The sequence below is a fragment of the Canis lupus genome, chromosome 29 (assembly GCF_048164855.1).
Source record: "Canis lupus baileyi chromosome 29, mCanLup2.hap1, whole genome shotgun sequence".
Lineage (NCBI taxonomy): Eukaryota > Metazoa > Chordata > Mammalia > Carnivora > Canidae > Canis > Canis lupus.
In genome coordinates, this window is record NC_132866.1 from 7840486 (window position 1) to 8128843 (window position 288358).

The 288358-nt window shown below is 47.1% G+C and overlaps 2 protein-coding genes and 1 long non-coding RNA gene across 9 annotated transcripts; 2 read left to right on the forward strand and 1 right to left on the reverse strand.

The window, feature by feature from the left end:
* The first annotated feature begins 3656 nt into the window (after positions 1-3656).
* On the forward strand, positions 3657-31014 carry LOC140620737 (uncharacterized). Of its 6 annotated transcripts, none has more exons than XR_012020460.1 (4): positions 3657-3841; positions 4445-4615; positions 5694-5797; positions 30991-31014. It is a non-coding gene; the product is annotated as an uncharacterized lncRNA (long non-coding RNA). The 6 variants fall into 6 exon arrangements; XR_012020461.1 differs by lacking the exon at positions 30991-31014 and adding an exon at positions 25153-25196; XR_012020458.1 differs by lacking the exon at positions 30991-31014 and adding an exon at positions 7824-8222.
* Positions 31015-36511: 5497 nt separating this feature from the next.
* Positions 36512-164972, forward strand: CPXM2 (carboxypeptidase X, M14 family member 2). The gene is made up of 14 exons (XM_072804990.1): positions 36512-36826; positions 46398-46496; positions 69566-69675; positions 89152-89291; positions 124228-124312; positions 125280-125430; positions 137300-137388; positions 143728-143851; positions 145260-145456; positions 146635-146814; positions 152087-152384; positions 157050-157189; positions 157787-157886; positions 163596-164972. The coding sequence occupies exons 1-14, from the start codon at positions 36514-36516 to the stop codon at positions 163847-163849; spliced, it is 2280 nt and encodes a 759-aa protein (XP_072661091.1). The 5' UTR covers positions 36512-36513; the 3' UTR covers positions 163850-164972.
* A 25889-nt stretch (positions 164973-190861) lies between these two features.
* GPR26 (G protein-coupled receptor 26) lies at positions 190862-232603 on the reverse strand. Of its 2 annotated transcripts, none has more exons than XM_072804993.1 (3): positions 231887-232603; positions 222485-222598; positions 190862-191947 (listed from the first exon to the last, which is right to left on the reverse strand). In XM_072804993.1, exons 1-3 carry the CDS (start codon positions 232552-232554, stop codon positions 191749-191751), a joined length of 981 nt encoding a protein of 326 aa, XP_072661094.1. In that variant the 5' UTR covers positions 232555-232603; the 3' UTR covers positions 190862-191748. The 2 variants fall into 2 exon arrangements, with proteins under 2 accessions (XP_072661094.1, XP_072661093.1); XM_072804992.1 differs by lacking the exon at positions 190862-191947 and adding an exon at positions 209776-210753.
* Between the last annotated feature and the right edge of the window lie 55755 nt (positions 232604-288358).

The window sequence follows — 288358 nt, forward strand, 5'->3', positions numbered from 1 at the left end:
TCATTGACACCAGTTCTTTTAGGTTCATGTCAATGAACCAGAACCAATTCCAAGATGGGGGGGGGGGTCCCTCCTACCACACCAAGCCATTCTCAGACACCAGCAGGGCATCCACAAATTCAACTCAGTTTTGACACTGTCCACCTGGAGGTAGCATCAGACTACCACCTGGAGGTAGCATAAGACTAAGGGCTCAGTCCTATAAGGCTGCCTCTGCCCCCCTTCAGATACCAGGTGCAAGCACCAGGCTGTTACCTGTACTCCTAACCCACCAGTACAGATCGGAGGTTCCCATGACCTCCTCCTTACATTAGGTTAATTTGCTAGAACAGCATGTGAAACTCAGAGAAACAGTTAGGCTTAACAGTCTATTATAGGCTAAAATAAGGGGGTGGCTCGGTTGGTTGAACATCTGCCTTTGGCTCGGGTCATGATGTCAGGGTCCTGGGATCGAGCCCCACATCAGGCCCCCTACTCAAGGGGGAAGTCTGTTTCTCCCTCTCCCTCTGCCCCATCCCCTGCTTGTGCTCTCTCTTTCTCAAATAAGTAACTAAATAGTCTTTTAAAAATAAAGGATATAATAAGGGATATGAATCCATGGCTAGGTAAAGAAATCCATAGGGTGAGGTCCTGAACACAGGAAATTCTCGCCTCATGGGGTTCTGGGCCTGGCTTGCTGGCATGTGGAAGCGTTCCAGTTCCCCAAGCAGGGAAGCTCTCTAAAGAAAAAGGGCCAAAACCTGCCCTCTTGGGTTTTGATGGAGGCTTTATGTAGTCATGATTGGCTAAGCCATGGGCTATTGGCTGATTCAACCTCCAGCCACTCTCCCCCCTCCCGTCCCCTGGGGTGGGGGGCACTGATCATTCCGACCCTCGAATCACATGGTTGGCCCTCCTTCAACCAGCCCCACCCTTGGGTAGGGTCCAACAATTGCCTTCATTGATAATAAGTCACTGATTTCCCCTTTCTGCCTCGGAAGCATTTTCGGGAACTGTGCGTGAGGACCAAATGTAGCTGAGAAACATGTATTAGGTCATTTGAATCACTCTGTCTTGGCGTCTTAGTTTAGCCCCACATTTCCTGCACCTGGAGCTCTGGGTACAGGCATCAGAGTTCTGAACCCTTCTGCCCCAGAGGCTTTTGTGTTCCTTGCAGATTGGTCCTCTGTATACCCAGAGCCTTGCATTCAAAGAGGAGAAGCAAATCGAAGCAGACACTGTCTTAGCACTGTTGGGAATGAGATCGTGAGGAGCAGAGTTGGGTTGGGCAGTACCCAGGAGGATGGAGTCTGTGCAAAACCACATATTGAGTTGGCCACTGTGAAAGGCAGCTGGTTGCCCCATCTGCAGACTTTCTGAGCATCCTGTGGAATGCGTCTTAGAACTGTCCCACCCAGCAAAGTGGGAAATATTGGCTAGCTCTTGACCCCATTGGTCAAGGGTGTCCCATGGGGTATTAATGAGCAAGTTGAGGGTGAGGGCTTTCAGGTTAGCTTAAAGCCTGCTCAGAACTGGCTGTTGCCGCAAAGGTGGAGTGAACAGTAGGCGGAGAGCCCTCTCGCTGGGGGGCCCAAGGGCAGTGGGATCCTGCCTCCCACTACAAGACAACGTGTGGCCTCTTGACCTTGCACTTGCATAAGCAAGAAGCGGATCTGGACAGAGCCCTGGACAAAGCCGCTTGGCTTCACTGTGTCCACCATCTGTGCCTGAAGAGGTCGCTGACACGGTCCTCCTGCAGCTCCACCTGCACCTTCCTAAGACTTAGATCTATTAATTTAATCGAATACCTTGTCGCCTCATTTTTTTTTTAATAAAACAAAACACCTCAGACTTCTCTTCTGTATACAGTCCTGAATCCTGATTTTTCAACTTAATATTGCCACAGAAGTATTTCTTACATTATGTCAAACTCTTGTGATTTCCTCATCAGTGGCCGCCTGATGTTTCCTGTGTGGCACATAGTTTGGGAACGGCGGTGCTACTCCAAACACCCGTGGGGTAGGCGTCCTTCTGCTGACGTTCTCTTCTCTCCCATATAATTGGTGGACTATGACCGTCCTACTACTTTTTTTTTTTTTTTAAGATTTTACTTATTTATTTGAAAGAGAGCGAGTATGTGAGTGTGTACAAGGTGGGGGACAAGCAGAGGGAGAGAGAGAATCTCCAGCAGATCCTCACTGAGCATGGTGCCTGACTGGGGTTTGATCTCAAGACCCTGAGATCATGGTCTGAGCCAAAACCAAGAGAGTCGGTCACTCAACCAACTGAGCCACCCAGGCACCCCCTATCCTATTTCTGTTTGCTTTATGTGAACGTAGCTGGAGGAGTCGATTAGCAAGATCATCCCTTTTGGTGAAGCTCAACTTACCAGTTTTGCAAATGTTGCTTTTTTGTGAGTTTTGGGGCTGCCTTCCCCTGCTGGAAGGGCAGGAAAAGTCAAGAGTCCCTCATGATCCCAGAGACCCTAGGGTTTGACTGTTCCCCAGAAGGACCCCAGAAGGACCACATCGACAGCTATTACAGTCACGGTCGTGGTTTATTACAGGAAAAGAACACAGATTAAAAACAGCCAAGAAAGGAGGTACGTGGAGCAGAGTCCAGGAGAGCTCCAGGCACGAAGTGCCCAGATGTCCTCTCCCAGTGGCGTCATGGACTTTTCCTGGCAGCAACGTGAATAATAGACAAAATTTTGCTGAAGCTCACCTGAGCCTTGGTGCTGAGTGCTTTCTTTTTTTTAAGATTTTATTTATTCATGAGAGACACACAGAGAGAGGCAGAGACACAGGCAGAGGGAGAAGCAGGCTCCCTGCAGGGAAGGTCCCCCAGGACCCAGGGATCACGACCTGAGCCGAAGGCAGACGCTTAACCACTGAACTACCCAGGTGCCCCTGTGCCGAGTGCTTTTATAGGATCTGGGAGGTGTAGACCTGGTTGGTGGCTCATGGCTGACCTCAATCTGCAGTCTCTCTAGAGCTAAGCTGATGACATGTGGCCCAAAGAAAGTACCCACCATCAATCATGTCAGATCATCTGCTGTGGCCCAGGGCTTCCACATAAACACACTCTAATCAGGCAGGACATTCCAAGGGTGTGGAGGTCACTTCCCAGGAGCCCAGGACAAAGGCCAGATCTCTCTTTGGGCAAGGCTAATTCCTAGATGCACAATAACCGAGTACTCACATGTTCATGAACATACACGTCTATGCAGAGACATCCAGGAATGGAGTTCCATTAGTTTGGGATCATTCAAGGAATCATTTCCAAAAAATCTCCCCTCACCTCCTTTTCTTCTTTGTTAAGTAACAAGCAGACATCCGAGGTTCTCTTTTGTCACCCCTCCCTTCCACTGGTGGCCAGTCCCTTCCCTATGTTTTTGGGGCCCTCCCTGCCTGGTGCCTTAGTCTGTGTGAGCTCCTAGAACAAAGTACCACCCACCGGGTGGCCTACAAGCAACTGGAATTTATTTCACACGGAGTTGGAGGTTGAGAGTCTGCAATGCGTCGGGTTCTGGCAAAGGACCCTCTCCTCCCATCCGTGTAAGAGAGGCGGGGAGCAGAGAGGGGGACCAAGCACGCTGGGGACTCTTACAAGGGCACTAATCCCATTCATGGAGGCTCCACTATGACCTCAACAAACCCACTGGGCCTTCCGAGGCCCCACCTCCTCACACCATCCCACTCAGGGGTTGAGTTTCAACCAACATCTGGCCCATGACAACTGGGGAGCCTCAGTGGTCCATGCTCTCTCTGTTGAGGCTACTGAGGTCAGGATGTCCTCACGGATACGGCTGGACACTCAAGCATGGGCCACACAGCAGGACATCGTGGCAAACCCAGCGTGGGTGAGTCCCCCCCCCCCCCCACCTGCAGTCAGATCTGCTGCGTTGGGGATGAAAGATTGATTAGCTCATTACCCAGTGCTGGCGACTTCCTGGGTTGCTCATGCTTTACAGCTGTGAAAGGGTTGCGATAATCAAACATTAAACCATCCAATTAAAATTGACGCCAGGAAATGCCATTGTGAGTTTTTTGGGGAGCTTTCCTTTAGTGACTTGTTGGATGCACTCTTTGGATGTCTTTTTTCTCCTGCTTTTACCGTAACAGGGAAATTAAAAGCACATGGCAGCTCTTGGGCGTGTTTTGAATTTTCAAATCCCGGGCTCCCCCACCCCGCCGCTGGAGGTCCGAGGGGCCGGTCATCTCTGGGCTGTGTGTACGCTGAGGCTCTGATGGCACAGAAGGCCAGGCTGTCTGCAGGCCCGAGTGGGTACCCGGAGTCCTGTGTGGGACCAGCAAGCAGGGCCCTCACGCGGGCCGCTCCTCCTGGCCGGGCCCTGGCCAAGGGAGGGCTACGTGCCTTTGGAATGTCTCAGGCCCCAGATCAACTAAAGCTGGAGCCACAGCGCTGCTGGAAGCCGCACAATGCAGTTGTTTTTATTCTGCAGACAGTACCTCTGCCTCCAGTTCAGATGGCGCAGCAGGGAGCAAACTGAAGGCCTCTACTCAGCAAATGGAGAGCAGGTCTGGGAGGCGGAGAAGAGTCTCGGGTTCCCGTACAGGTCCCCCGTGTGACACCGGGCACAGATTTCCCCAAGAAAGTTGATAAAGCCATCAAGGTGTGTAGTTTTGAGCAGGCCTTTTTGTGGGCATCATTGATCTGGGTGAGAAGGGGCCCGGGCAGTAGCTGTGGGGCAGGGAGCGCTTGTGCCCATGCAGCACCCTTGTGTCAAGGCCACTTTAGGGGGTGCTTGAGGCAAACCAAGGAGGCCCTGCTCTAGGGGGAGCAGGACCAGGCAGTAGAGGCTCTGCTCCTCCCTGCAGATTATGGGCTGGCTGGGGGCAGCCTTGTGTACACCTGCTGGCCACGGAGGGCTGCTTTCCTGCTGGGCTATCATCAAAGCAGGAGCTCTTGGCTGGCAGGACACTTGCATGTAGCCATTTCAGGATAAGGCTTGTAGAAGGCAGAGGAACATTTCCCTGCAGGAGCAGAGGTGGGGAGGAAACGAGCAGTGACCAGGGCTTTGGCTGGGACACCTACTTCAATGCAGGACCTGAAGGGAAGCAAGACATCTTGGTGCAGGAGCAAATGAGGCTTCCTCCAGGGTGGCCTCCCTGCTTTCTTCCTCCTAGACCTATTGTCGACTTGGTCCTCAGTTTACCTGGTCTCTGCTCACGTGCACTTGCTATTCTGTAATTTCTATTTTGGCAGGAACCCCACAGACTCTAACCCATAAAGCCACCGAGGGGGCCGACTGGGAAGCTGCCCCCCCGCCCCCCGCCCTGTCCCACTCCATAAGGCTGAATTAGCCTCGTTCCTTCCAGGGGATGATGTGCCGGTGCCCAGCGCATTGGCTTCTCAGAGCTGTCACTGTACCCATCCCAACCTCAATTCAGCTTGCATTCTGAGCCGTCACCTGTCCTGGCACTGCCTGCCCCTGCCCCATCGCCTGTGACAGTCCCTTTCTCAGATCTGGCTTCGAGCCTGCTGGCTTCTTGAGGATTCTCTGGCCCAGCCTCCTGTCCTGCAGAGGGAGCAGCGGCACGCTGCCTGTGGGAGTGTCCCCTGCTCCACTCAGGACCACTGGTGGCCTCCCAGGCACCCACTGGGGCAGCCCCATATCCTAGTCACTGCTGTTAAGTAACCGACCACCCCAAACTTGGTGGCACAGAGTATCTACTTTTTTATGCTTCCAGATTCTGCGGGCCAGGAATCTGCAAACAAGTCAGTGCAGTGGGGATGACTCATCTCTACTTTCTGATGTCTGAGAAGATCCAAGGGCTGTGATTCCACAGGCAAGGTGCTTCACCTCTCTGCACCTCAATCTCCCCATCTATAAAGTGAAGGTGACAATTAGTGCTCATAGGGTCACAGGGAAAAGTAGTAGAATTACTCATGTAAGGGTTTAGAATTGGGCCCAGCATGTGGTAGGTGCTGTGGAAGCTTCTGTGGTTCTGATGGTTTGTGAGAACTGGCTGATTTGAGTCTCACAACTCTTCGAGGCAGATATGGACAGTTAACATACCCATTTTGTGGATGAGGACCCTGAGGCACAGGGGTGCATTTTGCCAGTCTAGTATCTTTCGAGGGTGGAGCACAGGAGGCTGCCAGAGCAGGAGCCTCAAGAAGTCGTCAAGGGAGGTAAGAGGAGAAACAGTGCTTCTTGTTAAGTCCCTTCTTCTGCACAGCCCTGGGGTGAGCCAGAGCAAGGGGCACAGAAGGCACCGCATGTGGAGTGTGGCCCAACCTGGAAATCAAGAGAGAGAAGTGATGACAATGGGCTGAGAATATTGGCGGAAGTTAGTGGGGGCCCGCCCTCCACACTTGAGCAGCTGCTGCGTTCTTGTTAGGTGCTGGGCCCTGTATTTCATCTGAGAGGCTGTGTTGGTGAAGGTGCCTTTGGCTGGGACTCAGGAAACCCCATGGGCAGTGACTTAAGTCATTAAAGGACAGAAGGCTCTGTTCTCTTCCTGTCTTTTTGCTGTACCTTGTGGTTTTACTCCATGAGGCTGCAGTCTCATGGTTGCAATTTGGTTGCTGCATCTGACATCGCAGCATGTTTCAGGCCCTCTCACGCGTGCATGCACTGCCCCCCACCCACCACCACCAAGACCAAAGAGTAAAGGGCAAAACCACAAGGGAACCAAAATCTATCTCCTTCAAGAAAGCTTTGCATAAGCCAGGCCGTGTTGTGGGGACAGCCTAATTGCAAGAGAATCTAGGAGGGTGAATAGTTTTATCAGGTGAATAGTTTTGCCATTTTGTCTACTGCCCTGTACAAAAGTGATGCCCTCTACATTCTGAAGGAGGGGAGAAGGGGCTTTGGGAAGTTCAGGTTGAGGGAGAAAGATGAACACGTGAACATATGATTCCAATAAACCACAGTCGGTGGACAACAGACGTAAGTAGAGGTCAGTGGGGGCCCATCAAGAGGTGTCCAGCCCGAGGAGGACTTCTCAGAGACAGTGGGATCTGGGTTGAATCTTAGGGACAGTAGGAGTGGGCACAGGCTGCAAGTCTTCTTGGGAGACCCGTTAGCGTTCCCAGGTCCTCATGGCCCCTCAGTGACTTGCTTTGGCCAGTGGAACATTGAGAACATGGCACAGGCACTGCTGGCCTTGCCCCCTTGACCCACCATGAGAAGGGCGCATCCTGGGGATCTTCTACGAAAAGCTGTGGTCTTGGGGTATCTGACCTCTGGGGCCCTTCTGGACCTGCAATCCTGCTGTGTTTTCAAAGCATTATATGTGCCTCTACATTACTGGGATTTCACTGGGAGAACATGGAGATAGGGCATTTTTGCCTAATGTGTAGACCTTGGAGGCTAATTCTGATGGTATTAAGTTATTGCAACTTGTTCTAGTTACATCTCTAAACTCCATGAATTTTGTTCACCACCACATCTCTGGTTTCCAGAACTGGGCCTTGACACTTAGTAGGTTGTCAATAAGTATTTGATGAATGAATGAATGAATGAATGAATGAATGAATGAATCTCATGGTCTAGAGGAGGAGCTTGCAGGGACACAGAAGATGAAAACCTTGTGGCAAGAGTGGCGGGTGGGGAGGCACAGCATGGTCGGAGCTGGAAGCTCTACCTTGTGACACGCAAGAGAGAGATTTGGAAGATGCCGATTTTGTTGGATGTGTACGACTCACGAGTGTTTTGGTGTAGGCACAGATTTCCAAGAGGATGTTTACGAATTAGAATGTTTTTTAAATTTATGCATTTCAATTAAATTCACTCTATTATGTGAAATTGTTGTTGAAGCCACTATTTCTCTCCATACCCTAATTAGCAATCAAAATGCCGATGTGTTTTGCAGATTTAACAAAGCCTGGCAACGATGATCTTTGATTCACTGGAAAAAAATTAATAAGCGTGTGAGATTCTTTCTAATAATCTCCACTACTTAATGAGCTCTGGAAACTTGCCGAAGAACTAGGCAAGCATTCAAGCCCGACTTCTTGGATGGTCTTAAAGTGATATGGTTTTTACATGGTAGCGATGACACTGAATTGAGAAAAATAGCCGATGGACAGTTCCCCCAAATCTCTTGCTGCTAAAGCCTTATGGGTGGGGCACCTGGATGGCTCAGTGGTTGAGCGTCTGCCTTTGGCTTAAGTCGTGAACCCAGGGTCCAGGGATCGAGTCCCACATTAGGCTTCCTATGAGGAGCCTGCGTCTCTCTCTGCCTATGTGTCTGCCTCTCTCTTTGTGTCTCATGAATAAATGAATAAAATCTTAAAAAACAAAAACAAAAACAAAAAAAATCCTTATGGGTGAAGCAGTGGAAAAAGCATCAGATTTGGTTCCATGGGCCTGGTCTTCCTCCCATCCCTCTGTGGATGGTAGGCTTCTTAAGGTCAGCTGGGGGCTTGGGATTGCTACGGAACAGGTGCTCACCATCATATCTGAATGGATATGTTAATAAATTGCTATTTGAATAGGAACCCCTAATCTTTAATAAAATTGTCAAAACTGCAGAATGTATGCTTCCCTCGGATTCATTTGAACACTGCCATATCTTATTTCTTTCTCCGTATGACCGTGCCTACATCTGTTTCCTCACTGTAGATACATACTGTATACTGCCCCCCCATCCCGCAACGTATCATTTGGAAGTTCTATTATGACATTTCACACCTAAATTCTAATTCTTCAGTACATACCTCTTGAAAACAAAGCCACTTTCTTCTATCCATCAATATTTTTGTTACACTAAAAACGATTATCTTTACAATATTCGGTCTAAGTTCCTATTTCCTCAACTGTCCTAAAAATGTGTTTCACGGTTATTTTTTAAAACACCAGGCTCCAATTCAGCCACACACATTGTGTTTGGTTGTTGTGCCCCTCAGTCTTTTTAATCCAGGATGGTTTCTCCACTTTTTCTTTTTTCTGGGACGTTTGTTTTTTTTGGAGAATGCAGACCAGTTGTCTTCTAGAATGCTCCACATTTTCGATCTGTCTTATTGTGTCCTTGTGGCTTTTGCATGTTCTTCTATCCCTCATGTGTCCTCTGCATTGGGAGAGAGGGCTAGAGGCTTCGTTAGGTTTCTTGGGTGAAATACTGTGTCCTGGGGTGAGGAGGGTACTTTGCAGGCACGGACAGGCCTGCAGCACCTCTGCTGGGGAGCCCAACACTTGGTTAAGGCAGCGACAGCGAGGGATCGCCATGTTAAGGCAACTTTTCTCTTTGTAGTTACTCTTCTGCAGGACGACATGCTGTCACTGTGTGAATGTCTTGCTTCTCCACTGCTTTTCACCCGTAAATCCAGCCTGAGTTCATTATTGCATTGGATTGCAAAAGGGAGCAACCTTTTTCCCCTCTCTCTGGAGCTGAGGACATCCTATAGCCCCAATCCCACCCACTGGGGAAAGATGTCTCCCTTCTCTGAGCCTCCTTTTCTCTGGGGGAGATTGATCTCAGCTCTCAGAAATAGTGTGAGGCTCCGCGAGGCAAAGAACAGTTTATAAACTGCAAAGTTCTATATTTTTTTTCAAGACTTCATTTATTTATTCATGAGAGATAGAGAGAGGCAGAGGGAGAAGCAGGCTCCCTGTGGGGAGCCCGATGTGGGACTCGATCCCAGGACCCCGCGATCATGCTGTGAGCCGAAGGCAGACGCTCAACCACTGCTTGGGTGCACCCAAGCACCCCGCTGCATTTGTTTCTGCAAACTGGGGACATGGTTGTAGAGGCAAGCTGACCAGGCCGGCCACTGCCCAGCGAGGAGTACACAGCATGTAATGAGTGTGGTTTGAGGGACACGCTAAACACAGGAGGAATATTCCAGCAGAATAGCAATAAATTCACATGGGGAAAATTGTATTATCTCCAGACAACATTTTACCCTTTTTTGAATTAGAAAAACAGATCTTGAACCTGACATTTTTTTTGCCCTTACTCCCCCCAGAGCTCTGTTGGCCCCGGGGACCATTCCAGTTAAGACAACTGGGCCCACCTCCTGTTCTTCAAAAATCACTGCCCATGAAGTTTCTAAAATGTGCTCAAGTGCAGTTGATTTTGCTCCCCGGGAGATATTTGGCAACGTATGGAGACATTTTTGGTTGTCACCCCTGTGGGGCTGGGTGCTGCTGGCCTCCAAGGGCACAGGACACCCCCATGACAGAGGGATGGATGTTCCCAAAGTCAACAGTGTTCAGGTTGAGAAATGTTGGACTAGACAAGAGACATTCTCATTAAAAGGGAAAGGATCCAAAGGGCGGTGAAGGAGAGATGGGGTGGGGTGGAAACCCCATATTTTCCTGGCAGAAAAGTGTGGTACAAAAGGGAAGGCTTCTGCCAGCCAGCACACGCTGCAATCGTCATGCCTCAGTTTCTTCTCTGGGCTCCTGAAAGAGGTGGAAAATAGAACTCGCGTGGTTTTTCTCCCAAAGCTGGAAGTCTGCTGGGAAACTGCAAACCCTGGACCTGCCCTGCCCATCTCCAGGATGTTTCCTAGCTTCCTAAATGCCTGCCTTTCTCTTCTTGACTCAGGCCCATCACGGAGGAGGAGGCCGCCTCCATTTCCACCCTGCAATCCCCTGGGTCACTGTTCGCCTCTGAGCCTCACCTCCCGCACTCAGCAGGTTGTCTCTGGAGACTGGTGGGCTGCCGCTGGCCCTTGGCTCCTGTGTCAGCATCTCTAAAGCTCTTAAATCTGCTTTGGTCATTTGTGACTGGCTGGTTTTTGTTTTTTTGGGGGGGTTTTGTTGTTGTTTTGTTTTGGGCTTTTTGTTTGTTTGTTCTTTTCAATAGATGGTGCTATCAGTTGATTACCATTAGCATCTTGGAGGGTCTTTTCCATGAGGATCTTGTTTTTGTTTTGTTTTGTTTTGTTTTAAGATTTTATTTATTTGAGAGAGAGAGAGCACAAGAGGGAGAGGGAGAAGCAGACTCTCTATTGAGCAGGGAGCCTGATGTGGGTCTGGATCCCACGACCCCAGGATCATGACCTGAGCTGAAGGCAGATGCTTAACCAACTGAGCCACCTCCATAAAGGCCTTGTTTTCCATGTAAACAGAATTAAGACCTTCAGGCAGGCTGTTATTATAGTGTTCAATGATTTCGAACTCTAGGTTTTTACTGATTCTTCTGTTTGTTTTGATCCCAGTTATCTTGAATAACTGGGACCTCATGAGAATGAGCAAATGCTGAGTTTGCCGTGCTCTTCATCTGGTGGGCACTCTCCCACACCCCTTCTCTCTAAAAAAGAAACCAACATGATAAACATGTTATTTTTCTTGTACCAAAACTGAGACATGGACTTCACCTTTCCCCCCAGACTAACCAGGGCTTTAGAAAGTAGAAAGAATCATTTTAACATTATACAAGTAGTTAATCACCTACTGAAATTTTGGAGAAAAAAATAAAGGAAGAGTAAAATTACCAACAGTTCTTTTACCAAAAGAAGTCACTAATAACATTTTATTTTCCTCACATCCAGCCCTTTCTCTATGGAGAAGCATATTGCAATCATGCTGTTGGACACAACTGCAATCACAAGTTTTTTTAATTCTGTATCATCATGGTTTAAAACATTAGGTCACAGGAACGTTTCAAGGTTATCGCAAACCCTTTGCAAAATAATTTTGTAGTGTTCTTTTACAGTTTGTTTTGTGATGTATACACTGCCAGTGATAAATTCTCTTGATGTTGTCTTTACTTCACTTTTATTCCTGAACAGTATTTTTGCTACATTTAGGATTCTGGTTTCACAGTTCTTGCCTTCAAGGACTTTAAAAATAAGTTTCAACTGTCCCCTGGTCTCCATGGTTTCTGATAAGAAATCTGCCGTCTTCCAAATTGCTGGTCCCCTATGTGCGATGCATCATTTCTCAGACTACTTTCAGGAATTTTGCTTTATCTTTGGTTTTCAGCAGTTTAATTATGATGTATCTTAACATGGTTTTAGTTAAGCCTATTTTGCCCAAGTTCTGCTGAGTTTCTTGGATCCATAAATTTATGTATTTTACTGAATTTGAGAATTTAAAAACATTTTTCTTGTTCTTTTTTTAATGTCATGCTCTTTCTTGGTTTCCAGTGACATGAATACCAGACCTTGTGGTATTGTCCCAAAGGACTCTGAGACTGTTTTTTCCCCCCAAACCTTTTTCTCCCCATCATTGGATCATTTCTATTGATTTATCTTCAAATTAGCTGACTTATTCCTTTGTTATCTCCCTTCTATTGTGCTCTTTTAGTGACTAAAAAACACTTCTTTTTGGCTATTGTATTTTTCAGTTATAAATGTCTCCACTTGGTTCTTTCTTTCTGGTTCTATTTCTTTGCTGAGAACGTTTGACTTTTTATTCATTTCAACAGTGATCTTTCCTACTTCACGGAGCATGGTTGCTTATTGTAAGTCTTTTGTTTGATCATGCCACTATCTGGGTCATCTTGTGGTGGGCTTGTCTTGATTGACTTTTCTCTGGAGAGTTGTTGGGATTTTCCTGGTTCTTTGTTTTGTTTTTGCTTTTTTTGTTTTTAAAAAGATTTTATTATTTATTCATGAGAGACAGAGAGAAAGAAGGAGAGAGAGAGAGGCAGAGACACAGGCAGAGGGAGAAGCAGGCTCCATGCAGGGAGCCCGACATTGGACTCGATCCCAGGTCTTGAGGATCACACCCTGGGCTGCAGGCGGTGCTAAACTGCTGAGCCACCAGGCTGCCCCTCCCTGGTTCTTTGTATGCTGAGGGATTTCAGATTGTATCTTGGGTAGTTTGACTACTACCTGATGAGATTCTGGTGCTGTACAAAGCTTCTGGTAAATGTTGATTGTTTTGTTTTGTTTGGTTTTAGTGGGTAACCAACCTGCTTAGGGTTGACCACGAGTACCTGCCCACCTTCTGTTGGGCTGCAATTTCAATGTCAGCTTATTTTTGAAAACCTTTGCAGTGCTATTCAGGTATGTCCTCCGAGTGCACCCTGCAGGGTCCAGCCTGGCATCTGGACTGTGCTCATACTGCAGCTAAGCTCTTGAAGACTTGTCTCTGCTGCTTTGTGTTAGTTCCACACACACACACACACACACACACACACGCACACGCACACGCACAGTTCAGAGATGAGGCTGGGGGCATCATACACGGAGATGAGCCTGGGATGTCAGGTCCAAGGGATCTCTTTTTTCAGCTTTCTCCACACATTCCAGCTCCTAGGGTCCCCTCTCCTGGTGCCCTGGCTGGAAAGCTGAGGCTTTTATCTTCCTTGTATTCTCTCTCAACACTCCCCACCACCAACATGACTGGGTCCACACTGGAGACAAAGCAGCTAGAAAAAAAGGAGAAAGAAAAAGCCACAGGCAGTCTTCCTGCCTCACTTTGAGCCCGAGAGGCCCCCTTTCCAGGTAGCTCTAGTCAAAGAAAATAGTTTTCTCAGAACTTGAAGTGCTTGCATGGCCGCCATGCCCACTGGTGCATGCAGGGGTTGTGGCCTCCTGACTCGGGCCACTCAGGGCCCTCAGAGAGGAAAAGGAGGAAACTCTAAAACCAATTGGGGATTCTTCCCACATTCCATCCTGCAGGACCTGCCCTGCTGGTTCTCCAGCCAGAAAGAGAGGAATTCTCTCAGAATTTATTTTGTCCACATCTGCTGCACGGTTTCAGGATTTGACTGCCTTCACATCCAAGCTGGAAAATATGGGAGGGGACCCCAACACGCTCACTACCATATTGTATTTTTTCAGGCTCTGATTTCTCTCTTCACTCTGCTTCTTTTTATTTATTTTTCAGAGTACTCTGGTAGTTATTTCATATATTCTATCAAGGTTTCTAGTTGCAATCAGTGGGAAGGGTGGAACAAGCTGTGCCTCTCAGCCAGAATCAAGGCCTGTAGGATTTTTTTCATGGCTGTATAACATCTTATCAAACACATGTGTCACGTTCCTTGAAATTTTCTCCTAATGTATTTTGGGTCATTTTTATTTTGTTTCTATTATTGTGAATAAGGCACAGAGAATACCTTTTTTCTGTGTTAAGAATTATTATCTGGGCAGCCCGGGTGGCTCAGCGGTTTAGCGCTGCCTTCAGCCCAGGGCCTGATCCTGGAACCCCGGGATCAAGTCCCATGTCGGGATCCCGGCATGGAGCCTGCTTCTCCCTCTGCCTGTGTCTCTGCCTCTCTCTCTCTCTCTCTCTCTCTCTCTCTCTCAATCTTTCTCTGTTTCTCATGAACAAATAAATAAAATCTTGAAAAAAAAAGAATATCTTACAACAGATATTCAGGAGTAGAATTACTGAGCCCAATAAGGTCAACATTCTTAGATCTTGTGTTTCCTTCCATCTGGAATGCTCTGCCCTATGCCTTCCTACAAATGGATCCTTCTTGTCATTCAGCTCTCAATTTAAATGTCACCTCCTCAGGAGGCCCCTGACTCTTCCATCACCCGCCATATGCTCTTGATCACGACATACTGTTTTAATTTCTTCCTGCCTTGTTTCTCTGTATAAAGTTGTCACACTCATCATTTTCCCTGGTGAGTGTCCCTACTAGAATGTCATCCTCCAGTATGGGGACCTGTCTCTCTCACTCCCTGCTATTCCCTGGTACTTGGCATAGTGTCTGGCATGTAGTAGGTGCTCAATAAATGTTTGTTGAGCACATGATGTAGCATAGTGTTTAAGCATATGTGTTCTCAGACTGCCTGGGTTTGAATCCTCGCTCAGAGCTCCTAAATTGTTGGGGGATAGATGATAAGGTACGAGAAGCTCAGGGCCTGGGGTATATGGCAAGCATTAGGGAACACCTGTGCTTACTGTGTGCTACCCTGAAATTTTTACTTCCACAAAGTGGGGCTACTAATCCTTCTCCCCTCTTCAGTGTACAAAAAGGGAATGTTAGTGGGAACACGTTTTGTTGTTAGGTAAGAGGGGGCCGTTAAAATCTGAGGCATTATGGCTATTATGTGTACAACACAGTAAGAAAATTTCAAACGGATTGTGAAGCCCATTACATCTGTCTGCTAAGAGTGGCAGTTGAAATGAAGGTTCTGTCCGCGGGCTCTCTCCAACTCCCCAGTGCTTTTGCAATGTTTCATTTTGAAGGGAAGTGTTGAAAAAAAAGGCCATGCTGGGTGTAAGAAATGACTGTGTAATTTAATTATTTTAATGACATTAAGAATGTTAGTCACTGTAACTTTCCTTCCTGTGGCTGGGTACCTCAAAGTGGATCCTTAATTAGAAACGGAATGAAGGATCTTTTCTATGGGCTTCTCTGGAGAGATGTTCCGGGGAGACTCATGACATTCTGAATACTTTGGCATCTGGTGATTGTATAGATCTATTTTCATCTCCCTGCGCTCTCTCTGCCTCAAGCTCTTTCTGAATATCCGTGCCTCAACCCAACCTCACTCGATTTCAGGAAAGCCAGGCTCAGCCTCCCCTCCCCACCCTCCCTCTCCTTGCTCCCTCCTGGCTTCTATTTTTCCATCTGTCCTGCCCACTCTCTTCCTCCCTCTCTTCCCTGCCCCAGGGCAGGTGGGAAGCGGCTTGAGCCAGAGCTAGAAGCGGCCCTTGAGATAATAATGCAGGCAGATCAAACCCACGAACATTAATTTGATGCGTGTTGTATGCTGGGTTCTGAGCTCAGGGTAGTTGAGATCCAAGGTCCCTGCCCTTGAGGAGCTTTAGAGTTAATGAGATCAGATGTGCACGCACACACACGTGCACGCACACACACGCACACACACATACACACATGGGAAAGTTTAACAGAGAGAGCTTAAGGCAGTCTGAGAAAGATGGCCAGCTGCAGTGAATAGAAACTCCGGTGGGACTATGGGAAGGAGCAGTCACTGTCATACCTAGTTGGTGTATGGGGGTGGGGGGGAGTGTCAAATTGGGTAGCTTAGTGGCTTGGCTGCCTCAGGCTCACAGACTGGGATTTAGGAACCCAGAATAATTGAGAGCCTCATGTTTATGGCTTGTCAGTACAGAGTGGCTTCTGTATCCCAGGCCCCTGGCCATCACCCCATGGGTCCCTTCCCTTCTTGCTTCACCCAGACACCCCTGTCACACATAGCATCTTGCCCCTATCTCCGGGATGCAGTTTCAACTCAATAGTGCCCAACACTGTGCTCCCAGGGCTGGAAATAAGTGGAGGCTGAGATGGTCTCCCTGCTGCAGGAATTTGGATTTGCACCCCACTCCAAGCCTGAGAACGGAGCAAGCCTTATGCCAAGTGCCCTTAAATCCACAAACTCCCAGAACTGGAGGCTGGCACAGAGAGGGACTCTGGTTTGGGAACTACAGAGGACTCTGGTTGCAGCAGCGGAAACCTGCTCAACCCCAGGAGGGGGCTTTGTTGGAAGACTCCAGATGTCTTCAATGGAACTCCAGGGCTGGGGTTGTGCACCAGCTTTCAGAGCAAGCAGAACCAGAACTGGGACATCTAGAGGTCACTTACCCAGTCTCCTGTAGTCTGCTCAGCTTTCAAAGTGATACTGAGCGAATGTCTACTCTGGACAGATTCTGAGTTATGGTGTCAGGGGGTCAGACACAGACCCTGTCCTCAGGGAGCTACAGACCAGCAAGGAAAATTGACATTACACGAGGCAACAAGTTAGTAAAACATGACCAGCATGTTAGGTGCCAGGAAGGAACCAAGCAGCTGGCCTCAATGGAGACCAGTAGGCAGAGCTTACTTGGGACAGAGAGAGGGAGGAGGTCTCTCTGGGGTTCAAAGTGCAAATGGATGAGGAAGAAGCAGGTGTATGAAGAGCGGGGTGAAGAACATTCAGGCAGAGAATCAGTGAGTGCAAAGGCTTGGAGGCAGGAAAGACCCTCACTTTTGAGAAAATACAAGAAGCTGGTTGGAGGGAGGGATGGGCAAGGAGCCAGGGAAGCTGTTGGCAGGGACAGGTCCAATCTCAAATGCCGGAGGAAGGAGTTAGTGCTTGATTCTTAATGTAAGGTGGGTCATGGAAAGGGTTTAAAGTGGTGTGTGTGTGTGTGTGTGTGTGTGTGTGTGTGACTTGATCCAATTCTTGTTGTAAACTGATCCCTCCATCTGTGGCAGGCAGAGCAAACTAGGAGCAACAATCATGGGCATCGGGGCCGGTGAGGAGGCCATCAAGCACTCAGGCTGGAGACAGTGCTGGCCAGGACGGGAGTTGGGATTTTAGACAATCAGAGGAGAAAAGGGACTCATTTTGGAAGTTGAAGGGACAGGCATGGCGTGCCGATGGCTGTTGTGCTGGGAGTGTGGAAATAACGCCGAGTGCCAGGTTTAAGTCACCATCCGGGAACAAGATGGTGTCATTTACTGAGAAGACAAAACAAGTTTGGGGGAGCCAACTGAGAATTCACTTTGGATTTCCCTCTGGGATGTTGACACAGTGTCTAAGTGGAGAGGTCCGGAGGCTGCGGACATACCGACCTGGACTTTGGAGAGCCCCTGGGGCGTGGGGTCTCCCTGGGCCCCATCTGCATCCGCAGGAAAGGAGGAGAGCCCCCAGAGAGAGGAGCGGGAGAACTAGAAGAACAAGGGGCCCACTGTCTGAGGTCTCGGCAGAGGATGAGGAGGCATAGCCGGCCTGGTCAGGGCGCGGAGAGGAAAGCCAAGGACGTCAGGCATTCAGCAACCACATGGGGGAGTGTGTGGGAGCAAGCCACGGTCCACAGTGTCCAACAGTGCTGAGACATGGAGGAAGGAAAGGACAGTCATATTTGGCCACAAGGAGTCCATGGCCGACCTTGGCAAGAGCTGTGTTGACCTTTGACTTGACCCTACTCAGTTTCCCGGCTTCTCAGTCCACAGAGCAGCTTAGAATCCCTCTGAGCTTACTCGCTCCATCCACAGGATGAGCCACCAGCCAACACAACAGTCGTCCCTCAGGTGGAACTCAGATCCCCAAGGGAGGGAGTGTGCGGTGGTCACCCCAGGGCTAGCAGGTGCAGCCGGGCTTGGGGAGTCACAGAGCGCAGGCCCAGGGCAGCTCCCAGCCTTCTGGGGTGCTGGAGGCTGCTGCTTTCTGGGCTAGACCAACAACTGGAAGGAGGCTGACTGCATGTGGTTAGACCGCCGGTCCACAGCATCTTCCTGAGCATCAGCGCTTCCTCTCCATGGCCCTGGAGCTGCTGGTCACCATGGAAACAGAAGCTTTGTTCACCGCTTCCCCTTCTCTCTCTCTCACTCCTCCTCCTCCTGTTCCCCCTCTTTCCTGTCCTTACAGCCACACGCCTCTCCTCTCTCCTTTTCCTTCCTCGATTTTTATTCCTCATTTTCTGTGTCGCTTGCCCTGACTTCCTCATTTGTTATTTTATTTTTCTATTACGTGCAGCTTTGTTAGCCACCTTTAATTCCCTCCGAGGGCTTAAGGTAGCTGTACTCATTTAGATGTATGCACATCCCCGTCTACACACATAAAGCACATCCGTGATGCAAGATCCCGGCGCCCTTTGACCACGCCGGCGCTGGCCCAACGATTATTAGAAAGAGAATAAAAGAGTGGGGACATGCATGCTATAGCCTTGCCATTCACCAGACGCTACTCGGAGTACAGGATTTTCTTTTAGATTATCCTGAGACCCGCATTTAGATAAGACAGCTTCTTTGGCATATCTGTGAAAAAGTTAAAAACAGCCAGGGTTTGATTGCTCCTATCTTAGCAAGCTTAGCTATCAGTCATGCTCGGCTAAAAACACCCACGGCGCATCTTCGATTTTATGTACACACACAACTAATCCAGGTTCTTCCAAGAATGCATCTGCCAGAGTCTCTCCACATTAATCAAATCAAGGCAGAGAGCCCAACAGCCAACTCCATGGAGAAGAGTGCGGATACAGAGCTCCCCCCGGCCTCCAGAGCAGAGCCTGGGCGCCTTCTCCATCAGCAGGTGGCTCCCGGTGCACCAGAAGATCTGGACCTCCAGGGAGCTCCCCAAGTGGGCTAGCTGGGTCCTCTGTGGGTGCTCAACCCAGGATGGCGAGCGGACCAGGGCTGGCACTTCCTTCATGACCTGCAGAGCCAGGTGGCAAAGAAACAACAACAGAACAGTTGAAACATAACTAGATGGCCGACTGGATTGGGAATTTATTTTTCTTTTTAAATGGTAAATCGTGAGGGTCAAAATGACAAACGTGGATTGCTTATAAGGTTCCAGCGCAAACTGAGTTCATTGGCCTTCACCACTGGGCTGGGCGGTGGGCGTATTTGAGGCCATGTTCCTGAGCCCAGGCAGGTGTCCCTGGGTGAGTCCCAGGGCAAGTGCCCCAGAGAGGGCTAAAAATGAAAACAAACTATGAGTGGCCACCAGCGTGCCTTCTGTCTCCCCCTTTGAGGACTGTCTCTGGAAGGCCGGGCTGTGGATGTGGGCTGTGGCCAGGGCTTCGGAGCAGAGTCCCGAGTCCAGCCTTTGCAACACCTCATATGATCTGTTTCCCCAGCCTTGCAGTGGACAGGAGCCCCCTGTCTGGCAGGGATGCTCTGGGGTACAGGCTCTGATGTGGGCCCAGCGGCCGGGCACCACTGTGGCCCAGCGACGCTCTGGGGTGCCTTTGCCTTCACAGTGACTGGGGGGTGCCTCATGTGACCTCTGGGCTCACTCTGCACACCTCTGGCCACCTCTCCGTTTCAGCGGTCCTGCCTCTTCCACTTCCTAGAGGATCCACGCTTCTCTTTCCTGGGCTCTTGGAACTCCCTCTGGCCTGGCCTCACTGCCCGGGTAGCTAGCATTCTGCTGCTATTCTTAGCTCCGTCACTGTTCCCCTCCCTCCGAGAAGTACCTGGATGCTCTAAGATCAGGAGAGGAGCCCCACCAGGGAGAGAGGCTGCTGGGCCCCCGAGTGTCCCTGCTCATATTATGTCGCACTTGTCTGCTCACTTGTCCCCTGGCCCATGAGGCTTTGAGGCCAGGGGTCCCTACGCTTAGCACGGGGCCTGGAACATAACAGGCGCTCAATAAATGTTTGCTGAATGACTTCGTGAATGAAAGTCTTATCAAGGGAAACCTAATTCAGATTCATTCTGGGCTGAATTGTGTCCCCACAAAAACAGATACGTTGAAACTCTAACCTCCAGTGTCTACAAATGTGACCTTATTTGAAAATGGGGTCTTTGCAGGTGTAATCTGGTTAAGCTGAGGTCATTAGGAGGAGTCTTAACCCAGTGCAGTTGCTGTCCTTATAAGAAGCGGGAGATTCGGGATCCCTGGGTGGCGCAGCGGTTTGGCGCCTGCCTTTGGCCCAGGGCGCGATCCTGGAGACCCGGGATCGAATCCCACGTCGGGCTCCCGGTGCATGGAGCCTGCTTCTCCCTCTGCCTGTGTCTCTGCCTCTCTCTCTCTCTCTGTGACTATCATAAATAAATAAAAAAAAAATTAAAAAAAAAATAAAACTGCTTTAAAAAAAAAAAAAAAAAAGAAGCGGGAGATTCAGACATGGACACACCAGGACAGTGCCATGTGACAGCAGAGAGGAACAGACAGAGGTAGGATGGCTCTGTAAAGCTGGCAATGGAGATCGGCACGATGCGGCCTCAAGCCGAAGACTGCATGGGGCGCCAAAGCTGGAAGAGGCAGGATGTGTCGTCCCTTTGAGCCTTTGTAGGGAGCAGCTCTGCTGACACCTCGTGTTAGGGCTTCTGGCCCCCAGAACCCCGACAGGACAATTCTGTGTTCTCTGAAACCACCCAGTTTGTGCCACTTTGTCACAGCCGCGCCGGGAGACCGATGCAAGGTCAGTGGTGAATCAGAGAAGAGGTGCGATTGGTTCAGCCTCTGTGGCTACTTCTGTCTTCTATCTATTACAGTCCGGAGCATTTCCAGGACTATTTAGCGATTGACAATTCAGAGCCCACCTGGTGCTTGTCCCTGGCGGACACTACTGGGAGGACTTCTGGGATGGAGAAAGCTGGGCTCCTGTGGGAACCTCCCTCTGCAGCCCACCTGCAGGCCTGGCTCTGAGGTGAGGCGGGGGCCGGTGGGGTAGTCTCCAGAACCTGTGGGTGGGGGCAGCGATGTTGGGGGTGCCGTCAGGTGTGATGGGTGCTGAGTTGGCATTGGAAGGCGTCTACTGGGGGAGGGCAGGTGGCCTTGAAGAAGAGCCCACATCCAAGACTGTGGATGCACAGAGGGGGAAGGAGTGAAGGAGCCCAGCCAGGTGGCCCAGGGCAGGCGCTGGCCCAGGACTCTGACATCAGAGCACGACACCAGTGTGGTGCAGCTGGGAGAGGAGAGGGATGCATGGGGAACAGGGCAGGTGCATAGGGCCCGAGGGTGCAAGTTGGCCCCTGTAGTGGGGTTGAGCTCAGGGGGGCGAGCGTGGCCATCAGAGGCTCCCCAGTGTGCTCCAGTCCTGTCTGCAAAGTGGGGCTGTGATGGTCCTGCCTACCGGGCTCTGCATGGCTCTCCTGGGTGGGACCGTCCCTGGACATCGGGGAAGCTCCAAGAACATGACAGGAGGGAAGCATGTATATAGTTATCCACTCATCCCTCGCCTTCTTGGCTTATTTTAAATGAAATCAGAACGACTTGTTGAAAGCTGTTCCTCAGGGAGCTTTTACTGGCTTTCCATTTGAGTCATGCTTTAGACTTTTCGAGTGCTGACTACCAACCTCTGCAAGTGGGGGTGTGTCAACGGCGATGCAGCGGTGTGCAGTGGAAGGAGAGTTATTCTGGGGTCGTCGACTAGCCCAGCGAGTAAACATCATAGGATACAAGCAGCCCTGGACCAAGGCCTTTAGAACTAAATGACCGGCCGGGGAAGGTAACAAATGACAGGGAGGCAGGCTTTGATTTGTTACATGTGACCGTGCGGAACATAAATTATATAGCTGCTTTCTGGGCAGGGCACCAGCTAATTACTTTATTCAACACAGATTTGTACTTTGGCAAAAGATGTTCTTAAAAAAAAAGAGTTAAGCCTGGTGCAGACTGCAGTCTGAATTTATAGAAGCAGAATTTGGGAGGTAGCGGGACCTTGCCAGGGGGCCAGGCATAGACCTGTCACAGGTGGGACGTGGGTCAGCGGAATGTGCCCTGGAAGCCTTTCCTGGACGTAGGACCCTAAAGTCTATGGAAAGCAAGTGTCTTTGGGATGCAAGCAACACATAGATCCTGCTCTCTGGTGAGGGCTTCTGGGTTTTCAGAAGAAAATTTTATTTATTTATTTATTGGAGGGGGGTGTGGGGCAGGGGCAAAGGGAGAGGGAGAAGCAGACTCCCTGCTGAACAGGGTGCCCGCCTCAGGACTCGATCTCTGAACCCGGGATCACGACCTGAGCGGAAATCAAGGGTCGGATGTTTAGCCAACTGAGCCAACCAAGGCGCCCTGTGGTCACGGTTTCAGATTCTTTTTTTTTTTTTTTAAACAAAATTAAAGCTGTGTGCTCTGTATACTATAATGAGGGAGGCAAGTCATTTGTACGTTTGTCCAAACCCCTTAGAATGTGTGGGACCAGGGGGTGAACCCGGATGTGAAGTACAGACGGCAGGTGATGAGGCCATGTCAGTGTGGGTTCGTCCTTGGGGGGCTGTTGATGGCGGGGCAGGTGTGTGTGCAGGGGGTTTGTGGGAATCTCTGTACCTTCCTCTAAATGTCACCGTGAGCCTGAAACTGTTCTTCAAAAAGAAAGCAAAGTCCTTAATTGAAAGACAGTTAAGGCCTAAGGTGAGGACAGTGGGTTTCCACACCATGCGGTACGTGTACGGTTTGCGGAGTTTCAACAAATGCACGACCAGCACCCAAGGCGGCCCGGAGCCCTGGTGCCACAGCAGCTGTTTGAACTATCAGCTCCGGGGATGTGGACAGGTTCCGCCCACTCCAGGTGTTCTGGAAGGCTCCACCTGGTTGCAGACAGGCAGACAGGCCAGGTGGCCCTGCGACTTGCTCAAAGAGGCAAGTGTTACCTGCCCAGTGTTACCTCGGAGGGACCCCTTGTCCCTCTGCCTCCCCTCCGTGCCCATGCCTCCCTCCTTCCCTACCTTCTTCCCTCCCTTCTTCCCCCCCCCCTTCTTCCCTCCCTCCCTCCTTCCCCTGCCTCTCTGCCCCTTCCCTCTACCTCCCTGTCTCCTTCCCCCCACCCCTGCCTCCCTCCCCTGTACCTCCCTTACTCCCTCACCTTGTCTCCCTGCCCCCTCCCCCATGCTCCCCTCCCCTTTGCTTCCCTGCCCTGCCCCTCCCCCTGCCTCCCTCACCACCACCCCCATCCCATCCCCTTCCCCTTTGCCCTCCCTGCCTCCCTCTCCAGTCCTGCCCAGCCTCCCTCCTTTCCTTGCCCCTCCCTGCCTTCCTCTCTCAATTCCTTTCTTTCTTCCTTTTTCTTTCTTAACTGTTTATCCAAAGCTGTAAGTTTTGTCGCTGCCCGGGCTTATTTCCTTAACACTTCGCTCTCTCTAGAATATAAGCTCCACGGAGGCAGTGGTGATGCCTCTCATGCACATCCACGCATCCTAGACCTTGGGGCTGAGCCCCTCTCTTGGCACCGAGCGGACACTCACTGGCTGTTTCTACACACCTGCATGAGCCTATGGGGGGGGGGCGGGGAGTGGAATCTGTGAGTCTAGGATGGGAACAGCAGAAGAAACACTTATAAATTATTCTCTGGATGGGCCGATGCTCTCAGGGACTCCCAGCCGGGCCCTAAGAGGAAAGCATGCTGGGACTGTGTCACCTGCCATGATCCCCTGCGGGGTCAGGGTGGGCTGTGGCGTGGCGGCAGGGAGCCTGGGTGGTGACACTGTCCTCCCTCTGCACACCACGGGCACCCTGCTCATGCCCACCCCGGCGACGCTGCTTGCTCTGCACGCTGTACCTTCCAAGTAGACGCATTTTCATGATCACATCGTATAAAGCACAGAAATCTGAGAAAGAAAGGAAGATCTGATTTGAAGAATAGTCTCTTCTGCTGACAGAAAGCTGTGTGTTTGAAAGGGAGAGAGTTTCCCATTGGGAGGCCTCCAAAAATAGTCCTTGTGATTCGAGAACCACTTTCCTCCGTTTCAGGCCGATATTAGCAAATCGTTTTGGCGGCTGCAACAGGTACCCCCACCGTCCACGGAGCCTCTCATCAACACTCCATGCTGATGGGACCCTCTGGAAACATAGCTCTTCAGAACACATGGACACACCCATGTGCACACACACGCACACACACCCCTTTCTGATGCTTCTTACAGGTGTCTCCCAGCATGACGTTCAGTGCCCTGAGCTCAAAGGGGCAGAAACTCATAAATCCTGGAGGTGAACTCCAGATGCACAGTGGACATGCACTGAGTTGCTGCTGGGCAGTGGGAATTTCAGTGTAGAAGAAGACAGGGGCTGGTTATGGCAAGGGAGGCAGCATATGCAACGCGGTGTAGACATCCTCCTCAGCTCTCCCCCTGGCACCACGTTTCCGTCTTTCTGGCCCCTAGTAGTTTGGGACCCTGCTCCTCTCTCTCCTTCCAGAAAATGCATGGGAATGACTTGAATCCTGAGGAAATGTGAGAGGTTTCCTGCACAGATTTCTTATCTTTGGAAGGTCCCCAGCTCTTATGGAGCCAAGTTCGGGAAAATTCAGCACCCATGGGGGAAAAATGTAGTATTTATTTATTTATTATTATTTTTTTGGTGTGGCATTCCATGGCAGGGAATTTGCAGTGTGAGTTTTATGAAGCGTTACAGCTTCTGGATTTAATTTAAACTCTATCCCGATATTGTGCACACATGGCCAGGGGCTCAGAGACAGCTGAGTAGGGCTGACATGATTTATGGCAGGGATATTTGGGAAGCGGCAATCTGCCAGCCCCCACAAGAGCCTGCGGCCATCCGAAGATGTACCACACCTACCGGAGTGGGGAGGCTACCACGGGTAGGAGGAGAGGCCAGCCTCGGCTTGCCATCAGCCTGACCTTTGTGAGGCATGTCCCATTTGTGAAGCATCTTTGATTCTTTTCTCTCTTTTCTGAGCTTGGTGAGCATGAGCATCATTTCATAGATGGCGAGGCTGAGGCTCGATGAGGTGAAATGACGAGGTTAGTGCATGGTCTGCCCGTGTCTCCCTTTCTTTCTCACATGGTTTCTTTCTTTCTTTCTTTCTTTCTTTCTTTCTTTCTTTCTTTCTTTCTTTCTTTCTTTCTTTCTCTCTCTCTCTCTCTCTCTCTCTCTCTCTCTCTCTTTCTTTCTTTCTTTCTTTCTTTCTTTCTTTCTTTTTCCTCACGTGTATCTTAGGAGACTTCTGGAATGAAGTTCAGAGACGTGGGAATCCAGCAGGTGAGCACATGGAGGAGCCAGCAGGGAAGGCTTGCTCCAGCAGGGTGTGGGCGAACAGGTGTGTGCGGGAGCCGTGTGGATGCTAAGACCTCGTTTCCTACCTGGACATCACCCAGGAGTGGGGACGGCACTGGGAGAGGAGGCTAGGCCAGAGCACGGAGACCAGGGCTTTGGGCGTCATCCTCCGGATAGCAGGGAAGCAGCAAAGGGTCTGACTTGTGCACTGATGGAGCTGGAGAAGGGGGTGGCTGGAGAAGAAGGAGGAGCCCTGAACGTGATAGGCAAGCATGAAGCGGGTTGGGTCCCAGGGCCACAAGGAGGTCTGGAGCCCCATGTGGTGAGTTGAGCCATTTCTGGGTCATTGGCATCCTCTGTCCTGGACTGAAGGCTTTGGGGGTGCAGTCATGGTGCATTAGAAGCTCAGGGGCTGAAGGAGGAGGAGCCTCCAAGGTCACCTAGTTTGCAGATGGGATGTCCAAGGCTCTGAAAGACCCAGAGCACAGAGAATGGTGTCCCTAGAACCAAAGCGACTCAGGGCCAGCACCCTCTCTTCAGTCTGCTCTCTCTGGGACCATGGCTTCATCATCAAGTCACACCGTCTGTAAATCTGGAAACACCAGGCTATGATGCCCAGCTGCCAGGCTGTTGTGTTCCTCATCATTTTGTCCTGCTCCCTCTTTGCCTTTGTTAGAAGGCCACATCACAGCACATGCCCATTAGGATTAGCCTCGCTGGGGGCAGCATAGGGCACTTGAATGCAAGCACCTAATAAGACAGCTGCAAAGCCCTGCTCTGTCCTGGCCTTAGGGTGGCTTCCCTGCATGGCTGGGCTGCCACCTGCCTGGCCCAGAGCGTGGTCACTGGACGCACTCTCAGAGACTCTGGCTTCCCAGGCCAGCATGGCTGTGTCTCCACTAGGAAGGAGGAGCAGGGCTGTGCTTGGTGCTCCAGTGGTGGGTGAGCTGGGGAAATGGGGGAGGGGTGACAGGATGGGAAGCAAGGACAGGACATGAAGCAAGGACAGGACAGGTGGTGGCAGAGTAGATGGCCCTGATGGGGGCTGGAGAGGGGGGGAGCCCCTTGTGAGAATGCAGAAGAGGCACTCAGTTTGGACACAGAAGGGCTTCATGATTCTAAAGATGTAGGGGTGAATTTGGAAGCACAGGTTAAGGCCAGAGTCGGGGAGAGCCGGCCTGTGTCAGCCTTTATTGAGCCCCGACCCCATGAGGTTAACAGTGGGGATGGTGAGAATACAATGTAAGCCTTCCCAGACTCTGTTCTCAGTGCTTTGAACACAGTAACCACCAATCCCCATAAATCTGTGAGGTCGGGATGATTTTCGTCCTCATTTTCCAGAAGGGGACACTGAGGCACAGACAGCTGAGGCACCTGGTCCAGGACTCAGCTGAGGGTGACCGTGCCAGCCTCTGAGCTCGGGCATTGCTCCAGGGCCCACTCTCTTAGCCACTGACCCAGCTGTGTCTCACCTACTCAAGCATCAGGGCAATCGGGAGAGATCGGGTGGGTGCCATGAAGAAAACGAACAGGATGCAGAGCTGGGAAACGAGGGGAGAAGGGTGAGTCCTAGTGGAAATAGGATTTTCCAGAAAGGGCTCTCTGAGGAAGGGACATTGAAACTGACCCCTGAATGGGGCACCTGGAGGGCTCAGTCGGCAGATCCTGTGACTCCTGATCTTGGGGTCGTGAGTTCCAGCCCCACGTTGGGTGTAGAGCTTACTTTTAAAAAAACGACTGAGTTCTGAAGGATGAGAGGGATAGTACTTATTTAAGAATTATTATTATTATTATTATTATTTGAGTAATACCCAAGGGAAGGCTTCAGTTGAAAAAGAAAATATTGCATATTGATTTTAATTGTTGTTTTGCTATTTTTGCTTTGCCTCATCAGCATTATTATTATTATTATTATTATTATTATTATTATTATTTTTCTCCAAAGAGGGAGCTAAGCACTCTACTGGCCAGAGCGGAGGGCACACACAGAGCTCCATGGGGCAGGCGCAGGTCCCAACCAGGCTGACCCATGCCAGAGGCTGAGAGCTTCCCAGAAAGTCTCCTATTTTTGTCAGGCTGTAGCTATGCCAGGCAAACCTTGTTTAATTTGGATCTCTGGGGTGTTTAAAAAATTAATTGGTTTGGCTCCAACTTTTCCTCCTTTGAGAATAAGATCCATTGTAAAATTAAAGTGGCAGTGCCAGGGGGGAAATGGTCTCTGCACCTAGTGAAGAACCTCCTCTCCCCAGCCTGGGGAGGAGAAGGGAAGACTGTGTGCTGGGTGGGCTCAGGGGACGAGTGGGGTTCTCCTCCTCATGTTGTGTGCACCCCTCCCTGGGAGGGCTTCAACCATGTGGAGTGGGGGGAGGGGACCCTAGGACCAGGCAGTGATGCGGGCAGTGGGATGGGATGGATAGGACGGTGTCCCAGATCTTCAGGCTGCAGCAGAAGGCCGGGAGGGGCCCCTTGGAGGAAGTCGATGTGGCCTTTGAAGGTCAGTTTCAGTGCATGACCATTTATTGAGCACCTACTTTAGCCAGCCGCTGGGGTAGAGCCTGGAGGAGGCACACAGAGAAGTCAGGCTCTGGACTCTGCTCTCAAGTGCTTTTCGTGCAGCCATCCAGCCAGCATTTACTGAGCACCTTTTGTGTGCAGGAGGGAGGCCAACTGCTTTCCAAGTTTTTCTCCCTGGAGGAGTTCACTGGGCAGTGAGGAACTCAGCACTGTGCCAACACACAAAGGTCCTGAGGGCCGTGGGAGCCGTGTGCAGGGTGCTGTGAGAGCCCGGCAGGGTGGGCTGGAGTGGGAGGTGGACAGGGAGAGAGGAGCTCCCCCCACTGCAGGGAGGACGGCTTCCCCAGGAGTGGGACCTGGGAGTGTGAGCAGGAGTTTGTCAGGAAAGGAAGGGCCAGGGAGCAGCCAGGTAGTTGGAACAGGGTGCAAACGTGGCGGGTAGCATGTGGGGGGTGATGAAGAGAGAATGAAAGGCATGATGTGAAAGGTTGGGTCGGGATGAGAGGTCCTGCCCCCCATATTGGTCTGACTCAGGTGGGTGACCTGCCTGTGCTCCAGGCTGCACACCCCGGGGTGGACAGCTTCGGTTTGGCTGTTTATGTATTAAAATATACAATTTAAACACTTCAGCATCTAACACGCCTCACTCCCACCTCCCGGATGGAAAATGGAAACAAGAACAAACATACTTTCTGTTCTATCCATTGGATTCTGGAAGCTTAGGCTTAAAAAAGATTTAGGAATTGGATCCAGGTTGTTACAGCGGCTGCCAACTATGGTTGGATACACAGAGCATGGGATTTTCGGCCTTGAAAGTTAACCTTCTTCGAAATAGAAAGGGATTCTTAGGATAGACTTTATAACTGGATGTGACAACTTAGCTTCCTCACTTAGCACGTGGAGGGAGACAATGGGGTGAAAGGAACGGGAGCGTTGGCTGCTTGCTCCCAAGAGCTCCCCGTCTTTTATGCCCGAGCCCCTCCACGTTTCAGCGTGTGATTCACAACTTGGAGGCAGTCGGCAGCGAGGCCCAGGTGTGAAGGAAAGATGCCAACACTTCTAAAAAAAACGTGTTTCCTGATTGTGCCCCTCAGGGTAGATGTAATTAAGCTGAATTTTAAAAACCACTATGCCTCTGCTTTTGGTTTATGCTCAGTGTTATGATCTTAATCAGGTAATTGTAGCTTGAGAACAGGGATCTATTTTTCTCACTGTATGGGAGCATTTACATAATTTAGTCCCTGGATGGCAAAAGGGCATATTACAAATAATTTTCATACACTGCATTTGCTTACCTGTGCAGACTTCCGTTATTGCCTAGAAGTAATCAGGGAGTTAAGGAAGAATAAAAAGGTCACTCCAACATTATCAAATGATTAATTAATTTGGGCTGACTCTAGAAGATAGTGCCATAAAATTGATTGGTTTATTTAATTCCGTGGGGGGGAAAAAACAGTTAAGTCTTCTGTTTTCCAATGGCAACATAGAAATTGTTTTCGTGGTGCGCATCATGAGTCAATGGGCTATTCTCTATCGGTGCGAGCATTTTAGCAGGAAAAAAAACCACTTCTCAGCTAAATTTTTCTTTTTCTTCGGGCTGGTAATTTTCTCTAAAACAAATAATGGGCATTTGAGGATAGTGGACATGTGTTCATTTGGAATGCATCAGGGCACGTGACTCTGCCTGCCAGATTGGTGTCACCTGTCTCCCCACCCACCAGCAGGGTTTGGGGGCTCCTATGACCCCACATCATCACTGACACTTGACATGATCCAGCTTTGTCATTTCTGCCCAGCTGATGGTTGCCAGTGGATACCTCCTCATTTAAATTTAAATTTCCCTGATTACTAATGGCAATGCATCTCCTTACATGTCATTAGCCTTTTACGTTTTCTCTTCTATAAGTAGCCTGTTAAGATTCTTTACTGTTTTTTCTGTTGGGACTTCTCTTTTTTCCTTCCTTGTGCATCATGGATAGAAGTTTTGCTCAGACTAAGACGTTGCTGGCATCACCTCCCAACGTCTTAGACAGGGGTGGGGGGGTGTTGGGGGGTAGGGAGGTGGGGGTGGGGGTGGGGTGGGGAGTGAGGCTTGAGTTTCAGGTCTTCCAACCCCTTTCTTCTGATTCTGGGCTAGAGTGGCAGCCCCATGAGCATCGTGGGAGGGGAGGTTGTTGGGGGACAGGGCAGCGTCTTCCTAGGCTTAGCTTCTTGGCCTTTTGCACTGAATTTCTCCTCATGCAAAAAAAGAGATTATTGCTCCTTGTCTTTGAGGCTTCATGCATTAAGTGACCACAGGAGCAGCTCCAGAATTTCTAAGTTTGAGGAACCTAGATCTTAAGCAACCCCATTGGAAGGAATGGCTAGAGATTTGCTGGACCGCGTGTGGGCCAGAATTCCCTTTACCCTGAGATTGTGAAGGGTTTGCTGAAGGTAGAAGTTTTGAAGCTGAACAGTTGGAGCTCAAGTTCCTGATTGAATCACTTATTAAGTGGGTGACTTTCAGCAAATGATGGAACTGTTTCTGGTTTCCTGGGCTGTCAGGTGGGGGAGAGTCATTCTCCCTTCACGAGGCCTGGGGAGTATCGTGTAGTCAGGCACCCGGCAGGAACAGAGGCACACACAGCTGAGGCAAGTTGAATGAAGCCCAGATGCATGGTCAGGATTGAGGGGACTGACAGGGGAGGCTGAGGCACCAGTCTAGCGACATCAAGCATAAGCCTGCAGGAAGTCATTACTGCCATGAATATTAACAAAGGGAGCCCTCCCTAGAATGGAGCCGGAGGCCAGCAGGGGGAGCGCTCACTCCCCACCACTTGTCTCCGATTGCAAATCCAACAGGAAGAGACAGACCTTGAGAGGTGGACATTACTTTATTACCTGGCAGGAGAAAGAAAGCTTTTTCTTCTCCCCTGGCAACAGCCCATCCAATGAGAGATGGCCACAGACCAGCCAGTGAGAAGCTACCATGCTTCAAAACTACAATGGACATTTTGTTTAAATTTTTTTTTTAATTTTTATTTATTTATGATAGTCACAGAGAGAGAGAGAGAGAGAGAGAGGCAGAGACACAGGCAGAGGGAGAAGCAGGCTCCATGCACCGGGAGCCCGATGTGGGATTCGATTCCGGGTCTCCAGGATCGCGCCCTGAGCCAAAGGCAGGCGCCAAACCGCTGCGCCACCCAGGGATCCCGGACATTTTGTTTATAAGAACTCTCCCAACATCCCCCTTTCCTCTACTTTTTTTTTTTTTAATTTATTTTATAGAGAGAGGGAGCACACAAGCAGGAGGAGAAGCAGACTCTCTGCGGAGCAGGGAGCCCGATGTAGGGCTTGATCCCAGGACTCTGGGATCTTGACCTGAGCCCAAGGCAGATGCTTCACTGACTGAGCCACCCAGGCATCCCTCCCTTTCCTCTATTAAAGAGTGTTCCTCTCCTTTGTCTTCTGGACTTGCCTGTGCTTTTGCCAAAACTTATTTCAGATTACAATTCTCTGCTATTCTTGAATAAACCCATCTTTTGCTGGTGACATAACTGGCAGTTTTATTTTTTTTAAGGTTAACACCACCCACTAGCCTGCAAAAACTGGAGCCAAGGAGGGGGGCTTCAGGGCAGCAATAAGGATGCATCCACCACCAGTACTCCTGGGGCCAAAGCAGGGAGGGATGAGGAAGGGTTGTGGGAAAAGGGAAGAAGTACTCAGATCTCTCTCTCTCTCTCTCTCTCTCTCTCTCTCTCTCTCTCTCTCTCGCTGGTTCCTCCCATTGACCATGGCCAATCAGAAACCAGAGGGCAGGGATATTCAACCCATAAGGGTCAGGCTCCAGGATACAGAGGGCTGAGAGGGATGGAGAGTGGATGGGGTGCAAATAGACAAAAACCAGCACAAAGTTTAGATGGGGTCATATCTCGTAGTTGTCTAGGACATAGTAGGTGACCAGGAAATGCTGGCTCTCCGGGGCTGGTGAGCAGCCTCTGGCTATCCTGAGTCCAGTGTCTCCCCAAGTGTCCTTGGGCATGGTTTCATAACAGTTTCATAAACAGTGTCTTATGTTTACAAATGGAATATCTGAAGCCAAAGCCAATTTCCCCAGGTCAAAATGAAAATGAAATCACAGAGTAGAGGCAATAGTGATGAAGGGATCTGGGTCGCAGGGGGACCCATGAACTAAGAATAAGGCTTATCAGAAGATGCTGAGTCTACAGAGCATAGGAGTAAGAACAAACATGTTGAAAATTAAATATGAAATGGATAATTATGTAGTAATGAGACTGAGGACATTACAAAGGACGCTGTCATTTAAACCACCACATCTCAACACAGTAATGAACGGGAAAAACCCTCCAGCTTCGTAATTATAATCATAGTTGCCATAACAACTTAGTATCTCTCTCTGTGAGCATCTATCTCAAGACTATATTTTTAGCAATGACTGTGTCTGAGCATGTATTTTTCTTTATATAGCAGCTAATTTTTCAAATTACTGATCTTAAAAAAAAAAACAAACCCACAATTCCATCTTCATTCTCTCTAAGTGTAAAGTCTCCGGGATAATTAGGGAAATGAGCAGGTGTGAAAGTCCGTTATGAAAAATGCTATAAAAGTATTGATGTCTTGACAACATTTGTTTCAACAGAATGTTCTCTGGACCTGTACACTCTATATTGTTCCTTGTCAAGCAGCTTTAACATAAATCTTTGCTGTGTGGCTCATAAATATTTGAAAAATTATTAGCTCTGTAAGGTGTTTGAAGATTATTTGACAAGTGCAGATTTATGTTGTATAACAGAAATTGGCTTAATGGAATCCTGAGTCTCAGGAATGAATGAATGAATGAGTAAATAAACATTGGCTTACCTTGCTTAACAGAAATGCACGTACCAGGTTCCTAACTGAAGCCAACAATGGGTTGACTTTAAAGGTCACCATTTTAAAAACTCAGACAAACCCAGGAGGGATTCTGAGCTGCCATTTTGGTTTCCAAGTGTCTCCCTCCCAGCTGCTACACCCTGCTGGAGGGTTTGGTTTTATAGCGTGGCAAACGTCCAAGAAAAGTTAACACTTTTTACCAAGCTCCACTTAAGACTCTTGAGAGATGTGAACAGCCCTTTGTTAGGATCCCAGACTTAAGCTAAATAAACAAATTATTAGTTTGAGAACAAAAAGATCCCAGAAAGAGCCCTCTTTGACGATGCTACAAAAAACCCTTTGCCAAGATTAGGCAAGCAACAAGAATTTATTGAGAAGTTTCTGTTCTTGTACTCCTGTGTTTCTGTGGAGGATGTAAAATTAGCAGATTAGAGTAATTGCTGGTTTATAAAGAGCTTATAGACACTGTGTAAGGGGAAACGAAGAGCATGCCGTATTGCTTGCGGCCATGGGTGAACCAGGAGAGCTCAGTGTGGGTGAGCAGGTGAACCTGAATCCTAGGTGGAGGGATTAGGTGGGATTGGTATAGGACAGCAATATTATAATTTGGTGTCTTAGGGAGAAAACTCAGTAGCTTCTCCGGTGGGGTGGACAGCAAGTCATAGAGGCCAGAGGCAAGGAGGCCTGCTGGGCAGGTGTTCCAACAATCTGGCGCGGGGTTCTGACCAATGGGAACAGTGTTCCCATTGCCAGAGGGAACAGAGGAAGAGGTGAGTTCAAGAATATGTGCCACCAGAAGCACTAGGACTTCCTGGAATGTCAGATGCAGTAGAAGGTAAACCATAAATGGGACTAAGTCTTGATCTGGGGACCTGAAGATGAGCAGAGGCTCCGGGGCCGATGGCTGGGTTGATAAGCAGGATGATACTTGGGGATGAAGAGAATGAGTGAGCTTGGCCATCCTGCCTTCTTAAACTTCATTGAATGCTGGCTGTGCCCAGCTCATTTTCAGGCGAGCAGCCCCAGAGGGAGGGAATTGGAGGGAGACAAAGGCAGCTCCAGAAACTGTGCAGGAGGCTGTGATGTGTTGGGAGAATTGGCGTCGATGCAATCAATTCTCGTTCTCTTTGTTCTGCTTGCTTTAATTATGTGTCTCTTGGTGGAAAACAAACAAGCAAGCCATTCAAGGGAGAAGAGAGATTAGTGGGATTTGTTTCCAGATTTTAGGGATGTGTTGAGCCTCACGTTTGAGTGGGGGCATTCTCTAAACGTTTACCAGACACTGCAGAGAACGTGTGTTATTTTATTTGCCTACGAGATGCCAGAAAAGTGAAATGTTTTCAGGACTTATGTGTTTGGGGTTACCAGGATTCATACTGCCCGACTTTAATGATTGGACAAAGGTTAGTCTTGACCGTCTTAGTTTGCTATGTGTCCTCGGGTGAGTCTGGGCTTCAGTTTCCTCCTCTGTAAAATGGGAGAGAGAAGGTCAGTGTCAAGTTTTCCCTGTATCAGAATGATTTGAGGAGCTTCTTAGACATGCCCATGATCAATCCCACCTCTCAAAAAGTTCTGTGAGTCTGGGGTGGAGCCTGGGCATCTGCATGTTTAGCAAGCCCTGGGGGCTCCGACGGAGTTGGTGCAGGGTGCCACCCTGTCTGGGTGGGCTCCAGGTCCCTTCTGGTGAGGATTCTAGGCAATCCTCATGCTTGGGCTTCATATAGCTAGCTGCAACTTCTGAGTGCATCACTTGTTGCTGTTTTGCCACTGAAGCCCTGATTTGTTGTCTGGAGGGTCTGGCTTCAGATTAAAGAGCTCCATATGAGTGAGCCCTGGGGATATATCAGGGGTGAGCATGGGCCAGGATACACAGGGGCTCATGAACCGGGCCCAACCAGGCCTATGTGGAGAGTGGTGGGAGGGAAGGGGGCCCTCCTCCTCTGTCACTCTGGAGACCTCTGCTGGCTCTGGATTCCGGAATTTTCAGCAGATGTGGGGCCTGTTGATAGTCAGGTGCAAGGCTTCCTGGCCCTTAGAGACAGGGCAGGGTCCTGCCTCAGCCTGTAGCCTCCTATTCTCACTCTGGCCATTCTCTTTGGTCTGTGGCCTGGGACCCCAGAAGACCTGTGTTAAAGGATGGTCTAGTTAGTCGGCCTGTGTGGGGACAATGAGAGAAAATGAGGTGGCAGATGGAGAGGCCAGTGGCGGAGGATGGCAGCTGCCTGGCCCAAGCACTGCCCACTGTGTAGGCTCATAAGTGAGACACCAGGGAAGTGCGGAGGCCTTGCCCGGATGCCCAGATTCAGCTCAGTGGTATCCTAGGATGTCTGGTCCCAAGGGGCTGGGAAGGTGCTAGCTCAGTCCATCCCTGGGGTAGACAGAAGGCCCCTAAAGACCTCCCTAGCTGAATCCTCGGGACCTGTGAGTAGGATACATGGCAAAAATGAATTGTACAGATGTGACTGAAGTCGATATTTTAAGAGGGGATTATCCTGGATGACCTGGGTGGGCCCATCTAATCACAGGGGCTCTGCCGCCAACTGGAAGGAGGGAAGATGTAGATGGGGGAGGTCAGAGAGATTTGAAGCCATGGATGTGGAGGGGGTACTCAGTGTGCCAGTGCTGGCTCTGAGGTGTCAGGCCCACATAAAAGGACCAGAGAGAAGCTGCTAGAGCTCCTCATGGAAAGTGTGAGAAGGAATGCAGGCAGGCAGGGGCAGTCAAGACTGGCGGTGCTGACGGCCAGCAAGTACTGACCGCTTCCGCCTGGTGGAACTGAACTGCACCCCATGTGAACCTGAAAGCAGGTTCTTCCCCAGACGCTCCACGGGGGAGTGCAGCCTGCTGATTTTAGTCTAGCGACCCAGCTCACACTTCTAACCTGCAGAGCTGTTAACATAACAAATACGGGTTGTTCTAAGCCTCTGAATTTGCAGTGGTTTGTAACAGCAGCGGTAGGAAAGCCCCGCAGGCTTCCATTCTCCAGTCCCAGCCCGAAGGACCAAAACAAAGTGGTCCAAGGACAGAAGCACTTTCTCAGAAGAAGTTAGCAAGCTCCCTGCCAACTAGAAGACCCCCCCCCCGCCCCCGCCCCCGCCCCTGCCCCTGCCCCTGCCCCTGGGCAAACCCTACTCCTTGGACCAACCAAATGTCCTTTGTGACTTTCAGGATGGCAGCCCTGGAGTAACTCCGCTTTCTGCTTTCTCCGTCTTGTCCCACAGAGGCCCTGTCTCAGGAGCTGGGGCCCTCCAGGGTCACGGAAACTTGACTACCCCGGACTCTGGGGACTCGCGGGGCCTCAGGAATTCCTTATTCACAGTTCCTGAAATAGGATCATGGTCAAGCTGAGCGAAAAACGGTTGTACGGCCTAGTGGAGAGCCGGTGCCCGGTGTGGGGCCAGGGACGAGAAGGGGTCGGGAGAGCTGGAAGCGAGGCTTGGGCCACCAACTCGCTCGGGGACGCGGGGCCATCCTTTGAGCTGGCGGGGCCGCGCGCGTCCCACCTGCGAGCCCGCCCGAGCTTCCTCCTGGGCGGAAACCCCTTGGAGACTGTGGGGACGCAGGCGGCCAGCGGGCAGCTCCCCGGCCGGCGTCGGGGCGGCGGGACGGGGCAGGCTTGGGGCCGGCGGGGCGGGGACCGGGCCGACACCTGCCGCCCGCGGGCCTCGGGGTCAGCGCGCGGGGAGGGCAGGCGGGAGGGCGGGGCCGGCCCCCTGCGCCCGCCCCCGGCCCGGCCCAGCCCGGCCCAGCCCAGCCCCGCGGGCCGGCCACACGCGCCCCGGCCGCCGCCTCCCGCGCCCCGCGCCCCGCGCCCCGCGCTGCCCTCCGGCCCCCGCCCCCGCCCCGCCGCCCGCGCCCGCCGCCCGCCCGGCGCTCCCGGCGCCCGTGACCCTGCCCGGGGCGCGGGGCGGAGCGGGCATGGCCCGCCGGGGGGCCGCCGCGCTGGCCCTGGCCCTGGCCCTCGCGCCGCTGGCGGTGGTCCTGGCCGCGCTGCGCGCCCAGGGCGCGGCCCTGCAGGCCCCGGACCCCCACGCGCAGGAGACCTGGAGCCGCGAGCCCTACTACGCGCGCCGGGAGCCGCGGCCCGAGCCCTTCCCGCCGCCGCTGCCCGCGGGGACCGGGGCCGGGGGGCGGGAGCCAAGCCCGGCCGAGCCCAGGCCGCCCCAGAAGGCGACCAAGCCCAAGAAGGCGCCCGGGACCGACAGGTTGGCTCCGCAGACGCCGCCGCCAGGTAAGGAACTGGGCGCGCGGGGCCCGAGGGGTGCCCGTGGCCGCGCGCCTGCCCCTGCGGCGGCTCCCGGGCCGCTGTGTCGGGGACCCCGGAGCCCGCGACCCCCCGTGACCCCCCGCGACCCCCCGCCCCGCGCCCCGGGGCTGGGAGCCCGCGCACGCGGAGGGACCGAACCTCCCGGACGGCCTGGGCCCCGCAGGTGGAGGCGGAGCCGCGCGGCCGGAGCGGCACGGACCGGGCTGGGCAAGGCGCTTTCTGCCCGACGCCCCTTAAAGCCTTCCCGCAGGGCGTTTGCTTGGGAGTGAGTGTAGGGTCTGGCCTCGTGAAGGGCTGGCCTGCTTTGGCACAGAGGCCTCCTGGGGGAGAGCTCAGCAGGGAGCCTTTCCCGAGCAGGCGCCCCTCTCCGCCTCTCCGCTCCCTCCCGCTTCCTGGGGTCCCCCCCCCTGGGCCCCGACGGCACAGCCCCTGGCGGGGAGGCTCCAGCGCCCGTGGGGAGGGCGCTGCAGATGGAGGGGAAGCCCGCGGCCTGGCAGCCTGCAGCGCCAGCCTCCCTCCCAGCCGCGCACACCCTCCTCTCATCCATCGCCCCTGCCAGCCCTGTCTTGGCAAATGACTTCCATTCGGTTTCACTCCTTGCAAAGGGGAGCGGGGAGACTTTCTCTTAATTGTTCCAAATGTTCTTTGCTCAAATTGCAGAGGGCTGTGGTCCTAGGATTTCAGGACTGGGGAGCGCGCAGGACTGTGGCCAGATTCCCCGGCCTCCTAAATGGCCTTCCTTGAAAGGAGATCCATGCTGGTGGCACCATTACGGGCTCCTGGCGCGCAGGGAGGGATTGCTTTTGTTTGGTTCAACTCTTGAGAAAGTCAGCAGGAGGCAGCGTGGGGCGGGGGGAGGTGGGGACACAGGACTCCTGAGGGTGTGCACCCAGCTCAGCAGCCGCTCTGCGCATGTGTGGAGGTGGGGGGCGACCTGCCAGGCTTCGCTGGGTGAGCAGCTTGCGGATGGGCAGGCAGTTCTGTGAGTTGTGTAACCTTCAACAGAACCATCCAGAATTTCCCATATCTTCTGGGGAATCATGGGAATTAAGATGTGTCAAACCACAGTGGTTTGATGGCAGAGGGATGAGGAGACAGTCCCGTTTGTAGAGCATCTGCTGTGCCTGTTAGGAGCTCGAGGTACAACTGTCTCATCTACTCCTTTCAGTGGCTCTGAGGGAAGGGTGTTCTTTTTCTTTTACAGATGAGGAACCGTAGGCGCTGACAGTTTAAGTAACTTCGTGTTGCTCTCTGGCTTGGGAAATTTGAAAGCCCTTCTGTGCTTCAGGGCCTTTTGTGTTTGGTAGTTTGAGTCAGATTTGCATGTGTTTTTGGTTTTGGTGTCTGCTGTGTGATTAGTGCAGTGCTGGGCCTGGTGGGAGGGAGACACGTATGTCGGGTTCTGGGGCTTGGTGCGGGGAGGGCAGGGGGAAGGTGGAGGGAGCCCCGGACTGAGCCTGGAGACCACGCTTACTACCCAGGTCTGGGGCTCTGCACTCAGCTTCCTGGGACTTGGTGTCTTCACCTTCAAAGGAAGCCTGTACCTGCTACCTCTCTTTGCCTGGTCAGTCGCTTTAAAAGCTTTTCCACAAAAGCTTCCAGTGTGTTCGCTGATAGCTGTGCTCGTCCACTCATCTGCAGGTGCTTACCAAGAACCTGTTCAACACCAGGTGCTGGGTGAGGTCCTGGGGCGGAGAGCACGGGTCGTCCTCTGCCCCTGTTACCATGCAGAGGTTGGCGGGGAGGCGGGGGCGGGGGGCTTTGAAAAAGTCATCACAGTGCTGAGGGCTGGGTCACTGAACCCCAAACTGGAAAAAAGTCCTTGGAAATTCCAGAGACTCAGCTTCAAGGCATTCTGGGAGAGCTGCTTCCCCAGGCCTGCCACTCTTTCTCATGACCTGGGTTGGCTTTTAAGAGCCACCCCCCCCCCCCCCCCGCAGCTAGGACAAGCAAGGTGGGACACTTATCCCAGCTTAAAACTCCTGTCCTCCTTTTTCCCCCTGTTTTTGGATGTTTGGCCAGTGGAACCCTCCATCCCTGGACCCTTAAGTGGAGGAGACTGGTTTAAGAATGCCTCCATCTGGGACGCCTTGAGGGGTCATCAGTTGAGTGTCTGCCTTTGGCTCAGGGTGTGATCCCGGGGTCCTGGGATCGAGTCCCACATCGGGCTCCCCACAAGGAGTCTGCTTCTCCCTCTGCCTGTGTCTCTGCCTCTCTTTCTATGTCTCTCATGAATAAATAAATAAAATCTTTTTAAAAAATGTGGAGTGGATATCACATGTTGACATTCTCCTGGAGGTGGCTGGGACAGCTGAATCCTTTGGTTAATTGAGGCCATTGCATTTTTCCATGAGGGGCTGACAGATTCCCAGAGAAACAGAGCTCTGATATGCTCAAGAGAGTGGGATCTTTTTTTTAAATTTTTTATTCATTTATTTATTTTTTTATTTATGATAGCCACAGAGAGAGAGAGAGCGAGGCAGAGACACAGGCAGAGGGAGAAGCAGGCTCCATGCACCGGGAGCCCAACGTGGGATTCGATCCCGGGTCTCCAGGATCGCGCCCTGGGCCAAAGACAGGCGCTAAACCGCTGCGCTACCCAGGGATCCCGATCTTTTTTTTTTTTTTTAAAGATTTTATTTATTTATTCGTGAGACACACACACACACACACACACACACACACACACACACACACACAGAGGCAGAGACCTGTATGTGTGTGTGTGTAAGTTCTCTGCAGTTTTTTCACATGTACCGATTTCTGTACCACTCTTACCATCAGGATACAGACCTAAGGACCTCTTATTTGTTTACTTATTTATTTTATTTTGAGAGAGAGTGCACTAGAGAGCACAAGCTCAGGTGGGAGCAGAGTGAGAGGGAGAAGCAGACTCCCCGCTGAGCAGGGAGCCTGATGTGGGGCTCTATCCCAGGACCCTAGACCCTAGCAGATGCTCAACCGACTAATCCACCCAGGTGCACCTGAGCGCCTCTTTTTTTTTTTTTTTTTTTTTTAGATTAAATGGGACTCACTATTGGACAGTTTCTGAGGTCCTCATTGTGAACATCAGTTAATCCCAAAATTTCAGGACTTGGAGGAAACCACGTGGTCATTGCATGCAGATTCTGGTTCACTGTAGGATTCCAGCACTGGGCTGTCTCATCTCTACTCACATACTTCCACCAATGGGCTCTTCGCACCTCGTTCACTGGATGAACAGTATTGATTGCTAGAGTGTTCTTTTGTCTAGAGACCTGACTACCTGCTTCTTTCTCATTCCATTTATTCAGCTGTTGCTAGCCAAATTCAATAGTTTCTAGGTCTTTGCAGTTGGAATGCTTTGGGATCCAGAGACTGAGTCCCAGGTCCCCACTTTCCGTGATCCCAGCACAAGGAATAATATAGGGACCGCGTTTTTGGCATGTGGGTAGATTTAGGGTGTACTTACCTTGTATGTCATCTCCAAATTGACGAGCTTGGTTTGTAACCATACTTCTGGGAGAGGATAAAATGGAACAGAGAAGTAAACCGTAGTTGATAAAAGTCATTTACCTTTTCCCTCCCAAGTGGTGGTAAGAAACAAACAGGCCAATAAACCAGACCCTAAACTGGTGACCTGAAAACTTTTTTCTTCCCCCTCCATTGGGCCTTGGGTTACTTTGGGGTTCCTGCTTGTTTGTTTGTTGCTCTCCTCCAGGGCTGGTGGGAATGCGCCACTGTTTGGAGTATGGGCACGCCCGCATCACACCCGTGGTCCTGGTCCATAGTCTGGAGCCCGTGGAATGTGCAGAGTGGGCGGCGAGCCACGTTTGTTTGTATGTCTGTGCCCAGAATCAGCGAGTTTGGGTTTTGTACTCTGCAGTGCCCCCGCCGCCGGGGGAAATAACCAAAGGCTTGTTATTTGAGCATATGTGGTTGTAAACAAAGCCCTTTCTGTTGTGTCCTGCAGGCCATTTGCTGGAAAGGGCCTCACTTTTGAGCTTTGCCTGGTCTCTCTTCAGAGTGTCTTGCTGTGTTTGGCCTTTGGATGGAAACATCTTCTCTTGGGCAGAGCTGGAGTGTGAAGATCAGGAGAATGTTTTTGTCAGTCTTCCGCTGTATTTTAAAAGCAATCACAGTGCTCTCAGCACATGTGAACAAATAGCAAAAACTCTTTACATCAGGATATTATATACTCACTAGAAGAATTAAATCCAAAGTGTCCAGATAAACCCCCTACAGAACCCTGAGGGAAAGGACATTTAATAAAAATAGGTTGCTTGAGGGGTGCCTGGGTGGCCCAGTCAATTAGTGTCTACCTTTGGCTCAGGTTGTGGTCCTGGGGTCCTGGGATCGAGTCCCCTGTCAGGCTCCCTGCTCATGCTCACTCTCTCTTTCTCTTTCAAATAAATAAATAAATAAAATCTTAAAAAAAAATGTTGCTTGATGTGCATCAGCCAGCAGCTTTCTAAGACACCACCTCTCTTTCCAAGATGCTTTCCAAAGTCAACTATTCAGGCTGACATGCCCCTTGCCCATGCCCGTGGTTCCAGAAAACAGGGTCTGTGTGTGGATAATGAAGGGGAGACACTCCCATGGTAGCGGAAGCTGGGCTGGATGCTGTGGTTCTTAAAACTAGCCATCGTGTTCTCTGCGTGTCCCCGGTGTCCATGGCTACCAGATCTCATGGTGGATGGTACCTTCAGGGCCAGGACAAGGGGGGGCCAGGGCCTCCAAGGCTGGAGTGTGGAGGTGAGGTTCTCCTTCAGATATCTCCAGTGGGCCAGGGAGCCTGAGCACTCAGCCTTGGCATCTCCAGCAAGGCCTCTGCCCTCTGTGGCCTTCTGAGGTCCCTGCCACCATAGGTGCCACTCTGGGATCATGAAACCCATGAAATTAGTGTATCTTTGGATGACCAGGGGGGAAGGGCTGGTGTCTTTAACTGGCTGGCATCCAGTTGGCTACTCATCCAGGCATCATAGAATGGTTGAGAGGGGCACAAAACACCTCCCGAATGTTAATTTAAGACTCCAGTGTCCAAGATTTTTATGAAATACTCAATCACACAAAGTACATGTCATCGTTTGGCAGTTTGTTCAGGATTCAGAGAGAGCCGGGACCAAAGTTGGCTCTGCCATTCATGGGCGCGTGTGACTTCTCCAAGCCTTGGATTCTTTGCTGACACGGGAATGATGATAAGCCACGTTTCCAGAGGTGTGACAGGTCAACTTCCAGCCTCCCGCCCTCGGAGACATGGTTCAGGGACACCTTCTACTCAGTTCCCCATAGTCTCCAGCCCGGCTGAGTCCCAGGGGGTCCTGCTCAGCACCCGAATTCCTGGAGTTTCCTTTTCTGGGTCTTTCTCTCTCCACTCTTCATGAAGTCCCCTCCCAGATACACTCCTGCACCTAAGGCTGCATCTCGGGCTATTTCCAGATGGAACCTAAACCGAGACAGGCAAGTGCCAGCGGTGCCCTCCCCAGCACCCGGCACATCCCCAGCTACTGCTCTTAAGTGTGGTGGCTCTAGAAGAGCAAAGGGCTTCTTATTTGGTTGCAAGTCAGGAAGGCATCTGCTGCTGCATGGGACCTGGGAGCGGCTGGCCCTCATGCCCCTGGGCCCTGGTGGAGACCAAGTCTGCACAAAAGGCTGGTCCAGAGAGCACAGGATGGCCAACCAGTTTCCCTGGGAAGACACCGCTGACGGGGGAAGGGGAAAGCTTTTGCTTGATTGGTTGATTGGCTGATTTTGGCCTGGATCTGGAAAAAGTACTTAGAAAACTATACTCGTGCCCCCATCTCCATCCCAGACCTTCAAGGTCACTGATTAATGGAAGCAAGTGTCTCATTCAACCACTCAGCCTGCCTTTCAGGATCTATCCGGTCTCCCGATTCTTGTTTCCATCAGTAGCTTGACTTTCTCAGAACTGCCTAAGACACAGGCTGTCCCTCCCTGTGTCATGGCCCTTCTCCTGCTCACACCCACATGGAGCTCCCATTTCTGGCCACTTCTGCTGAGGCTTTTCCATTCACCTGCGAACTCCTGCTGGCTCCCGTGCCTGAGGATCCCCTGCAGACGTGCATGTGTGGTGCTGCTTTGGAAAGCTGTAATTATTGTCTGGCCTGTGAATCTGCATTCCCGGGGAGCTCCGGAGAACCTGCAGAGTGTTTGGGAGAGGCTTTCTTCTCCTGTGGGTTCCTTAGCAAGAGGCAGGAGAGGAGCTTAGGGCCCTGGGCTGAATCCTTCACGAGACAGAGTGCAGATGCTGTTGGGCTGGAATTTCCTGGGGAAAATGCAAATATGCAGCAAAGAATTTTTTCGGTTTCTGGGGGGTTGCTACTGTAAGCTCCTTGTATAAAGAGGGGAAAAAAATAGTTTCCTATCAACCAAGAAGCACGATGTTTATCGCCATAGACCAGAATAGAACATGTGGCCCGCATCGGCACTCCGCTTGCTACTTTTAAGGAATTCAGTTTTGTCACGCAGCCCAGATGGGGTTCTTGATTTCCTTCTCTGTACACTACTTCCACTGTGCTTTCTTCTTTCATCTCTGCAGACCATATGTTGCTTTTCTCGCTGTAAGAGACGATGGGCCTGGGGAGGGCCCTGCCTCAGAGTCAGCTTCTGGCTCTCCCGCCTCGTGGCTCTGGCACTGACCTCGGGAGGGCCTCCTCTCCCTCCATGCCTCAGTGTCCCCATCTGCAACTCCATGTTCGTAGTGAGCTTCCTGCCCTCACTGGGTGCTTGCCGAGTCCCAGCGTGGTAATGCCCAGGAAGATGCCACCTTGCAGGTTGTGAATCGTGCTCTACGCATGAGCCGTGGGTCTTCAGCAGGTGGAATGGGGCTTTGTGACGGGGGCTTGATGGCAAATCAGTGATGGAAGGACAGACCCTGTCTTTTGTTGGGTGGTTGCTGCAGACCACACACCATCCTAAGCGCTTGACATATATTGTTTGACCCTGCATCACTTCTACCGAGGCAGGTGCTTGTCTTGTTGATGAGCAATGGTGAAGTGGGGCCCCTGAGGACACGCCGAGGTCAGTGCAGTGGCAGGGCTGGGACGGGATCTGTGGGCCCGTGATGAGCTGGAACCACGTCCCCTGTCTCTGCTTGTCTGCCAGCCCCTCTGGGATCCTGTTCCCCACATGTCAGTCCCCCCGGGGAGTCAGACTCCCAGGGCTTTGAAATCTGCCCCTCAGCTGGGCCTTTACTGACTCCCCAGAACTGCTTGGGGACATTTGTGTCACGAGATCCGATGCACGGGAGGTGAGCCTGACGGTGTCACCGGGCCATGCTTTTTGACTCTCACTCCTGTGTTGGGACAGGGGCTCCAGAGAGGTTGCCCTGCGAGAGAGAAGGCTTGCAAACCAATGGCCGACTTCTGGGGAGGATTGGGTTGGAACATTCTTTTCCAGAACTTTGGCTTTTTCCTCATGTATTTTGTAAAACTTTATTCCCCCTTAATATCTTATCTTTCTGCCAAATCAGACTCCACACTCTTAAAGGTTATAACACCAGCTTTTCTGAACAGTCAGGATCTTTACAGAGCCCCAGCCAGGCCCTTTCAGAAGGGACCATCTTTGCCATCTTCGGAGGTCACCGGCCATGACCTTCCATCCCACAGAAGTGGGACAAATGCTGAGGTGACATCAGGCTGATGTCAGATGCTCCTGGGTCCTCTGGGTCAGCTCTCTGCCTCTGGCCTTTCCAAACATTTTTTTTTTGACTTTTTGGACCCGAGGGGGACACTTCCATGAAAAATGAATGATACTCCCAGCAGACACCACCCCAGAACATGATGGAGAGAGCATTAGTCTTGGCTGGACGCAGTGTGGCCTTTGAATTTTTTTGAAGATTTAGGGTTTTCTTGATAAGTATCTTTTTTGGGGGGCAGGGGAAAGACTGTAGAACAGCCTGAAATGATTCATTAATTGGCACACAGTCCACTAGATGTTTTTGGTATTTCAACTTGATTTTTAAAGTCCAAGCTAAGTATCCTTCTCCTGCCCCTCCTCTTATTTTTGTCTGTTTATCATTCAGTGAGTCATTAGTATGTCCATTCACTCATTCATCACAGCTTACACCGGACTCCAGAGACAGAGCAGTAAGCAAAACCAGACATAGTCCCTTCCCTCACGAACAGAGCAACATATGTCATGTGCATGCGATGCTGCTGCCCAGCACAGGTGTGTGAGACCTGCAGTGGGGGCTGCTGGTACCCCACCCAGGCCCTTGCCTGCAGTATACCCATGTCCCAGCCACTGGGGTCTTGACTGTGATGGCTCATGGCTGATCCCTTCTCTGGAATATTGCCCCTGGAAGCTTGGTTCTCACTCCCCAGTTGGTCCATCTGTAGCACAGAGGCTAAGCAGCAGTAGGAAAGGTGGCTTCTTGTCTCCAAGTGGAGACAATGCTGTGTGTAGTTTCTGTTGAAGAGGTCCCCATGAGATCAAGCTGAGTCAACCTCTGGCTGAGAAGGAAGACAGCCTTATTTAGCTCCTTCCTCTGCCCTATCCTGCTTCTCCCTCCCCTTTCCTTTTAGAGCCCTCCTCCAATATACCCCATGCCACTGAACCCCTGCATCAAGCTCTGCTTAGAGGCAACTCGCCCCAAGACAGATGCTGTCAGAGCCCATCAAAGGAGGCATTGATTTAGCTGGGGAGTTCAGGAAAGCCAAAAGAGGAGATGCCAGAACTGAGATTTGAAAGATTAGCAGGAGTTAATTAGACAGAGGTGAATGCAAGGGTGCTCCAGGAGGAGGAACAGCATGTGCACTGAAGGCTGCGAAGAGGCCAGTGTTTCAGAAGTAGAGGGAGCTCAGTGTGAGAGGAAGCCGAAGAGGCCAGGGGCATGGGCAGGTAGCCTTTCTAGGCCCTAGTAAGGATCTCTCCAATTGGTGGGGGCATCCTCACCCCTCACTCCCACCCCCAGGTACCCAGCCAGGACCCTTGGAGAGAATTGGAAGGTGGAACCCAGCATGGTGGGAAACGCTAGCTCTGGGGTCAGAAGTCCAGATGGCCAGGTCCTTTTTATCAATTAGGTGTGTTATCACTTTCTGGGCCCCAGAGTGGGTCAAAGTACTGCCACAGGGTATTTTTGCAGTCTTAGAACACCGAAGACCTGCACAGATACATTGTCTTTATGAGTAGTTCTTTCTTTTTTTAAAAAAAAAAATCAACTTTACTTAATTTCAATTAAATAATATATCGTGTATTGTTAATTTGAGAGGTAGAGTTCAGTGATTCATCCCAGCATTCATTGTATCACATGCCCTCCTAATGCCCATCACCCAGTTACCCCCTCCCCTCCCCCTCCAGTGACCCTCAGTTTGTTTCCTATGGTTAAGAGTCTCTTACGGTCTGTCTTCCTCTCTGAAGGGTTTATTTCCCCGGGTGTTGGGCATAACACACTTCATCTCCTAAAACCTCCAGCACCTCATGGTCCAGGGTGCCGTCCCTGGGGACAGGGGATGCAGGAGACGATTGAGCTCTCACCGTCTTGGGAGGACTCTGACATATGTGGAAGTAAAAGCATTTCTCTCCTTCTTTTTAGGTAAAAATAGCAACAGAAAAGGCGTGAGAACCAAGAGCTCCGAGAAAGCTGCCAGCGATGATCACGGCATTCCGGTGGCCCATGACGATGTCAGAGAGGGTGAGTGAGGCTCTGCAGAGAACCTCCTGCTGGTTCTATCACCGGCCCAGGGAGGGCAGAGGCCCCTGGTGCAGCTGGCAGCTATAGATCCCCCTGGGGCTGCCTCTCAAGCCTCTTCTTTGACATTATCGTTCCTGGGTGAGAACATTCTGAGCTGCTTGCTCCCCTGCAGTGCATGGTAACCCACAGCCACCTTTTCTGCACTGGCTCACCTGAAGTCATTTCTGAATCTCCTGGGACCTTAGGTTGCCTTCCTGGCCCTTCTCCCACTCAGCCCCAAAACAATCTCATTTCCTTTCTTGTGGGGCCTCATAGCTGCCCATGTCCATGGGGTGTACATTTCTTATCTCCCAACCAGACCCAGAGGCCTCTGGAGTCAGAGAGCCAGTCTTCTGTTTACAAACCACATAATGCTAGTCTTGGGATCTTACTCTCTCATATAAATATTAGTGTTTAAATTACTTACCTCAGGATGGTGGAAGCCATTAGTTCTAGATGCCTACCTAGGCCAACTCTGGCCCACTTGCAATAGCTCTTACTATGACTGACTATTAGCATTACTGTTACTGTATCTGTATTACCTTAAGCTCTGGTATCCAGGATCGCACTTCTGCTAATGCTGATAGCGAGCCTTTCTTAAGTGCTTCCGTTCTCAGAAGCTTAAGGCTAAGATCCTGGGCCTTATATTTGATACCTCCCAATGCTTCCCTGGGTGTGGTGGACATTATTGGTGTCATCATCACCGTTATCCACATTTTATGGATATAGAGGGTGAGATTTGGTGGTATGTGCCACGTGCCTAAGGCTATGCGAACAGAGGCAGAACAGGGGTTTGAACCCAAGATTTTCTGGTTCTAGACTTTCCGCCCAGCAGCACAGCTGCTTAAATAAACACAGCATTTCACAAATTTGCATGTACGGGAGGCAGGGTCCGTTGTCAGCTGCTATGTGAGGCTGTATAACGTGTCACAGAGTCGATTGTCATAAGGGAATTATGTGTTCCCTTAGGCATGATGTAGTGGTCAGGGGCTATGTTTCTTTTCTTTTCTTTTCTTTCTTTCTTTCTTTCTTTCTTTCTTTCTTTCTTTCTTTCTTTCTTTCTTTTTTCTTTCTTTCTTTCTTTCTTTCTTTCTTTCTTTCTTTCTTTCTTTCTTTCTTTCTTTTAAATGATTTTATTCATTTATTCATGAGAGACATAGAGAGGGAGGCAGAGACATAGGCAGGGGGAGAAGCAGGCTCCCTGTGGGGAACCTGATGTGGGACTTGATCCCAGGACCCCGGGATCATGGCCTGAGCAGAAGGCAGACTCTCAACCACTGAGCCACCCAGTGCCCCCCGGGGGTGGGGAGGTCTGTGTTTCTAACCGAAAACTGGCCATCAAAGAAATCATATGAATGACCAACAGTACATCCTAAAATAAAAAGAGAAACTCAACGACCGTGAACTTCTACAACCACTTACCAAATGAGCATTATATTCCATCTTAAAGCGGGCAGGCATGTACTATACCCATTGCCATCAGGAGGACCCAGCATATTGGGGAAGAGTGTGTGTTGAGGACACGTGTGATGCGGGGCTGTGCTTCTGCTTGTTCAGCCTGGTGCCATCAGGGAAATACAAATCAAAACTACAATGAGATACCACCTCACACCAGTGAGAATGGGGAAAATTAACAAGGCAGGAAACAACAAATGTTGGAGAGGATGCGGAGAAAAGGGAACCCTCTTACACTGTTGGTGGGACTGTGAACTGGTGCAGCCACTCTGGAAAACTGTGTGGAGGTTCCTCAAACAGTTAAAAATAGACCTGCCCTACGACCCAGCCTGGTGAACCCTGCTGACCTTTGGGGTCTCGATGGAATGGGTAGTGATAAGACTTTCACCTCGGGTGGGCCTTGGGCATGGCTTTTGTTCCCTTGTCCAGGCAAGCTGATCAAAACACCAGCTGTTCCTTTAGGATCACAAATGCCACAGGGTACCGCAGCTTCCAGTGCTGGCCTGCCCTCTCTGTGCACTTGCTGTCATCCTATCTGGACCTCAGAGTCTTTTACTATCTTGTTAATTTTTAAGTGCTTTAAATAACAAATATTTTGTCTAGGTCTTTTTTTTTTTTTTTTTTTTTTTTTGGTTTAGCACAGGGGTTGGTTTGAATTATTTTAGTTATTCATTACCAGAATTGGAAGTCATTCAAATTTGGGGAGGCATTTTCAAAAAGATTTTTTAAGGCCCATTTCTTTACACACACACACACACACACACACACACCAGCCCACTTAGAATTGTTCCCATGGCCTCAGAGTTCTGTCTAAATGGGCTGGGGTCCCTGGTCTCCAGGGCAGCCACCGGGGCTCTGATTCACTGAGTGCACTACAAGTGACTTTGGTCTATGAAATTTCTTTACATTTCTCCTCCATTAAAACAAAATTGAGGAATTAGGCATCACCTGGGAGGGGAGAGAAGCTGTGTGTGGGGGACGTGACAGGCAATAGGGATGGGAGAGAATAGGACTTCAGCCATGGAGGTGGTGTGCATGGAGGCAGGTAGCAAGCAGTCAGGAACACCTAATGAAGGGGTGTTCATTAGGCAGGGGTGCCTGGGGGGTGGTGCGGAGTGGCATGGGGCCTCAGAGGTACAACCGGGCACTCTCAGCCTCCATTCTGTCTCTGCTCAGGTCTCCCTGGGGGAACCTGCTGGAGAGGCAGCAGAATGAAGGGGTTGGGTAGCAGGTGGAATGGATGTCACCTGCATTGTGTCCGAGGTGGCGGGTCAAGCAGATGTCACCTAAGTCATGTGCGAGGTAGCAGATGGAATAGACGTAACCTATAGGATGTGCAAAGTGGCAGATGGAGGAGATGTTACTCGCTTCATTTTCAAGGTAGTGGGTAATACAGATACTAGCCACCAGCTGGTTATGTGAGCGGATGATACCAAGGGCTTGTGCCAGACGCAGACTCTCCCCTTAGGAGCTTTTGCTTTGAGGGAGAGAACATGTACATGGGCTGAGAAGCGTGTCAGCTCCGGCGAGCATCCAAAATGCATCTTGGAGATTGTCCTAAAATAATTGGTGCAGCTGGCTGAATTATTGCTCTAGTGCTTCAGCTTTCCTTGGGTCTGCCCCTTGGCCGTGTGACTTTTTCAGTTCCCTTCATAAGACATGAGAGCCCCCTGACTTTGGGCCGGTCCGTGTGCCTCGCTGAGTCCCGTGGAATAAGGTGGAGTGCCGGGGTGCCCGTTCTGAGCTGAGGGCTTCAGAGGATTTGCTGGTTTCTCTTTGCTTCTCAGTTCTGGCCTCTGCCTCCTTTTTGTCCCCCAGCCAGATGGGCTTGTTTCTCACACCATGTCCTGTCCTGAAACACATGGCTCACGTGTTTTTCTCCAAAGGGAACTGGACAAGCATCTAAGTCGGTGATTGAGAGAACAGCTTTGGATCAGGCTCTACCCTCACTGCCGGTGCAAGTCTGGGCAAGTCCCTAATGTCTCTATGACTCAGTTTCCTCCTCAGTAGAGTGGGGGACGAGATCCCGTTATTCTGAAGGTTCATTAGTGTCCGAAGGGCACAGCACACACAGCACACAGCACGCTCTCAGCGAGCATTAACTATGGCTTTTATTTGCCATCTGGGATTTTTTTTTTTTTTTGGTGCCTCAGTTATAGGAGTTGGCAGACATTTTAAAAGGATCAGATCGTAAATATATGGTTTATTGGCCAAGAAGCAAAATTGAGGATATTATGTCATTACTTAAATAACCATTTAAAACGTAACCATTAAAAAATACCAAACCATTCTTATTTCTTGGGCCTTACAGACGCAGGTGGTGGCCTGGATGTAGCCATGACAGGGCCTGAGGCTTGCCAAGCTCTGCCTTAGAACTTCAGTTTTCTGAGATGCTGCCTCCAGGAAGACTGCCCTGATCACCTGTCTTTCATTTTCCTACATCTCCTCCTCAGGGTCCCGGTCCCTTCCTTTCTCACATCCTAGTGATTCCTATGGCAGCCCTTCTCGTCTGTGAGGATATGAGGACTCAGAGCTTGGCCTGCTCTGATGCTTCTCGGGATACACCCAGGGCCGTCGTAGCACATGACAAGAATGTCAGACTCTTTCACTGAGCACCTGCTCTGTGCTGGAACTGGTGCTCTGTATGCTCAGGTGGATTCTTCGCGGCCCGGAGGAGCAGGGCTAGCCTCCGTAGGAAATGCTCTTTGATCTGTAGGAGAGGAACGTGATTTCCCACCATCATGGAGATAGAGTGGTTTTCCCAAAGTGATGCACGTTGGTGAACGGGATCTCCCTCATGCCTGGGCTGGGTGAGATTTGAGGCCTCAACCAGGTATCATGTTTGGGGATTGACCTACTTCGTGTGTGCGTGTGTGTGTGACACTTGAGAGTTTTTCATTGTAGCAGAGACAGTATGGTTTCTCATCCAAGCCCTTGTTGTGAGCCTTTCCCCAGGGTTGCCTGGCTGGGCGCCTCTCTGGGGCTCAGCTCTGGGCTCCCCCAGACGCCTGGCACTGCTGCAGAGGGCAGGGGAGGGAGTCCAGCGTCCTGATTCTGGAGGAGGAGTGGCCGGCATGGTCCTGGCTGCCCTAGCAGATGTGATGATACACAAGCCACATCTGTATTGCAGACCTCTTTGGAAGTGAGAGTGGAGGCAAGGGGCCAGAATCGGGATGGGATCACATCCCTCTTGGACACAGCTCGCTTGAGGAGCCTGATGGATGTGGGGCCTTGGGATACAAAGGGCTCCTCTGGGCCTTGCTAGCTCCTCCACTTTCACTGTCTCAAATGTGCCACAAAGGTTATTCTTCAGTCTCTAAGGCGAAACATGTCTCATAAGGATTTCCTAGCCTTCCCATGCAACAGGGAGATATATATTTTGTTCCTCCAATGGTTTCATGGCAGGGCCTTCACTGGGTTCGATTAGGGGTCCTGGGCTCACTGCCACCCGCAGTGGGCTGTAACCCGAGTGTCTGTTAATGCCAGGTGGGCTGTGTGGCGAGCCTGGGGCCGCAGGCTGCAGAAGCCTTGGCTTGGAACCTGGGCCACAGTGGACCTGCCGGCGTTCAAATACCTCCCAGGTAAGGGGCCAGGGGCCAGGGCTCCGATGTGCTTGGGAGCACCCATGGGCTCCACTCATTTCTGTCACCCAGCTGAGCCCAGGCTTGGTTCTGGTTGACCAACAGTCACATTTGTCCATACACAGAGCAGAAATTCTAGTGGCGACTTCTTTGAGTCCATGCAATGAAGGCCAGCACACATGCTGCTGCTTCTTTTTTTTTGTGTGTGTATTTTTTATTGGAGTTTGATTTGCCAGCATATAGCATAACACCCAGTGCTCATCCCGTACAATGCCCCCCTCAGTGCCCGTCACCCAGTCACCCCATCCCCCTGCGTGCTACTTGTCATTCTGGGGACTTTGTTCCTGTCTGCCTGTCCTCTTTCTGTCTTCTCCATCCTTCTGTGATGAGCTCCTCTTCTGGAATTCCCGGTCGCTGACTCAGGATGGACTTAGCAGAAAACCGAATTTGCCCTGAGATACCCTAAAATTTAAAAAACAAAACGAGAAACTTAACTCACTTAACGTGGAAGTTGTTCTAAAATAGATTTATTTCCTGGCTTATGAAACACTTTGACTATGAAAGTAGTGGATGCTCCTTGTAGAAAATTTGGAAGATAGGGATCCCTGGGTGGCGCAGCGGTTTGGCGCCTGCCTTTGGCCCAGGGCGCGATCCTGGAGACCCAGGATCGAATCCCACATCGGGCTCCCGGTGCATGGAGCCTGCTTCTCCCTCTGCCTGTGTCTCTGTCTCTCTGTCTCTCTCTCTCTGTGACTATCATAAATAAATAAAAATTAAAAAAAATTTTGGAAGATAAGTGAAAACAAAGGAGGCACTAAAGCAAATCCATAGTGTTATCTGCCAGGGATAACAACAGTCAACATTTGGAGTCTGTCTCTCCCATCTTGTCTGTGTGTGTGTGTGTACGTCCGTGGTGTCTATGTGTGTGTCTGTGTGTGTCCGTGTGTGTCTCTGTGTGTCTCCATGTGTGTCTGCGTGCATGCATCAGCAACACAATTACAGGTATGTGTGTAGGTGACACACACACTTTCTATAAAATTGAACTAGTCTTGTTTCGTAATCTTCTCTTCTCACTTAATGTGCTACTGTTCTGTTCTTATGTCATCAGATATTCTTTCATGACGTGATGTGAAGTGCTTTTCCATTTTATGATGGAGTCACAGCTGTTCCTCTCAGGTTGTGAAGATTTCTGTCCCCCTCTTCTGTCTGTGTCTTTGCTTACCCACTCCCTGAGGTCATGTTTCTTAGAGGAGGAACTGCATGGAGTCATCACTGCCCTCTCAGAAGGTTCATGCCAACATTTACAGTCTTTTGTCCCTTTTCTTCTCATGTATGTGTGTGTGCGTTGTTTTGTAAGAGCTCTTTATAGGTGAAGGAAAGACAAGGGACCCTCTTTATGCACTGCAGTGTACTGAGTGGAGCGCAAAGCCCACTCTCCGTTTGTTAGCTGTGTGGTCTTGGGTGTGTTATTTAACTTCTGTGTGCCTTAATTTTCTCAAATACAAAATGGGGGTACTAATTAGACATACCCATAATGATGGGGATAAATACCTACTAAGATAACTTGAATAAAGCACTTACAACAGTGACTGACAAATAGGTTCTGTTGTGTGAATTTCATCTTGGTCATTCATTTGGGCACTTGACACATTTTTTTAAAGGCCTCTAACAGGGCAGGAACACAGAATGATTATTCCTTGAAAGGTCGAAAGAATGAGACAGGAAATTCATTTGAACTAGGCATTTCCCATCAAAGACGTTCTTTGATAAATCTACTTTCTTTCATGGTTATTGATCTGATTTTCTAATTTTGTTTTTTTAGATTTTAATTATTTATTCATGAGAGACACAGAGCAGCAGAGACACAGGCAGAGGGAGAAGCAGGCTCCCTATGGGGAGCCCAATGCTGGACTTGATCCCAGGAGCCCGGAATCATGCCCTGAGCCGAAGGCAGATGCTCAACCACTGAGCCACCCAGGCGTCCAGATTTTCTATTCTTTTAGTTAATTTGGATAAGGTTGAGTTCGAAGACATGGTCACTCTGTTGATGTATCTTCTTTTTGCAATTTATGTACTTATTTTTTGTTACTTTGTCAGCTAAACTGACATTGCTAAACTCTTATTAACTGTGTGCCATTTTTAGGTGTTTTAGAGAAGTTTTTAGATTTGGGGGTTTAGAAAAAAATGGAGGGAGAGTACAGAGACTTCCTATATATCTCTGCTCCTACTCTGGGTTCCATTATTATCAACATCTTTGCATCAGTGTGATACCTTTGTTACAAGTGATGGGAATATTGGTACATTCTTAGTAACTTGAAGTCCATAGCATGCATGAGAGCTTGCTGTTTGTGTTGTTATGTTCTGTGGGTTTTGACAAATGTATAATAACACGTAGCTACCCTAAACAGTACCATACAGAATAGCTTCACTACCCTAGAAGTCCCTGGTGCCCTACCTACTAATTTCTGTTTCCCTTCCCTGAACCTCTGGCCACCACAGATCTTTTTACCGTCTTCAGAATTTTGCCTTTTCCACGATTTCATAAAATTAGAATCATATAGCATCTAGCTTTCTCATTTCTTTCATAGTCATATATGCATTTAAAGTTCCTCCATGTCTTTTCGTGGCTTGACAGCTCATTTCTTTATATCACTGAATAATATTCCATTGTCTGGCTATACCACATACATTTGTTCATCCACTCATCCATGCAGGGACATCTTGGTTGCTTCCAAGTTTCAGCAATTATGAATAAAGCTGCCATAAATATTCATGGGCAGGTTTTTGTGTGCCCATGCTTTCAACCCATTTGGGCAAATACCAGGGAGCACAATGACTGGATCATATGGCAAGATCATATTTTAAGTTTTATAAGAAACTGTCTCTTTTATAGTACCCCCACTAACCTCCCCCCAACCCCCCCCCAAAAAAAACTGGAGTTACTATTTGTTCCTTTTTTTGTCCTTTCAAATGCATTCTGAAATCTTTACAATTTCTTACCACGTCCCTGATGTGATTTTCTGTGTAATATTTCGCTTTTACCGCTTCATGTGGGGTATTTCCTACTTTTATTTTGAAAAGCAGACATAGAAAAATGACATATGGTATATATGTTCTTTTAGCAAATATTTGTAAGGCCAATCCCTGTGTAACCCTCACCCGAGTCAAGAAGTAGAGTCTTGTCAATCTTATAAAGGTCAATCCTATAAAGGTGATCTCTATCCCAATTTTAACAGATAGATTTTCTTCAAAGCTTTACCACTTATGTTTGTATCTCTGAATATGTTAACCAGATTTTGAAATTTATATAAATGGAGTTATGCTGTGTATATTCAGTCATACATGTCTTATAATTTTCAATTAACATTATGTATTTGTTCCTTCATTTTCATCACTGGGTAGGGTTTCTTCATCGGACTACACATCAATTTTTTAATCCACTTCAGCTCTGATGGATATCTGACTTATTGCCAGATTCTATATTTTATGAAAAGCACTATGAAAACTCTTGTACATATATCCTAACACCAATGGACATAAGTTTCTCCAAGTATATGTATGTTTAGGTATGGAATGACTGGGTTTAGCTTCACCGTTGAACAAATGCTCAGTTGTTTCCCTCAATGGTGGGGTGGAGGGCATGCCGGTCTGACATCCTGTCAGCATTATGTAGGCTCCAGGCTTCACATTTTGAGTAACTGTCGCATGATCAGACTTTAGTATTTTGCCAATCTGGCGGGTGTATAATGGTGACTCATTGTAATTTTATTTGCATTTCCTAATTATTAATGAGGTTAAGCATCTTCTCATAGATTTATTTGCCATTTGATGGTCTCTTCTGGAGACATTTCTGTTCTATTTATTTTCCTTATAGATTTATCCATTCTGAGCTTGAATTTTGATTTTATAATGTTGGTAGCAAATATTTTTTCTATTTTTTGCTTTTCCTTCTTATGGGGTCTTAAGGAACAGAAGTCCTTAATAATATTGTAGCCAAATTTCTCAATTTTTTTCTTTTTGTTTGCTACTATTTGTGACTTGTATAAGAAATCTCTTCTTTCTCCAAAGTCATAAAAATATTTTATACTGTCTTCTAAAGCTTTCTCTTCCCTTTTTTATTTTGCATAGTTAGGTCTTCAAATACCTGGAATGGATTTTGTTTATTTATGATATGAAGTTAGAATACAATTTTATTTTTTTCCCTAATTGTTTCCCTGCTGTTTTGCATTGCTACTCTATCCATTGGGGATTAAGAGTCCGTATATGTATGGCTTTGTTTTCAGGCTTACAGTTCTTTATCATTAATTCATTTTTCTACCCATATGTGAAATATCTTACTCTCTCTCTGTCTCTTTTTAAAGACTTTGTTTACTTATTTGACACACACACAGAGAAAGGAGGATAAGCAGGGAGAAGCAGACGCCCTGCTGAGCAGGGAACTCAATTTGGGGCTTGATCCCAGGACCCTGGGATCCTGACCTGAGTGGAATGCAGATGCTTAACTGATTGAGCCCCTCAGGTACCCGCTTACTCTCTTAACTACTATAGCATTATAACAAATCATGATATCCAGTAGAGCAGGACCTAATTCTTAAAAAGTTGTGGCTGTTGTTGACATTATATGCACGTGTGTGTGTGTGTGTGTGTGTGTGTGTCTACACATGTATTTATGCCATACAGCCAGGTTCTTCAAATACCTTTCTGAAAACTTTTGGAATTTTGATGACAGTTGCATAGATTCCATAAATCAATTTGAGGAGAATTAACATATTTACAACATTGTCTTCTAATCCATGAACATGGTATATTTCCCCACTTGTTAAGTCTTTTAAAATATCTCCCAATAAATGGATCTTGCCCATCTTTAATAGATTTATTCTATTAGATATTTGCTATTTTGTGATGCTTTTAATTTCAGTTTTATAACTATTGCTAGTATACAGGAGGACAGTTGATTTTTCTATGCTGATTTATATCTAGCAACATTGCTAAACTCTTATTAAAAACAATTTTTATATATTTACTTGGATTTGTGTACAAAATCATAATATATGCTAAATAATGGCAATTTTGTTTTTTCTTTCCATTTCTTATACTTTTTACTTATTTTTCTTTACTTCATTGGCAAAGATTCCAGGTTAAAAATAATGGATCTTTCCATAGGTTTTAATTCTGCCTTTGGATATATAGTTATCTTAATATTTGGCCTTATTTTTTTTAAGATTTATTTATTTGAGAGAGAGAGAGAGAGGGAGACTGTGTGAACATGGTGGAGAGGGGAAGAGGGAGAGGTAGATAATCTCAAGCAATCCCTACTGAGTGTGGAGCCTGACACAGGTGCCTAATTCTATGACTCTGAGACCATGACTTGAGCTGAAATCAAGAGTTGGATACCTAACCAACTGAATCACCCAGAGCCCCAGGCCTTATCTTAAATATTTTTTCTATACTTAGGATGAACAACTTCTAGGAAAAATATTTTCCTAGTTATTACATGACATCACTTTCAAAAGCACATTATTTCTTGGAGTCTTTACAGTGATACATCTCATGTTCTTTTTTGTGGAATTTTGTCCTTCAGTGATTTCATATCAGTGTTCTTTACTCATCTTTCAAGGAAGCAAAATACAGCCAGATCTCCTCCACTGGGGGGCAGTTACAGCACTTTCTCAGATCTGCAGATGTTGACCAGGTCAGCATGCAAATGACCAGTCCAGTGTTCAGTTTCAAGCAGCTCTTTATCTTCTACGTATTTTTGCTTCCCTGTGATGCTGATTTCTTTGCTGCCTGCAGTTCTTGGATACTCTTTTCTGATGGGATACATGGGGGAACTGTAATTAGCTCCCTTTGCTATCATCAGTGTTCTTGTCCTCCATAGTGTCATCCTGTGTGACAATTGTCCCTCCTTCCTGTCCAGTTATTTTCTAAGACTTTCTGATCCAAACGGTTGTGAAAGTTGATGGGGGTTGGGGAGGAGAGGTGAGCACCTGGCCACCTCAGAAAGCGGGGTCTGAGCTTTAGAGATGGTGTCCAATTTTCAATTTTCTAGTAGCTATAGTCCGGAGACTTCAAAATGGAGGCATGCAAGATGGATGAAGGATTTTCTGTCCCTTCTCTGATCATCTCCATTTTTTCCTCAACTCTCTCCATCTGACTCATTGGTGGTGAATATTTTTGCACATCTGGCACTAGATTGAAGCATTGTTGGGAATCTTTCCTTTTGAGAGTCTCTGTAGGTTTTTAGGATGTGTTTGGGAGATGTTGCAAAAGTTTAAACTGGAATTCCCCAAAGTCTGTGATATTTCTGTACAACTGGTGATTTTATGAGCTATGTTAAATAACCTGGAACACATTGTGAGAGAGTTTTTTTTTAAGGGATCTTAAAAAAATCTCTTATTTTGAAATAATTATAGATCCACAGGAAGTTGCAAACAAATGGGTCCCATGTACCCTTCGTTTTGCCTCCTCCAGTGCTGACATTCTGTATTAACTGTGGTACAAGAGCAAAATTTTCAGAGTATATTAAGGTCCCACCCATTATACATGTGTGTGTTTGTATGTGCATTAGTCCTGTGCACTTGTATCACGTGTGCTATTTCATGGGAATACCATTACCGAGAGATACAGAGCTGTCCCTTCACTGTGGGGCTTCCTTGTGACATCCCTTCTAGCCACATACTCCCTCCTGTAGTCTCTAACTCCTAGCAACCTCTAAGCTACTTTCCATCTCTATAATTTTGTGTTTTCAAGAATTTTAGATGAAGTAAGCCATATGGTATATAACTTTCGAGATTAGCTTTTTTCACATAGCAGAATTCTCTTTTCCTCTTTCTGAATTGGACACATAGACTTAGTTGGTATCAGTATGATGTAATAGTCAAGGAAAGCAAAGTCTTTTTATTATTATTATTATTGAAGTATAACACCCATACAGAACAGTCTAGAAGTCTTAAGAGCACAACACATTGGATTGTCCTATACACCACTCACATGTTATGTAAATGCACTATTTTAACTATCATGTAGATCAGAAATAGGTGACCAGAGCCAATGAGGCCTCCCTCCCACTCATTAGTCACAAGCCCTGCTCCTTTTCAAAGATAAACACCATCAGAGATTACTTTTGCCTATTTTTGAACTTAATATTCATTGAATCATACACTGTGTCTGATTGCTGTCACTTAATATTATGTTTATAAGTTTCCTCTATGTTGTTGTATATAGTTGTGGTTCATGTATTTTATGACATGGCTATACCACATTTATTTTTTCATTCTCATGTTAATGGACATTTGGGTTGTTTTTCATTTTCGGCTACCACAAATAGTGCTAATTATAATCTGCACTATGCAGATTATTCCTGCATATAAGCCTTTTGGTGTATACGTGAGTGTGTTTCTGTTGGGTATTTGCACCTAGGTAGAAATGCTGGGTCCTAGGGCATGAATATTTATAGCTTTAGTAAATTCTCCTAGAGTTTTCCAGATCCCTCGTACCCATTTACACTTCTCTACCAGTATTGGTGCTTCACCTATTGGTGCTTCACCTCCTTGCCAACATTTGCTTTGTGTCTTTTTAATTGTATTCATATTGGTGTGTGTGTACTAGCATCTCATTGTGGTCTTCATTAGCATTTTCCTGAGGACAAATGACTAATGCTCATTCGCCATCAGAATATCTCCTTTTGTGAATGCCTGCTCAGATCTTTTGCTTATCGTTTTTCTTTTTGATTTATAGGAGGGTTTATTTGTATGTTTGCCTTTCTTAAAAATACTGTGGATATGAGTCCTTTGTCAGATGTATGCCAAGCAATACACTTCTTGCACTCCCTGGCTTACTTTTGCTCTCTAGTAGTGCTGTCTTTTGAATAACAGATGTTCTTAAGTTTAATATAGACCAATCATCAGTATTTTCCTTTAGTGCTTTTTGTTGCATGTTTAATTTTTTTCACTTACTGAAAGATCATGAGGACATTTTCCTATGTTGTCTTCTAGAAAAAGGCTTCCTTTTGCACTGACTTATTTCCATTAAAATTCTTGATTTAAATAAAAATATGAGGTAATAGTGCAGGTGGTACTTGGATATGGAAAAATTCATGAAGAAAATAAGCAGGTGGTTGAGGTTTGAGAAATGCTATTTTTGAAACAATAATTCCTTCTTTTTTTGGCCTTATAAGCAATATGTAAAGAATAAAACAGTTTTCCACGGTGGTGCAGGCTAATGATTGTCAGTTTTGTTGGATCATCATACACATTTTTTCATTTACTCGGGAAATATTGATTGGGCTTTGGGGATTCAGTGATGGAAACTCATAGTTACTGCCCTGTGATGTGAACAGTATGCTTTGTCGCTTTGTTAGCCAGGGGTGAGTAGGATGAGATGGATGGGGGTCGGGGAGGAAGTCTTGAGGCTTTTCAAGTGAGGAGCCACCGATGATCAGAGGTCAGGGCTTCTGCGATGTAGGTGCTCTGGGCATGATGTGGGCATGAGGCTTCAGCCTACAGATGCTGCTCCCTGAGGGTTTCCTGTCCCTGCTACACAGAGCCTGCACAAGGGAGCTCTGAGCCTGTGTATCTTTCAGGGAAGACACCAGCCAGATTCTGAGGGTCTCAGAAGATCCCTGTGAGCTTTAGAAACCAGGGCCCCTCTGCAGTCCTGTCCATCAGAGTCTCTGTGGAGGACTCTGGGCAGCCCCAGCAGATTCTGATATTGGGTGAGGCTGAGAGCACCATGGGAGGGGGTCCTGCAGTGAAGGTGGTGCTTTCCAAGGGTGGCTGAATAAGTGAGATTAACTCCTTTCCCCAAGACCCCGAGGGGGGCATGCCCCTCTGGGAAGCCAGGCGTGTCTGAGACCCACAGAGAGCCACTGCAGAAACGTCCTCCAGGGCGGCAGGACACCGCTTCCACGCTCGCATCCATCAAAGGGAGCATCAGGTTCAGAAAGGTGAAAGATGGAATGTCGCAAGTCACAGCTATCTGATTTATGGCGACAGTGCATTTATTCCTGGCAGCCCTCTTGAGGTCTTGGGGAACTCTTTGCTCTGCTTCCAGCTGACGATCACCGCAGGCCTCGTGGTCTGGGACTCTGAGCTCCCCTGTCCCACTGCACTGCCTTTCTCTGGTGTGACCCCAAACACCACCATGAAACTGGCACCTACCTTATGCTCCTGCATTTTCAAGACAAACAGGTGGCCTAACAAGCGTGCCTGGGCTCTTAGGGCATACTTGATCTTCAGACTTTGACCTGGGCGCTTAGCCGTTTAACTCTGTGTAAGTCAGTTTGTGTACGTGTAGGATGGGGATGGCGACGCCCTTCTCTCACAGTCCTTAGGGAGATGACATCACAGCATGTCCTCAGAGCGTCAAGCTCATGGTAGTTGCCTGTATGTTAGCCCCTTCGCTCCCCAAATCATTAGTCTTTTAAAATAATTTTCCTGGGATCCCTGGGTGGCGCAGTGGTTTGGCGCCTGCCTTTGGCCCAGGGCGCGATCCTGGAGACCCGGGATCGAATCCCACGTCAGGCTCCCAGTGCATGGAGCCTGCTTCTCCCTCTGCCTGTGTCTCTGCCTCTCTCTCTCTCTCTCTCTGCGTGACTATCATAAAAAATTAAAAAAAAATTGTTAAAAAAAAAAATAATTTTCCTGACTTGTCTGTCATGACAGGCTCCCCTAGGCGGATTGGGGTTTGGGGGTGGGATGTTGGGATTGGTGCTCCAGACCCGGAATCCTAGCTTACACCCTCCATTCTGACCTCGTCCTGTAAGAAGCACAGGACAGATTGAATAAAGTGTGCAGGTGTGCATGTGTGCTGGTCAGAGGAGGGAGGCAGGCCTCCGCCCACCCTCCTTCAGAACAGGCCCAAGCCTGGTGGATGGAGCTGCTCAGCACAGGGCCTTCTCACAGAGCTGCACTGCCCTTGGGAGTGACGTGGAGTCACCTTTGATGACTGTCACCCTCTTTCCTCCCGGTTATGACACATCTCTCGTCTCTAATATCTTCCTGAAGTCTCTTTTTCACACTCATTTTCATGTTCTCCTCCCCCACGTGCTTCTGAGGATTAATCTTTTTCCTTTTAGAAGCAACAACTTGATTTGATGAGAAAGGATTTTCTTATTGGTTTGTTTTGTAGGAGGAACGGGAACCGTGCTGCAGGGAAGGGAGAGCTGTGACTGCTGTGGGGTCTCTACAGAGTCACTGTCCAGCGGCTTCGGGGCAGCCTGGCCGGGGCTGAACCAGGAGGGTGGGGGATTGAGCTTCCCCGTGGATTCCCCACACTCTGTAAGCCTGCAGTGATCACCTCAATTGACATTACAGTCTTGGTTGTAATATAAGCACATTACAGTTTCAGCTTCTGGCCTTTTTACTTTCCAATTGTGGGCATTTGAATTGAGCTTCAAAGCAATTGTTTCTTCTCCATTTTACTTGCTCACTGGGCAGCGCTCCTGTCCCCTCAGTGAAGCATTCTGAAGGATGCAGACAAGCCCTCCATGGAGGTGGCGTCATGCTTGACAGCTCTTTGGTCAGGGTAAGATGTTTCTCTGAGAATTTAAAACAACAAATGTTGGTGAGGATGTGGAGAAAGGGGAACTCTCTTACACTGTTGGTGGGAATGCAAGCCGGTACAGCCATTCTGGAAAACATTGTGGAGGTTCCTTAAGAAGTTGAAAATAGAGCTGTGTTACAACCAGCAATTGCACTACTGGGTATTTACCCCAAAGATACAGATGCAGTGAAACAACGGGACACCTGCGCCCCAATGTTCACAGCAGCAATGTACACAATAGCCAGACTGTGGAAGGAGGCACAGTGTCCTTTGACAGATGAATGGATAAGGAAGATGTGGTGTATATATACACAGTGGAATATTACTCAGCCATCAGAAAGGATGGATACCTATCATTTACATCTGAGGGATATTATGCCGAGTGAAATAAGTCAACTGGAGAAAGGCAATCATATGGTCCCACTCACAAGTGGAATATAAGTAGTGAAAGGGACCATAAGGGAAAGGAGGGAAACTGAGTGGGAAAAATTAGAGAGGAAGACAAACCATGAGAGATCCCTAACTCTGGGAAACAAGCAAAGGGTTGTGGAAGGGGAGGTGGGTGAAGGGCTGGAGTAACTGGGTGATGGGCACTAAGGAGGGCACGTGTTGAGATGAGTATTGGGTGTTATACTATATCTTGGCAAATTGAATTTAAATAAAGAAAAAAAAATAAAACCAAAGGAATTCTCACTTCTTGTTCTCACTTTGCATTGCTGGAGTGCTTTGGTTGGAGAGTCCTCTGGGCTTCTTTTAGGGGGAACGACTACATGGAGTACTCCGCTCTCCCATCTGCTGTGTGCACGTCTGTGCCTCTCCGTGTTTCTGGCACATTATTCCAGAAGTGCTTTCAGCGAATCTGGTGGCAGGGGGTAAATTTTCTAAGTATTATATCTCTGAAAATGCCCTTAGTTATGTGGGCTGTTGACTGATAGTGGATTCTAGATTCTAATTTGTTTTTGCGAAGTCACCCGTTGGTCTGATTATCTCTGTCTTGATAATCTCCAGTAGTCCGAGAGTTCTGGTTTTAAAGGTGCGGAGGCTAATTCATTCTGCAGATTTTGTTTGGCTCCTTTCTGCCCCTGGGGTTATAATGTTAGCAGTAGTCCCCTGTTGTGTCCAAAACCAGGGACCAGCTGAGTCACCAAAGCTTTGCAGATGTCACCTCGAGGAGTGGGAGCCAGCTTTGAGCTTTGGCCTGAGGTCGTGGGGCCTGGTGGCCAGATGTGGTCAACCTGCCATTTCCTGCTCTTTTTCTTTATTTTACTCTTTAGTCTTTGATGGTTCAGAGTGCAGCTGGAAGGAAGAATGGACTCCGTGACCCCTGTAGGCCTCTGCAGACTAGGGGACCCGAGGTGGTTTCGGTGCTGCAGCAGCACGTGGCTCACTCCTCGCCCGGGTGGACCCCAGCCTTCCAGACCATTCTGTACATTTTCCATTTCCTACCCGCACCTTTCTCCTGAGTGGCTGAGTGCACTTGGCAGTGCTTTCTTAATTGTCCTCTGCAATTTTCTTTTCTTTCTTTTTTTTTTTCTTCTGCAATTTTCTTTCCAGTGCAATACTGTTCCTCTTTGTGAGTGAACCCAAGGTGGCAGGACAGCTCATTTTGCTCATTGTGGACACTGAGTAGATCCACCAAAAGCCTTGAGATTGATGTTCCCAGGGTAAAAAGAAGAGGGGAAAAATGAATCAGGTGGAAATATATTGGAATTCATCAGAGTTAAGTATTTAATATGGACATTGCAGGACTCTATTTTGAATTAATTTAGAATCTCTAAATCAAAATATATTTGTCCTGTCCTTCATTTCCCTATCCTTCAGGATAGGAAAACCCTGCATTTTTCTAAATGTGGAGATTCCTGCATAAGACAGGCCTAGGAACTTTCTGTGCAGAATAACGTGGCTTTGACCTGGCATTGTTGCCTTGTCGATCCTTACATAAAGGCATGTGGGATAGAGATTTTGTGCTAAACTACTTTATGTTGAAACAGTTTATTAATTAAAAATTTTTTTAAAGATTTTATTTATTCATGAGAAACAGAGAGAGAGAGAGAGAGTGAGAGAGAGGCAGAGACATAGGTAGAGGGAGAAGCAGGCTCCCTACAAGGAGTCCGATGTGGGATTCAATCCCAGCATCCCAGGGTCACGACCCGAGCCAAAGGTAGATGCTCAATCACTGAGCCATCCAGGTGCCCCTAAAAAAAAGTTTTGAATGAGATTCTGGGAAGGCAGGGAACTCCCAGCTGGTCTAGCACGTCAGTCTGAGCCGAGCCGATCGGGCATCTGGTGCCCAGGGCCCTGCAGGCGGGGATGCGGTAAGTGTGTGTTGTGCTAAGTTGCTTTGATGGTTATGGGACTTGAGGGAAAGCCCATGTGAAACAGACTTGTGGTGGCAGGAAAGGATGAAGGTCCTCCAAGGACAAAGCCCAGTGGCGGTGGAACAGAGGGGAGTTTCACGGGGGCAGCCTGCACTAGTGCTGCGTCTCCATGACCCCTCCCGGGGCTCCTGCCATCTGACCGTGTGGGGACAGCATGCCGAGGAGGAAGAGGAGAAAGTCACGACAGTCTTGGAGAGCTTCTTCAGCAGTGGGCTGACAGTCGGGACGTGTCAGGGGTGATATTCACGTCCACAGCAGACTGAAGCCACCAGGGCTGCTGCAGCCAAGCAGGCCTCATGTGGAACACTGTAGAAGAGTCTGGTCTCCAGATGCACTCACAGGAGGGGTCCTGAGTTGAAACCTCAAATATGTGACTTGACCCCTGCTGGCGTAGACGGTGCCCGTGATTGCGTGGATGCAGCTGTTGGCGCCCACATGGATTGTTCAGGGGGAAGGGAGGGAAGACTCTCCAGGAGTCAGAGGGTTACAGCCTTGAGCTGCAGGGGAAGAAAAGGCCCCACAAACCAGGAGGGGGAAAAGGGGAGAAACAGGGAAATATCATTGCTGTGGCCTGAAAGTCTGGGTCACCCACCCCCGGAATTCCTGTGTTGAAATCCCAGGCCCTAAGGTGATGGTGTGAGGAGGTGGGGAGGTGGGGGGCTTAGGGACGTGCTTATGTCCTGAGGGCGGAGCCCTCACGAGCAGGATTAGGGCCCTTCTAAGAGGCACCAGGTGCTGCTTCGGTGAAAAGGGGGGGCTGTGAGCCAGGCAGGGGGCCCTCAGCAGAGGGCAGCTGCTCTGGGGCCTTCCTCTTGGGCTTTCTAGCCTCCAGACATGTGAGCCATAAACTTCTGTTTATAAGCCACCTGTCCATGGGGTTTTGTTACAGCAGCCTGAGTGGAAGAAGACGGTCATGTTATGGAAACCACCGGGGCAGGAGTAGCCAAGAGGCAGCAGACTCAGGGAGCCTGAGACGAAGCCACCAAATGAGGAGAGTCGCTTAGCCTGGGGACAGAAAACCAGAGTGCAGAATGCAAAGTCAGGGGAGGAGGTGGACGTGGGGCTGGACAGTGAGGGCAGGCGGCTGGAGAACCCATCGCATCACAGGGCACAGGGCTGCGCAGGGTGGGACCTCCCACCCCAACCTTGCAGGGCTGCACAGGCAGCTCCAGACGTCTGTCCCCTGCTGTCGGGACCTGACTTCAGTGGGCAGACTGGTGATGCGGTGAGCCAGGCCCTCTCTGGGACGAGCCGTGTGAAGTTTGTGCAGACCCTCGGGAGGTGTGGTGTGGCTGGAGGTGCCGTGGGGATCCATCCAGTCCTCTGGGAGCACGTGGTCCGTGGTTTCTGCTGCCTGGGTGATGAGGGCTCTTGGGGCTCCCCGCTGTGTGTGTCCCGTGTCCCTGCCCTGGTCCCTTCTGGGAGCTTTCTGCTGTTCCTCCAATGACCCCCATTCCTGCTTAAGTTAACCTCTGCTGGTTTCTAACAACCAGAGATGCCTCCCTAACCTCCAGTGAGTCAGATAGGCTGTAGCCTATCTCAGGGTGGATGTCCCTAGTGTTTCTATTAATGGCATGGCTGACAGAGAAGGCTCCCAAACAAAACCACATTCTCTGAAGATAGTGTCTTCTGATAAGGGGAAAAAAAAATCCTTATTAGGATTCAGGGAAGACTGCGTTTGTGTGCAGGCTGAGCGTGTGTGTTTATCTGGGCTCCCCACCAAAGACGTCATCAGCTGTGCTGTGGACCGAAGCAGTGGCTCTTCTGGCTTATGTGGTCACATCATCTCTAGAATGGGTAAGAGTGGACATTTGTCATTGGATGTGGTGCTGGCTCTGTGGGACTCCACACTTGCTTCCTGTACACGACGATTGTGCCCCTCAAGGGGGCAGGCATTGAGCTCTTGGGTTGAGATCAGATGTGTAATCAATAAACACCCCACCTAGGGGCACTTTCTTTCCACCCCTTGTGTATCCTGGGGAGACATGTGGTGCAGCTTCGACTTACCAATATAAGAGTGATTTTGATGAGTATGCAATTGTATTCAGGTAGTTTCTTTTCGAATTAAGATATTCATGTGCAAATGAGATGTTCTCTTTTCCTGGAAGAAATGCTTTGGATAGCAGTTATTGTTCCTTATTTAACTCGTAAAATATTTGTGCCATTCACCTGTCAGTTTGTCTGTCTGAATCTAAATGAGTAATAGAAGGTGTTAGCTCGATCAAGTACCTGGAATTCACCACCTGCTGTGTTTTCTGCTAAGGAGGGACGAGGGGGTGGGGTCCCTGGGGGGCTCAGTCAGTTAAGTGTCTGCCTTCAGCTCAGATCATGATCCCGGGGGTTCTGGGACTGAGCCCCCCGTCGGGCTCCCTGCTTCTGCCTCTCTGTCCCTTCCACCTACTGTGAGTGTGGTTCTCTCTCCTAAATAAATAAAATCTGTAAAAAAACAAACAAACAAACAAACAAACAAACAAACAAACAAACAAAACAGAGGGAGGAATACATCTGATATAACTTTGAAAGAGTTTCCCTGAAATGGTAGCAAGACCTTTTTGTATTTCTGATGCTCGCTCACGTGGGGATATCAGGCTTCTGAACGGAGAGCCGGGATGTGGAGGGACAGACCAGTGTGCTGTTCCCCGTCAGGGTCTGAAACCAAAGCTGGCGTACCTGGCGGAATCAAGGTGCAGAGGCCATTCCCAGCAGAAGGGCTGACCAGCCCGTTTGGCGTCAGGGCTGTGGAGGTGCGGGCTGTCTGAGGATGCTGATGTGCCTTGAGCAGGGTGGGCTGGGACGAGGTGATAAGGAGCATGGGGGGGTGGGATGCTGGGGACAGTGGGCGGCATCTCCAGCTGAGGGAGTCTCCAGGCCCCAGGCTCAGGACAAGGGCTGAATGACAGGGTGTGGAGGACCTTCTGGAGTCTCACCTCCCAGAGGGGACAGGAAGTGATCTTGACCCTCCGTCCTTGCCCTGCGTCTGGAGCAGGGCCTCAGGTGCATGCCAGTGACCACTGGGGAGTGAGAGGCTGGAGGGATGTGGCCCAGGGAGGAGCGGCATGGAGAGGCGGTGCTGCTATCCGGAGGCCACGGTGGGACGGCGTGGGGGCTCGGGCTCCTGCTCTCTCCCGGCTGGGCGCAGGCCTGGGCTGCGGAGGGGCAGGTGTGGCTGCCGCCTGTGAGCGTGAGCAGGTTCCACGACTAGGCGTGGCTGGTGGAGGCAGGCAGCGTGGATTTCTGAGTAAGTGTGTGAGAAATACCTTTGCTCAGTCGTCAGACACTTGGTCAGTGTTCGGGGGGCATGATGGAGAATTACTCGTTCAACATCGGGACCGAGGAAATGCCACCTGGGTGGGTCAGACCCCTGTGCCCTCCAGGCCTGGAAAGTGCCCAGGGCAAATCCTAGTGGGGGAAGGGGGTTATGACAATGAGATTAGCCTCTGTGGGGTCAGCCTTGGGTGGTTAGGGATGCTTGCTGTGTGGATCCCCACGGGCCGCATGCCCTGCCCTCCCCATTCATTCTCTGGTCCCCACTGGCTACACGCCCTCCACCCCCATTCACTGCATGGTTCCTGCTCACATGGCCCCCCACTTGAGGCACAGCCCCCTCTGGAGGAATCCAGCTGGAACACCGTTGTTCACGGTGCCAGCTGAAGCCTGCTGGGTTCCCCTGCAGCATCAGGTGGGTGGCAGTGGCACCGTACCCCACTCTTAGTGCTCCCCACAACACTGGGCACCAGTACCTCCCCCCACCCCCATCCAGCACAGATGTCTGATGCATAAGTACCAGCCCAGGCAGCCGCGTGGCAGGTGTGGGCAGGGCCAGGAAAGCCGCGTGGCAGTGTTTGAAAGCCTGGAGCTGAGTCTGGAGCCCGGGATCTGAGGTCCAGCTTGGCTGCTGGCAGGGATGCCTTGAAAGGCTCACCTCTAGTCTCGGGGCTTCAGCTTCCTCTTTGAGGACCCAAGGGGAGGACTAGATGGTGTCTCGGCACCTGGCAGGGCTGAACCACTCTGATGGCATCCCTGCCCCCCACCTGCGGGCAGACTTTCTTACCCAGCTGCCCGCCCAGCCCCTGGTCTGGCTCCGCCAGCATCCTGAGACCAGAGGGGCTTCTTCCCTGCAGGGGTTTGTCATGGATGGACAGATACCCCCACATCCTCAGGTGTCCTGGGGTCCCTGGAGGCACACCCATCTCAGCAGTGAGCCACACAGCTTTTATTTTATTGATTTTATTTATTTTTTCTTCCCACACAGCTTTTAAAATGTGCCTCTTACTTAAGAGATTTTTCACACTTCCAGTAGAAATAGATTTTACTTCTCCTCCAGAGTTTTTGTTTTCTTTCTCCAGGGTCAGATTTGAGGAAGCAGATTTCGTCTCTTGGAGACTTCTAGCTCCAAGACAGAGTGGGCGGTGAGAAGAGCAGCCCGGGGGTCAGGAGGCCTGGGAGCTGGCCCTGGAGCTGCTGTCAAAGCCCGTACCCACAGGATGCTGGTCTGGACAGGGAGGATCACCAGGGGCCTGCCCAAGCTCCAGTGTCTTATTCCAGGGGCAGCTTGGACTAAACTGTGTCTGGTAGCTGTTCTCAAAACTACCAGTTTTGCCAAGAATGGAAAACAATAGATTTTTTTTTTCTATTTATATTGCCTTGCTCATTAGCATGCACAACACAAAGGCCAGAGTTGCTGAATCAAAATCAACAAGTTCTGATTAATTTGCAGAGTTCAACCACGGGATCACTTCAAAATTTCTAACCAATAGTGTTCCCTGGCTGAGTCACACCGTGGAAGGATCCTTAATTGGAAACAGCCTCAGACAGTAGCATGGACGGCAACAGAGATAAGGGATAGCAGAGCACAAACGGCCTGAGAGGAAATGCCCATGAGAAAGGCAGTTGACATACTCATGGTTGAGTTGACAATTGCCTCTGTCTGGAAGCACTGGACCTGCCAGGGGGTGGGCCGTGCTGGTGGCTGGGGGCTCAGGGGCAAATGGGAAGCTGGGGGGCCAGATGGAGAAAACTGGAAAGTTGCCTTTTAACATCTGTCTTTGTTTTTAACAAGCATTGTCCTTTCTAGGTTGCCCACCTCTCGGTCTGGAGACCCTGAAAATCACAGACTTTCAGCTTCATGCATCTACTTCGAAGCGCTACGGCCTGGGCGCGCATCGAGGGAGACTCAACATCCAGGTACTGGTGGTGCAAAAGGATTCTGGTTGCATTGCTAGCTGCTCTGGCAGGAGACGCAGCCGGCGGTTCGCTGGGCTTGGGTTGGATACCCTGCATGGCATTCCAAATGCATTAGCTCCACTTCTCCCAGCAGGAAGGGCATTGCCTCAGATGCTCATCTTAGAGGGAGAGCCTTGAGATGAGACTCAGGATATGTGTCTTCTACAAGGAGCCCTCAGTACAAAGGATGCTGCTAGTACCCGGACCTGCGTGGGCCCTCCTCCACCTCTTGAGCGCTTCCCCTTCCTGTGATCTGTCTGCACAGGCACGGGGAGGCCGGCATCGGCAACTCCAGCAGGCATCGGCAGCCAGAGGCATTTGTCCTCTCCTCCCACCCCACCACTGCTTCTCACCACCACACAAACCTCTTCCAGGCTGTTCTATGGCTCCCCCCAGGGCAAACCCTGTGTGCCTCTCCGAGGCTCAGCACCTCATGTCTGGCCTGCTTCTCTAACTCAAGGGTCCTGTGACCTTTGTCCTCGCTACTGTCGGGGTCCTGCTCCAGGAACATGAGCTCCTCCTTGCACATTTTATACACCATGTGGTTCTTCTTGCCTTTTCTCAGGCAGGTCCCCCTGCCTGGGCAACCTCTTGGCCTCCACCTTGCCAGGCATCATAAGTCCTGCAGCATCCCCGGTGGTCGATTCCTCGTGCTGCTCTAACAACTTATCATAAATGCAGCCACTTAGGCCACACAAACCCATTCTCTCCCAGTTCTGGAGCACGAGAGCCCCACTGGGCTAAATCAACGTGTGGGCAGGGCCGCGTTCCATCTGGACCTGGAGGGAAGGATCCATTTCTTCGCCTTTTCCAGCCTCCAGAGGTGCCTGTGTTCCTTTTGCGTGGTCCCTTCCTCTTTCCAAGCCTCTGGGTCCTCCTCCTGCTTCCCTCTTCCACTTTTAAGGAGGCTTGAGATGACACTGGATCCTCGTGGATGCTCCAGGATCATCTCCCACCTCAAGTGACCTTAATCGCAACTGCAAACTTCATTTTCCTTTATCAGAGAGCCTCCAGCATTCGGGCCCCAGGATTAGCACCTTGGCCTCTCTGTTGGGGAGGGGGTGTTATCCTACCAGTCCATCCACGGGGTCCTTTCCCTCTGGCTCCAGCTCCAGCTGGTGCCATTCCATTCCTTCCTTGTTCAGCATTTGGTCATGTGCTGTCCTGTATGGGTCTCTAGTATCTTAGCCGTCTTTCCCCGGCTGCTCCATGACTGTGGGTGTGTTTTCCAAACCCCTTCTGCACATGCACCGTCTCATCCAGCTCCAGGGAAGAAGATGCCCTGCATCCCTGAGACATGGGGCCATCAGGCGGACACCTTCTGAGCGATGTCACCAACACCTCATGCCCCCACCATCCCTGTGAACATGCTGTGGGCAGCCGCTGTGCTGGGAACCGGGCCAGGGTGGACGAGACCCCTTCCCAGGAGCTCAGGGGCTCGGGGGTGTCTGAGTGGCCCTCCGACTCCGACTCCGACTCCCAGCAACTCTTCCCTCCTCCCTTGACACTTGGCCGCACCACACAGACTCTCAAGCCGCTCACCTGGCACCACTTTGCAGGCCAGAACTCCGGCAAGACGTTTCCAGAACTAACGTTAATGAAGTCCAAAGTTGCTTTATGAGTATGATTGTTTTTTAATAACAGCTGATAAGAGACATTTGGATGTGTATAACTCAACACTATGATTTTCAAGAGGATGAAGTTCCAAGTTTCACAAGAGTGACCATTAATAATATGAGTGCCTGTGGCAACCTGGATGGGGTCCAGGCTTCTATGGAAGTCAAGGGCTAGCAGGGCCAAGGCCCAATGGGTGTGGAGCTGTTTTGAGCATCAGTTAGAGGAGCTGTCAGCCAATACCTTGAATGCCCTCTCTATAAATGAAGTTATCCTCTGTTACAGAGGACGTGTTCACATTTATCTAACCTTTCAGTCAAGCAATTGGAAGTCCTGAATTTGTTGCTGGGGGATAGGGTCTGAGAGTTGTATTGTTCTGGTTGGAAATTCTATTCCCAGAGCAGATGGGTGGAGCGTGGGCGGGGGGAGGGGGGGGCTCATAGTGCAGGGGCCCTAGGCATGTGGAGTTCAGACCTTGGCCTTGACACATCCAGATTCTGGGACCTTGGAACTATTATCTTATGGCTCTGAGCCCCACCTGCCTCACCAGACAAGAGGGAGTGCTGAGAACTCATAGGATCAGTGGAGGAGTGAAATTAGATGGTTTATAATTTGAAAACATTTACTGGATCATTTCGCTTCTCTGCTTCTAGCCTCTGGTAGCTTCCAGGGGCTCTTGGAAACTCCTAGGTGGCCCCGCGTGACTGGCCCCTCTTAATTCTTGTGGGGCGCAGTCCCTCCTCGAATGCCGGTGGCTTGTTCCCTTGGGTGTTCTCTGCCCCTCCTTGAGCAGAAGCCCCAGGTTAGAAGGGGCTTGAACTCTCCTCCACCCCCTTCCTCCCAACCCAGAATGTCACCTGGCACACAGGACACACACAGAGGATAGATGGTGGGCATTCACCACCCTGCCTTTGCTGGGCCCCACAGGAGGTCCTCTTGGTGGACGGTCAGCCGGCAGGGAGCAGGGTCCTCATCATCTTTCCTTCATCCTTCCCCCAAGAGAGGCACAGGCCAGGGAGAAGGCAGGTATCCCGGGCTGGAAAGTGGGGACAGACCCACCCTCCTGACTTCAGGCAAGAGGAAGTAGGAGAGTCATTGAAAACCACTTCAGTGCGGCTTGTCCTTACGGGGATTTATTTTTCTTCGGTGGTTTATCATTTCTCCAAGTACCCTCTGAGAAGAAAAATCTCTGCACCTGCTCTTAGAATAGGAAGTAGTTGTTTTAACAGGGAAGTCCAGGCCAGTGCCCGTCCCTCCACTCCCCGCCCCAAGCCCTGGGGTGCCTCCCCCCGCAGCAGGTGATGTGGTGTTAACTGCAGAGGGTGGAGGGCTGCCTGCAGCTGTGTGAGGGGCTTCAGTGCAGCCCCCACAGGGAAATAATGACGTGGGCGGGGCCTCTATTGTGGCCTTCCAGAATCAGTGCCCCACGAAGCCTGATTTCACTGCCATAGGTGCTCTGAAATACATCTTCCCACTCATAACAGTTTGAAATGCAGTTTAAAAATATCCTCTCTCCCCACTTAGGAGTATTTTGTAGGTGTATCAGAGCTAATGGGATTAGATGCGGGAGAAACACCCAGGTGTGAGAACCGTTGGTGCGCTGGAGTTGCAGATGTGAGTGGGATGGCCCAGCGTCTGCAGGCTTGGCCCTGGTGCCCCCGGGGTGCATGGGGCACACAGGGCATGCGGGCCGGGCCGGGTGCTCATCCTGCTTTCACCACTGGCGACTGAGCGGCTCTAGGCACGGTGCCCCCTCGTCTGAGCCTTGGTGTCTTCATCTCATCCAAGAATTGAGCCCTCCCCCCCGCCCCCCGCACAGTCACCTTCTCAGAATGGGGATCTACCAAACCAGGGAAGAGAATGGTCCTTAGAAGTTTTCAAATGCCCTATGTGTGCCCATCAGAATCCACTCGTTTCTCTGACCCCTGCGAAGTGCCCGGTACAAGCCAGGGACTGTGCTGTCCCCAGAAGAGCCAAGACGGGGCGTTCCTGGGTCCCCCCTTTCCTCAGATGCATAGGAAGAGCGGACTCGGCTCTGAGAGGTGTCAGCACTGTGCCAAATGCTTTCTGCCCAGTATTTTCATTTGTTCCCTGACAGGAGACGAGTACTATTATTATTATTTAAGATTTTTATATATTTATTCATGAGAGACACAGAGAGAGAGGCAGGGAGGCAGAGGGAGAAGCAGGCTCGATCCCAGGACTGCGGGATCACGACACGCTCAACGGGGAGCCACCCAGGCGTCCCGACAAATACTCTTCTTATTATTACCTCTATCTTATAGAAAACAGACACATGAATGGGTGGAATAACTTGGTTAAGATGCCCAGGAGAGGCAGGGCATGAATCCAAAGCTACTTTCAACCCAGTCTTGTTGCCCCTAACGATGCCATGAAACTGTCCCCGGGTCAGCAGATAGTGTTCTGGGCGTGATGGGAACTATTAGACCGCGCCTGTCTCTCTTTTCTGATTGTGATCTCACACTGGTTTACACTGGTATGACAATACCAGAATCCGGTGTTGACAGTGCAGATTTTGCAGACTGTGAGCTCTTCCTGAGTTGCCATTTGCCATATAGCAGAAACGCTTTTCTCTGTCTTTGTCCTTTTGAGCCACTAGGACAACATTGCATCTCCAGGGGCTTGTTAGCCACACAAACGAATTTCTCCCGGTTCTGGAGGCTGGGAAGTCTGAGGTCAAGATGCCAGCAGACTGGGTGTCTGGAGAGGACCGGCTTCCTGGTTCATAGATGGCCATCTTCTTCACCACCTTCTGAGTCCTCGTGTGGTGGAAGGATCTAGGGGCTCTGGGGGCCTCTCTTATAAGGGCTCTAACCCCACCCACAAAGGCTTCACCTTCATGACCTAGTCACTTACCTGAGACCCTGACTCCTACCACCATCACCTACCACCATCACCTTAGGGGTTGGTTTCAACATACAAACTTTGAGGGGACACACCGTCAGTCTATGGCACTCTTTGTCCTCATTTTTAAAAACATTTTTAAAAGGTTTTATTTATTTATTCATTCATGATAGACAGAGAGAGAGACAGAGACACAGGCAGAGAGAGAAGCCGGCTCCATGCAGGGAGCCCGATGAGGGACTCGATCCTGGGTCTCCAGGATCATGCCCTGGGCTGAAGGCGGCTCTAAACTGCTGAGCCACCCAGGGATCCCCTGTCCTCATTTTTAAGCAGAAGACTTTGGAAGAATAAAAGCACCTTATAACTCCACTTATAACCTCTTTTGTTTTGCAAATGGAATTTTGCTAATGTTGGTTTAATGATATAAACTTAGAGAAGAAACCCAAGTTCATATTTCTCATATTGAAGGAAGATCGATCTTCCAAGAACTCAAGGAAGAGATCAAGTTCATCAGGATAGCGAAGGTTTATCCTCTCATCTGTGATTGTTTTTCCAGCATGGTCAAGATCCTCTTAACACCGACCCACTTGTGACAACGTGATCTCATTTAGAAATAATCACTGACTTCTGCTCCAGGAGCTGCCACAGGCAGAATAGAAATTAACATTTTAAGTCTCAAAGACAACATTTCAGCACTGTCCTTTAAAATCACTCTCGGATCCTCATTTGCCTCTAGACAGTCTGAGGAGGTGGCTCTGTGCTCAGGTGGGTCATTCAGTGGCAGCTCATCAGCTGTCCTATCCTTGCAGACTCTTCTGAAGACCCCCCCCCCCGAGGTTTTTCCATGGCTTGTAAACTAAGCAAGGTGGAGTTCAAGACCACACGGCTCCCTGAGTGATTTATCTGCCCCCCACCATTATTACATCAGATGCTTTCATTGCTGCAAATCCTTGAACAAATTAGAGCAGCACCTGCCACTTCAGAGGGCCGGGTTTTGATTTCATTCTTAAGATTCTAAAGCTGAGCTAAGTAGGAACCTGACATGATCAGAAGAGCATGGCTGGAACTCAGGATACCACCACGATTCCTGCCTGGAGCCGGGAATGTGAGACAGTTGGTACTCAGATCAGAGTTTTGAAGAAAGAGTTGACATTTTGAGGTCACGAGAAAACACTTGGCGCATTGCGTTAACACCTCCAGATGTCTTTGTGGCGCCTGCCCATCGTCACGTGGCATTCTGTGGCCCATGTCTTGTCTCACTTGAGTTTGACCTCTGAGAGGAGTTCGCCTCTGGTACCTCTCTCATGAGGAAATGTCTGGTTAAGCTAAGAGCATCTGTCCAAGCCATTTCTCAGTGCCACTAAAATCAACCACAGCTCTTCTGAGTCATTCCATTAATGCAATTCTCTGGAGCACCTGGATGCCGATATTAGGATCCAGTTCCAATGTTCTGATAATCTTTTTACCTGAAATGAGGTGTAAGCCTGGAAGATGGCCGATGCCTGTGGCTGAATTCACATGCACCCCCTAGGAGGGCATGAAGTTGGTTATAAAACATCCAACCAGGTTTATCCTGATGTCCAGGTTGATGTGCAACGGCACATCCCATCATCTGTCCCCCTGTCTCCTTTGGCCTTGAAACACCTGGTGCCCCACCTTGCCCAATCGTGGGGACGGCCTGGGGCAGCACTGTTTTCTCAGGTGTCACCTCGAGCCTGCCCTGCTTCTATTTATCAGAGGAATCATCTGCACCCAGAGTCCTCTGACCTCACAGCTTGTCTGTTCCATCAGATCTTCCTGCTTCTCTGGGTGCTCAGCCTCCGGTCTGTTTCTGGCTGCACAAAACCCTGCTGTAGCTCTGCAGGTCCTCAGTGGGGGCTATAAATGTGCTAAGTGCTGCAGAGGCAGAAATAATCACAGTGGGGATTGCTTCCAAACCAAGGAATGTCCTGCTTGCTCCGATAAAGGGATTTTGTGCTCTATCTGGCTTTAAGAAGCAGTCTGGGAGACAGCATTTGGATGCCAAAGTGCTGGAATTTTGGATGTTTGGATTTTTATGGGAATAACAGGACCGAATATTCTAAATCATGAGTCTCTTGGAAAATTTAAAAGGAGAATTTACCAGAATGATGGTAATGCGCTGTTCTTATTCTCCAGAAGCTTGCACCGTAAACACATGAGCAGGAAAAGGGCAAAGAGTAGAAGACCAGAGAAACAAAAGGAAGGGGCCCTTTGGGGCTCCCTGGCCTGTGAACCACAGATTATTAAGAAACCACAGGGCTTTCTGGTTCAAATGCGGATTCTGTTACTTGCTATGGGAATTTTCTTGACTATTTTTTTTTATTAAATCTCATTAAATTAATATTTCATTTCATCTTCAATATACTCAGAGGGAAACTCTATTTTGGAGATACGGAAATTGAAGTCAGAGGTTTTGTGACCTGTCCCAACCCCACAGCTACTAAGTGCCAAGCTGAGAGTCAAATTCAAGGTTTCTGGCTGTATTTTAGCTCTTTGTTATCTCCGGTACCCACGAGAAGGTTCGGTGTGTTCTCCAGCCTGTGGCCTCGGCCAGCGTCCCATCCTGTGACTCATCTCCCTGACCGCTGGCCCGAGCATCCCCCAGTACCTTCCAGGCTCCCCCCTGGCCGGGCCCAGAGAAGCCTGAGGGGCCCCGGGAGTCGCAGGCATGGACCTCACGTCCATCCAGCTGGCACAACCGAATGGTGCCTCCTCGGATAATGACTTGTGGGGACGGGCCCTCTGGGTGGTCTGCCCAGCCATGCACAGGCCAGCCTGGCTCTCTCCTGGACGTGGACGGGTGGGAGTCAGGTATGCCAGTCATCCTGCACCAGGGTTTCTGTGGTCACGACAGATGGCACAGGTGGAGAAGCCTGTGTGAGGAGGGGATGGAGGAAGAGACAGGGAGAAGAGAAGAGAAAAAAAGGAGATCAGAGCAGATGCTTTGATTGACTGGCTGGTTGGTCGATTCATTGATTCCATAAACACAAACCTACCTCTAGTTCTGGGGAAACAGTAAAGAGCAAGAATAGAAATTGTCCTTATATTTTAGCAAATGTTTGGGGAGGACGTGCTGTGTCCTGGGCCCTGTCTAGGTGATCAGGATGCTTCAGAGACCAGATGGACAGACGTCTTTGCCGTCTGAAAGCTTCCATTCCAGTGGGGGAGGCACATAAAAGCAAGGAATGTAATAAAGTAGAACTTCTCTAGTGTCAGAGGGGAGTGGCAGGGAGAGAGAGCATAACAAACTTAGAGTTGGCAGCGGGAGTCAGGAGGGCTGGCTCTGGGGAGGGGGCAGGCTGTTGTTAAAGGTAAACAAGGCAGGCTTCATTGAAGAGGTGGTACTGGGGCTGAGTTGGCCTAAAGGTGATCATCAGGGAGTCAGGTAGCTGTGGGAGAAGCACTCCCGGCAGTGGTAATGGCTTGAGCAAAGGTCCTGTGGTGACTGCATGCATGGCCCTACCAAGGAGCAGCAGCAGGCTGGTGTGGCTGGGGCACAATGAGCATGCAAGGAAGGAGGCGCAGGCCCAGAATGAACACTGGGTGGACTTTGCCATTGGCTTTTGTTCTTAAGTTAGTTGGGGGAGCCCTGGCAAGTTTTTGGGCACAGAAATGCTGTGCTGTGATTTATAGGTAGGAAGGACCGACCTGTGTTGACTTAGGGGAGCAGCATGGAGGCAGGGAGGCCTGTTGGGGCGTGACCTTGGCATCCGGGATGAGAGATAGCACTGGCTCTGGCTGTGACAAGAGTGGTGGAGGTGGTGAAAGGTGGTTATATTTTGGATATTTTGAAAGTAAGATTTTCTCAGGAGGCTGGATGATGTCTGGATGAGGGGTGTGAGAGATCAAAAGAGGAGTCAGGGATACCTCCAGTGCTTTTTTGGCCTATACCTCTGATAATCTAATGGGGAAGTGAAACTATTAAAAAGATAAATTACCAGTGAAAGCACGACTAGAGCCTAGGATGAGTGCTCAGAAGGAAGCACCACCATGTATTCATCTCCTTGGATAACCATAGAAGTATCACAAACTGGGCAGCTTGACACAATTCTGGAGGCTGGAAGTCTGAAATTAAGGTGTGAGCAGGGCTGCTCTCCCTCCCCAGCCTCGGGGAACTAGGCAAGGCTCCTTGTTCGCTCCTTCCAGCTTCTGGTGGCCCGAGCATCCCGTGGTGTCCCTGGGCTGAGTGCTGCACCACTCGAGTCTCCATGTCCAGGGTCACGTGGCAGCCTCCCGCATGCCCCTGCATCACCTTCCAGGTCGAAGGGAATGGTAGTACAAAGGCCCTGTGGTTGTAGGAAACATGACATATTTGAGGGGCTAAAACTAAGACAGTGTGGTTGGAGCTGAGCTTTGGTTACAGAGCAATATTGTGGCCAATGAATGTAAGACAAGGTATTCTCTATCATTGGTCATTAAGGAAATACAAATTAAAACCACAGTGAGATATGACATATAGACACCAGAATGACTTTAAGGAAAAAGGATTGTACCAAGTGTGGGTGAAGAAGTGGAACAATAGAAACTTTTATACGGTGGTGAAAATGTAAAATAGTACAGCTTTGGAAATGTTTTTGGAATGTCTACTAAATGTCTACTGAAGCTCAATATTCTCATACCTGTTCATCTAACAAATTCAACTCCTATGCCTAAAAGAAATGCAATCATATGTGCATGATAGGCAGGGACAGGTAGGTTCATGGCATCACTATTCATGACAATCCAAAATGGTAATAAGCCACATGTCCATCAGCATACAATGAGTAAGTCACATGATGGAACGATGGAATACTCTACACCAATGAAAAGGAGTAAATTATTGCTACCTGTGATAATACAGATTGATCTCACAGATATAACATTGAGCAAAAGAAGCCAGATGCTAGGGAGTAGTTAGGGTAAGTTTCATTTACATAGAATTTAAAAACAGAAAAACCAATCTAGGGAAATGGAGGTCAGAGTAGAGGTTATCTTTGAGGGGCAGGTAATAGTGGGAGGTGGTAAAAGGGAGGTTGTGGCAAGCTGGTCCTGTTCTATATCTTGATCTGGGTGTGGACACTTGAGTGAGTGTGCAGTAAAATTTATTGAACTTCACACTTAGGCTTTGTGCACTTTTTTGTATATATTTCATTTTTAAAATTTTTATTTCAATTTTTATTGAAACTTAAAATAATAAAATCATGTATCTATTCTCCTGCTTTACTGTTGTATTTCAGAATTGCCTTTTCTTTGGTTCTTAATAATTTTAATTCCAGTATAGGCATACCTCAGAGATATTGTGGGTTTGGTTCTAGACCATCTCAACAAAGTGAATATTGCAATAAAGTAAGTTTCAATAAACGTAATAAATCAGTATTTGTATATATAGTGAAATGATCACCACAGTAAGTCTGGTTAATATCCATCCTTCTACATAGATACATTTTTTTAATTCAATAAAACTTTATTAAAAAGCTGATAAATCATAGAAAGGAGGTAAAGTTGGTTTAAACTTTAAAAGTGAATGTTAAGAATATGAGGAATGAGAGCTTGTTTGGAGGTTCTAGCAGGGGAGCGCAGCTACTCGTATACCCTTGACCGAAGAACGGTCCTCCTCTATCGGGGATGGTCGTCCTCTTCGACCGAGCGCGCAGCTTCGGGAGGGACGCACATGGAGCGGTGTAGAATATGAGGAATGAAATTAGTTGATGAAGGAGAAGAAAGGGGTACAACAGGAGGTAGAAATGAATTTATCACTGCCTATGGTAGGGAGTCAACAGGGCCTTTTTTTTTTAATAAAATAATTTTTATTGGTGTTCAATTTACCAACATACAGAATAACACCCAGTGCTCATCCCATCAAGTGAACAGGGACTTTCTAAGAAAATATAGAATTAAGCATATTACATGAAGGCATTTATGTAATTTATGTAAGTTATGTAGTTATTAAATTAACCACTGAAACAAAGACACACCTTTAAAATTTTTAGAGGATAAGAAATGAAACCGATGAACATAAGGGGGAAGAAAAGAGAGAGAGGCAAACCGGGAAGCAGACTCTTAGCTAGAGAGAGCAAATTGAGGGTTGCTGGATGGGAGTGGTGGGGGGGCGGTGGATGAAATGGGCAATGGGGATTAAGGAGGGCACTTGTGATGAGCACCAGGGGATGTAGGGAAGTGTTGAGTCACTAAGTTCTACATGTGCAACTAATATTACACTGTATGTTAACTAATTGGAATTTAAATAAAAACCTGAAGCAACAACCACAAAAAATAAAAAACAACCCCCAAAAGAAAGTACATAGCAAAAGCAAAAATCACTTATATAGTTCCAAAAAAAAAATTATTTCAGAGGAGGCGTAGATGTTGAACAAAGAAAACAGCTCAAGAGTCAACGAGGAAGCACAAACAAAAGAAGCAGTAAAAATACAATGTCTAAGAAAAGCTGACAACTCATGATAACAAAGAACATTTGTCAATGGGCTAAATTGACCACTCACTTATTAATAGAAGAAAACGTAGGTTGCATCATAAAGCAAATTCAACCACAAATCTCCACAGATAGGAACTTGAAACAAAGTGAACCATGCTTGTACCCCCATGGCTCCCTCTACTGAGGGTGGACTGTGCCCTGGACAGCCCTTCCGTGGGACTTGTAAACTCCTCCGTGTACTCAGATTCTATTTCTGTCCCTATTTTATGGACCTAATGGGGGCATCCAGATAATGAGCTGTAGCTAGGACTTGAGCTTAGCCCAGCAAGGACCCCAGAGGCTGTCCTGGGCTGTGCTGCCTCCCCAGAGTGTAGGAACACATCTCTGTCTTTGTGTGGATCATGACAGGTGAATACATAATTGTTGGGAGAATTAAATTGGTTACTCCACTGATAGGCGATTCTAGGACCAAAATGTTTGCTAGGTTTTAGTAGAATTGAATTAGAATGTTGATGTGAAAAGTCCTTTACCCTCTTTTTCAATTAGAATATTCCTTTCCCTGTGTTTTTTTTCTTTAAACAATTAAACAGTGGTGTATGGTATATTTTATAAATTTCTATTTTAAAATGTTTTAAATTTCAAGCTCTAGATATTTATTGTTTTCATTGGCCAGTGCAAGGAACTCTTTAAGATGTTGATTTTGGGTTTTAAAAATCACTCCAGGGCAGCCTGGGTAGCTGAATGGCTTAGCGCCGCCTTCAGCCCAGGGCATGATCCTGGACCTGGAATTGAGTCTCAAGTCAGGCTTCCTGCATGGAGCCTGCTTCTCCCTCTGCCTGTGTCTCTATCTCTCTGTCTCTCTGTTTCTCATGAATAAATAAATCTTTAAAAATCTTTAAAAAAAAAACCACTTCAAAAAACAGTGAATATTTCTTCGCAACCAGCTTTACTGATGGTGAGGTCTGAACTGGGACAAGATGTTCTGCTGATTTGAAGGATCAGCTGATTTGTACCTGGGCCGTTCTATGGATTTATCAAAGGTCTATCATAGAAATTTGCCAAAGGAGATATTCAGACCAGATGATGGCCCTTGTATGGGAGATTAACTATATTAATCACATGTCACAGCTAACATTTTTAGGTAACACCCCCCCCCATGGTGGTAACTTTTGCTAACATGTAAAGTTTTAGCCACTGTGTCTAAGATTTTTCTCAAAGATCTCTTAAAATAACTATCACATTATTCTATTTTTGTCCAAATAGTCCTGGGCTGTGTCTGCACAGTGGCAGCTGTAAGTCAATTATCCTGGAATTGCTAAATAGTTATATTCACTTGTATATAACTTTTTAATTCATTCCAGATGTTTCTGTAGAGAGGCAGCCCATGATTATGAATTACAGCGCAGATCGGTGAATTTACAACAGCATAGCAATTTTGAGATTCATTGTTTTCTATACATACCATGAGGCAGAAAACTTTTTATGATGTCTAGCATGTAATAGCAGCTCTATAGACACCTGGAAAGTGGAAGAGTAAACAAAACAGGCTTTATACCAGTTGACTTCTATATCCATGCTGCCTTTCCCTTTGCTTTTTATTTTATTTTATTTATTTATTTTTAATTTATTTTTTATTGGTGTTCAATTTACTAACATACAGAATAACCCCCAGTGCCCGTCACCCATTCACTCCCACCCCCCGCCCTCCTCCCCTTCTACCACCCCTAGTTCGTTTCCCAGAGTTAGCAGTCTTTACGTTCTGTCTCCCTTTCTGATATTTCCCACACATTTCTTCCCCCTTCCCTTATATTCCCTTTCACTATTATTTATATTCCCCAAATGAATGAGAACATATAATGTTTGTCCTTCTCCGACTGGCTTACTTCACTCAGCATAATACCCTCCAGTTCCATCCACGTTGAAGCAAATGGTGGGTATTTGTCATTTCTAATAGCTGAGTAATATTCCATTGTATACATAAACCACATCTTCTTTATCCATTCATCTTTCGTTGGACACCGAGGCTCCTTCCACAGTTTGGCTATCGTGGCCATTGCTGCTATAAACATCGGGGTGCAGGTGTCCCGGCGTTTCATTGCATTTGTATCTTTGGGGTAAATCCCCAACAGTGCAATTGCTGGGTCGTAGGGCAGGTATATTTTTAACTGTTTGAGGAACCTCCACACAGTTTTCCAGAGTGGCTGCACCAGTTCACATTCCCACCAACAGTGTATGAGGGTTCCCTTTTCTCCACATCCTCTCCAACATTTGTGGTTTCCTGCCTTGTTAATTTTCCCCATTCTCACTGGTGTGAGGTGGTATCTCATTGTGGTTTTGATTTGTATTTCCCTGATGGGAGAAGATATTTGCAAATGACATATCAGATAAAGGGCTAGTTTCCAAGATCTATAAAGAACTTATTAAACTCAACACCAAAGAAACAAACAATCCAATCATGAAATGGGCAAAAGACATGAACAGAAATCTCACAGAGGAAGACATAGACATGGCCAACATGCACATGAGAAAATGCTCTGCATCCCTTCGCTTTTTAAAATTAAAATCAATATCGATCAGTTTTGTCAGCAAGTAGTTTGAGAAATCAAAGTGTTAAAGGATTATTTAAAAGCAAACAAACAAACAAGAGGATGGTGGTTGCCAGGGGCTGGGAGAAGAGAGGTGGGGAGTTGTAGGACAAAGGGTACTAACTTTCAGTTGTAAGGGGAATAAGTTCAGAGGACAGTGCACATCTAGTGCATCTAGTGCCTCTAGTGCAAGCGGGAGGACTGTGTTAATAATATGGTACCATACACTTGAAGGTTGCTGAGGGACCATCTTAAACATTCTCAGCACGCAAAAAGTTAACTGGGAGGTGATGGATGTGTTAATGATCTTGATCTTGGTAATCATTCCACAACGTATATGTACATTGTATACTTTAAATATAGCAGATATTCATGTCTGATATATTTATGTAATAGACTATATATAATTTTATTTGTCAATTATCCCTCAATAAAATTGGAAAAAATAAAAAACAAAGGTGCCTTGCCAATACACCCCACACCCACTGACCCCCTGAAGCCATCATGTGCTGTGAATGAGGTGACTACTCCAAACTCCTTTTAATTGTTTCTTTGGGAATTTAAGTATTTATTTCTATTTATCTTTTTTAAGGTGGAAGTGTAGGGACAGAGAGAGTGGAAGGGAGAGAATCTTAAGCAGGCTCCATGCCCAGCACAGAGCCCAACGTATGGGGCTCAGTCTTATTATGACTCTGAGATTATGACCTGAGCTGAAACCAAGAAGAGTTGGATGCTTAACTGACTGAGCCACCCAGGTGCCCCATATATTTATTACTAAATAGCATGCACATATTGATATGTATTGGTTTGTACATTTTTGACTTTTTATTCTGAATCTGTATTATAGAGGATGAAAATTTCAGCTTGTTTTTGTGATCCCTTTACCTTAACCTTTTTAATCCTTCCAGTAAAATTATATCTCAAATTTTGGGTAAAACCACATTAAAGGTTTTCAATATTATGACTGTGTAAATAGTCCTTACTGCCTAAGCCAACAAGTAGTTTTGAGCCAAGAGATATGTACTTTCTCGACAACTTTTTGTTTTCCTAGATCTGCTTATATTTTTTAAAAACATCTCCCATGCCCTGCAATAGGTCTGGGTCTGTAAAATACCCTTTAATATAATTTTCTATAAGGTCAAACCTGTTCAATGATTTTTTTAGCCTCACAGTTGTTTTTTATGTTTCTGTAAGACATTCCTTCAAGGAGCCCTTGACCTTTTGTGTTGTGAATGGCTTGATTTCTGGATCTTTCTACAGCTGCTTTCCTGGGAATATCTCCTCCCTCATTCTGGGAATCTCTCCTATGTTGGCACCCTTGATTTCTGGAACTCATATCTTCTTTTTGGTTTTCTGCCTCATTTTTGTGGAGCACATTCATTTTACAGTTTTATGGAATTGGTACATGAGAAATTTTTTGAGGTTCTGTGAATCCGAAAATGTCTTTATTTTACCATCACAAAGGACAGTTTGGCCGAGTATAAAATTCATGAGTGAAATTTTAAATTCATGAGTGAAATTTTGAATTCATGAACTTCAGAATTTTGAAGTCATTATCCCTCCATTCTTTGAGCTTCAGATGTTGCTACTAAGAATTCTGGGACCATTCTGATTCCTTTGGCTTTGTTTTATATATTTGTTTTCTCTTTGGAGGCTTTTAGAATCTTCTTTTCATTTGTGATGTTTTGAAGTTTTACAGAGATACAGCTGGATGTGGGTCTTATTCATCATACTAGATTCTTAATGCTTTGGAGACTTAAACCTTACAGATCTGGGACATTATTCACTTACAGTATTTTTTTTTTTTTTTTGGTAATTTCTTCCTCTGCTCTTATTTTTCTTTTATTGCCCATTGTTACTGGTATTTTCACATTGTAAGAACGATGCTTTTTCCTTTCTAAGAATATCCTTCTTTTGTTGTATGCAAGCAAGATCTTCTGTTTCAGAGAATAGTCATTATAATTTCTTTGAGATTTTCTTCTGTTTCCCATTATATTTTTAGTTTATTTAATTTCTGTTTGTTGAAAGCCTGGTTGGAGCTGGAAGGAGGAGGGGAGCTGGGGCGTCTCACTCTTGACTCTGCTATCTACTGACTGAGTTCCCCTTTTTTATCTATCATATGCTCCCCTATGTCTGCTCCCCTATGTCTGGAGTCCCCATATCCAGAGCCTCTAGGAATGTTTGGGTTTTTTTTTAAGAGAAAAATTTCAGGTCTTCTATAATATGGGGAAGGGAATGTGAGAATCTATTTCTTTAATGCATATTTTGAATCAGTTCCCTATTTTCAGCCCTACCCTGCCTTTCAAGCTACCTAAGAGTCTAGTTTCTGAGCTTTTTAAAGCCCTGGGTGGCTTGTTTCTCACTGGTGTTTCCCTCATAAGCTCACATCTCCTCTTGCTGAGCCATTTGGAATTCCTCCATCTGATTTCTGTCTTAATTTATTATAATTTGGCAATTATAAATATCTTCTAGTTTTGTTAGAGATCAAGGTTGTGTTTCTTCATCTTGTTTTCTTTGGGGGGAATTTTTGAGAAAAGAGCACAGAAAAATCAACATTTACTCTATCATCTCAAAACAGAAAAATCTTGTTTGTTTTTGGTTTTGTTTTGTTTTAGAGAGAGAGAGAGAGAGAGAGATTGAAAAGAGGGGCAGATGGACAGAATCTTAAGCAAGCTTCACATTCAGCATAGAGCCTGACTTGGGGTTCAGTCTCACAACCCCAAAGATCATAACCTGAACCAAAATCAAGAGTCAAATGTTTAACTAACTGAGCCATCCAGGTGCCCCAGAAAAATCCCATCTGATCTTAAATGGATAGTATCAGGTTTTCTCTTTGTTATAGATTTAATAATTTCCACATTTACCGTAAGCAAAATTTAGTCTGTTAGATGCACTGGTGAGTTTTTTTTTTTTTTTAAGGTAAAGAAATGATGAGCATGACTTAATTGCCTAGAGAAAATTACATTAATTCTTAATTTATTGAGCCCTGTAATACAAATTATCATTCCATCTTAGTGATGTTTTCAAGACTAGCTTATACTCTAAGGGATCCCACTTTTTATTCCAACAACTTCTGATGGAAATTTCTCCAAAATTGGGCAGTCCAGGTGGCTCAGTGGTTTAGCACCACCTTCGGCCCAGGGCATGATACTGGGGACCCAGGATCGTGTCCCACGTTGGACTTCCTACGGGGAACCTGCTTCTCCCTCTGCCTGTGTCTCTGCCTCTCTCTCTCTCTCTCTGTTTCTCTCATGAATAAATAAATAAAATCTTAAAAAAAAAGATATTTCTCCAAAATTTATGAAGTCCTTCCTGCATTTTTGAACCGAAAGGGATGAGTGTACCCTCCTCTTGGTTTCTTAGTCGTCGTACTGATGCCATGTATTGCACTGTGCTGAAATTTGGTGACACCTCTGAGGCCTGCCCCTCCTCTTTCACTGAATCCTTCCAGGCGCTGACTTTATAAATTTATAATTGATTTTGCAGAGGTGGCTGTCCCTTCCCTGTGAGTCAGCTTCGGAAAGGGCCATACTGTCCCCTGATACCTTACTACATTTAATTGAATATCTGGTCTCAAGAAGAACTGAGATTGGTGGCCAAAGCAAAATATGTAGGCTGACAAAACCAGGAGCCTAAAATTTAATTCCAAGTCTTAGTCAAATAGACTTTGGTCAAGTAGCACGAGGATAGCTCCTCCAAATCTCCATGATTCTCTTGTGAAAAATCCCAGGCTCTGTGGCAGTTCTGTTCTTGTCATCTCAGCTCACAACCACATATTCTTCTCGGTCTTGGCATGGCTCAAATTTTGGAGGAAGCACTTCCTTTTAGTGCAGGGCTGGCCTGTGCATTGTAGAATGGTTAGCAGCATCCCTGAGCTCTGCCCGTGGGTTGCCAATAGCACACACTTCTTCCAGTTGTGACAGCTAAAAATGTGTGTAGACATTGCAACTATCCCCTGGGGGGTGACATGGATTCCTGTTGGAAGCTTTAGATGGTAAGTCTCCTCTTTATTCAGATTTTGTAACTCTATTCTGGATATTTGAAGTTGTTGAAAATGTGGCAGCAAGTGCCCAGAATAGTACCATAATTCCTTATAATTTTGGAGAATGTGAGGTAATTCACCAAGCACCCATATTTCCATAATTTGCCAGATAGTCATTGTTTTGAATATACTTGTAACTCACCTTTATTAAGTGCTCACTTTTTTTTTTTTTGAGTCTAAACAGCATGCCAGGTCCTGTTGAAAGCACTATTGGTACCCTAAGGGAGAAATGATCCTTGCCCCTGTTTTGGCATATGGGGAAACTGAGGCACAGAGCCTTTAGGCAAATTGCTTGAGTTTGTACAGGATGGAAGTGATAGGATTGGGATTCACACTGAGGCAGGAGGAGTTCAGAGCATATGCTCTTAACCAGCACTTGTCGTTGGGAGGATAGCTGCCCCTGGTGAAGACATGCAGGGATTGTGCCCTTATAGCCTCCAGGCTGGGGCAGTGGTCTCCTTGTTGGCTGGCAGCTTTGGGAAATGAGAGCTTGCATGTCAGAGAGTCACCCTCACTTTCACAAAACCCACCAAAGGCCGGGTAAGTACTGGTAACACATACTTGCAAGATTTAGCCTTTCTTTGATGGTTCTAGAAGGCAGAACCTTGTAGCACCTCCAGGCCCTTATCACAGATGCCCTGTATACCATCAGACCTGGAGGTGCTGGTTAATTGAGAGCTTGAGTTTCTGGAGAATGTTGACTAATGGGTGTTTCTGGTCACCTTCATTTGAGATGGTAGTGCTTTCAGGAGGCCATGATTTGTTAGTATCCTGACATTTGCCCTCAGAGCTCTTTTAGGATTGTTTCAGGAGGGGATGGGAATGGATGTGCTGTGGTTTGGTCCTGACACAAGGCTGATGTTAGCTGATGCAGAGGCGGTGGGGCTCCACTAAAGGAACTCTTGGCCATGTTGTTTCTGTGCTGTAGCTAGACTAGGAGTTTCACATCACTGTTGCCCATTAGAAGTCAGGCTGCCCCAGAATTTGAGCTGAAAGGTGCTCAGAAGTAGGAATGATGGGATGGCCTGTCTTTCACTAAGATATCACTTAGACTTTTTTTCTGATTATGTATTTGTGAAATAGCTATGGGAAAAGCCATGGGGTTCATGTAGAAAGAGCCTTAGTAACTTAGGAAGCTTCACTTATGTGAAGTTCAAATGATCTTTTTCTTCCTCCTCCTCCTCTTCCTTCTTTTCTTTTTTGTATCAGGGAATTCTCTCTTGAAATGGTGATAATAGAGGGAACATTCCAGAGCAGAAACATCACATACCATGTAAATTCATATTAAAAGAATCTTTAGTAGCAGTAGTAGCTAAAACTCAACACATCAAGTGATTTAAATGTCAGTAAATAAATATTCACTAGATAAATTTATCCTTCAGCACCCAGCTCAGATAGCACTTCCATCCTGGTCTCCCCCAGACCAAGTTAGCCATTATCCCGAGATGCTCCTCTAATGGTTTGCTCCTGTTCCCGAAATAACACATGCCCCATTGTATTTCTAATTCATCTGTTTTTGTGTCTTTCTTTGTGCCTGGATGGTGAGGTTCTGGGAGAGAACGATTCACCTTTGTATCCCCGGCACCTGGCGTGTGTAGGCGGGTATGTTGGAGACGATCTGTGCCTGTTGGATGCATGAGTAATAGGGGAGCTCATTAAATTTCGTCTTCCATGCTGGGCAAGAAGAGGACATCTCATATTGAAATATTTCCAACTTGTTAATAATAAGCCACTGCATTTTATGATTTAGAATAAGGAGTGTTCAGGGCATAGTGATTTTTCTTTCTTTGTCCCCTACTCATTTTCTTCTATCCACCCCCCACCCCCTACTCCTACAAATCTCATGAAAATATTCATGATTCTGGGTCTTTCTGAAGAACATCTCTTTTTCTTTCCAGGCAGGTATTAATGAAAATGATTTTTACGATGGGGCGTGGTGTGCAGGAAGGAATGACCTCCATCAGTGGATTGAAGTGGATGCTAGACGTCTGACCAAATTCACTGGTGTCATCACTCAAGGAAGGAACTCACTTTGGCTGTAAGTGTGGGTGGACCTGGGCTTCTCTAGAGTCCATGCCTTGGGTCTAATGTTTAAGGTTTGGACAGAGACAAGGAAGATGCAGAGAAGTATCTGGTGAAAAGCAATAGAAAGGAAGAAAATTGGAATGTGGACAGGATGCTGAGCTTGCCGTAGACACCAGCATCTCTTGAAATGATGTTATTCCCTGCACAAGAACAGAGAGAAGGACCCACCTGGCAGGTTGGGCTGAATAGACAAAGGTGTCATTAAAATAGTGCAGTTTAGGCAGGTGGCTGCCATTTTGGATCTGTGATGAGTTACTTGTACCCCAGTTGGTAGATTGCACACAGCCCGAGGTGGGGACTCTGAACAAACAGTGAGCAATAGGTAACAGGTCCAAGCTACTGCTCTGGAGTAAGCTGGTATGAATCCTTTAGAATCTGAGAAGGATTGGAAGCCTAGAAAGGTTCTCAAGTCAAGGACTACTAGAGAAGTAGTAGAAGTGAAGGATGAGCCTCTGTGAGGCCGGAGAACGAGATGGAGCCCATTTCTCAGAATTGAGCTTGGGTGCCTAGGGTTGGATCAATAACAAGATGACCTGATAGTCATCCCAAGGAGAGGTAGGTACTCTATGCTGTGGTACACACATAGGATGGAATATCACTAAGCCTTAAAAGAAGAGGACACTCTGACACCTGGCTGCCATGCCATAGATGAGCTTTGAGGACATTATGCCAAAGGGAATAAAGCAGTCACAGAAGGACAAACATTGTGTGAGTCCACTTCTGTGAGGTTCCTTGAGTCACATCCACAGAGCAGAAAGTACAATGTTGGCCTCCAGGGCCTGGGGCAGGAGGAGGGGAAGAGGAGTTATTGTTTAATGGGCGCTGAGTTTCAGTTTGCAGTGATGAAAAATTCTGGAGGTGGACGGAGGTGGTGGTTGCACAAAGATGTGACTGCACCGAATGCCATTGAATTGTACACTTAAACATTGGTTGGCATGATACATTTTATGTCATGTATTTTTACTACAATAATGAAAAGAATCTATGTGCTACAACAATGCAACAGAAAAACCCAAACAACTTCCCCGCTTCAACCCAGGGCTGGTTGTAGAGACCAAAGCAGGGCTGCATCTGTGGGGTTGCCCTGTGAATAGCAGGCACGCGACACTGAGGGCTGGGAAAGCCTAGAAGGGTCCATGAGACCTTGGATGCTTTCTGAATTTAAGAGAGAATTTTCAAGTTCTAATATCTGATTGCAACTGAGAAGCCAAGGGCACTCATGCCTCACGTGCTGACATTAGGATGCTGGCCCAGTTAGCTAAGAACCCCCCTGCCCTGCCCGCTTCACCTTCCCTGTCTGTGCCACCCTCTCGAATTTCATTTCAGTATTTGCTAATTACCCCTCAGCAGTCATGTAAAATCTGTCTGTAATTTGTTGATTAGATTAATTTTTAATTCCTGGAAAGGTTAACATTAATAAATAAACCAGGATAAAAGAAGGGAGACGACATCTGTGCTCTCATTTAACTGCCTGTCATTGTCACTGTAAAGGGGACTTTCTTACATAGTGACAATTGTCAGGCAGTGACACATCATCATCTATTTTCCTCTGAGCTTTTGTATTGTAAAGATGATATTATAATATCCAGCAACATTTAAAAACATTACCCATGATTCCACTGTCCTTAGACAAACATAGTTTTTTTTTTTGGACATATTTATAATCCTATTACATATGCAATTATGTTATTTTAACTTAAAAACGTATCAAAGCATTTTTCATGCTGTTACTCAGACTTCATAATGATCATTTTTAATAGTTTGTAATCTACCCGGCCATGGCCCTGCCACCTTCTCAGTTTTCTGGTATCACATATCATTTTGCAAGAAAGCGTTTTCATACTTTTTTCTTCCTTTGAATTATGTCCCTCAAATACATTTCTGGAGCTGGGATAATTCGTGCATTTTGACAGCATTCTGTTATGTATTTGTGCTGTTTTGTATGGCTCATTTTTTGTCACTTCGCTTTTTAGCAGCGCCTATGTATGTGCTCATAATGATGATTTTTGCTCTGTGGTGTGCATTATGCTCTAATCAGCTTATTACCATGACAATTGTTTTCATGGTTTAGATTCTGAAAGGCAAGAATTTGGGGGAAGAAAATGTTGAATTGCTTAAAGGGAATGGAAAGAAACTTGGACAGAAGCAGTGATCTGAGATTATCCACAGGGATGAGGGAAGGGATTTTACCTTGATGCTTGGGTATTAACCCGCCTAACCACTGTCATTAGAGAGCCAGTAGTCAAGTTATTATTGGATTAGAAAGACCGAGCAGGGTAGCAATAACACTCACATTCCATTTCGTCTAGAACACAAGAGCATTTTGGGTGAACAAGAAATTGCAGTAGAACAGTATCTTTCTTTGACTTAGCCTAGGACAGGAACATCTTAGAGGGAAGACAGGGAAAGCATAGAATTGCTTTTAAGAGTCAGGTGTTGGGTTTTTTTTTTTTTTTTTAATGTCTAAATGTATTTCAAGTCAAATTATTCTTCTAGGACAATGGAAAGAAATTTGATGAGTTTCAGTTCATCTTACCTCCTGGAATAAGACTGAAGAGGAAATAGGACAAAGGTGCAGTTTGGCATGAGGCGTGAATAATACTTTTTTTCCCAGAGGCGTGAATAATACTGGAAGCACTGGGATCTGTCCCAGTATGACCAGAAAAACATGGCAGCCATAGAAACCATCAAATGGTTCCTAACCGTGAAGAAGGCAGCAGGTGTCTTTTCCCTCTCCCCAGGACCTGTGTCCCCACCTTGTTCCCAGGACAGGCATCTGTGGTCCCTTTTTTTATATTCCTATTTACCAGCTTGTGTATTTCTCCCTACTGGTCTGGGACGGTAGAGGCAATGCCTGGTCATCTTGCCCAGTACCAGGCATCTCTTAGGTGCTCAAGTAATGATTTTTTAATGAACGAATATTGTTAGAAAGTAACACATTGGGGATCCCTGGGTGGCGCAGCGGTTTGGCACCTGCCTTTGGCCCAGGGCGCAATCCTGGAGACCCGGGATCAAATCCCACGTCGGGCTCCCGGTGCATGGAGCCTGCTTCTCCCTCTGCCTGTGTCTCTGCCTCTCTCTCTCTCTCTGTGACTATCATAAATAAATAAAAATTTTTTAAAAATTAAAAAAAAAAAGAAAGTAACACATTGACAAAGGATCATGCACACGAAGCAGTAATGAGTTCATTAATCCGAGAGTGTCAGTGCCTGAGAGCTAGCTGGGGACGGGAGTCGGGAGAGGAGAGGGGACGTGGCCGATTGAGGAGTGACGATTTCTAGAGGTGGATGGCACGTACAACAGAGCGGCTTTGGAGTCACGTCCGCCCTTCTCGGAACCTCAGTTTGCTGCCTGAAAGAAGATAACCATTCTCTATCTGGTAAAGATGCGGTGCAAGTCAAATGAATTGTTACTGTGTTTTAAAATCACCCAGCACATAGTAAGGGCTCAGTAAAAGTTCATTTCTTCCCTCTGTACCTCTTGGGGTTTGTTTAGAACAGTGGCTGTGAGGCTGTATTTTTAGCTATAGAAACCTTTGGAGAGTACGGGGAGGTGAGGCTGCTCTGGGAACCAGGGGGCAGAGGGAGGAGCTTTGCCTGCCTGGGGCACCCCCCTCCCCTCCATGGAGCAGCCCTGGAGGATGCCTTCATCCAAGTAGCTCTGGTAGCAAGCGTGCTGAACAGCCCGCGGGCCCTCTGTGCACATTACAGCCCCGCCAGCTCTTCCAAGGGCCCGTGGCCACCTGCTGAATCTTGCCGGGTGAAGGGAAAACTGTGGAATTCAAACCAAGACAAACAAAGGCAGAGTTGGAATCAAAGCTTGATTCTTCTAGTTAAAGATGCAGAACATACATACCTTAATCTCAGAGTGTTGCATTTCGGCTGGGAATGGTTTAGACATGGAAGGGCAAGGGGTTGCCGGCCCCTTGAGGCTGGGGCCAGATGGATCTTGCTGTTTATAAAGGCCTCTGTCTGGTTGTTAGAATACAGGGGCACCTTGGAGTTACGGTAGGCATCTACTTAGGAATACTATTCATGCTTCTCATCTGCAGGACTCCCACAGTTGTTATTTTCAAGTGAACATCCATAATCTCGTTCCTGACATTCTTTTTATGTGTTTATGGATTCATCCATCTGTTATCGAGCTCTCTGTACTACGCACTAGGGATGCCAGGGTGGGCAAGGGGTGACTGCCTGAAAGGGAGCTTTCAGTCTGGTGGAAGAAGCCAGTGTGTTAACAGACCCACTAGCCTTGGAGATACTGCAAAGTACCTCCAAGTACCATTGACGAGGGATGGGGATAGGAGCGCTGGTAGCAGATTCTGGGATGTAGCTGTGAAAGGGGATATGGCCGGGTCACCACGGCCTAGCCAAGGTCTGCGACTAGTTCCTAATCCGGTTGATGAACAACTATAATTTGAGTTTTAATCATTTTTTTCCATTTGAAAGTCATAAAGTATAATTATTTTCATGATACTGAATAATTTATATTTACACCAGAAATTATCCTTCCACACTGCACAGCAATTTAGTGAAACGTTAGTATACTCATAAAAGCCAATTTTTAATTTCCCTAATTTCAGAAAGTATATTAGACATATGGGTGTTACCGTTATAACCAGTGCAATGATTGAAAAGTTAATTATTCTGCTGGAGGTGAATAGATGCTGTGATGATGTGGGCAAAATACAGGCGATTAAAGATAACCCAGTGTTTTAAATTTTAATTGTTTCATAAACAACACAATTCTTGTCCTCTCCAGGGACTGTAAACGACACGTCCTTAAAGTCAGGTAGCTGTTTGACTGTGAGCTGGGAAGGCGAGGCCTGGGAGGGTTTGGCTGGTTGGCTGAATTTTTAAAAAGCAGCTGGTCTAATTAGAGCCAGATGAGCAGGGCGCTGGCGGTAGAGCCAGGCTTGTGACCCAGGACACCAAGGGGTGGGGAGACACAGCCCGGCCTGCAGAGCTGGCTTCCCGTTTGTCCGTGGAGAGCACAGGTTCTGGGTGTGGGTCTCCCCATACCCAATTCTGATGGTGGAGGAGTAAGCAGATGCGGTGCCCCAAGGAGAGGCCGTGTCCCCCACTTCTGCCCTGGAGACAGGAGGGGCTGGTGGCCGACGGGGCTGATCACTGAGGGACCTGGGGCTGGCAGTGAGGAGTGGGATTGACCCCCCGGGGAAGGAGCTCGTCCTGCAAAGAGGAGGGTCCCCTTGTGCCTTGAGATACCGAGGGTGGGGGAGAAACGCTGTGGTGCATCCATAGCCTGCGCCTCGGAGGGTGTCTCTCACTGACGCAGGAGGCGGGGTCCTCTGCAGGTTTAGGGGCTGGATGCTTCTGGCAAAGAGGAAAAGAGGAAGGACGGGGAGAGCTGCGAGCTCTCAACTGGTGTCCAGACCTTACAGAATTTAACAGTCCCTCTTGGTGTTGCTGGCACTTTCTCCACCAGGGGGTGGTAGAGTCGGTGGCGGTGCTGCTGGGGCGGGTGGGGGGGCGGGTAGGGAGTGGGGGGTGTCCAAGGACAAGGACATTTTGGGACCTGGTAGGACCCAGAGCGCATTCGGAAGGAAGGGTGTGAGGTTCAGCTCCAGGGCTGGCGGGGGGAGGAATCCCAGGCAGGAGGGCTGATGGCCTGGAAGTAAAGGGCGAGTTCCAGGAGCCATGGGTGGAGGGAGGGGGCAGAGGAGGTGACATAGCCTGGCCTGGTCATCTGAAGACTCCACAGAGCCAGTAGAGGTGATGGCCTGGGCTCCAGGGCTCCGGGTGGTGCGCGGAGGGGCAGACAGGAGCAGACGGTTGCAAACCTTGAGGCTGCGGGGTTGGTCCTCGGGGCTGTCCCTGTCGGGAGCATCCCCAGGACATGCTGGACCCTAGCTCAGGAGAGGTGGGGGGACAGCTGAGGCGACGGTGGGGTCTGGTGAGGAGTGAAATGCAGGTAAGAAGATGCAGAGGTGAACAGAGACGCCGCTGGAGGGTGTTCATCCATCCAGACACGGGGGTGCACCTGCCAGGCCCAGGGTTCTGGGCCTCTGGCTCCCCCATGGGAGGGGCTCCCCCAGGGTCCCCCTTCCTCTCCAAGTCATCTGGTTCCCTGCCTTCATGGCTCTCTCACCCCCCCTTCCCCTGCCACCTCCCAGAATGCATGGCGGCAGCCCACCGGGGTGCAGAGGGAAGGGGCGCCCGGAGGCCCCTGGAGCAGAGCCCGAAGGGAGGCTGGCTGGCACCTCATCCCTCATCTCCTGCTGTGTGTGTGTGTGTGTGTGTGTGTGTGTGTGTGTTTCCAGGACGCGTGATGCTGCGTCTCCTCACTTGCTGACCACACGAGATGTTTGCCACCTGCGGGGGGGCTGGGAAGACAAGCTTCCAAACTCCTTTCTAACTTCTTTGAAAACAGACAGTCTTTGAATTGCTGAGTTTGGCACGAAATGCAGAGGGTTTTAATGAAAACCTCTGCAAGTTCAAGTCCGTCCTTTCTTCGTGTTATGTTTTCACAATGCAGGGAGGGTTGTGTGAAATGAAACAAAACTCTCGCTCATGCCCTGCACGGCTCATACTTGGTGGTCGGCATATGCCAGTGACTAAGAAAGAAGCTCTCAGAAGGTAAAATCTTTGCAATGGAAACAACTCCAGAGCTCCTTCCTGGGGATGGAACTTCTACCCTGCCCTACTCAGGAGTCCTCATTCTCTAGCTGCGACTCCTCAGGAAACCCCCCAGGAGGCTGCTGGGTACAGCCCATCTTATCTCCTCTATTTCCTGGTGGAGGAAGCCCTGCCTGTAGCGGTTGGCCCCTCCCCTGCTTAGCTCACATGAGGCTTCCACCCCTGGACCCACATGGCCTTTGTGGATTGGCTCCCACTGTTTGATTCATTCCTTTTGCTCTTTGCACCCCTAGCAGGAGCATCCTCTTTGTTCCACAGATAAAGCAAGCATGCTCCTGCCTCAGGGCCTTTGCACTTGCCATTCTGTCTGAAAGCTCAACCTTCTTGCATCCAGAGGTTTTCTTCTCACTATTCTTTTGAGACTCACTCTCAGTTGCTCTATGTCCTCCCTTGGCTTTATTTGATTACTTCTTTGTTGGCACTTGCACCGATATCACTCCCAGGCAGCAGGCAGGACCTAGCTCTTGTTTGCCACTGAACCCCGGATGCTAGATAGTTCCCTCCGCAGGGAAAGTCTCTGTGACCGGCCCTCCTGCTGCATCATTCAGAACTGTTGAGACCACGTGCTGACTCTCTGCTCTCTGGACGCTGGACAGCTGCCCCCTGCCAGAAGGCACCCAGAGGAGGGGGCCTTTGGTGCACAGACCCCTGAGACGCCATTTGTCACACCCTCTGGGGATGCAGCTCTCCCAGGCCTTTGCTGTCCTTCCTTCTCAGATGGCCAGGTCCTCAGCTGGGAGGGCGGACAAGAGCACAGCTTCCAGGGTGAGACAGGGACTCCAGACTTCCTAGGTGCATGGCCCAGCCTACATTTCTGAGCCTTTCTGTGCCTCAGTTTCTTTATCTATAAAATGTTGACTGTAGTACCTGCGGCGTCGTGTGGCTGAGTGAGCTCATACCCGCAGGCAGGTAAGCTGGTCCTTGGCACGCAGTGAGTGTCCAGCTGGTCCTTCTTCTGGTCTTCTGTGGAGGCTCCTGCTCACACGCCAGCCCCGGCCCCAGCCCCTCTTTCTTCTCTCCAGCCGGCCCTCTTGGGGCACCCGGATCACGTCCCCTCCTCTCTCCGACGGCCCTCACTCCCTCTGTTTGTTCTTAGAGCCCTGAACCCAGGGGTAGCCATCACCAGACCCGGGGGAGGTGGGTAGTCCAGCTGGGCTCCCCTCTCTTCCAGGCCTCTGCTTCCCGGTCCCTAAGGAGAGGTGATGACTCCCTCTCTCAGCTCGTTAGGAGTGTGCAGCGAGGCACCGATGGAAACACGGGCACTTTGGGGACACAGCAGAGATTCTGAGAGCTGTGGCTACTCTTCTTTATAAGGTGGCCTCCGTGGGGATCCCTGGGTGGCTCAGCAGTTTGGCGCCTGCCTTCGGCCCAGGGCGTGATCCTGGAGTCCCGAGATCGAGTCCTACGTCAGGCTCCTTGCACAAAGCCTGCTTCTCCCTCTGCCTGTGTCTTTGCCCCCCCTCCGTCTCTCATGAATGAATAAATAAAATCTTAAAAAAAATAATTAAAGTGGCCTCCCCACCCAACCCTCCCCTTGCTCAGAGCCCCCTCCCCTCGCCATTCAGAGCTTGAACCTCCCAGGAAGGACTAGAACTGGAACCACCCCATTGCAGTGAAGAAGTAGAGCCTGACGTTTTGTGAAAATGTTCCCGTGACACGCCTGTGTTTTGTTGATGTTAATTTGGCCAGCAGGAAATTCCTTTAAATAAAATCACATTTATTCCCTCTACCGAGTTCCCCCCACAAAGTGCTCTCTGTAAGCCTGTCGGGAAGGTCCCTTCTTGTCCCCACTGTGTGCATGAAGAAGCGGAGTTTCAGAGAGCACGAGTAACTCGATTGTCTCTCTGCCTCAGAGTGAATATACGTGTGTTCTCTGCACCCCACCGCCTCCCACTATTGCTCATGATTTTCTCCTGTACCTAGAGGCCTCGAGCCCCATGAGTGGTCTGATGTGTGTGCTCCTGCTGGTGGAGGCGGGGGCTGATGGGCACGGCTGGCTGCGCCCAGGCCCACCTGCCCATCAGACATCGCAGGCACGGTGCCAGGGCCCTTGTGACCTTCAGGGGCCTGTGAAACTGTTTAACCTCTTCCACAACCTGAATAAAAAAAAAGTGAACTTTTTGGTTGAAGAACACATTTTAATATATAATGTTAATTTGTTCATCTTTATACTAATGCAGTCAACAAATGGTGATTTTTTTTGGGGGGGTCCTGCTGATTTATTCATTGAACAAATGTTGTGTTTTTTTTAAATTTTTTTAAGGGAAGGAGTGGTCTGTGGTCAGGAGAATAGTGGCCTGCACAGATATTTATGTCCTAGCCCCAAGAATCTATGAACATGCTAGGTTTCATGATAAAGGGGCCTCAAGGTTGCACGTGGAATTAAGATTGCTGATCTGCTGATCCTGAAATAATAGAGAGATGACCCTGGGTTGTCTGGGTGGGATCAGTGTAGATACAGGATCCTTAAAAGTGGGAGGGAGAGGGACAAGAGACAGCCAGGGGGATGGCAGCTGTTGCTGGCTTTGGGGCTGGAGGAAAGGGCCCTGAGCAGGGAATGAGGGCGGCCTCTAGAAGCTGCTCCCTAGAGCTTCTGGAAGAGGCACAGCTCTGCTGACACCTTGATCTCAGGACTTCTGACCTCTAAAACCGTAAGATAATAAATGGGTACTGTTTAAACCACTAAGTCTGCAGGGATTTTACAGCAGCCATAGGAAACTCATAGCACCCACAAAGGCAGAAGTTTCTAGGGCCCCTGAAAGCCCTCACATGGCCTGGCTGCCCCACAGCTTTGCTCTGTGATGCAAGGTCATGCCGTGCTAGAGCGTGCCAGCTGCAGGTTGCACCTGCCAGGTAGCTCCTGCTCAACACACATTTTACCTGAACGGAACTGGGGCCAATTCTCTTCTCTCTCTCTTTTAAGATTCTTGTGAGCCATTTCTTTGGTTCCTTTTTTTCCCCTGGTCTCTTGAGTGACTCTTTCAGATTTAAAGGACTTTAAATATCTTCCTTTTACCTTTAGCTCTCTGCAGTGGAGCTCCTTCACTAGGAATTGCCTTATCCTTTACCCAAATTTATTGGACTTGGCCCCCAAAGTGGTATTTTTCCCCTCTTACCCTGGTAGACATTTTTTACCGGAGGTAATGGAAACTGGATAATATTTCTAAGTTTATAACATTCCCTCCTATGGTCTGCATTTTCAAAAGGCCATGGTAACTGGTCCAAAGTGAAAAATCCAATAAATCAATGGCCTGATTTTTTTTTCAGTGTCCAACATTTGTCTGTACTGAGAATATAGCAGACCCATTTAAGTGTGTGATTGATTCCAGCAGAGAGCAGAGGCGGGGTGGAGGAAGAGAATAAAGAGGATGCATTTGTGTTCCTGAGTGTTATGGGTACCATGTCTATTATAGACAAAAGGTAACACTTTTTTCCCTGCATATTTTTTCAAGATGCTACAAAGGGCAAGTTGAGACCTCGGTCTTGCCCAGTTGTAGCTTGTCCACCCCCAGGATTTGAGCCTGCAAAGCTCTTTCAAGGAGGTGATGGACCGGAAGAGGAAGCTGCCAGCCTCCTCATGGTTCCAGCAGAAAATTGGCCTAAAAACTGGGAGTGATTGCTGGGCCCTTCCTTCTCTGACCAAAAAGGGATTTTACAGTGCTTTCTCTGCTTGTGTGAGAAAGTGGACAATACTCAGGGCTATTCACCGCTGGGGTGGTGGACTTTAGTTGACTGACTTTGCTCATTCTCCATATCTGGTGGTTTTTCCTGAAGCCCATGGTGGTTGTTGGTGAGGATTTCGGGAGATTCTCTCCTGTGATGTGGACGGAGAGAAGAGTCTGACCAGCAAGACCAAGTGTCATGAAACTCCATTGTGGTAGGCCTCCAGTGGGTGCCTCAGATCTTACCCTGTGTCCACCCAAAATTAGTTCTTTGACTCTGATTTGAGCTACTCATGTTTTTCCCAGTTATTTCCTTTCTTGTCACTTTGACTTTTGCTGTACAAAACCTGAATTCTTGTGTGGCTGATATAACCAGTCCCTGAAGGTTTATGTCATACTTGGAAAGGCATCCTCCCTTCTGAGGATGTCAGTAATTTCCCCCATATTTTCTTCAAACACTTTTATGGTTTTGACTTCTACGTTGAAATCTTTGAACTGTTGTGTTTCGGAATGTGTATCGACGTAGGCGTAATAGACCAAACTCATTTTCCAGTGGCCACTAGGATGTTCCAACGTTATTTTTTTCCCATATCTTCTTCACCTGCTGTGGCCTGAATGTTTGTGTCCTCTCAAAGTTTGTATGTTAAATCCTAATAATTGATGCGGTTGTATTTATGGGTAGAGCCCTTGGGAAACAGGCCATGAGGGTGAAGCCCCCATGATTGGGATTATAAGAGAGGCCCAACCAAGCTTGCTAGCCCCTTCTGCCATGGGAGGTTGTAAGGAGAATCTGAAACCACCTGGCACCCTGTGACCCTCTCAGATCTCCCAGCCTCCAGAACCGTGAGAAATGAGTTGCTTTTATTTATAAGCCATCCAATCTAGTGTTTGGTTATAGCAGCCCACAGGGACTCAGACCCCAACTGAAGAGCCTCCAACTTGATATTCTAAATTCCTGTCTATCATAGAGTTTATAAATTCTAGGTATATCCTTTGTCAAGATACATGGTTTGCAAATATTTTCTCCTAGCCTGTAGTTTATTTTTTAATCTTTTCCACATTGGCTTCATGTTAACCTCTTAGGGAAAAATATTTTAATTTCAATCAAGTCTACTTTATTGATTTTTTTTCCTTTATAGGTTGTATTTTTAGAGTCCTGTCTGAGAACTCTCTACTAAGTTCTAGATTCCAAAGACTTTCTTGTATATTACCTTTTAAGGTTTTATAGGTTTACGTTTTATGCTTAAATGTATGATCTATTTTGAATTAATAACTAAACTGTTAGGTTTGGTGGGGTTTAATGAGATATCTCATTAAACCTAATGCTGTATAATTGTGTATAGATACATTACTGCTTCCTCACCAAATCTTGAACAGACTCTTTCCCTATCATAAAATCACTTTTGCACCTTTGTTGAAAGTCAGTTGGCCATGGGACACCCACTGGTTCAGTCAGTAGAGCATGGGATTCTTGAGCTTGGGGTTGTAAGTTTGAACCCTACATTGGAGATAGAGATTACTTAAAATCTTAAAGAAAAAGGTGATTGGCCATATTTGTGTGGGTTTATTTCTGTGTTCTCTTCTTATGTTCCACAGATCTGTGCGTCTGTCCTTCCACCCATACTGCATAGTCTTTATTAGTGTAGCTATATGATGTCTTGAAACAGAGGAGATGCATTTCTCTCACATTCTTCCTTTTCAAAATGGTTTAAGCTATTCTAGTTCCTCTGCCTTCCTATATTACTTTTAGAATAATATTGTTTATATCTATAAAAATCTTAAGAGGATTTAACAGGAATTGCATTAAATCTATCTATTGGGGAAAATTGACAGTTTCACCACACTGAATCTTCTAATCCTACAAACAGGGAATGTTTTCTCATTTACTTAGAATTCTTTGATCTCCTTCATCAGTATGGTTTATGGTTTCTAGTATACAAGCCCAGTGCGTGTTTTGTTAGATTTATACCTAAGAAATTCATCTTTTTTGAGCAAATGTGAGTGGTATTGTTTGCTAATATTTTATTTAGGATTTTTGCATCAATATTCATATATAACATTAGGTTAAAGTTTCCTTTGTGTGAGCGATCTGTTGATTTTTGGTATCAAATCTTCTGAGTGATGGAGGGAAGATTTCCTTGCTTTTTTAATGCTCTGAGTTCATCCAGGCATGTGCTTTCAGTGGGGCTGGTGAGAGCTTTTGTATGACTGCATCTCTTTCTGCACTGGTGCTCAGGCTATTTAGATTTTCTGTCTCTTTAGTCTATTTTGATAAATTCTGTTGTCCTAGAAAATTGGTATTTTGAAATATATTCATATTTGATTCAGCAAAATTGTTTTAGGATTCATTTCTTCTGGTCAGTGATTATTTTCTCATGATTGAAGTATTTGTACATTTCCTTTTTTTATTTCACTAGAATATCTAATGCATTGTCTATTTTACCATTTGCCCCTCCTTTTTTAAGAAAAGATTTATTTATTTTGAAGAGAGAGAGAGAGTGTGTGCACACACATGCACATGAGTGGGAAAAGAGGCAGAGAGAGAGAATCTTCAAGTAGACTCCCCACTGAGCATGGAGCCTGACACGGGGCTCAATATCATGACCCTGAGGTCACAGCCTGAGCAGAAACCAAGATTTGGATGCTCAACTGACTAAGCCACCAGGTGCCCCTTTCCCTTCCCTTTTTAAGAACAGCATTCCTTGGAATTATTGATTAGTTCTGCTATTTTTCTGTTTTTGAATTCATTAATTTCTTTAGATTGATTCTTTTCTTTTATTTTGTTTAGATTTATTATCCCATAACTTTCTGAGTTGGATTCTTCATTCATTCATTTATTTTTCTCCCTTTTATTGAGTGATGTCACTTGGTAAGGCTGAGAGGCCTCTGCTAAGTACTGCTTACCTCTCTCCTGGTGGTGCTGACATATGATGTTTATTACTACTGTTTCCTAGATGTTTTTAGTCTTGATTTTGGTTTTCTCTTGGGTCTAAGATTGTTTAGGAGACTGATTTACATTTCTTGGGGCAAGAGGGTTTTGGATTTTTAATTTTGTACATTTCTCATTGCATCAGAGAATATTGTCTGTATGTTTTAATTTCTTGGTATTTGGGAAGTTTCTTTTGGGATCTAAAATAAGGATAGGATTTTTTTTTTTTTGAAAGCTCCATGACTAATGGATATTTTTATTTTCAGACTACAGAGAATACATGTATAGCCATTAGATTTACCTTATTAATTATGGCGTTTAATCTCCTTCCTGCTGATGATCCTTCATGACCGAGGGAGACTGCCTGTCTCCCTCCTGTGGCTCCTGTAATTTGTTTCATTAATGTTGGTGCTAAGTTTTAGTGCATAGAGATGCATAACTACTCAACACCCTATTGTGAACTTCATCCCTTGGAATCATGTAGTGCCATTCTTTGTCTGGCTTCTTGCTTTCTTACCCCTGAATTCAGTATGCAGTTTTGACAACTGCTATCTTGACTTTCTCCAAGTTTGCATTTGCTGAGAGCCATGTGCCCCTACTTCCATTTCAACATTTCTGAATCACTCTGTGTGTTTCCTGTGTATATCCATAGAGTTGTCTTTTCTCTGATGATTAGGAAGCTCATAAGAATGTACTTCTTATGGCTCTTTCTCTGATGACAAGTTTCTATAATGCCTCTAATACAGCATTTCTTGAGGCACTGGTAATGAACACCCTGTTGTGAACAAATTATTAAATTTATGTAGTTCCCCTCCCCCTCCGCTCCTTTTGATTTTAGCTGACTTGTTATCTTGCTTACTGTTTGCCTCTGTGGGATAGATGTTCCTATACCTCTACTTCCTAGTTTATTACTTCTAATATCTTTTAATTGCCTTCTCCTTCTTTAGCTATTAAGAGCAGATGAAAAAGCACCAGGATACCTGGGTTTAGGGGTCTCATTCCACCACTGAGAACTGGGAAAGCCTCTTGAGCTTTCTGTGCCTAGTAGCACCATCTTCCCGAGGAGGCAACAATCCTGTGAGGTGTTGCCTTCTGTGCATGGGTCAGGCAGCGAACTATCCCTCTTCTAACCCCGAGCAAGTGACTGGCTTCACGTGCTTCTCCTTTCTTATCTGTAAAATGGGAATAATGATAGTACTGACCTCATAGTGTTGATTATATGGAATAAAATGACCAAGAGAGCTGGAACTGTGTCTGGCACGGAATTCATGTCTTAATTATACCCAAAGATTCTGGTTCCCAGAACCAAATGAAGCTGGTAGTGGAAAGTGGGCATCCCAGAAAGTGTCCACACTAAATACCTCTGAGGGCTGTTAGGAAAACCATGGGGCCCTCCTCCCCCTAGAGGGCCCTTTCTGTGGCAAAAACCCCACACTAAAAATAATGGAGCTTATTTGGGAAGACTTCACAAAACCCAAGGAACGTGGAACTAAAACACAACTACAAGTGACAACAATCCTAATAAAATGTCAGCATCAGCATGTTACATCCTATATTCAAGTACATAAAGGGTATTACTTTTAGCAAAAGGGTGAAGTTAGCTTGTGAGGGTTGATGCTGCTGTGTTATGTTTAGGAGACAGGGATGGATTGGAAGTCATTGTCAGAAGATAGGGTAGAGGTTAGCAGCTGCACACTCTGGCCAGATGTTATGGGGACAGAGATTAAAGTTCTGGCTCATTATCTTCTGCTTGTTTCTTTTGCATAAAGATAGTAAATAACTGTGTGATGAGCACTTCCAAGTTAGAGCACATGGCCAAACTGAGCAGAGAGGGCTGAGAATGGGTATTTTGTGTTGGGATCCTTGGTGGCCTGCTGCATTCAGCTGAGTTAGTGTGGCTTCCATTAGGCGGCTGGGACTTGGTGGCACAAATAGTAACATGCTGGGAAACCATCGTGTATGAACCACAGTGATTTCTGCCTTCTACTGGCATTCTTCTCTCTTCTCTGCTGAGGACACACACACACACACACACACACTGAATATCTGTGTATAACACTTGATGTGAGAGCCTCTGTGAAGTCTAGCCAGTGGATTCTCTGTATTAGGAAGTCCATTTTGAATTGTGGTCTCAAGGCACCATTTAGGTCCAGAAAATGAATGTTTTCCCTTCATCGTCCTCTACCCAGAAGCTTCTTGTCTTTCTGGAATTTCTGGTAGGTGTCCAACCATCTCAGCAGAAATTTCCAAACCATGTTTGGTAATTTTGATTTGGGAGAAAGGAGACTTTCAAAGAGGAAAAGACATGATTCCTCGGGTTGCGTGTTTTCACGCACCGGCTTGACCTCTTCCACTTGTGTTGGCAAAGTGGCAGTCCGTGGAGTGCCTGGGTGTCATTCAGTGCTTGAAGCTGTCCAGTTTCGTTACAAAACAGTCATGATGAAAATAACTACCACATGTTGAGCTACTTCAGTAGTAAGTGCATTGTGTGTGCTAACTTGGTTCCTTACATTGCCCCTGGAAGTTAGAATTGAACAATTCACTCTTACAGAGAACTGCAAGTGTCAAAGGCAACAGAGTGAGTCTCTGTTACCATCTTTCATGCCTGGTAGGAAGGTTCCTATTTTCCTGTTAGAAAGAGAGACTTTTTGGGGAGACTTTTCATGCAATGCTAGCTTCAGCCCAGGTGGAGGGAGTGATCGAGCCCATGCTTTTTCTAAGCATTTTTTTAAAGTTAAACTCTGCTAAGTTTCAGAAGGCCACTATTTTTCTTCTTTTTAAATAACTTTCTGATCTCCAGGTTTTTTTTCAAAGTCTATTTAAAAAAATAACATTTGCGCGGCCAACAGACTGGTCAATTGGCAATACATTTAGAACACAAGGCGGGCAATAGGAAGTAAAAAGCAAAATGCTTTCCAATTTCAATCATATAAAATTCCACTGACTTGCTCTCCAGAGTAACATAGTAAAATGTGAACTCTTAAAAGAAAAATAAAAAAGAATCCTTGTTTTTTAATCCTGCTTTGAATTTATAACCAAGATGTAAATTGGCCTCAATTCTTGCCTGCGTTGATGAAAATGACCCTAAACTGGGTGGAGAAATTGAGAAAGTGCCACGGTACAACAGACATGAGAAAGAAATATGGACATTAATTTTTTTCATTAAATTTTTAACTAAAAAATCATGTGTGTAGCTTTCAAAGTCTAATAGCACTACTTATAATTAAAAATAGTAGCCTCCAGGGGCACCTGGGTGGCTCAGTTGGTTAAGTGTTCGACTCTTGATCTCAGCTCAGGTCTTGATCTCACGGTTGTGAGTTCAAGCCCTGTATTGGGCTCCACGCTGAGTGTGGAGCCTAATTAAAAAGAACATAGTAGTGTCTGTCCCATACCCTTAGTCCCAATTCCTGGTGTCCCAAGGTGACTACTACGGTAAACCCTTTAGCTGTCTCTTCTATTTTATTTATCTTAATACCTGTAATTCTGAACAAATGCTTTTAGTACTCTTGTCTGATTGTTTTATTTATTTTTTACTTTTTATGATTTTATTTATTTATTTATTTGAGAGAGAGAGAGAGCAGGAGGAGGAGCAGTGGGGAGGGGAAGGGGGGAAGAATCTCAAGTAGACTCCCAGCTGAGCACAGAGCCAGACACAGACACAGGGCTTGATCTCACGACCCTGAGATCACCACCTGAGCCGAAATCAAGAGTTGGATGCTTAACCCACTGAGGCATCCAGGCGCCCCTCTTGCGTGATTGTTTTCAATTCGTTATTATATGTCCACTTTCTGCTATGAAAGCTGAGAATGTCTTTTATTGACCTACCTCCAACATGCATGCGCACACTCACACACACACACACACACACACACACACTCATTTTATGTGTCTCTGTGTCTCCTCCTATCCTCCCAAAGGGGTTATAGTATCAATTTTAGTTAACTCAGTATTTAATGTTTGCATCTTGTCATTGTTGAACTATTATTTATAGCTGGGTCACACGATATACTATAATTAAGTTAACTTTCTTCCATAGCTTTTTTGCTTTTCCGGGAGGTAAGAATCACTTCTTTTTAATGGTTCCTTGGTTTTCTATGTGCCTATTATCAATTCATTTCAAAGCTTTCTGATAGACCTGAAAACCTACCCTGAATACATCTATAATATCAATAATTAGTCTTTTCTTGTCCTCCTGGAGCTATCCCTCCTGGAGTCATGTGGCCTCTGCTGGCATCTGAGTTTGTCTGGTCTCTAGGCCCATGGCCGAGCTCTGTCCCGCCACTGTTCCTGCTGGAATTCTCTTCACCTGTCTTCTGGGTTGTATTCTGTGTTTCTTAGATCCCATGTCTCTCTGTTTTTCCATTTATTTTGATGGCATAGATCTTCTGGGAATGGAGTTTGGGAAGTAAAATTTTGGATTCCTTGAATGTCAGAGTAGGCATTTTTGCCAACCTTACTCTTTGTTAGTAGTTTGGAAATAATTTTCCCTAACAGTTTATAATAGCTTTATTGAGAGAATAGTTCCCATACCATTTAATTCACCCATTTCAAGTGTGTGATTCACTGGTGTTTAATATATCCACCGAGTGTCATCACAATAGCCAATTTGAGAGCATTTTCATCATACTGAAAAGAAATCCCTTACTTGTCCCTCAAACCTTGGAAACGTTTTCCATTGCCTCTTTACCTTCAGTGTTATAATATATACATGTGGGGATATGCATGCTTATACATATTTTTGAATTATTTTTCCTCAATAAAGTTTTAGGGCTTTTTAAATATCCCTTGTGTTAAAAACTACCCATGTGTGCTGTGTAACTGGCACTTAACGTGACCTGGAAATATGGAAGATAGTATTTTTCAGTTTGGGGAAATTCTAATTTTTCTTCTTCCTCTTCCTCTTCCTCCTCTTCCTCCTTTTTCCTCTGCCTCTTCCAGTCCTTCCTCCTCTCCTTTTTCTCCTTCTTTTCCTCTTCTTCTTCATCCTCTTCCTCTACTCTTCTTCTCCTCCTCTTCCTTCTCCTCCTCCTTCCTCTTCTTCCTCTTCTTCTACTTTTCCTCTCCTTCTCCTCCTTCTACTTCTCCTGCTCCTCCTCCTCTTTCTCCTTCCTCTTCCCCCTCCTCCTCTTCCTTTTCCTCACCTTCTCCTCTTTCTTCTCTCAATTTTCTCCTGCCAACTTTCCTGACATTACTATTATTTGCGTGGTGAATCTCTTGCATTAATTTTTTTCTGTCTGACTTAAAATGCTAACCAATTTTTGCCTGGTCACCTCCTTTCCATCCTTCATATTTCAGCTCACACACCACTTTCCAGGAACACTTCTCTTGTCTAGCCCTAGGCACAGTCAGCCCATCCCTATCCCCTCCCCCATTTATAAACTCGCTGTTTCCTCTTTGAATAACATCACAGTTACAGTTCAGTAATTCATTGTATAATTAGTTACCCAACCCCTGTCTTTCACATTAGACTGAGCTCCCTGAGACGAGGGGCCAGGTTTGTGTTGGGATTCCCTCTGCCCCAGCGCCCAGCACAGCTTCCCTCTACCTGGTGCTGACAAATATCTGGCGCGTGAGTGAAAACGGTGGCTTCTATGCTAGGATGAACAAGATTGGAGCTGAGATTGGCTCAGCTTATAAAGACAAGTCTCAGTCAGCAGGAAAACAATGTTTACCCTGTCCTGGGGCTGCCTGGAACATTTGGGAGAAAACCAGGTCTGTACAGTGAATAATTATTTATCGCACAAGGCTGTCAGGCAGCTGAGCAGTGTTCTGTGAGGTCACTGCAGTCCCCACCTCCTTCATGGGTTGTGTGTTTGTTTCTGAGTCCTTTAGGAGTCCTTTAGGAGCTGGTGGAGGAAGATTGTATCACGTGATACCCATCTTGATAGTTCAACTGTCAGAAGCCCCTGAAAACTCTGTGCCTTAGTTTCCTCACTAATTAATTGCCAGTAACACTTATCCCTTCCTCAAAATGGGTTTGAACAAAGCAAATGGAGAATTACCATGTTGTCTTTGAATTGTCAGATTGGGGTGTCTGAACTCTGAATTCTAGTTACTGATGGCACCTTGGACTGGAGACCACTTTGCTAGGGAGTCTGTCCTGTGGATTTTAGGATGTTCTGTGGCACTCCTGGCCTCTGCCCACTAGAGGGCCCCCTGGTAGCACCTTACTTGGCACCCTAACCCCCCCAGTCATAAAAATCGGAAATGTCTCCAGACATTGCCAAATGTCCCTTGGGGGCAAAATCACCCCTAGTTGAGAAACATTGTTATACACGTGGACATGGGTTTTTTTCTAGTCAAATACAACTGGTGACAGTGCAGGGCCAGTTGGCATTCCCCAGTGTAGGAGAGACACACTTATGTAGTTGGAGTACTCAGAAGAGCATATCAAGCATTGGGCTGGATTTGGAAAGTTTTCAGAAATCTCCCATGGCCAGTAAAATGACCTACTTGATCTTGCCAGTTGGGCTTATGATAGGGAAAAAACCAGAAGCTTCTGATACTGTGTTGAAGAAGCCAAATGTTCTGAGAAGTATCAGTAACATAAACTATGGTAAGTGGACTGTGACATCCAACATTGATTTGTCAGTTCGGAAGGAATTTCCTTAGTGTATGTTTGAATTCTACTGTCCACTCTGGGACACAGACTGGTTTGTTGAGGGTAGACAGTGACTTAGATTTCTGTGGCTGCCATTTTCTGGCCAATCCCTGAGCTTCTGATTCATTGCATAGAATTAGACAACCATTGTTTTATCCTGCTGGGACCAAAGTGGTAGGACATGTGTGAGACCCACAAGCCTAGAGAAGGAGAGAAAGGGTCTGAAATGAGTCTAGGAATGGAGCTAGAATCTGAGTGGAGCTCTTGTGGTAGACAAGTTCCTCCCACAAGATGTCCACATTTTAATCCCTGGGACATGAGAATACACAATCTTATTTTAGATGGCAGAAGGGGACTTTGCAGTTGTGATTAAGTTATAGACTTTTGAGTTATCGAGAGGATCCTGGACTATGGGGGTGGCCTCCAGAAGCTGGGCAAGGCAAAGGGACAGATTCTTTCCTAGGGCCTCCAGAAAGGGAACCAGCCCTGCTGACACCTTGTTCTTACCAAGTGAGACTTCTATCCTACAGAAGTGTGAGATGATAAATGTGTGTTGTTTTAGGCCACTAAATTTGTGGTAATTCATTTCACCAGCCATTGGAAATTCATATATCTCTCAAAGTCTTTAGAAATAAAAATAAGAGTCTATAAAGCCCAAAGCAGGGTACTTTAGGAGCAGATATCCTGCGGCAAGCACTGATCCTGTTTCACATGGTAATCCATGGCCTGTGAGAGGAGTGTGTGTTTTTGTGTGTGTGCATATGTGTGTGTGGGTGCATGTTTACGCTGGCCAAAATACAGAGCCTGGCAGGATGCAGACATGACCTACCCTAAGCAGAAACTCAAATCCCAGCTTACCTGGAAGGGCTTATATTCGACTACTTATAGCACCACATCCACACATCTCTATTCTACTTTAGTGCTTACATATTTTTTTGTCTGGTCCTATTATTATTATTATTATTAAATTTATTTTATTTTTTAAATTTAAATTTTATTTTTTTTTTGAGAGAGAGAACATGGGGAGGAGGGGCAGAGGGAGAGGGAGAGAGAGAGAATCTTAAGCAGGCTCCACACCCAACACAGAGCCTGATGTAGGACTCAGTCTCACAAGTCTGAGATCATGGCCTGAGCTGAAATCAAGAATTGGGCACTTAACTGACTGAATGACCCAGGTGCCCCATGATCCTATTATCTTTATCAGGAGGTTTGAAAGAAGATGAGATTATATTTGTAGTACATCTGCTATATTTCTGAGTACTAGAGTTGAGATACCTATATACATATATAAACTCATTTAATCTTCACAAGTGCCAGACCTTGTAATATAGTAAATGCTGACCTGCCTTCTCTCTGCACTCAGTTTTGCTGGAAAACACAATGAAAATTGTAGGATTGGGGAGACCAGGCTGTCCTGTTTCTTTTGGCTGTTATCAAATATCCCTATAGTAATGGTAGTCATATCTGTTTCCTAATCCACCTGCTTTCCTCAAGCTGCAGTGGGGAATTTGGCTACTGGCTGGCCAGGCACTTGATTATCGGCCCTCAGCAGACTTAGGTTGCTTGGTGGGGCCAATAGTGCTTTCTAACACTTGCCTTTGCCTTGCTGTTCCTTGCCTGGTTCCAGGTACATCAGTCTGGACTGGAGATTCTCTCCCCTTATGACACATACTTTATTGAAGTCAAAAGATGTAGCCAACCCACTTCAGTACCCTTATCATGGCTATTTTGTCTGCACCTGTGGACTGAGTCACAAAACATAGCTGGCGGCAGTTTCATTGCTTTGCTCCTGCAGAACAATTGCCAGCTTTCCAGCCTGTGCTTATGCTCTCTGCCCCACTCAGACTTAGCAAGCTGCACATTTGAGGATCACTGAACCCTCGGTTAGTTTTTGAATAGGACTTCCTTGGGTGAAAATTACCAAATCCTATCTTGAGACACACTGTGTGTCTCAGGGAGCTTAAGAGCAGGGGTGGTGGTTGTGAGCTCAGGCTTCTCTGCTGGAACGTGGGGTCCATGCACTGTTGGGACACTCTCTGAGAGTCTTGATTTTGAGCTTCTCTGTGCTTCTGATTCATTATTATCTCTGTAGACTGGCCTCTGCTTTTCCAGCTACACAATGGGGAATGGGATTGCCATCAGTACTCAAGGTTTACAAATTATAATTGCAGCTATATCTTGGTTTCAAGTCCAAATTCCCAGGGAAGAATGTATTGGCCCCACTAGGGTCAAGTGTCAAGTGTTGGCAAATCAACTGGGCCAACATCATCAAGGTACTATGATCAGCCTAGTCACCATTAGGCACCATTAGGCCATTCAGCTGTGGCAAAGGTCCAGAGTCCTGCTGCCTAAAATATCTGCTCCAAAGATAATCATGTAGAAGGATATTGGCGAAAAGGTAACTCTTGAAATGATAGGGCTGAACACACAAAATAATGTGTTTAGGCAGATATATCTGTTAGGCCACTACTATTTTTGGAACACCTTCAAAGACTTGAGATTCTCATCTTTTTATTTATTGAAAACAACTCATGTTACATAAGGTTCATTAGAAAAGTTTAAGGTATAGATTTTATGTTTAGTTAATGTTTTTAAAGTTCAATTTCTTAAGTTTTGAAAGTTGTTCTGGTGGCCCTATGTCACTCTGTGTTTGCAGATAGGTTATTTGCAAGTATTGATAAATGCCAATTATAGGGTTAAGATGTAATCATTTTTGACTCAGAGCAATTACTATGCATCAGTGGACAGCTCCAGAGAACTTATTTAAATACCCCAAACATTTGGTGATTGATTTTGGAATACTGAAATCCTGTAGGTAGAACCTAGGGGAAAGAGGAGTATAAGACCAAAGGATGGAAGGCAGGAACATCCAAGTGTGAAAAAACAGAAATATGAGGTATCTGACCCTTTCCTCTTGACCTGTCCAGTTAGCAGCCATCTCCTTAAAGAGAAACTTGGCTTATTCTTCTTAGTTAAAGTAAGAGCCTGCGTGTAGAAGCATGTTGTAAACTGAATTTTTATTAAGAAATGCTAGTATAGTTGTTCTTTCAAAAAAGAAAAAACTGTGTATTTATATGAAATTACAAGGGCAAAGATTTTCTTTTTTTTTCCTTAAAAATCCGTTCATGATTTTTGTGAAAGATGTGAAGCATAAGGTCCATTTCAGTTTCTTTTAATATTAATATCCAGTTGCCTTGAGACCATTTATTTAATAATTCATTTATTTCCCACTGAAATGCAAGACATTTGTATTATTTACATATGTGCATGGGTCTGTTTCTGGGCTGTCAGTTTTTTTCCATTTATAAATTTGTCTATATGTCCATCATTATTACACTATCTTAATTACCAAAGCTCTTTAAAATAAGTTCTGATATCTTGATAGGACAATTCCCTCAACTGTTTCTTCTTTTCATAAAGTATCTTGATTATTTTCCTCCATATAAATTTTAGAATCCATTTAATCAAATTTCTTTAATATGCTGTTGGGATTTTTAGTGAGATTCAACATGTATACAATATTTTTCTATCCATAAACATAGTATAGATATCCACTTATTTATATACTTTAAAATGTCTTTTAATGAAGTTTTCTCCATAAATGTCTTACACATCTTTTGTTCATTTTATCTCTATGTATCTGATTTTTGGCTGCTCATGTATAGAACTGTAATTTTGTATAGTAGCCCTATATCCAGTCACCTTGCTAAACTATCTTAGCAAGTATAATAATTTTTCTAGTCTCTTGAATTTTCTTTGTTGATGGTTAAATTCTTCAGGATTTAAATTTGTTACTGTTCCTTCCTCATGGAGAATGCATTTGCATGTGTTTCACAGTTTTTAAAAAAATTATGAGTTCCCATGTGATTGAATTTAGCAAAACCTCTGAAAGCTTAAACTGAAGACTTTTTTTTTTTTTTAAGATTCTATTGATTTATTCACGAGATACACACAGAGATAAGCAGAGACATAAGCAGAGGGAGAAGCAGGCTCCCTGTGGGGAGCCTGATGTGGGACTTGATCTCAGGACTCTGGGATTACAACCCAAGCCAAAAGCAGACACTCAATGGCTCAACTGCTGAGCCACCTTTGTGCCCCTGAAGACTCTTCTTTAGAGAGGATTTATGTGTGCTTTTTTTGGGAGCCAAGCGGGCACTACTCTTCTAAGACCATTTCAGTCCTCTCTGAGGGTCCAGGCAAAAGTCTCTGGTTCAACTTTTCTTTTTTTTTTTTAATTTTTTTAAAAATTTATTTATGATAGTCACACACACAGAGAGAGAGAGAGGCAGAGACACAGGCAGAGGGAGAAGCAGGCTCCATGCGCCGGGAGCCCGACGTGGGATTCGATCCCGGGTCTCCAGGATCGCGCCCCGGGCCAAAGGCAGGCGCCAAACCACTGCACCACCCAGGGATCCCTGGTTCAACTTTTCTAACATCCCTCAGTTGTCCTAGGTTTTGTGTTTTGAGCCCAGCACTGTTATGTGCATTTTTCCCTGAGGCAACTTCCACCTCCACACACACACCCTTAGTTCACAGCTCTTTTCTTCTCCTTGGAGATTTCCTTTACTTGCTTGAAGGTCCAGTGATGGTTTAAAATATTCCTTTTAGTTTTAACCAGGATCCAGTTGTATTGTAGCAGAAGGCTTGGCAAGTATTTAGTCTGCCATTTTGGTGATGATAGGCATTCTCAGTTTTTATTTAAACCAAAGCAACATTAAGTCAGAAAATATCTGAATGTGTTCCTTTTTATTTTTTATTTTTTGTAGCCCCTCTTCTCTGTTTTCTTGATCTGAAGGAAGGCTGAATTGGTAGGGAGTGTGGTAGTCTCATACAAGATTAGGATTTTTGCTTTTCATTTTGGTTTGGTTGTTATTTTTGTTTTTGTTTTAAGTGAGAGAGCTGGCTGGAGCCCAGAGGAGAGTCACCTCCCTCTTTCTGCAGTCAGGAAATCTTTGACACAAATACTTCTTTACTTGGGCTGCATTGCTTTTGAGTTGCAATCTCCAGTCACAGAGAATTAAATGTCAAGGTGGTTTTGTGATGTGGAAAAATCTCTCTGAGGCAAGTGGAAAAAAAAGCCACAAAGTGCTGTGAATTTCAAACCTTCCCCAAGGATTAAGAGGCCAGGAAACATGGACTTTATAGCTCCAAGAACTTCTAAGCTGGTTCTGTAGTAACAATGGATGTGCCTGTAGCAAAAGAATAAAATATGCAGCTTTTGTGTTAGATAAGGAGTATGTAGCACTCCTTCATTGCCCCCCCCTTCATTCCTCTAAGCCACACACTCTTCCTTTTTCCCCCCACCACCAGCCTCATCATAACACTTAATCATATGCTCTTCAGATTTCCAGGTTACCTCTCTGTCTTCCTCATTAACCTCTAAAACCCTTGAGTAAAGAGATCATGTATAATTCACCTTTGTTTTTTCTGAGGCTGGCATGATATTTGTAATACAGTAACTGCAGAGTGAGGAGCAGGACTTAACACATTCCACACTGTTTTCAGTGGATAGAACTTCAGGCAAAATTCAATCCTACTACAGCATTACTGATTGGCAAATACCTCTTCTGTCATCCTGGATTATCAGCCTTCTTAATTTTAATTAAGATTTCATTAATTCTTAATTTCTTTATGGCTGTGTCAGATTGTTACCATTACTGGTTAACAAAGGGTTAAGCTTGAGGATTGGTCACTTCCTAGAAGTGTCTGGAGGAGCACCTAAATTATGTTTACGGTTCAACTGGAGTCCTGTATGTTGTGTAGCATTTGGCATTGTCTTAATTATGATACTGTCATTCTTCTTAAGAGCTTAGGTTTATGGATCAATTACTATGTTCCAGGCACTATGCTGACACCCTACATGCATTACCTCATTCAGTCTGCACTTACTGTACAAAGACAGAGTTGTTAACTTGTTTCACAGCTAGAGCTCAGAGGACACATAACTCTCATACAGGTCACAGCTAGGAAGTGGAAGAACTAGGATTTTAGTATGGGTTTCTTGACCTCAAAGCCAGAGGCTTAACTGCTATACTAAAACATCTCTCAATCTATAAATTAATATGAAATGTCTTTGTAGGTATCTTTATTATTTTCAGAAGGTTTGGCAGTTTGTCAAGTTTATATAGTTAGTAAATGACAAAGTTGGATTTGAGCTAAAATGTTTAGCACTCATTTCTCTACTCATACTCTTAATGTACATTTACTAAATGCCATAACAATAGCTTCAAACTGTATGTGTGAATAAAACCATGCCTCAGAAGCCAGTATAATCATGTTTTTAAAGTACTGAAAGAAAATAAATGTCAACCTAGAATATCCAGTAACAATATCATTCAAAAATGAAGATGAAATAAAGCCATGTTCAGACAATAAAAACGGAAAACATTTATTGCCAGCATACCTGATTTAAAATAAATATCTAAGAGAGTTCTTCAAGCAGAAAGAAAATGATCTAGATGGAAATATGGAAATGCAAAAAACAATGAAGAATACCAAAAAGGGTGGGACACCTGGGTGGTGCAGTTGGTTAAACCTTGGACTCTTGGTTTCTGCTCAGGTCATGATCTCAGGGTTGTGGGATTGAGCCCCACATTGGGCTCCATGCTCAGTGTAGTCTACTTCAGATCCTCTCTCCATTTCTCTCTGTCTCTATCAAATAAATAAATAAAATCTTTAAAAAAATACTAAAAATGGTAAATAAGTAGGCTTATAAATATTAATTGTATGAAACAGTAGTAATTTGTTATGAAATCTTAAAAAACATATAGAATAAAAATGGATTAAATATTAACTATAAAAATATTTAGTATAAATACTAATATTAAAATATATAGAATTAAAAACTAAAATTGAGCTGTAAAACAATGCAAAAGATAGGAAATGGACTTACAATGTTGTATGGTTCTAACATTATCATGGAAGTGATAGAATTACAATTTGAATAAGACTAGTCACTTAAGGATACATATTGAAATATTTAGGGTAATTATGAAAAGAATAATGTGAGTGTATACCTAGTAAGTTAATAAAGAGAAAATAGAATAATAGGATATCTGATTATCAAATAAAAAAGGCAGAAAAAGAAAGGGGAATGAAACAGATGGGTCAAATAGAAAACAAATAGTAAGATGGTAGATATAAATCCAAATAGAACACTGATTACGTTACCTTTAAATGAACTACAATCTCCAAGAGAAGAAGAATATGATCGTACTGTGCTTAAGAAAAAACCTCATAAAACTGAACTACAGGCTATTTATAGGAGACACAGTTTAAATGTAAGGAAACAGAAGTTTAAATGCAAAAGAATGGAAAAAAAATACACATACCCTAGCAAAATAAAACAAGATAACTATCTTAATATCAGGCAAAGTCAACATTAAGGCAGAAAGCATTGATAGAAATAAAAAAGGGACATTTTTTAAATCATAAAAGAGTCAATCTACTAGTACTATATGGCAGTCTTAAATCTGTATGCACTCAATATCATAGCTTCATTCATATATATATATGTGTGTGTGTATATATATATATATATATATATATAGGTTTAGAGAACTGCAAGGAGAAACAGATAAATTCACAATCAGATTGATATTCTTTTACACACCTCTTTCTACAAGCAATAGAATAAGCAGGCACAAATTCATTAAGTATACAGAAAATGTGAATAATACACTTAGTACATTTGATCAAAATTTTATATGTGGAACACTGCACACAATAATTGCAGAACTGACATTGGTTTCAAGTGCACATGGAACATTAGCCCAAATCAACCATATGCTGAGCCATAAAAGGATGTCTCAACAAATGTCAAAGGATTGACATGATTCAGTTTGTTCCCTGAGTTAAACTAGAAATCAATAATAAAAAGAAAACTAGAAAACCCCCACATTTGGAAATTTAAAATTATATTTCTAAATAGTCCATGGTTAAAGGAGAAATCACAACTGAAATTAATATTTTGAACTAAATGATATATATAAAATTTAAAAATTATGGCATATAGCTAAAGCAGCTCTAAGAAAGAACTTTAACCATAAATGCATATATTAGGATTGAAGACTGAAAATTAATGGTCTCAAGAAACTATTGCAAAATTAACAACAAATCAAACCTAAAAAATGTGCAATAGGAAAACAGTAAAGATAAGAGTAAAAATTAATAAAATATTATTTTCACCTTAGGAAATTGCTGATAGTCAACCATTTTGGTCTGTAAAAATGATAGTTTGATAGGAGTCATATGGTTCCTACTTGGAAACACATATGATTCCTAACTGGAAACATATTAGGTCACTAGGTTACTTATAGGAAATGAATAATAAAGAGGGAAAACAAAGCCAAAAGTTGATTCTTTGAAAAGATTAATAAAATTAATTAACTCTTGGTTAATTAGGAAAAGAGAAAAAAAATCAACTATCAACATCAAAATTGTAAAAGGTAGCATCACTAAAAATGCTACAGACATTAGGAAGGCAATAAAATAATACGAAAACAAGTTTATGCCAATAACATTGAAAGTAGCTGAAATGCAATAGTTCCTCAAAAAACATAATTTACTAAAACTGACAGAAGAAGAAATAGAATATCAGAGTAATCCAATATCAGTTCATTATCAAATATTGCCCCCTCAAAAAACTCTTAATTTAAAAAATTTTGGTTGAATTCTTCCAAACATTCAAGAAAGAAATGGCACTTAAAAAAATACAGACAATGGAAACAGAAGCATTTCCCAACTATGAGTTTGCATAACTTTGATATCAAAATCTGATGAAGACATTACAAAAAGCAAAAATATGGGAAACTTTTTCATGAGCGTGAATACAAAAAATGCTAATCAACATACTACTAAATTGAGTCCATCAATACATAAAAGGGTCATATATCACCACCAAGTGGGATTTATTCCAGGAATATGAGGGTACTTTAGCCACAATTGTAACCAAACACTGTAATTCACCACATAAAGAGAACTAAAGAGAAAAATCATATGACTGCTCTGATAAGTGCCGAAAAGGCATCTGAGAAAATTCTATAGCCATCTATAAAAAACATATGGTAGAGTCAAGCCCCTTGTAGTGAGGGGTTCCAGGGCACATACTATATAGCATCTGCTTGGAGCTTCTGCAGTGAGTCCAAAGTTTATGTGTACTGATTCATTTCAAGAACTGTAAATTTTTAAAATGTGAAAAAAGCCCAAACAAGAGGAATTGCACATTGTTCTGTTATAACAGTAGCTTGATAGAAACTGTATAGCTTGATAGAAACTTGATAGAAACTAAAAGATTTTATCCAATGTTTTCTGAACATGGACATGATATGGAGCTACAGCAACTATATTACAACCCAAAGACAGTAAGTGTGAAAAAAAATGAGTATATCTTGGTGTTTTCTTAGAACTCTGAGACAAGTATGGAAAATGAATATATAAGAATGTCTTCTTAGAACTCTGAAACAATGAATATGGAAAAATGAATGTACACTGAGTCCTGGCAACATTCTCTTAGAGTTCTGAGATATCGGATATGACAAATGAATGTCTGTTGATATCGGATATGACAAATGAATGTCTGTTGACACAATCAACCAGCTGAATGAGTGCCAGCAGCTGCAAACATCCAGACTCTCTTATTACTTGAAAAAATAATGAACTCATACTTGGTTAAAATAAAATAAATTAAAGGAAAAAAATATTAACAGGAAACATCTTACCCAGTGGTGAAATGCCTAAACCTTTCCTTCAATCTCAGGAATCAGACAAGGGTGGCTATTAGTACCACTTCTTTCAGTACTGAACTGGAGATCCTAACCAGTGTAATAAATAAGGCAAGAAAAAGAAATAAAGAAGCAGAACTATCATAGTGCTCAGATAATATAGCCATGTCCTTAACAACATCCAAAGGAATCCTAGACTATTAGAATTAATTAATGAATTAACAAAGTAGCTGGATATAAAATCATTATACAAAAAGCATTTGTATTTCTCCATACCAGCAACAAACAGGGAGAAAATAAAATTTAAGGTAATATCATTTATAAAATCATCAAAAAATCAACTACTGAGGAATAAATCCAGCAAGAGATAAGCAAAATAAAGACCTAAATAAATAGAGGAATATACCATGTTTATGGATTAGGAAATTTAATATTGAAAGACGTTGATTCCCTTAAAGCTGACCTATATATTTAGTGCCACCTCAATTAAAATCCAAAAGTCCCTCTTTTGGAAGTTGACAAGGTGATTCTGAAATTTATACGGGAATACAAAGGGCCAGGAATAGTCAAGGGAACTACAAAAAGCAAAAACAAAGTGGGAAAATATACACTACCAGGTATAAAGACTTACTATAAAGCTATAGAAATCAAGACAGGATGGGTTTAGCACCAGGTAGGAAGTAGACCAATGGAAGAGACTAGAGCATCAGGGAACATGCTTACCTGTATACAGCCACATGATCTATAGCAAATGTGTCACTGATGTGCAGTAGAAAAATAATCATATAAATGGTTCTAGGTCAGTTGGGAGGCCTTTTCAGAAAAAAATGTATCTTGACCTCTAACTCACACCATATAATAGTTGACTCTGTGTGGGTTGCAGATCTAAATGTAATAGGTAAAGCAATAAAGCTTTTAGAAGAATGCATAGGAGAATATCTTTATGATCTTGCAGTAGGCAAAAATGTGTTGAAAGGGGCACAAATACTGAAAACTGTGAAGAAAACAAAGGTTAATTAGACAATGTAAAGATTAAGACATTCTGTTTATCAAAAGATACCACAAAGATGGGGCACCTCAGTGACCCAGTTAAGAATCTGCCTTCAGCTCAGGTCATGATCCTGGGGTCCTGGGATTAAGCCTGGAGTCAGCATCCTGCTCAGTGGAGGGTCTGCTTCTTCCTCTCCCTCTGCCCCTCACCCCACTGGTGCTTTCTCTCTCTCTCTCTCTCTCTCTCTCTTAAATAAATGAATTAAATTTTAAAAAAAGATACCACAAAAAAAAAATGAAAAGGAGGACACAAATGGGAAAAGATATTAGCAATCCATATGCTCAAGAAAAAAAATGCCTATCTAGAATATATAAAGAAACTCTTACAAATCACAATAAGAGAGACAACTTAATTTAAAAAGGGGGGGGATTTGAATAAACATTTCACAGAAGATGATATTCAGATGCCCAATAAACATGCAACATGTCAAAATTTATTAGTCATCTAGGACATTGAAATAAAAATCACCACAGAATAATAGGACACACCCATCAGAATGGCTAAAATGAGAAAGAAAGATAATACCAAGTGTTGACAAGAACATGGAACATCATGAACTCTCAAACATTGCCGGTTTGAGTGCACGTAGATAGTTACTTTGGGAAACTACTACTGCTGAACACATCTATATCCTGGGATCCTATGATCCAGCAATGACATTTCTAATTACACACCAAGCAGAATTTTGTATAAAGTCACCAAAAGATACATAGAAGAATATTCACGGAACCACTGTTCAAAATGGCCCCAACTGGAAACTACTCAAATGCTCATTAGCAATAAAATGGACAAAGTGTCTGTTCTTTGAATGGAATACTAGGCAGCAATGAGAAGGAAAAAAATCATAATATGGGCAACAGTATGAATTGTCAAGGACAAAACTAAGCCTGAGACAAAATGAACAAAGGCTGTTTATGCATAAACCGGTGGCAGGGGGACCTCTGCCATTACTTGCATTTCAGCAGGAGGTAGTAGAAAGGAGAGTCAGTTTCACAGACTAAATAGGAGACACTCAGGTAGTCTCTGGTTTCTAAATGTTCTGCTAAGGTGGAAATTTTGAAAGTGGAGGAGACCTTCTAATTGGTCTTGAGGTACTTTTGACCATGCTTGGTGGACTCCAAGGGGGCCAGCTCCGTATTGCTTGACAGAGGAAGTTCCACCTCCATCAAATGGTCTGCAAAGCCCATCCAGCCCCAGTTGTCTTGCCTTGTCCCTTGCTCTGCTCTCCAGGAGCACCAGCTTCCTTTTGCATCCTCCAAAGTACCGTGATCTCTTCTTCCTCCATCTATGAGATGCTTCTCCTGTAGTGTGAGATAAAGACACTCTCAGATAATTCTAGAAAGGGGTATAAAATTGTAAGTGGAATTAAACTATGAAAGAAAGGAACATAGAAGAAAAGAAATTGGCCAGGTTAGGCGATTAGGATGGCCTTATCTGATAAGATCTGAGGTCTGAATGATTGATTTAGAGGCAGACAGGATGGGAGAGAAGAAATGAAAACTGTATGTGCTGAGGCCCGGAGGCAAGAGAGTTTAATCGTTATCAGGAATTGAAAGAAAGAGCACAGAGAACAAAAGGTGAGCAAGAGTCTTATAGAACAGAATGAGGATTTTGGCCTTACTACCCAATAAGGGTAGTATTTTAGTCAGGCGGTCACATGATAGTATTTCATTAGAAAAAGCAGTCTCTGACTGCAAGATAGAATTGGGAGGCAGCAGTCCTGGCCAGGGAGAATGGGCTGGGGTGGTGGCAGTGAAGGTGGAGAGAGGTGGGTAGATGCTAGAAAACTGTGGGAGGTGAAATTGACAGAACTTGGTGATAGTCTCAATGGAGGTGGTGGGGGAGAGAGAGTGGGGTGCCACGGAGGACCCTGGGATTTTGTCCCCTCTGGGGAATGCCAGTGCCTTTCCTGAGGCAGATGCTCTGTCTGGCCCAGGTGGAGGTGCGGAGCAGGAGACCTGCATCCATTCCTTGGGGTGGGGTAAATTTGGGCTGTTGCTGGGACATGAGAAGTGGAGAGAGGTCAGATGGGCAGAGCAAGTGACGGAGGTCTGCGGTCCAGAGAACAGGTCAGAGCCAGGGAAACAATTGCCCTTCAAACATAAGTAACGGATTGGTCCACATTTGTTCTGAGTTTGCGAAATTGTTGCTTGGTTTTCATTTCTTTTCTCCCCTTTTCTTTGGACAGCTTATTTTTAATGTTTCTTTCTACCCCTTTCTCATTGTGTGTGTTTCTCTCAATCGAGAGGCTCCCTTAAGGTCATCACCTCTGTCTCTGCAGGTAGGATGCACCCCTCATGTCTGCAGGCTGCCTTGCCAGATCACTATGGGGTGTTAGCAGCCATAAAAGGGGCTACACTTGCAAGGTCTTTAGTGATTCTTTGAACGTGGGAGACAGGTTGCTCTTCGGGGTGAGGATATTTTCCAGTGCAGAGGACATGAGCTGTGCCTATGTGCCTTTCAGAAGGCATGCTTGATGCTTCGCAGTCTGCAGGTGTGGGCTCAGCCTTCACCCTCTCCAGGGGGAAACACGGTGCTTGACAGCTTCCAGCTTTTGGCAGGTGTTCAGACCAAGCTGGTGGGGAGGAGAGAGGAGGAGAGAGAAGACTTGTGGGGAGGATTCGTCTCCAAGCACCTAGAGAAGCACCTAGGAATAGTTTTCACGAGTCAGTCGGATGAACCAGAATGAATAGAAGAAGCTCATCTTTCTTTTTTTTTTTAAAGATTTATTTATTTATTCATGAGATACACAGAGAGAGGGAGAGAGAGAGGCAGAGACACAGGCAGAGGGAGAAGCAGGCTCCATGTAGGGAGCCTGATGTGGCACTCGATCCCGGGACTCCAGGACCACGCCCTGGGCCGAAGGAAGGCGCTAAACCGCTGAGCCACCCAGGTATTCCCCGAAGCTCATCTTTCTAAGTGAACTTTCTTAGGCAGTACTGATTCAGAAGCTCAGAACCGTATTGGGATAGATCTAGCTCCCAAATCCAAGGAGATTTCACAGTAGGAAAAGAAGGATCCAAATGCTTCAGATGACAGAATGTTCTAAAGGATTAATGAATTGTTGTTTAGTTCCAGGATTTTAAAAATTAAAAAGGATGATGCTCCGAATCTTCTACATTGGTTAACCATTAATGTTATGAACAGTGAGGCTGAGGGACGAAAATGTGCCTTCCCTGTGAGGCTGTTTTTCTGGCATGGCCTAACGGGTTGACTCCCACTCCGGGAAGTCCTTTCATGACCATTGTCACCTCAGTGATTTCTGTGCGGTAGGACATGGTGGCAGGTCTGGCTCTGGGCCCAGCTCACAGTGGATTATTGCTGGGGGGTAGAGGGATTGTCTGCATGGCTGTGACAGCCAAGGAGAAGCCCAGTGTCTCCTAGACAGTCAAGCTGTTATTTTTGTGGCTGGTGGCATGCAGTTTGTTATGTTCCCAAATCGTTTTCCAGATGAAATTTCTAGACCAACTTGCAGTTTTTACTGAGGTTACTTTTCCACATGGAACTCGACTACCACGTGTGATGTTAATGTTCCATATAAACAGATACATAAGTGTTTGTGTCTCTTCATGTGTGACCAGCACGGAGTGCTTACTGGGGACCACACACTGTCTGAAGTGTTTAAGGAGCATTAAACCATTGAAGGCTCATGTTAATCCTTTAGGCTTGGTGCTTTTAGGATCCTCATTTTTACAGATGAATCCACAGTGGCATGGGTGAGTCATGTTAGCTGTGAGGTCAGTTAGCTGAGTGAGGACGCAGGTAGGGTGAGCAGTGGGGCCAGGCTGTGGCTCAGTGTCATCTATTACTGGGACCTACCGCTGACCCTTGAACGACGCGGGGGTTAGGGGCATCGACACCCTGTACAGATGAAAATTTTTGTATAACTTCTGGCTCTCAAAAAATCAACTACCAATAGCCTACTGTTGTCCAGAACGGAGCCTTACCATTAATGTTAGTTAATGCACGATAAAGTAAGCTGGAGAAAAGATAATGTTGAGAAAATCATAAGGAAAGAAAGTACATTTTTTTTTATTTTTAAAAAGGTTTTATTTATTTATTGGAGAGATTGAGAGAGCGCAAGCAAGCAGGGGCAGAGGGAGAGGGAGATGCTGACTCCCCACTGAGCAGGGAGCCTGACATGGGGCTCAATCCCAGGACCCCAATCATGTCTTGAGCTGAAGACAGACGCTTAACTAACTGAGCCACCCAAGCACCTGAGGTAAACATTTTAAAATGTAGTTTTAAAACGTCTTATTTTCTTTTAGGAGTGACTGGGTGACTTCCTACAAGGTCATGGTGAGCAATGACAGCCACACATGGGTCACTGTTAAGAATGGATCTGGAGACATGGTGAGTTTCATATTCCCTCTGTCCACGCCCTTGGTACCCAGCTACGTGGGTCTCTGCAAAGAGAGGTGATGTGTGCCCCCTCGATGTCTGCTGATACTGTGTCAACTCAAACCAGTGGTGGATAATGTCCCCCACCCCCTGCTTCCATGCCCTGAAGTGCAGTGCCAAGTGGCCCTTTGAGAGCTAATGTAAAATTCTGAGCTGCTGGGATGTCGTTTCTTCTAGAATTCACAGGTCAGCCCTGGGAGCCATGGGGCACAGGCAGTGTGCTGGCATCCCTCACAGCCCCTCAGCTGTCACAGTTCTCCAGTGGTCTCTAATGACCTCCATCTTTCCACCCTATGATTCATCCCACATTGGCCAGTTCTGCTCATGTCGCCCTCTTTCTCTGGTTCTCAAGCATTTCCTTTCTCACACAGTTTCCAGAGTCTTCCACAATTGGATGGCATCTCTGGCTTCAATCTTCTTTCTCTTTCTTATGCCCTGCACACACTCCTTCTATGATCCAGTAAACATGAGCCAGCTGCTCTGCTCCTTCGGAAGTCCACCTCTGGGCTTCTCCTGTCATTCCTGCTGCTTTTCTCTAGAATCCCTGCCATCCCTACAGGTCTAAAGAGTTTTCCTTCAAGACCAATTCAAATGCCACCTGCTCCCCAAAGCTCTGCTAGGTCCTTTCCTTCTTCTGAAATCCCAGAGCTCCGTGGCCATCCCTCTACCAAGGCACTAATAGATTTTACCTGGATTATCCAAGTATTCCCTCCTCCTCCCCTCTCTACTACCCCAGTAGATGGGGGGGGGGGGCTTCCTGAGAGTAGGGTCCATGCTTGATTCACTTTTTCCCCCCCTCAATGCCCAGCACACATTGGGTATTCCTCAGTAAAGTCTTCTGGAATGAGTGAATCACCCTTTTATCCCTCGATAATCAAGCTCTAAACGATTCTCCTTTTTTCCCCTTGTGCATAAGTAGATATTTGAAGGAAACAGCGAAAAGGAGATCCCTGTTCTCAATGAGCTGCCTGTCCCCATGGTGGCCCGCTATATCCGCATAAATCCACAGTCCTGGTTTGACAATGGGAGCATCTGTATGAGGATGGAGATTCTTGGCTGTCCGCTTCCAGGTGAGCTCGCCCTTCCCTGCTTACTGCGGGTGGGGTGCTGACGGAGAACAGGTGCCTAGCCAAGGTGACTGCAAACAAACCAAGCAATCTTTTTCTCATGTAAAAAAACAACAACAACAAAAAAAACCCAACCTGTATCTATTGCAGAATATTTAGAAAACATAGCTAAGCAGCAAGAGAAGAAATAAAAACCTCCATAATCCCACTTAGAAGCATCATGAATATTTGGGGGTAGCAAAGTGATGTGTCAACTGTGGTTTTGCCTACTGGGATTTGAAGATGATGCATGTTTCAAGGCTGAAAACTCACTCAATGCTACCACTCAGAAGCAAGTAAAAAAAAAATTAGAGAAAATATTTGGTAGCATATTTAATTCTCCTCGAGCACTCCCACCACTCTGGGTAGAGGAGATGTCAGAAATTAATTTAATTTAATTATTTATTTTTTCATTTGTTTATATTGAAGTTCGATTTGCCGACATATAGTATGACACCCGTGCTCATCCCATCAAGTGCCTTCCTCAGTGCCTGTCATCCAGTTACCCCAACTCCCCGCCCACCTCCCCAGAAATTAATTTTTAAATGTATTTTTTAAGATTTTTATTTTATTTATTCATGAGAGACACAGAAAGAAAGAGGCAGAGACACAGGCAGAGGGGAGCCTGATGTGGGACGTGGGACTTGATTCCGGGTCTCCCTGGGCCGAAGGCGGCGCTAAACTGCTGAACCACCAGGACTGCCCTTAATTTTAAATGTGACTGTGTACATAGGCTCTTTCTGTTTAAGTCACTGTGCTTGGGTGCCTGTGTCTTTGGGTGAGTGCTTATTTATTTCCTGTGGCCTATTTTCACATGATGATATCTGGGTGTGCCCTCAGGGTGGCAGGACGAAGGGGGCTTGAATTCACATATGTGTCACCTGGATCCTCGCTGGTGTCTGCTCTGGACGGGCTGATGTGGTCTGGCTCAGGAATGGCTCTGTTTGGCCTTTCAGAACTTGTGAGTTTGTGCCCGCGTGGAGCCTGTCGATGGCAGCCCCTTCATCCTGCCTGGGCATCTCCAGGGCAGGAAGCAAGCTCCTAGCACATTCCTAAAGCTCTTCATTAGAGCCATCCCTGTCTACCTGCAGTCCGTCCCTAGGGAACACGGGAGCACGTTTTTGGGTTCTAGCTTTCCTTACCACTCTTGTCTAGTGAGAGAGTGAAGCCTTGCTACTTCTGTGGTTCTCTGAGCCTGGGGAAGCGCATCACCAGTTCTGACGCTCTCAGATGCCATTATAGCCATCGGGCTATTTCTGTAGCCATCCAACCCCCTGCCCCCCTACTGTGAATTGATATTTATTGCATTTTCAAAGCACATTTAATGTCATTTATTGCTTTTCTCTTGATCCCATAATATCCATGCTCTTGCTTTGCCAAGTATGAATTTTTAGAACACAAACTCTGTATCGATGAGAAAAGATGGGTCTATCTGCCTACCTACTCACACTCACACCAGACAGATTCTTTGTTATATATTTGGACTTACTAGCTCGCAAACCTTTTTTTTTATGTCATTAAAACTATTAGATACCATCTGTTCTGTGGATGCATCTATCTAGTCTATAGACAAAATCCAGTTTTTAGTCTACCTTACAGTTGGAGGTTCAGTTGTTTCCAATATTTTGGTTCCATAAAGAACCACACAAGGAATGTTTTTATTTCTATGTCATTGTGCGTATCCACAATCACTGTGTAAATTACAGGATTATTCAGTTATAGGATTAGTGCTTATGTTAGATTCTGATAAATAGGGTCACTGGTGCAAAGGGTGTGTGCACCTTTTCAAGGCTGATCCAGAGAGGATGTTGAAGGCCAACATGATTTGGGACCTGGGCTCCTCTTGTGGCTGGTTTGTGTTGGAGTTGTCACTACAGGTCCCACCTGCTGCCACCCCAGGCCCACTGGGCTTTGCAGAGCACACAGAGTCTGCAGACTCAGAAACAGGCGGCTATCTGAGAGGCCCTCTTTGTGCCAGGCTAGGAGGCTTGCTCTCCTGCCTATGCCTGCCTGCTTTAAAGAGCAGGGTCATGGTTTCTCTCTGTGGACAGGAATTCATCCACTGCTGGTAAAGGGCAAAGGGTAGCCTGTGAGAGTCTCATGAAATAAATATTTCCCTGGGAAGTTATTCTTGAGGGGGGGTGTGTTTGAAGATAGATCCTTGGGGCAATTTAAACACAATAGTTGCAGTGTGAAATCTAGATGGGTTTCAAGTACAGACTTTGAATGGCTTTATTTCCAACCCCAAGTTTTTAGGGCCATTTCTCTTCTAGAAACTACTTAGCAGTCTACACAGAGGGGAACTGGCCTTTGAACATGCCACCTGGTAATGGTCACACCAGAGGGACTGGGGCAGCTCAGGGGTCCCCACATCCACGTGGGTAAGTGAACCTTGCTCATTGCCCTGCTGTTGGCACAGTTCCTTTGTGCAAGTTAATGAGGCCAAAGACAGAGATGACCCAACCAACTCAGCTGCTCGGACCTTGTGGTCTAAATGCAACTGCCTAGAGTCTGTTTTTCCTGGAACGCTTGTTTATGAAAAATTCATTTACTTTTGCTTCTGCTCTCTTTGTTCTGTGCTTGCCATCTTCCTGTGAACTCTCAGGTCGGGGCAGAAGAAGGTGGTGATTCTTTTCAAGCTTTCTTGAGTAATGTTTCCAGAAATTTTTGAACTGGAAAATGAATTACCGCATGTCATAGTCTATTAATAGGATTTTTAAAGCTCAAAATGAAAAGAAACTGGAGTGTTGTTGATGGTTACAGTTTCAGTTTTGCAAGATGAGAAAGTTCTAGAGATCTGACTCACAACAATGTGGATATATTTAATGCAACCTAACTGTACTCTTAAAAATGGTTAGGATGATAAATTATATATGTATTATACCATAATTAAAATTTTTTCATTTAAAAATATTCTGTATTCTTTTTTTTAAATCTATTTGAGCATAGTTGACACAATGTTGCATGAGTTTCAGGTGTACAGCATAGTAGTGATTGGACAAGACCAATCCCCCACCCTTTCCCCTCTGGCAACCACCAATTTGTTCTCTGTATTTATGGGTCTGGTTCTGCTTTTTGTTTGCTTGTTTATTCATTTGTTTTTTTAGATTCCATATATGACTGAAATCATATGGTATTTGTCTTTCTCAGTCTGACTTATTTCATCTAACAAATACCTTCTGGGTTGTTCATTATTTGAAAAGTTGAAAAAAAGTCAGGATCCCTGGGTGACTTAGTTGGTTAAGTGGCCAACTCTTGATTTTGGCTCAGATCATGATCTCAGGGGCCTGTGTGATCTCACAGGATCAAGCCCTGTGTTGGGCTCCATGCTCAGCAGGGAGTTTGCTGGAGATTCTCTCTCCCTCTTTTTGCCTGCTCCCTGTCCCCTGTTCATACTCTCTCTCTCTCTAAAATAAATAAATAAATAAGTAAATACATTTTTATTTTTTTTAATTTTTTTTTAATTTTTTATTTTTTTAAAGATTCCATTTATTTAGTCATAGACACAGAGAGAGAGAGGCAGAGACACAGGCAGAGGGAGAAGCAGGCTCCACAGGGAGCCTGATGTGGGACTCGATCCCAGGCCTCCAGGATCACACCCCAAGCTGCAGGCGGCGCCAAACCGCTGCGCCACCGGGGCTGCCCAGTAAATACATTTTTAAAAAGTCCTCTTCCCCAAATTTGAATGGATTTTCCCACTTTGGATGAGAATGCCTAAAGATCTATGCATATCAGAAGCTGCGGAGAGCTTCCTAAGATATACTTTTATTTTATTTTATTTTATTTTATTTTATTTTATTTATTTATTTTTTTTTCTAAGATATACTTTTAATAAATATTTCAGGTTAAAACACACACTGGCTGACTTCGAGGTCACAGAGTTGCCAGTTCTCATTTATTTTGCTACTGCAAACAATACTGCCATGTGTGCTGTTTCTGAAAAAAGCCCCATTGCTCTACATATGACTTCCCACAGGGCAGCAGGACTGGGCCCAGAGTCCTGGGAAATGACTTCAGGGGACTACAGGGGAGGGTAATGCTTGAGCCCTGGTGCTGCTCAGAGGCTCCTGCCATAAAGGTGTGATTCCATCCTCCCTGGGAAAGCACCACTCCTTCCATCTCATCTTCCCTGCCACCAGGTCTGAGCAACTGCCCTCCATCTGCACAGTGCAGAGGTGTCTAGGTGTTCTTGGATGCAACTCAAGACCTTGTGAGGAGATGTGCGGAGGTCTGGGGGCAGGAGCTTGTTTTCCCTCCAGCACAGAAGCTCTGCTAAGGGAAGATGCCCCACAGTCATTCCTGCAGGTGGGCCAAGACCGCTGGATACGCTGCATCTCCCTCCTTCCTCCCAACACACATACCCTCCCAGTCATAGATCACTGAGGAAATATTTCAATTGTAAGACCACCACCTGTCTTGCTTGTCTTCAGCCACCCTCACCTGCTTCCCATCAATATGGAGAAGTTGGGGGAAGGATGGGCTCCATTGGGTCAGCATAGCTGCAGAGGACTTCGTAAATCTACTTATTTTGCTACCTTCCACATTTCTTCACAAAGACCACAGTGTGGATACCCATTGTCCCATGGAACTGGCTATTATTTTTTGAAAAGACAGGAATCAGAACACAAAGTTGCTGTGTTCCTTATTTTATCTTCCTTTGCTGTGGGTGACGTTTTCAGCCTCCTCCAGATGAGACTAGAAGCCCTCACGAGAGTGGCTGTGTACCAGCTTCAGCCTGCCTTCATGGTTACTGGTTGCCTGGGCCTTATGTGATCTGAAAAAAAAAAAAAAGAGAGAGAGAGAGAGAGAATTCGTGTCCCTTTCAGGGAAGCCGAGTGGAGAGAAAGGGCATGAGCTCTGGCTTAGATTAGGCGTCAGCTCAAGTTCTACTGTCATCCCTTGGCACCTGTGGTCTTGTGCAGGATGTGGAAATACTCTGTGCTTTGCTTTTCTCGTGTCTGAAGTGGAGACAATAGCTTCCCTGTAGAATTGGGACCAACTCCTTCCACTCCTGTGTCCCCCTTCCCTAAAGCATCTCCGTGAGATGACTCAAGCCCTCCCCATGTACCTATGGAGGTCCTGAGCCTCCATTCCCCTCCTGCCCCCCAGTATTTCTGGGGCTACCTGGGGTGGTCGCTTGCACTTTCCAGGTGGTCACTTTCTGCCTTCTGCTTCATGTGACTCCTCCTGGTGCTGCTCCTGGTCAGCTCACGCCATCGTTCCCCTTCCCCCGGACTTGAGAGCAACAGTCTCCACTGATGCTGATTCACATGAAGGATTATTGCTGAGGTTTGGAGATTAAAAAGGGGGCTTTGCTGCATGTAACATAGAACCACACAGGCCTGACAATCAACATTTCTGTCCCTGAGGCTCCTGGTCATCCCAGCAAAGGGGATCCATGGTTTGCTGCCTTTCTCCACAGACTGGCCTGTGACTGTGCCCTCCCCACCTAGACCTTTCCTCTGCTTCCCATTCCCTGTCTGGCTCTGTCTTCTTCTGACTTCCTGTCTCTCAAACTTCTGGGTTGGGAGAGGGGGCCGAGTGGGATTGAAACATCAGTTTCTTTTTTAGATAGAGACCAGGAGCTCCCTTCCTCTCCCTTCTCCCATCCTGGCTTGATGGAGCCTTGCCTTTCAAAGTCATGAGTTCCACGAGAAGGACTCTGTTGCCCCCTGGAATGCACACAGGCTGCCCTCCTGCCTTGTCATTGTTCATCTGCTCTTCCATTCCTGATGCACAGACACTGCAAAGGCTAAGCAAGAGCCATTTGTAGAGTGCCCTCACGCGGTCAGTGCAGAACAGATGTCATTGTCTCCCTTTCCTCCTCCCACTTTCTTTTACTGTCTTTGGTCAGACCATTTGGTTCTGTGGCTAAGTCATTTATTTCTAAGGTCACCAGACCCCATGGATGGCGGGAGAATGAGATGAGAAGAGGTCTCATTTCTTCTTGTCCTGGTTCTGTTTTGTCCTCTGTATGTAGCTTACAGGCTACTGGCTGCTCTTAAGATATTCTGGTGGGGATAAACCTCTACTTTTCCGGGAAATCACAATGCCTCCCTCGCATGTCTCCCCCTTGTGCAGAGGACTCAGATTTGGAGATGAGAGAGCAGGTCACATGGGGAGCCACAGATTTCCCTCCTGCCCTGGGCTCAGTAACACAGCAAGAAGCTTAGGTCTTATTGTACCAAAATAGCTCAGTTCAGAAAGGTGGGTGGTCCTCCCCCAGTGGGCCTCTGTGTAGTGCATGCCATGACTACGTTGGGTTGAATAGCATCACCCCTATTTTGTCCATTGGGCACCTCAGAATGTGATCTTATTTGGAAAGAGGGTCTTTGCAGGCGTGATTAGGTAAGCTTAGCGTGGGCCTTAAATCCAGTGACTGGCGTCCTTAGGAAGAGAAAACAGAGACACTGAAGGAGAAGGCCTGATGGTAACAGAGGCAGAGATTGGCACGGTGTGGCCACAAGCCAGGGGTTGCCAGCAACTTCCAGAAGCTGGGGAGAGGCAAGGAAGGCTTGAGTGTGCACAGCCCTGCCCACACCTGGATTTCAGACTTCTATCCTTCAGCACTGTGAGAGAGTAAATTTGTTTCAAACTGCCTATTTTATGATAGTTTATGCTCGCAGCCTTAGAAAACGAGTACCCGGGAGACCCGGGATGGCCTAATGTTCCACAATCGCCTTCAATCCGGAGGATGTGGTTGTCATTCACCACCCCCTCTGCCCTGCCTGCCAGTCTTTGCTCTGCCGTGGTGGCAAGAGGGAGTAGTATCGCAGCATAAAGCGGGCCCCTTCTCCGAGGTTTCCTAGCCCCAGAAAGTGTTATCTTTTTTGTAAGTAGTCTTTCCTAAATATCTTGATTGGGATACCTATCCATCCGTCCACCCATTCTCTCATTCCTCACTCATGCATTCATGCATCAAACACGTTAGAATGTGCCTGTTCTGAGGCAAGGCCCAGAGGTTCCGGGAGGAGATGGACACCTTTGCTCCCCCTAGAGCAACGGGGTAACGAGAGAAGCGCATCGGGCATCCTTTCCCCCCCAGGGAACCACTCCAATTGAGGGGGATCCAGCCTTGCTGGCTGCAGCCCGCCCTCCCTGCAACTGAGGGTGACTTGCCCTTACTGATTCAAATAAACCTGTGGTTTCTCTTGGTCCATCCGCCCCTTATTGGTTCCGGGGAACTGCAGCAACATCAGTAGTCTTTTTTTTTTTTTTTTTTTTTTTTTAACATCAGTAGTCTTAACAGTTGTCTTTTCTGAGAGTTTCTCCTGTCAGGCTGCAAATAGTTCCCCAGGACTGTCTGGAGAAGCAGCGTCAGCCAAGTGATCAGAGGGGTTGCCGGTGTCTGCGAGCAGCACAGCAGAGCTGTTATGCTGTAGGATAATATGAAATGGGGGTGAGAGGAAAATAAGCGTGAATGACGTGCTGCTCCCCGTTTGGAGCCACTTGCAGTCATGGGCTTGGTGCTTCCACTGACAGTAATGACCTGGCCTCAACACAAGGGTTCCAGCCCTCCTCCTTGCCCCTCTCGGAATGAACTTTGTCGTAACAGTCAGGTGGGGTGTGGGCAGATGTGACTTCTTTTCACCAGGGGGCCAGCTCTTTTGTGCTCAGTTAGCATTTGGGAAGGCTGTCTGCACTCAGGAATCTGTGCTGGGGGTGTTGGGGCTTTGGGGCTTCGGGAGGTCGCAGGGCCACTGGGGCAGGCATTTCCTTGTGGGAGAGGCTGGCCTTGAGGCACGTAGAGGAAGATCTGCTGTGGCTGTGTGCCTCTGGTGGCCTCCTCATCCTCAGGGAGCACTCTGAGGACTGTGAATAGGAAAATAAAGCCTAAGGCTCATAGTATAGCAGGGGATCATTTTTTTTAAATGATGGCAGTCCTTTATTTAAAAAAAAAAAATGAGGTGAATCTTGCATAACATACAACGAACTGTTTTAAAGATATAGGTCAGTGTACTTAGCATATTCGCGTGTTGCAAGCAGCAGCCCTGTCTAGTTTCTGAACTTCATCATGGACCCATAAACACACCCTAGGTAATCACTTCTCCATCCCCTCCGCCATCCCCGGGACCTCTAAACTCTAGCTCTGCGGATGGCCTACTCGGGATGGAGCTTGTCAAAGGATTCATGAGCCCAGCGATTCTTGATTGCATGTGAGCCTCCTTTCCAGCAAAGATACCCTCTCCTCTCCCAGCTGAGCACCCGCTCCAAGCAAGGTCCCCAAAGCAGCAAATAGATAAGCAAAATTGTTCAAGAATCTTGGTGCTTCTGTGGATTTCCAGTAATGCGGTTTGGTCTGGAATTATCACTGTACTCGTGAAAAGAGCCCTGTGTAGTGAGCTGGCGTGAGTTTGGGGATGGGAAGAGCAGGTGTCCATGGCAGTGAGGAGGCAGGAATGTCCCAAGTGTGCAGCGGTCTCCTAAGGCTGCTGGGAAGAGGACCCAAATCTGCGTGGTTTAGAGTAATAGAAAGGTACCGTCTCAGTTCTGGAGGCCACGAGTCCCAGATCAAGGCGTCAGTAGGGCTGGCTCCTTCAGAGGCTGTGTGGGAGAACCTGCTCCCGGTCTGTACCCCCAGCTTCTGCAGGGCTGCTGGCAATCTGGGTTCCTTGTCTTGTAGATGCATCACCCCAGCCGTGCCCTCACCTCCACAGAGCCTTCTCCCTGTGTGCTTACCTCTGTGTCTGCCTCCCCCTCGCTAGAGATACCAGGCGTAAGGGGTCAGGGCTCACTCTAATGGCCTCATTTTGACTTGCTGACCTCTGAATAAGAGAAGTCAGGGGGATGGCCTTAGGCTCCACATGCCTCATCAGGAATTCATCCCTGTAACTAAGGTGTTCCGGAAAGAATCAACTGGTCTTCAGCACATATGAAGTGCAAAACCACACACTCGAAGGGAAGTAGGAGACTGATTCTCCAAAGCTCCATCTGTGAGGATAAAGGCCTCACAGACTGAATCAGGACTGATGTTTCAAATGCCAGAAGCCCTATTCTAATTAGCTTTTGGTTGGAGGAGGGATTTTGGCTCACATAAATGAGAATTCCCGGGGGTGGATTTGACTCTGACTCTAGCTTCAGGCAAGAATAGGTCACTAAGTCAGGGTCTTCTTGGGGAGTCAGGGCTCCCCTTCTCTCCATCTCATGGACAGAGTGATCAATACCCCAAACTCACCCACCATCCAGGCAATGCCAGTAGGAGACTGACTCTCCTATAGCTCTGTGGGGAAAGTCATGTGATTGCCCCAGCTTGGATCTTCAGATTTTGGGATCACCTTTGAGCCAGTGACTGTGGGTAGAGGACTCATGCTTCATGGCCGGACCTTGGTCACATATTCATGACTCTGCAGGTTGGGCAAGGCAGTTTTATCTGAAACATCTGGAATAGATGCCTCACAAGAAAATGGGATCTTTGACCCACAGATAGAAGAAGGGGCTGGTGGTTTGACTAATTGGCTGTGATTGAAGACTCTGGGCCCCAAGAGGGCTGGAGTTGGTTCTTTGCCTACTGTACTGAGCTCCTAATAGGTTCTCAATAAAACTTGATCCAAGCAGAATGAATTGACAAATCAAGAATTGTTTGCTCAAAATGTGGGAGCTGGGAAGTGGTGAAAAATACTTGACCTGTGGTTTTGAGACAGTTCTGGAACTTGTACCCTTGTCCTTAGGCAAGTTGATTAGTCTTAAGGAAGGTAGAACATTGCCAATCACAGAGCTACTTCAACTTCTGAGTTTTTCTTCTATCCTTTTGAAGAACCTTGAAGGCATAATTTGTGTTTGAAGACAAAGGGACTTTAAAGAGTTTTGGAAAGAGGCCTCTGGGACTTGGGGGAGTGTTGAGGAGCTCTTAGAAGACATCATATGGGTAAATAAAGTGTAAATTAATGTGAAAAATAAGCTTTACCTTTGCTTGGAAACATACAGGTTTGGAAACCCAAGGGGAGGCAGCTTGTGTGTGGTCAGCACGCACTCCCGGAAGGAAAGTGCTTGAAACATAATTGGGGGGCTTGTGCCAAACCTGATCTGCTTTTGCTCTTTCCTGGACAAAGTGCCAGTTTGCCCGCGTGCTAATCCCACTTCAGTGACAGTCCTTGTTTCTAATAGTATTATCAGCAAATACTACTTCTGTGGATATTAAAATCTGGCTTTGTGGTGTTTGGGTCTCTATATGATTTTCAACTCATTGCATGTCGCCTCAGGCCTCAAGGGTGAAGCCAGTGGTCAGTGAACCCTGGCAGGGTCGGTTATGGTGGTCATGACCTGTGGCTCTGGGGACACAGACTCGCAGCTGGCTCGGTTGATGGCAGCTGTGCATGGTGTACGCAGAGTGCCTGGTCTCTGCTGGCAGCGTGCTCAGTACTTTAAGACAGTGCTCCTCAGACTTCCGAGCCTGTGGCGTCAGCTGAGGTTGTTTTTAACTTGTGGATTCTGATTCGGTAGGTCTGGGCTAGGTCTGAGAGGCAGCCAGAGTGCTGGTCTGAGGAGCACCTTTGATGGCACGAATCGAGACTCGCTGCCCCTGATACCACTTGGAGCAAAGGCTCATCCCCTCTGTCATCCACCACTGCCATTGCCTCTGGAATCCTCCATCAAGCCCCTTGGATCAAACCCACAGCTGCTGTGGCTTCAGCCTTGCCTCCATGGTGTCTGGGTTAGGAGGGCGACCTGTCTAAAGCACCATGTTAACTCTAGGTCAGGAGCTGGCCAGGGTTTCTGGCTTCATCGTCCAGACAGAGATGCCGTGGGCCCGGCTGCAGGTCAGGTCCGGGGAAAGACCTCCAGGTCCACTGAGTGCTCCTCCCCTTTATCTTCCTCCTCACTCTTCTTCCCCCTCCTGTCCTTTCTTCTGAGTGTCCTTTGTTTCCATAATTATATAAATAATAGAGCCTATGTGAATTAATGAAAAGGGTTAATTTATATGTGGAAGAGAATCAAGTCAAGGACAGACATCTCCCAGACCCCTGAATCCCAGTCCCCATAGGCTAATAGTGTTAATATAGTTGGGGTGCCCTGGCTCCAACAACAGAAACCTCAGCCCCCCTGGATTAGTGGGGCAAGGGAATTTGATCTCTCATGTGATTGGAAGTCCCAAGGGAGATTGATTGGGCTCCAGGGTGGTTTCAGTAACTCCTGGTGCTGGTGGGGTTCTCTCTTCCTCTACTCTGGAGAGATTCTCTCTCACTCCTCCTCTGTGCCATTAAAGTCTTTCCCTTCAATCTGGACCAGTAAGAGTGGCCAGGGTGTGCTGTGCTCTGACTGGTTGAAATCTCTCATGCTGGACCCCTGAGCTGAGATGCGAGGTCTGTTTCCCAGAAGCATTGGAGTGATTCCCAAACCACACAGAGTTTCTGTTAGGAAGGATGGAAATGGACTGAATGTTGGATGAGTAACTAATAGTGTGCACCATACTTTTAGGGCTTTCCATGTATATATACAGTTGTGATATTTGTTCACTCATTCATTCCTTAAGTGTCAACAGTTTTCCAGGTACATAGGTTATCCCAACTAATACTAAAAGTGAGGGAAATACCTTTCTTCCCTGTTTAAGGGTAAGGAATCTAGGGCAGAGACTGCTCCAGTGACTTATCCAAGGTCACACAGCACTTAAGTAGAGGAGTGGAGATTTGAACCAGGCATTCTGGCTCTAGGCCCATCTCTACCACTGGCTAATTTTGACTCCTGAGGTGCTTTTCGACAGTTGGTTCTCTCGCCTCTGTGCATATGTTAGAAGCTGGAGATTGGGTTGTGTCTCTGCACCAATCAGGCAACTAACAGAGCCACCACAAGCAACAGAATTACGTGAGTGAATTCAAAACCATATTTCTGTCCCTAGATCCAAATAACTATTACCACCGACGGAATGAAATGACCACCACCGATGACCTGGATTTTAAGCACCACAACTATAAGGAAATGCGCCAGGTAAGCTCCAGATTTCTCAAAGTATTATATACCCTGTGCCCAGGGGAACATAGTTGTTTTTGTTTTAGTTTTTTTTTTTTTTCTTTCTAGAAATTAAGATCATGGGTTTGGAATAGGAATCTGAATGATCATTTTGGTTTTCTGAAGCCACAGTACATGCTTGCAGTTTCTAGGTTGAGAATGCCTCGTTGGGGTTCTGGTGGCCAGAGGAAGGCTTCCTCTCTGGGAAATGGTTGAAACAGAATTTGGACCAGACTTTTCCAATTTAACACAGTAGTTGTGAAGATTCGCTGTATGTTTGAGTGATAACACTGACTTGAGAATGTTCGTCACAAGCAGAGTGAAAGAAAAAAGAGGATCTAGGGCACCACCGATAAAAGTAATAGCAGGAAGCCTCCACGTAGGACCGACGTTAATTTGCTACGTTGGCAGTTTACCTGCATCAACATGGTAAACCACCCTAGGAGGGCAATGACTATTTCCTTACCTTATTGATGAGGAAGCCCAGGTACCAAGGAGATTCAGAACACTAGGCCTTATCATTCACTGATTCTCCATCTTGGTTGTAGAACAGAATCACCTGGACAAACTTGGAAAAATATCTATCCTTGAACCCCATTTCAGGCCGCTGGTTAAAATTAGGATCCTTAGGAGAAGGGCCTGGATGTCTAAATGTTTAAATGCTCTCCTTGTGTTTCTAATGAATAGCCAGCCAGGCCTCAGAACTACTGCTTGATACCTTCGGTACTTTAGTGCCGTTAGGAGCAAAAGTCAATCCCAGCTGAGACTGTCCCCAGATTTAGTTACAGAAAGCACGTAATTCCGGGCTGTGGACAGTGTTTGCATACTGGGCCCAGAAGGGAGCAGGGACCAGCCGTTTATTAGGGCAAGCTAAAAGAGCCATGCCTGTGCCGAGTGCTTTGCCCACGAAATCCTGTTCAGCCTTTGCCCCCAGCGTGGTGCTAGGAGAGCTCAGGGGGCGCTGACAAATGAGAAATCCTTGGATACCTGAGAATCTGTTTGAAATGACAGAACAGAGAGATGTCCTCACAAATGCATTTACAGAACAAGGATTCACCAAGGGCAGACTGACAAGGCTCAAAGCAAGGGCTCGTGAGTGCTGAGAGAAGGAGCCAGCTGCCCAGTCCAAGTGCAGGAGACGCTCATGAGGTCAGAGCAATTAGGCTGAGCCGAGAGGCCTCTCCGCCTCATCCCAGGGAATCAACAAACCCAGTTTGTCTCAATGTCATTTAATTTGAGACACTCACACGGAGCCTGAGACACCCGTCAGCATGGGCTTAGCGGTGGGACACGCTAAAGAAATTGTCTTGCTGTCTTGCTCTTCAGAAATCAGGATAATGTGTTTGGACCTGAGGTCGTTGAGTCATCCCTGCTGCTCTACATTCTCTGGCATTTATACGACTCTGCTCACCGTTCCATTTTACAGAGCACTTGTGTGTTAATTCAGCTTTGCTCACTAGCACATCTCGGGATATTTCTCTGAGCCCAGAAACTAGGCAAATATCAACTCAGCTGGTGCAATTAATGTCAAAAGCAATGAATCTAAATGCATTTAAAATGAGCTATCGCACAGAGAATCTGGGTAGCTGGTAGCTTTAAATAGTCGTTCCGTGTCGAAAATCGGGGTCCTTCCAGAAAAGAAGAGCTAATGGAGTGTACTTCATTACCCTGGGCAACTCTGCTCACCATCACTTGGTGATGTAGAGCCAAGAAGGCACTTGGACTGGCCGGTGCGGCCCCTGCAGATGATGGCGGGTGACCTCAGGGCTCTGCAGCACTCAACTGGAAACGATTCAGGGGAGCATCTCTCAATCCTGAAGGGTGTTCAAGCCGGAAGTGATTTGCCATTTGGATTCCTGGCTCCTGGGGATGAAAAAGAAGCCAGCATTTTTAGCAATTCCCCGTATGGAGTCTGCTGGGTTACTATAGAAATCTTTCTACTTCAGAAAAAAAAAAAATGTTAGTTTATCCTAGTATCACGAGAGACATTTCCAACAAACAACAAAAAAAATGAGAAACAGCAGCAAGAAGAGCGAGGAGAAAATAGAAAAACATATTGCATGGGAAATGCTGAGAATGTGTGCAGGAAATATTTCTAGAGCACTGACTTGTAAGGGACTGTTCTCCCCCGGCAGGGGGCTGGGGGCGGCCAGCAGGTGGCATTGGAAGGGAAAAGGAGAGCAAAGAGCAAGTTGCACATCACCGGTGTTGTGGGGCCGAGGGAGTCGATCCCTCCAGGAGTGCTGCAGCCTTCACAGCATGTGTCACCGTTTCTAATTGCTGTGTCACCTCTATGTCTATATACATCTCCTTCATTTGGGACCATGAGGGCAGAGACTCTGTTACTTTGTCATAAACCTGTAATGTGTGCTGGATAAATATGTACATCCGAGGTCCTTCCTGGGGAGATACTTAGGGGATAAGTAGGAAGAAGTGATTGGCCCTTTGGCCCCGGGTGAGGAAAGGCATTGGTTGCAGATGGGGTCTACTATGGTCTGGGGCCTTCGGCCAGCCTTGGGCAGGTGCAGATAGAAGGGAGGGTCCCCCCAGGCAGCAAGAATAAAGGTATGGAGGCAGGAGCAGAATAACATGTTTCTGGAGAGGAGGCTTGCCTGAGTGCCGGGAGAGGCTTTAAATGGAGTCTGAGAATCTGAGAAGGTTTTTAGGTTGCAGAGCAAGTGTTTTGGGGAGATCAGTCTGGAAGGCATGTGGGGAGTGGACTGGCAGGGATGGTCACAGTACCCAGGAGAGGAGCCACCAGGCCTGAAGAGAGATGAGAGGTGGGGGGCATCTCTGGGGAGGACTGGCTAGTCCTAGATCACCTGTTGGAATGAGCGGGGAGAGAGAGGGAGGTCTGGGATGTTTCTGAGGAGGGTGGGGTACCGTCCACAAAGAGAACAAATTAAGTGGTTTTGAGGAAGAGGCTCGTGACTTGACTTTGGTGGTAGGACTGTGAGGGCATGGTACCCAGGAAGTTGGGGTTGGCTGGTGCTAAGTAGGGTGGGGGCGGAGACATGGGTTGAAGGCAGCCAGCTCATGGTGCTAATTTCCAGGGCAGCACAGGAGGGTCAGAGGCACCGGGCAGTGGGGTAGTGGCTTAGCCTGCCTGAGAGTGGGGGGCGATGGTGGCAAGAAGCCAGGGCAGGGCAGCCGGCCTGCAGACCTAGACGAGCCCACCTCCTCCGCATCCCTGGGAGGCCTCCTTCCACCATCCTTGCCTCCCGCCCTCTGAGATTCCTTCTCCACAGGACCAGATGCAGTCCCTGCTTCCAGGCCAATGAATAAAGCTGGTGGAAAGGGACTTTTCCTCTTCCTCCCACTCTTTTAAAAAACATTTTAATTCACTGGAGAAACAATGTTATGTCAACATCAAGCGCAGGCCCAAAGTCCTAAGGTCAGCCTTCCCGAAACCCACCACCCTCAAGAATCAGCCATTTGCATTTCCCACTGTTCCTGTCCAGGATTTCAATTTCTGCATTCGAAGGATTCTTACAATTTTGATCAGAGGGTGGTTATAATTTTGCCCTGCTCCCCTTGGTTAATATTGGATGATGAGCCATTTTCTATGCTGTCCTCATAGTTGTGATTGTGATGCTGCAGAACGTCCCAGGGAGTGGATAGAGCATCTTCCCCATCTCTTGCCCACTACCTTCCTGCCCTGGAGCACTTGGACATCTCTGAGCTCAGTGCCCCTGAGGAAAGGGTGAAGCACCACAGCAAGTGCCATCGCACATGTCATTGTAGCATCCTTTATGCAGAAGCCCCTTCCTGTAGATTGCCGGAAACTGAATTACTAGAGAAGGGGCTCTTTTTCTTTCCTGCAACAAAGCCTAGGATTTAGTAGATACCACGTTGGCAAAGTGTATTCCCATCTGGGAATTATGGAGGCAGAGTCTCAATGAGACTCAGACTCTGCAAACCCAGACATTTTCTAGATGATTGTTCTCAACGTGGTTTTGTCATCACCTCCTCATCCCCCAAGAGGCTTTTTAGATACTTTCTTTATTATTCTCTACCCATTATATTAAATACTAACGAGTAAGATTTTATTGGCTAGGGCTGAGCTTTGGAGGGCCACAAAGCACTGTGGTATGTGAGATTTCTAGCTCCTGACAACCAGTTTTCACCTCCTGGGGATGATTGTCACTCCTGCTGAGAATGCACATATATTTTTTTAAGATTTTATTTATTTATTCATGAGAGACACACAGAGAAAGGCAGAGACACAGGCAGAGGGAGAAGCAGGCTCCCTGTGGGGAGCCCGATGCGAGACTCAATACCAGGACCCTGGGATCATGACCTGAGCCGAAGGCAGATGCTCAACCTCAGAGCCACCCAGGCGTCCCTGAGAATGCATGTTCCAAGGCCAGGAAGAAGTTCTAGTCCTTACTGTCACCTTAGCCATCAAGACTGCAACTCCAATAAGACATCTTTGACTCTTTTCAGGAATCAGCCAGGTGGATCACCGGCCAGGTCTTTAATGGGGTTGGTGGCCACAAGAGAAACCTTCCTGGAATTTCAGAGAGAATTTCTCTCTGTGTAGAGAGAACCATAAAGAACCTTCATAAAGGAGATTCCTCAAATGCCTGTGTCGTCAATCTCATGTGTAAAGGTGCTCATGACACCCCAGGACAAGGAGGGAATGTGGCTGGTAGGAAAACACTGTGATGGGTGGGGTATGATGAGGTGACTGGTAAGTCATGGCTGAGGCCATCCTATACCAAGAGGTGTGTCCACAGCTGAGTGTGCATCCAGCAGGAGGCGGAGTTTGTTCTTCTCCAGTGTCGAGGTCATGAGCTCTAACACAAGTGGCATGTTGCTCCTGTGGCTGATTGGACAGAGGAGGAGGGTTGACTTTAAGTGACAGCCAGCCTCTAGTGTGGGAGGGTTGTGTTGCCTAGTTAAGGATGATGCAAGTGGCTATGTCTGCAGAACTGGTTGTTGATCCAAACCAAGGCAGTGGATCACCTGCTGCTCAGGATCTGCTGAGGTTGATGCTGTAGATGAGGATGACAGCAGTCTGCAGGGACTGGGATGTGTGACCCCCCCCACCCTCCCGTCAGATGGTGATTGTGCTGTGGCCGTCTTCAGAATGGTCATGGTGCGCAGCTGACAAAATGAGCAGCGGAGATGTGCTGGTGTTCATTGCTTTGCTGCATCTTCACTGGCAGAGAAGAGCCCTGAGTCCAAAGCATCTGGTATCAGCTGGATGACCCTGGGCAAATCACTCAGTGGCTCTCTGAGCCTCAGTCTCTATATCTGTAGAATGGGGACAGTCACCTTTGGCTTACCTCCTCCACCTGGCCATCATGACAGTGAAATTCAGTGAAGAAATAGAGTGTGTGGCTAATGCAATTGTTGGCATTATTAGTGACATTATTATCTTGTCTCTTGGGAAGACGTGGTGCTGTGCATGTGGCCCTGCTTCAACCCTGCAGCCTGTATGTGCCCATCATGGTGACGGGAGCCAAAGCTATGGTTCCCTTGCATGCCATCTCTCCACGGATGGTGGATTTCTGCTTTTGCTCTGTTTCGGACAAGAGTCCTTTATAGTCAACTCCCCCCTTCCTCCCAAGGGTAGCCTGTGCTCCTGTGACTAGCAGAGCCCTCCTTACCTCCTTTTGGTAGCTTGTGTCATCCCCTCAGACCAAAGCTGTCTGTCTAACGAACTCAACTTTAAATGAAAATTTGGGAAATAACACATATCTAATTTGACTTCTTTGTCAAAGCCTGTTCTCCCCATCCGTTCACCACATGACCTCCCATTATCATGGCTTCCCTCCACCCTCTTAGCACCGGTGAATTGGTCATTAGATTACTCCCCTCTGTTGCTGCTCTGTAAGCTCCAGGAGGGTGGGAGCAGTGTCTTTCCTCCTCCCAACATCAAAGATGTTTATTAAATGATGAGAAAAAATTGATATTCAGTAATAAATATTTATTTAGGCAGAGTTATGGAGAAGTTTCAGTCTGTTCCTTAAAGGATCTGTAGTCTAGTGAGGAGACAAAAAGAAAACAGGAAACCACAGTAAAAAGGTAAGACCACAGCCAAGGGAGGTGAGACCACAGCCAAGGGAGGTGAGACCACAGCCAAGGGAGGTAAGACTACAGCCCAGGGAGGTAAGACCACAGCCAAGGGAGGTGAGACCACAGCCAAGGGAGGTGATAATCACGACCCAAGGAGAACATTCCAGGCAGAGGGGATAGTGCTGGTGTGTGGGGAGGGTGAGGGTATTCAGGGGGGCTATGGGAGGGGAACAGCGGGTGGCTATCTTGGGGGTTCATCATGACTTAGAACCTCAACTCCATTTTGGTTTTCAGTTGATGAAGGTTGTGAACGAAATGTGCCCCAACATCACTAGAATTTACAACATTGGCAAGAGCCACCAGGGCCTGAAGCTGTACGCCGTGGAGATCTCCGACCACCCAGGGGAGCACGAAGTCGGTGAGGTTGCTCCTCTGTGATGCATCTGGTGCCTTCTCACAGAGCCAGGAGACAGCTCACCCGTGTGAGAACATTCATGAAACAGGCCAGGAGCTCTCCACACACCACTCTCATGTAGACAGATTCTGCAAACCTTGGTTCTGTGAAGCTCTTACCTCGTGATAAGGGCTGTTGACTCATTTAAGCCAGAGACACCTTGCTTTTCTCCAAATGAACCACATTTAGTTCTGTTCTCCAGCTCTTGGGCCAGTCACACTGACCAGAGACGGTCAGGACAGAATCCTTTTATAGAAGAACATTCTGGACATAAGTCATTAATGGCTTCAGTGAGAAGGACATCCCCTAAATTCCTCTTTGATTTAATTCTGTTTTCGAGCATCTCCTATATTCAGCCATTTCTCATTCACTTACTCTCAAACCTGGATCTTCTTCTGGGTCAGAGAAGATTCTCTGGTTTTCTTTTGGGTAAATCTGTGAGTCCTTTAGAAACCCACTGATATAAAAACAAAACAAAACAAAACAAAAAAACCCACTGATATTTAAAAATATCTGAGATTTGTCTGCTTCATTCAACTTTATATTTGCCAGTATTTCAGCAGTTCCTCTTAGGGTTTTCCTTGAAAGGGTCAGGGTTTCATCTTCAGGTAAAATCACATTTCCTAGGTTTGCCAGAGAGAGAAGTACTGTTGGTCTGTACTGAGCGTGATAAGCTCCAATGCTGGAAAAGCTGAGCCCAGAAGAGGAAAAACTCAAAACTGTGTCCATCCTGATGTCCCCTGCTGAACTGTTTTCTGCTTCTGTTTATCTATCCTTGTGTCCTTGTGAGATTGAATAGGACCATCTTTTGAGAAGATGATTGCCTCCCAAAAGAGAAAAATAATTGCTATGGCTTGTGTTTAATTTGTAAACTTTAAACCCTAAACACTGTGTTCCTTTATCTATTCTTGCTAAATAAGAATAAACATGATTACCCAAGGGCTAGTATCATCCAGATTTTTCTATACTTTTTATTTTCTTTTCTTAAAGATTTTATTATTTATTTGACAGAGAGAGAGAGAGAGAGAGAGAGAGAGAGAGAGAGAGAAAGCAGGGGGAGGGGAAGAGGGAGAGGGAGGAGCAGGAAACCTGATGCAGGGCTTGATGGCAGGACCCGGGGATTGTTACCTGAGCTGAAGGCAGCCACTTAATCAACTGAGCCACCCCGGCACCCCTACACATTTTCTTACATACCTATTTGGGAATTTAGGAAAATTGTAGTGATATAATTTGGGGGGCCTATTTGTAAGAAGAGGCAGGATAAAATTGTAAATTTATATTACTCAGAGATTTTTTTTTTTTCTAAATGGTGAGGGCTCTGCTGCTAGAAGCATCGATATGACCCTGTATTTCTTCCTGTCTTCGAGTAAAGGTGAGCCGGAGTTCCACTACATCGCGGGGGCCCACGGCAATGAGGTGCTGGGTCGGGAGCTGATGCTTCTGCTGATGCAGTTTCTGTGTCAGGAGTACTTGGCTGGCAACGCCCGCATTGTCCGCCTGGTGGAGGAGACCCGGATTCACATCCTCCCCTCCCTCAACCCCGACGGCTACGAGAAGGCCTATGAAGGGGTAATGACACCGCTCCCCATGCCTGGGGCAGCACTTAGGCCGCCAGCGCAGAGCACGATCGGCCACAAGTTGATTTCTGTTCCATATCACTGGCTTCCCTTTGAGTGTCTCTCTGCTGAGACAGGGAAACCCATAGGGTTTATGAAAAGATGCAAAGTAGGAATTGAGAATAGTGGGCACCCAAGAGGTGGACATCCAACAAACTGGAAAAAGTGAACATGAAAGAGTAATATGGGTTGCATTTTCAGTGATCAGAATAGAATAGAATAAAAGGAACACTGAACATTGATAGAGCACATAATCAAGGCAGGCCCTCAATTCAGTTATTGCCTATAATCCTCTCAGTGCTCCAAGAAGAGTTGTTTTTATTATTCTTGTTTTTCAATTTCTTTAAAGATTTTTATTTATTTGTTCATGAGAGATACAGAGAGGCAGAGACATAGGGAGAGGGAGAAGCAGGCTCCTTGAGGGAGCCTGATGTGGGACCCGATCCTGGGACTCTGGGATCATACCCTGAGCTGAAGGCAGATGCTCAACCACTGAGCCACCCAGGTGCCCCTCTTTTGATTATTCTGATATATTGTTTACATTTAATGTTCTAATTATGACATAGAATTTGTGTAGGTCACAAGTATGTATAGACTATTATTAGTATTAAATGGGAATAAAGTAGAAAACTGTACTTGGTACCTATCACACACAAGCCTTATAATACAGGATTTTGGTTGTGTATTGGCACAGAGTTGGTTAAGGATTTCCAGTGCCCGATATACCAGGCCAGGGGGCAGGGGTTTGTGAGCCAGACTCGTGGGCATGGCAGGGAGAATGAGTTAACGTGGTGGTGGTTGCCTTTGCAATGCTGGACTCTTAGATTCATTCCTACTCCAAGTTTCATCTAGCCTAGAAGCTCTCAGTGGAGGGAAGAGGAGGGAAGGGATGTAATACTTCTTGAGCACTGCCCTGTGCCTGGAGGAATGCTCTGCATTCCCTCTTGGAGTGATTTGGCGGTGTCACCCACCACCCACCAAGTAATAATACTGGGTGCCATCTTTGGGGCAGAGGACGTGTGGGGCTCAGAGACACACCCAGATGGGGATGGTGGGCATGGAGACAGGGACATTTTGTGTGAGAGAAGTCTGGAAGCCCATAGGTCCCTCACGTGTGGAATTGTCCCCCAGGGCTCAGAGCTGGGTGGCTGGTCCCTGGGGCGCTGGACGCATGATGGCATCGACATCAACAACAACTTTCCTGACCTAAACACGCTGCTCTGGGAGGCAGAGGACCGACAAAACATCCCAAGAAAAGTTCCCAACCACTACATTGCGATCCCTGAGTGGTTTCTGTCTGAAAATGCCACGGTGAGTAAAAATACCCCATCATCTGCAGAGCAGCGGAAGGCCAAAGTTAACACCCACTGGTATTTGCAGAGGATCTGACATTTAAGAACAAGACAAAACCATTTTTTCCTTTCCTTTTTTCTCTCAAAGTGGGGAAGTGTGCTAGATAATAACTACCTTAAAGCCAATATTTGTGGCTATTCTTCATAAGAGAGCGATCATTGAATAAGATTTCTTCACAACCACACAGGGTTTCAGAAACAACACAGAAAACCAAAAGCCCTGCCCTGGAGTTTTGCATGTTGGTTACTGTAGTTCCTTAGTACCCTCAGCATTGCTAGTGCTATGGACTTGCTATGAAATTGTCCTTAGACCCTACTAATTGCTTGAGAAATCTTATTTTTCTTTTAAGAAGTCCCTGTGGATTATTACATGTTGTGCTGCTTTGGAAGGAGAAAAAAAATGCATTGCATGAGAAAGGTTTCCCCCAAATTTTCTGGTCTTCTTTTGCAAAGACTGTGTTGTGGGAGATATAATTTTCACAATATTTTGCATGCCTTTTATTGCCTCCCCTGCCCATAGTCACCCACCTCCTTACCCCTGACCTCTGATTGTATATGTCCTTCAGGAGATCTGCCTCGATTGCTTATGTGAGTTAGGGTTAAGTTCAGTGGGAACAACAGGAAAACCAAAAGGACAATAGCTTGATGAGATAGAGGCTTATTTATTTTCACATAGAAGAGCCCTGAAGGCAGATGATGGGAGCCTGGCCAAGCAGAAGCCCCATGAGCATCAGGAACCGATAACTCGTGTATCTTTCTGCCTCTGCCATGTTAGCATGTGACTTCCGTTCTCAAGGTCAAAATCCAAGATTGCAGTGGGTGCTCCAGCTGTCATGTCTGTGAAGGAAGAGGGGAGAAAGAGTTGAGAAAAAAGAAAACAAAAAAGAAAATCCTCCTCTTAGACAATTCCATGAAGAGTTATTCCTAGATTTCCTACATAAGACTTATGCTTAAATCTCATTGGCCAGAATTTAGTCAAAACATGCTATCAACCCACTGCGGCGAAGGCTGGAAAATGCTGTGTTTTAGGCAAGCACATTGCAAGCTCAAGAAAATAAAAATAAAAGTAACTGGCTTCTTTTTCTGAGGAATCAAGGGAGAAATAATGAATGGATAGAAGGCAGCTCCCGTGCTCTGCGTGGGGACTCCAGCCCACCGCATGCATGGGTACCACTTGCTGGAGGAAGGCCAGCATGGTTGCCTCAGTTAGTTATGTGCAGGATGGTGTTATCCAGGCCCTCAGGAAGCAACCAGTCAGGTGATACAGATAGACAGTGGCATTATCTGTAGTGTAGTTAGGGTGCCCATGGGCAGCTTGCGGAGTAAGGGTTCAAGGCCTCTGAGTCTTCTGCATCCTGTCTCATATTTTCTAATTCCATCCTATACAATTCCCCACCCCCCCACTTTTCTTTCAAGTTAGCATACTAATGACATCTGGGAAAGCTCAGAATTCAAGTGATGTTATAATTTGGGAACTCTTGGACCAGAATTGGAATATGGTTGTCAGTGTTCTTGGCCCTGAGGCTATGAGAAATAAGGAATTGTTCCACATAATTGTAGAGTGTCCTTGGATATCAGTCTTTCCTTTAAGACTACAATTTAGCTTTCTGATCTTGTTTTTTGGAAACACTGAAAGAATTACACAGATATGCTCCCTCTAACATCTTTTTCAGGTATGGTTACATTAGATAAGAAGTCAGCAAAAATAAAGACTTGACTAGTAGTCAACAGGCTTGACAGGGATCTCTAAGAATTCCACAACCACTAGGTAGGTAATGATATATTCTTCTGAGTAATCCTTGGAGCATTTTCAAAAATTGATGATGCTCTGGGCTGTAAAGGAAATCTGAACCAGTTTCAGAGAATAGTAGTCAGACTGCAATGCCTCACCAACATACAGTTCCACCAGAAGAGTGTAATAAGGTTAATGAAAATATCACCATGTCTTTAGAAAATTTAAAAAAAAACTTCTAAATAATGAGTCATATTAAAAGATTTTACTGGCAACTAAAAAATAATTAGAACCCAACAGTAATGAAAAGATTGCATATCAAAGTTTGTGGAGTACCACAAAAACTCCTGTGTTCTCAGTAATTTTATACCTTGCCATGATTATATTCCAAAGAAAAAAGGTTAAATATTAGCTAAGGAAACTAGCAAAAGAATAACAGAAGAAACCCCTCAAAATGTATTAAAAATATTGTGATCAAAAACTAAGAGCAGAAATAAACGGAATGATAGAAAAACCAAGAAAAAAATAAAGGGATTTGTCTGTAGAAAGAATGATTTGCTAAGATTTAATAATCATTCCCAGTAAAATCTCTTAATGAAACTTTCTAATACAGATCACTAGTTACAGGGTGAAGAAGACTATTTTAAATGACATTAATCATAAAATAAAAGATTAATAAACTCAACTACATGGAAGTAGGAAAGCTTGCTCATCAAAAATTTAAAAACTGTAAGAGACAAGCTAAAAACTGAAAGAAGTTATTTGCAAATTAGGTAGTTGCAAAAGAAATAAAAGTTTAAAATACATAAAGAATAACAAATAAGAAAAATATGAACTGCTCCATAGAAAAATGTAGGTAAAAGATATGAAGAGGCAATTTGTGGAAGAGGAAACATGGTTAATAAACATGAAAATATGTTCAGCCTTACTAGTACTAAGGAATGCAAATAAGAGAACATTTTACACCCACTGGTTGGCAAATTAAGAAGTCTGACAGTAGCTGAGCGTTGAAGAGGATATGGGGCCAGTGGATCGCTCATGCATTGTGGGTGCAAGTGTAAATTAGCACAGGGACTTTGGAAAATAATTTGATTATCTTGTAAAGTGGAATATGTGTATATCCTATGACTCTGCGGTCCCACTTCTGGTGGTTTACACAAGATAAAGCAGCACTGTTCAGTACAGCAAAAAAATTGAAAATGACCTGTATGCCCACCATCATAAGGACAAATAAACGATGACATCTTCATACTGAAGTAGAAAAGACTGAGCTACAGCTTTCTGCAACAACATGGATAAATCTTGGAAACATGAATTGAGAGAAAAAAGGGGCAGAAGACCACAATCAGTATGGTTACCCCCCCCCATTTTTAAATATCAAAAGGAGGTAAAACCAAATAATGTCTTTTTAAGCATACACATATAGGGTAAAACAAGGGAGAAAGAGTGAGAATCATATCATCCAGGACACACTGGTTGCCTCCGAGTGGGAAGCAGGAGGATGGGACAGAGGGAATCACATATTACATAGAAATTATCCGTTAAATCAGGTTTTGGGCACAGATGGTAGGTTTATGGGTGTTTGTTGTATCAACATAGGGAAAACGACGAGCATGGACCATGGATGATACTGTGTAATGAGCCACGTTCTATGAGTAGTCCCATACAGGGCCACTGATGTGTTTAGGAATGAAAACAAAACTTAATGAATCCTATCAAGTCAATGTCATTCCTTAATCAACGTTCTATACTGCTCAGCTAAGCCATGTCCAGTGTTTGTTTCTTTTCCATTATCAGTTTTTATTCTGCTGGAATTCTCTTCATAGGAATCAGAACTTAGGATAAATGATTGAATTTATATCAATATTTGACCATGGCAGGCTTTCTAATTTTGTACCTAACATTGTCCCTTCCTCCCTTCCTTCGTTCCTTCCTTCCTCCCTCCGTTCCTTCCTTCCTTTTTTTTTTTTTTTTTTTTTTGCTGTATTGTAACTTTTTATCATGAAAAATGCCAATCATACAGAATTGGAGAGAAAGCTTGCAGGGCCCCCGTGTGCCCATCTCAACTTAAACACCTTGTCAGCTCATGTTCCATCTACATTTGCACCCACTATCTCCTCCCCCTCCCAGAATTACTGAGGCAAATTCCAGAGTGGTGTCATTTCATTGGCAAATATTTCCATAAGTATCCCTGAAAGCTCAGGGTCCCTTTTAAAACCATGAACAATTGCCATTATCATATCAAAATCGAATGTTTCTTAGTATTATGAATTATCCAGTCAGGGTTCACATTTGCCCTATTATCTTTCTCTCTCACACAGTTTTTTTTTTTTTTAAGATTTATTTATATGAGAGAGAAAGAGTGTGAGTGAGTGGAGGAGGAGCAGAGATAGAGGGAGGGAGAGAGAATCTCCAGCAGACCCCCCACTGAGTGCAGAGACCTGACATGGGACTCGATCTCACGACCCCGAGATCATGACCTGAGCCTAAACCAAAAGTCAGACACTTAATCAACTGAGCCATCAGTCGCCCCTCTTAGAGTTTGTTTAAACCAGGAGCCAACTAAAGCTCCCTCGTTGTGATGGGGTGTGTCCTCTTTCCAGTCTCCTTTAACCTATAGCTTTCTCCTGTTTTACTTTCTGCCTCTTATCCTGGCAATCTTGCTGTTGTTCAGCTCATTGCGTATCTCAGAACAGCTGGGCTATAAGCCACTAGATTAGATCGTCTTGTAGCATTTTCCATTGTGTGAGCGCTGCCAAGCGTATGTTTGCCATGTCGTGTAACCTGTTCTTCTGTGTTTCCTGTAAATTGGCAGTGAGATTTAGACCAGACTAGGCTCGATGGAACAGGGGTTGTTGGCAAGCTGTAGCCCGTAGGTGGGCCACTTGCCGCCCAAGCTTGTTTGGGTAAGTGGTGTTTTATTGGAACCCAGCCCTGTTCATTGGTGTATTGTCTCTGGCGCTTCCCCTGACACAAGGACAGGGTTGAGTAGTTGGGACAGGGACCATGGTGCCCTCAAAATCTAAAATATTTCCCATCTAGTCCTTTATAGAAAACAGCTGCCGGCCCCTGGATTTTAGAGGCTTGGTCATATTCTGGGTGGATATTTCTCCTTTAGGTGTATGTTCTTCCCTCGGAAGACACATTACATTGGTTTTCTCTCTTTCTCTGCTCTTGTAGCCATGGATGAACAGGCCTGGCCCATTGATTCATTGGCGTTGCCAAGTGTTGATACTCTAACTTGGTCTTTCCCTCTGAGCATTAACTGGAGTATTCCTACAAAAAGAAACTTCTCTGGATTTCTCTCTGTCTTTTTAAATCCATGATCTGCATGAAGTCCAGTTTTCCTAGGACAGATATTGAAAGTCTAAATTTTGCTAAAAGTATTCCATGAAATGGTGGCTTTTCCAACTGTGCCCCTGTTTGGAAAGTAGAGAGAGAAAGCCATTTCCTTCCTATTTAATCTATCAGCGCATGTTTAAATTCACCATATTCACAGGTGGCAGTGGAGACCAGGGCTGTCATAGCCTGGATGGAGAAAATCCCCTTCGTCCTGGGTGGCAACCTACAGGGGGGCGAGCTGGTGGTGGCGTACCCCTACGACATGGTGAGGTCCATGTGGAAGACACAGGAGCACAGCCCCACGCCCGATGACCACGTGTTCCGCTGGCTGGCCTACTCTTACGCCTCCACTCACCGGCTCATGACTGATGCCAGGAGGAGGGTATGCCACACAGAGGACTTCCAGAAAGAGGACGGGACTGTCAACGGGGCCTCCTGGCACACTGTCGCCGGAAGTAAGTCTCTGGTGGCCTTGCTGTGGTGGAGCCAGAGGGTACTGGACTCCTGGGCCAGTGAGGGACCCAGCCCTCCCTGATCATTTGTTAGGGGTGTAGTAGTAACTGTAGCCTGCCTTTCACAAGGCGCCGGCGCTCTGCACAGACTCCTCCTTGTTCCTTCCCATAGTCTTGGGGTGTGTGGCTACTCCCTGTTTTATGAATGAGATCGTAGGGGCTTGGATATCTGAAGCAGTTGCTCCAAACAAGAAGGGGGACAGAGCTGGGTCTCTGTGTCCCTGTGGCCGGCTCTTAGCCACTGAGCTATTCGGATTCTGTAGGGTCAGAGACAGTTTATGTGGACCTGGAAGAAGTATGGGACCAAGAAGCAAACCGAGCAAAGGGGCAGAGGGCATGTGTGTGTTGGTGCTGGGGCCAGGGTGTTTTTACCCAGAGCCATTCCCATCATGGGGACGTCCCGTGCTGTAGGTCCCCAGAAGGGCTGGGTATATTGCACTTGGGTGTGAAGTGACTCCAAGCTGCAGGTGTGTCCTGAGGCTTGACGTGTGGTGAACACCGTTTCACAAATCTCCCAGCTGCTGGAGGTCAGCAGCCTGGCCTTCCAGGCAGATCAGAACATCTGGTCAGAGCCCAGTTGTGTGCAATGCAGGAAATATGTGGTCTTGCTCCTGGCCTCCCTAAGGGACCAGAAAGGCCTGCAGCAGGGACTTTAGGAATTCCTTGCAGTAGCCACAGAGGACCCCAGGGTCCCACTCAGGATTAGCTTTCTTTGCTGTGTCTGGGCCGCCCCCGCCCAGGGCTCCCCAGTGAGGAGGGATGAGGATGTCACATTCCCTAAGGTCCCTCAGCTCTGAGATGGCAAGAGCCCAAGCATAATACTCATTGCCTTATTTTCTTGACTTTGTGGGGGTTGGTCAAACTACCAATGAATTTGAAAAATGTTCTATGTCAAACAGACCTAGATTCACAATTCAGTTCATCACTCGGATGCTGCATGACCCTGGGTGAGCTCCTTTCTCTCTTGGAACCCATTTGTGAAATGAGTATGATGGTAACAGTGAAGGTGGTGAGCCCTTTGTGACTGTCATGAGGCTCTCATGGGTGGTGGGTTTGGAATGTTCCCCAGCTAGCTTATCAGACGCACACAGCTATGACCTGCTCCTACGTCCACCTTCGTCCCCCCTTCCAGTGGGATGCTCTCCATCACACCTCTTACTCTGTTCCCCTAAGTAGCCATCCTATTATTTCCCTTTGCTAGATTCAGCCTTCACATATTTTTCAGATATGTGTCTGTGCTTGGGGAAAAACATTAAAAGGTAGCAAATAGATTTGTGCCTATGGCCACGTTTTCACATGTACATAAAGTTTGCCATTTTTTTCTTGGCCACCTACCCAGCAGAGGTGTTTTATTTATTTGCCATCATAGTTTTGCCTTATGCAAAATAAATGCAAATCCCTGTCAATCAATATGATTTTCTAATGGCCAAAAACCATTCTTTCTTTGCAATTCTAAACCTAAACATCTGCAACAACCTTTATGTAAAATATTGGTTTATTTTTCATGACCACTCTATGTTGGGTATAGACCAAGCTGGATTCGTTGGCGTCCAGTCAACAGTCACGTTCTGAAAAGTTGGCAGCCACATAATCACATAGGCAGCATTTGATTTTTTTCCTATCAATTATGTTTTCCATTATTTCAGGGACTTTTGTGGCAGAGCCATGTGGCGGCTGGAGCCTTCTTAATCACTCTTCCTCCTGGCGGTGTGAGGAAGTGTGCAGATTCATCTCTTTGTAGATTAATGAAATGTGACTTCTGATTCCTTCCCTCCCTCTCCACCTCCGCTCCATCTTTTTGTTCGGTTCTTGCTCGCTCATTAGCCGTGAGTGACAAGGCATTAGTTAATGGAGATGGGGCAGTTGAGAGCAGGCTTCGGGAAAGCTCAAAACACACATCATTTGTAGTGATGCCAGACCCCCTTTGTTCCTGGGCTGCCATCCCGTGTCCTCTACCATCCTGTCCCCACAATGAAACACGTGCTGAGCTAGTGGTGGGTGCCTGGGTCTTAAGGAAGGCACAGCTCTGTGCTCCTGGAAGAAGCCTCCATGGTAGGATTCTAGACCAAGAGAGCACAGGGGAACATCTTGGCCCAGGTTGTGTGGGGGACTATCTGGGTCACACCACAGCTCCTTGCCTACATGTAATGCTATTGAAGCCATTCTTCACCAAGTATTCTCAGCTCACCCCATTTGCTGTAGGACCAGAAGTCAGCAGCAAAGGTAGCCTGGTTCAAGCTTTTCCACCCCCTTCTTCTGGCTTCTCAGCATTTCACTGATTCCTCTGGCACTTGTAGTGCTTTGAAGACACATTGCAAGGTGGCAGGCCTGCTCCAGAGTTTCTTATGTAACATTGATTTGTTTCCACACCAACAAGACATAAAAGGTTGGGAATAATGAAAATTTTATGTGCACAGAGGCATCCAGCCATCTCAGTGTGTGCCACCTGTGCTAACTAGTGGACATGGTGTCCGTTGGCCATGTTGTGCCCTCTTGTAATTCCATACTTTGAGTTCAAGTGAATGAGTTGACATGGCATTTGACCAACCTTCTTCAACCAGACCAGGCCCCTGTGAAGGGTGTTTCATTAACGTGACATGGTCCCACCCCTTTATACCACAGCTCTCTGTCCTTGTTTTATCACAAATGTGATCAAAGCCCCATCTGATGACATGTGAGTGGTTCAAATCTGGAATCCGCTAAAGAGAGTGGCTGTGTGTTTTGTACCATTTTGCCTGTGACTTTAGCAATTAGGCAGAGATTGATACAGAACTACTCTTGACACCCAAAGCCGTAATTTTTAATCAGGTCTTTCCATTGGAGCAACGTATCACTGAGCATGATGGTGAGGTAGGCAAGAAGGGGAGAAGACACATGCCTAGGGCTAAGGCTGGTTGGCGTGCAGGAGGACCTGCTCCTTTGCTCAGGCACCACAGAGAAACCCAGCACACCCAACTCTGCTGTCTTAGCCTTGACCCTCAGAACCCAAGGGGGTGGCTCGTGGAGGGGCCTCCTGCCAGGTGTGTGCTTCCTATGGTCACTCACAGCATAGCTGCACTGTGTTCTTGCTAATCACCCTGTTCCCCAAAACAAAAATGTCGGGAAGAACTTTATGCCACCTAACATTCATTTCTTCACTTTGCAAATTTTGGGTGCTATAATGGGGTAAATGTTGTTCCCACCCACCACCCACCACAAATATATGTATATATATATACATCTGCTTCCTAATCTCTGGAACCTGTGGATGTGACCTGGTTTGAAAAATGGGTCTTTGCTTGTATAATTAAATTAAGGGTCTCAAAGTGAGGTTATCCTGGGTCACCTCGATGGGTCTTAAAATCATTGACAAATGTCCTTATAAGGGACAGAGAAGGCCATCTGAAGATAGAGACTGGGATCCTTAGTGATGCAGCCACAAACCAAGGAACACCAAAAGCTGGAAGAAGCAAGAGAGCTTCCTCCCCTAAAGCCTTGGGAGAGAGCACAGCCCTGCCAATCCCTTGATTTCAGACCTCCAGACTCTAGAACTGTGGGAAGATAAATTTCTGTGTTTGAAGCTCCCCAGTTTGTGATCGTTTGTAACAGCAGCCCCAGAATATTATCACAGGACCGACTCCACGCCAGGCTGGGCACCTCACTTCCTGTTGCAGTAGTGTCAGGATGTGAGAGATCCATCTGCTCTTAGGCTCGGTCGGTGAGTGTGTTCACCCTGCGGCCTCCAAGCAGCCAAGCTCTGGAGATAAGAGCAAGGTCTTGTCTTGGCATCGCACACACTGAGGTTCAAACCCTGACTCTGGCTCTTTCCAAACACATGGTTCTAGATACATTTCCTAGCTGTTCTCTATCTCAATGTTCTTATTTATAAAGTTGTGCCATGCTGTCTATCTCTCTGCTAAGTTTGTGGTCAGTGGGTGCAGAGCACTAAGGACAGGTCCTGGCTCATGGGTGGCACTCAGCAAAGAGTGGTAGGTAGGGGTGGCTTGTGGTATGAATGAGAATGGAACACTGTTATAGAACTAGAGCTGAGAGCAGCATAACTATAGAGAGAAACTTTTTAAAAAATATTTTATTTATTTATCCATGAGAGAGAGAGAGAGAGAGAGAGAGAGAGGCAGAGACACAGGCAGAGGGAGAAGCAGGCTCCATACAAGGATCCTGATGTGGCACTCCACCCGGGGACTCCCGGACATGCCCTGAGCAAAGGTAGATGCTCAGCCACTGAGCCACCCAGGCGTCCCATATAGAGAGAAACTTATACCCGTAGAATCCGTACTGTTAATTCATGGTAACTTTATTCTAAAAATAATGCATTAAACTGAGTTTAATAAGCAGAATTTTATCTGAAAAGCACTTATTTTCATCTTCCTTTTGTCAGAGATGTTTCCATTTAGACCTGTCTTCCCCGTAAACCTTCCTGGCTGTATCCTCTCCACTCCCGTCCCCTCCCCTCCCCTTTGCTGTAATTAATTTGATGTCTATAGGGGATACTTGATACCTCCTTGTTCAAATGAGGTGTTCTGAATCCTGTTCTTGAACATTCTCTCTGCTTCCCTTCTGCCACTTTGAGCACCGTTCAGTGACAACATTGTCCGGTTGGCTTGGCAGGTCTCAACGACTTCAGCTACCTTCACACAAACTGCTTTGAGCTGTCCATCTACGTGGGCTGTGATAAGTATCCACACGAGAGTGAGCTGCCTGAGGAGTGGGAGAATAACCGGGAATCCTTAATTGTGTTCATGGAGCAGGTGAGTGCACATTGCGATAGAAGCTAGCAAAGAAATGGGGTTGATTAGGGGACTGAGAACCTGAGACCAGATTAGTGCTTCGGACCATGGCTGCCATGCTGGGCTGGCCCCACACAGTGTTGGAAGAACCACCATCTCTCTGTACTTGATCCAGCCCCACAAGTGAGCCATAAGCCTGTGGTGACTCACACTGGGTCACGGTGAGCATGACCAGATGCTGCCCTATGGGGACAGGGTGATGTGTCCAAGCCAGCATGCCCAGCCCCTTGTGCTAGGCTGCTAGGGTTGCATAAAAACATACCACCCAGGGGGGTGTAAGCAACAGAAATTACAGTTCTGGAGGCTGGAAGTGAACATCATTCCAAGGACCCCCCCTTGGCTGGCAGATGGCTGTCTCCTCCCCGTGTCCTCACATGGTCTTCCCCCCATGAACACACTCTCCTGGTGTCTCTGCGGGCCCACATTTCCTCCTATAAGGGTGTCAGGTTGGATCAGAGCTCACCCCGGGGGGTGTTTGGCTCACAGCCTTCTTCACTGTGCCCATCAGGCCGGGTGAGTCGTGAGCTCACCCCGTTTCTTGTCATGTTTGCTGGGCAGGTCCATCGCGGCATCAAAGGCATGGTGAGGGACTCCCACGGAAAAGGAATTCCGAACGCCGTGATCTCTGTGGAAGGTGTCAATCATGACATCCGAACAGGTAACTGAGTGTAGATGATCTGTCTCTCGGGAGGGAACGTCTGTTTTTTCGAAGCATTTCACTCTGGTTAAAATCACATGTCGAGTGCTGGAAACTTCTCACTGAGAGCTGAATGATCATCTCCTTCTTCAAATTCCCCATGGAGACCCTCGAAAGCAAGGTTCTCCACCTGTGCTTCCTGGTTTCTCCCTTATTCAGATGAAAACCAGATGCCAGAGAGGTGAAAGGACCTGCTGGTGGTTTAGGAGGCAGGTGGGGCCTGGGTTCGAGTGTCTGACTCCCAGCCGGGGGCATGCTCCTGCTCTCTCAGGGTTTCCCCACTGCTGTGAAACCCGTGTAGCTCTCCCCTGTGCCCAGGACTGTCATCACCTGGGACAGCGCTCTGTGTGTCCGGCGGGACGTGAGGAAATGGTGACCTTGACTGTGACAGGGGACGTGTGCAGCACGATGCAGTGACAGATGCATGGGGAAGAGAATTGGCTAGAGGCCTAAGGCTGGTTGTCTGCAGGAGTCCTGGTGGAGATGGTGTGTCCATGAGCCTGTTGACACCCCCACGCAGAGGGTTTGGGCCACCCGGGAGACTCTGCAGAGCACCGTGTCAGAGCATGGGTGGGTGGCTTTGCTTTGGTGTCAGCTGCAGTGAGCAGAGCATGGGGCCCTGTGTTGGTTTCCAGTGGGCATTGTGACAAATGACCATACACCTAAAAAATAAGAAATGTATTCTTTCACAATTATGGAGGCCGGAGGTGTGAAATCCTGGTGTCAATGGGCTGTGCTCCCGCCGGAGCCCCCGGGGAGGACCCTCCCTTGGCTCTTGCAGCTTCCTTGGCCGTGTCACTCCATTTCAGCCTCCATCTCTGTGGCCTCCTCCTGTGTCTCCTCCTCTCTGCCTCTTACAAGGACACCTGTCATGGATTTAGGGCCCACCCAGGTCATACAGGATGATCTCATGTGGAGATCCTTAGTTATACCTGCAAAGATCCTTTTCCCAAATAAGGCCACATTCCTAGGGTCTGGGTGGGAGGTTGTGGGCTGCTGGGGGCCATCATTCAGCCTACTCCAGGGCCTTCCCTGGGCACAGAGGACAGACTCAGCAGCAGGAGAAGGGAAGTCATGATTGCCAGGAGAAAGACCTGTTCAGCCCTCGGACACGCTTGAACAACTGGGATAAACAGGGTATGAGGCCGATTCAGGAAGCTTTTAATGTGGCCTGAGCTGAACCTATTGGTTCAAGAGCTTACACTGTATGGGATGGCCAGTGATTCCAGGGTGGAGGAGGTTCCTAGGTTGTGTGACTTTCAGATTTAAAACGGGGACAATCCCAGAGAAACTGGGCCAAGTCCATCTTGCTCCTGTGTTCCCCACGTGTTATCACCTGTACAGCCAGTGACGGCTGGAATGATCTACAAGGTGTCGATGGGGAACAGAGATTCGGCCTTGGTTCCACCCCACACCCCACTGTCAGCAAATAGATGCCGTATCTAGGCCCGCTCACCGCCTCCTGGGCTGTTGGCTGGTCTCACCTGCAGCCCTGCCGGGGTCACTGCGGTCCCCTCCAGGCAGGCTTCTCCTACGTCTGCCCTCACAGCCCCGCAGACAGGGTGAGCTTGTTACCAGCTAAGTGGGTGATGTGCCCCTTTCTTGAACCCTGCAGGGGTACCCCAGAGTCTTCAGGGTACCCTCTCAGCCATACAGGATTGGGCTACCGGTGACTTCCTAAACCTCTTCTTCTGGGGTCACCAGCTCTCTCAGTTTGCTCAGGACTGCCCCCATTTAAAACTGAAAATCACGAGTCCCAGGTTTGGTCAAATAGGAATAATTGTTCCTCCATGCTTTCTACCCCTTCCTGCACCCCCGCCAGCTCCTTCCTTGAGGACTGAGGCTGCACATGGTGGTCAGGGGGGTCCTCACTCTCCCACCTCCTACCACCTGAACCTCCTTCCCTCAAGAATCCCTTGGTTCCTTCCTCATCCCCTGTAGGTCTTTGCTCAGTTGTCACCGTGTCAACAAGTCCCGCCATGGTGACCACCTTTGCTAGCATCGCACACCTGCCCCTACCACCTGCCGATTCCTCTCTGCCTCCTGCCTTCTCCCCTAGTGCCTCTGCATCTGACGTCTGACACTGTGCCGGAGAAGCTAGGACCCACGAGACTTATGGTGTTTCTGCCCCTCCTCCACTGGCTCCTAGACCAGGGATCCTTGAGGCTTTTGTGCCTCAATGAAGTATAAGCACACTGCCTGGCACATAGCAGGTGCTTAATAAATGTTTGTTGAATGAACAAACGAATTTGAATGAATGAACATGACATGGTGTTTCCGGGTTGCACAAAGAATGGCTGAGCTGGGATTTGAGCCAGGGGACTCGGACTGCAAATGTGGTGCCCCTGCCCTTGCCCTCATGCTGATCCTCCTGAGGGGACAGGAGTCTCTTCTCCAGACTGTTCACATACATTAACAGACCCGGTCCTCCTAACAAACGCTTCCATTTGACCTTGGAGGAAAAGGAGCCCCTGGGACCTTATGATGGGCTAGGCTGGGATTCAGACTCCAGTGCCAGACTGACCTGGCTGCCTGCTGACGTGCCTGGTACAGAAGGCCAATTGTCGTTTAAATGGGGGAAATGTAGCTGACGTGCCAGGAACTGGTAGACCGCTGTGTGATGCCCTGACTCGCCTTCATGTTTTCTGAATCTCCCTACCGCTTGTCCTTGGGGATCCTTGAGCTTTCACACTATGCAACATGGCATTTGGTACAGAGCCTCCCTTCACAGGCATCCACGGATCCGTGCGTTCATTCACTGACTCATTCATTCATTCATTCAGCAAATGCAGGTTCTGAACTGGTAATGGGCAGGATCTCCGCAGGATGCTGGCGATCCTTATGAATAGAAGAGACTGCTGCATCTGGCTCCGCATAGGACTCGTATTTTAAGCATTACTAACAAGCTGCTGTAAAAGAATGATTCACAAAAGAGCCTAGAACATTCTTGGGACTATTAGTACTTTGTACACGCAATGCGAGAAAACAGGAGGGTTTTAAATGGGGTGGGAGAGAAAGAGTCCCCTGAGCCCCACAAGCCAGAAGAGAGTGCTGTGTGTGCCTAATGAGCTCTGAACCTCAAGCCTCTATGATCACAGAGGCGGTTTGGATGAGCCCATAGGAGCCGCCTCCCCCTCTCCCTTTATTTCTCCCCTAAGGTAATTTCCCAGTGTATTCTCGTAACTGATGAACTCCGTACTCTACACATGGTTACTTACTGTATTTGTTTCGGTGCTTGAAGTAGCTCTGAATTTGCCTTGATCTCTCTCCGAGGCTTCTGCAATCTGACAAGTTTTATTTCAGGAGGGATTTTGCATTAAATCAACAGGGGAATTGAATTCCAAGGAGTGAGAAGTTAGTAAGAGTGCTTTTTAAATGCATGTAAATATGTTGGCCAAACACCTGACTCAGAGTGCTCCATGACTGCCCTATGTCTGGTGGACACTAACCTGCTAATGACTGGATGTTTGTTAGCACCTGGGTTGTCCCACCGACCACCATGCTGAGCGACACCGAGCTGTGTACTGTCTTCCCCCTGCAGCTCCACAGAACATTCACCCTTTAACCCAGACCAGATCACCCCATGGGATAGTCACCTAACATGCTGACCCCTGAATTTCATGAAGTAGATGATTCTAGACTTTACTGGTGGTCGGGGGAAGAAGCTGGGATTACAAGTAGAGCCTTGGTGATAAATGTGGGGAAAGCCTAACCAAGGACTTTTAGGGGAGAAGGTGCATGGCCAGGCAGATGAGAGCATTGAGCTCTCCAGGTTTCAGAAATGGAGACTTGCAGAGTCCAGAGCTTACACCCCTTCTTCAGATTCTGTGAACCTAAACAAATTCCTGATGGTTTTCATTCATCTTATTGTGCACCTACTGTGTGCTGGCCTAGAGATACAGGCAAACAAGACGGATACGGCCCCTCACCTCAAAGAGTATGCATTCTAGTGGGAGAGACCTATAAGTAATTATAAAAGGAAATCTAAAAGTTAATTGCAGGCTATGGTGAAGGCCAAGGAAGAAAGAATTTGAATAGTATATAGAAACTATTGGGAAAGTCAAGGAAGCTTCCCTCTCTGGAGGGTGAATTGCATCGTGAGGCTCAGGCCATCTTGACTCCCCAACAGAGAATACTTGGCGTGCTCTTGCCTTCTGAAAAGCATGAGATGGCATTTCATTTCATTGAAAAACTCGGATTTTTACCAAAGGGAAGACTCAGGGCGCAGCGCCCAGGAACTCTGAGCCAGCCACCTGCGTGGTGGCTACCCCGACCTCCCACACTGGGTCCTGTTTACCGGTAAGCAGGCCACACGGATGTGTGGCAGACAGCTGCCTACAGAGTTCATTTTTCACAGCATGTTGTGTTCTTGTGAGCTCACTCAATTGCATGGAAATGTCTCGGGTGAATCAAGATGGTGATTTAGACCTGGTGCTTCAAAGTGTCATATGTGTGTGGGAGATATATATTCACGCATGCACACACACACACACACACATATACAATCTCTCCCATCTCTTAGAAGACTTGAGGGCCTGTGTAGACAAACGACCCTTGCCCAGGGCCTCCTTACACCTTTCTTCTTTTTCTTCTGGCACCAAAGCTTTAGACCAGGTGGGACACTGAGATTGCCATGAGAGAGAGACCCAGACCTGGCTCTGGGAGACCTGCTGGCTACTAGCTGTGTGACCTCGTGCAGGACGTTTACACACCCCAACCCCCAGCCCCTGGGCATCAAATCACTCATAGGAAGGCAATCATTATACAACCCACATCAGAGGTTTGCTTGGAGGTTCATCAGATCAGTATCTGCCCCAACCTTCCGGGTGCCACGCCCTCCATGGGGTTCGCTGGTCACCCCTTTTTTTGCCTCAAAGGCTCATTTAAGATCAGAGGTCTAAGTGTCCTTAGCAGGTTGTAGGCTTCTGGGGAGGAGAGCCTTGCGTGGAACCTCTCAACACAACAGAGATCTAGCCTAGAGTGAAGGATGGACACGGGGCCCATGATGTACTTGTTGGGTGGCTGACCAGCTGTGTCACTGGGGAGGCGGGGGCTCAGCCTCACACCACCAGCATGTCTGTGCTCCAGCAACTTCACATTTTCTTGGCCGCAGGGCCAGGGAATGCAGATACCAGGCTTCCTCCTGGGCCATTTGGCCCTGGTCCCCCGTAGTCTACTATTTCTCTTTTCAGAAGTCAAGAGCCCCACCCCTGAAAAGAATTACTATTCTGTATTTATAGACGTGCAAAGAGGAGGCCAGGAAGCCAGGCACTGATGGCTTTTCAAGATGGCATTTTGTGGTGAGGGCACAGCATTTGGAAGCTCAAGTTCATAATGAATGGCGTGTATTGTCACAGAGAAAGGCGCGTGAGTGATCATTTCTCCATCTCCACTCACGTGTGTTAACACTGCGGGGAGCCTACACCCGGGCCCTCTGCCTGTTAAAACCATTAAGGTGGCTTCCACAGAGGAAAACATTCAAAATGCATTAAGAATTTGCAAAAAAAAAAATAAATAAATAAAAAAGTTGCCTCTGCAGAGGCTCAAATTCCGTACGGCCAGCCTCTGAGTCTCTCTCTGGCCAGGATGCTGGTCAAGGAATAGTAGCAGGTCTGGTGGTATCTGCCTTGGAAGAGGACCGCTCTGAGCTCCCCTACTTTCTCTTGACAGCCAGCGATGGGGATTACTGGCGCCTCCTGAACCCCGGGGAGTATGTGGTCACGGCCAAGGCGGAAGGGTTCACCTCGTCCACCAAGAACTGCATGGTCGGCTACGACATGGGGGCCACGCACTGTGACTTCACACTCAGCAAAACCAACCTGGCCAGGATCCGGGAGATCATGGAAAAGTTCGGGAAGCAGCCCATCAGCCTGCCAGCCAGGCGACTGAAGCTGCGGGGGCGGAAGAGACGACAGCGCGGGTGACCTCCCCACACTGGACACCTGCCCTGCACCCCTGCAGATTAAATCACCCCCAGTTGTAACTCCGTAGAGGACTCGCCCCCTGTAGTTTTCTCTGTAGCTCAGAAGGCCTGAGAGAATGTGTTCATTGCAAGGCTGGTCCCGAAGGGAGGGCTGAAAGCTTAGGATATATATATATATATATTGTCTTTGTTGCATTTATCCAAATAACTTGGACAGATCAGCAGAGAAAGGCTGGTTAGGAGTGAGAATTGAGCAACTCAGCCTGGGAAATCGGAGGCGGAGAGCGGGCTTGCCGGCTCAGGGCCTCCTGGCTGCACAGGAGGGGAAGCCAGTGCTCCCCCCTCTTGCTTGCGTGACAGCAAGAGCTCCTGGTGCATTTGCATTTTGTGTGGCTCCGATTGCAGCACTTCCCGGGCCCTGCGGTCCCAAAAGTTACCATTTGAGATGCTCGTGGGCCTTCCCCTCGCTGGCCCCGGGACATTCTGAGCTGCTCCAGATTCATTCCACATTCTGTGGACAATAGAGACATTAGCAAGTGAGCATCAGTGAGCCCCTTGAATCAGTTTAGTTTCCCTTTCCACAAAGGACTGTGTTTATAAAAGGAGAAAAGTGCTGAACTAGATCACCAGTGGTCGGTGGGCAGTGGAGTGCAGTGGTTCTCATTCATTGCCTACATGCAGGGCTCACAGAGAAGCCCCAGTCTCCCTGCTGGTCCAGCAGCACCCCCAGCCCTGGGTGCTGAGGCAGAGGAAAGCGGGAGGAGCCGCCCTTCCAAAGGGAGTCGATCCTTCAGCCTCTTTGACCTGCAAGAACTTAAGGAGGGCCAGGAGGAGGCTGACTTGCCACTCTCTCTCTGCTCAAGACGTTCCTCCTTTCATGGAAATGAGCACTCATAAGTTGGCGTAGCATCACCAAGGGAGTTATTTTTGATGTGTGGAATGCCAGACCTTCAGATGGGGCCAAATGTGATGAAAAGCTCTTAGAATTATCTGTGGAATATTGGTTTGGGCAGGGTAATTGGATGACCCTATAATAAAACAGATTGTCTTCTTTTTATTACTGTTGCCACCTGGGCAGAGGTGGCCCTGGGGAGAGTGAGAAAAATAAAACAAGCAAATGGTGAGATCCTTCCAGCGTGTGGTTTTCCTGGGCAGATGCGCAGCCACCCAAATGCCATGCCCCACTGCCTCTCCCTGGGGTCAGTGCCTCCAGAGGCAGTGCCTGCCTAGGGAGGGGTGTCCTGTGCCTTCCTCCACCCCGCCCACCCCCCAAGCTTGGTACTGGTGCTGACAGCTGTGTGTTCCCTGCTCCCCTCCCAGGAGAGCCACATGCCTGGGTAAAGTCATCCTGACGCTTGGGATCCGCTAATGACTGCCGGGGATGCCAGCGAGCATCTTTCCAGAAAGGAACCTTATGCAACTCTCTGACAGTCTACACCGGAGATTGCAAATGTTCCTTATAAAGGATCAGATGGTAAATATTTCAGGCTCTGCGGCCAGTTTCTGTTGCAAGTACTCAACTCTACTGTGGTAGCACAAAAGCAGACCTGCATTATGCACAGAGGAGCGAGCATGGCTATATTTCAATAAAACTTTATTTACAAAAGCACGTAGTAGTTAGATGTGAACCCCCGGGCTGGGGCACGACTAGCTGACCCCTGCTCCAAATCAGCACCATGCGATAGAACTTTCTGTGTTGATGGAGATGTTCTCTTCCCGCGCGAGCTAACACAGTAGTCACTAACCACGTGTGGGTAGCGAGCACTTGAAATGTGGCTTGTGCAACTTGGGACGGAATTTCTGGTGTTATATCATTTCCACCCATTTAGATTTCACTTGTAACAGCCATATGAGCTCGTGCAGCTCTCCATCCAGCCCACGGTAGGAAGAACTTAGGTGGCGTCACCAGTTGGGGTAGGTGGTGATGTGGATAAAGCCCTTGAGGTGATGAACCTTCGGAAGAGCCGTAGCCGTTCCCAGCGCCTCAGCAGACCCGATTTGTCAGGGCCCCGCGGTGCCAAGATGACTCAGTCTAACTGCTGGTGACTAGCGCTGTCCCCTTCGGGCTGTTGGTGACACACTCTGCTGTCTGCAGGCCTGCCGTCAGCCCTGGCCCCCTGATAGGCGTCTTGGGCTTGCAGGCCAGGGCTGTGGGCTCTCGGCCTGTGCCCTCCCCACCCCAGTGTGTGACCTGGGCCCTGGCGGCCTCTCTACCATCCCATCTGTTCCTGCAGAGGGAATCGTGGGGCCCAAAGGCCAGTCTGGCTGTGGTATCCACTGATTTCTGGTGAGAACTGACACTGGATTCCTCAAGGCTCGAACACCTTTCCTGACCTAGTTCCCAGAGCTTCTCTGCTATGTGACTTTCCCTGCTTTCAGCCAGAATGAACCCCTCGTGGATCTCGCCCACTGGCTCTGCATGGGACTCCCCAGGCTAAAAACCCTTCTGCTTCTCTCTCTCTGTCTCTCTGTCTCTGTCTCCCTCTCTCGATCTCTCTCTCTCTCCACCCATCTGAAATGCCGTCTCCTGCAGGAAGCCTCCCCCTTCCTGCCCTGGACATGTTTGAGCAGCTGTGCAGAGCCCTCAGAGCCTCTCCAAGGGACAGCTACCCCGTCCCTTTCCACTGAAGCTTTTCTTGCTTCTGGTTCTCTCTGCCTTTGGACTGGAAGCTCCCCAAGGGCAAGAACGATGCCCCCTTAGTACCTGCTCCCCCGGGGCTGGCTTGGCTCCCAACTCACAGCAGGTGCTCCACTAGCACACATGGAATTGAACTGGCCTTGTGCCATGTGGTGCTTTGCTCTTAGGATTCCCTTATAAGCCACGGACACGTGATTTCAGAAATTAAAAATGCACAACTTGAATTTCACATCTTTATCTCATCAATAAAGTCTGATGTTTGGCTGAGCAGAGGAATATGTCTAAAAACTGCATAGGTTTTTGTTCTATCTGGATGTTTTTCTACAGCACAAAATCAACACAAAAGCCCTGCTTCTGGCAGAGAATCCTCGGTCTGCGTATCCTGGTCCTTCTTCTGCTCAAGGCCCAGGGTGAGCGAGCCACAGCCACACTGCTACCTGTGCTTTGTGTTGATGGGCATTTAAGGAGCTGCCCCAAATCTTCCTCTTCAGCCATCACAGCTCATTTTCTGTGCCCGTAACGGGAAACCTCAGGACTCCTTCAAGTCTCTGTGTAACAAAGACCTCAGGAACAACTCTAGAAGGATGTTGTGCTGTTAATGTATAAAGTAGCAAGGATGCTGCTTTCGGTGGCAGTGCCCAGAAAGCATCTCCAGTTTGCAGCTTCTGAATTGGCTCTGGTGGTCACCACCCTGCCTGGAGGAGCTCAAATTCCCATGCCGCTCTGCCTTGGCCTCCTCAGGCCAGCAGTTGGGGTCACTGCCACCCACAAAGCCATACTCAGAGACTGGTCTGCCCCAGCCTGATTCTGCAGCTGAGCTCTGAGGACCAGGACAACCTCTCCCGAGGTCGTAGGAGCTCTTCCTCCTGCCTGTCTATCCCCTGCCATCTAAACACAGCCCCAACTTCCCAGCTAAGGCACGAGGAGTCCAGGGACAATTAGACAAAGGGAATGAGGGACAAACATAAGAGGTACAGAGGAGAATGGCAGGTCTTTAGAGCTGAGGGATACTCGTGATGAACATGCCCAAGGGCAGCAATCGGGTTTCCTCTTGTAAGCCAACTCTGATTTACTGGTACTAGCTGCTTGCTTGGAGCTCTGTGTTAAGAAGGATTCTGAGGCAGAGTCCTGGCTCAGCGGGGTAAAATGGTGCAGCTTCTTTGGGTGTGGGAAGGGCTAACAGCCCTGTGCATTTCCATCTCCAAACTAGTCTAGTCCCCCTGGGTTTAGAGATAGGAAAACTGAGGTCATGGGGAGAGGCCTCAGGTGTCCAGAGCTGTGTTTCAGTCTCTGGCAGAGGCAGGACTCAGGGCAATGCTCCTTCCTCTGTCCCAGTAGAAAACTCTAGTTTGGTCCTGAGCAGCCAGCCCTGAGGCTGTGTCTCTTGGCTGACTTTTTAGGAGCAGGTCAAGCTCCTGGGCAGGGATGGAAGCCCTGGGAGCCACAGGTGCATTTCAGAAATCAGAAGACTAAAGTTCAGAGTCTGTTAGATCAGCTTGCCTGGGAGACCGTTGGCGAGGAGCTCAGGAAATGTGTGCTAAGGGCCTGAGTGTGTCCCTGGGCCTGCTTCTGTAGGCTTTTTTTTTTTTTTTTAACATCATAGCTCCCTGTCCACTTCAGATGACTTAACAGCTAGACAACGTTCCGACTCCCCCGCCCCATTGTGCATTTTGGTTGGTGACGCTCATCAGGTTGCCGCTTCCGTGCCCTTTGCAGCCAGGCCAGGTTTCTGAGCAGCTGCAGGTCAGCACCACACTGGTGTTCCTTGGCATCTCTCAGGAGAGCAGCCCCACAGAGGAGGGGGCAGGGATGCCACTTGCATCCATTAGTGCCTCGGATAATGGGCTCTGTCTACACCCCATCTGTTTGTTGACACTGTAGGAGGGCCTCCTGGAACCTCCTCCAGCCTGCCCCTCAAGCAAGGCTGAGGGTGAAGATGAGCTGAGCCATCCATCTGCTACTGGCCATTAGCTCCACCTGACTCAGCTCCAGGCTGCTGCAGAGCAAAGTGTGTAAGAGTCTCGTCTTTGGAGTCAAGAAGGCTGAGTGGCGTCCCAGCCCTGCCTCTTACTTTGTGCACAGCCTTATAACCCCTGAGTCTCGGTCTTCTCATCTGCAGAGTGGGTATCATAGTGGGCTTGAACACACATCTGTGGTGAGGATCGCCATCGGGAGTGTTTAGGCTGGCTCCTGGCACACTGCCAGCACCAAGATGCAGAGAAGAAGCCAGATGTTTAGTTTTGGGTACTGTGTTTCCCGCACGAGCATTAGGGCTTCTCACAGCTGCATTAGAGCTAAATATGATTTATTTTTCAAATGAGGAAACCGAGGCCTAGGACATGCATAGAAACATGTGACGCCCGATCATCTACTTTGATTTTTTTAAGTTTATCACTATGATGGAAGCTACCCTCTTGATCTACTCCTTAATCTGCTGTTGCGACCTGCACCAGCTGAGTGGTGAGCAAAGGATGAGCCAAGGAGACAGATGACCCCAGAGCCGCCGAAGTGACCTCCTGGTCGTGCGGGGAGCACTGACCACACAGATTGGCTTTCAAAGTGAATTTTCACGGAAAGTCATGACTCCTTTCAGGCCCTGCCTCAAAGGCTGCTGTCCTGTGGGTGTCGTCTCCTTCCAGCTCTGGCAAGTCCAGAACCTCTAGGACATCAGGATCCAGCTCTGCGTCTCCGCCGGTTCACATAAAACACACTGCACAGGGCCTGGGGAATTCGCCGGGGCAAGAGGAGGAAGAGGGAGTCTCCCTGGCACCCCAAGGCCGGTGGAGGAAGGAAGGAGCCCGGCAGTCACTGCACCTCCTGGGAGGCAGTGGGAGCCAGAGGGGAGGGAATGGACTGAGGTTCCATCCCAGGGCCGCCTCTTACCATCTGGGTGATGTTGAGCAAGTAGCCTCATCCCTGAAATGGGTTCAGTGATCCCTGCCTCTCGGGGTTGTTGTGGAGACTCAGTCAGTGCTAACAGACTTACAATGCTTGGAACTTTCAGCATCGAAAAGATCTAGAAATAAAAATGGGCCATCTTTAGAGCAAAGTATAGCCACTTCAGAAAACAGTCTGGCAGTTTCTCGAAATGTTCAACGTGGAGTTACCACATGATCTGGCCATCCTACTCCTAGGTCCACGTCCAAGAAAAGTGAAAACATAGGTCCACACAGAACTTGTCTGGGAATGTTCACGGCAGCACTCTTCGTAGTAGACAAAAAGGCGAAGACAATCCAAATGTCCATCCACCTACCAACGGGTAGACAAAACATAACATATCCACACTGTGGAATATTATTAAACCAGGAAAAGGACCGAGAACATTAAAACACTGATGAACTTGGAAAACATGGCACTAAGTAAAATAAAAGCCGGTTGTAAAAAACCACATGTTGTGTGATTCCGTTTATGCAAACTGTCCAGGGGAGGCAAATCCAAAGACAGACAGTGATTGCTCAGGATTGGGGGGGGGGGGGTTGGGAGACTGGGGTGGGGTAGTGGCTCAGGGGTATGGGGCTTTTTTTGGGGTGATGAAAATGTTCTAAAACTGTGCACAACTCTGAGCAACCACCAAATTGTATACTTTAAATGAATAAATTGTCTGCTATGGAGTATATATCTCATTAAAGCTCTTGTTTTTCAAAAAGCAAAGCCATACCGAATCAATATGCATCATTTTCAAATAGGACATTCTAGATAAAACCTTCATTGCATAACCAACTTTTCTAATTATATCCTAGTTAAAAGGAGGACACGTTCCTTTTGAACCTGTGCAAATAACTACACAAGCACACGAACTAAGGAGACTCGGTCGAAGTTTCTGAATTGAGGCATTAAAAATCAAGCCAAATAATATTCACTTCCCAAATTTGTCCTTCGTTAGCGCCTTCATGTTCTAGAATCAAGTGACTTAAGGATGGGCATCAAAGGCTCTTCCCAGAAGAACTAGTTTAATAATACCAAGAGGTTATTAACATGCAGTGCATTCTCTGTTCTCTTCAAATGTGTGTGTAAATAAACATTTTAAAAAACTCGCAGTTTCCATTTTCCATACAGAAAACGTTCATAGTTCTAACCCTAAGATCAGCAGCTCTTGGGGTCTTCCATAAAGCTTGAGGTAAAGGTATATGGAGACCAAAAAAAAAAAAAAATCTGAGAAATGTTGCTTCAGGACAAAACTACTGTTTTCCTTGAAAAATAGAAGTGTGTACACAACTGTATTTCTCCATCACTGGTGCCAAAGTAACTTCTCTTTCATAGAACGAGCTGGGGGACAGGTGCTTGAGAATTGCTTCCACACACCAGCATCTTAGCAAATGGGGAGAACTCATGAACCCACAGAACAGTGTTCTCTTCTAGCCACATCTCTCCCTTAAAGAATCTCTGAAAGTAGCAAAAATTTACATGTTCATTAATATGGCCTGATGTATTTAAAGCTATGAAGCAAAGGTCTATAAATTTAAAATTATGCTTAGTAATCAATGTTTTGGTCTTTACTTGGTTTAGAAATGATCCAGGCATCCAATGGTTATCCACTGATTAATGCTGTGTGGGTCCGAAGGTTTAAATTGCTCAAAGATCTTGGACATTATCTTCAAGCTGACACACACACTACAAAACATAATTACAGTTGAAACAGAGCTTTTCAGAATGACTCAATTTATGGAACACAAATTTAAATTTTTTGTTGCCTTAAACATTAACCAGGAAGAGTGTGAGCTCCTTTAATCAGCAAAAGTGACTAAGTCTAGGAAAAAAACATACCTGGTGGAATCAAATGTGGCTGATATTATATATAACATCAATAAATTCGGGGCGCCTGGGTGGCTCAGTCGGCTAAGCATCCAACTCTTGATCTCAGCTCAGGTCTTGATCTCAGGGTCATGAGTTCAAGCTCTGTCCAGTACAGAGCCTCCTTAAATAAATAAATGTGTAAATAAGTAAATTAGAGAAGACATGCCATTTTTAGCTAATCAAAATTATTAAACTGGTCTCATTTGCCGAAGAGTTACCTTATGATATGGATTCCTCAAATGCATCAAGAGTGAGTTCGAGTAATACAGTTAAAGTATTAGAAGATTAATGTTCTTGTTTTCTGACAATTCTGACAATTTTCTGACAATAATCTCTATGAGTGTCTGTCTCCGTAAGCCAACCAGATCCTCACTCCTTTAATTTAAGACTTTGCAATTTAATTTCTTAATGCCCTCTAGGGAGAGGAAAACATCAAATAAACACACAATGAATGGTAGAGCTATTTCTGAATTACAGTCACACGGACACGGATGTCCCTAGAGGACCTATAGATTCAACTCTACCATTTTAACCACCATTGATAAAAACTCACAGGTCCAAATATCAAAGATATTTTTGTTTTCTTTCCTGGTAGGCACACGATTCTTAGTTGGTATGACCTGAAATATGAAATAGACAAATGGACAAACAAAAACTTATAGGGACCTCTTACTTTCAACAGCCAGCAATGGCCTTTCTAGGCAAAAGGCTGCCCTCAAATTTCGGGGTTCATTTTGCTCATGCTTGTAAAGCCAGAGTGTCTGGGAACACATCTCCCCTTGGAGCATCCCCTCCTCAATGAGTGAGGGGTATGAGCGTGTAAATACTCCAGTTCCTTTGGTTCTGATCAGGACTTTTCTGTGTAAACCCTATACTGTCCCAGAGCTCTGGGTGGGACCTGTCAAGGTTGCCCTTGGTGAGACTTGGCTTAATGTCATGTCCTACCTTAGACTCTTTTCCTGACCCAAGATCTTTCTGTCCCTGCCAGGTTTCCCTGACTCACTTCCCAATAAACCTCCCTTTTATACAAATTGTCTTCTCTGAAGCTGCATCTGGAGAGCCCACCCTTAGGGTCTTCATAATATCTGCTTCATGTTTAATAGCTGAACCCACATTATTTTATATGGACAAGAAAAAAGCTTCATTTCTAAACCGTCCTTGTGGGTAGAGGTGGCACCATGCTATAAAAGTTCTGGATGTGAAAATTCTAAAAAGTGGGAATAAGAGAAAGGCATGTTTTTTTCCTTCTTTGTCCTTCTGTCGGGCTGGAACAGAGGCACGAAGGCTGGCACCCCAGCAGCCATCTTTGATACCAATCTTGAATATGGAGACCCAAAAATTGAGGATGACAGAGCCCAGGGCCTGGAGATACCCAAGTGCCACCATATCAGCCCCCAGCTGTCTCTCTCTGGATGTTTCCAATCTAATTCCAGCCACAGTGAGAGAGGGTTTTACGTTACATGCAACACGACTTCATCCTAACTGATGTAAGGCTCAAATCCAGGTCCCTCTGATGCAAAAAAGTTAGCATCTCCAACTCAGAAGCAATGCTGAACTCAGGAACATTTTTGCATATATCCTTCTAATTTAGTCTGCCTCAGAACTTTAGAAACCAAAAGCCAAAATGCTAAACTGTGACTAAAAAGAAGAGCCGTGTTGCTGGGGTATTTTCAGCTTGTGTTCAGATGTTCCGTTATGCACTGAGGTCCTTTATGAACATCCTCACCAAGTCGCCTGCTATTTCTAATGTTTCTCAAGCTGTCGCTGGGCACCCCCTCCTAACTCAGCACCATTGTTACGGGTTACAGAGTGAGAATAAGATGCTTCAGTGCCCCGACCTTGGTGGAGCTTCGAATGCTGCTGCGATCACACATTTGAGAGGGAACTTACAGCACGGGGAATCCTTATCGGTGACCCCGGGGCCATCGTGCACTTGCAGAGAACATAAGTGTGATGTTTCAAAACTTTGCTTCACGCCTTATGGCTGACTGATAAATAAATAACTTTTCAAGCTACTTCTTTTGGTTAACAGAAAGGTCATGAGCTGCCAAGCGGGCTTGCTTGTGTGTTTGCTTCATTAGGGATCAGAATGCCGGTGTCCTCTTAATAGCCCAGTAAAGACACGTGTCCTGTTTTGTAGGGCATAAGTTTTGAGTCAGGTGGTGGAGGGGAGTGAGAAACTGAATGTACAAATGGACGACAGCCAGAGCAGATATAAAAGTAGAATTCTGACCCACAATCTGCAGAATCCAGCCCAGGAAACCAGCCTGCTGTCTGCAAGCCAGACTTGTAGGAAGTTAGCCTTCTAGCTCTTGTAGTAATTCAGGGAGTCAAACGTGAGCCCCGGAGCAATCACTCCCCAAATGGCCAGGACGTGATCAGTAACTGACACCTTCTCGAATTTCTGTCCCTGCTTCCAAGTCAGGACCTACCAGAAACAGTCCAGTATGCTCCCCTAGCCAACCACGTAGGGCACCCTACTTCTTGGTGGCCTGCCTCCAGCTTACCCCAGGCCTACAGCCTCCAAGCAGGGCTCACCAGAAACCGTCCCTTTTCCTTTTTTTTTTTTTTTTTTTTTTTTACTGGAGTTCAATTTGCCAACATATAGCATAATACCCAGTGCTCATCTCATCAAGTACCCCCCTCAGTGCCCGTTACCCAGTCACCCCAACCCTTCACCCACCTTCCCTTCCACTACCCCCTTGTTCATTTCCCAGAGTTAGGAGTCTCTCATGTTCTGTCTCCCTTTCTGATATTTCCCACTCATTTTCTCTCCTTTCCCCTTTATTCCCTTTCACTAATTTTTATATTCCCCAGATGAATGAGACCATATAATGTTTGTCCTTTTCCGATTGACTTATTTCACTCAGCATAATACCCTCCAGTTCCATCCATGTTGAAGCAAATGGTGGGTATTTGTCGTTTCTAATGGCTGAGGAATATTCCATTGTATACATAGACCACATCTTCTTTATCCATTCATCTTTCGATGGACACCGAGGCTCCTTCCACAGTTTGGCTATTGTGGACATTGCTGCCATAAACATCGGGGTGCAGGTGTCCCGGCGTTTCACTGCATCTGTATCTTTGGGGTAAATCCCCAGCAGTGCAATTGCTGAATCGTAGGGCAGCTCTATTTTAACTCTTTGAGGAATCTCCACACAGTTTTCCAGAGTGGCTGCACCAGTTCACATTCCCATCAACAGTGCAAGAGGGTTCCCCTCTCTCCGCATCCTCTCCAACATTTGTGGTTTCCTGTCTTGTTAATTTTCCCCATTCTCACTGGTGTGAGGTGGTATCTCATTATGGTTTTGATTTGTATTTCCCTGATGGCCAGTGATGCGGAGCATTTTCTCATGTGCTTGTTGACCATGTCTAGGTCTTCCTCTGTGAGATTTCTTTTCATGTCTTTTGCCCATTTCATGATTGGATTGTTTCTTTGATGTTGAGTTTAAGAAGTTCTTTATAGATCTTGGATACTAGCCCTTTATCTGATATGTCATTTGCAAATATCTTCTCCCATTCTGTAGGTTGTCTTTTAGTTTTGTTGACTGTTTCTTTTGCTGTGCAAAAGCTTCTTATCTTGATGAAGTCTCAATAATTCATTTTTGCTTTTGTTTCTCTTGCCTTCGTGGATGTATCTTGCAAAAAGTTACCGTGGCCAAGTTCAAAAAGGGTGTTGCCTGTGTTCTTCTCTAGGATTTTGATGGAATCTTGTCTCACATTTAGATCTTTCATCTATTTTGAGTTTATCTTTGTAAATGGTGTAAGAGAATGGTCCAGTTTCATTCTTCTGCATGTGGATGTCCAATCTTCCCAGCACCATTTATTGAAGAGACTGTCTTTTTTCCAGTGGATAGTCTTTCCTGCTTTGTCGAATATTAGTTGACCATAAAGTTGAGGGCCAGATGGCTTCCCAGGGGAATTTTATCAAATGTTTAAAGAAGAAACCATACCTAATCTACTAAAGCTGTTCTGAAAGATAGAGATGGAATACTTCCAAACTCGTTCTATGAGGCCAGCATCACCTTAATTCCAAAACCAGACAAAAGCCCCACCAAAAAGAAGAATTATAGACCAATATCCCTGATGAACGTGGATGCAAAAATTCTCAACAAGATACTAGCCAATAGGATCCAACAATACATTAAGAAGATTATTCACAATGGCCAAGTGGGATTTATCCCCGGGATGCAAGGCTGGTTCAACACTCATAAAGCAATCAATGCGATTGATCATATCAGCAAGAGAAAAAACAAGAACCATATGATCCTCTCATTAGATGCAGAGAAAGCATTTGACAAAATACAGCATCCATTCCTGATTAAAACTCTTGAGAGTGTAGGGATAGAGGGAAGATTCTTCAGCATCTTAAAAGCCATCTATGAAAAGCCCACAGCAAATATCATTCTCAATAGGGAAACACTGGGAGCCTTTCCCCTAAGATCAGGAACAAGACAGGGATGTCCACTCTCACCACTGCTATTCAACATAGTACTAGAAGTCCTAGCCTCAGCAATCAGGGAACAAAAAAATAAATAAAAGTCATTCAAATTGGCAAAGAAGTCAAACTCTCCCTCTTCGCAGATGGCATGATACTGTACATAGAAAACACAAAGGACTCCACCCCAAGATTGCTAGAACTCATACAGCAATTCGGCAGTGTGGCAGGATACAAAATCAATGCCCAGAAATCAGTGGCATTTCTATACACTAACAATGAGACTGAATAAAGAGAAATTAAGGAGTCAATCCCATTGACAATTGCACCCAAAAGCATAAGATACCTAGGAATAAACCTAACCAAAGAGGTAAAGGTTCTATACCCTAAAAACCACAGAACACTTCTGAAAGAAATTGAGGAAGACACAAAAAGATGGAAGACACAAAAGGATATTCCATGCCCATGGATTGGCAGAATTAATATTGTGAAAATGTCAACGCTACCCAGGGCAATTTACACATTTAATGCAATCCCTATCAAAATACCATGGACTTCCGTCCCTTTTCCTGCTGTGAAGCTTTCCTGCACTTCGAGTCTCTGCCAAAATGCAAGAGGTGGTAGCTGGCCCCCTCCTACAGCAAGCTCTGAGTAAGTAGCCCTTGCTCGGGTGGTCTTCACTGATCCTGCAGGAGTGAGTTCAGACTTTGGAAGGAGAGGAGTGGATCTGACTTCAGACTCTGTCACTCACTGCTTGTGTGACTCCTGGAAAGTCCCTTGACCTTGCCCAGGCCCAGTGTCCTAACCTGTGAAATGAGCCAGCAAAGGTGACCACACAGTGTCTCTTTAATGATCTGTAAGGAGGCAGCGAAGCAGATTACCCTGCCTGGTGCTGACACAGAACAGGCACGTAGGAAATGAGGAATCATGCATTACTAAAGTCACCTCCTAAAAAATCAATTCTATTACTTCCAGACTTTCTTTTCTTTTTCTTTTCTTTTCTTTTCTTTTCTTTTCTTTTCTTTTCTTTTCTTTTCTTTTCTTTCTTTTCTTTCTTTCTTTCTTTCTTTCTTTCTTTCCTTTTTTCTTTCTTTCTTTCCCTTTCTTTCTCTTTCTTTCTTTCCTTTTTTCTTTCTTTCTTCTTTCTTTCTTTCTTTCTTTCTTTCTTTCTTTCTTTCTTTCTTTCTTTCTTTCTTTCTTTCTTTCTTTCTTTCCTTTCTTTCTTTCTTTCTTTCTTTCTTTCTTTCTTTCTTTCTTTCTTTCTTTCTTCTTTCTTTCTTCTTTCTTTTTCTTTCCTTTCTTTTCCTTTTCTCTTTCTTTCAGAAACATTGGATAAATTTTTTTTTCTCCATTTACAGGGCAGCTTGCAGTTTACAGAGGATTAGCACATTATTTTTTTGCCCCTCTTTCCCAGCACCCCCCTGGGTTATTTTTTTCCTTTTTTTCTTTTTTAAGATTTTGCTTATTTATTCACAAGAGACACAGAGAGAAAGGCAGAGACATAGGCAGAGGGAGAAGCCGGCTCCCTGTGAGGAGCCTAATGCAGGACTCGATCCCAGGACCCCGGGATCACGCCCTGAGCTGAAGGCAGATGCTCAACCAGGTGCCCCACCGCCTCTGGATTCTAATCAGCTCCATGATGTAGCTGGAGAAGTGAGGCTGGAGCAGGTGCTGGTTGACCAGTTGTCTCACTAGCAAGGGCTATGCAGGCAGAGTTAGGCAAAGGCTCTTGTTCACGCCGTCCCTGTTGGCACAAAGAGGCAAACGAAACATGTTTGCTTAGCTCCTGGGAGTACTCATTTAGGATATCCAGGCTTCCAATATGGAATGTAGACCCTGATTCAGTATAGGCCTTCCTTCCATGATGCTGCCAACTACTGGGCAGCCCTCAATTGGTTATGAGGACCACTCTTATTCACACTGCTCTGTTATGCTGACTCTCTGTTACCAATGCAACAGGGACCATTTGAGATCGAAAGAGGATGTTGGTGCTCTTGAGGATCTTAAGGCCAGAGGTGCAGAGATGTCTGGGTCCTTCTGGTGTCAATCACCTCTTCCCCATCCCTAGGGGCTCCATTCAAGGAAATGCACTAGTGCCACAGGTGTCAAGGCCACTTTATTAAGATCTGAGCCAACAACGGCTCTTTTGGTCACAAACCCAGCCCCGTCCCATCCCCAATGGTAGTGTTGGACCAGTGATTCCAGCAGGGCTCACTGCCTGTGCAATGAGCAGGGAATCCAAGTGGGGGCCTGCCTAGGTCTGCATAGGGCCTCAGGGGAGAAAGATTATAGAGGTTTGTGCCTTTAAGTGCATAACCCACACACCCATGATTATCGTGGGTTCTGGTCAAGCGACAACCAGCTCAGCTCTCAGGAGTGACCAAGAAACAGGGAAAGGGAAAGTTTGGGGCAGACTTTGAGCTGGGAGAGACCAAAGTATCTGCTGTACCTCTGGGATACAGTATAGCTAAGATGGAAAGGCATTCTCCACAGAAGTGGGACCCAACCATTTTAACCACCATGGCTTATCTTACCTTCTATGAAGAAACTCCTTTGTCCTGCTCATAACAATATATTGTGGATTCCCTTGAAATGAAGGTTTGTCATAAGATGAGCTTTGTCATCAAAAGCCTTTATTGAGTGCCTGCCTTGGGTTCATCTTGAGAGGCCCTAGGGACTTAGGATGGGAAAGACTCCAACCTTGCTGTTGGAACCTGGGCAAAAATAGGGCTGCCGATATATTTTGGTGTCCATCCTAGAGACCGGCCAGTTCTCTCTGGTGACCTGGGGCGGTGTTGGGCAGGGAAGGGGACCTGCAGCAGCATTTGGAATGTAAACCAGAGATGCCCTGGCAGACCAGGAGAGGAAGAGCAAGCCTCTCGGGAGAGGGGACAATCTGTACAGTGACACAAAGACACACATGTGACATTATATTTGAGGCACTGTGAGAAGACCTCGCATTACAGAGGGAGAGCCATCAGGGAACGGAAGGCGGACAATGGCCAAGAGGAGAGCAGAGGCAGGCTCAGGTGCTGGATTAAGCTTTAAGCAGGGCACTGTGGGTGCTCGTGGAGGACTCAGCAAAGGGCACACACCCAATTCCAAGAAATACAAGAGAGCAGGAATGTGGCTTCTCGCTGAGAAGTAACAGGGCCATTTCGGTGAGTGGTTACTTCAGTCTAAAAATACTCACTTTTAAAACCTTTCTTTTAATAAATGGAATGGAAAAATTGTTCAGTTCTTTAGAAAGAAGGAAAAATAGGCATTTTTTTAAAATCAGAGTACTGCAAGGTTTCTTTTTTCTTCTTTAAAGATTTTATTTATTCATGAGAGACACACAGAGAGAGGCAAAGACACAGGCAGAGGGAGAAGCAGAGAAACAGGCTCTTCCCCATGGGGAGCCCAATGCAAGACTTGATCCCAGGACCCCAGGATCATGACCTGAGCCAAGCTCAACCCCTGAGCCACCCAAGTGCCCTGAAACTGCAGGATTTAATTGCAAACCTTAGTCTGGCAAATCTGGTACCTTAACAACTATTTCTCACCCATTAGCCTGCCCCGTACTGTCTTCCAGGGGAGCAATGAAACTGGGGAAGATGGTGCGATTATTTCCATTTTATAGATGGGGAGGTGCAGCCTGGGAATGGTCAGGAATTAGCCTAAGTTCCTTTCAGTTTATCAAAAAGCAGAGATTTTGAGAGAGCAGCTTTTTGTAAAAAGATGGATAGTTGGAAGATTTGCAAGATGGGAATTTGGGGCAAAAAAATATCCACAGTGGGATATTTTGTCTAACTCTATGCCTTGGTTTGGGTTTCTGTCAATGCAGAGTCTGGGATGAACACTTGGATGTAGGTAGTTTATTTAGGGGATGACCCCAGGAAGCAGGAGTGAAGGAGGTGGGTAAAAGGATCTGGGAAGAAGTCAAGATGAGGCCACTGCTGTAGGCAATGGGGGGCATGCCCCCCCCCCCCGGGGACTTTGAGAAGAATGTGAATGCCTCCTGCTGGTGTCTGCCTCAGGGACAGATAGCTGGAGCTGGTGTGAAGCCTGATGGGCTCCTGGGTGTCAGAGGAGGGTCTGGGTGTGAGAAGTGATCAGCGCAGAGCCTGGAAGGGGACGCTTCCAGCAGGAGGACAGTGTGAAGCTCAGTGACAGGTGTACCTGGGGGCATGGGAGTTAGCTGCCAGATGTGTCTGCAACCCCAGAAAGGCACGGGGGACAGGTGGGTCCAGGAAACTGACCATGCAGATGACGATTGAACAGAAGATGCTCTGAATGCACGCCTCAGTGCCCTGGATGGGGAAGACACAGGTAATCTCTGTCCCTTCATCTCCCTGACACACTGCTGGTTATAAGGAATCTGAAACCACCCACCAGTAACTGGAGGGCAGGAAGTGAAGAGGAACTGTGGCTGAACACGTCTATTTGTTGCCTCATTCACACAACAAATGTTCACTAAAACCTACTGTTTACCAGGAAGTGTGCTGGGGCTCAGGAGTATGGCAGGGAAGGAAAGAGGAAATGTCTCTGCCCCCACGGTATCCTGGTTTTCAACTCCCGTGGGCTCCCTGTGGATGCATGGAAGACGGGACATGAGCTCCCAGGGGGAGGGAATCAGGTGAGGCTGCTCCTTGTCAAATGGAGTGACGATCTAGGTATATGGCCAGTAGAAGTCATCCAGGGAAAAGGTGTGGGAAAAGGTCTACAGGATGTGAATTTTTGGAGGGAGATAAGAGGCTGGGAGTAAATCTCAAGCCTTCCTGATGGGGCCAAGGGGTGAGGAGATTTAGGAGAAGGGGGTCCTTTCACTGCAGGGGAATAAATATCCCCTCCAGCCCTATGAGATTCAGCTACAGTTGACGGGATCAGGTGTTCAAGTCTTCACACACATGGCTGAGTGACACTGAAGACTGCGATAGAGCCAAGGATGAGTGGTCCTTCTCCAGTTCTTTTGTTCTATATTTTAGGAAGAGAGTTTTGATGGCAGATGGAAGGATGGTGTTGGTGGGAGCAAAGGGGGGCAAGGGAAAGACTGAGGGAATGAGGAGCCAATTGGAAGTCACTCCATCAGACCCCATGGGAGATGACAAAGGTCTGGAGCAGGGCAGAAAGTGCCATCACATTTCCGGCATTCTAGGGCTTGCTCAGAGGGATTCTGTGCTTCAGATCCTAGTGGAGATGTCAAGTATGGACTCAAACATGCCTAACTCGCCCTATCAGCACCTAAAAATATTGAAGCTAGGCATGGCCTCTGGTGCTTCCAAGCCAATCTCTCTTTCCCCCATCAGAGAGGACCGAAGCCAAGGCTGCCATGGATCATTCCCATCCATCCCACTCATATCCAGGCCATGGATCTTTGACTTTGAGCTGATGAAATCCATTGGCTTTAGGTAAAAAAATAAAAAAATAAAAAATAAAAATAAAAACCCCACAGGAGGCTGTTACCACATTTTAAAAGCTGTCTTCCGGCAAGTTTCTCTTCCACTCTTGAAAATCTTTAGCAAAACCCACTCTACCTCCCCTTTGTACTAGTGGGAAGAAAACGCAAATCATCATTTTCTCAGAAGAGGAGCATATGCTATCATTTTATTAATTGGCTATACTTTCTGGAGATGAAAGCATGATATTTTTCAATACATTGGGAACTGATTTAAAAGTGTGCCAATTTTTCCAACTGATGCCTATCAGTATGATGGACCTGTCCCGAGTGCTGAAGCCCCCGAGAGGGTCTAATGAGTTTTGTAGTCCTTGCCTGTTCAAGTATCTCTACATCCCGTGTGTCATGTAACGTTTCCCACACAAAAGGACTAATATCCTTCTGAAAGAGAAGTGTGCCTTCTGTGGGAAGGAAAATGCTGTTGACAGTAGCTATGTCCTAAAAGAAATGATGTGTTCTCCTGGGGATACGTCAAGCTACTGAAAAATTAGCGGTATCAGCTCACACATTTAAGTTACCAACTACCAATCATCCCACTCAGCATAAATGCCAGAGGCTGATTTACATTCTTGTTCCTGACATGCGTTCTGGATTTAACATTTAATCGGGCAATTGTAAAATAATGGTAGGCTAGAGGAATGTGAGGCTCATTTGGGGGTACCTTTCTGTTGGCACGCTTGCCAATTCCCAGCCTCCCCACCAGGAGGGGTGGACCCCTCCCAAAGCCCAAAACTCCTGGAGGACTAGGTGTTAGTGGGACTGGTTTCTGCAAATCCCCATCACCTCCCCAAAAGGCGAGACACCTGTTTGCCCAGCAGGTTCCCCGGGCCCAGGCGGTGGTTTGTGAAAGGAGGTGCAAAGTTGCTTTCATTCAAGATGAGACTCAGGACAGGGGTGGCGGTCAAGTATGCCAGGCCAGGAACAGGTGGATCTGCAGTGGGCGTGCCCAGCCTGGAGTTACCGAGCACCACATACAAAGGCAGCTCAGCATTACCGGATCTGCTGACTTCTGAAGAAAAGCAGGAAATCAGGATTTTTGTGGAATGTGTCGGTTGGTCACTAATTCAAATAAAAATAATGTCTAGAGCCAGATTCGGTTTGTGGGCACCAGTTTGTGACTTCTAGATGGAAACAGCTCTCTTAATATTTCCTTTTCTTTTTTCTCCTCCCTGCCCCACACCTGGAGAACTAGCACATATGAACTAAGCCTCTAAAATCGTATTATAACTCTAGGAAACAAAGGCCATCTTTATTTGAACTTTTAGGGTCTGATTTCATCCTTACAAAGCATTTAACTCAATTACGATGTAAGCCAGTCCCCAAAACATCATTATTGGAGATACGAGCATTAAGAGGACATGAGGTTACTAAGATTATCTGGGGGTTTCTTTAATTAACCTGTAGCAGAACAAGTCACCTTTGTCTCCAAGCAATTCAAATAAAGGATCTTCTGCATTCAAACCTGTTTGTAACCCCCACTATCTGCTGATTTTTAATAGGAAAAGCTATAGTCTGCATTTCTTGGGATTTTTTTGGCCTTTTCTGACCTAGAAGAGCTCAGTAAGATGCTACATGTTGCTTGTCTCTGATCCCTCCTGGAGGGGAGTGGGGGAACAGGCAGGAAAGGGGTCCGCTGGGGCCAGGAAAGGAAGTAGGAGAGAGGCCTCTCCCAGAACTGTGGTTCCTGGCACCAAATATGATTCTGAGGGAAAGGGACGGGGGTGGGGATGGCTACCCAAAATAGGCTGGCAATGGAGAAAGATCTGGGATATTGGGAGTGGAGGCGGAAAACAAGTGGAGGAGGGAGGTAGTGCTGGTTGTGGGGTGGAGAAGAGGAGAGAACTAACCTCTGGAAGTGGTCTGAGTGTAAGCAGGTAGAATGAGGAAAAAGACTGAATTGTTCCCTGACTTTGCTTGTCACAAGTAGTTCTTGAAATGAGTACAGAGGATCATCTTAATTATAGAAGTTAGGGCTCTTTCAGATGCAAGCATAGAAAAGCAACTGAAATGGGCTTCAGATACAAGGGAATCCATTAACTAATGCAAATGCAACTTCAGAAGTTTTGTGGACATCAGGCATGGCTGTGTCTGGGCACAGACGATACCATGGGGCCCCTCTCTCCAACTCTTGTGTCTGGTTTTCTCTGAAGTTGCTTCATGGTGAGAAGGTTCTCAACATGAATTGTTAGAGATAAATCTTAGTAGTGCCAGACTTCCATTCTACCAGCTTAACAACACCAGAAAAGGGGAACATTTCTTCCCTAATAATTCAGGGAAGTCTTCGGATTGACCAGGATTCTCCAAACTTGGGTTGTATCTAGGAAAAATGCAGTTTTCTTTTACCCTCACTCTAAATACTTCCGAAACCAGATGTGTGGGGTTTTTCCACACCAACTAGTTCTCCAACACCAGCTAGGTGTCCTACAATCCAATTCAGTTCTAACACCATCTACCTGGAGTTAGTGTTAGAGCCAACAAATTAAAGGCCCAAACCCACAAGGCCCCCTCACTTCAGATGCCAATTCCAAGTCAACTGAACTTCTGACTAATTGGCTATAAATTGAGGTTCCCATGACTTCCTTCTTGCCTTTGCTAGGATGGCTGACAAAACACAGAGAAACACTTACTTACATTTACTGGCTTACGACATAATAAAGGATATGATGATGATGCAGATAAACAGCCAGATGGAGAAATACATAGCGAGAGGTCCAGGAGGGTCCCGAGTGCAGGAAGTTCTGTCTCCATGGAGTGGGGATGCAGTACCTTCCCAGTACATGAACATGTTTACTCACCTGGAAACCCCCCAAAACCTGAGCTCTTGGGGTTTTTGTGAAGGCTTCATTAAGAAGACATGACCAATTATTAACTCAATTTCTAGGCCCTCTCCCCTTTCCAAAGAATGGCAAGTGGGGCTGGAAATTCCAAGCTTCTAATCATGGCTTGGCCTTTTTGTGTAAAGCCATATCCAGGAGTCCATCCAGAGTCGCCTCATCAGAACAAAAGATAATTCTATCAGCAAGCAAACTCAAAGGGATTTAGGAGCCCTGTGTCAGAATCTGGGATTAAAAATGAAATATTAGTAGGAACTGGGGGCAGAGACCAAAAGAGGGTTTTTAAACAATTTTTCATTGAAGCTTAATTAACAACCAGCATTACATTACATTACAGCATACATTAGTTTCAGGTGTACAACATAATAATGCAACACTTCCGTACATTCCTCAGCCTTCACACAGTGTGGTCACCATCTGTCACTGAACAATGTTCTTATTATTATTGACTATATTCCTTATCATACTTCTCATCTTTGTGACTTTTTTTTATAACTGGAATTTGTACCTTTGTTTCCCCCATCCTTCCCCCACCTCCCCTCTGGCAACCACCAATTTGTTCTTGTCTTTAAGAGTCTGTGTTTTTTGTTTGTTTCTTCGTTCATTGGTTTGGGTTTTTTAGATTCCACATTATAAGTGAAATCATATGGAGTCTTTCTCTGTCTGACTTATTTCACTTAGCGTAATACCCTCTAGGTCCATCCATGGCATTTGTTTTTTATTGTTTCCCAAGTTGCATGCCCATCTCTGACCCAGTTTCTTTGGCACAGGGGATGCCGTACTCCCAGGCCAGGCCTGGGTCATGTGTCCATCTCCCAGGCTGGGAAAGGGAATCATGCCTATCCTACCTAAAAAGCATGGTGGAAGAATGGGGGAGAAAGTGGTTCTACAAGAGAAAACCGAGGTGTTCTTTCCAGAAAAGGGGGATTGCCCTTCTGCAAAAACAACACATTGGTGTCCACTCCATTGCAGGCACTTGACTGGGAGCGGGAACACCGTGATCTGGTCCTGGCTGCGCATTCCTATAAGTGATCTTACAGAACCAGGCCTCTCTGTTCCCTTCAAGCACTAAATTGTCTCTGAGTTTGATTAATAAGATTCTACAAGCCTCTCAGGGAAATGTGTCTCCCTTCCTGCTGGGTGTACCCCATGCCTGTTCCCCATGTGTGTGGGAGGAGTATGTGTATTAGGCCCCAAGTTAACTATGCTCTCTAAAGTAGAATAGCCCCCATGTGGGGTCTACAGGAACAGAACCTATGGGCAGATAGCAGTCCCCTCTTTGCTCTCTGCTTACTCTGCTGTGACCTGGGAAGGCCCTTTCCCCTTGACATTTAATGGCCTAAAGGATTCGCCATATTGTGGGAAAGGCAGCATAGACCTAGGTCTCCTGGATGTGAATGGAGCGAGCACAGATGACACATTTCTTGGGTTCTGGTCATGCTTGCAGCCTCAATTCACAGATGTATTTATTTGGTTGCATTTTCCAAATCCTACCAATCTGTTCATGAGCCTTTGCATCACTGACTGAATTGTCCTTCCTGAGTCTGCGTCTGAGGAAGTGAGAAGAAACCCTTGAACCTGTAATAGTACATTTCTGCAATCAGAACTCAGGCTGTGGGACTTCTTTTTTAACTAAGAATTTCTGTCCAAAACTCTACTTTGCAATGTCAAGATGACTCTAACTCATGGGTGAGGCATAGAAGGGCCAGAAGAAGGACTTTATTTGAAGGTCTAGTAAGGGATAAAAGTATAGTCAGGAGTGGAAATGTAGGTCATCCTGTCCTCCTCTGTCCACCTAATGATTTCTCATTCCTGACCCTGAACCTAACCTAGGGTAGAGTCAGGCTTAGGGATTGGAGGCACAGCTCTGCACAACCCCCTGTGGAAATGTCTTGATAGTATTAAGGAATACCTGGAGTCAGATAATCTAGGGCAGGGATATCAGGTGTTGCCTCTGCTTTGGAACCAGCTGATCCCCAGGAGAACCTGGAGCTCAGGCAATTTTTGGTTATTGAGGACAGTCTGTGCACCATGTTTGTTTTCAACAAAAAGCCATGGTCCAGGAAGACCGGAGAGAGTGTGCCTGCAGTGACAGTATGCTGGGCCAGAGTTCCCAGGGGGCAAATGGGCCTAACTCAAGGTCCCCATGTAGGAGTCTGACTGCTGCTGAGCACCCAGAGGACATCCACCTCTGGGTGGATGCCATGCCCTTGACTGGCTTGAAATGGCTGCAGGAGAGAGCAGGCCCATACTACCTCTGCACTGTAGGCAGCACAACTAGAGAGACTCTGGAAGCTTGTGCCATGCCCCCCGTGCTCCTGCAAAAGTCCCTTGGTGCCCACTCAGCCTCCCCACACTTGCTCCCTCCACTCCAACCTTCCCACCTACTGCCACTCCTGCTACAGTATTAATCAGGACTGTGTCTACACAACCCCCAGGGAGCATTTAGTGTACACTAGTGTCTTGTAGCCCACTTACGACACAACCTCCTGAGGTACAGTGGAACAGTTGCACTTGAATCTGGATTCACCGCTTAGTAAATCTGAGCCCCTAACCTCTGCAGGCTGAACTGTTTCATCTTTTAAATGGGGATTGACCATAATGCCAACATTATCGGGTTATTAAAAATTGAATATAGTAATGTTTATTAAGTGCTTGACACATGCAGAATCGTTCTTAATGACTATGAGTTTTTCTCTGAGAAACATTTACCTATGTAATCCCATCAACACTCATACTAATTAAAATGCCTGTGTCTATAAAGCAGCAGTGTGCATATATAATGGCCCCTCATCCCCTTCATGTTTAAGCACAACACCTCCTGATGTTTCCAGACTGAGGGAACTGCTCATTTTTTTCCTCCCCTCTACCACCTCCTTCCAAGAGTGCTCTATCTGAACCCTCTTTGTCCTCTCAGAATGACCTTGGTGCTTATTTTAACCTTGGTTCTTATGTGAAGGAGCCATGTGGAGGAGGTTTTGGTGGGCATGGTACTGTCCAGAGTCCCAGCCAAGTCTTACCTGGCAGCTCTCATGGCCTTGACTTAGAGATCTGGTCTTCTTCATGGGCCAAAATGTGAGGGTGCTAAACATCTGTGAAGGAGGGGCTGCCTTTGGAGTCTTGGCTGGAAACCATTTTTCTAAAGCAAAGCGCACCCTGTCCTCCTAAGAGGTTGAAAGGGTTATCATTTCACAGGCTCCAGAGGATAGAATGTTGAGTCTGTTGATGGAGTTCTTGTTTCCTCCCCCTCCCCTAAACATATGTGTCTTCTTTTTCCTTCTCTTTTTGGATTTTGAAAATGTTTCAGAGAGTTTCACCCTCTCTGAGTTAGGATTGAGTAAGGTTGCTTTAAAGGTTTGAGTTAGGTTGCTTTAAAGGGTTGGTCCCATTACCTAAAGGGGAAATTAAGGCACAGTACATTCCAAGGAAATACCGGAGGGAAACCATTTAAGAGTATTCAGTTTGGAGGTGCACCTGGGTGGCTCAATAGGTTGTCTGACTTCAGCTCAGATCATGATCTCAGGGTCCTGGATGGAGCCCGATGTCAGGCTCCCCACTCAGCAGGGAGTCTGCTTGTCCCTCTCCCTCTGCCCTTCCCCCTATTCATGCTCTCTCTCCCTCTGCCCCTCAAATAAATAAATAAAATCTTTTTTAAAAAGTATGCAGTTCAGAATTCCCTACACTCAGGTTCTGGTCTGGATCCTCACATACTGAAGGAATAATGTTAGGCAAATCACTTAATCTTCGTGACAGTTGACAAACTCTCATAAAAGCTAATAAAAGTAGCTTCACCTTTTTATTGTCTTAAACTTGTCTTCTGAAGAGCAGTTTTTAATTTCCTGAAGTCTGGTTTATCCACTTGTTTAATGGATCATGCTTTTGATTCTGTATTAAAAAAAATATTTGCCTAACCTGAGCTCAGGAACATATTATCCTCTGCCGCCTTTTATAAGTCTTATGGTTTTAGGTTTTCCCTAGGTCTGTGATCCATTCCTGAGAGAAAAATCTTTGCAAATTTCCTATCTGACAAAGAATATGTATTCCAGATATATAAAAAACCCTTAAACCTCAACAAGCAAAGGACTGAAACAGCCCAATTAAAGAAATAGGCAAAAAAAATGAACAAGCTTTATTAAAGAAGATATTGGGAGGTCAAATCAGCACATGGAAATAAAATGAACATCATTAGTCATTAGAGAAATGCAAATTGAAACCATAATTAGAAATCATGACACACCTTTGAGGATGACTAAAATAAAAACCAGCCATACTAAGTGTCATTGAGGATGCGGAGGAACTAGAATACACGCTGCTCACAGGAATGTAAAATGGTACAATTACTTTGGAAATAGTGCAGTTGTTTCTTGAGAAGTTATGCTTAGACTTACTAATTAATCCAGCAATTCTGCTCATAGTTATTCACCCAAGAGAAATGAAAGCACATGTTCATACAAAGATGGACACATAAGTATTCATCGTAGCTTTGTAAAGCCCCAAACTGGAAACAATTTAAATGCCCTTCAACAAGTGAATGGAAACAAAAGACTGTGGTACATCCATTCCATGGAATAGTACTCAGAGGGATAAAAAGGAACAAACTATTGATGACACATGATGAACTGGGTGAAACTCAAGGTCATTATGTGAGTGAAAAAAAACCAAGCTCAAAAAATTACATACCTTATGATCTGGCTTATATACCAATCATGAAATGACAAGCAGAGACATGATAAACACTTGCATACGAGGGCTTCATTTTTGGAGCATTTGCTGTTGGAGCTCATTCACCACCCTGTGAAGCCCAAACCACATGAAGCAGCTGCATGGAGAATGACAGAGACCCTCCAAACAGAAGCCCCAGCCAAGCTCCCAGTCAACAGCCAGCATCGCCTGCCATCTTGAACATTCCAGCCCAGAAGAACCCCCGAAAGACTGCATCCTAACCATCATCACAGGTGGCAGAAGAACCAGTCCTTTGATCCCAAGCAAACCACCAAATTGTGAGGGATGCTTGTTGCCTTAAGCCACTAGGTTTTGGGGTGGTTTGTTGTATAGCAATAGATAACCCAAATAGGTTCCTACAGCCTACTAGCTTAGTGCCCCTGGTCTCCAACCTGTTTATGAGCATTTCCTGTGAATGTCCTGAAGTCACCCCTCATAGGATTGCATTGGGCCAGGGTCCATCCATGAACTAGTATGACCACAGTCAAGGAAGGTGTCAGTCAGCTAGACCTGGGTCATACATCCAGCCCTGGATCTGGAATGGAGTTGGCTCTCAAACAGGGCTGCCCAGACAGAGAAGGGGGAAGGCCCTTTCCCAAGGGAAGACCAAAGTATGGTTACCAGAAGAAGGCAGACCAAAGCAAGAGCCCACTACAACTAGACCACAGAGGACTTCTGGATGAGGGAGGAAATGAATGAATTTGGGGATCTGAGAGAGTTAACATAACTATAGGAAGATCAATCTTTGTGCAGATCGTGGGAGATAATTTTAGGTAAAGCATTTCACCCAGTGTCTGACACATAGTAAGTGCTCAACTCTTGATAGCTGTTGTGTGTTTTTTTTTTTTTAATATTTGTTATTACCACTAAACTGTAGCTGTAAAAGATTAAGATACTCCTTCCTCTGCAGACATTAGCTCATATTTGATCCTAGCACTGGTCATATTTACATAGAAGTACATTTGGTTTTATTTGAAGGACTGTCCCCAGACTACGAGGCCCCAGTATTCAGAGGCGGAGAAGTGTTGTGCTTGTCTATTTGAAAAGCTGTTGTCTTATTAAGTCTTAGCCCCGGGGACTGGGCTCCATGGTAGCTCCTCATTTAGGAGACAAATAACTCAGCCTGGCCTAGTCCTGTCTACTTTCAAGGTTTCCATGGAGACTGGGATGCAGACAGAGGTAGCTTCGGAAGCCCTGACACCTTCTCATGCAGCCAGGAGCCCAGGAGTCCTGGGGGCTCTTCGGTGAGATCAGAGATAGGTTGTGAGGGGTGTTTGTGTGCATGTGTGTGCATGTGTGCACAAGTGTGTGTATGTTAGGGACTTGGCTTTATGTATCTAAGTGTGCACAGGAGGTCCTCATAAGAGACAAAGTAGTACTCCTGGAAATCACAGCGAAGAACCACCACTTGTGCCCTGGATAATGTAAGAGAAACCTCCAGGCTGACTGACCACAAGGCCCCCTATTAATGGGGCCTCAATGCTGAAGGCTAGCTGGCTACTGGGCGCCCAGTGTTTGTTAACCTTTAAGATCAGAAGTTAGTCTGCATCCTTGTTCCAGCTGTCTGAATGTGACTGGCTTGGGTGCCTTTGCTTGGTTTCCTGCAGAGGCGAAGGTAGGTGACTTTGGTCTCTTAGAGGCTGGACTTCTTGCTGTTACAGGTAGCATGTGGTTTGGGAGAGGAGATGAAAAAGAGGAGGTATCTGTGTGTCTCTGACATATGAACCCCACGTAAGAATCTAATACTATTGTTTCACTGCAAAACTTTTACTGAGCACCTACTGATCGCCTGGCACTGTTCCACCTGCTGCTGAATAAGATGCAGCCCTTTTCCTTAAGAAGCTCACAGCAGGGCATCCTGGGGGGCTCAGCGGTTTAGTGCCTGCCTTCAGTCCAGGGCCTGATCCTGGAGACCCGGGATCGAGTCCCATGTCGGGCTCCCTGCATGGAGCCTGCTTCTCCCTCTGCCTGTGTCTCTGCCTCTCTCTCTCTCTCTCTCTCTCTCTCTCTCTGTGTGTGTGTCTCATGAATAAATAAATAAAATCTTTAAAAAAAAAAAAAGAGGCTCACAGTATACGTAGACAAGCAAACCAGGAATTGGAGCCCAAGGGCTGAAGACTGCTGGAGAGCCCAAGAATAGAGCCACTGTGCCCCTAGACACCACTGTTTGCAGAGACCGGCTTAGCTCCCTTTCTGCTGAGGTTGATGCCTTCTAACCACCCAAGGGATGGTGTGTGCACCTTCCTACAAACCCCATACACCGTTGGAGTGGGGGGCCATGTGATCCACCAGCCTTGCCTGACACCCCTCCTCCCACCTATGGTTTGCTGACTCAAGCCAGCGACGCCCACCCTGAACACATGCTAGACTAAGCTAGACTGAATTTGTTTCCCGATACTTGCAGCCCCCCAAATTCAACTAGCCCAGCACATGACTTGTGACCTGGTTCCTAAACAAGGCAGCACTTGTCAGTTGGTGAAACAAGGCAGAGCTCCCCCAAGGGGAGAGCAGAGAGGAGGAGAAGGTGGAAGCATCCGGCCATGATTGCAAAGGGTGGTCAAGGCGGGCTGTCAGGGCGGGCTGGGGAGTGGGTTAGTGATGGACTGTGGAGCCTGGTAATCAGCCGTAAAATGGGGGTTCACCAGCTATCTGACGAGACAGTAGGTGTGGAAGCTCTCTGAATTATTTTAGAAGACTACACCAATGTCCAGGTAGTACTGTTGCATCACACATTTATTGTTGTGAGTGTGGGGGATCCGGGGGGCAGGACTCAGATTTCAGACCCATTCTTTCCTCTACTACACCAGGGAGTCCGAAGTCACTGGCCACCCCACTTAGATGCTGCTTAGCCATCTCCTACTCAACAAGCCGAGCCCCTGACCCCAATTCACCTTACCTGTCCTCCCTGCCACATGAAGTTGGTGGAAATTCTGTCCTTCTGCTAGCCCTGGGCAAAAACCCTGGAGTCTTTCAACTTGACTCTCTCCTTCTCGCACACCCCCAACCAGGTCCTCAGCCCATCACATTGGTGCTACTATCCAAATATTTCCAGACAAGTCAAGTGAACATCACTTTGCTTCCAGCCATGGACAGCGACTCTGTTCCTGTTGGCCATATTCCACTGGGACGAAGAGCATCCTTCGGGGGTGGCGTATGGATGTCTCAGAGCGTATCCCTTCCATTGTGAAAACAGAAGTGCAGCCCTCAAGGAACATCTGCTCGAGCTGCTGATCCTTGACATTAAAAGAAGGGAGGAAAAAACCCACAAGTGAGCGCCCTGGACCAATTTAGTCTTGTTAAATGTACCATAAGAACAGAGTGTGGGAGGGGGCATTTTATCAGCTCCCTGACTGCTTGTCATTGAAAAGGCGCCTGCTTGCTAACACGTCGTGGGAAAAGTCACTTCGAGAGCACAACTGTTGGATAAATAATAAGATGTTTCCTTGAATCGTATAGGGCACATGGGGGGAGTTTTGAAGAAGCTGAAAATGGCCTGAAAAAATGGAATTGCAGATTTTCCTGTGTTTTTTTTTCTCATGACTGATTGAGGAGCCATAGGAGATCCCCAAGTCCTCCTTCCATCTTCCAGTGTTTTTATTAAGGGGATGTGATGCTCTGGCAGTTGTTGGGCTGGAGCAGGAGACTGGCAGTTGGCATGACCTCGGTGGATAGGGGTCAGTTTACCCATCAACTCGGCCGGGCCAGAGCACCAGCTACTCAACCAAACCCTGGTTTCCGTCTTGTGTTAAAGGTGTTTGTAGATGCGGCTAACATCTCAATCAATGGACTGTCAAAAAGGAGATTATTGCCTTCAGTAATGGGGAGATTGGAGGCGGGGGACTCATCCAATCAACTGAAGGCCTTGAGAGCAAAAACTGAGGTTTCCCAGAAAAGAAATTCTGTCGGAAGACGGTCTGAGCTTCCAGCCTGCCAGCCCTACGAATTTCAGACCTGCTAGCCCCCGTAATCACATGAGCTAATTCCTTAAAATAAATCTCTTACTATAGTTAGTTCTATTTCCCTAGAGAACCCTGACTGATGTGAGATGCATTAAAAAATATATTTGTGTTTTGCTTTTAAGTAGTTTTAAGGTAAGAATCTGAAAGCAAATGACTTAAGCACAGCACACACCACCCCCACCCCAGTCCATGAGGTTGGAAGAAGAGACCTCCCCACGAGTGAGGGATTGGGAAAGGGGGGTGTTAGTCTTTGTTTATTGTCAAGCTTATTTAGAGTGCAGAAGGAGCAGCCTCTTCTCTGGTTCCCATGTGGGAGGGAGCCCCTTCCCCCATTCCCATTCTTAGCTCTGTCTTCTGTGCTCTGACTTCCATCTCCACCAGCTGCCCAATGGCACCATTTCTGCAGACCCCTCACTCCTCTGGCTAAGGTTACTGAGATGGCCAGGTCTTTCTGGTCCTTTCTGCCACATTTCTCTCTCGAAACTTCTCCTGGCTTGGTCTCTGTGGCACTGCCAGCTCCCTGCTCCTCTCTCTGTGTCTACCCTGGGTCCCTTCCCCTGTGGCTCCAGCTAGGGGTTCTCTGGGTCTCTCACTGAGTTGCTGAGTGCTGGCTTCATCCATACTGCTTCAACTACCACCTGGATCGGATGATTCCCAATTCTTGTCCCTAACCTAGAACCCTGTCTCCTTCCTCAAAGACATCCAGCTGGCCATGCACTGGACCTCCCCACCAGGGCACCCCCAGCACCTTGGACTCGACGTCCCCAGCAGAGCCATCATCCCACCCCGTATCCTGCTCTCAGTGGGCGGAATTTCCCTCCACCGGCTGCCGAGCCAGTGTTTCCCTGATCCTAAGTTGGTCACTTTTGTTCATGTCTGATTTCCCTACGAGCATCACAGATGCTTCCACTTTATTTAAGTGGGTGAAATTGGGTCACCCTGAGGCATGAGGTGTCTGATTTCTGTAATGGCATAATTGGCCACCTCTGTCCCCAGATAACACTTGACATAAGTATATGTGCACCTGTGTTCTTGATCAAAGAGCAAAGCAATAACCAGGGGCAGTGGAGAAGCACAGTAAATGTGTTCTAGTGCTTCCCATCCATTCCCAGAGGTTGGCAGCAGGAACGCATCCTAGTGAGCGAGAGGGACAGGGTGAGTGTGGGGGGACTTTGAGCTCAGGGGTACTCCAGGTCTTGAGGAGGACACAATCTGTGTCCTGCATACCAGGGAGGCGTTGTGAGATGCTCCGGTTGAGGTGGTCATTCCAGGCTCCATGTGGGATGGGATTAGAAGGGCCCCGATCCCTTATGGGGACTCAGCTGGTCTCCGGTGGAGCCTCGTAAGAACGATTTGGGCAGCCATAGACGGGGCGTCCTCACTGGGCAGCCTGGCTCTCCTTTAGTGGCCCTGATGGTGGGAGCAGTGCCAGGTGAGGACGCTCCTCTCACATGCTGGGCAGGCTCCAAAGCGACCACTCTTTCCACTGTTGCCGCTGCACTAAGGTCATGCGACCAACCCACGCAGCGTCTCCAGACGCTGCAACTCTGTTCCTCTGTGGCTTTTCCAGAACTGCCCATTCCCAGAAGCCACAGATTTGGGGCAGAATGAGTTTTCCCTTTTACAAGTTTAGATAACTTGACCCCATGCCTCAACCACCCAGAACTCACAACAGCCTCATTAGCTGAGCTGGGCAAGGCTGGGGCAGAGTCTTCAAAGCTCTGACGGCTGCTGGGGAGACCCAGAGGGATTGGGGCCCACAGCCAAGGTCACAGGAGACTCAGACCCATAGGGCTCCTCTCACTGACCCTCACTGTCTTTTCCAGAGAGGCTTCCCTGGAAAGCTAGAAATTTCGAATACCCCAAAGGGTCTGCCCTTTGCTCCAGAAAATGTGATGAGTTTCTCAGACACTGGAGACTAAACAGTACACTCACGTAAGTGGAGTCCCTACTGTGTTCCCACACTTTCCAGAGGGAGCTCACTCAACCCTCCTAACAACGTTGGTGCTATTATCACCATGTGAGTGTTGGTGGTCCTCACAGGTTAAGGTCACACATATAGCAATGCAGGGATTCTGTACCAGGCCATTCTGATTCCAAAACCCATGATTTTTTTTTCTCTCATTCATGCTGGAGGAGAAACTAAGCAGGATTTCAGGCTTAAAAAAAAAAAAAACATCTACACCTGCTCTGTGACTATGCAGTGTTAGGAACCCCCCAGTGTCCCTGTCAGGTTAGCAGCTGGTCGGATCCCAGTGGGTGCAGCTGGCAGGAGGAGAGGCAGGGGGGTAATGTGCAAGCCAACCACCCCTGGCTAGCAAGCAGGGCCCTGCAGCCCTGGGAGCAGGTGCCAGAACCCTTCCCTGACCAAGAGGAGAGAAGAGGGCAGCCCAGGGCCGTCCTGAGTGTGTGTGTGTGTGTGTGTGTGTAGGGGGGGCGGGGAGTCAGTACCAGGTAAGGTCAGCAAACCAAGAGCCAGAAGCTTGTCCAGAAGGGCTCCAGGCCTTGCTCTGATGAGCATTTGTCTGGGTTGGGCTTCATTTTCCGCATTTCCTTCCATTTCGACTCCATCTGCTGCTTTGTTTGCCTGAGCCCACCACTAGAGACACACACGCAATTATCTGACTCCTACGCGCTTTTCTTTTTCTCTTTCTCTTTGGGTTTAATTTCCATGAGAGGCTCTGCCTTGAGCTTGCTCCCAAACCTGCAATTAGGAGGAGGCACTTAATAAGACCGGGAACAAACTTCTGCACTGTGCAGAATGAGATAAATAGGGGGAAATGTCAAACAGAGGGATCCCCACATCACTCCAGTGACAGTTAGTGCATGTCTGGGGGTTGTGACCCTGGGTCCTTAGGCTTTTTTATTTATTTGTTTGTTTGTTTTAGAGAGGGAGATGGGGGGAGGGGCAGAGAGAGAAGGAGAGAGAGTCCCCAGCAGACTCCCTGCCAACTGTGGAGCCCGACATAGGACTTGAGCTTGTGACCCTGAGATCACAACCTGAGCTGAAACCAAAAGCAGGTCGCTTAACTGACTGAGCCAGCCAGGCGTCCAGGTCCTTGGGCTTTTTGACCTTGCCTGAGATGTGTGACTTGATCTTGTCCAGCTAAGGATCCATTGGCCAGTGCTCTCAGGCCTACAATCCCTCCCGGTCATGGTCAACAGACAAGTACTCTTGAAAAAGCCACCGAATATCAAGGCAGAGCTACGGCCTGGGTCTTACACGGCTGCCTTTCTAGGAGAGGTTTGTTTTCCTGCCCAAGCACATTATAGGGTAATGACTGGGATTTGGAAATGGCAAGCACCATGTGTCATGATGAATATTTTGACTAGGAATACAGCATTCTCAGCAACTCCTAATGTCTGCAGAACTCAAGAGGTGGAAGAAGAAGCCGTCATGAAAGTCCCCCTCGTACAGGGTATCTAATGATGGGAATTCAATTACAGAGGCATTTATTTAGTACCTGCTGTGTACCTGGCTCTATGCTGAGCATTTGGGATATGGACACGAGTACGATGTGGCCCCTTTCTTTAAATCTCATGGACAGAATCAGAGAATTAAATATTGGTGTATGTAATGAATGCCCCTAACCATCCTCCTTAGGTTTAGATTTAGCCAACAAAGGGCGCCTGGACGGCTCAGTCAGTTAAGCATCTGCCTTTGGCTCAGGTCATGATCCCAGGGTCCTGGGATGGAGTCCCACACTGGGATCCCTGCCTTTCCAAGCTTCAATTTTTCTTGAACCAACACCTCTTTCTGGTTCATTCTTCCTCCCCAAGACTGACATTCTCCTTTCTCTCTTCCACAGCTAGAGCCCAGTGTAGGGGTCAGAGGACCCAACCCAACCCCTTCCTAAGGTACTGCTGGGAATGGCTCAGCACCATGGACCCCAAAGTGGCCACACACTGGAGCCATCTGGGTTGCTTATTGGCAGTGTATAGATGCCAGGCCCTCAGCAGAGGTTCTGATGGTACAAGTTTGGGATTGGTCCCAAGAGTCCTGTTTGCAATGATCAATCCAGGCAATTGTAATGCACCTTCAGGTTTGGGAACCACTAACCTAAACCCTGGTTTTGCCACTTCCCGCTGCTGCAGTTGGTAAGCACCCCATCCCTTCTCTGAAAGAATCTCAGGGTTAAGTGAAAGAGGTCTGATGAAAAATTTCCCACCATGGGTAAATGATGAAATCACAGGCTATGCTGGGGATTCTTACACTGGGTTCCACAAACAGAAGTCAGTTTATGAAGTTGGATAGAAAATCCCATCCTCAGGGCACCCCAGGTGGCTCAGTTTGTTAAGCATCTGACACATGATTTCAGCTCAGGTTATGATCTCAGTGTCGTAAGATGGAGCCTCATGTTGGACTCTGCACTCAGTGGGGGGTCTGCTCAAGAGTCTCTCTCTCTCCCTCTTCCTCTGCCCCTCCCCATCCCTCCCCCCCCTCAAAAGAAATAATCTTCCAGTCATGAAATGGGCAGAAGACATGAACAGACATTTCACCAAAGAAGACATAGACATGGCCACACACCAGTGAGAATGGCTAAAATTAATAAGACAGAAAACAGCAAATGTTGGCGAGGATGTGGAGAAAGGGGAACCCTTTTGCACTGTTGGTGGGAATGTGAACTGGTGCAGCCACTCTGGAAAACAGTATGGAGGTTCCTCAAGAAGTTAAAATAGAGCTTCCCTTATGTCCTAGTAATTGCACTACTGGGTACTTACCCCAAAGATACAGATGCAGTGAAATGATGGGACACCTGCACCCAATGTTCACAGCAACAATGTCCACAATAGCCAGACTGTGGAAGGAGCCATGATGTCCTTCGACAGATGAATGGATAAAGATGTGGTCTGTATATACAATAGAATATTACTCAGTCATCAGAGAGGATGAATACCTACCATTTGCTTCAACAAATTGGACGGTATTATGCTGAGTGAGGTAAGTCAATTGGAGAAAGACAATCATCATACGGTTTCACTCGTATATGGAATATAAGGAATAGTGAAAGGGACCATAAGGAAAGGAGGGAAACTGAGTGGCAAAAAATTAAAGAGGAAGATAAACCATGAGAGACTCTTAACTCTGGGAAATAAAGTGTTGCAGAAGGGGAGGTGGGTGGGGGATGGGGTAACTGGGTGATGGGCACTAAGGAGGGCATTTGATGTGATGAGAACTGAGTGTTATATGTTGGAAAATTGAAATTAAATATTTTTTAAAAGAAATAATCTTAAAAAAGAGGAAATTGCATCTTCATTTTCACTAACCTCCAGCTGAAATTCAATAGCACCTTCAATTATAAATGCAATTATAAATGTGGATAGGATAGTGTGTTCGCCTGCCTGTGACTTTGCCACCAATGGAAACCACAGGTATTTCCACATCACTTTGCAGTTGTTGGAGACACTTGACATATTGTTGAGGCTCATCTTTTAAAATGATGACAATTCCTAGACTGTCACTAGATTGTATCATTCAGCATATTAATAACAAACCACATACATTACTATATTGCAAACATATATTTTAAAAATATTTTGGAAACTATATTTTAATAGAATTTGTTTACTTATTTTTCTTTGTATTTTACTTCTTTTTTCTTCTTCTTCTTCTTCTTCATTCTTTAAAAATAATGTTACTTGTAGGAGGGGCCCATAGATTTCACAGATTGCCAATAAGTCCATGGTACATCAAAGGTCAAAGACCCCTCCTTTAAAGGAAGACTTAGTAGGGATGAATTTCCTCTTATGAAGAGAATTTCAGGCAGCTTAGAGAAGTGAAGAATTTTCTATAATGGTAAAAGGCAGACATTTTGCATGCTGACCAAAACTTCCAGGAACTGGAAGGAATCTGAGAGATACATAGCTTTATTTGTTGCTGGTTAACTTTATTCAGCTTAAATTTATACATAATAAAATGCACGTTTTTTCTGTGTGCTCATTGTTTTAAAATTGTGACCAAAAATTGCATCGACTTTACCATTTAAACTTTTTTTTTTTTTGAGACAGAGAGAGCACAAACGCATAAGTGAGGCAGGAGGAGGGGCAGAGGAAGGGAGAGGGAAGGAATCCTAAGCAGACCTCATGCCCAACTTGAGGCTCAATCCTACGACTCTGAGATCATGAGCTTCAGCTGATCATGAAATCAAGAGTTGGACACACCACCAGCTGCACCCCCCGGACACCCCACCATTTAATCATTTTTAAGTGTACATAATTCAGCTGTGTCAAGTATATTCACACTAGCATGTAGGATGCGTCCATCCAAAGTGTGGCAGTTGGGTGAGTTCTGACCAATACAAACACTTAGGGGGCTACCAGTACAACTAAATACACAGCATTCCTATCATTTCCAAATGTGCCTTTGTGCCTCTTTATAAACCCCAAACCCAGCTACCCCAGCCACTGTAGACTAGTTTTGTCTTTCTTTTTTTCTTTCTTTTTTTTTTCCCATTTCATAGTAGTAGAATCCGGCAGGAAATTTTTTTTACTCACATATTGATGGAGTTTTGGGTCGTTTCCAGTTTGGGGGTTGTGGCGAATGAAGGTTCTAGGAACACGTGTATACAGGTCTTTCCGCAGACACACATTTTCATTTTTCTTGGGAAGTATCTGAGGAGTGGAATTGCTGGATCCTGTGGTAAGTGGGGGTTTACCTTTATAAGAAACTGCCAGACTGCTTTCCAAAGTGGTTGTGTCACCGTGCATTCCCGCCAGCAACGGACGGGAGCTCCTGTTGCCCCAGTGCCCCCAACACTCCGTATTGCTAAGCTTTGATTTCAGCTGTTCCCTGGGAAGTGGGATCTCACACAGTGTTAATTTGCACTTTCCTGATGGCTCAGGATGTTGAGCACCCTTCCGTGTGCTTGCTGGCTGCGTGCTCATCTTCTTTAGAAACATCTATTTGAGGTTTTGCCCCTTGGTATAGGTTGTCTGCTTGTATATTCTGGGTATGATTCTTTTGCCAGACACATGTATTGCAATATTTTCCCCACTCTGTAGCTTGTCTTTGTATTTTCTTACTGGATTTTTACCATGATGAGATCTAATTCCTTGACTGTTGGCAATCATGCTTTTTTTAAAAGCATCAAAGACATCTTGTCCTGCCCCAAAGTTGCAAGGCTTCTCTTCCAGGTTTTCTTCTGGAAGCTGTATGTGTCCAGTGTTTACAACATTTGGGTGTATGATACATCTCAAGTTAAGTGCACGGGCTGAGGGATGGGTCAGGTTGATTATTTCTTTCTGCATGTGAGTATCCAGGCCCTCCAATACTATCTGGTTGAAAAAACTAGCCTTGCTCCCACTGAATTGCTTTAGCAACTTTGTCAGAATCAATCGACCATATACATGTGGGTCTATTTCCAGACTCTCTATTCTTTTCCATTGATTTATATGCCTGATTTACACCACAGCTTTATTTTTGAAGATGAGAAATCTGGAGCTGAGAGAGGGAAGAGAAATTGTATGAGATCAAACCAAATAAGTTAGAGGCTTGGGACAGAACGTGCCTCTTGTATGTATGCATCTTTAATTCTTGCTGGGAGTCAGCAAAGAGGGAAATAGTAAATCGTAGCATGGATGTTGATGCTGAAGGATGATGCTTCCCTGGGAGACCACCAGCCTGGCTGTGGGGTCCCTGGGGAAGTGAGAGGCTGGTGGCGCTGGAGCTGGCTCCCCATATGGCAGCTGTGGGATCTTCCATGAGCTGTTCCAACCCATGAGAGGTTCCTGTGTCAGTCAGGATTTTCTAGAGAAACAGAACCAGCAGCCTGGAGATACACACACATACACGCACCTGTGCATAGATTTATTATAGGAATTGGCTCATGCAATTTTGGAGGCTGAGAAATCCTCTGATCTGCGCTCTACAAGCTGGAGGCCCAAGGAAAGCCAGCAGTGTCACTCCAAGTCCAAAGGCCTGAGAAGCAGGGTAACCAAGGGCAGGAGATCAATATCCCAGGATCAAACAGCCTGGACAGAAGGGGCAGATTCTTTCTTCCTCCTCCTTTTTGTTCTATTCAGGACCTCGCGGGGTTGAGGGAAGCCCACCCTCACTGGGAGGATAAATTGTTTTACTGAGCCCCAATGATTCAAATGTTAATTTCATCTGGAAACCCTCACAGACACCCCCAGAAATAAGGTTCAGTCAAATATCTGGGCACCCCATGATCCAGTCAAGGTGACACATGACATTTACCATCACAGTTCCTCAGCAATTCCTCACCTGATTGTAAAAATTAAACCAACCCCATAGGAGTATTAGGGAATTGAAGAAGGTGATGCTCTGGAAAGATTTAGCACAGTATCTAGAACACATAGGTTCTCAGAGCTTCTCAGGAAGCTCAAACTCTTCATACCCTTAGTCAGCATAAGGGTCTTTCCTCCAGCAGTCAGCCACAGAGGTGTCCCCTGGGGGCGACGAGGCCCCTGGTGGCTGGGACATCCCATTCCCAGGATATTCCTTTTTTTTTTTTTTTTTTTAGATTTTGTTTATTTATTCATGAGAGACACACAGAGAGAGAGACAAGAAACACAACACAGGGAGAAAAGGGAGAAGCGGGCTCCACGCAGGGAGCCCGATATGGAACTTGATCCTGGGTCTCCAGGAATCCCCCCTGGGCTGAAGGCAAGTGGTAAACTGTTGAGCCACCCAGGCTGCCCATTCCCAGGATATTCCAATTCCCTCTTCCTTCTTCCTTGTTCCCCTGGAGACTGGGTTGAGACCCTCGGGCCACTTCCCTGAGGCCACCCCAGCCCTCCTCCAGGCAGCTGGGTGCTCAGCTCGGCTCTGCAGGGCAGGAAGAGGCCTAATCAGAGCAGTGGCCTGGACCTCACTCCAAGCACACCTAGGGAAGGGGGGTGCCTCCTGCGTTGTGGCCATACTGGAGGCTTCTGTGGGCCCAGCGAGGTCGGGGCAGGGACTGTGTATGGGTCCTTGAGGGCATGTTGGGGACACCTAACACCTCACCATAACTGGTCATCAAGCAGCAATTAGTCATCAAGCAAAGCCTAAGGAACCAAGCCCAGCGTGGCAAAGGTGCATGGTATTTGGGAGGGGTGGGGGACGTGTCTCCCAGAGACAGCCAGTCAGTCCCTCCCTGGGAGGATGTGTTTGGGAGGGGATGGCTGCTGTGGGCTGGGGCCAGTAAGAGATGGCCCCAAGGATGAAGACCTACCTCTCAGAGGGCTGTGTGAGGGTTGGGGCAGCTGGAGATGGAGGGGAAATTAAACACAATACATGAAGACAGGAGAGAAAAGAAGTATAAACTTATGTCCCACCATGAAGTCACGTATCACCAGCATTTCTGACAGTTAATTTGTACATAATAAAAATGTGTTCACGCCAGGTCATCAAAGTGTGGACAAGATTTTATAACAGGAGGCTTTATTGGACAGAATCACAATATATACTTTCCCCCCCCCGTATTAACTATTGATTCTATCATAAAAATATATTACAACATTTGATATGTATTCACAAAACACAAGCCATTGTAAACAGAGCAGGCAACATTGGCCTTGGATTCAAAAATCTTGAGTCTTGTTGCAACAGAAAAACAGTGTTGGCAAGTGTATTACATGAAAGGTAATATTGCCACATTGGAAGGGCTTCTAGTGTGTGTGTGTGTGTGTGTGTGTGTGTGTGTGTTTAGTGGAGCTATATTTCTGTTTAATAAATTAGGAGAAAATAAAGTTAAAGCTACGATGTTAACAAACATTAGAGGCTGCTAAAATTTTGCTTCATTTTTTTTTATAGTTAGTATGCAGCTGCTTCAGTTTGTGAACATTCACCCATATGCATAAACTCAAGGGCGCACAGAATCACGGCGCACGTGTTCACGGGCACATTTGCTCCAACATAAACATACCCATTTTCCTATGGGTCTGACATTGGGATAGAACATTGTACAGGAGCCAGCCGTTTGCAGATCACTTTGTCTCTGGGAATGAAATATCTTTTATTTTTCTAAATCCTGGTTTCCAAAAATATTTTTTCTAGTGTCCAAATAGAAAGTACATTTCCCCATGGAACCCTACACTAGGTGGCACATTCCTTACGTTTCTTTAATGTGGGCTCCCTTTTGTCGTCTACTGGTCTGTTCTCTGGGTGTCCCAAGCTATGGATGGTGTAACTCCCCCAACCCCTCTTTGCACAGACACACACACAAAAAAATAATGAAATCTATGAAAACTCAAGGTAGCCAAAGGATTTGACTTTGGTGCTCTCATTATGTGGAGCTTCTGTGAGTTCTAAGGGTAAAATCTAACTAGTCTCCTCAAACTTAGGAGAAGTGATGGTTCTCTCAGTGGGTACTGAGCAGGGGAAAGCCTCTGTATGGGAGACAGGCATGCTCCATTAGGGAGGATGAATGGGGGGGTGGTGACTCACCACAGGACACCACAACAGAGGGATGGATTGAGGTCCTCCTAGGAGCTGTTTCACCAAAATGGATAACATATGTCCAAATGGCAAGGGTCTGAATCTCTTCTCCCAAATGAGCCTACAAATGTAAAGATGGGCCTATTCCAAGGTTTAGAAAAATGCCCCATGTGGTAATGAGGATAAGGCAAGGCACCTTGATGACATGTCACTGGACTTCCAACGCTGTTTGTGACCTGCGATTAACAAGTTTCCCCTCCGGGAAACCCTGATGGGCTTGGCGAGACACCATCCTCATTAAACGTCCCTCAAATGTTCCAGAAGAGGTTATATTTACATGCTTGTTGTAAAACAGAATTGTTGAGGTTTGGAATGATTTCAGTTTGCAGGGGAACTTGGCATTTAAAGGCTTTTAGAGCATGGGGTTTGGTTACAAGTAATTCAAGCAAGGATTTGGTATTAAATGGCATAAAGGCCAAGGCAAAAGCAGGCTGAGTGTTTGGTATCTTAACCAGGCACGAGCCATCACTTTGCTCTGGTCATCAGGAAATGGACTGGCTTGGGCGAACCAATCAATGGTGTGCCATGTGAAGGCATCTGATGCTCTCCCAAACGCATTCCCTCTGGACAGTAGTGAGTGTGACAGAGGCCAGGGCCTTGATGGTGATGATCTGACTCTCACAACTCAGAGTGGGCTTCTGTGTCCAAATACAGATTTCAGGTTCTTTGAAACTATCGAAACATGGACTTTAGATTCTCCTGAATACGTCCAACAGCTCTTCTGCACCAGGGGAGAAGTAGGATACTGATGACAGAGCCATGGGCCCGTGGGAGAAAGGACACCGGAAATGCCACTAGAGTCTGCCTTCCTAAGAGCACGAGCGTTCCCAAAGGCATCCACGGTCTTTTGAGTCAACGGCCTAAATTATTTTAAACATCCTTAAATATGGGTATACGTGATAAACTACAGCACTGCTAGGATTGATGAGATTCATAATGTTTGACCTTTAAATGCTAGAGACGTCTCTGCATGACACACTGCGAGAGCGAATTGTACAAAGCCCGGTGACAGTGTGGGTGTGAAGGGAGAGTGGCTGAACTGCTACGCAACACGAGGACAACTTTCGCAAACGTGGTTGTTTTTGTTGTGCTAATTCTTCCGGTTGTCGCAGGGGGCTTTGTGGCGGTGCCCTTTAGGGCCCTGCATTGACACCGAATGTGTACACTCACTGTTGTAGATAGACTTTTGTTACCAATCATGTATATCGTCAGGGATGTGCCCTGGTCAAGTGGCCAAATGTGGTTGGTTTCTGAAGAATGAATTCCACTCTCTTCCTTCACACTGCTAAATGTAGCTGCCCCTGAAAATCAATGCAATGCATTTTAGTCTTTCCTTCCTTCCTTCCTTCCTTCCTTCCTTCCTTCCTTCCTTCCTTCCTTCCTTCCTTCCTTTGTTCTTCTCTTCCTTTTCTTTTTTTTTGGTAGCTAAATACATGTCAATGTCCCTCACGTTTTCTCTAAGCCACCTAATTTTGGCACTCCAAACTTCAAGATATGGATCATCTCCCATGGGCCACAGATCTCGTTCACTCTCAGGAGCCACTTTCTCTCCTCTGGGCTCACCTGACGCCATTCCTAGACACACAGCTCTAAGCCCACGAAACTCCTTACCGGCACATTCACATCTCCTCTGTGCCTTGTCATATGTTCTTCCCTACTACACGCTCTGGGCCAACGTCATCGCCTCTCCAAAGCCTTCCAGACCCTCCTTCCCCACTGGCCACGTGCTTCAGCCCCTGCACCTCCCAGCAGGGTGCACACACCTCCAGGGAAGCCCCGTCTTACACTGTAATTTCTTGTCTCTTCCAGAGGCTGATACGGCACAGGGCCAGGCACACAGAAGGTGCTCAGTAAATGTCTAAGGAGTGACAGCTAAGTATTTTTGCAGTTCTGGGTTGGAGTCTGCAGCTGCCATGTGCCACTCCCTGAACGGCTCCAGGACCCTGCTTTCCTGGGTGTCCCCCTCCCCCTGAAGATCACTGTTTCTGCAGTGAGGTCTAGGTCAGGCTGCCCTAGGCCACGTGTCCTAGCCACTTCCCTGAAACAGATTCCTTGGGAAGATGAGCAATTCATGCCCTGTATTTGTGGAAGGAGGCACGAGGAGGACTTCGAAGTCATGGCTACATCTGAATTGGAAAGGCAACAGCAAGCCTGACCTTCCTGCATCTCTTCCTTCCACCAGGCCAGGGCTTCAGCCGGCAGCAGAGCGAAGGCCGCTGGCCAAGGGTTGGACTTGCTCTTTTTGGGCTGAAAGGCCAATTGGTCCTGAGACACAGTGGGAGCCTACTGGGAATGTGGAGACACTCACAAAGCTTACAAAGCACTGCTCCCAGCCAGGTTTCTTTTCTGAACCCCTAAAAGCAAACCAAGGAGGCCACCTCCACCCATCCTCTCCTCATGGCTGGCTCAGCCCAGGGTCCTAAGCAAACACCAGGGTCTTCCACGGAAGCCCTTTTGGCTTCAGGGCATGAAGAAGTTGACTTTGGTGCTAGGGCAGTGCTGTGTTGTTCTGATGTCATAGGGCTATTGGTCCAGAATTTCAGGAAAATTCAGGTTGACAGTGAACCTTCAGATACCTAAGACATCTAGTCAGACAGATTTCTTGGAGGGGACAAGGGACCTGGGAACCATAAATCCTGGGTGCAGAGGTTGCTGCTCAGCCCCGCCCCCGGCCCCCAAATTCTCCTAAAAACACTATAGAGAAAGAGAAATCCAAAAGAGTCCCTTCCAAGCCAGTGGTGGCCGTGGGATGAGAAGGGCCCTGGGGCCCAGCTGGTGGGTGTGGGTGTTAGCACAGAAGCTGGGAGCAGGGTGTCCTCTTCTGATGATGGAAAGATGCCCCGAGTTGGGTGCAGCAGGGGACTTCCCATTGGCACTAGCCTACCCTTCCGGAGACTAACAGACCATGCCTCTGTTTTGCGTTGCTCCTTAAATTTCTCTACCTGCTGCCCCAGGACTTACTGATCTTCCCAGAGGTCTGAAAAGGAGATGATAGTACCTACATCCTAGGGTTATGGTGAGGATTCACGGGAACACTACCCGAAAACACTCAGTGCTGTGCCCGGCATGCAGGCTTCACTCAGTACACACCAGCTGTTAGGACTATGGACAATTGTGATTACAAGGAGCTGCTCCTGGGGCACCTAGCAGGGTCAGCCTTGCTGGATGAAGCGAGGAACCCTAAAAAGACCCACACACAGGGGTTAGCATCCAGCAGTGTCTCCCTCTGGCCTGGCCTCAGCCTGGCTCCACTCCTGGGGTGTGAGGCTGGGTGGGAAGGGCGCTGAGGTTAGTGGCAGAGGGGCCGGACGCCATCGGTTCCCACAGCCAAGCTGCCCAGGCAGAGGTGGGGTCGAGACCCAGGGAAGTGTCCCTGTGGGCCCCTCTGGGTGCCAGCTTCCTTCTCTCTAACCAAGTGTCCTGACCTGGAGCCAGCTGGTGCCGCCATGCTCTGCCGATGCCCCGTGTACACCCACATTTACTACCCGGGAGCCCCACGGAATGGAATGAGGCTACGTTGCAAATACCTTTGAGGGGTGGTGGCAGGGGTTCCACCAGAGTCCTCTGAGGATGGGTTTTTAGAATTTCATGGAGTGAGCGCTTTGTTGCTCTGAGAACGAAATGACTCAGCCCTTAAATGAGGCTGGAGATCGAACTCTCTGGAGAACTGGGGAAGGATACAGGATGAAACAGATATTTAGAAAGGTGCAGTTTTCCATGGAGTTTATCCAGGTCTCCAGGGCCACCTTTCTCAGGGAGGAGTGGGCAGGTCCCTTGCAGCAGTCGCCTGGACATGGAGGTTTGAAAATGCAGAGTCCCGGGTCCTGCCCAGACCTCCTTGGACCAATCTCTGAGGAGGGGGTATAGGAATCTGCATTTTAAACAAGCTCCCTTGGCAATTCTTGTGGATAAAAGAAGCTCAAGGGCCAAAGGCTCTGTTCCAGATGATTTAGACCTTCCAGAAAGGGGATGGGAGCTGCAAATATAGCCAGGACCTCGCTCCTCCCTGGGATGCTCATGGTCAAAAGGAAAGGAGCCAATGCAAGGAATTTCTGGCACCTGATAAAATAGTCTTATTCAGACCATAGGCTGCCTGGGTCATCCTGCATTTGGATGAAATTCTAGAAATGCACAGCCAGAGGCCACACCATCGTCTACCTGCCCCCACGTGTGTAAATGGGTGGCAACCAGGACATGGGTGTGGCCTGTTCTGTCCTCTCAGAGAGAAAGGCACCATGAAAGAGAAAACTAATTTCATAAACACGAGGAGAGAGGTTTATTGCTCAGGGCGACAGCTCAGAAGACTGAACTGAATCCCAGAAAGAATGGACCATTGGGACCAGGTGGCTGCAGTCAACTTCCCTCATGACCCAGCCAATTTCTAAGTAAAAACAGGCTGGCTCTTGGTGGCATATCTAAGGGGGGGTTGGCTGACCACGAGACACACAAACCCCATGACCCTCGTCTGACCTGGCAGATCCTTAGGGGATCCTAGGGCTTGGAAGTCCTCTCTCCTTCGAGAAGAAGTGCAAGAAAAAGCTGGAATAGTTGCAGAGTGTCTAAAAAAAGCCACCAGGGGCAGGGATTTGACCTACATCTCAGATCACGTAGGACTAGAAATGGTGTGGGGCTAGGAATCGGATGGTCCCTCCCGGCCAGGCTTCATTTCCAAGCTTCCCAATATGCTTTCCCACCTGGTCCAGTTGTCCACCAGAGTCTGGGCCCTACACATCGAGCCTCACGCTAGACTGAGGACAAGTAACTCTTCCCAGGCCCGCTGATCTTGCTGTTTCGGAGTGTTTTACCTGAGAAACCCATGCCACGTTGGATAAATCAAATTACCAAATGAGGTAGATAATTCACCTGGGAATAATGAAGCCAGGGGAAATTTTTAGAGACTGGGTAGAGATGAATACCGACATTCATCTACAGGTAATTAGAGCAGACTCGGTTGGTGCTGACCGCTAATGCAGTGTTTTCCTCCGTACTTCTCCTTGGCCTTCAATGCCTGTCTGAACAATAGTGGACACACCCCCTCAGCTAACTTATCTGGGCTTTTGTCTCCATGATGCCAATATGACTGGTTTTATTGTGGGGTTTTTTGTTTTGTTTTGTTTTAGCAGTCCTAGATGCTTGGCCAAAATTCCAACATGTATCTTTTTAGGATGCATGGTGGTGTGGGTGACAGATCTTTTGTTTCTTAGCTCAAGAAGAGGTAAAAGAGATCCAGTTGCTTCTGGGAGTATAATATATTGCCTACACAGAGCAGGCAGAAAGAGGATCTGACATAGTCACATCGATGAAAACACGTTTTGTGGCTTGAACTTGACTGTCTACTGGCCTCATCTACTAGGTCACTACTCCTCTGTCACCCAATTTTGAGAAAATTTGTGTGAAAAGGGAGACTGTCAGATTCAATTGTGTGTATCTTCTTGGATACATACTTGTTTTCGGCCTCATGGGTACTTTTGGTGTTGGGACAAGGTGGGTGGCGAACAGCTCCTTGTCACTAAGAAAGTCCCACAAAAATGAATGTCTGCTGTGAGTCAAACTTGATTCAAACTAACGTGAGCAAGTTTTCTGTAACACACAAAGTCACGTCTGGGCAGTGGTGTGCTGGTAGATGCAGAACAACCAGCTCTCAGCATACAAAAAGTCCTGGTTTGTAGCCTTTGCTAATTTTCTTGGCACAAATATTCCCATCATGGCTGATTTGAAGCTACCAACATGATGTCCCTGAACACGGGACTAGGAAAGGATGCGCCCCACTGACTGCTCCAGGCAGATATGAGCACACCTCCAACTACATCTGACAGGTGCCAAGGCTTTGGAAGCTACGTCTGTCCCTGTCCTAGTCTCCAGGAAAACCTTGCAAGTAGGCAAGACCAGGCCAGGCTCAGCTCTCTGTTTTCTAAATGAGGAGCTAAGGTAAAAGAAGACAATATCTTTTCAAGTAGATACGCACGACACACCTCTATCTTTCCATTCTGGGGCCCCCCGGCAGTAAAACAGTATCAGGCTCTTCCCACCTGGTCCCTCTTGGGCTGTGTCCTCCCCCCACTGCACTTGCAAAGTTAAGACACCCAGAGCTGGAAAGAGAGAATGAGCCATCGGAGTCTGTCGCTCGCTTCCCATCCTTTCTACCCTGTAGGCATCAGAACAGAGGACAGAGAAATAGCTGCTCTTAGCATTCACACGTCATCTGAAATGATAAACAAAGACAGATGGGCAGAAAGCACGGCCCACTCACCTTGGCTTTTCATAAATCAAGATGGGGCTGCTAATGGATTGGCATAGGTACTGAAGTTATAGTTTTCGATAAAAATGTCACTCTTCCTTCATGAGCACAGGGTACTTTCTTAGTCACCTGGGACAGCTTCTACTTTCTGTTGATAGACTCAAGGAGACTAGATATGGAGCCTACTAGGATAATGGGACCCAGTGCCTTAGAACCAACGCTAAAACCCTGCTCAGGTCAGTTCTGGTGGGTGCATCTCACAGGGTGTGTGGAACAAGATGTGTGAGACAAGGTGAAAGGCTTCCTGCAAATTCAGGTCACAACCAGGGGTGGGGGCCCCAGGCAGCCACCTTCCTCCTGCCTCCCCTCGGCTCCAACAGTTATGACGTGTGAATCAGAAGAAGGTGACTTCAAGGTCAGACCTCCAAGAACATTATTACATGTATTACCTGCCTATTTAAACCATTTTCATGCTAAGATTGTCTACACACACAAACGTTAGCTTTGGGGGGGGAGGTGAGGAACCAGAGTTTAACCATTTCTGAGACTGCTGCTCGGCAACAATTGGGTAGCCGCTAGCTGTTAAAAACATTTTCACCTTGGGCTCAGGATCCCAAGAGTCCCAGCTGAGCACAATTCAGTGAGTACCAGCTGGATAATATTTGGGTTAAAGCAGCCACCACTACCATGTGGAGAAGAGTAGCCACGTTGGATATAAGGCCAAATGGCCACCGCCAACCTGACTTTCAGCATGATTAATGTCCCGTGGAGACCACTGCTTTTCTTCAGCATGGAGCCCAACGCCTAGTGGTTAGGAAGGACGCCTTGCTTCCCCACCTGCCACCAGCACCGCGTGTCCTTGGTCATGACCGGCCTCAGCGTCACTCCTGGGGAGTCTCTGGTGAGTCCGGGAGCTCAAAGGAGCTTCTCAGAAAGAAAGGCCAGAGCGAGTAACCATGCTCATCCTTTGGTGCAAAATAGGGACCATCCAACCTCTGCCCTTGAGGAACCAGGGAGCAGGCTTCAGAGGCCCTGCAGGCCAGGGAACCGGAATGGCTGGGCTGGCCAGGTGGGTGGCAGCTGGCGGTGTCCACCCAGGACCCCAAGCCCTCCTTCCCCGCTTCTCACCAGCTGCCTCATTCCTCAGTCTCCGGCCAGAGCGGCGTCCTTCACTCAGAGACCGGCAGAATGTTCTGGCTGTGGGAGTCGCCCGTGAGGCCCGAGGAGTGGAGGGAGCGCCTGTGGAGGATCCTGTTCAGAATCTCTTTGCAGCTTTTGCGGTACTGGTGTCGCAGTAAGGAGTACACGAAGGGGTCGGAGGCAGCCTTGCTGTAGGCCAAGCACTTGGACAGCACCCCCCAGTGGGAGCCGATGGGCACCGAGGAGGACAGCTCCACCAGCCTGCAGAGACACAGGGAGGCCGTTACCCAGAGCACAGCCTCCCGGCCCAGCCTCAGCTTCTCTGGGGCCGCCCCAACTGCAGTTTCCAGCAGCAGCAGTAACAGACGGTGGACATCCACCAGGCACTCGGTTCATTCCAGCTCCCCAAGTAACTGGGCACTTTACCTGTGTGACTTTGTGGAGCTCCGGGGTGGGCAGGTGACTATTTCCGTTTTAGATGTCCAAGGAGGTTCGGTAATTTGCCTAAGGTCACGCAGCCAGTAAGCTGTGGAGGCAGGATTTGAACCCAGGCAGGTCTGACTCTGGAACCCAGGCTCACCTAAGACATAGGCTAGTGGCTAACAGTGTCCTGGCCACTGCCTTCAACTCGGTTGCTGTCCTGCTGTGTGACCTTGGGCAAGTCATTTCCCTTCCTTGGGCTTTTGGGTTTTATATGAAAAGCAAGGTGGTTGAATAAGACCATCTCTGGGCAGCCCAGGTAGCTCAGCGGTTTAGCACCTGCCTTCAGCCTAGGGCCTGATCCTAGAGACCTGGGATCAAGTCCCGCATCGGGCTCCCTGCATGGAGCCTGCTTCTCCCTCGGCCTGCATCTCTGCCTTTCTCTCTCTCTCTCTCTCTCTCTCTCTCTCTCTCTGTCTCTCATGAATAAATAAATAAAATATTAAAAAAAGAAGATCATCTGTACAATGAGAAGAGACTCTGCTTCAAATCCAGCTCTGCCCTCCTAAGAAAGTCACCTGGGAGGGAGGGCTGGGTATAATTTTGCCAGCGTTCTACCAAGCTCAGAGTATGTCTTGCATCAAGAAGAATCTGCAGGTGACAAAGGCCTCCTCCCAGGGCTGTGGTCGTGGGGCCCTTGGCCACAGCAGCGGTCAGGGTACCCTAAAGTGACCTCATGACCCACGGGAAACACAACCCATGTATTCAAGGGGTGTCTTTTTGAAAGTCGCCCCGGGCCCCTCAAACGACTCCATTCAGTGGTGCTAACGCCAGCTGTGAGGAAGTACAAGCCTTTTCCTCTGTGTAAATGGAATTCCCCCCAAAATCAAGCCACTTACTCTTTCTCAAGCGTTTCCAGCGCTGTTGGCCATATTTGGATATTATCCAGCACTGATATAAGACAGAAAAGGCCACAGCTCGGAGATCCCAAGGTACCCTCTCCATGCCCACTGCCAAATGAGGACACTGAGGCCCAGAGAGTAGAAGGGGTTGCCCAGCGTCACAGAGCCCGTAACGAGAGCAGAAGGTCCAGTGCCTGCGCTCTAACTGGGATCTGGCACCTGCATGCTCCCTGGGGCAGGCAGTGGTGGCCCCAGGTTCAGAAAGGACTGGGCTGGGGCTGTCGTTCTGTGCGGCCAACCTGAGTGCTCTCCCTGGCTCTCTTTGGGTCGAGGCTGTTGAGGACTAGTTCACAAAGGGAAGGAGGAGAAAGCTGGGAGGGTTCCAGACTCCATTGCAATGCCCCATTTTTTAACAGACCCTTAATGAACCCACTCTGAAGCACCCCCCCTCCCACTATTTGGCCTTCTGTTTCCAGAACCAGTGGCTACCCTTGCCCTCTGACCTCGTGGGAGAACGTGGCCTCGTTTTTGCTCGTGTCCTTGTCAGCCCCAAAAGGGAAATGGAGCTGTTAGCATTAGGGAAAGCTGCACTTTGAAGAAACCTATTTTGGGAAGTGATGACTTTAAGGGGACAAAACCCCTGAATTTAGAATTCACACCTAATAATAACAATGAAATAGCTGAATGCCAGCACATTGTTGTTATGTGATGCCAAATGGCTTCTCCAAAATGTCTTCTCTCCTATATGTTGCTAAATTCAGTCTTAACGTTTTTGGCTCTCCCGAGAGGACTTATTAAAAGAGCCAAATATCATTAAACCATCCAGCAAGATCAACATTATTATTTGCAAGTTCTGTAGGTTTCACAGTGTAAAATTATTCAGGACAATGTAAAATTTCACCACTAGATAATTAAGAGATAAAAATCTATTTCGTTTGCTTCTCAGAGATTTTATGTAAAGTCTGAATTCTCTGCCTGGTTCAGTAATAATAATTCCCAGCTGCATGTCCCCTTTGGGCAAAATACTTGATGTACACGATCTCTCCTCTTACAATTATCCTGCAGAGCGGATATCATTATTTCCATTTCACAGACAAGGGAATCAAGACTCAGAGAGCCAGTGATCTCCTACACGGAAACCCGCTTCCACCTACCGCTGCCCGAGTCCTGATTAAAGGCCACTCTGGGCTTCGGATCCAGCAGCGGAGATGGGACAGGATGAGCTCTACATCTCCCCCAGCCCGAGAACCCCTCTGCCTCGGTTACGTGCCACCGGGGACTTTGTCACTTGCCCCTGTCCACAGTACAATGACTCCTGCTCTGAAAAGCCCATGTGAGTGGTTTGTCAGGGCCTCCAAGCAAAGAGATGCTTTGATTACTACGGGCCTGGACACTGGCAGCAGGTTCTAGGCAGGGGGAAACATTTATGCTTATGTGTTCAGAATGCACACAGGCCTGCCCCAGATGGCCCTGACGCGGCTCCCCACTCAGGGGCCCTGGGGTGGGAGCCCACACTCTGGGTCAGCAGAACAGCCTGAGGAGGGCGAAGAGGGGGCAGGAGCTGCTTTTCCAGCATTCCAGGAGACTCTGCTGCAGGTGGTTCAGGGATGCGCTGTGAGTACCTAGAGTGGCGGGAGACACGCTAACAGGTTGGGGGCCTGTTAACACATTAGAAGCAGAGCACAGAGACGGGTGTTTTTCTGACTCGGGGTGATTCCCCCCTCACTCCTCCAGTCTGACGTGCCCGGCCCCACTTCTGTACCCCTGTATTTGTTGAGGGAAATTCTTCCAGAAAGCCATGCTCCTCTCTCAGCAGAAAGCCCTCTGATCCTGGTCACTGGCAGGTGTCTGTGCTGGCTGTCACAGAACAGGGATGATGAGGCAGGGAAGCCCCCACCCCCAGGTGTCATCCTGGCCCAGCAGCCTGGTGGTCCTGGTCCCTGGAGGGAGGATGGGGGTACTTTTGCCAGAAGGCCGAGACATTTCTGAACCTTCAGAGCGACCAGTGTCTCCATTCTGGTTGACAGTGAGAATCTCCAGAGAAACTGGGGTGTTCTGGGGTGAGGGCAAGACCAGTAATACAGCAGCCATAGACCAAGCAACCCTTCTGGGTCCCCTGGGGCTCAGGGCTTTGATGGCCGCTTCACAAACACTGTGAAGGGGACAAAAACCCTCACCGTGTTCGCCCTACTGTTCAGAGGAGGCCCCATGGCGCAGTGATGTACCAAGGCCACGTAGCCTGAACATGGAAAAACCAGCATTTGAAGCCTGGGCTGTAGGCGCCAGTGACCAGGCTGTCCCCCCTCACTCCTCGACTCAGTTCCAGGGTACAAAGACCTTTACCTTCAACTCTTGCGTGTAAAGTAGTAAATTAGTGCCCAGTCTGTACACCTTCTGTACCCCCATCATCTCTCCTCCTCCCGCTGCCGTGCGCACACACACGCATGGGTATACACACACATACACACACACACACACACACACACACACACACGCTGTGCACCAAAGGACACATGAGCCACAGAACATTCTTTGGGAAGCCAGCCTGATGCCTTCCTAAGACTCCTGGAGAACTTGGTTTGTGCATTTGAAGACCTGTAAGTAATAAGCTGACAATTTACATTTTCATGAGACATTAGAATGGAAGGCGTTTTATTAAAAGAATATGAACACCGGACAATCACCTGCATATTAAACCCCTCTGCCATCTACATAATTCCATGACTTTGAAAAGCCATAACAATGGTGCTGTCAGATTCACTAATGCCTCAAAGCCGCACTCTGGTGATTTGGGACAACCATAATTATTCGTAAGCATATGTTGCTGCAGAGATAATAGCCTTACGAATGCTTCTAGACATGTGAATTTTAATTCAGAAAAATTTAATTAGAGCTCTTGAATGAGAATCTGTTGCGGATCTTCAGATCCTGTTCAGACACTTGGAAAAAGTCAAATGTGACCCCTCAGGGCTCTAAGGACACGGGAGTCGGTATGAGTGCGTAGTAGAAGGCAGTGACTCCTCTCAAGAGTGAAGGTGGAGATTTCCAAATGTTTTCCACGGTGACGTGACAAGCCCCTCAGGTGCAGGTGCAAGTGGCTCTTTGGTTGGTACAATTGGTAGAACTGCCTTTCTGAAAGGTATTTGCTGTATCATCAGGCACTGTGCCAACCAAGTCTACTGCCAGAGTTAATGGCCTCTGGGCCTTACTCCAGGTCTATCCAAGCTGCTATCAGCCAGGTGGTCAGCGGTAACCCCATGAGAACCTACCACCTCTTCTACCTGCCTTTACCCCTAGGACCCCGGTGCTATGTCTGCATTCACCCACAGATGGTGACGGCATAAGATGCTTGGGCATAAGAAGCCAGACAGGTATCCACCCTGTAGGTGGGCATCTCTGTATTTCCAGTTGCCTAGGCCCCAGGCTTTGGAGATGGAGCATGGTGGCTAGGCTAAACGATTGCCAATACGCTTGACCTTGACCTTTAACCCTTCATTCTGCCAGTTGCTACTCTTGTGACCTTGGGTAACTCATTTCACCTCTCTGAAGCTCTGTAAGATGATGATTCCCATACTTACCTTTCAGGAGAGCTGTACCAGGTACAATCAGGTGTGTACTGGTACCTCCCAGGTGCGTTACAGGTGTCCAACAACAGGTGACAGGTGTGGTTCTAAAGACTTCATGGTCTCTAAGAAGGGAAGCTGGAGAACCGATTTGAAGGCCTGAATGGTTCTTGACCCAAGAATGATGCTTTCCCATCTAAGAAAGTTATTAGGCAGATGCGAATGGTGGGGACCCCCTCCCAGCCAGCCAGATCTCCTTGATCAGCTCTAAAAGGTGGCAGAGGTGACAGCAGAAGCCCCTTCCCCTCTCCTACTCTGCCAGCTTCCGGCATTCACCACGGTGGTCCTGATGCGGACCCACCTTCTTGCCCGCGTCCCCATTTATAAGGTGGGACTGGGTGAAAGTAGTAAGTCCTGTGGCTAGGCAAGCACTGCAGGGTGGCGGCAAATGGCTTCCCCGCAGCAGTTCAGTGTCGTGTTTAAGCGACACGGGGACACCTTGCTCCCAACCATCCCCCAAACTGTGTCTTTCTGGTTGTCCGCGGGTCACAGCACAGGGTGCCTTCCTACTTCCTTCTGGGAGGAGAGCAGGAGCCACTGTGTTCTCAGGGGAGAACAGAGGGGTGCAGTGCAGAGGGGCGCAGCACAAGACCCCGTGCACGGGCTTTGCTTCCAGGCTGACCCGAGCTGGAACCCCGGCCGAGTCACTGACTGCATCGGGCGAGGCTAGAACAGTATCTGAGCCTCAGGATGAAATGGGGATGTTATGCAGGTGTGGACGGTGGCACCGGTCCAGGCACAGAGGGGGACTTACCCGGATTTGTTTCTAAGACAGAGCTGGCTCTTAGCTGTTTCTCTCTGAATCCCACAGGATCTGCCAGTTGCTGCCTCAGTGGTTTTGACTGTCATTTCCATGCACAGGAGCGAGGCAGAGAAGAGCAAGTGGGTGCTGCATCTGGGAGAGTCCCTGGGGCTGCTCGGTGCCTGTCCAAGGCTGGGCTCAGGCTTCCCAGCTCCCTGTGCCTTGATAACCGATGACTTCTGCATTTCCTTCCCTCTCTGTGCCTCAGTTCCCCCATCTGCAGAGTGCAGCTCCCATGGCTTGCCCAGCCCACCCTTGGGAGTGCTGTAGGCTCCAGGAAGATAACACGCGAACAAACTATAAAGGGCTCGGAAGGCACAGCCACATCGGCCCAGCTAACCTGTTGCCAGAACGTAACCCCTAGCTCATGGGCCCACCTTGCCCTACACGCTGCCTCCTGGTACTTCTGAACCTTCATGAAGCTGGGAACCCCACACCTCAGGAACCTGACCCCTGGCAAGTTCACACCTGTCTGAGATTCTGGTTGCCTCTTTAGGGTCCAGACTGCTGCTGAGCTCAATTCACTTGAACCATCATCAGCCAAGCACTTGGCGGTTGGAGAGACACACAGATGCTTACTGCCCCCAGGAGACCCTGTGCTGGGTGAACAAGGAGGTGACTCCTTCCTCCTGAGCTCTGGAACCCTCCAGGGCCCACCCCTGCCCTGTTGCCTGAGATTTTGCCTGTCTCAGGGCAGAATGGCTCTCCATAAGGCCTGCTGAGGGGCAGTCAGCTGGTCTGAGCCCATGAGTACTGTGTGATGATGGTTTAATGTCATGTGTCAGCTTGACTGGCCATAGGTGCCTCAATTAAACATTCTTTCCAAATGCACTTAGCATCTGAATCAGTGGACTCAGTAAAGTGAATTGCCCTCCCCAACTGGGTAGGCCTCAGCCAATCCACTGAGGACTTGAACAGAGCCAGAGTCAGAGGAAAGAGGAATTCACCCCCTTTTTCTCTGCCTCACTGATTAAGCTGGAATATCTCATCTCAGCTTCTCTAGCCCTTGGGGTCAGGACTTTTACCACTAGCTCTCCCAGGTAGTGGGGCCTTCAGATTTCCAGAGTTTCTGGCTTACAGAGGGCAGATTGTGGGACTACTCAGACTCTCTCTCTTCTATCTATCTATCTATCTATCTATCTATCTATCTATCTATCATCTATCTATCATCTCTCATCTATGTATCTATCTACCTACTAATCTATCCTACTTGTCTGTTTCTCTGGAGAATCCTAGTACAACATAGTCATTTGACGAGCCTTGGTGATCTTCTCTGACCATGCCCAGCACACACCTGGAGCCCAGAGAACTCCCTGCATGTGATGAACACGCTGGCATATGCCCATCTCCCTGGGATGTGCCTGGGGCCTCCAGTGACCATAAACACTAAACCCCTCCTCAGGATCTCTTCTCCTCTCAGTCATTGGAGAGGTATGGATGGGGCAGGTGGTTCTAAGAGGAGTATAATTCCAAGGGGACTGTCTGCCAGCCATCAACTGCCCTCCCTGCCTGATGTGCCCTCATTCAAGTCCTCCAAGAGCCTCTGCCTCAGTGCCCCTGATGTGGTGGAGGGCGACAGTGATTTGGCCACTCCAGAGATGCTCCTAGATAAACTCTGATATTGAGTAGGACACTGGACAGAGAAGGAAGTGAGGCAGAAAATTCTGAGCACTCTGGCAGCGCAGCAGGGATGGGGGCTCCAAGGGCTTCCTGGTCACTGAAGGATGGGTAATATAAGCAGCTAGGGGTCACGGACAAGATGGTGCTGGGAGAAAGAGCGTCAGGACATCTCATACCTCAGGCCTCTCTGACTACAGACCAGGGCTGCCCAGCAGGAAGAGAAGGCAAGCCACAGGTGTGAAAAGGTGCAGGTGAAATTAATTTTAATTGTATAGTTTATTTAATCCAAGATATCACCATTCACTATGGGATCAATACAAAAACTGTATATATTCAAGCCATGGAAGTCCAGTGTGCATTTTACACCTACAGTGCTGACAGTGCTTTCAATTTAGACAGGCCATGTTCAAATGCTCTAAAGGAATCTGTGACTGGTGAACACCACCTAGGGCTATAAACCTGGCTCATGCTGTTCCTTCTGCTTGGATTGTCCCTCCAGCATAACCAAATCCCCTTCACAAGCCTCGTCCAGGAAGCTCCAGCTAAGAGACCTCGCTCCTGCCTCAGAACTACTGGACCCTAATCCCTGTCGGATGGCATGACATGGTGTTTTGTCTGGGTGAGAGAGCCATATCTACAGGGTCAGTGTCCCCACCGAGGGGGCCTTCTACAGGACCTCACCAACCCATGCCTCCTCTACAGGGTCTTTTTTATGCTCTGGACAGAAAAGGTGCTAGAAAAATGTGTGCTGAAATGAAAGGAGGGAATGTTTGCATATTTCATGAGGTTTGCTTTGGATGGTTCCTTTGTTCACACAAGAAAGCCAAGACAGGAGCCAGGTGGGCTGGTGGCAGTGGGGAAAAGAGAGTATCTTCAGTAAATGGTGCTGGGAAAACTGAACAGCCACATGCAAAAGAATGAAACTGGACCACTTTCTTACACCACTCACAAAAATAAACTCAAAATGGATTACAGACCTAAATGTCAGACCTGAAACCATAAAATTCCTAAAAGAAAACACAGGCAGTAATTTCTCTGACATCAGCCGTAAAAACACTTTTCTAGATCTGTCTCCTCAGGCAAGGGAAACAAAAGCAAAATTAAATTATTGGAACTACACCAAAATAAAAAGCTTCTGCACAGCAAAGGAAACCATCAACAGAGTGACAAGGCAATCCACAGAATGGGAGAAGATATCTATAAATGACATATCCAAAAAGGGGTTAATATTCAAAATATAAAAAGAACTTCTACAACTCAATACAGGAAGAACAAATAACCCAATTAAAACATGGGCTGAGGACATGAATAGGCATTTTTCCTAAGAAGACAAACAGATGGGCAACAGACACATGAGAAGACTCTCAACATCACTCATCATCAGGGAAATGCAAATCAAAACCACAATGCGGTATCACCTCACACCTGTCAGAATGGCTGGAATTAAAAACACAAGAGATAACAAGTGTTGGTGAGGATGCGGAGAAAAAACGACAACCCCCCACCCTGTATAGTGTTGGTGGGAATGCAAACTGGTGCAGCCACTGTGGGAAATAGTGTGGAAGTTCCTCAAAAAAATTAAAAATAGAATTACTGTATGATCCAGTAATTCCACTACCGGGTATATATCCCAAAGAAAATTAAAACACTACTTTGGAAAGATATAAACACCTCTGTTTATGGCAGCATTATTTATAATAGCCAAGATACGGAAGCAGCCCAAGTGTTCACTGACTGCTGAACGGATAAAGAAGATGTAGTGTATATGCAATGGAATAGTACAGCCATAAATAAAAAGAATGAAATCTTGCCATTTGCAACCACATGGATGGAACTAGAGAATATAATGCTCAGTGAGACAAGTCAGTGAGGGAAAGACAAATATCTTATGATTTCACTCATATGTGGAATTTAAGAAACAAAACAAAAAAAAAACACAAAGAAAAAAGAGAGAGAAAAAAAACAGACTCTGAAATATAAAGAACAAAGTGGTGGTTGCCAGAGGGGAGCAGTGGGTGGGGGATGGGTGGGGGGAATGAGTGAAATAAAGGGGATCAAGACTACACATATCATGACAAACACTGAGAAATGTGTAGAGTTATTGAATATTATACACCTGAAACTAATATAACACTGTATATACTTCAATAGAAAAATAAAATTAAAATTTGTCACCACCACCCCTCAAAAAGAAGAAAAGAAAAGAAAGAAAAGAAAAGAAAAGAAAAGAAAAGAAAAGAAAAGAAAGAAAAGAAAATCAAGGCAGGAGCTGGCTAGGTGGTGGCAGCGGGGCTAGGAGTGGCTTCACCAAAGCCGTATTTTGTATATATGAGGTTTTCTGGACATAGCTTTTCCTCCTTAGTACGTTGCCATTCATCCCCATAAAAGATGAACAGTTTTGCGAATATTTTTAAAAACCCCAAATGCATCAAATCCATTTGGAGGGAACATATTGCATTCTGAATCTACCATCAATTTTACTGAAACGTTATTTTCTGGGCACCATTAGAGGAACCAAGCTATAATCAGAAAAAAAAAAAAAAAAAAAGGAAATTTTGTTGGGAAATGAGATTAAACCAGAGAAAAATCCGATAGTTTAAAGCTGGAGCCACATTACCTATTCTCCTCTGAGGGTTCAAGTTCCCGTCATTAGCCCACCGGTCCCCTTCCCTGTGGGATCTGAGAGGAGAGGCGTCTGCCTGCTCTCCCCACCTGATGCTTCATGCCTCCTTGGATTTAATCCCCTCCCTGCACGAACCACCCAGTCACAGGCTGGCCCAGGTGTAGCTACAAGTACGAGGGACGGAGTGCCAACCACCGACGTCATCCACACCGGGCCTGTGCTGCCCACGTCCCTATGCTCCAAGCCCTCCAATCCTCAAACAACCCTAAGGGGCAGGCACTGTTTATTTCAATGGGAAGCCAGAGGCTCAGAGAGGTGACATCAGTGGCCCAAGGTCACACAGCAGGAGGAAGTGCAGCTGTGGTTTGAGCCCAGGTGGGCATGTTCCAGAGCCCGTGCTGTAACCACCCTGTGGCCCGGCCCCCTCAGCCCTCGACGGCAACAGAAACCCACCTTCCTGTTACTGCCTGGGCTTCATGTCCCCTGGAAAACCTGATCCATGCAAACTCTGGCATCCTGCCTGGATGCAGTGCATCTAGACCAAGGGTTCTCCACCAGGGGTGACACTGGTCCCCAGGGCAGTGTCTGAAGACATTTCTAGTTGTTAAGTGGGGAGCAGGAGGGAAGTAGTGGTGAGCAGTGGGTAGAAGACACCGTGCTGCGAACACCTACAAGGCACAGAGCAGCCCCACCACAAGGGGAGTTCCACCAAAATGTCAGCAGTGCTGAGGTCTAGTGGACGGTTCTAGAAGGAAGAACATGGCTGTGCTCTGTCCAGATCAGACCTATGCAGGGACCTGCAGACCGTCCTAAGGCCTACATGCAAAGTGAGATTTCCGCCAGAGGAAGCAGCTGTGAAGAGACAGTGGAAGATGCTCCCAGAGGAGAAGAGACGGGGGCTGTCGTGGAGGAGCCAGGCTCACTGTCTGCACATCGGCAGGGCCCCTAGGAGGGGGGGACAGATATTCTCCTGCACCAAAGGAAGCAGATAGCTTTCTACAGGGCATCAGATGTCAGCTCAGGACAAGGATGGACGGAGACACTTGGCTACCATGGGCTCCTCCTCCCCAGAGCAGGCAAGGCCACCCTGGGGTGGACAGCCAGGCAGGAGTCTTTCCCCCTGCCAGCTGAGGATGCTGGGATGCTGGCTGTGTTTTTTCTAATTTCTCTCTCTCTCTCTCTCTCTCTCTCTCACACACACACACACATACACACACACACATATGTAGATCCCACCTCCCTGGCTCAACATCCACCTCCTAATCAAACACCAAAGTCTCTTTTTATTGTCAGCTTCCCAAATAGTTAAGCCATTTTGGATATAGAGTTGTGAGTCTTTTTCCCCCCTCCAGTGTGCAAAACTGATGGGATGATGCTTTTTTTCTGGCTAAAGCACAAGAGAGAAATCCTGTAGGTAGAGCAGGGTGGCTTTTGGAATGCACAGCCCTGTGGCCAGCGAGCTGCAACTTGCAGCATGATGAGGTTGCGGGGGGCGGATGGGAGTGAAGGTGGCAGGCTCCTGGCTAATAGGCAGGAGCTCCCCAGAGCGGTGGGATAGGCAAGCCTACCTGGCTGGGCACAGAGTGGGCTCCCTGCTCTCTGTGCAGAGGGCAGGTGGCACCTGCTGTGGACCAGGGTGTCCAGGCTGAGAACGCCTGGGGGTGAGGCCACACCGTGCTTGATGGGCAGTAGTAACCCAACCAGGGCAGGGCGTCTTCCTCCCTTCATTCTCCCGTTTCCCTTCCTTTGGGGCCTCTTGGGGCTGGGGCTGAGGCTAAAGGGTTAGATGATGTGATTTGGGAATCAAGGTGGGGAATCATTTCCATCCTTCTGGTTCCGAGGGCCAGAGAGAAAAAGCATGTGCTTCTCACCACTCTCACCAAACCTGTCAAGTTCACTGTCACCTGCTGGAAACCTGCATCCAAGAGAGGTCGGTGACCATTTCAGGTCACACGGGCCCTGATTTGCCCTCCCAAACCCAAGTCCCGCTGGTCGGGCTCACCTGGTGATCACATAGGGTGCAAAGCATACGAGGAAGGTCCCTATGAAGGTGCTGATCTTCTTGGTAGCCCGCTGCCGCCTCCTTTTCTGCTCCTCCAGACAGCGTTCCCGCACACTGTGCATGAGAGAGAGGAAGACGACTTGCTATCAACGAACACAGGCAGGGCTGTGAGTGCAGGGACTCAGGGAAGAGCCAGGGAGACCCGAGGTCGAGTCCTGGCCGTAGGTGCGTGGCCTGGGACACATACATGAGTTTGGACATGTGCATGGCATTGCCAAGCCTCAGTGTCATCCATAAAATGTACATGGTCATATAATAAAATGCCCCCAGGGGCTCATTTGAGAATTAAATGCAAAAAGCACACAGATGCATGAAATGCATTCAATGCATAAAGCACATAAAGCAATTAGCATGGTGCCCAAGTGGAAAGAAATATAAATTCTCACTATTACTATTCAGAACTCCACTGGTCACCTGCTGTATGCCAGCCCCAGAGTCCACATTCTCTAAGTAGTAAATCTAATTCTCGTCTTTACTGATATTCATCCTGCTGGGTGGGTTTTACCTGCCAGGTGGGTTTTTCCCTCCCCTGTTTTACAATGAAGAGTATGAGCTCAGTGAAGCCAAATGGTTTGCTCAGCTGGTAAATGGAGACAGGATTTGAACCCTTGTGTGTGTTTCTCAGAATCTGGTCCTTTCTACCTGGGGTGACACGGACTCCGTGCATGCAGGGTGGCACGGGGATTCCTTTCCTCCAGCCTTCAGCGCTGTGTCTTCCATCCCAAAGCCTCAGCCCTGTCTGGAGCTACAGACCTTATCTTATGGGGTCACAGGGTGAAGTCACTTGGTTCCTTCAGGGACCAAGCTCAGTGAAGCTAAGACTCCCAGGTCTCTGGGAAATCAGGGACACAGCTTTGAGGATGGAATCAGGAGCTTGCTGCCTATGCTTCTAACCACATCCTCATCCTGACTCGACTTGCTCCAGGGCCTTTCAAGAACTCACATCTCCCACCAACTGAGAGAAGTGGTTCATGCCACCCTTTCCTGTAGCCACAGGGTAATTCATGAGCACCAGCGAGCTGTCCATTGCCACTGTCAGAGCCCAAGGGGCAGGTCCAGCCACAAGGTTCCACGTGCTCCAACCCATGGGTTTCCATGTCAGCAGGTGTTTCTGCTGTTTATTTTTAAAATAAATCACATCATTCCAAAAATGAACAGGGAGAAAGACCACAGACTGAGTTGCCCAGGAAGTGGAGATAATCTGGCAAGAATGAGGCCCATTGTGCTGCAGAGACCTCACTCCAAATTTAGGCCAGTCTGTTCAAGGAAGGCAAGGAGTGGAGAGAATGTGCATGAGCCGGGTTCACAGGCAGCATTAATGCCAGGGCAGCCTCCCCTTCCTTCCACAAGGACTATCATCTTAACACCAAATCAGAACTCTTCTTCACCATATTTCTGATTGCAGATGGACAATTCCACATTAGATTAGATTGAAGGCCCCTGAAATTCTTGCAGGACTTTTCCTGCTTGACTTGAAATGTAGAATTGGGAGCTGGAGTTTGGTTTGGTACAAACAGGTTTCACACTGGTTGTAAAATTATTAAAATGAAATCACATTACTAATTCATTTCTAATAACTAATATTAATAACAACTCACATTTCTTGAGACTAATCCATCCCATTTTAGATACTTTGATGGAGGTTCATGGGTGTCAGTTTATTTGAGGCTCTCAACATCTTTATATATTGAGGACTGATACAACTATAATCTTTATTTTATTTTATTTTTTATTTTTTTTTTTGGATAAGCAGATGAGGCACAGAGAGGTTAAGCAACTTGCTCAAGGCCACACAGCTGGTGAGTAGTGGTGAGTGGTGATAGGATGACCAACTTGTCCTGGGTAATCGGGACTGTCCTGGTTTTAGCACTAAAAGTCTTGCATCCTGGATGCTTTGCATGGGACTGGCCCTGTTTTAAAATGGAAAGTCCCACATCTGAGAACCCCCTCCACCTAGAGCAAACCAGGACAGTTGGTCCCCCTAGGTGATGGCAGGATCTGAACCCAGGCCATCTGACTCTGGAGGCTTCAGTGTCATCTCCCAACTAGTGTGCGTGTGTGTGTGGAGGGGGGGGGACTCTTCACAAACCCTTTGGGAGGCACCAGGGCATCATCTTATCCAGAAAACCTGAAGAATACAGCTGATGGAACAGGAGGACTGGGGGGTTATGCCTGAGGTCACACAGCAAACGTCAGTCTTAATCTCCTTGCTCTCCATTTATACTTGGGTCTCTGCAGAGTCTTCTACCAATGTCTTCTGGCTCCTGTGACGTGTGCATGATATGGGTGGGTGTGGAGAGAAGGTACAGGTCCTCACAGGAGGTCTGGGTGCAGTGAAATAACCAATTTATCTTGGTTTGCCTGAGATTGTCCTATTTTAAAACTCAAAGTCCTGTGTCCTAGGAGAGCCCTATCAGTACTTGGCAAACCAGGACTATGATTACCCTAGGGCGCAGCATGTTTGGTATTTTCTCCATAACATAGGCCCGTTTGTTTTAGTATTATTTCCCCCAGGGATCCCTGGGTGGCGCAGCGGTTTGGCGCCTGCCTTTGGCCCAGGGCGCGATCCTGGAGACCCGGGATCGAATCCCACATCGGGCTCCCGGTGTATGGAGCCTGCTTCTCCCTCTGCCTATGTCTCTGCCTCTCTCTCACTCTCTCTGTGACTATCATAAATAAATAAAAATTAAAAAAAACTTCTTATTTAAAAAAAATATTATTTCCCCCAAAACATTCATATAATTGAGTTGAGAATTGCTAGAGATTTGGGACATGAGCTGGGTGTCCTGAGCCATCGCAGCACACTCACCCCATGAGAGGTAGAGCATTCTAGGCCTCTCCTAAAAAAAAAAGCACGGAATTCATATAAATGCCTAAACAAGGGTACCCCAAGGAAGGTGATGATGACACTGGGCCCCCCTCCAATCTGTGACCCTGATGATGTTGTCCATTTCTCAGATGCTTTAGAATAACCTTAATAAGTGAAAGAGCTCTGGATTAGATGTCCTAGTCCGAGCTCTGCCCTCCTTGCTATGTGGCCTTGGGGAAGTCACTCAATCTCTCTGAATCTGGTTCATCATTGATCCACGGGGAATTTCATAATAGCCATAACTGGAGCTACCATTTGTCAGGGACAAAAATCACTCATCAGGTCCCAAGCTCTTGAGGAGTGAGGAGCTCCCTCCGGCACCCTCCGCAGGGACTGAGCTCACCGCCGAGGAGCTGACCACCCAGTTGTCTCCCCTCTCCCTGCTGCGCCAGATAGTCCTCCCTTAATGACACAATGCAGACTTAAAAGCAGATACTGGTAAAAGCTTCGGAGGTCTTTGGGAGGATAAACAGACACATTTCAGTGACCCTACAAGAATAAAGTAGACGCTGTGCAGGCTAAAATGATCAACGTCATGACTGTACACTGTAAAAATCTATGGGGAATAATTTTAACTGTTCTTGCAAAGCTTTGTACAGGAGGAAGAATTAAATCACAAGCTCTCTGCAGACATGTTATATCTGTGGCTGCCCGCAGTGCAAAGCTCAACATCTAACATCCAGAAACCCCCTAATCAGTGTGTGTTGTACAAAGTGATGAACCCTTAAAAAGACATCTTAGAAAATTAAGTCTCAATCATTTAAGTGACCTCCTCAAAAGAGATGATGGGAGAAACCTGTTCTGAAACAGACTTTTTAAAGTGAGCCTTAGAAACCTTGAGCCGATTGAATAAAGCAAGTCTTGTCGATGGATGAAAGGCCATGAAAGCTTCCACTAGCCTGGAGTCCCTTTTTGTTAATGGTGTGATAGGAAGCATGTGGCACCAGAGCCCGGCTTCTGGATTCAAACCCAGGCTCCACCATTTAATTTCTGCGTGGCTCTAGGCAAGTTATACAACCTCTCTGTTCATCAGCCTCCTCATCTCTAAAATGATAGTTCTAAAAAAATAAATAAATAAAAAATAAAATAAAATGATAGTTCTAAGAGTATCTATCTCATAGGGTCTTACTGAGATGAACATCCAAAATGTACCTAGGACAGTGCCTGACTCAGCCCTCAATAAATAACAACCGTGATGATAATCTATTCAACATGTTTATTGAACAATTACTATGTTCCAGTACTATCTTGAACTCCAAAACCACAGGGCTCCCTCCCATTGCAAATGTTTTTCTTTCTGCCCTGTGCATTTGTGAGAGACAGACAGGAAGAAATAGCTGCAACCAAGGGCTGTTCCAGAGGAGGTCTGAGCTGACTCCTGACTCTTGCGCTGGCTCTGTGACCTTCTCTGGCCTCCAGGAACCCAGTGGAAGCTGTCTTAATGACTCCTGGCATACCATGGGGGTCTGGGATAGATGTTGTGTCTGGGTTAGCATCCACGTGGGCCTAGTCATGTCTCTGCTCTGAGACAGACTGGCTAGACCCCACAGTCACACAGTCACGTGTAGTATGGGGAACCCCCTCATCTACCCAACCCAGCTCACAGACGGAGAAAATGAGGCTCAAAGCAGAGAGCAATGGGCCCCCCTCCCCTAGAGAGTGAGATGCTGGAAGAGCCAGCGCCCCATTACTGGCGCTCCTGGTCAGGAACCACACTGCTTCTTCCCTGAACACCTGCAAGAAGATGGATCCATCTCCCCTGCCCAGAGCTCTCCTGATTTCCAGGTGAGGCCGGAGGATGTCAGAAGGAGGGCAGGGCGGCCATGCAACCCTCTTGCTTATCATTATTGTTAAGCACAATATGAGAGCAGCTTACCTGCACCCGGAACAAAATAATAAAATCACTCCGCGCTTGCTCTCATTTTTCCCCCACCATAGCTTTGCAAAACTGAGCTCTTTGAAATCTTGTAGCCCTGTGAGCTACAGTTTGATTTGCAGATGAGGACACAGAGGGCCAGCAGGGTTTATGCCATGCCCAGGGTCCCACAATGAGTTCAGGACAGAACCAGGACTCCTGACTTCAGGATCTGGGGTATCTCCCCCAGATCCCACTGCCCTCCACAGGATCCCAGAGCAAGAAGCAAGCTGCATCTAGCCACACTAATGCATTCTCCAGATATTTCTGGGCACAGGAGTAGCAGCAGGAGTCCTCAGACTTATAGGCTGAATCTGTAGATTCATAGGGTGAGGGGCTCCAATTTCCCTTGGCCAGCAACATTCGACCAGAGTACAAGCAAGCACATCAGCGTGGGGGTTCCCGAGGGCTGCCGCAGGGCACAGAGCTTCCCTGTGACAAAGAGACAGCTTTTCTGGCATTGTGACATGTGGGGCCAAAGAGATGTTCCCTGGTAGGCGTCAATAAATGGCAGAGGGGACAGAGAAGGCTGGGAATATCTGAAGTGAATAAATGAGGCAATCACGGCCAATATCTTCCAGTCCCAGACACCTCCAGGCCCAACACAATGGTCTGAGCCCTGAATGGGCCCCAGATGACTGCAGACGGTCCAGAGCGCATGCTCCAAGTGTTCCCAGGGTAATCCAGATTTGTTTCCTGGCTTTTAAAAGAACAAAACAAAAGGCAAGGGAACAGGCTGACCAATGGGGGAGTAGACCTTGAGTTTGGGGTCAGGACACTAGTGTGAAAATTCGTGTCCTCAGATCTCACAAGAGGGGGGTCCTGTGCTGGGCCCTGGACGGTGAGGGGACGATGCCCCTCCCCACGAGCTGAAGACTTCACGTGCCCACCCAGAGCCCACGTCACCCATTCTAGATCAGGCCCCAAGTGCGCGGAACACAGAACTCCCCCCTAGATGCCCCGATCCTGCTTCTAGGATGTGAACAGGCAATCTCCCCGAGGGTGGACAGGGCCATGTGTGCTCGGCTCGAGGCTGAGGGGGGAGGCTCCTTGCCTTGCTGGGTAGAGCCAGGGCTGGGAGGAGAGGCAGGGGCTGTGTGCTCGGCGCCCCCCACCGTGGACGGGGCTGAACTCCACGGAGCCCGAGAAGTCTAAATTTGAACCCAGCCTTGCAGCGCATTATAAATGTATACTTGTCAAGGTAGGAGGACAGAACATATTTCATTTAACAGTTTGTAGGCTTAATTTAGAACTTCTAAATATTTATATAGATGGTGAGCCTCTATTTGCACTTTTGTCCCATCCATAAATCTTAGGGGCAGAACGGGGCACACATTTTGGCTCGAGCCACATCCTTGATCTGTTAAATTAAGCAAGTGGCCTCCCCTCCTTCCCCGGGTCTCCCAATTTCCTCCCCTGTAAAGCCAAGGGCACAGTGAGGTTGTCTCCGTGGGCCCTTCCATCTCCAATGCCACAGCTCGGACGCCCCCTGGGGCGGGCACCTAGCCAACCCTCAGTAGACCCTGGTCACAAGGAGGAGTGTGCTTCACCAACTGAAATCACAGACCCATGCCAGCGAGCAGCGGACCCCCAGCTGGCCCGGGAGAGCAGGGAGGCCACCTTGGTGCCCCGACGCCCCACCTATGTCCCACGCAGGTGAAAGCCCATGCCTCTGGCAGCACCAGAGAGAGGACCCACTATTCCTAGTTCGGAGCTATGGTTTGGGAGAACAGAATGTAGCAAACTGAGCAGTTGGAGGACCAGGTGGGAAAAAAATATTAGCAATTCCTAATTGCTTCATGCATGTCGCAACTTGGAAAGCCACCTCAGGAAGATGGGAGTGGGGAATGCCTCTCAGGACAGATTTAATTTAAAACAGAGGGTCCCTGGCAGTATTGAAACAAAGGAGTCCAGCCTGCCTCTCGCGGCATTAAACACTCTGTGGGAAGAGCAGACACTGACAGGGAGCTTTCTGACAAACGTCGCCCTGGGCCTCAGGGAACTCAGAACGGTCCCTTCTAATTAAGTCCCAGGAGGCCATTAGTGTGGTGGCTGTTAAAGAAAACTTCCAGCAAGCAAAGACTCCACCTGCTGCCCTGGCTGTCCAGATAAGGAGGCCTGGTTTCTGCTGATCCCCAGGTGCCCCTGGCTGTCAGCACCAAACCAGCCCAGGAGCCTTGGCTGATCTTTCTAGAGCCTTCGTGCCTAGGGCTTGGACGTTCGAGGGGCAGCCTTCTCCATCCGACAGAGCGAGATCGCAATTTCTCATTTGTGGGGAGGAAGAGTTTGGGGCTGCCAAGAAAACAGGCTGTGGATCAGCTGTCAGGAAGCTGGTGCCCTCCTCTGTGGCCCAACACCCACCCTCTTGCTCTGGGGACCCGACTCCGCACAGAAGGCAGGCTGGGTTCACTGAAGGGACAGTGCTGTCACAGCTGCCCATTATGTTGTCACCTCAGGCCAGCCCTCTGCCAGCGGAGCCTGTCTGAACTGGCCGGGGGCCATCCCTGCCTCAGCAGCCTTTCCCCTCCCCGGTGCAGACTAGTGCTGTTCCTTGGTGCCCCAGGGACCCATGGCACTGGGAGAAGGGGCTCCTGAAAGCATCCTGGGGCTTAGAAGAGGTCAGGGTTCCCCCAGAGGGGAACAGAGGGAACAGAGGAGACTGGAGGGCAGCAGAGCAGCGGCCTGGAGTCGGTGACAGATTTGCAAGTTGTGCAAGAGTGGAGACGGCCCTATATCCCAAATGGGCTGACTCCTGTTCTGGAACATGGATGGGCAGCACGGATGGGATTTGTGACTGGTCTGAATGAGAGCTGATTCCTTTCCTGGCTCAACCCCTTCTCTGCTTAGACTCCTGGTGGGAGGGCCCCCAATAGGAATCCTTCTAGTCCTGGTTGTTCAGCAACATTGCCTATTGCTTCTAAAAGAGCCCCCGTCAAGTCCTAGGGATGCACCTTCTAAAGCAAGGTCCCCACATCCCGGGAGATGCAGTTGTGACTGCACAATATTACCATAAGCGACACTGAACCATAAACAGACACGGGCAGGGAGTGAGCCCAGATCTTTGTGGGCAGTGTGCGCATGCATGTCACCTGTGACAGGTGCACATGTGCTGGCCCGTTCGTTAGACATGCAGTTTACACATGAACACACGCGACTGTTCATATGCCCTGGTGTCCTTGTGCTATTGGTCATTCATATAACACACTGTCCATGATCCCATGGAGAAGACTGGAAGGCTGGAAGCTTTGGCCCAGCACGTAATGAGGAAGGGTCATTCTGGGGAGAAACAATGAACGCACACATGCCTCCCTCTGCACGTGCAGACACAGTGAAGTTTAAGGGCTCTTCTTTCTGTTGCTCATGGGCAGAAATGACTCACATTGAATGAACCCTTGCTCCGACCGATACATCCGGTCTGTCCCCCTCAGCCATGAGCTTGCTTCTCCCCGGGCGGGGAGGGGCATTCGCATGCTAAGGACCCAGCTCCCTCTCACTGCCCCCAGGCCCCCCCCTTCCTCGAGGAGCTCTCTGTCCACCTCACTTTCTGTGCCATCTGGAAGCCAAAGCCCGGTACCGTAGGATCCTGGGTGACAGAAGGGAAGCCTGCCCTTCCCTGGGACGTTGAGATACAGAAGAACAGTCCTTAGAGACACCACCAGCCATTTCCTTCCTTGATTTGTTAGCCTCATAAGGAAAACCCAGGTGAGCTCAGGACACCTCAGCTAAGAGTGTCTTCCTTTATTCCCGGAGATGCTCCAGGGGATGGTGTGAGTTCCCAGGGGGTACCTGCACCTGAACTGCCCACCCCAACCTGCCTTTCTCAGACGGCAGCCAGGTGAGCGGGAGGTGGTGTGGGCAGGTTTTGTGCCAGGAGCCCTGTGGGTGATACTGCCCCTCTGCAGGGGCCTCCGACCTCCAAGTCTGGGAGACGCAGGACAGTGCCATTTGGCGAGGGCGGGAAGAGACATCCCCCCTCCTCCAGCTCCCTTAGATGCTCCTTTCAGCACCCACAGAGGAAGGTGCAGCCCAAGGACTCTCTCACACACAGGATCAGGAGACAGAGGCAGCATCAGACACCAGAGAAAGGAAAGACCCAGAAAAGCAGCACATTCTCACTCCAAGAGCTCTCGAGGGGCTCCCCGGGCGCCTAAGCCACACTCCCAGGGCCCGCGTGGAGCCTTTTAAAGGACTCAAGCAGCCAGCAGAGACCACTGCCTGCCTTCCGCATGCTGGCTAAGGTGGAATCCACAAACACACGGAAGAAGGATAAGCAATCCAAAAAGTCCTGACGCCAATTTCTTCCGAGGCTTCACAAAACGTACATACCATCTCACCCACGTTTTTGGTGGCCCTGCTTTGTGGATGCTCTAAGCCCCTGTCTCAAGACCCGCAGCCCCGGTCCCCACCCCCCACCTCCACCTGAGCTTCCCGAAGAAAGAATGGAGGCTCCACAGCCAAGGGACCTGCCCGAGGCTGCACGCTGGGGCGTCGGGGGGCGCACAGGGACCCCCTACCTCCCACCAGGGGCCCTCCCACCCTCCCCCAGCGCCCCCCTCACCTGGGGTGGATGTCCACGAGCAGCACGAGCGTCTGCATGGTGATCACGTCGATGCGCTTGCAGTGGAAGCGAGCCACCTTGAGCACCTTGAGGTACGTGCAGCAGAGCACGACGAAGGACAGCAGGAAGCTGAGCGCGTGGAAGGCGCCCGTGAAGACGGCGAAGCGCAGGCGCTCGTCCGGCCGCCGGCTGCACAGCGTGCACGACGCGTACAGCTGGTGGAAGCCGAGCCAGGACAGGGCGAGCGCGGCGGCGGGGAAGGCGAGCGCGTGCAGCCACGTGTAGGCCACCATGAGCGCGGCGTCGCGGAGGCGCATCTTGGCGCGGTAGCTCAGCGGGAAGACCACGGCCACCCAGCGGTCGATGCTGAGCGCGGCCATGCTGAGCATGGAGTTGGTGGCCAGGAAGGTGTCGAGGAAGGCGGCCAGGCGGCACAGGCGGTCCCCCGCGGGCTGCCGCTGCGCCACGACGCCGGCCAGCGTGAGCGGCATGTTGAGCACGGTGCACAGCAGGTTGCCGCACGTGAGGTTGAGGGTGAAGAGCGCCGGCGCCTGGCGGCGGATGTCGGCGCTGTGCAGCAGGCACAGCAGCACCAGCGCGTTGGACAGCAGCGAGACGCCCATCGTGCCCACCAGCAGCCCCGCCAGGCCCGCGTCCCACGAGTTCATGGTGCGCGCCCGCCGCGGGCGCTCAGGGCCCGCCACCCGTCGCCATGGCGCCCCCGCCGCCGCCGCCCCGCGCCCCCCCGGCCCCCCGGCCCCCGCCGCCGTGCGCCCCGCGGCCCTCACCCCATCCCTCCACGCGCGGGCCGCCGCCGCCGCCGCCGCCGCCGCCGCCGCCGCGCAACCACCGGCTCTGTGGTCCCGCCCGCGCCCGCGCCCGCGCGCTCTCCCGGGCTGCGCTCCTCTGCCGTCTCCCGCTGCTGCTCTCTCCGTCTGCCTCTCCCACCCCCAATCTTTCTCCTCCCCTCCCGTGGTCCTCCCCCCTCCTCTTCTCTCGCTCTCTGGAATCTGGCTGCTGCTATCACAGAAATCCCCGCTGATGCGCGCGCGCGCGCGCACACACACACACACACACACACACGCGCACACACACATACACTCACACCCAGAGAACCAGCCCTGAAGGCTCCGCTGCAGGTGATTGGCTCCCGGTCGCTCCCCGCCCCTCCAGCCCTCCCCTCCGGGTGTCCGAGACAGGCTGGGTCCAGGAAGTCTGTCTGAGAAAGACGGCCGGCTGCCCGGGCACCTGCACGCTTCGGTCCCACCTGTCCCAGGCCGAGCGGCAGCCCAGCCAGACCTGGACGTGGAGGGCCGGGCTGAGTTTCGCAGGGCGGGGGCGCTCCTCCCTCTCCGGGCTGCGCTGGGGGAACTCGGGGAGGCTGCCTCGGCCCAGAGGGCTGAGAGCGAAGGAACGCACATTCCTCCATCCTGCGTGACCAAGGGCCTGGCTCCAGGGCACCTGTGGTGCTCTCTTCCCATCACCTTCCAGCCAGAGCTGCTCAAGTCTGCGGGGGGATGCTGGGACATCCTGGGACAACCTCTGGACATCCCCTCAGCCAGCAGAGCCCTTTATCTGACTCCGAGCACGCACACTTGGGCCAGCCTGTCCGTCCACAGCCAGCCTCGGCAGAGCCGTGGTGTGGCTCAGCATTCCCGGCCTGAGTTCCAGCTGCGGCCATCTGTCAGCCACACACCATCTGCCCTGGGTCTGGTGAGACAGCGAGTTCCAATTTATGAAGGACCTGGATGACATAATGTGCCAAAGCTCTTCAGAAAAAGGGGAGGATGGCGGGTGGCATGGCTTGGTGGCAGCCTTAGGGACTCTGGATATGCAAGGTCTGAGCCTACCGTCAGGAAGGTGCACAGAGACGGTGGCCCTTCTGTCCATCTACTAAAACCCTGCAGGGAAAGTGTCTGGAGCAGGGCTTCCCTCCCCAACCCTGAGAGCCTGATTGAACCTTTACCACCACACCACTGCTGTCCTAGGACTCTGGGCAACCTTGCTGAGTCCCAGTTTCCCTCTTTACCTTTCAAAGCTCCGGCGGACAGCATCTATAATGGTGTGTGTGCAGAACCTTGCCTCCCCGGGGGAGGAGACAGAGCCGAATACCAGCAGTCTATGCATCGTTTGCCCCCCTGGTGGGGCCCACAGAATTCAGGGTTGGGTAGGTGTCTTCATTAGATACTTGGTGTGTGACATGAGAGTGAGGAGTTCACCTGTGCATCTCCTGCTCCCAAAGGCTCCCCACACACAGCCCCTGGCATGAGATAGGTGTCCATGTACTGCTGTAAAGTAAATGAATCAAGGAATACATTTCTGGGGGCACCATTGGGCCCATGAGTCTCACACTTTGGTGTTTGGCAGACTCACCTGATAAACATGGGTGCTGGTTAAAGATTGGGATTTTTGGGTCATACTTGGAGTTTCCAAGTCAGCAGGTCTGGGGCTCTGCATTGTCAGTGGGCTTCTTAGGTAACTCCAATGAGGATGATTTGTGAGTATGCCTGGAGAGCACGCTCAATGAGAAGCGGGCCATTGGGCCAGCTGGATGTCTGCTCATCACCTGAGCACATCCTCCAACAGTGGCCTGATGTTCTGGCCTGGAGGCACACGCTGACCGGTCACCAGCATGTGTAGGAAGTACAATGCCAAGCCCTAACTAGTACCCTCAGAGCACTTCGACATTTACAGGACACATTCAACATTATCACACTTTATTTAATCATTGCCACAATGACAAGAAAAGGACACTGAAGCTCAAAGAGCACACAGGAGAGAGTTGGTAAGGGAGGAAGTAGGTATCAGTAGGTCCATAGATGGGTCCCTTCTGCACGCTCTGAAGGTCTTATGTCACCTTCTCAAGCAGGTGTCCTTGGTCAGGAACTTGAAAGCATCTCAACTTAGCAACATTAAAATGATATCAGTGGCCATGTAACCAGGTCCAAGAGCGAATAGCCAGTGAACATGCACATACATGCACACACATCATTTTCAATTTGCCTTTTGAATTCTTTTTTAAGATTTTTTAAAAATTTATTCATGAGAGACATACAGAGAAAGGCAGAGACATAGGCAGAGGGAGAAGCAGGCTCCCCATGGGGAGCCTGATGTGGGACTTGATCCCAGGACCCAGGATCATGACCTGAGCCGAAGGCAGATGTTCAACCACTGAGCCATCCAGGCATCCCTGCCTTCTGAATTCTTAAAGGCAATATTGAAAGATTAAAAGGCCAGAAAGACACTCAGAATACTTTAACTCAGTTTCCTAGAGAACAGTTAATTTTCTTTTGGTTGTGAACAATATTTCCTGCTCCTAGGAAGGCTGAAGGAGGCCTCCATGGTGACCAGGTACCCAACCCCCATGGCTTCAGCCAACCTGGGCCTCACTGGATGCAGGTCCTAACAGAGCCCCAGACACCAACGGTAAGGTCATAGTCACCAGAAGGGGAGATGCCTGTGTCTGTCCAGGCCTGAATGCTGGGGCCCCTCTGCCTCTTGTGAGTGAACTCAAGCATCTGGCACATCTGATCAGGGGACATGAGATGTCAGGGTGCAGAGCCTATCCTCAGGGGGGTGGTTGTCACACTGTGAACAGATCTGTATGCCTGAATACTTCTCTGACCTGAGAGAAGTGATGAGATGTTCATGACAGCATTAACATAAGTCATTAAATACTGCAACTGGGCCCCAAGGACATATTCAAAACCAGAACTGAGCCTCTTCCCTTCAGATAGTTGAATATAGTTCAACATAGTGGCAGGTGCATATACCTGTGGTAGGGAATCATTACCACAACCCTCCAGCATGAGTGTCATGAGTCTGTCTTGACATGTGAAGGAGCCAAGACCCAGAAAGACCCACAATTTGTTCAAGGTCACTCCAGGTGGGCATCAATAGATAGGGCAGAATGAATTAAGATGGCAGAGCCAAGATTAGAATCCTTATCTATTGGACGTTAAAAACCATGTTCTTTCCACTGTGATACTATATTGATCACACACGACTTGTCACATCTATGCTTGCATACACACATGCACACACACACACACACACAAAGCACATATACTCACAGTGAGAGGTGGTCCTTTCCATGGCTATCTTTAAAAACAGGTGAAAGATTTATATAAGCTGAACAGAAACTGGAATGTCACCAATGTCCTCTCTGCTGCTGGCGTCAGTTCACTTCCAGAGTGGTTACCTCTGTGGTGGTATCTCTCCAGACAGGCTGTTCATGCAGACTCCTGGCTCAGCCTTCAAGCTAGGTGAACAGAAGAAACTGAACAGTTTTTCCAACAGGACCATCAGGCCTCTGCTATTAGCAGGGAGAAGGGGAATTGGCTGTCTGGACAGGATCTTTGCCACTCTTGAGTCTCCATGGCTGAAACCAGGCCCCACAGACCAGAAATAGGAGGCAGTAGGCCCATCAGAAAGAAGAGGGAGCCTGCTGCCTGGCAGTCTTGGCTGGTGGTCTCCTGGAAAGAGATGAGGTGCCTCTGTCTGATGGGACTCATGATGCTAAGAACATTTATCAAAGGTTGGTGATGATCCAGACAGTCTGTCTACCTAATCTCACTCATTCTTCACAGCAACCCTATATCAGAGAGGCTATAGTTACCACCATTATACAGATGGGGAAACTGAGGTTTTAAAAGTTAATCCGTGTGCCCAGGACTTCAGTAAAGGAGGGAAGGAATGTGGATGCTATCCATGTAATCATGCAACTCTGTTCTACTCCCAGATTTAGTCACTTCTGATGATGTTCATCAACCATCACTCCTATCCTGTCTTCCTTCACAAGCAGGATCTTTGGGGTGACCATCAGTTGGGTGGTATAAGACATCAGTGTGACACATGTAAACTCAAGAGCTCCTCATCGGTCAGGCCTTCTTTGGAGCACTTTACATTCATTTCTCCACTTAGAGTTCATAGGATAGGAATCGCCATCCCACCTGTGGGTGAGATGATAGGGTCTTGCAGCTATGCACCTTGCCCAAGTTCTCACAGATAGTCATGGTAAGTCTGGGTTGCAATGCCCATCCCCTCTCTGGCCCCAGCCCAGGGCTCTGCCACCACACCACAGCTGCCCCCACAACTGGGTGTACAGAAGGAGCTACAGTCCAGCTAGATCCCGTCTGGCCAAAATATAGAGCCATTCCTCTCCACTGGAACTCACCGTGCCCACACAGCCAGCCAGTGAGGTTTGCACTTTGCCTTGAAAATCCATTAAACTTGCCCATGGCAGCAGCAGCTTCTTTATTTGCAACCTGTACTGGCTCCACGAGGACAGAAGTGTGTGATTGATCTTCCTGAGTGTTAGACTGTGAGGCATTGAACCGCTCCATGAACAATGGCTTCTCTGAGTTTGGACTGACTTCTAAGGATGTCTGGCTTCTGTTCATTTCCTGTCTCTGAGCTACAGTGGAGCACTGGAGCTTGTCTTATATCTCCAGGACTAGAATCTTCAGCAAGGGCGGTTTCTCGCAGTTTCTTGTCCCATGTCTGTCCCTACTCCCCCACTATTACTGACTGGAGGTTAGCAGGGGTCCTGAGCACTGGGAAGACTCTGGGCTCCTGCCCAGGGTTGAGTGGTGGAAGGATCAGCACCACGGCAGTGGACAGCTCCCCTCCTCCCAGCAGGGTCTCGCTCTCCCATTACTTTCAAGAAATAGTGGCTGTGGAAGCCCAGACCTGACCTGGGTCTGTGTCTTTTGAATTCCTACACCAGGTTTTTAAAACAAGCCAGATTCAACTACCATTTATGGAGAGAATTCTAGGCTGTTTAATTCCATTCAGTATACTCAGAAACTGAGGTTTATGGCCATACATCTAGTGAGGGGCAATATTCAGGTCTGTTGGATTCTAAAGCTCTTAATCACTGAACTATACTGCTCTATCATTTTGGAAGTTGGACTGTTTGGAAACCATGTCTTGGGCATTCTCTGTCCATCATCAGCTCCTGTAGCATTTACAACACGCCGGGCTGCTCCCTTTCCTATGTGTGGCCTGATTTGACCTGACTCCACTAGGTTTCCTGAGGACTGTCCCCATGATCTATACCTCTGTGGTCTATGTTCCCAGTGGTCTGAAAAGGAGACATGCTTTACTGGTGGTTGTGAAGTTCTCCCAGTCTTATCCTCACTCCAGGACTGGGGCCACAGTCACATGAGTCCTCAACAAGGAGGCAGGAGCCCCTGATCTGAGTACCACTTTCCAGTACTTTCTGGGGGGAATGAACCCATCTCTGTGATAGGAAAGAGACCTTGCACTGACAGTGTCATGCAGTGGACAGTACCCTGCACTAGAAGACAGGAGTTCAGGATTCTGGCCTAGTCACTGCCCTAACTGACCATATGCCTTTGGGCAGTTCTTTCCCCTCTTGTAGCTCAGACTCCCCATCTGTGGAATGAAGTGGGTGGATGAGGCAATCTCACTTGTGAATTTGGGCTGCTTAATGATGCCACATCAAGGATTTGATAAAGGGGGAAGGAGCAGGAAAGAGGGAAAGCAGAGACAGGCATTGTGGGACCTTCCTTCCCCATTTGGCTGGAATTCAAACCCTTCCACTGCAGTGGCAGCTGAAGTCCATGCATGACTCTAGCTTAAGAGGTGTGTGTGTGTGTGTGTGTGTGTGTGCATGTGTGTGTGTGTGCTCATTCTCCTATGACTATGCATTAGTCAAAACAATCATAGGGCTCATCTTTCTGCCCTCAACACAACTAAGTGGACTGTGTATGCATAACAGGTGCTGCTCTATATATGATTCAGGAAAAGAACCGCCTGTGGGTCTGTTGGGGACAGAGGTTCTGTGTGTGTGTGTGTGTGTATGTGTGTGTATGTGTGTGTGTGTGTGAGAGAGAGAGAGAGAGAAAGAGAGAGAGAGGCAGACAGAGAGGCAGAGACAGAGACAAAGAGAGAGAGGGAGAGAAAATGAGAAAGTTAGAGAGGAAGAGGGAATGAGTCAGACTGGTTAGAGACCTGAAAATGGTCTTTTCTTATCGTTTGGGAACAAGAGAAACTGAGGCAGACATAAATCTCTTACTAAATAACTCAACTTTTATGGAGGTGACACTTAATAAGATTTAGAAAGCAGGACAAAGTCATTTATTTTGCGTGGATACTAAGGGGCACTTTATGGAAGACCAAACTATTTGCTCAAGGCAGAGAGATAAAGGAAGAGGGTATTACAGAAAAGAGTGTGCTTCTCTCAGACCCAAGGCCGATCATACATCCTCATTTACCACCTGTTAACATCAGAAGTCACTGTCCCAACCGGATGTTGTATCTTTGACACTTGGGGATCCAAATAAAAGGTGTCATACTGGCCTGGCTCAACGAGATGGGAGGGAAGACGTCACCCACCCCTCTTCTGCTCCCCCACTGGGAAGACAGCTCAGTAGCCAATCAGATTGTTGGAGTCATTCTGTTCTGTGTGCTATGACTCTGATATTGGAAGCTTCCTTTTTCCTTTGCAAATTCTTTTTTTTTTCTTACCAAACTTTGATCTACATAGAGAAAGATACAAATCATGTCATTGATGAGTTCTGATAAACACACCATCCCTGAAATCTAAACACTCATTAAGATTCAGAATGTTGCTATCATCCTAGAAACTTTCTTCATGCCCCTTTCCAGGCAACCTGCCTCCACCCTAGCTAACTACTGTCCTGCTATCGTAACAGATTAATTTTGCGAAGAGCTAGAACTTCATATGAATGAAAACATACACGTGTGCTCTTTTATATCAAACTTATTGTCTTATAGTTTGCCTTATTTCACTCAGCATAAGATTTTTTAGGTTTATCTATGCTGGTGTGTATTTAAGTAATCCATTCTTTTGTATTGTTGGGTAGAAATGGATTATATAAATGTACAACAGTTTGTTTAGATATTCTCCTATTAATGGACATTTGTTTTATATGCAATTGGGGGGATAATCTGAATAAAACTACTATGGACATTCTTGCACTCATTTTTTTTAGCATACATATGTTTTAGTTCTCTTTAGTAAATACCTACGTTTATATTTAACTTTTATGAGAAAGTGCCAAACAGTTTGCCAAAGTGTCTGTATAATTTTGCAGTGCAACCAACATTAAAATAGGCTGTTTGTCTTTTTCTTATTGAGTCGTAGGAGTTTTAAAATCTATTTTGGATATAAGTCATTTATTAGATTTATCTGTTGCAATGACTCTCCTAAACTGCAGCTTGTCTACTCCTTTTCTTAATGGTGTTCTTTGATGACACATAAATTTTAGAGTTGGCTTGCCAATGTTTTTTTTAAATGCTGGACTTTCGACTAGGATGGCAGTGAATCCTTTGATTAGTTTGGAGAAAATGTCATCCTTTCTATTTTCTCCTTTATAACATTAATCTAGTGAAAAACATTAACTTTCTCATGATAAACCAACTCCACATTCCCAGTTGGCCCTTCTTTTACTTAAGATTTCAAGGTTTTTTCCATCTATGTATTTGAGGAATATCCACCTACGGTTTTATTTTCCTCTGCCGGCTTTGTCCGATTTTGATATCAGGGTTATGCTTCCTCATTGAAAGACTTGTGAAATGTTCCCTTTATAAAAAGCTGTCATACTGTTTTGCAAAGTGGTTATGATATTTTTACATTATTATCTGAAATTTATGAGAGCTCAAGTTTCTCTGCATGCCTACTAGAACTTGGTATTGTGGGTTTCAAAAAGTATCCATTCTAACAGTGTGCAGAGGTATCTCACTGTGGTCTTAATTCACATTCCCACATTGAAAAATTATATTGACCATTTTTTCATTCTTTATTTACCTTTTGCAAAGTGTTTGTTCAGATTCGCTCTTTTTAGATTGGGCGTTTTATTACTGATTGTTGCATTTTGAGACTCTTTTATAAACATTCCAGATACAAGTCTTCTGTTAACTATGTGACTTACAAGTATTTTCTCCTAATCTGGGGCTCATCTTTTAGCCAATGTGTTTCATAGAGAAACCTATTTAGCTTGGATAAAGTACAAATTCCCATTTTTTTTCTTTTATGGATAGTGCATTTGTTGTTCTAAGGACTCTTTGTCTAACTCAAAGACTTTTCTCATATGTTGTAAAGTTTTATGTTTTATGTTAGGTGTGTAATTCATTTTAGTTAATTTTTTATGAGGTGTGAGGGATAAGTCAAGACTCATTCTTTTGCATATGGATATCCAACTGCTCCAGCACTTGTGTGTTCAAAAGACCATCCTCTCTTCACTGAATTGCCTTTGCAATTCAATATATTTTCATTTGTTTGTGGGTCTTATTTTGGACACCCTTTTCTTTTTCACTGATCTCTGTATCTGTCCTTCTATAATATCACAACATCTCAATTGTGAGATCTCAATTGTAGCTTTATTATAAGCCTTAAAATAAACTGTGACTCCCCTTTTTTGTTCTTGCTTCTCAAAATTGTTTAGGCTACCGTGTTTACTTTTCCTTCTCATACAGATTTTGGTATTGGCTCGTTGATATCTACAAAACAATCTTATTCAGATTTTGATTGGGAATGTATTGAATCTATAGAACATTCAGGGAGAATAAATATCCTAGCATTATTGAGTCTACTAATTTGTAAACATGATACATCTGTCTATTCAGATTCCCTTCATTAGTGCTATTGAGTTTTCAGATACAGGTACTGAAAATAATTTTATTATGTTTGTGCCTAAATACTAGCCTCAGAAAATCAGTTGGGAAGTGTTCCATCTCTTCTAACTTCTGAAAGATATTGTATAGATTTAATATTATTTATTTCCTAAATGGGAGGATTCACCAATGAAACCCTCTGGGCATGTGGTTTTCTTTGTTGGAAGGTCTTAAAGTGTGGATTCAATCTACTTAATAGAGGACAATTCAAGTGCTTTGCGCATGTTATCTCAGGAACCCCTCCCAGTGCTCCGTGAGCAGGTGGGAGAGATGCAGCCTTGGTGGGCAGAGGACCAGTGAACGTGGGGAAGAAAGCAGCAAGACTTGAGTCTTTCTAGAACCTGTGGATGGGAGACATTGTTGCAGCTCAGCACACACACTGCATTGCAGGCTAAGTCCCCTACACAAAGTAGATATAGAAAGTGTCTGTCCCCACTTCTGGGGCCAAAATGTGGGGATGCTGGGCTGCGCTGACCAGAGAGGACTATCATGACAGCATAAAATCGAGAATGAAAGAGGAGAAGTTGGGAGCCAAACAGAGCAGCTGGGGACAGGCATTTTTCATGTCCGATATTGATAACATGGATTTCATATTGCTAAGCAGCTCCTAGACCTCAGAAGAAAGACTCAGGACTGAGGCCACCTGCTGGATAAGGAGGCAATGGGACCCACAGGCTGCCTGGGACTCCTCTATCACACTCAGAAGATTTTCCAAATACTGACCTTTTAGTCATCGTGTTCTCTAATAAAGCATTCCTAAGACCACGGCAAGTATTGCTTTCACCTCAATTAGCTTAGCAATAGATAGTTTGGCATTATTATACCCACTTTACAGATGACCTGGGATTTGAACCTCCATCTGCCCTTCCCACCCTACCCTCATCACCTCCTGAGAGTTTGATCTAAAGTGCCGCTGGCAACACTTGATCTGGGGGAATGTAGGTGTATGGGCCAGGCTGTGGTGGGGAGCAGTCCAGGGAAGTGGGCCTCAGGAGAGATCAGGGTTCTTGGCATAGGCCTTCCATGCTTTTAGAGAAGACTTGCATGCCTTTGCCAACACTGAGTCTTCTGGCCAAGCCAGCACAGGACTCCAACTGAAAATTTCTATTTTGTCAATAAAACCCTTTTTTATTTGTTTTTTAGCAGAGTACTTTTGTTGGGGTTTTATGTAGCAAGAGCCTTCTGGTTATTGTTGGCAACCCACTGTCTTTCCTCGAGCGCATGGTCTCATAGTTTCATGCCCAAATTGCTGGGGAGGTGAGTCTGGATTTTGAATGATCCAATGCCCCTGAGGCATCTCCAGCCCCCTCCCCTTCAGATTACTCACATTTAAGTCCTTCATGAGGCAAACCTGTTTCACCAGAGTCACGGTCACTGAAGGCTAACAGGACCCTGAGGATAATCTATAGCAGCCCCCAAATTTTACAGATGGGAAATGAGAGGCTGGAGAGGGTTACATAGCACTAGGACCTAGAATCCCCAAACCTGCCCCCCAGTCAGGAATGTATCTCTCCTTACTTCCATTTTATAAAAGACAGGAAATGAGTTGACTCCTGCCACCCCACCCCATCCTAGCCCCACAGCCCCTGGGAGATTTGGGATAAGAGGTACATTGCCCATGTAGATAGTATAACTTACTTGCCCTCAAAAAGGACACCCTCAGGAATGCTGAGACAGTGAGATGTGCCTCAGAGTGGCTGCCGATCAGAAGTCTCACAAACAGAGACCCTCGAAGGTTAATACTGATAGGTTAATACTGACGGATGATGGGTGATGAGGGAGGGGCTTGGCCAGGAAGCATTTGGGCTCCAGGTGAGTCTTCTCTTCATTTCTCCCTGGGTGGTTTGCCTCAGGGTATGTTAGCAGCGGTGAAGGACTCTTTCAGGAATAGACTGTATGTCTGCAGACACAAGCCAGATGGGCCAGTTCCCTCAGTGGGACCCTGGAGGCAACTGGAAAGTGATATTGTCCTGGCTGAGATGGTTCCAGGCCCTGAGAAGAGCTCACTTTGCTGTAGCCCAGGAAAACTGGCCTTGAGGCAAGTTCCTAGCTTCTTGTGGATACCCGCCCTGCTTGTATCCCTTGTCAGACCCTTTCTCCTTCCTCTGTGCTACACACCCAGGACTCAGACTCCTCAACTCTTGCACTGAGTGATCCCATGCTGTTTTGTCACTCTACTTCACAACATATCATTATCCCCATTTCACAGGCGGAGTATGGGAGAACTGGTCCAAGGTTTGCAACAAGAACTGGCAGGTCCAGCATTAGGACCAGGGTCTATTTCATTCCAAAACCCACATTCTTAGGGCATCTGAGTGGCTCAGTCATTTGAGCATCTGACTTTTGGTTTTAGCTCTGGTCATGATCACAGAGTGAGATCTCAGTTGTGAGATCAAGCTACACATCCAGCTCTATGCTCAGCAGGGAATCTGCTGGAGATTCTCCTTCTCCCTCTCCCTCCGCCCCTTCCCCACTTGCACTAAATAAATCAATAAATTTAAATAAATAAGTAAATAAATAAATAAACAAATAAATTCTTTAAGAAAATATATTCAAAGCCCACATTCTTTGTTAAGTGACCTCTAGTCTGGGCTACCTCCTCTGTCAATTAAAAGAGGGCATGGGAATGGTCAGCATGTGAATTCAGGAGAGCAGGTTCACTGCCTCTGACCACTTCTTCCCACAACTTGGGGAGCTTTCCACTCACTCTGTCCAGTCTCAGGTCAGTTGTGTTCAGGTCAGCTTGAAGGTGGCTTCAGACATTTCATCCTTTCCATAATGAGTATGGTGCCCACAACAGAACAGAAGGCCAATCTGATAGTCCTGAAATCCTGCAAACTGCCCTGGGCTGTCCCCATCCCATTGCCACAGCTTCCAGCTACAGGAACACAGAAGGGCCAAAGCCACCTGAGTTGAGTCACCTGGTGCTTGAGCCAAGACCCAGTGCCCTGGTTCCCCTAGGATGGGCTGTGTTTTTGGTAAGGTTCACTGTATAAATCCATAGGGGAAATCAAAAGCCTCTTGTGGAAGGGATTGAGCTCATACAGGTAGGCTGGGGTGGGGTTCCTCCGGGCATGGGGCTTTGGGGTGAACCTTGGGGAATAGAGGAGAATATGTGAAAGGCTGGCCCTGTGAGAGTGTTTCTTTGTCCCTTGAGAAGTTCACAGTTTTCACTGAGATTTTAGGACATCAGCTCTGTGTTGATAAGCCAATTCTAAGAAGTCATCATCAAACAATTGCATTCACTTTCCTATGTGGCTTCAGCTCACTCATTTTTCCCTTCAACACACTACAGAGGGTCTCTGGACCTCACTGAAGGTGCAGGATGAAGGTGCTATGATCCTGGCCCTTGAAGTGAGTGTCTGCTAATAGTAGGTGCTTGCTAAGTGTGTGCTGGCTGACCACGGAACAGGTAAGGTCTGAGTTAAGTCCTGAACTTACACCAGGAGGAAGAGCATCTTTGGTAGAAGGAAGAGTTTATGCACATGCAGTGTGAGAACGCCTAAAGCGTGTGGGAAATCTCTTCAATTTGTAATACCTTGGATGTGAGGACCATACTGATTTTTCTTTAATCTTGTTTCAGAGTAAGGTGGCAGATGCCACTAACCACAAACGAATGGCACAAGCAGACACTCTGCTCCTGTTGGAATGGAGGCCACCAGTCGGGACGAGGGTCAGCAGTGTGGGCAAAGTGTCACGGGACAATCCCTACAGGCAGGAGCTCCCTCCGAACAGAGGGTGACACCCTCACCTCCCCCCATCCCTAGCTGGCCTGGGGGAGGCTCCACTTCCGTTCATCATACCATATCATTCTTTTTTTGTGTGTGAAAATATGGTTAGACACGTCCTGAAGAGCTGATAGGAGCTGGATTTAGAGAACACCTGTCACCACCAACACCTGAGAAACAAAACCCAGGATGACTTAGCACATTGCTGTTTTTGAAGATTGTTTGGTTATTTCTGAATACTCAGCTGGGGCCAACAAGATGCTGTCTTTGTTTGTGTTTAATTACACACACACATACACACTCATGCAGGCACACACACACACACACACACTTCTGTCTTTGTTTTCTTTCCTGTAGCAACAAGAGAGCATACATTAAAACCCAAGGCGCTAGCATCAGACCTTACCATCCCTGGTGTTTCTCTTTTTCATAATTCTGGTCACAGCTGTAATTATTTGTTCAATTTTCTCCTTTTCTACCAAAAAATAATAATAATCTGTCCCAAGAGGACAGGCATATAGTCAGTTCTTTTAGGAAGAATGTTATGGGGGCCCCTGGGTGGCTCAGTGATTGACCGTCTGCCTTTGGCTCAGATCGTGATTCCGGGGTCCTGGAATCGAGTCCCACATCGAGCTCCCATCAAGGAGCCTGCTTCTCCCTCTGCCCATGCTTCTGCCTCTCTCTCTTTTTAAAAATCTTTTTAAAAAAGAAAGAATGGAATGTTTGTAATGGACAGGAACCCAATTTGAACTAGTTTAGCAAAAGAAGAGATCTATTAGAAAGAAGCTGAGGTGCCCCTTAACCTTGATTCAGGGAGCGTCTGTGTCTTATAGACACTTGTGAGCAGCCCCAGGAACACCGCACCGTCCTACACCTTCTGTCCTTACTTGTCACCCTGCCGTTCTCCATGTCAGTTTTCTTATCTGTGCTGGTTTCATTTGTCTGGTAGACAATGTGGTGACTGAAGACCTATAAACCTCACGTGTTATCAACTTACCTCCAAAGGGGACCCCAGTCCCTTCTGCTCGTTGGACATGAACAAATCCCAGGGAAGGGCTCTTAGTGGCTGAGCTGGGTCAGGCCTGAGCCGTGGGCACCACCGCTTCCCATCACAACTGCTGTCAGAGAAGAAAGATTAGTTGTAAGGTGGAAAGCTGTGCCCATTCATTGTCATCTTTGTGCTTTATACTTGCATGGTGGACAAAATAACAAATGAACATTCTTCCAGGGGCTGAGAGGAAGTTCCAGGGTGTAAAGTACATTTGCCCCCAGTTTAGCTAAAAGTACATCAGTCAAAGGTGATTTTATTTCTTTGAAAGATTTATTTTATTTATTTGTTTAACAGAGCAAGAGAGAGAGAGCATGAGCAGGGAAGGGGCAGAGAGAGAGGGAGAAGCAGGCTCCCCGCTGAGCAGGGAGCCCGACGTGGGGCTCGATCCCATGACCCCGATCATGACCTGAGCCGAAGGCAGATGCTTAACTGACTGAGCCACCAGGTGCCCCTCAGAGGTGATTTTATAACCAGATCAGCCACAGCCCCTGGGGTATGGCAATGGCAGGGGTGAAGAGGAGACTAAGTTTACCTTTCAAGGGGGGGAAGGAGGTGTAACAGCATGACCTTGGTTACTTTGTAGACTCTTGGTGCAGTTGAGCTCCTTGGGCACTTGAGACACCTGTGCTGGGAGGGAGTGGCTGCCAACAGGAAGTGACAGCATTTTAAGAAACAAGAAGGGAGAGGAGAGCCAAGATGCTGGGCCACCCCCCTCATGGAGGTGATGGGGGTTCAATGCAGGCCCGATGACCAAGGAAGCTCCCTGATAGCCACGATGCACCCCATTCTTCTCCCTGCTCCCCATTTCTCTACCACTGATGGGGGGCTCAGGCTATTATGGACCATGAAGAGCAAGACAGAAGGAATCAAAAACTATGGCCTCCGTGGGAAAACATCTAAGGGAAGTAAAATTGAGGGCATGTTTATGGCTGGACCGTTTGTCCTGCATCTCTGAATATCTGCCTATGAGTAGGGAAAGTTCCAGAAGGCAGCTTCAGGCTTCAGCTGAAGAAAAATAATCATCGCTTAGCCGGTGCTTTCTAAATGTCAGGCACTGTTCTCTGTACTTGATCTATACTCACTCATTTAAAGCTCAGAGAACTGCATAAGGCAGGTGTGATTAGTGTCTCCATCTGTTCAGGGTTGAATAGAGTCCCCCCAAAATTCACGTTCACACTGAAACTGGGAATGTGACCTCATCTGGAAATAAGGTGTTGGCAGAAGTAACAAGTCAAGATGAGATCATACCGATTAGCGTGAGCCCCAAATCCAATGTCTCATGTCCCCATAAGAAGAGGGAGGTTTAGGCACAGACACAGACACGGAGGGAAGACAGTTGTGTAGGAACCGGAGCAGAGGTTTCATTGACGCTACCACAAGCCAAGGACACCAAGGAACACTGGCAACACACAGAAACTGGAAGAGGCAAGGAAGGATCCTCCGCCCGAGCCTCTGGAGGAAACACCATCTGCCAACGCCTTGGATGTAAGTGTCTGGCCTCTGGAACTGTGGGAGAATAAATGCCTGATATTCGGTTAGCACAGTCCCACCCAGGGAATGAATGCCCCACAGGATAGAGGACGAAACCACGCCATGGAGAGGTCAGCCTTACCCAAAGCCACCCACCAGAGAGTGACAGAAGCAGGAAGGTGTGAGGGAGGCTGGGGCCGGGACTCGGGACCTGCACAGGCCACAGGGGATGCACCCTGCAATTCCCTCTTGCGTTGCAGGCCACCCCAGCCCCTGCTCCGGAAGCCGTGGCATCCTGCCCCGACCAGGCAGCAGAGTCTCCTTGGCACCACTCTGGCCACGGTGGCTTTGCTTCTGGCCTGGGGCCGGCTACAGTCAGATGGTCGGGGTACCGTGACCCCCCTGGGGCTGCTCCCACACCTCTGTGGGAAGTCCACGTCCAGCCTGGGCCTCCCTCTGCTCCTACCTCCTTTCCTGGACATGGAGGCTCCCGTGGCTCACAGGCATTGGAAGAACTGACCAGCACGTTGGTGGCTGCCACTCAGGCCACTGGCTGGGTTGATTTTCATGCACTCAGAGCTTTCTCAACTTTCCCAAAATCTAAGAAAAAGAAAAAAAAAAGCCTCAGGATCAGCTTTTTGCTATTTTTTTCTAGCTCCTCATGATGAAAGTAAGAGGCATGCGTCAACATTTGGAAATAAGGAAAGAGCTGACCACACCTCCCTCCTCCAGGCAGAGGTGGAAACATTTCTGGGCATTTCTTTGTCATCCTTTTCTAGGCTTCTTTTTGTGCTTTTGCTTTCCCTGATGGAGATGATATTGTCAATGGCCTTTTTTACTTAATGTTATGACAAATCTGTCCCGCATTTCAACATCCTAAAGCAGCCACCTGAATTGCCACTGTCTACCTGAGAGCATCCTTCACACGCCAGACGATTGGAGGAGTTTTAATTTTCCAGAATCATAAACAGTGTTGCAACAAGCATCCCAGTTTTCATATTATGGTTCTTTTTTTAAAGAAAACTTCACAGCAGTGAATTCATGAGGGCGGACATCGTCAAGGGTTCCGATGTTCAGGGTCAGATTATTCCCGCAACGAAGGTAGGGAGCGGGCGTGCCCACCAGCGCCTCTCCTCACTCAGCGGGCTATTCTTTCTCTTTCCAGTGCTTAGTAATTTGATGGGGAGAGAGCTGGCTCCTGGTTCCAATTTGCATTTCCTTGATTACTAATGAGGGTGAACATTTTCAAATGTACTAGCCATTTGCATTTCCTTGTTCCGTGGATTTTTCTATTTGTGTCCTGGCTCCCCCCTGCACCCCCCTTCTCCTCTTCTTCCCTTGGTGTTTTCTAATAGGTCCAGGGGGAATGCTCCCCTTGGGGTTATTAGCCCTTTGTCTACCAAGCTTACTTAGAAATATTGCAGTGCCTGAGCGGTGCCATTGGCTAGGCATCGGATGCTTGATTTCAGCTCAGGTCATGATCTCAGGGTCGTTGGATTGAGCTCCTTGGCAGACTCCCTGCTCAGTGGGGAGTCTGCTAAGGATTTTTTCTTGCCCTCTTCCCCTCTGCACCCCTGCTCATGCATGTGTGCTCTCTTTCTCTCTCTAAAAGAAGAAAAGAAGGAGGAGGAGGAGAGGAGGAAGAAGAAGGAGAAAGCGAAGAAGAAGAATGGAAGGAAGGAAGGAAGGAAGGAAGGAAGGAAGGAAGGAAGGAAAAGAAAGAGAAAGAAAAAAGAAGAAAGAGAAAAGAAAGAAAGAAAGAAAGAAAGAAAGAAAGAAAGAAAGAAAGAAAGAAAGAAAGAAAGAAAGAAAGAAAGAAAGAAAGAAAGAAAGAAAGATTGTCCAAATAGTTTGGCCTTTAATGAATCTTTCATTGTTCTAGAAGCTCTGAGGTGACACCTGGATCGTACTGTTTTGTCTCTAGGTCCCTGTTACTCAGCACAATGACAGACTTGCTGGAAAGACCAGGTCAGCCCCCCTGCGTGTGCATTATGGACAAGGAGAAATGTAGTCAAGCAAAAGTAAAAATGAAAAGTTATCACATTCCTACCACACAGAGCTTTCCACCACTAACACCTCAGTGCATATCCTTCCTTTTTTACTTCACCCAAATGAGATCATTCTGCACATCATGTTTTATAATCTGATTGTTTTCAGTAAATAATCTCTACTTTGCTGTTGGTTTGGGAATATTTTTACACCATCTAGTCCCCAGCCCATATTCTAATTTCTCTGATTGACCCAACCATGGTCTCTAGAGCTGGCTCGTTCAAAGCAGCATGTGATGCAGGACCTCTCAGAGCATATTGCCATGTCCCAGGTCTCTGCTACCTCAACAATGTCCCAACTAAGTGGCAGATCAGGCCCCCTGCAGACAAACCCACCGGCTGGATTTGTCCTGCTTCTTCCTTATGGTGCCCTGAACTTACTCCCCTCCCCCCACATTCCTTGGAAGCAGTTTTTCCCCTTTAATTTTGATTAGTGTTTCTTACCAAACACAGACATTTTCCCCTCTGATTCCATCCCCTCTCCCCTCTGGGTTGTGACAGCCTTTCTCTGCATCTTCTGGTCTCTTCCTATACCCATTGGACCCTGACATCCAGCCCCTTCTGGAATCTGGAGGGATCTTTGCATTATCCTAGCGTTTGAACCATTTACCCAGGAAAGGCATTAGCTGCCCTGAAACTCATTACAATGCCCTAGTGGGATGCCTAGCTGGCTGCAGGCTGAGGGATGCAGGGATGCACCAGTCTCAGGCAGGGAGTCTTCCTCCAGAGAGAGTCTAAAGCATACATTTTACACATTTCTCTAATTTTAGGGAATATCTTGCCTCAGCCACCTGCCTCAAAATCAAAAATATCCCAGTCCTCGAGCATTCAATCTGCTTTAGCTGCACAGACCCTTCCACGAGGGCAGCAGGTCTTTTCCTGGGAACCGTGTGCTCCTGGGAGCAATTACTCCTGGGGTCTGTTCCAAAGAAAAAGCTTGGCGTAGGGAGTGGCAGAGAGGGAGAGAGGAAGCTGGGTGAGAGGCAGGGAAAGAGAAGTCCAGATGGTGTCCCCGGCATTGTCTACACCCTCCGTACCCGATGCAGCTCCAGCGGCGATGCCCCAGAGTCACAGAGGTCAGGCTGGGACCTCCCGAGCCTGGGCACATGTTGCTCATCCCTCTAAGAGTCCGACTTCCATTGCTCAGTGGCACGGTGGTGGCAATAATGACCACACTTCAGGAAGTCAGTTCTGCAGGGGCACTTACTGTTAGGCACATACGCCAAGGATGCTGGGCCGCCAGGTGCCTGGGCAGCAGGCCCTCCATCAGCTCTGCGGGTGCTGGTGTTCACGGAGCCAGCAGCACCAGGTAGACAGGCCGGTGGGGTGAGGAGCCGGTTGTGCCCGTCTTTGCAGGGTGCGTGCCCCACGGTGCTGGTCCTTTCAGGACCCAGATTACAGGGACAGGCTCATCCTGTGACCATGACGTTGCCACAGCGCCTTGTGCCACTCCCTCCCTGCCTGCCATCCCAAGCGAGGTGCCAGCGTCTGAAGCCATCTTCGACGGTGGCCCTCTGGGCACCTCCAACCCTCCTCCTTGGTCCCCTTTCTCTCTTCTCTTCCTCTGAGGGAGACTCTGGCTCCTGCAGCATTGGGAACAGAATCAAGTGAAGTGGCTAATTCTGTGCATTGTGACCGTCCCAGGACGCTGGGGGTGGCCTTGTGTCGAAGTGTCAGTGCTTTCAGAGTGTCCGATGTCCCCCGCTTCTCAGGGCCACCCAGGGGGCGCAGCGTGTGACTGTGTCATGCATTCGGGTGTTCATTCACAGGTTCCGCAAATCCACAGTCAGTGCCAGGCCAGCGCCACTCCAGGGGACAGGTGAGTGGAGGCCACCCTTCCCCTCCTGCAGCTCGCGTGCCCCGGTGTGAGACAGGTAGGTGGGCGGAGGAGCGCTAGGCTGGAAAACTCTGCGAAGGACGCCAGGAGGTTTCTTGGGGGGCTTGGCAGGTCAAGGTGACCTGAGAGCTGAGGGCAGTCCACCTGGTGAGCGGGGACATAGACAAGGAAGTTCAAAAACAAGGGCCATGCAGGGGCGTGGGAAGAGTGCTGGGGTAGGAGGAGTGCTGGGGAAGAAGGCGCAGAGCTGCTCCCAAGGGCATGGGGACCAGCTGGGGGGCAGGGAGCAGGTGTAAGCAGACAGTGGCGAGTCAAGCTGCACCGTGTGCGGGATGACGAGAGGAAGGACCTATGCTCAGAGTTCCACGTGGCAGTGGGAATTGCTTCCTCTGGGGACGTCTGAGAATTCTGAAGAACACGAGCATTTGTGAAAGATTATGAATACTCATGTGTTGGTCCCAGCAAATCCCTTCAATTCATCCTGCCTCATTTTGCTCATCTGTAAAATGGGTATAATGAAGAAATTTTTTTTTGTACATATGCACGAAGACCAATGTCTAGGAGTGGTCATTGTAATATCATTCAGAATATGAAAAATGGAAGCGATCTGAACACCTGTCACTGCAGAACTGGTAAAATAGGCATCAGCCATGCAAGGGAGCACTCTAAAGGCCTTTACCATGAGGCCGTTGATTTAGAAGTCTCCCCAAGACGTATTGTTGAGATCAATTCTCAGAATAATATATGTTGTATGGCACCTTGCATATTAAAATATATGCCCATGAATATGCATATAAACACTTAGCTGCAAGGATGTTCCAAAACCTTCGTGGAGACAATCTGGGTGTGGGGAGGCGTTAGGGTGGGAGGCTGGGGAGGGCCTTCCTTGCCCGTTACCACACACTCATATATTCTTTGCTTCTCTTGTAACAAGGTACCTCTGTAAAAACACGGAATCCATGACACCGGGAAGCATAAATTCTGGAAGGTGATGGCGGGCTCTCCAGCAGCAAAGTTGGGGGTTCAGGGCTCCCTGGAGGGGTGAGTGCTGAGCATGACAGGCCCTCCACCCCCACTTCCACCAGGGGGCAGCAGAGGGCGCGTCACTCAGGCTGAGAGCTTGGGTGATGGGACCTGCGCCAGGTGACCTCACCTCCCCATGTCTCAGTTCCCCCACCAGTTACACAGGAACAATAAGCCAGACCCCCCAGTGTGGGGGATGATCCGGTAAGATCATGTACGTGCAAATCATAAACAGGCATAAGTAGGAAGATGACTGCGACGAGGTAAGGAGGGGGTGAGGAGAGCGCACACCGGGGACTGGGAGTAGAGGTGAGAGTAGATGTTAGGCGTATCATTGCCTAACATCAAGATCTCATCGTTAGGCACCGCTGTCTGCATCTTGGGGATGAAGCCAAGGTTCCAAACTTTCCCGTGTAGCTAATAAGTGCAAAACGTTACCCGAGTTGGCACACTGGACCCCTCCTGTCTCTCTGCCTCCATGACAAGTGTCCAGCACCTATCTGCAGAGGGCTGAGTGACAGGGTCTAGATGCTAGCATCTCAGAGAGTCACCCATGCCAGGGGCCTTTGAAGTGGGTATTCAGGAGAAGGGGTCTCCTATCACTCGGGCACACGAGCCCACTCCCAACTGCCTCAGGTCCTGACCCAGGTGCTGGGACCTAGAACCCTGACTCCCCAGGATAAAGAACTATCCCGTATAAAACTCTCCCCACTGTCCTCTGCCCCATTTGTCAAACCCTGATCCAGACTCACCTCTGAGCTTCCCACCCCACAGCAGCCACAGTCAGCACCTGCCTTTTTTTTTTTTAAGGTTTTATTTATTTATTCATGAGAGAGGCAGAGACATAAGCAGAGGGAGAAGCAGGCTCCCTGCAGGGAGCCCGATGCAGGACCTGATCCTGGGTCTCCGGGATCATGCCCTGAGCTGAAGGCAGGTGCTCAACCACTGAGCCACCCAGGTGTCCCGGCACTTGCCTTTTGAAAGCACAGCGTACCCTGTCAAATGTGCTAGATACAAAAGAGCATTCTGGCTCCCTGGGGTCCTGTTCCAGGACGCAAAAGCACTGGCAAGACTCCGGCCCAAGAAGGCTGTACAGTTCGGACATCGGCTACACACACTGACAACATGCCAGCACCGCTCCACCATTTAGGTTGTTTAGGAGAGGGAGTGATTTCTCCATCCTAATTTATCTAGAATGCTAATTAGTGGCCTGATGTTCAGTTCATTGGGTTGATTTATCTCCTTCCGCCCCCAGGAACCAAAGAAGGTGTGGAAAAGCAGCAGGTCTGAGGCCTTGGCCGAAGGCCAGCCCCTCTGGCAGCTCTTTGGAATAATTCTGCTGCTGGGTCATGGGTTGCACCTTCCAAAGGTTCTTTGTGTCTGTAGTTTTCTTCTTTTTACCTGAAAATGGCTAGAAATCTCTGGATGAAACAGCAGAAAGGTCCAGAGGCTGCCTCTCTTAGAGAGCCCATGGGGCAGGAGGGATAGGTGACATTTTAGCATTTAAGCCCTCCTCCACAAATCCTTCCAGCCTGTAAAGCCTGACACCACCCCCCACCCCACCTGCAGTGCCTCAGGCTGGCCCAACACTCCCCAGGGGCTTATTTCACCGTCCAGTGAAGCCCCCAACCCAGTCCCCATAAGCCCACGGGCCCGGTTTCTACAAGCAGCTTTGCTTATTTTCATCGACTCCCTTCCACGTTCCTGGCGCTCTAAACTCTTGATCTGTGTTTCTTTAAGCAGGTTTGGGTTTCTCTACAGTAATTGTGCACATGTAGCTGCATGACAAACACACAATTTTGAGGGACGCCATCGAAAAACCTGCTTCTACCCTAGAATGTCAATGTCACCCCATGTGTTGGCCATCACATCTGGGCCAGGTGAGCGCCAGAGGATGTCAGGGCACCTGCATCGACGGTTTCGTGGACAGAAAACAGGTGCAGCAGCACCTGGCGCCTGGTCGTGCCAGTGATTGAGAAGAACTGAGCTCCTTCCAGCCCCGGTGTGAGAGGGTCTTGCCAGGAAACCACCCCCAGTCTGAGGACTCATGTCCACGTGCACCAGCTTTCGACAACAATAGTAAATGTATTTTGTTCGCGATTCCAGCGGCAGTAATCAGATGAGGCATCCATTTAATTTCCCAACCTGAATAATTCCCCCGCGGTAACTACCTTCAATGCCATGATGTAGCTTTTCCGTTATCAAGCGGCACTGCGTTAAAATAGGCGTTTATGGATTGTTCATGGCAAGTTTCCGTTCTATGCAGAGGTTCCATACCCAGCGCTGGAAAACAGTGCCTGGGTGGGACTAGGACCCCTGGATACCACATCTTTGTTTCTTCAGCATATGTTTCTGGGCATATGTTGTCTTTCCTTTTTTTTAACAGTTTCATTGAGAGTATAATGAACATACTGGACAATTCATCCACCTACATTTATGATCAAATGTTTTTTAGTATATCCAGGGTGGTTCAACCATCACATCCAGTTTTGGAGGCTTTTGGTCCCTGCCCACCCCATACAGTTAAGAAACCTCATACTCACCATACTCATGAACAGTGACCGCCGCCCCCACCCTCACCCCCACCTCCCAACGCCTAGACTATCACTAACTTCTCTTCTGTCTCTAAGGATTTGCCTATCCTCTGTGGACATCTCATATAAATGGAATCAGACAGTTCGTGGTCTCCTAGGTCTAACTTATTTTCACTTGACATGTTTTTAAGTTCATCATGTTGTAGCAGGTGTAGGACTGCATTCCTTTTTATGTCCCCCAAATTTGCCATTGTACAGATAGACTGCTGTATGCATACAATTATCCCTCAGTCAGTTCATGAACATTTGGAAATTTCCACTTGTTGGCCATATGAACTGCTGCTATGAGCATTCATGTGCACATTTTTATGTCAACATATGCTTTCAATTCTTTTGGTTATATACCTCAGCATGGAACTGCTGGGTCCTATGGTAACTCCGTGCTTAGCATTTTTAGAAATTGTCAAACTGTTTTCTGAAGAAGTCCCACCATATAAAATTCTTACCAGCAGTGCGTGGGGGTTTCAATTTCCCCACCTATTTGTCAATACATGTTATTATCCAACTGCTTGATTATAGCCATTCTAGTAGTTTTGATGTGTATTTCTCTAACAGTTGTGGATGTAGGGCGTCTTCTCACATACTTATTGGCCATTCGTACATCTCCTTAGGAGAAATTTCTATTCTAATGTTTACCTGTTTTTTAAATTGATTATTTGCCTTTTTATTATTGAGTTGTAAGAGTTCTTTATATATGCAGGATACCAGTCCCTTATCAGAGATATACGACCTGAAAATAATTCCTCCCATTCTGTGGGTACATAAATTTTGCTAAAGTTTCATTGAATATAGACAGGAGGCAGCATCTTCCTACTTTTAAATTCCAAATTGGATGTTTAGTTTCAGAAAAACAGCATCATCTGTCACATCAAACTGTGATAATTTAAGTGTGATTGGTTTTACAGTTTTATTTCTATTTTAGCTGTTAATCTGCTTTATTTCCCCAGTTGTGTAAAAGTTACTCATAAAGTTAATATGTAGTTTTATATTTTAATACATTTCAGTAACATTAGATTAAGAATTACAGGGGTGCCTGGGTGACTCAGTTGGTTAACTGTCCAACTTGATTTCGGCTCAGATCATGACCTCAGGGTTGTGAGATGGATCGCGAGCCAGGGTCCACACCCAGCATGGAGCCTGATTTAAGATTCTCTCTCTCCCCTGGCCCCTTCCCACAACTCTCTCTCTCTTTCAAAAAAAAAAAAAAAAGAATAAGAATTCCTTAAATGAACAATTTCTTTTAAAAATCAGCTCTTACATATTATGCTAAGTGAAGTAAGTCAGGCTGAGAAAGACAAATGCCATATGACCTCACTCATATGTGGAATCTGAAAAGAACAAAGGAATAAACATACAGTCCTATAAATGCAGAAAACAGTCTGGTGATTGTCAGAGGGGAGGCAGTGGGGGTGAGCAAAATGGGTGAAGGGGAGTGGGAGGTACAGGTTTTCAGTTATGGAATTATTAAATCACAGGGATCAAAGACCCCACAAAGGGAATACAGTCAAGGATACTGCAATAGGGTTGTATGGTGACAGGTGGGAGCTACACCTGTGAGCACAGCATAATGTATAGAGAAGCGGAATCACTATGTTGTACATCTAAAGCTAGAGTAACATTGTGCGTCAACTATATACTCAAATAAATTTTTTTTTTAAAGTCAGCTCTTTATTTTTCAAACACTGCCTTAGCTTGTAAATTCCATGAGGTTGACAACATCTGCCTGGCTAACTGCTTGCCCTGAGCTACCTATCATTGTAGCTGGCACGTAAAGAGCGCTCACTAAATAACAGAGGGAATTGATGATGGCCCCTAATTTCAGGGCACGACCCTGAGGCTCCTGGAGCCGCCCTCTTCTATTGGGTGCCCGTCACCAGTCCCGGATGATAGTAGTTTGGCCTGTCCTTCTATCCCCAGCACTTGGGCAAGAACACCATATTCTAACCTCCACAGAGCTGGCCCCGGTTCTGCCTCAGGCTCTGCCAGGAAGAGTAGAAACTAGCCTTCGCTGAGCTCTTCCTAGAATCCTTGTCTTTCTGCGTCATCCTCTCCACAGCCCTACGAAGGAGTTATTAGCGCCCTTCTTTGCCACTGGGGAGACTACGGCCAGGAAAGGTGAAAGCCAGCCCTCACCCAAGGTCACACCCACTGCTGAGGGGTGGAGCTGGATTCCTTGTCAGGCAAAATGACTCAAAACCCCCACTCTTGCCTCTTCGTCCTGCTGACCCCAGAGAGCGATGAGGTCTGTTCACTCATTTGAGCTATTTTCAAGTTTACTTTGAGTGAGTTGGAGACTGGAATCCATCACAAAGACATATCAGCCCTGATTCCAGCAGAATTCGTAGCCAGAAGTCTCTGTTGCCTTCTCTTTTTAGAGGAGAGCTGGCTTACCAGCAAGATCTGAGAGGCCTGGGGTCTTTCAATGTCACTAATTCCATGGCATGTGTCCAAGTCCATGAGCAAGGAGGAAACTCACACAGAGAGCTGTCTGCATGTGGCTCTCATTTTTATGCTGGAGGCTTGCCAGCGAACCACAACACCGTCATTTCATCCCTTGCTTCAGAAAGCTTTGCACTGCCACCTGCAGCCACCTCAACTGCCACTCTACGTTCCCCAAAAGAGCCTTCCCCCAGACCGGAAGTCTTCTCACCCAGCAGTGCCATTTAAAGAAGGCCAGTAGCAGAGCCTCATATGAGACTAGAGATTAGGGAAATCCAGAAAAAGCCTCCTAGTACTTAATGCTGGCCCATCCTGCACGCTCGGTAATCAGAGGGTATGAATTGGATGGGCTGCATGGCCAACCTAATTAAGTTTGTAGAAATAGGCTGTTAAAGCAGCTGAAACTTCCCTCATTAAGGGTAAAAACCCGATACATGGATCCCTGAGTTTTGCGTGGGCCCAATTTCTTCTAAAGGGATGGGAACTCAGCACTCACTTCCGAGAGGAGACCATCAGGAGCAAGGAGGGAGGGAGAGCCTTGGATTCTGCACATCACTCTCTCTCTCTCCTGACAAAGCCACAGAAGACTGGAATCATGGCAACAAAGCCCTAAGCAAGGACACTGGCCTCCCCCCTGGCTGGTCGCTGCATCCCACCTCAGGTCCTGGCAGGCAGCAAGAAGAAAGCTTGGGCTGCGGTTCTCAGACTCCAGACAGTACAGCCTCACCTGGGTGCTGAATGTGCATGTGGGTCCCAGCCCCATGCAGAGCACCTGACGTGTAGCCCTGAGGAGACGTTGGTGTGTGTGCCCCTCGCATCTCCTGGGGATGTCTGAGGAGAAGCAAAGTAAACCTTCAGAAGACTTTGAATTTGCAGGCAGATACCATAAGGAAATACCCTTCGTATTCCACTTTTCTGGGGCTGACTGAACCACTTGGTTCTATTCTTTTCCCAGTACAGGCAAATACTTTTTTTCCTCCCTGGCTTTCAATTATTTTCCATTTTAAATGCCAGGGAAAAATATCAACTTTGTGCACTGTTTGGACTCCTCAAATAGTTTGTGTTTGATTTGTGCCCAATATTGCCACAGCTTTTCAGACAAAAACATTGGGTCAGACCTGTAAAAATTTAGCCAATTTTGCTTCCAACACTTAGACAAATTCTCAATGTGCAAACAATTGACAGACTGTTTTCATTTTCATTAGGCTGTTTGTTTTTGTCATCAGAGGCAATAGTCCCAGAGCATGTGGGTTCAAGTGTATGCAGAGCCTGTTCCGGCCCAGAGGTGTTTGAGGAGAACTTCCTGTTATATGTATTTCCCTTGGGTGGATATCATCTTTAAATAGATTTTTCATAATACGAAAGGAAAAATGAATTTTTTTATAAACCGAAGGGACACCTATTTTGACAGTATTTTTAAAGAAATTCTAAGTCTATGCCTGTGTATAATTAATGCAGTTTGTTCATGGTTGTATTGGTAAACCCACTGTGGGTTTGGAGAGATCTTTCACTGGAAGTAAAAGCCCTTCATAGAATATTCCAGTCTCCAGGGACCTGAGGCATGCCTGTGTGGTGGAGATTTCAGGCATCGTGACATGTATTGCCGTGATCCATAATGAAGTACCTCCTCTATGTTAGGCATCGTGCTTGGAGCTAGAGCTACCCATTTGGATAAGATGCTATTTATGATCTCAAGGAGCTTGTGGAAATGATACGGGACATGTATCTGGGTCACTGCAATATGGGCAGAGAGGCTTCACTGCATCAGTAGCATCAGTACAGGTAGGACATTTTGTAGGACCCCCAGAGAAAGTTTCATTTCAACCGAGGATTAGGAAGAGCCTCTGTGAAAGAGGTGGCCTTCCAGCTGGACTTTAAAGGGAAGGCAAGAATTCAACAGTATGAAATGGGACAAGGCTGATGGCTCAGTACGAAGACAGACAATAGTAGAAGGTCTGGTTGTGTTCAGAGGAAAAGAGACAAGCTCTGAGTGACTGGATTTGTAGGAAAGTGACATAGAAAGGAAGGCAAATCTCAGAGGCCAGGAGGCCCTAGGGGCAGGGAGGAAGATAGGGCAGATTACACAGCATGGTTGGGGCCATGCGTGGCAGGTGCACTTAGGTAATGAGGCAGCCCCCGCTGACTCTGCTTCCATCATGAGGCTCACTGGCCGGAGGACAGCAACCGAGGATGGGGACGAATGTCTAGTTGCCCTCAGTGCTCCCAGGAGTGGGGGGATCGTTGTCCTCTCACTGACTGTCTGGATGTGGATTTATGAGCCAGTAGGAGACCTTTGAGAATTGTCTGAGCAAATTATGATCATTCAGCTCTATCCTGAGCCATGTCATGGGGGCCAGAAAATGTGGAAGCCCAGAAAAGCCAACCTTGGCTTCCTCAGGGAAGGACTCTTCATATTTCCCCACTTGCCTTCCAAGTAGTCTTCTACTCAAATGACCCTACTCATCCACGGGAAAAGTCTCACCCCATGCTGAGCTGGTGGCATTCCAGACACCTCAGGTCCCACTGGGACTTCCTTCCTTATATTAGAAAAGCATGGCAAGGGGATGCTGACAGAGGTAAGAATATGTCACAAGTAGCACAGAGAAAACTGAAGCTGTCTTAGACACTCTCCCCCGCTGGCTAGTTTCTGCTGCTGGGGATGAACTGCATTTCTCATCCTTCAGTTCCTGAGGCTCAAAAAGACATTGCAACAAGATGAGTCACCAGTAGTACTGGTTTTCACTGGGGAACTTGTTGTGTGCAGTCACATCACGCACATAAAATTTGATTTAGAGGCTCAACTCTGCCCCACAGCTGCAAGTTAGTCTTCAGAACATGAGCCCATCAAGGGCAGGGCTTTTCTTTGACCATCTATCTGGACATTAGAATCACAGACTATTAGATCTTAGAGCTGTAGAGTTCATCTAGTGCAGTATTTCCCAGTGGAAAAAAAAAAAAAAAAACCTGTCAAGTGTTCCTCAAATTGCCGGTCATCATTTTTGCTCAAATGCTTCCAGCAGTGAGTAATTGACTAAATGAGTCACCCATGATGGGTTCAACCTGATGCAGAGTCAAACCACAGTTCAAGCTTATGTGTTTCCAAAGCTACCTGTCCAAGCCAATGATTGCAATTTTGATCTTTTAAATTCATACAGTTTGAGGTCCAGCTGGCCCAGTCTAAGCTTGTAGTTGAAGAGGCCAAGGGCACTGGAGAGATGAGAAATCCTTCAGCGTGGCCTCTGGATGGACTCCGTCTACCAGAGCACCTTTTCTTTTTCCAGCCTAGCGTCACTGCCCTGGTTCAGAACTTCATCATCTCAAACCTGGATGTATATAGTAGTCTCCTGATTTCCTTACTTTCCCCTTGTCCCTTCTATTCCTGACCACTGCCCACAGCATCAGTGGATTATTTCCCTCCTCCTCTAGGAGCTTAAATCCGTACTGCCTCTCACCCCAATGTCCATATGGTGGAGTTTGAGCTCCTCAGCATGGTATTTGTGGTTCCAACTCATGAGCCCCATGCCCAGCTCCATTTCCCCATTCAGCCTCCCCTCCTTCCAACCCAGGCACCTGTCCTGTGTTACATACAAATGAAATCACTGTTCATTGACTAATAATCTCACTTACATCTCGGTAATTCCACAAGTCTTGTCCTTTTTTGGACATCATTTGAGTGCCAACTCAAATGTCACTTTCGTTTTGAAGCTTTCCTCACCCTCTTAGCCTCTCAGCCCTGGACCTCCCTCCCTGGGCAACTTCTCTGGGCTGCACTGCACTGAGCATCACACTCTGGATGCACCCATCCTTATACTGCTGGTGTTTGTGCATATCTCTACATCTTCTGCTGAGATGTGCCCCTTGAATATTAAGTCGTGTCATGTTCATTTTTATGTTCACAATACCAAGCAAAGTCAGTGATCAGCATATGTTGATTGAATCCATGAATAAATAAATAAATACATGAATATGGGTTTATTGTGTGTTCATGGAACTACCAGGCAGAGGTAGGTGGGTGCTCCTTATTACCAACATCTGTAGCAGGTACTGCTTGCCCCTGCAGTATTCAGTAAAGGGAATTAGACACATTTTAAGGGGGGAGTTACACACCTGTCTTCTTATCCTGAGAGACACCTGACACGTTGCTCTTCTGTCAAGGGGTTTAGTTAAGAAGATGAGACATAAATATTTAAAGAATGATGTTCTTGATGAAAACTAATTTCTATTCTATATCTCTTTTGAAGTCAAATAAGTCTAGAAGAACTGCAAACATACAAAACTCAGCCTGGCTCATTCACTTGGTAGGTATTAAATCCAAGTCTGATCCTTCTGTGGGGAACTGTGAAGGCCACTTGGGGCCAGCAGGTCTGCTGGATGAGTACATCTACCTTGGAGAGCCTTAGTAATGACCATACACTTTCTCTGTCTTTTTTGGTCTCATTTTAGCCTCACAAAAATCAGGGAAGTGGTAGTATTATTGTTTCCACTTTGCAAAGAAGCCATGATCACCTACAGCAAAAGCCTTCCAAGTGAGCCAAATGGGAAACTTCCCTTCCCCCAAGTCATTTGTATGCTCCTTACTTCATCTGTTGTGCACTAAGCACCTGTTCAGTGCCATGCATGGACCAACATGAGACCTGGCTCTTCTTCTGGAGGGAGACCTAGCTAAGTGTGACACATGCAAGAGTTACACAAGCTTTCCCTAAATGCCATCTGTCCCTCCCTAAATACTGAAGCAGGTGCTGTGTCTTTCATTCATTTGTTCTTTCATGAGAAATCATAAGGGGCCATAACATTGAACAGTAACATGCAATCAATCTAACCCTTGTCTCTTTTCAGCTGCACTGAAAGCTCCCCAAGGATAGACTGGATCTTACCAGTCTTTGGACTTGTTGCTGAATTTATGTCCACCAGCACATGTCGTGGGCTCTGCCAATATGGCAGAAAGGGCTTTGGATCCTAATTCATGAGGATGTGAGAGCAGCTCCACTGTTTTCTTGCTATAGGACTTTGGCCAACTTGTGCCAGTTCTCTGGACTTGAATGTATTTACCTGTGAAATGGCGATAATTGTCTCATCCCAAAGAGGAGATGTGCAGAGAGTTCAAGAGCAGTGAGTTTCCATTCTGCAGCATCTTTACTTTCAAAAGTAGGGTTGCAAGAAGGGGGTTTTAGGGCACTGGTTATCCACTGGAATGCACACCTCCTCTCTTTTCACTCTCCCCTCCAACCTCCAAACCTCATTTGATTCTTGTTGAAAGGGACAGTCCCTGTGGTCTACAGCACTGGAATCTTAGCTGGGAGTGTTGGTAGATCAGTGGTGGACTGCAAGCTTGAGACCCACAGACTGAGGAAATGATCAAATGCCTTAATGTTTGGGAAATGCTAAGATTCACCTGATATATCTGACTTTGCTTCAAGCTCTGATGAATCCAGAGATGAACCCCCATCAGTTATACATCTATGCTCAGAAATTGGTCATTTTGTTAGCTCAGAACCATCTGTTCACTAAAACATCAGTTAAAGGTCAGCAGCGGGGAAACCAACCAAGACAGCTTTTTGGTAGAAGGGCATTCAGTTCACTCGGCGTCTACACTCGCATCCAGTGTGACAGTCAGGTGGATTTTAGAGAGTGGTGTTTGACCAGATGTCCTGACTGAGCTTCCTGGTTCATGGAGAAATTCCCCTTAGGAAACTGACAGAGAGCACCTGGAAGAGACCTTTTAAATCATCTGGCACTCCCACCTTATTCTGCAGGGAGAAAATTATGGCTTGATCCCCATCATTTGGGGCAAAGAAACTGCGTCCAGCCTTGCTGGTCAATTGCCCAAAGAACTCCTAAATTCCAGAGAAACTGTGGGTGCTTCTGAGTCAGCAGAGAACAGCTTTTTGCTTCCTCTGGGAGTTTCCTCAGTCTTGTTTTTCCGGTTGCTACCATACAAAGTGAAAATAATATTTCTTTAGGAACTCCTGCCAAGCCAGTGTATTCCTCGGTTCCCCTGGGAGATCTTGCAGGTCTCACTGGCTCTGGGCATGCAGCTTTCTGTTTGAAACCTCTCTCTTGAGTGGGAAGCTGGTAGCACAGTCTTGGCCCTGGGTTTGGTTTTCAGGTTGTTTGCCTGACTCCCAGCTCCACCCCTCCCCCAGGAACTTCTCTACCAATTGTGACAGGTGAGGGGACAGAGAGGGAATACTCAGTCAGTTTCTCTGACTTCCATGCTATGCTCCTTCTGCCCTACTCACAGCCTAGATCCCTGCACAGATAGGTTCATGTTCATACAGTATTCTCTCCACCTGTAGCGCTGCTCCCACCCTGCTCTCTGCCACCTTCCACCCCCGATAAACATGTCAGCTCAAGGGCAGCCTATGTCTGATATCCCAGCCCTGAGGTGGGGGGTGATTACACACCTGTCCCCTTACCCTGAGAGACACCTGACATGTTGCTGGCTCTGCCGTGTTTACAACAGCTCTCTTCTACTGGGAGAAAGAACAAAAGGAGCTCCTCCACTGTGCAAGATGCAGAACACGTCCAAGAACTCGACCAGCCTCTCCCAAAGATGAGAATCCACATGTGTTGCTCACATTGCTGACACATACATCTTGGCCACACTTGGTGGCTTTGGAGGATCAAGACATCATTTTCTCCGTGAACCTACTTTGGACTTCTCCATCAGAAATACCTATTCCCAGGATGTGCTCAGTGCACTCCGGAGTGGGCATGTACCACATCTCCAGAGGACACACTGCTGACATCTGACACGTGCCCCATGCCCAAACCGTAAGTCACCCTGCCCAGGAAGCCAGGCATCCCTGTGCCATAAGTTGGAGGAAATCTCATCTAGGAAAGCAACACAATAAACCATCATGGCTTTTGTGGTAGTTCAACATTACTCTTTCGAGACTCTTCCACCTCGTTGCATGCAGCCTTACTCCTTTATTTTAGCTGCTCTATGTTACTTGGTCATGTGAATAACCCAGCACGTCCGTTCTCCTGTCAAGGTGCATTGAGGTGCTTTCCATTTTCTCCTCATTTCAAACAAGGTTTCAGTAGGTGAATGTCCTTGTCCTTGCCCACGCGCAGATGTTTTCCAAAGTTACTGCAACTTCTGCTTCCTTCAGCTTTGCTCCACATATAGAAAAAAAAAAGAAGGCTTTTGCCAACCTGATGGATGGATTTTTATTCTTTTGGTTTTTTGTTTTATTATCTATTTTGAGACCATATGACTGGATACATACGAATTTAGAATTGTTATTTCTTCTCAGGGAACTTTTTCTTTTGCTGTTATGCATTGACCTTCTTTATCCTTAATGCCTTTTTTTTGGTCTTAAAGTTAATTTTGTTTAAAACTTAATACAGCTACTCCAGCTCTCTTTTTATAAGTATTTGCCTGGTAAATATATATATTTCTTCTTTCCTTATTACTTTCACCTTTTTTTTGGCAACCTATGTTTTATTTCCCACTAAAGATTCCTTAATAGTTAAAAAGAAAACATAGAAATCTCATTAAATCATTCCACTCAGTCACAACACTCTAATGATATGGAGGGAAAGCCTTATATATATTTTTCCATTTAGTTTATATAAGCAGTTTGGCTACACACTGGTTTTCTAGAGTGATTTTTCTTTATCCAGGAGAAGCAACCTTAGGAAAAAAAGTCCATCTCTTTAAAATAATGGTGAGTTTTAAAAAAGCACCTAGAGATAGAGAGGAATATGGGAACAATTAAGTTTTAATTCCTATGAACACGTAAAAATCCACATTATAGAGCAATATAGAACATTTAAATAAAAAATTATGAAACTATGTAAGTTTCATTATCAGTGCCATTAACAAGAGTATCTTTTCTACTTTTTCTAATTTTGGGGAGAGTAAAAAAAATCAAAATCAAGCATTTCTGCACATTTCAGGTTTGTATTTATTAAAGGCAAAATAGCAATTCTGATTATGTGAGCATCTACTACAATGAAGATATTTTGAATTATGAAAACAGAATTATGAATAAATTTAAATGCCTCAATATTTTGAAGATGTAAGTAATTTATCTTTCCTCAAACATCTTTAGAGAAATGTAATTTTTGATTTTTAAAAATTCAGTTGAATGTATTGACCCACCTCCCTTTTGGTAAAAGACAAAAAATCCTGAAGGTCAGTATTACATTCACACCAGCTACAATATAAAGTTCAAACTTAACCAATGCTCAACGGTTTTAAAAACATATGAATCTGAGATTTTATAGGAAATGGGAGTAGAAAATCACAGTAAAAGTCAAAACTACACCATACAAAATACCATGGATTTTTTATGGAGGAAATGAATATTCAAAAGTAAATATTCTGATTTTAAAAGTAACTTCTAGGAATTTGAAGTTTAAAATGTAAAAGTAGTACACAGATTTGCTTTCCTAAGCATTTTTTAAAAAGTAAAAACAAAACCAAAATGAGCCAAACAATACTAGTCTACAGATACATTTTCAACTTTTATCTGCACTAATTTTGTCCATTTTCATTTAAAACATACAACTCCAAAAGTTCTTTGTACAAATGGCAAAACGTGAGGTAAATGTCTCGCACTTACATGAAAGCATTTAATATTACTTAGATATTCCCCATGCCTAGAACAGTGCTTAAATAAATTCCCCACAAATAGTGATATTGTCATGAAACATAACTGAACCATATAAGCAGATCAAGTCTCACAGTCCTCTGAAAATGGCAATGATGTTCTTCAGTATTATTACAAAATAATCATGACTACTTTTCTGCAGCAAATGTTTTGCCAGCAATATTGGTCCATTATGGATTAAATGAGGCACTGAGCTACAGTAACAGCACCTGCAATCCATTCACAATTGCCTTTGTGCAGCTCATGCGGAAATAACCTATAATTAGTCTCCAGTTCTGCTGTCTCCAGTCCCTTCCTGCAGTATTGCACTTCCAGCTGAGCTCATTTTGTTAGAGCTTGAAACATCCTATCTCCCACTTATGTTTGAAAGATGTTTCACTGGGTATAAAATTCTCCATGGCTAGTTTTTATTTTGTCTTTTCCAACATGTTCAAGATACTATTTTTGTTGCCTTCTGGCCTTCTGTTTCCTGCTGGGGAGTCAGTCATTACTGTTATTTTTCTTTTCCCTCTTTGAAAGTAATGGGTCTTTTTTCTCTAGCTGTTTCTAATATTTTCTTTTTGTCCTAATTTCTCAGCAGTTAGGCCGTGATGTGCTTAAGTGAGTCTTTCTTTGTCCTTATTCTGTCTGGGCTTTGGCAACCTTCTTGAGACTGTAGGTTAATTTCTTCCATCAATTTGGGGCTAGTCTGAGACATCTTTTCTTCAAATATCACTTCTACCTCATTTTCTCCCTGCCTTCTGGGATTCTAATTACATGTATGTTAGAACATGTTTCTCATGCTCTGTTTTTCATCATTAATTATTTTGTTTAGTATTATATTTAGTATTATTTTATAATATTTCCTAGTGGAAATTTGCTAAAAATTTGGAAGTTAACCAACACATTTTAAAATAACCTATGGAGTAAAGAATACATGGCAAGAGGAATTAGTAAATATTTTGAACATGAAGAAGAATAAAAATATAAAAAATATGAGATTTAACAAAAGCAGTGTTTATGGGGACAATTATAGCATTAAATATATATAATAGCAAAGAAAAAATGTCTGAAATTAATAATCTAGGGTTCTGAAATGACAACAAAGTAAACCCAAAGTAAGTCAGAGGAAGGAAACAAAGTTAAGAGAATTCAATAGAAAACAAACTAGGAATGGCGATAAAACCTAAGATAGTCTTTTTTTTTAATTGAGGATTGATAAAACTCAAATTAGACTGATCAGAATGAAAAGAGAGAATGCCAGATTTCCAGAATCAGAAAGTGAAAAGTGGACATCACTACAGATATTATAGACACCATTGGCTCATAAGGGAATTTTTAAACAGCTTTATGCCAATGTTTTGATAACATAAATGATATGGATACATTCTTTAAAAGACAGAAAGTACCAAAATAGATTCAAGAAGAGCTGGAAAATCTCAAAGAGTCAGAATCTATTGATTAAGTTAAATTTACAATTTAAAATCTTTTCACAAAGGAAATTCCAATTGCAGATATCTTCACTAATGATCTTTGAACAAGTCAGAAAGAAATAGTGCCAACTCCACACAAACTTTTCAGAAAATAGAGTGTAGGGAACACATCCCAGATTGACAGATAAAGGCTTGATGTCAAAGGACAAACAAAGATATTACAAGGATACAATAGACTAGTATCTGCCATGTATCCCTCAGGCACTAAAGTTTTTGACGAATATTAGCAAGTCGAATCCAGAAATATATAAAGATAGACAGTACATAATGACTAAGTGGAGTTTATCCAAGGAAGCAAGGTTAAGTGAACATTTGGAAGTCAATGTAATTCACCATTTTAACAAACTAAAAAATGAAAACAATATGATTTTCACAATAGATGCTCAAAAAAATCATTTGTGAAAATACAACATCTATTTGTGATTTAAAAAAAAAACTCATAGAAAACTAGGAATAGAAGAGGATTTACTTAACCTGATAACTTCTTTTTTTTTAAATCTAGTTAACATCACATCTATGGTGAATAACTAAATGGTTTCTAAGTTTGGGAACAAGACAAGAATGTATGTTCTCACACTGTTCATTCAACATTGCACTAGTGGCCTAGCTAGTGCAATAGGGCAAGAAAAGAAGGTTTAAATTCACTTGGAAATGAGGAAGTAAAACTGCCTTCATTTATCAATGAAATGATCATGTTTTTTATATGATCATATTTATATAAAACTTTTATCTATAGAAAAGCTACACATTTTATCTATAGAAAAAATTACTATAACTCACAACTGAGTTTAGAACAGCTGCAAAATACAAGTCAATATTTAAAAAATTAAATTTTTTATACTAGCAATGTAGTAGTATTCTATATACTAGCAACTAACAGCTGGAGTTTAATAATTTAAATACTACTTACATGGTATTATTAGCCTCAAAAATATAAAATACTTTGGGATAAATTTAAGACAATATGTGCATGATCTGTACATTAAAATCTATAAAACATCAATGAGGCAAATAATCTAAACAAATAGCCTAAGTAAATAACCTAAAAAAGTGGAGAAATAGATCATGTTTGTGGATCAGCAGCTCAATATTGCTAACTCATAAATTCTCCAAAAATTAATCTTTAGATGCTAACCTTAGCCAAAATCTGAGCCACATTTTTGTATCAACAATATAAATTAATAACTACTAAAGAATTTGAATTTGTAATTAAAAATCTCTCTGCAGAGGGAACTCTAGGTCCAGATGTCTTTACTGATGATATTTTTAAACACTGAAGGAATTCCAGCTTTTTGGGAAGTGAAGGACCTAGAATAGCCAAGGTGTATTTAGAAGAAAGAACAAAGTCATAGAACTACCTGATTTCTAGACTCAGAATAAAGCTTCAGTAATCAAATAATCAAGATACTGTGATATTGATATAAGCTCAAATAGAATAAAGATTCCTGAAATACATCTACATATATGTGATCAGTTGAAGTCTGACAAGGTTTGCAGGGTTTTTCATGAGGAAGAGATAATCTTTTCAATATATTGTATGGAGAAAATGAACTTTCACTTTTACCTCATGCCACGCAAAGATTAAACTTAAAATAGATAACTTGACCTAGATTTAATAGCAACCACAATACACCTCCTACAAAAAAAAAAAAAAAGATAAAATATCTACCACCTTGGAGTAGGCAAACATTTCTGAAACAAAACGCACACAAAAAAACACAAACTGTTAAAAATTAAGTGGAGGCGTAGACTTCATCAAAATTAAAAACTCTTTCCAGAAATATCTTTAAGAAAATGAATAAAACAAGCCACATATTGAGTACATTTTTATAATAAAATTCTTGTATCCACAATGCTTATAACTTAATAATAAAATACAACCCCCAATTTTTTTCAAAAGATTTTATTTATTCATGAGAGATCACAGAGAGAAGCAGAGACACAGGCAGAGGGAGAAGCAGGTTCCGTGAAGAGCCTGATGCAGGACTCGATCCCAGCACCCTAGGATCATGACCTGAGCCAAAGGCAGATGCTCAACCACTGAGTCACCCAGGCATCCCTGAACTTTATACTTCAAGAGGATGCATTTGTATTACATAAATTGCACTTCAGTAAAATTGATTTTTAAAATATGCAGTATGAATCTCATCCTAATAAAAAAGAAATTCAATTTTTGCAAATGAGAAACTGAGTTACGGAGGAGTTGCTTAAAAGTACACAGCGACAGAGCTAAGAAGTACTGAAGTTGGAACTGAAAATGTCATTCGCCTCTCCCGAAAGCCTACATTTTGAGTCTGTTTGCTATTACTACCTGCTTGTATCACTGTCATATAAAAATAATAATACAATAATAATACTTTCTTACAGCTGTGGATTAAGTTTTAATTTTTCCAATTCCTCTCGCGCTGGGTACTCATTGGATTCTTACAAGAGCTGGGTGAGATGTAGCTCTCACTGTGTGTACTCACCCATTTTGTAGATGAGAAAACCACAAAGGCCACAGTGCTGGCCAGGGGTTAAGGCAGAGCTGGACATAGGGAGCCAGAGATCAGGGCTGCAGGTGCGGAGTCTGTGGCTCCTCCAACAGCCTCCCCTTCTGCCTGTGGATGTGCTGACCGTTTGTCAGCCCCATGCAGCAGAGCGTTGTGGTTCACCTCCCTTGCTCCTATCACCCCAACTGGAGGATGGGAACCTGCCTTATGCCCTCAACCCCTTCAGATCCTGTCATCCCCACTGTGCCTGGCATATGACACCGAAGTCGTCCAGGCACTGACCAATGGGTTGACACATTCCCCAAATGCTGGCTTTTGGAAGACTTTATCTCAGTGGGCAAATGATGCTAAGTCAAAAGGAGGTGCACGTTTTAATTTTTAAAGTATTTCAAACATATCTTAATTATATAAACAATCTATCTTCCTTAGCGGAGAAAATTCAACTACACAATCAAGAAGAAAACAAGACTCCACCAGATGTACCCAGAGACCCCTATTGTTAAACTGTCACAAATGTCCTCCAAACCCCTTCTGTGTATTTATACAATGTACGTAGATGACAAAAGCGATACCCCACTGCACTGTGTTTTTTCCTGGGAGAAAGTTTAATGGGACAGAGACAGAGAAGGGGATACAGGGTGAGAGAGGTGGGAAGCAGCAGGAAGAAGAGGGAGAGAGCATACAGAACTGGAGAAACCGCCCCCCCCCCACCTCCTTCACTTTCTCCTGTAAATGGAACACTCTGCCCCTCTAAAATCTGAAATAAAATTGGAATGAGAGACGAGAGCAACAGGGGCAACCCAAAGAAGGAAAAACATCTTGGAGGAGAGGACATTTGGAAAATCCTCAAGGGAGACTTCCCTATATTTGTACCATTTGCTCTTTTTACACCAAAAATCTGTTTAGGAAGTATTTTTCTACTTCTCTGAAATAAGCAAAAGGAAAAGGAAGGTGAGATGCTTTGGCAGGCTGCCGTCCCTTCTGCCTGGGAGGCTCTGGATGGTCATGTCCCCGCCTGCCTCTGGGGCTCTGATCCACTGGGTCCCCAGCACCCCAAGCAAGCTCCCTGGGTGTTTCTGCGTAGAGTCTCTTTGCTGTGGCCCCTGTCCTTGGGATATTTGCAACCCATGTGGATGAAGAGGCAAAGGGAACTAAGGGATGTTTGGTATCCCTGGAAGCTCCAGGGAGAGTGGGCCTCCTGGCCTTTCCCCTTCCCTGAAACTGGTTCCTTGGGGGCAGTCACTGTGTTTTGTTTCCTTTCTTTTGCTGTTACATTAAAACAAACAAATGAGGGGTGCCGGGTGACTCAGTAGGTTGAACATCTAACTCTTGATTTTGGCTCAGGTCCTGATTTCATGGTTCATGGAATGGAGCCCCAGGTCCGGTTCTGTGCTCAGCAGGAGTCGGCTTGGATGGATATTCTCTCCCTTTGCCCCTTCCACTGCTTAAACCATCTCTCTCTCGTTCTCTCTCAAAATAATACATAAATCTTTTTTAAAAATAAAAAATAAACAAGTGAACAGCAAAGCAAAGTTCTTGAGGAGGAATAAAAGGGCTGTGTAAAGGGCAGATTTCTGTTGTGGCTGGTCACACATGGAGCTTAAGGGTTCAGCTCGTTCCTACTTGAGACTCCAAAATCAGCTTCAAGAAGTCTGCTACTGTCTTGTTTAGCAGGCCAGTCAATCAGGTCAGCTGAAGTTTTAGAAATGTAGACACACAGGACATTGACAGCCCCCCTTCCTGGAGCAGGCTCTTTCTTCATTCATACAACACACATTCCTTGAGGGCATCCTCTGAACCTCGGAAGGAAACAGAAGCGGTTCTAGCTCCTATGCTGCACACAGTCCCAGGAAAGAACCACATGAACTTGAGTGACCAGACTGTTGAGGGATGGGCAGAAGGCATTTGGGATTTCAGGCAAGGGCAATATGCCCCTAGAGTGAGTGAGTGACTCCCACGAGCTCTCTTGACAGGTCAGGAGCAGAACCCAAAATCCCAGAATCCCTGACAGCTCCTTGGGTGCCCAACCTTGCTCCCTCTGCAACTGGGAGCTTGGCACATAGCCTGGCATCTGCCGTGGCTCCATCTCCTGCATGGTCCCAATCAGAGAGGTTAGGTAGCCTTGTTTTAGTGATTTGCTTTTAGTTGCAGCTAAGGTCCTTGCACTCCAGGTGTGGTGCCTGGGCCAGCAGACTCAGCATCGCCTGGGAGCAGGTGAGATATGCAGAATCTCAGGTCTCACCCCTAAACCACTGAGTGAAAACCTGCATTTTAGTTAAATCCTTGGGTGACATATGTTTACATTAGGATATGAGAGCCCTGGGTTAGGGCCAATCAATGCCCTTCGTGTCCTCTTTCCTGGGAGCTAGGCATCAGGACAACAAAGTAGATTCCTCAGTTTGGGACAGTGGTTCTCAACATGGGGTGATTTTGTCCCCCCAGAAGGTTTTTTGGTTATCACAAATTGGGAAGGGGTATTGGTGTCTAGTGGGCAGAGGACAGGGATACTGCTTATGATGCACAGAAACCCTGACAGCACAGAAGCTTCTAGCCCCAAATATCAACTGCACCACAGCTGAGAAACCCCAGTTTAAGATTAAGAGATTAACCCCAAGCTGGAGGACACCTCTGAGCTCTGCCAACATGCCCCGAGGTCAGGATCTTAGTTTCCTGCTGCCTGCAGATCGATAAAGGGGACAGCAAGCTGGGATCAAGAGAGAGCTTTGTGGCTCAGCAAGATTGGATTAGAATCCAGCTCGGTCACTCACTTGCTGGGTGACAATGAACACTGAGCATCGTCTCCCTTTCTACATACTGGGGACTATATCTAGCTCACAGGACAATGTAGTGCATCAGAGAGAGACCCAGTCTGCCCAGCCAGAGATACATGGCTATAGCCTCTGCTCTAGGCATTGTTGAACGTGAGTGCTCCCATCTGGGGAATGAGACCACATTCCCCACTCCAAAGGGTGATTTGGGGTGATTATGATGTACCAGTGTGGCTTTATCAATTATAACCCTCAGGTAGGGGATGCAGACAGTAGAGAAGGCTGGCTGGGGGCAGGGGATATATGGGAAGTCTCTGAACCTTTCAGTTTTGCTAAGAACTTACAACTGCTCTAAAAAAAAATAAGGTCTATGAAAAAAAAAGAAACATTCTATAAAACATTTAGTAGAGTACACAGGGGCCGAGACTGAGCTGTTGTTAATACATGTTACCTCTTGTTATTGCTAAAATTACTGACGGGATTAAGTGAGATCTTACACTCACAGCAGAGTGAGTGCAATACACCAGGAGAACAGTAAATACGCGCTGACTGAACGAGGGAATGTGTGCAGGAGGAGTAGGGAGGTTGTGTGGAAGAAAGCATGGGAATTAGGGAAATCGGGCAACCTGGCTCTGTCCGATTTTGTTATGGGATAATCTCAGGATCTCGGTGGACAGATAACCAGGATTGCTCCCTGGTTAAAACAGCCCATGCTTCCTGGGGGGATGGAAGTTCCCAGGAACTTAAAATGGCCAACTGTCAGGTTTGTAGATATTTGTGTGTATGCTTGTGTGTGTGTGTGTGCGTGTGTGTGCCCCCAAGTGTTTGAAACACCTGTGAGAGCCCTGGTATCAGCTCTGGGTGTGCAGCCCTCACAGCCTGGGTGGGCTGGGCCCCTGTCATGTTCATTCAGACAGCCCAGGTTGGTGGTAGGGGTGAGTTCAGAGTAGGAAGGACTCCCCTGGAGAGACACAGGAGGTGAGAAAATTCCGGGGTGGGGAGAGTGGACAGCGGGCTCAGCAGCTTGAGGGTGGAGCCTGGAAGCACATGACAACACTGGATATCAGCTCAGGGGGCTCTGGGGCTCAAGGGTCTGCAATCTTTCCCTCTCCACATTCCTGACTTGACATTTAGGGACATCATATTTTGTCCTTCACAGTAGCCATGATGTGTTTAAAAGGGGCTTCAGTCTCCTGATTGACTCGAGGCAAGCCTTTCCAGCTGCCCAGTTGAAACCCCCCACCCCCCACCACTCTGGGAGGCCTGAGACCTCAGGGGCAAGGGGCTCTCTAGAATCCAGGCTGCTGGTTAGTGGTCAGCCAGGCTGCTGGCCCTGCGCCGTGCCCACCACGACTTCGCACGCTCTCCTACACCCAACTGTCAGCAAAGCTCATTTAGCTTCTTCGCTGTGTATTTTGGTAAGAATCTAATTATATGCAAACAGCTGTCTTTCTGGAACTGTAGTGGACTCTCTTGGTTTTCCGTCTTTTATAAATGTGTCTCAGGCCCAAGTTAACATCAGCTTGGTTTGTATGCCACTGGACCGCTCGCCTCTCCACCTGCCCGCCCAGTACCACGGGACCGTCTCTGCTAGAATGTGGCTTGGCCACATTTAGGCAGCCTGAATCCTGCATGATTTGTGGGATGGTGTCCAAAGAAGAAATAAAGCTGGTGGCTTAAGTGCTTGGGGACACATCCATCATTCCAAAATCACCTTTTTGGGAAAAAAAAAGTACTTGTCACTGCTGAGGACATTCACAGTATGCTTTGAAGATGCTATGAAGGTTGAATTGTGTCCATCAGAAGGATATGTTGAAATCCTGACTCCTGGTGCCTGCGAATGTGACCTCACTTGCAAATCCCATCTTACCAGATCTAAAGTCATACTGGAGTAGGAGGGATCTGAATCCAATGTGACTGGTGTCCCTACAAGAAGAGAAGAGTCACAGGGAGGCACTGAGCACAAATACAGGGAAAAGAAGACCATGTGAAGACAGAGACACATGGGGATTCCAGAAGCTAAGTCGGCATTGGGAAGAGTCTCTCAGAAACAAGGGCTGGGAGGACGATAAGGACTTAATCCTATGCACGTCTCCAGTTTTGATTCGGGGAGCACCATGGACTTTTGACTTCTCAATTGCAACCTGACCTCATCTGCTCCTCCAATGTGGCCCTCGCCCATCTCCTGGCACACATCCCTCTGCTTGGGTCTGACACCAAGATAATGCAGCATTTGTTTGCTAAATAGTCAACCATGCCCCCCCAAAGTCAGTTAAACTATGCCAGCACCAGTCAGAATTCCTTCAAAACAAGTTATGTAACCTTGTGGGGTTTTGCCTTTATAATCCTGCACTTCCCCACTTGCAATTCAGAGCACAATTTTAATTTCTGTCCACTCTATGGCTCCCAGATTGCAACATCTGGATGGCAGGAGACAGGACCATCTTCTTACTAGCCTAGGGAGGTTCCTGGATGGAACCCAATTGCTACTGGTTGCTTTACAGCCTCTTCTTCTCAGTCAGCAGTGGCCATGTGGAGGCAGAGGCAGAGATTAGGGTGATGCTGCCACAAGCCAAGGGATGCCTGGGACTATTGGAGGCTGAAAGAGGAAGGAATGGATCCTCCTCTAGAAGCTCCTAAGGAGTATGACCCAGCTGTCACTTAGCTTTTGCATCTCTAGCTTTTAGAATGCTGAGAGAATAAGTTTGTTATTGTTAAGCTACCTGGCCTGTGGTATTTTGGTATGGCACCACGAGTGGATAAATGTAGACTCAAAGATGCAAGGTGTTTTTGAGAGGATTGGGTTCTATTGAGGAACTGCTCTGGCCTAGTAAGAAGATGGTCCTGCCTCTTGCCATCAAGAGGTTGGTCCAGGCAGGCACAGCAGGACCAGGGATGACCCACTGTTGCCTAAAGAGCAGAGCTGACTGAACCAGTCTCTTTCTGCACTGGGACAACACTCACAGCCACTCATCTCCTCCCTCATCCTGGCAAGATGAAGTCCAGGTTCTGGAGCCTATTGGGCCAGGTCCTTGGAGCTCCCCCCTTGCCTTGTGTTTTTTGCCCTAACCAGGCTGATCTTCCTGCCCTACCTGGCAGGCCATGCACTTTGCCTTCCAACCTTTGCTTGAAATACCTTTCCTTCTACTTCTCATGTCTTTCATGAACTTTTCCTTTCAAACTAGAACAAATGATTCTCGGTGATGCTAACATCACAACAAGTGAGGAAACCACCATTATACAGTTTCTAAGAGAAGCACACAATACTCCTGGTGAAGCAGTCTTGCCAAAAAAACCTCCAAACAGAATCAAACCAGGACCTGACAAAAAAAAAACTCTAGTTCTAACTACCAATTTAACAGAAAAATAAACAAGTTTCTGAATCCACAGGGATTCGATTAGCAAAACCCAGATAATGGGAAACTCTCTAGGAAAATTACATGGATGAGTTCTTCAATAAAGTACTTGCAAGGAGGAAAGCCAGATGGAGGAGCCACCTACCAATTGTGATGTGCAGAACTTATTTGGAGCTCAAGTCAAGTTGGTAAAAATTTTTAAAATTCATGACAAGTGAAGAAATATACATTTTGATGGGATATTTGACGATAATGGGACTATTGTAAATGCTTGTTCATAAATATGCCCTAAGATTTGAAACACCCCTGTGGACCCCTGAAATCCAGTTCTGACAAGCAGCTCTTCCCACCTTGGATGAGCTCAGGACCATGAATAGATTGTGAGGCCCTGGCATATGCACTGATTAGGACATAATAGTTGTGGGGGGCAGGTGGGAAGGAGTTCCTAACTTTGGTAGGATGGTAGGTTCCTAACTTTGGTACATGCTAACATATTTACAGATGAAATAATATCCTGTCTCTAGCCAGGAGAGGTAGCTGAGGGACAAGCAGGTGGATTTTCCCAAATGGGTTTCCTGCTTATCTCACGAGGCTGCCACCAAGAGCTCCCCCTCACCTGCTGGGTGACCCAGTTGACTCCCCATCACTGCCACCCCTGAGGGCCAGCAGAGTGGCAGACAGACTTCATTTTCTCTACCATCTGCCTCTGGCCATATTTTATTTCCATTGCTGGCCACCCGTCTCCTCTCTACTGGATTTTGAGGACACAGACAATTCAAACAACCGAACTCTACTTGGCTGCATTAATAAGTAATGAGGCAGCCTCCAGACCGAGAACTAAAAATGGAAAATGGAAGGGATGAGACCAACACGGCAGATATGCTCTGAACCTGCTTTAAAAACCATTTGGTGCCCTGGACTTCACAGTCATGCCCACCCTGTTTCCTTCTACAGCTATACTCGTGGCTGGAGCACTCGACCAGCTCTTCTCTCAGCCCCTTGGCCTCCAACCACTCCTCCTCTTCCTGGATCACTTTGCTGTGGAAACAAACCACTGAGTCGCTCGACTATTTCTTCTTTCTGCTGGCCAAAGCTGGCAGCACAACTAGGGTGTGTGTGTGTGTGTGTGTGTGTGTGTGTGTGTGTGTGTGTGAACCCATGTGGCTTCAGGGTAAATTTTGGGTTACCCTGAAATACTTTCCTGTGACAGTGACAGTGCTTTCCTCTTGGTCTCCAAGCAGACATGATATTAGCTGTCTTCTAGATTAGATTTCAAGGAAGCAAGGGCTTGGAGTTGGGTGAAAAACTGGCAGAGGTAGAGCTAAACCATGATTCCTTTTGGAGACAGAGAAGAATCCCAGCTGCCCCCAAGCCTACCCTTGTATGGGGTGTCAGAATTACCATCAAAGCAGACATTTGGTTATAGTCCTGTGGTTCTCACAGGCAGAAGGACATAGACTGGAAGAAATCTAAACGGGTTAAAGTGGTTTCCCAGGAATGACCAAGAGTTCACTCTCCCTTGGCTGTCATTTTAACCTATGTGTTCCGTGGATAGCTTTCCTGCTTACCAAAAATGGTTATAATAAGACTCAGGAGAAGTAAGATATTCTGTATGATGACAGGGCTCATGTTCCTTTTTAGTGATTGTAGAAATGCAAGACTCAAAAGATGCAGGAAACAGAACCCAGGATTTGGAGTCAGAAAATAGCAAAGACCTCATTTTATCACTTAGAAGCCTGGAACAACTCTCTTATTCTTCACTCAATGTCCTCACTTGCAATGAGATTACTGTCACTGGCTTATCACGTTGTTGAGAAGATATAGCAATGTAAATTACAATGTCTTATACACTCTAAAATCTGCGTCATCACCACCATTATCAGTCCTGTTGGCATCACCACTGTCAGCTGCATCCTTGTTCTTCCTTTTGTGTGGTCATTCACACTGTCATCTGCATTGGGATCATTGTCAGCATAGCTGTTGCTGCTGTGACCCTCGTCCACCATCATTACTTTGTCCATTTTCAATACTTGCTCCAGTCACCTCTATCATCATTGTCCTTGTCACCAGTGCCTTCCTCATCACCCTCACCATCTTCACCGTCATCATTCCCCATCCAACCACTCCAACCAAGGGTGGGTTGGCCTGTAGGTTGGCTCGCCTTCCCTACTGAAGGTTTTCCATAAATCAAACAGCCACATTGTGAGACTTGAAGAGTCCTATTTGTGTTCATTGGTATGGAGTGTTGGTTTTTGTAAAAAATATTCCATTCCTGCTCATGCTGAGTGAAAATAGCCAATCTCAAGTCGGCTATCTCCTGTATGATTGCATTCATATCACTTTCTCAAAATAGCAAAATTATAAATGTGGAGAACTGGTTAGTGCATTGCTGGGAGTTAGGGAAGAGAGTGGGAATGGTTGTAAAGGTGTGACTGCTGGAAGCCTTGTGGTCATGAAGAATTCTGTATCTTGATTGTGACCGTGGTTACACAAATCCAATTGTGAGATACAATTTCACAGAACTGCGCACACATACACATGACAATGAGTGCTTGTAAAATGGGTGGGACCCAGCTCTGTGGGCTGCACCAGTGTCAGTTCCCCGCCTGTGCTATTGTGTGATCATGTATAAGACATCAGCACTGGGGGAAGTGGAAGGGAACCTGGGATCTCATTACAGATTTTTTGCAATTTCCTATAAATCTACAATTACTTTGAAAGAAAAAGTTTTGAAAGACATCTTCCCTTCCAGTCTACCTCTGACCACCGGGTTAATGCAGGCACCACTGGGCTCCACTGTCTCACCAACCACCCCCTCGGCCTCTTTTATCCAAGACGTGCCATTTCTTTTTGGACTTGCTCCTCAGCTCCATCTTGTTATTTTGCCAAGAAGCAAAGAAAAGAGAATAATGCCTGGTTTGGGAGCCCAGAGAAAGTGACCAGCATCTAAACCAGCCCAAACATGTCACTAACACATGATCTCCCATGTGTTGAATTCCCTCATTTCTCAGCCAAATCAGAAGTGCTGTCTCCTGTTTTTCCTCCTCCATGTCAAAGATTTTCATTCCTATAAGTTGAGCAGTGTCAAATTTGTCTTTTCTCATTCCCAGCAGGACAGCTAGCTGAGAAGTAAGAGATAGGAAATTCAAGGTCACCAAACTCTGGCTATGAGTCCTCTGTGCAGCTACATGGATTTAAGCAGGATATAACCCTGCCAGTCCAAACCAACTATTCTCCTCCTGTCGATGCCTGAGAACTCACTTCATATCTACCTGCACAGTAAATGACACCTTGTGGCTCCAGTGGGCACGCTGGCTGTGTGCTCTTTGATCAAATTTTAATATAAATGTTTCTTTTTTTCTATATTGGGGGAAGTCAGAAAAAGCCCCGGTATCTCACTGCCAGAGTCTTTGGTTAACCAACCAGTGGTTTAAACAGGTGGCATGCACAGGGTGAGGAGGGCAGGCAGAGGGTGACCCCATCATGTGAAGCCACAAATTTCTGAGGTGCTACAAGCACATAGTCCACAATCCCTCTTGTCTCAGCTGTGTGCTCAGTGCAGCCTGGAACTACATGGAAAGAAAACGGAAAGTTACAGCAGGCAGCAGGAATGGGGCTCGAAAAGATGAATTAGGATTTGTTGAGTGGAGAAAGAAGGGCCTGGAGAGGAATCCTAAGTAGAAGAAACAGCCAGTGCAAAGTCTTGAAAGTGTGCAAAGTATGGCTCTTGTAAAGAATAGAGTACTTATTCTAGGTGACTGGACGAAGATCATTTATATATTCTAAGATCATTCTATTCATTCATTCATTCATTCATTCATTCATCTAACAAATATTTGTTGGCTGAGCAGGGTGCTGGGTACTGGTGGGGGTGGCCAGCAGGAAATGACAAGAGAGATGAAGAACCCTATCAAGGGTCAAATCATAGAAGGACTTATCTGCTGAGTAGGAGGTTCTAAAGCTGCTGCCAGGGGAAGGGACAGTGTGGGAGGGATTTAAGTAAGAATATGACTTGATTTTGAAAAGATGATACCCAGGTCCATAAAAAGTTACATCCAAATGGGGCTGCTGGGACAACTAGTTTGGCAAGTTATTTTCACAGTTTGAATAACATGATTTTTAAGCCATGATTCTTATTTGGATTCAACTCTCTCGCCACATAAAGTGGTTGTTTTGATGTGAGACACTGGCCAGGGAAAGGGCAGGGCAAAGACAGGTTTTAGAGCAATTCTTGACCTTGTTCAACTGTTTTTGGTTTGTTTGTGAGTCTTTATTATTTTTTATTTCAGTGTTTTCTAAAGATGATATACACACGTGCTTAAAAAAAAATGTGAACAATACAAAAGGGTGTTCAGCGGGGGAAAAAAATCTCTCATCTCCTTGCAAGAGATTCTATTGAAAAGATGTGCAGTGATTTCTTTAAGCGGACCCTCTAGCTCCACAGACACTCAGGGTTTTTTAGTCTCTTGTCTGTGAACAATTACCACAGTATTGTTAGTTCTGGGGTATGGGGATGGTGCAGCTTTCCTAGTCTGTCAACCCCAAGTCCTAAAGCAATTGGGTCTAGGGCCCAAGCCCCAGAGGCCAGCTGGGAATCCCCGTGGTGGGTTCCTCTCCTATAGGCCCAGAGTCTTCTGATACCTTCTGGTACTGGCTCCAGGTTCCCATGAGAAGCCCAGGCAAAAGTGGTGTCCGTTGCTCTTGCTTTGGTCACTGCAGCTGTGATCCTACACAGCATAGGTTTTTAGTTAGCATGGGTGACCTTTCTCAGTGGCACCAACCTCCCAGGCTTAACTGGGTGGGGGGTTGGTGAGCCCCAATCGTTTCCTTCTGCGTCTTACCTTTTGGGCCAAAATAACATACAAATGTCCCGGGTATCTCCTGTGACATTTTACAAAGGCTCGGCACTCACTCGGATTTGGTAATTTGACATTTGCATTTTCTTCTGCTGCTTCATCTCAGATTGATCAACCGGATGAAACTCAAGATCGCCAGTCCTGTTTCAATATTTAATCATTTGGCTCAGTCTGGAATGTCATTAAGCTAAAATAGGAAACTTATTTTCAAAGAGCACTTTAAAGAGGACCTGTTACTTTGCTAAGGCTGTCTGTCTCGAGGCACAAAAATAGACATTTCCCCCCCCCCCACCTCTCCCTCTTTTTTTTTTTTTTTTTTTTTAACCCTTTTAAACCTTTATAGCATACAGGTTAGCTAGAAGCTATGATTTCTGGGATGTGATTTCTTCACATCACCAAGCTGTCCAGCTCAGTAAAAATGTCTTGTAGATGTAGTAATGAGCTTTCTGGTGTCTGCATCTGGCTGACGAGGCCAGGGCAGGCTGGATCCATAGGGCTTCCAATAACAGCAGCCCTAGCATACTGGCCACTGTACCAGCAGCAGAGGGCATTGAGTGCCTACTACGTATCGGATGCTGGAGTAAGTGCTTTATGTGCATTATCATATTTAATTGTGTATTTAATGATTGGAGTATTTATTGATAAGGAAGCTGGCTGGGACAGTTCACATGCCAAGCTCCTCACAGAGTGGGGCAGGAGAATCCCAGGGGCTACTGTTCAGGAGTGGCATTTACCAGCCACAGTGGGTGCCCACCTGCATCTGAGAGACCTCACTAGTGGCCAAGAGCAGGCGGGGTTGCCATGGACAGAAGTGAAATGAGCACTGAGCCGAAGAGCAGGCGGACTGGGGCAAAGGAATGTGAGCTTTGGAGGTAGCCACACCCCAGTGGAGTTCTTGCTCAGCCACCTACACTGCCCATGTGTCTCCTCTGGCTATCAGTTTCCCGATCTTGAAAATAGGAATGATTAATCTGATGCACAGGTAGTCCTGAGGCTTAGACAATTTGATGAGTTAAAGTTGCCTGGTATGAGAGCAAGTGAGCAGCAGAGCTGGGAGAGCCAGGGTCCTACCCTCCCTGGCTACCAGAGGCCCTACACCAGAGGATGGCCCCAAGGGTTTACATGGTAAACCCAGAAAAGGTTCAGCACCCAGGCTGACTAATACACCCTCATGAGAAACGTCAGGCATCTCTGCTGTCCATAGAGTGCAGAGGAAACTGTCTGCAGAGGCCCCTCTCTAGTTCCCAACTCTAGTGAGCTGGGCTGAGTCACCAGAGCTGCGAGAGCCCCCTCTGCTGGTCTAAGTTCTTTTCCTCTGGATCACCAGCCAGATTCTTCCTGTCTTTCCAAGGAAGAGATGAACACCTGCTCCCAACCAAAGGAAGCCTGGGAGGAAACCAGCAATCCAGAAGGGGACAATTTTAAGAGAAGAAGGGCTTCCAGATGAGGGTGCCAGGTGAGGGTACAAAAGAAAAGTTTCAAATGCCTTCATTCTGACACAGTAGCCTCTGATCCCCAGTACCATGGTCCTACGGGTCTGTTGACCAATGGTTTTGACCAATGGTTTTGACTTTCCTCAACAGGGATGGGGTAGGAATCAGGGAGAAGGCAGAGAGTTCCAAGAGGGATGGGGAAGGGTCTCTCCTAACCTTAGCAGGCCTTCTCTAAGGGTCCACCACCAGCATGGATGGGCAGGACTGCATTTGTCCATGTTATCCTGGAGGAATAAGCCATCTTTAATCAGTTTATTCAGACTGCCAACTGTTTGAGACCTTCCACACCTCTCTGCACCCCTCACCTGTACAGTGAGAATGCAATCTCCTACTTATTTCCCAGAAAGTAGCAGTTACTGAGATGATGGATGTGCCATCATGCAAAGGCCCTAGCTGCCACCCAAATATCAATGCCTGAACACCATGTGCAACTTTTGGCCACAGCTACAAAGGGCGAGGTGCAGGGAAGGCGGCTCTAACACACTCCCACAGGCCCCCAGCCTCCCGCTCCCCTCCATCATGGCCTCTCCTCTTCTACGGAGCCGCCCTCCCATGTCAGAAGCCCTTCAGACATGCAAGAATGTCTCCTACAGTTTCTGATGTGCTGCCGGGAAAGGAGGCGAGCCCAGCCATGTGGCAGATGCCCACACACAGCCTCACGTCCAGGTCTGAGGACTGGCAGCTCCACAGTGTCCTGTCAGAGCACATCTTGCATCTTGATTGTTGTCCATGTCAACATCTCCAGGGAGTAGTTGCCCAAGCTTTTCCTTGAGGGAATTCGAAGAGCTGGTTAATGCAGTGGAAAAATCCCCCAAACCAGGAGAAAATCCCCCAAACCAGTAATCGTATATATTTAGGTCTGTCTAAACATGCTTGGCCTCAGGAACTGGTCCAATACAACTACAGTTTGCACACTCCAGATGCACAACTCGGACTATAAGGGAAATTATGGGGCAGACAACCTTGCTTCCAGCTGGAGTTCTGGCTTAGCACTGAGTAGTAAATCAGTTTGCTGCCTAAAGATTTCAAATTGAACTAATTTGCTCTGTAATCATTCTCAGTGAGGCCTAAATGTAGTCCTAAATGTGATACCTAAACATAGTCTCTAAAGCCCCTCCTCACTTTGTGTGTGGTGTGTGTAGAGCATGTGTGTGATCTGTATGTATGTGTGGTGTATGTGGTACGTGGTGTGGGCGGTGTGATGAGGTGTGATGTATGTGCGCATGATGTGTGTGTGATGTGTGTCTGCAATGCGTGTGACATGTAGTATGGTGTGAGTGTAACATGTGTGGTGTGTGCATGGTGTGTGTGTGGTATGTGTGGTGTGGGGGGTGTAAGAGAGGGGGTGTGACATGTGTGTGATGTATGTGTATGATGTGGGTGTGTGTGTGATGTGTGTAGCATATGTCATGTGGAGTGGAGTGTGTGTGTGATGTGGGGCGTGTGATGTTTGTGGAGTATGTGTGAGTGACATGTGACAACTGTTAGAGATTTGCTTTTCCATTTGGAAAGCCTGGTAAGCTTTGCTGTTTGAGTTCCATCTGCCTTGCACAGAATGATAGATTGTAGCGTCCCTTTGAATATCATCAATCTTAGTTCTCAGTGCTATTGTGACTGGTTGTCTTGTTCCACACGTTGTGGGTATTTGAGGGAGAGGCTTGGAGTGCTGTTTAAGGAGCTGTAGCCAGATACCACTTTTCAGTTTGGGGAATTTAAAGACTCTTGCTACTCATTCCATCTTTTGCATCAGAATTTAACATTTCCCAGGACCATCTGACACTATATGACCAAGATCTTGGCTAAATGGCTCTCAGGTGGGATCCATGTCTGGACCAAGGGTGGTCTGGGTCCTACAGGAGTTAGAACCCAGTAAGGAAGAGGCCAGGGTCCTGTGTGTGAGAACATCTCCACCAGCCTGCATGTTCTAAATAGCCCAGCCAAGCCCCCACACGCACTGTCTGCTCTTCACTAGAGACATTGCCAGTCTTGGGTGATACTTGATCAGTTCAGTCCCCAGGAAGTCTGGAGCTGTGTTTCCAGACCAGTCTCTTTAATTGCACTCAAAATAGTTATCTCAGTGGATTGGCCTCACCAGCATCAGGAGACTGCTGGTCTACATTTGCTGTGTAGGAAGCTGTCCGTGGTACTGACTGCACCCTGTTACCATATCCCTGCTTCGACGGCATCCTAAACCTCACCAAACTTGCTGTCTGTTTGTTTAAGCAACTCTGTCCTGTTCCAATCTCTGCCTGGCCCACTCTGCTTCAAACTGTAGGTCAGCTAATCAAGCAGTCAGCACTGACTGATCACTGACCAGGGCCCCATGCTAAAGGCAGATCAAAGTCTTGGGAGTCAGTGGTAATCACATGCTAGCCTGCCACTTCCTATCTGGGTGACTTTGGATAGCTTGCCTGGCTTTCAAAGCTCCAGTTTCTTTATCTGAAAAACAGGAGTAATGACAAGGTTTTCAAGATTGAGGTGAGATAATAAATGCAAAAGAAATGGGCACATACAGGCTCAACACAGAGCAGCAAACCAAACATGCATCTCTGTCTTCCTTCCTGATCTTTTCCAAATTCTCAGTAATTCACTGTACAAGCACTTCCTGCAAAAGAAGTAGAGAGGAAGCCCCATTGAGAGCTTTTGTGTTTGAGTATCAGAAACCAGATGTGCTTAAGGCTAGAGTAACAAATTTAAGATTAGTTGTGGAATTTCAGTGGTGAAGAGCATATGAGGGCATCATTTCTCACCTTTATCATCAATCAATAATTCACTCTTTGGTTTAGCAAGCTGTGAGTAGAATGTTTACTAGGAACAAGGCATACTGGCAGGCATTGTGAGGTGGAAGCAGTCAGTAAGCTGTGGTTTGTGCTTTAAAGAGATCACAACTCGGTAGAGATGACCATCATGGATGAGCATCAGCTGTGGGCCTTCACAGTCTAAATCTTCACAAGCATATCTATGTCCTTCAGCCTCACAATGACCCCAGGACACCAGGATCCTTTTCATTGCCCTGTATTGGTCAGCTGTGGCTGCTATAACATTGACTTAGTGGCTTAAATGATAGACATGTGTTTCCCATTCCTCTGGAGGCTTGAGAGTCCAAGATCAAGATGCTGGCTGATTCAGTTCCTGGTGCGGACCCACTACCTGGCTTGCAGATGGCCATCCTCTTGTTGTGTCCTCACATGGGAGACAGACAGCAAGCTAGATCTTTGATCTCTCTGGGAAGATCACCAGTCCCATCTTCAGGGTCCATCCTCATCTAAATCTAATTATCTCCCAAAGACCCCCACCTCCTAATAGCATCACGTTGAGGGTGAGGGCTTCAACATATAAATGGAGGGGAGCACCAATATTCAGTCCATAACACTCCATTTTACAGTAAAAGACACTGAGGCACAAAGTGAAATTATACCCAAAGTCCAGCCACTAAGGAGTAGAGTCAGAATTTCAACCCAGGTCTAACTACAAAACTATTGCAGCGTTCTTCAATAGTATGTTATCTATGATTCTAGTAGAGAATGCCTAACCTAGATACAGACAAACTCTGATGGAGTTATCAGATTTAAAAAAAAATTTGAGGGACACCTGAGTAGTTCAATTGATTAAACGTCCAACTTTTGATTTCGGCTCAGGTCATGATCTCAGGGTCATGAAATCAAGCCCTCTATAAGTCTTTGAGCTTAGTGAAGAGTCTGCTTGGATTTCTCTCTCCCTCTCCCTCTGCCCCTCCTCCATGGTCTTTCTCTCTCTCTCACTATTTCTAAAAATAAATAAATAAAATTAAAATTGTAAGCACCCAGGTAAATTTGAATTTCAGGGGGAAGAGAAAGAGGGAGGGGGAGAGAGGTGATTTATTAGGAGAGTTCAAAGGAGGAAGATACAGTGTCTCCATACAGCAATCATGGTAGGTTTCTTGGAAGAAGTCACATCTAAGTTGGCCTTAGAACTTATGTAGTCTGGGTGATAAAATTTCCAGAATATTCCAGGCAAAGGAAGTACTCTGAGCTAAGGACAGGTCATGAGAGGAGGCAGGAGGCAGGAGCAAATCTCAGAAGGCCAGTAGGAGCCTTGAAGGCTTCCATGATGAAGTTGGCTCTGTTAAGAAGGTGATGGGGAGCTAGTGCAGTTGATTCCACACACATTCCCAAAGATTTTATTTGGGGAAGTTCTTTCAATTTTTCACTAAGATCTTGGGTGACTAGATCCAATTTCCCCCAAATTTGACTTCATTTGAATATCCCAACTGCCCCTTTCCAATTCTTTAGGATCCTGACCATCCCTCAGGAGCCAGGTGGGAAAAGGAAAAAGCTCTCCTCTGTTTCCAGACTCCTGTTTCCCACTGGTATGGCCTGGACTCAGGGAACTGGCTCCAGCATAACTGGTCTGGTGACTCCCTAGCCTGGGACAGGGCATTGAAATACACTCCAAGGTCTGCCTCTCCCCTGGAAGTCTGCCCTCCAAGACCAGCTGTCTACTGGAGCACTCAACATGGGCCTCTGCCCGGGTGGAGCATTGAGGAAAGGACGTCTCTGGACCACCTGACAGGATTCAGGGCAGCGGGATAAGTCAGCTAAGTCAAGCAAACATGTGAATTGGTTGCTTACATTTTCAAATCTTTCACTTCAAATAAACTTTGTAAAATTATTCAAGCGATGCGCCTGAACTTCTTCAACCCAGGAGCATGGCCTCATTCAGACTGGGAAGATCTTTCCCTGGTTTCACAAATGTGAGCTTAGATCGTGATGATTGGTGTGGGGTTTTACTTGGCTGTTAAAAAATGTATACAGCTCAACAGCAAATAAACGAAACTTTGTAAATGGACTTAAATGTCTCTCATCTGCCAAGATTCATCTTTAAATTCAGTGGAGCAGAATTTGAAATGCCTCTGAGTGGAAGACATTTTCTAAATGTTTAAAACCAAAGGATTTAATAGAGGTTACTTTTCCCCACTCTTGTCAAAGGCCTATAGATAATCACAGATAATATTTCAAGTTACTAATAAAACTCACAGTTGGAGGTAGGTATGTAAGGGAAGCACCTTGATAAAAAAATTTGAAAAATAGGGCTGACCTTCAAAAGCACTATGATGGTTGAGAAGTGAGCCCTTCTGTGGAGGTGCCTACTCAGGGCCCCTCCCAAGACCTGTTTCCTGCTGCTCCAGACAGCTTCATGCAGCTGAGTCATCCGTCTGAGGTTAGGCACCAGGCAGGGGATGCATGAGAGGAGATTCAAGCAGTGACCCATGGTCGTCTCCCAGGACCATTCTTGGCCAAAGTCAGGAACAAAATCAGGAGTTTTGCCAGCTTGATGCCCCTTGCTGTTCCACAGGCATGTCCTTGGAGCTCAAGGGACAACCCCAAATCTTCTTTCCCGAGAAGACATTATTGAGAGAAATCTCTTCTGACAAGTGGCTTGTCAGCTCCGGTGGCTGTGTGACATTGTTTGGGTCTCTGTGGACATCTGCAGTGTCTGTTTCCAGGGGGCGGCTTGATTGCACACCTGTCAGTCACATCCATAGCTGTCTCTTCTGATGTAGAATCTTTGCTATATAATCC

Excerpts from the sequence above, each read along its gene's own strand:
- CPXM2 (XM_072804990.1), top strand. The coding sequence starts at position 36,514 with ATGGCCCGCCGGGGGGCCGCCGCGCTGGCCCTGGCCCTGGCCCTCGCG. Across the intron at positions 46,497-69,565 it reads CCATGACGATGTCAGAGAGG|GTTGCCCACCTCTCGGTCTG; the intron begins GTGAGTGAGGCT and ends TGTCCTTTCTAG. Across the intron at positions 89,292-124,227 it reads GGAAGGAACTCACTTTGGCT|GAGTGACTGGGTGACTTCCT; the intron begins GTAAGTGTGGGT and ends ATTTTCTTTTAG.
- GPR26 (XM_072804992.1), bottom strand. The coding sequence starts at position 232,554 with ATGAACTCGTGGGACGCGGGCCTGGCGGGGCTGCTGGTGGGCACGATG. Across the intron at positions 222,599-231,886 it reads CTCGTGGACATCCACCCCAG|TGTGCGGGAACGCTGTCTGG; the intron begins GTGAGGGGGGCG and ends TCTCATGCACAG. Across the intron at positions 210,754-222,484 it reads GCACCCTATGTGATCACCAG|GCTGGTGGAGCTGTCCTCCT; the intron begins GTGAGCCCGACC and ends GTGTCTCTGCAG.